The sequence below is a fragment of the Aulonocara sp. 'chitande type north' Nkhata Bay genome, linkage group LG11 (genome assembly GCF_057382095.1).
Source record: "Aulonocara sp. 'chitande type north' Nkhata Bay isolate Kocher_YH1m ecotype deep benthic linkage group LG11, A_spYH_male_GT1.1, whole genome shotgun sequence".
Taxonomy (NCBI): Eukaryota; Metazoa; Chordata; class Actinopteri; order Cichliformes; family Cichlidae; genus Aulonocara; species Aulonocara sp. 'chitande type north' Nkhata Bay.
In genome coordinates this window covers 11,316,114-11,603,369 of record NC_141354.1, presented here as the reverse complement: position 1 = coordinate 11,603,369, position 287,256 = coordinate 11,316,114, and the positions used below count along the sequence as shown (strand labels likewise).

General features: G+C 40.5%; 8 protein-coding genes across 17 annotated transcripts; 3 read left to right on the top strand and 5 right to left on the bottom strand.

The window, feature by feature from the left end:
* Positions 1-66,578: 66,578 nt before the first annotated feature.
* tent5aa (terminal nucleotidyltransferase 5Aa) lies at positions 66,579-71,469 on the bottom strand. Its single transcript, XM_086310573.1, has 2 exons — positions 70,263-71,469; positions 66,579-69,807 (listed from the first exon to the last, which is right to left on the bottom strand). The coding sequence occupies exons 1-2, from the start codon at positions 70,686-70,688 to the stop codon at positions 69,028-69,030; spliced, it is 1,206 nt and encodes a 401-aa protein (XP_086166699.1). The 5' UTR covers positions 70,689-71,469; the 3' UTR covers positions 66,579-69,027.
* An 11,149-nt stretch (positions 71,470-82,618) lies between these two features.
* On the bottom strand, positions 82,619-106,086 carry ibtk (inhibitor of Bruton agammaglobulinemia tyrosine kinase). The gene is made up of 30 exons (XM_086310572.1): positions 105,906-106,086; positions 105,214-105,316; positions 104,461-104,839; positions 104,223-104,319; positions 102,887-103,011; positions 101,354-101,464; positions 99,856-100,026; positions 99,571-99,688; positions 99,018-99,198; positions 97,806-97,929; positions 97,306-97,483; positions 96,948-97,101; positions 94,751-95,135; positions 94,301-94,557; positions 94,128-94,214; positions 93,941-94,023; positions 93,014-93,051; positions 92,789-92,885; positions 92,546-92,647; positions 91,054-91,171; positions 90,823-90,883; positions 90,095-90,222; positions 89,808-89,920; positions 89,573-89,718; positions 89,291-89,409; positions 88,942-89,040; positions 88,577-88,732; positions 87,489-87,689; positions 84,207-84,339; positions 82,619-83,763 (listed from the first exon to the last, which is right to left on the bottom strand). The coding sequence occupies exons 3-30, from the start codon at positions 104,782-104,784 to the stop codon at positions 83,638-83,640; spliced, it is 4,032 nt and encodes a 1,343-aa protein (XP_086166698.1). The 5' UTR covers positions 104,785-104,839; positions 105,214-105,316; positions 105,906-106,086; the 3' UTR covers positions 82,619-83,637.
* Positions 106,087-108,411: 2,325 nt separating this feature from the next.
* On the top strand, positions 108,412-110,680 carry tpbg (trophoblast glycoprotein). The gene has a single exon (XM_086310571.1). The coding sequence runs from the start codon at positions 108,940-108,942 to the stop codon at positions 110,071-110,073; it is 1,134 nt and encodes a 377-aa protein (XP_086166697.1). The 5' UTR covers positions 108,412-108,939; the 3' UTR covers positions 110,074-110,680.
* Positions 110,681-147,686: 37,006 nt separating this feature from the next.
* Positions 147,687-173,152, bottom strand: ube3d (ubiquitin protein ligase E3D). Of its 2 annotated transcripts, XM_086310569.1 has the most exons (12): positions 173,000-173,152; positions 172,477-172,680; positions 171,241-171,397; positions 168,390-168,601; positions 167,787-167,877; positions 164,721-164,943; positions 164,263-164,335; positions 164,099-164,177; positions 159,282-159,390; positions 158,032-158,198; positions 154,634-154,772; positions 147,687-148,122 (listed from the first exon to the last, which is right to left on the bottom strand). In XM_086310569.1, exons 3-12 carry the CDS (start codon positions 171,327-171,329, stop codon positions 148,102-148,104), a joined length of 1,203 nt encoding a protein of 400 aa, XP_086166695.1. In that variant the 5' UTR covers positions 171,330-171,397; positions 172,477-172,680; positions 173,000-173,152; the 3' UTR covers positions 147,687-148,101. The 2 variants fall into 2 exon arrangements, with proteins under 2 accessions (XP_086166695.1, XP_086166696.1); XM_086310570.1 differs by lacking the exon at positions 173,000-173,152 and having other exon boundaries at positions 172,477-172,683.
* Positions 172,522-206,567, top strand: dop1a (DOP1 leucine zipper like protein A). Of its 4 annotated transcripts, none has more exons than XM_086310566.1 (38): positions 172,522-172,924; positions 174,530-174,727; positions 174,901-175,082; positions 175,172-175,342; positions 181,134-181,323; positions 181,479-181,577; positions 181,985-182,084; positions 182,976-183,058; positions 183,842-183,956; positions 184,078-184,198; positions 184,665-184,784; positions 185,554-185,671; positions 186,898-186,927; positions 189,829-190,095; positions 191,725-192,247; positions 192,388-192,671; positions 192,756-192,908; positions 192,983-193,083; positions 193,215-193,480; positions 193,575-195,696; positions 195,926-196,037; positions 196,285-196,467; positions 197,557-197,682; positions 197,942-198,076; positions 198,375-198,430; positions 198,576-198,680; positions 199,048-199,114; positions 199,253-199,397; positions 199,820-199,899; positions 201,096-201,205; positions 201,384-201,533; positions 201,788-201,849; positions 202,046-202,198; positions 202,307-202,443; positions 202,537-202,592; positions 202,708-202,872; positions 205,662-205,791; positions 205,960-206,567. In XM_086310566.1, the coding sequence occupies exons 2-38, from the start codon at positions 174,590-174,592 to the stop codon at positions 206,266-206,268; spliced, it is 7,464 nt and encodes a 2,487-aa protein (XP_086166692.1). In that variant the 5' UTR covers positions 172,522-172,924; positions 174,530-174,589; the 3' UTR covers positions 206,269-206,567. The 4 variants fall into 4 exon arrangements, with proteins under 4 accessions (XP_086166692.1, XP_086166690.1, XP_086166694.1 ...); XM_086310564.1 differs by having other exon boundaries at positions 182,949-183,058; XM_086310565.1 differs by lacking the exon at positions 172,522-172,924 and adding an exon at positions 173,705-173,723 and having other exon boundaries at positions 182,949-183,058.
* A 1,491-nt stretch (positions 206,568-208,058) lies between these two features.
* snap91a (synaptosome associated protein 91a) lies at positions 208,059-267,016 on the top strand. 6 transcript variants are annotated; one of them, XM_086310560.1, is made up of 28 exons: positions 208,059-208,991; positions 232,547-232,689; positions 235,097-235,172; positions 237,313-237,415; positions 237,974-238,067; positions 238,482-238,593; positions 238,823-238,929; positions 239,023-239,064; positions 246,276-246,337; positions 247,057-247,069; positions 247,310-247,476; positions 247,591-247,685; positions 249,998-250,006; positions 250,231-250,443; positions 251,775-251,831; positions 253,692-253,946; positions 256,653-256,736; positions 257,038-257,106; positions 257,427-257,543; positions 258,229-258,300; positions 259,666-259,890; positions 262,427-262,624; positions 262,713-262,731; positions 262,880-262,970; positions 263,214-263,309; positions 263,542-263,661; positions 264,303-264,391; positions 264,995-267,016. In XM_086310560.1, exons 1-27 carry the CDS (start codon positions 208,862-208,864, stop codon positions 264,381-264,383), a joined length of 2,850 nt encoding a protein of 949 aa, XP_086166686.1. In that variant the 5' UTR covers positions 208,059-208,861; the 3' UTR covers positions 264,384-264,391; positions 264,995-267,016. The 6 variants fall into 6 exon arrangements, with proteins under 6 accessions (XP_086166686.1, XP_086166685.1, XP_086166684.1 ...); XM_086310559.1 differs by having other exon boundaries at positions 251,754-251,831; positions 262,442-262,624; XM_086310558.1 differs by having other exon boundaries at positions 251,754-251,831.
* On the bottom strand, positions 229,701-232,526 carry LOC147318556 (uncharacterized). The gene is made up of 2 exons (XM_086310118.1): positions 232,515-232,526; positions 229,701-230,297 (listed from the first exon to the last, which is right to left on the bottom strand). Exons 1-2 carry the CDS (start codon positions 232,524-232,526, stop codon positions 229,701-229,703), a joined length of 609 nt encoding a protein of 202 aa, XP_086166244.1.
* A 1,447-nt stretch (positions 267,017-268,463) lies between the features above and the next one.
* On the bottom strand, positions 268,464-275,980 carry prss35 (serine protease 35). Its single transcript, XM_086310556.1, has 2 exons — positions 275,641-275,980; positions 268,464-270,734 (listed from the first exon to the last, which is right to left on the bottom strand). The coding sequence occupies exon 2, from the start codon at positions 270,713-270,715 to the stop codon at positions 269,462-269,464; it is 1,254 nt and encodes a 417-aa protein (XP_086166682.1). The 5' UTR covers positions 270,716-270,734; positions 275,641-275,980; the 3' UTR covers positions 268,464-269,461.
* Between the last annotated feature and the right edge of the window lie 11,276 nt (positions 275,981-287,256).

Genomic DNA, 287,256 nt, shown 5'->3' with positions numbered 1-287,256 from the left:
GGATGAGCGGTTAAGAGAATGGATGGATGAATTTCAGCGTTGTTTTGTTTTTTTAATACTGCCTCTGAACTCATCCAGAGGGGGATTTCTTTCCAAATTCTCCGAATGGTGGCTTTAAATCTAGAAACTGTCACAAGAGTTTTTACTTTTCCATTGTGCTGGCGACATCCTCAGTTTTTCATGGCTACATAACTGCGCCAGACTATAAAGTGCAGACGTTCATTGCATTTCAGTTCTAAGCGATTGATGAGCTAAACTGCTAGAGAAGCGATATCTCCACATTATAGCCGATTATTGTTAAATTTTGGGTTTGTGGCATCTGAGGTAAATGTTGCCTGTTTTTAAGTATGCTATCTCACATTCTGTGAATATGCTTACATCCAGTATCCTTTCAGCTGTAGGTGGTCAGATAGGGTCTGCTCAGCAGCTGGTCAGCAGGAATGTTAAAAATAGGTAAAAATGTCTGGGCACGCTTCATCAACAGCATCTGCCATGCAGCATTTCTGTCCAACACTTTGATGTCCCTCTGTACTTAAGCTCCCATTGAGAAGAACGAGTGTAAACCACTTGTATTGCTTATCACAAAATTATCTATTGATATCAGCTGCTTGTCCAAGAGTTGTATAAAGGCTGCATCTTCCTGCATTCCATGAGATAAATAGCTTCCTCTGGGATGTTTATAAGTATGCAGTTAATCAGCTCATACGATATCTACAAATGGGAAAGGCACCAAAGAAAAGTCCAGTTAACATTCGCATCAAGCCATTTGTGTTATCTTACACTGTCTCATATATATTGTGTGTACAGTTGTACAGTTTCAGACAGCAGTGGTCTGGAAATTGAGCTTTTCCTCCATGAAGAGTTTTTATGAGAGAATTTATTACAGTAACAGTTTGCTATGATATTAGCCAGTCAGTAGCTAGAAACTGCAGCTTTACCAAACCATTAGCACAGCATGATATCGGCACGACTCTCCGTCGGTCTTTGCATCAAGACCATCTGCTAGACACATATTTCCACAGTTTGAACATGCCAGCCTTCGTGCAGAGCTCGAAAATACACTATCGTGCCTTAAAATGTAATGTTTTCACAGACTGAACATACCAGTCAGGGCTTGTGGCATGACTTCTATTGTTCCACTCTTTAAGGAACTCGCACTTTTCAGAGAAACAGAGCGCTTCACTCCTCTCTCGGTTCCCAGCTGTGTCAGATGTGCCATTGAGCAGCGGTGCTGAAGGATCTCAAGGAACAGTTATTTTGCAGGGAGGGAGAAGAGGAGTCATTTGAGGTCAGCAAAAGGGAAATGTGCGAGCAGTAAAACATTTCACCTTCCTGGAAGCTGAGTCAGAGCACATCTATCTGAGCTGGGAGTGAGTCAGGGGTGGGGGGGTTGGGGTGAGGGTTGGGGGGGCAGTGATGAGAACTGACTGACCTGCGACCCCCCTGAGACTGGAAAAGAGGGATAAATGTGATTATTACCGTTCCTATTACTCAAAGCAAAAGTAATCTGAACAAGATTTTGGTGAAGAAAAACACTACAGGCTATCTGAGCGTCTGGACTCTCACACAATTTCACTGACTCCAATTATTACTGGTCTACCTCACACATCTTTTATGTATATTTATGCATGTATGTACATGTATGTACTTAAATATTTTTAAACAGATATTTTTAAACACCTCATTGCTATTCGGGTAAAAAGACAAATATTTGCAGGGATATTGTAGAGGTTTGAAGCACAGCCAGAACTTTGCGTTTCTACATAATATGCTCAGACTTTGGTATGCTCCTGCTAAGAATGTCTTTATCAGGCAGCGCCAACTTTCCTCAGATGGATGTCATATGAACTTGAACCTAGAGCTGGTTTGCAAGGATACATCCAATATGAGGGAATTTAACAAAATAAACAACAGTTACAGAACCTCCTAAAGTTGATTCTGTTCATCTGGACGTAGCGTTTTCAGTGGAAGAAACGTTTCGTTCCTCAATCTTATAAACAGAACATTTGGATAATGACTGAAACCAGCCCACTGAAGGAACAATAGGCTGGGAGGTCAGTTCCTTCATCATGGCCATTGATCAACAACCACTGTGAGAACACAACAGTGACAGAAATGTGAGAAAATGATAAGTTTACCTACTACAATCTTTAATAGTTTAAACTGGCACAAATTTTTATGCGTAATGTGAACAACACCCAACACTCCCTACACCTGGTTCTTCAAGCATTTTCTTCCTGTTAAAACAGAGTTTTTCATTCCCACTGTCACCAAGTGCTTGCTCGAAGGGGCGCGTTTGATTGTTGGGGTTTTCTCTGTATTACTGAATTGAGCTGAAGTATGGAAACAATAAGAGTGTACTTAGTTTTTCACACAGTCCTGTAAAAGCTTTCTTTTTCACATGACTGAATACTCGTCAAATTACATAAAAATAAAACTAGATAACTGTTTGCTGTTTTTTTTCATTGTAGCAAACGTGGCTACAACGTTTTTAAAGTTGCCCAAAGAATCTAAAGATAATCACCATTATGTATATGATAATATCTGATATTTTTTCCTGCTAAAGTCACACTTTATTACACTAGTGGAATCACAGAACACTTTTTGCAGCAGCTCATCTAAATTGAACCACTTTAAAATAGAAGGAAGAACATTTTCTGTCTGAAATTTCTGCAAACTGCCTCAGTGACACTGTGACCCTTCCTGCCTTTTTAAAATCTCTCAGAGCTCCTGCTTCATAGTCACAGTCTCAAAACTTGTGACCAAACCACAGACTTCTGTCGCTGCTGCACTTCTCCTTCAGTTAAGCAAATACACACTTATATTTTTCAATTTTGACCTTGATTTTTCTGTCTAAATGTTTATAATTTTCCATTTGGAAGCTTTGTTTTTGTTTTGGTATATTTAGCCATCCCTCATCCTGGGCTCAGTGCCCGCTTGACAGACAGTCTCTAATTAGCACAGCAGAAATACATATTTAGAGCGGTGTGGCTTTGGAGACTCTCTTTATTTAAGTCGCTACGGAGAACAATGGAGGAAACAATAGCTGCCTGCTGCATGCAAGGTCTTCAGAGCACTGACTCGGAGTAGATCTTTTCAGTATGAAGGTTCTGCTCAAATTTGAATGCTGTCATACCCACTCACTGCAGAAGCTGAAAGCTAGTTTATTTTCTGCAGTGACATGGAGTTGATTGTTGTGTAGCATGTTTTTACACACAGTGTGAATAGCTGCGGTACCATGTCTGGTAAAGATTTAGTTGCAAATGTTTTTGGCTGATTTTTTTTTTTCATGAATAATAATGAATCATCGCTTAAAAGATGGATATTGTGGCTGCTTGTAATTAAGACAAGTGTTTGTTCGCCCTATTCATGGGTGACATGGGTGATTTAAGACATAATAGACATTTTGGAAACAAACTGTGTAAATCTCCCTGTGGCAGAGCTGATAAGAGGAAGCTGTGTCTTAATACTGATAGCTGTTTTGGGTTTTTGTCCTCTATGGAGGCAGGCTTTGAACAGGAAGTGTGGGTGAGGCAGGAAGACATTTCCCTCGACTCCCCTGCTGAGACTCTTTTAAAAGTGAAACGTGAATCAGAGTCTCTCGCTTGTCTGCGGTTCACAAATGAGTAAGCAGCTAGGGATTGCTCTTCTAGTGTGCTATAATTTTGGAAATTATTTCACATTAATTTTAATTTTCTTGAAAGCTGTAAGGCAGCCGCACAGTAAATGATACCCTCGGAGGGAGCTTAGATTTCACTGTGAAATAGAAGGGTGTCAAAATAATGGTTCAGTGTGTAGGTAGCAAAACCATTCTTCATTGAGACCATCAGTTTCTGCCAACGTTGGCTTCAGATACAAAAGACGTCTCACCATATATCACTGCTCTTTTTAGTTTTTCTCCTGGAGTTTGATGAAAATGGACTTGACTGCCAAGCTGTATTAATTCTCTCTATAGAGAGTGTCTAGTTTTAGTTAGTAGTTAGTCTCTTTTGGCTGGCATAATGTTTGCCTTTTTTAGAGTTCTGGACAACAATGCTAAGAAAAGACTAAATCTGGAAAGGACTTAGGTCAATCAAGATATTTTCATAACACAAGCTGTGGCATTTCCTTGTTGAATTCAATAACAGTACTCCCCCCCAGCCAACTGTTTAGTTTTCTCAGTTTCTTTTAGTCACTCAGCAGATTCTGCCATGGCTTACATGTCTAGGTGAAAACATGTTAGTAATTAGACAAAAACTTGCTCTGATCCCCTTTCAAAGGCACCGACTGGCTCGAGGCACACCCTCCCTCCTCTCTTCATGGGTCTCCCAACTCCCAGCCACTGACCAGTCCTACACCAAAGGCAAATATTTGGCTAAATGGCATGCACGTAGCACGCGCGCACACACACACACACACACACACACACACACACACACACACACACACACACACACACACACACACACACACACACACATTTGTATAACTACAGTTTAGTTTGTGTGTGTGTTTAGTAGGTGTGACTAAATGGTTGCAAAGAGAGACTGAAGGGGTGTAGGCGCCCAGAAGGGAGAATAGCAGATATACAAGATGTACCTGGGTATCCCACAGGCCATCATGAAGATGCATGAAGGTCAGCCAGGGCCAAATACTGCCAGAAGGTAAAACAGGTGCTGACAAGCCAACTCAGTGGTAGAATGAGATCTAAGCCATCAATACATGCTCCCCTACTGGCCATCAGATACCCAGCTAGAATAATAAGTTGCAATAAGTTGGCCATAGGAGGAAATAGATGACACTAATGTTAATACACAAAAACTTCTTGCTCGAAGTCTAGTACACTAAGGCTCTATGAACAAGCGAAAGAGAGAAGGCAAAGATTACTGAGTGTGAACCCCAGAATCCGGTATGAAAAATGGAGCATCTGCAAATGTATTAGGAAGATGGCATCCCAAGATGAGCTGCTCCAAGAATGCTGCAGGCACCTGAAGACTGTGATGAGGATGGAGATCTACGATGGAAAACCAGGCCCCTCATGTGATATACCATCAACAGATGGAAGAAGTGGCTGACATCAAGAAATCCTACCAGTGGATGGAAAAAAATGGCTTAAAGGACTGCACAGAGGCTCTGATCATGGGAGCTCAAGAACAAGCCCAAAGTACCAGCTGGCAGAGCCCAATTTGCAGCCTGTGCCCCAGAGACTATTCAACATATAGTAATAGGGTGTAGGAAGCAAGTTGGGACAGAATAAACTTAAAGGCACAACCAAGTGGCTGTGATCGTGTACAAGAACATCTGTGCTGCATATGGATTAGAAGTCCCCAAGTCCTCAACCACAAAAGGTGGTTGAGAACAACAGGAGTAAGGTCCTTTGGGACTTCCACTTCCAGACAGACAAACAGCTGCTGGCCAACCAACCAGACATAATGTAGTGGTTGTTGACAAGGAACAGAAGACCACAGTTGTGATAGATGTGGCAATCCTAGCGGACAGCAACATCGGGAAGAAGGAGCTCAAGAAAATGTAGAAGAACCAGGTGCTGAACAAACATCTGGAGCAGATATGAAAGGTAAAGTCCAAAGTAGTCCTAGTGGTAATAGAAGCATTAGGAGCTGGACCCCAAAACTGGAAAATTAGCTTGAGCAGATTTGAGGCACAACATTAAAGGTCTCTGTTTTTTTAATTAATATTTTGCATTATCTCTCTGTGACTGAGAATAGCAAATATACTAGCCCAACACTTAGCCAAGTGTGGACAGAGGTAGAGCAACTCATACTGCACATTCAAGCATCTTCCTGTGACCATCTCCTAACCATGAGAAATATTCATGGATTTCAGATATGCCTCGGGGCATTTTCCATAACTAGCATGCCATAGACGTCTACAGTCAACTGTCTGGACTGATGAACTTAAAACAACTTGTTTGGAAGATGAAGAATTGGCTCTGTCAGAAAAACTGGAATTTGCCTGTTCAAATCCTCAGCTGCTGAAGGATTGAGAGAAGGAGCAGAGAATCTCTTCATGCGAGCTCATGAACCTAATCCAGGATAGGGCTCTGAAAGTTTCCTGGCCCCTATTTATTTATTTATAACATTAACAAAGTGGTTATAATGGGCTTATAGTAACTTAAAAAGCCTTCTAAGTCCTGCTGGCACCGGTTCCCCCAGAGCAACAAAGCCAACCCTCATCATTAGGTTATCAATTGAGCAATAATCTGGCATGGACATACACATTTGTAATCATAAAATTTCAAACATGTAGCAGTTATTTTTATTGACAGTGACAGCCCAGATTTGAAGTTCTCAGGTTTCCTGCATTTGGACAGTGACAGCTTTGACAAATATTGGCTGGATGGAATAAGATGATTTGAATTGCATTACATTAATTCTATCGAGGGGACATTCATCTTGGACTCCTCGCACATGTGATGGGTGATATTTTTATGCAAACAAAAATCTTTTATTTTTCTGTTGCCTGATAAAAGATCCTGACAAAGATCCTTAAATTTTAAAGTCAGTATACACATAAGTAGTTGGAAAATAGGTAATAAAAACGTTTAATTTATGGTGAACAGTTTTTAAAAGATGTTTTGAAATTTAACGCACATTTTTTGGTTATTTCATGCATGTCACACTGTAGAGATTACACAAATGCACAATCTAAATCTAAAAACATGGTTTTTTTTAGAACTGTTATTAAGCAGATGCTTATCACTCCAGTATATCTACAGTTTCCCTTCAGCCTTTCATTTATGATACCTGCTTGAAAAAGAAGGTAGAAAAAATATTGTCAATGTAACAAATTACCAGTGTGATTCAGCATGAATTTACAGTGCTTCTGGAAACTATTCATGGTGCTTCACTTGTTCCACATTTATCATGTTACGGGATTACTCAAAAACAAATTACATTTATTTTCACCACCAAATAGCTGCATAGAATACCTCAGGTGAAAAAAATGTTTGCTTGAACTTTATTAAACATCAAAAACAAAAATACAACATGTATTCACGGCCTTTGCAGTGACACTCTACTTGTGTTTCTACAACTTGACAGGAGTCCACTTGTTGTAAACTCACTTGAATGGAAAGGCACACATCTACCAACAGGACAACAACCCTAAGGACACAGACAAGATAACAAAATGGAACAAGTGAAGTGGTGTGAATACTTTCTGCATGCACTGTACTATACTAGACTAGGAGACATGTGATCCATATTCTGTCCAAATGCCTGGAAGTGGCCAGAGCTTCAGTTCAGTGACTTTCATATGTATCTTGTAGAGAATCGCTCACCTTACACTGCTGCCAGGATGAAAGATTTCAAATGCAGCTGATTCATCCAGAGGGATTTTTGAGATTGATGAAAACGTCCGGGTTTTTCTATAGGCCTACAGGGGACCCATATGCATGACGTCATCCCAAGCTGCTGCTTCGTGAGTGGTTGTTCTGCGCTCACAGACGGGACAGAGCGCACTGCAGTGTGCCTGATGATGTTTAAAAGATGCCAAACCTTGTACTGTCCCGGTACGGGTAATTTTTTTATATATATACAGATGAGGCCTTATTTCTGTACCATTATTTAATTCCAGAGGTTTTTAAGTTATTTTTTTGCCCTTGTTGACTTGTAAAAGCCTGTATGACATTTTTTATTTCACCATTCATTAACCGCACAGAGAAGGCATGATTTAAATATGTTAAAATTTTCTTTAAGCAAACAGTATCATTAAAGTTCTTCATGACTGGGCCAAGTGTCCTCCTTTTTGGAAATCAAAATATGGTCACCCGTTTTGTTGACTTGTATTTTTACAATGTAGGACCAGAAAAGTTCAGGTAGCATTAATTTGTCAATAAACAATAAGTACTCTACACTCTTTTGGCAGCTGTAAATGAACAGACTGATTAATGGATCCGATAGCACAGCAACTATCAGGCATTTTGGCTAAATTCGAGTTAAATAGATCATCAAAGGATGGCTGGAGGGCAAAGCACTGCTTTTGCTCACCAGATAGGCATGTCCCCGTAGCTCTGACATCACATGAAAACTGGATAGGTCCACACAAAATAAAGGCAATGTTTAGCTGTTTAGAACATTTTAAATGAGAACAATACCAGCTTAATTGATTTTCTTTAATCTTCTTAGATGCTGAAACATCAACAACCCACATGAAAGAAAGTTGAAGACATACATCTGCTCTCTGCAACATTAAAAACACCTGCTTAATACTTTATATGAACTTCTTGTTCTGCCAAAGCAAGACTTAGCCTTCAAGGCATACATTCAGCAATACCTCTGAAGGTGTTCCTTGTATCAGCCATCAAGACATAAACAGCATATCTCCCAAGCCCTCCAAGCTGCAAGGTGGTGCCTCAGTGGCTCAGACTTTCACATCCTAGACATGCTTGTTTGGATTGAGTGAATTTGGAGCTTAAGTAAATATCTTGAACATTTTTTTCATGTTCCTTGAATTATTCCCAAATCATTTCTGCAGTGCAACAGGGTGCATTAATCTGTCAGAAGGCATCTCTGCGATCGGGGAATACTTTTGCCATGAAGTGATGTATGTGATCTGCAAAAATGTTTTGATAGGTGGTACATGTCATTGTAACATAACATAAAGCTTTTTCAGCAGAAAATCTTTCCCCTAGCCCCATACTGCCTCAGGCAGCTTGTCTTCTTCCCATAAATAACCCTGCTGCCATCGCTTCACCAGGTAGCAGGCATGCATCTGTCTTTGATGTGAAAGAAAACATCACAGCTGAGGATTTCTAACTGCAGAATGACACTGGTCAGCGATGTGGACCAAATAAAACTTTCTCTCATGTGTACACACACCTGTGTCATGATGGCACTGCTTGGTCAGAAGTCAGCCATATCATTTGATCAACATCCCAGGTGTAATATATGTAATATATATACGAAGTATAGAAATAAATATATTATTCCTTTTTTGCCCCTTCCCATTCTCCTCGTACCCAACTGATTAAGGCAGATGGCTGCAATTCCCAAGCCTGGTTCTGCTGGAGGTTTTTTCTCTCTCACACTGAAGCATTTTTATCCTACAATATTGCAGTGATTTGGTGTTATATGAAGAAAGCGGAATTGAATTAAAAGTTAATTAAACATTGAATTATTTTCAATTATTTTCAGTTGTTTGTTTTAAGCTTAATGTTTATTTTAGGCTAGAATGGTCAACTGGCTGAAATCCTAAAAACTCTAAATGGTTAAAATGACAGATCATTTTAGACATGTTCAAATGTCTTGTGTCTGGCTCAAAACCTAGACTTGCTTTGTTGTCATGTGTGGCAATGAAAAGTATCACATACTGTGTTGTAGGGATAATTATACTAAAATAAATCGATTTTATACTATTATGTGCATTTATTGTTTCTTTATAAAATAAAAAAGCAAAGAAAAAAGGAAAAACAAAACGAAAATATTTTCTCGTTTTATTTTTATTTTTAATTACTGTAGGTCTTAAAAAGCGTTGTTTCTGATTTTTAAAGTGGTGCCGAAACCCTGTATGTAAAAATTTACAGAGGAAATGCAAACCATCTGTAGGGGGCACAGGGTGAAAAAAACTCAGTGCCCCTCTTAAACACTTTATGGAAAACATCAGTTTGCCTAGAAGAGTTTAGGAGGAAAAAAAAAATCCTAGTACTATCAGTGAGGTTGGATCACTGAATGACTTTATACATTAATATAATTTGCATAGTATTTGTGAGTATGTGGGTTATGTTGCTTTTGTAGTGTAGTCTCCAGTTACAGGATTTGCAAGCTGGCTAGCTCTGTTCATCACTTCCTTTGTGTGTCAGTCAATAAAGTTCCCCTTTGCTTGATGGTTTCTAATAGTTTCTGAAGTGATTTTGTAATGTTTACTTGTTGTAATTAACAGCCCTTCAAACACAGTACTTTCAATGTACCCCTCTATTATTCTGTGTAAAATTTGTCTTCATATTCACGTGTTTACCCTGCCTCTCATCAGAGTTACACCAATGGCTGCTTCTCATCTCTACACACATCCTGTTTGACACATTGTTAAATACAGCTGCATTTTTAACACTGTTCTCCTATCAGACCTCATTTGCTTACTTTAGAACTTCCTCTAAGGGTGTATTTGATCCTACAGGACTGACATGATCAAAGGGAGATCGGATTAAAGGAAATTGAAATTTTTAACATTTTCATTTCAGATTGTTGTGTGTGACACACTGTACATACTGTGCTGTATAGTCTGAAACCTCATATACAAATATGAGGTTTCAAAGGCACTTTGCATGACCTCATATCCCAAAACACTTCATTCTTTAACACAGATAAAGAAAAATAAAGCTCATATATTCTCATAATGTCTTTTGCACTGAGGGGATAATGTGAAAATGTGTTTTAAGATACTGTATGATTTAGTTTTATAGCCTATTCCCATTTGAAGTCCCCATATATATGAGTGTGTGTATCTCCTTTGCTGAAACCTCTCCAAGTGTCACTTAATTGATTCTCGCTACGATTCAGTGAACTGCAGGCGACCTGATTAAAACGGGTAGAAGCCAGGAAATAATCCATCACTGCAGGTGCTGAGATTTGGCCCAGGATACTGATTCTTCCAGCTGGAGCTGCAGCCGAGCATGTCACCTCAAGAAAACGTCACCTATAACATAGTTTAACTTAAAATCTTGGCAAGACGATCGAGCTGCAAAGTCGTAAATTACAAACAGAGGTAAATGAAAGGGGAAGGAAAATGTTACACTGCAGGTGCTAATTTACTGATTTATGTATTGTCTCTCATTGGCATGTTTGTTTTCGAACTATCAAAGCTGCTTTCATAGATTGGTAGCAACTTGTATTTGATTTCTCTCGTCTGCAGTATTTTATGAAAGTGGAAGCATTTTTATGACCCCGATCAATTGGTTTTTTTGGAATTAGCACAACATAAAAAGAAGTGAACACAACAGCATCTAACCGATGCTTCTGATGCTCTGCCATTTCAGTTGGCCTGTGACGCAGGGTATCACTTTCTACTTTCCCACAGGAGCTTACTTTTTGCCCCGAGATCATTTGAAGGAAGATATGAAAACGGTATTTTATGTTTCTCTGATTTTACTGAATGCTGCGCTGTAGCTCATGGTTGTTAATTCACAGATGTTGGGAGATGAATAGCAGTCATTATCTCCCCATTGTTTTTCCTGTGGGCTCTGTCAATTGATAAATTGTGTTTTTCTGTTAGAAAGCTCTCAATAGTTGTGCACCATACTGTTCTTTTATGACTTCAGCTTTACCTGACCACGGCACTAGTGTAATTATACATCTTTCATCATTAATTCCCATTTTTACCATATAAAATATTTACTCAGGTCAGTCATAATCACAGCGTCGCTTGATGTGGACACTCGCGCACACACATCTTATCACACCCACAAACTCTTGTGTAATGTATTTACCACATTGAAGAGCAAAGCTACACAGAAGTATTCACTCGTCTGTCTTCACACGCATATGAACTTGAGTGACAACCTATTCTTAATCCATGGGGAAAGGATAATATGATGTCAGCCCAGCCTTTGGCATTACATTGGCCTCCAGTAACACTGTGAGGAATGTTAGAGTCATTTCTCACCAGTATATATTCAGTGCACATATTAAACAAATATGTTGTGCAATATCTCTAAAATTAGAAACACCCTGTCTCAGAGTAAGACTGAAAAACTAGTTCATGCATTTATTACATCTATGCTGCACTACTGTAATTCATCATTATCAGGATGTCTTAAAAACTCCCTGAAAAGCTTCAGTTGCTCCAAAATGCTGCAGCAAGAGTACTGACAGGGGCTAGAAAGAGAGAACATATTTCTCCTTTTCTTCACTGCTTCCTATTCAATATAGACTCAAATTTAAAATCCTGATCCTCACATACAAGGTCTTGAATATTCAGGCACCATCTTATCTTAAAGACCTCATGGTACCATATCACCCCATTAGAGTACTTCTCTCTCAGACCGCAGGCTTACTTGTTGTTCCTACAGTATTTAAAAGTAGAATGGAGGGAGAGCCTTCAGCTTTCTGTGGAATCGGCTCCCAGGTTGAATTCAGGAGACAGACACCCTCTCTGCTTTTAAGATTAGGCTTAAAACTTTCCTTTTTGATAAAGCATATAGTTAGGGCTGGATCAGATGACCCCGAATCCTCACTTAGTTATGCTGCAATGGACTTAGACTGCTGGGGGCTTCCCATGATGCTCTGAGTGTTTCTCCTTCTCTCATCCCTTTTCACTCACTTTGTCTTTATACAACACTTTGCATTTAATTATGAGATATTGTTCATCTCTGGCTCTGTTCGACAGCATCTATTGTCCTGTCTCCCTCCCCTCTCCCCCAAATGGTTGTGGCACATGGCTGTCTCTCCTTGAGCCTGGTTCTGCCGGCGGTTTCGTCCTAGCTGAGTTTTTCTTTCCCACTGTCACCAAAGTGCTTGCTCATAGGGTTTTGTCTGATTGCTGAGGTTCTCTATATTATGATAGGGTCTTTACCTTACAATATTAAGTGCATTAAGGGAATAAAACTGAATTTAATAACAACTTCAGCTCTTCTAGGAAGGCTTTTAACAAGGTTTAGGAGTGTGTTTAAGTGACCATTCGTGAGATCAGTCTCTGATGTTCGACGGGAAGGCCTGGCTCACAGTCTCCACTCTAATTCATCCCAAAGGTGTTCTTTAAAGTTGAAATCAGGACTCTGTGTAGGCCAGTCAAGTTCTTCCACACCAAACTCACTCATCCATGTCTTTATGCACCTTGCTTTGTGCACTGGTGTGCAGTCATATTGGAACAGGAAGGGGCCATCACCTTACTTGCTGATTATATACACATGTGAGCATGAAAGTGATTGGGACACCTGTATTCAATAATTTGGATGGGGATACTTTTGACAATATGATGTACAATGAAGTGTTGCATTTGGCTCACCGCTTTAAGATAGTTGGTTGAAGCATACTCGGTAGCAAAGTGCACCCTGTCATTTAACCCCATTCCAAAGATCCCAAAGATTATATCATGTGAATCCCTATATAGCTTTCTTTCCTGTTTTGCATTTTACTATATGTAACAACTACATGCTGCATCCTTTGTATATTATGCTTGTGCTATGAAGCATGTAGGACTCAGAAAGTGTAAAGCCCCTGTTTGAGATAATAACCTGTCCTGAACTGACATCAACACGGCCTTCAGCTCCACACATGGTTCAAGGTGGACCTCAAACTGCCGGCCCTTGGCATTGGTCAGCACTCCGGGATCACGCTATAGCAAAACCTCATGTGCCGTTACCATCCTGTGTGTTCCTTTCTCTACCCATGTCATTCCAACTAACCGAGACTGACAGCTGTTCTCTTACTTTCTCTGTAATTTCAACCTCAGAATTTGACCATAAATTGGGCTTCCATGTGAGCAGGAAAAAATATCTCCCCTGTGCTGAAGTAAACCCTAATTACAATTGATGTTTTTCCATGGACACTGACCAAAAAGCTGCCTTCAGACTGTATGGATGGACAGCGTGTGGAAGGTTGTGTCAATTTCATCACCATAAAAGTAAATTAATCTTCTGATGGTATTTTCACCCTAAATGCAGTGCATGGTTGGTTATAATTTGTGTCATGTTCTGTTTAAATTTTCATTTTTCATTTTTAGCACGTGTCCTCGGTGCATTCGTTTTATTTGATTTTGTTTTCCTCGGCTTTTACCTTATATTCATAGTTTAAGTATTTCTATATAATTTGGAAACACGTCACTTATCAAAAGTGTATGTACACTATGTATCAAACAGCTACAACGTGAAGGATAAAAGCTGTCACTCATTGGCTGACTATGTCATTACTGTCAGATCTACATGGTTTTAATATGTTTTGGCTCTTATCAACTTAAGTTTCCTGTCACAGCTGTTTTATTTAAAAAAAGTGGGTAACATAAAGCTGCTTAATGCTCATCAACAAATGACAAAGGATGTAAGCAGGTGAACAAATTCATGCATTTAGCAGCCAAAGAGAGAGAGAGACAAATGGAGATGAACAGGAGAACTGATATGGGATTCACATTCACTGAAAGATACGTATACATGTTTGTGTTAGGTATTTTTAAGGCACACATTTTTTTTTTTTTTAATCATTTCTTATCCATCCATCCATCCTCTTCCGCTTATCCTTTTCAGGGTCGCGGGGGGCGCTGGAGCCTATCCCAGCTGTCATAGGGCGAGAGGCGGGGTGCACCCTGGACAGGTCGCCAGTCTGTCGCAGGGCTAACACACAGGGACAGACAACCATTCACACTCACTTGCACATTCGCACCTAGTGGTAATTTGGATTATCCAATTAACCTATCCCCACAAGCTGCATGTCTTTGGACGGTGGGAGGAAGCCAGAGTACCCGGAGAGAACCCACGCAAACACGGGGAGAACATACAAACTCCACACAGAAAGACCCCGGCCTGATGGTGGAATTGAACTCAGGACCTTCTTGCTGTGAGGCAACAGTGCTAACCACCGTGCTGCCCTTTCATTTCTTATCTTATCTGCAAAATTGTCCATATCGCTCCCTCCATATGATGCCATAAATCAAATGTAAATAAATTGAAAATTGAAACTATAATGGTCTTTTTGACTTTACACTGCCTCAGAGACTGAACTTCATCTTCATCCAGCACTGCTCTTCCCCTGATTTTACCAAATTTCTTTATTCTAACCAATTACCCAATAACTGGCAGCCTTTACAGCACACTGGAGCAAAACTAGACCCTTTAATATATCTTTTGCCTCAAATACTCTCTTCGAATTTCTGGCACTGCAGCTTCATAATCTTGTAAGCTTTGGCTCTCCCAGGCTCCCAGGTATGACTGATCTGTTCTCTGAATGTTCCCAGAAATAGGGAGGAATCTCAGAGTCTTCAGCAGGTACAGTTTTGAGCATGATATGCCACTGCATGATGATTCATGCTCATAAACAGACGTCATAAGTGGAGATCTTTAGCTGATAGTGATGACCCATGTTACGTTTGTCTCTGCTACCAGCTTGCACTAATTAATTCCTGTCCCTTGACCTTTGACTCCCCAAGCGGCAGGTTGTGTCTCCGGGTGTGCCCGGGTGTTGACTCATGTCATCAGTGAGTCACAGGCACGGGGACATTTAGCCACTTGTGATGTGCAGTGACAAGCACTCTGGATTCATATGGAACCAGATGCTGCTTTTTGCTTAAAGGCAAAAACGGAGGGATGATTCATGATTCAAATAATGATTAAGGTTAAATTGTTTTGTTGTTAAAGCTATGCCTAAAAATATCTTTCTTTGTTAATTTGTGTTAGTCAGGCCTTATCTTTAGCCTTTCCTTTTAGTTCTCTTATTATTAGACACTAAATGTAAAAGTGTGATTTTGAGGTTATCCTCTCATTAAAGAAAAATACATTAGCACAAACTTTCCACTGCATTGCACCTTCACATGGTCTTGGTTTTGCCCACATGGATCTCATACTCCAGACTAAATGAAACAATCCCGCGATCCTTACGTCCCTCTGTTGTTGTAACCACTTCACCGTGCTTCACAGCAGAAAATGTTCCTCTGATGCAAACCAATGTGCAGCCCTTATGCCTTCAAGGTTACGCCACTTTTTTATTCTTGTCTGCGCTTTGATGCTTTATTATGATTAGTTAAGTGAATAAGAAAGCTCCCACAGAGCACAGATATTAAATTCTGTTTGCTCAGAACTGCTTCTCAAATCAGTTTAGCACATGTTTCACGTATTCTAGATAAGACTTAACTATCACACTTTGATTCACAGGCATGTAGCTGTAAAAATCACTGATTGCAGTGACTGCATAAAAGTGACTGTAGTATTTTATTATTCATACACCTAATAACCCTCTTTGTGTGACGGGTGCACTTCATTACTACTAACAAACTTGCTTTCTGCAAGGGAAAAATAAAAGTAGCTACAGCAGAGATTTGACATCCAGCCAGAGAGTGTGACACACATGTGACAGGGCTACCATCCAAACAAAATAATGATGTGCTGGCCTGGGCAGAGGCGATGGAAAACAGCTTGTTCTGGTTAGATGCTGACCGCTATGTGTCCCCCATTGACAGCAGTCACACCGCTCACGGTAGAACAAAAAAACTGCCTGTCTATCACTCCCAAAGTTCCAGTCAAGTTTAGGCGTGCAGCAACAGCTGGAGGGTTTACAGTAGAGCATGTGGATACAGTGCAGAATGCCAGCAACAACCGTTTGACCCAATGAGCCCAATGTTGGTACTGGTCAGTGACAGCAGATCGGTAACAGCAACCTGAGGATATGACAGATGCTTCGGTGTGCACTTTGAATGTTTCACACACGATTTAAGTATAAAGCAGAACAGACTTTCCACCACATGGACCACATACTGGTTGACTCCAGACATAAAACCGCAATCAAATGCTCTTTTGATCCGAGAGGCTTATCTGTATTCTCGACCAACCACCAGTGCACTTTTTGACAATGGATTCAAGACACAGAGCATGTCAAAAGCCATATTTCCCTAAACATGCAAAATTAATTTTGTCTTTCCACATACTACACATTAAATGTTTTTAAATACAATGTCCTAAACTAGATCCAGATTCCAGAGTGTGACATTAGACAGACCCTTTAAATCCTGTTATATAAAATGCAAGACTGAACTTAAATGATCCTAAGATTTCATTAAAGGCAGAGGCTGATGTCAGATCAAAAGTCCTGAAGGTGCTGTGTAAGAATTTATGTCACATATCATCAACATTATTATCATCCTGTAGTTATTTTAGCGCATGTTGTGTGCACATCTGTTCTAAGTTGGTTGTAGATCAGTTGAGAGGAGTCCACTTCAGGGCTGTCTTTAATTGTATCATCTAAAGACAACACAACAGCGAAACAGATGACAAGATGGGGTTAAATGGCAGCTGGAATGTAGCAATGGGTGAGAGGAAAAACCAAAAAGAAGTTTCTTCGTAAGGTTTTGCTTTGCTGCGCGTCTTCTTTGCAAGGAATTTAGAAGTAGCTGAAACCAAAGCAGCACAAGAATGACTGTTTTCATCATTGATTTCTGTGCTTTTCCTGTGGTGATACATACAATGTGAAAGCTCGAGAACAGGTCTGTGGCCAGTATTCTTTATACAGATGTTGCTTCATCTGAAAGAAAGGAGAAGACAAGATATCTCACTTGAAAAAGTGCATTACCTGCTTTATTTATTGATTACTTGATTTACTTATTTGATCACTGAATTATTTGTATTGCAAATCGCATCTTGCCTCAAAACATCTCAGTTTAGCTCAGTTGTGATATAGCACTTACGTCACTTTCATACTCTTTCAACGTCTGAATTTTTCATGCTTTTCCATTTATCTATTCAGACATTGCCTCTCAGTAGTTTCACAGGGGACAAAACACAGGGCAGAAGGCCATAGCTTCCGGATCTCTGTCCGTCATTTAAGCCTTACATCCTACCCCCCTTATCCAAGTTTAATATATCCTTAGCCTAACTGCAGTGTTGTGCAGATGTGGCTGTCTGTAAGAAAAATCACCATGGGAGTAGAATTCAGCATGCCTACCCGGTGGAGTAATTGGACAATAAAATTGTTCACCTCCTCCTCATGTTCCCTCCAGGCGATGTGGTGTAGTTCTAGTAGTGTGGTCTAATGAACTGTGGATGCACAACAAGCCCCGCGAAACAAACATTCAGACTTTTGGTTAGCGTGGGCCACAACCTTTTATATGTCATTTCACCTGAAGTCCACTGCGGGGAGAGGAGGAAAGAGGGAGGGGGAGCGCGAGGGAGACGGGCTTCGTTCTGGCAGATCAAATGCCATATCAATCATACATACTTTAACGGCCCAGAGCAAATAAATCTCCTTCTATGTTGGCTCCCGTTCTCTTGGTTAAAGTATCTACCAGAAATTAATCTGCTTTAATGATCTTGAATGCTTAATAGCTTCCTGAATGGCAAGCCGCAATATGGAAGACAACTGTGGACTTCTAGGCTGTAAAATATCCCCCTAGGCATGTTAGTTGCACAGTTATGTGCTTTTTAGAGTAAATCAGCTTCTTCTTCTTTTGCTATCATATTTTAGTAGAGTGTAGTTGAGAACCATCAAGTGTAATGTCCCGCTCCGTGTGTTTAAGTAACACTTAACCTCAAATAAAAGTAGACCAGGAAAACACCTTTAATATATTAAAGTTCTTCAAAAGCTACAGTAATGTAAAAAAAAAAGACAGTTTTACAGGACTCTGTACAGTCCTCTGAAAAACGAAGTACATCGCATGAGTCAATAACTTCAGCAGCAAGAACTTGCTGTATGATATCATTAGCGTCTCACATTGCTGTGACAGTTCATTGGGGATTGTGGCCATTTGTTGTTGACCAGCTCTCTTAATGCGCCACCAAAGCATTTCAGTCAGGTCAAGGTCTGGACTTTGACTAGGCCATTGCAACACCTTGATTCTTTCTCACTTCATCTGTTGTAGATTTGTTGCTGTGCTTGGAATCATTGTTCTGTTGCATGACCCAATTTCAGCCAAGCTTTAGCTGGCAGACAGATGTCCTCATATTTGACTCCTAACCTTAGCATGCTGTTCTTTTAAGAGCCTCCTGGCAAACTTTCCAAATAAACCATATTTATTCGGGGGGGGGGTTGTTTCTTTTTCAAACTGTACTGTAATGAACTTCACAGTTTACATAGAAAGTGAGGCCTGTAGATTCTGAGCTGTAGCTCTTGGGTTGTTTTTTGGGTTTTCTTTTATATTCTGAGTTGAGGGAAATGTGGCATTGTATTAACACAAACCTGAATGCTCCAGACCAGCAAACTGCCAAAACGTCCAATTTTATGGAGGTGATCATACTTACTGATGATCATTTATTCAAGTGCATTTGATCGATCACGTGCTGTTACTTAGTCTCTTTATTCCTCTGGATCCAGTAAGAGTGAACTTGTGTTCTTTTTCACATGTCAGCATATCCACTCAAATGTTTATTAATATGTTCATATTTAGCCTGAGACGAGCAACTAAAAATAATGTTCATGTATATAGACACCAGTGAAAACAAAACTTTTACATTTTCACTCTCTCATTTCCTTTCTCGATGGGCAATTTGGGAATAATTCAAAGTAGTTCTGTTGACTGCTTTGATCATTTTCAGACAACATTAGCTAACACTTCTGACAATGGCACGAAGCCTCCTACTGAAGAAAGGATCATTCTAAGAAGTCTATAAATTAACAAATCAGGAGCTTATTAGAGTACATGGAAATAATGACACTATCTCTAGAAAATAGTTATTAGTCTAATTTTTATTCTTTTGCACTATCTCTGTATTTGATAACCCGTGTTTTTTTCCCCTCAAAGCATATTTACTTACATAACCCAGTTAGGACTGTCTGAGATGACTTCCTGAGGCCAGCAGCCATTTTGACTCGGGATAGGATAAGGACAGGTGTTAGTTATAAACATTAATGATGGCGCTGTTCTGTGGAGCCATCATTCTATCTGTTCCATCTGTTCTTTGGCTCTGCTCAGTGAGCCAGCATTCACAAGACCAGGAACCTGAAACCAAAGCAGCAGATGAATGACAGCTTTTATCATTGAGTCCACGCAGTAACTGTTAATGAGGTTCAGTAGAACTTATTAGTGGAAATAATTTTTAGTATCATTCAATTCAGGAGGATAATAGCCTCTAAAATTAACTCAAAGATAACTTGATACCTCTGAAAAGTTTTCAGTGATATATTGCTGCAAGGCTGTTGTATTACACAATGATAGTTTTATCCATGTATAAATGCCCTAAACTAATTACAAACATAAAGCTCTTTTTCTTATGTTGCATTTGCATTCTCTTGAATTTTAATATGGATGAAAAAAGTGTTAAAATATATACACCCTCTAGCAAGTAATTGGATTTTTTTATTCTATTTCTGTGAGTCAAAACATTTTTCGCCAGTTGCTACTGAAGGTTGCTTATATATTAAAAACCATTATTAGCTGCAAGCTTCTTTTAGGATGTGTGTGCACGTGACAGAGCGAGAGAGTGAGAGAGAGAAAATATGAAATCATATCTGTGAAAATCACGTGTATCTTTTTAGTTTTTTGTTTGCATCTCCATTAGATCTGTTTCATAGTGGCCATAGAGCTGTCACTGCAGGTGTAATACAGGTGTAATTGATTACATTAATTTTGGCCCTGTCGTATTTATATGGGCCCTGGTGTTGTGCATGCTGACTCACTGGCATGTCTGTTACATAATGAGACTGTAATTAATTTTATCAATCACACCAGTATATGCTACTATGACAAGTTAAAATGGCCTGTTGAAGCGACTGGCCCGTTGGCCTGTTGTTCCACCTTATTAAAAAGCTTTTTCTGCTGCCAACTATCTGTGATAATATAACAAAATAGTTCAATTATACACAAAACTATACTAGCTGCTGTTGCAAAGATTACTGCTACGGCTCAGTGGAGCATCAAACAAATGCCAGTAGCTTGAGTGGGGGTTGATTTTCCACAGCATTTCATGAGCAATTAAATTCTGACTCATCTCAATCAATTAGTAAAAAGTGTCGCCCTCCCATCAACGTTAGGCACAGCACTGCAGTGCCATCATGAAACTGTTTGTCTAAGATTGTTTAAACTTAAACTATATATTCCAGACCTTTATTGTTTAATGCACATTTCCTGCTTCTTTGTGCGTCTGCAAATTTAGTTTGACAGAGTTTAGGATAGTCAAGTTATGAAGTTATTGAATGTTTTAGCACCTCTGACATTATGGTATCTGGCCAGGAGCACTATATAAAGTAGAAGATTGCCGTTACCATCTGCAGTAATTTGTATTTGTTGCTATGGCTCTTTTCTAGGACCTATACTGTGGGAAAAGAAACAGTAAGACCTTGTACAGAACAGCACAAGCATCAATGACACCTAAAGATTAATCCAGATTAAGGCAGATCTCACATGAAAAGAAGAAGCTAGGGAAGACGTGGGTTGCAAAGTGGCTTGGAACAACTGTAGACAACCTAATGCAGCTTGAAACATGCACTCATAAGTTTTGTCAGCAGAATTCAAAGAGGAGTAATAAGTTGATATTTTCATGACCTGCCTGGATCAGTGCTGTAGTTGATTTGTTTTCATAGATCATCATATTAAGCAAAGCTTACTCTAGCATCTAACCTCATTACCAGTTAAATAGCTCAGCTCTCAAACCAAAAGATATACATAAGACCAATAAAATCATTCATTGGACATATGAGGTCTCTTTGATGGTGTATTATAGAGTAAAAGCAAAGAGCTCTAGAACTGACAGGACTTTTTGTATGCACTGATATGAGGAAAAGATGCAGTAAACAAACAAACAAACAAACAAACAAACAAACAAACAAACAAACAAACAAACAAACAAACAAACAAACAAACAAACAAACAAACAAACAAACAAACAGTAAAGTAGTTCTTAAAGACAAGAAATTTATAACCACCAGTAATCTTCCTAGATCTGACCATTAACACTAAGTGACTGAAAAGAATCTGAAATGAACTACAAAAGCACAGCTTTTGTTATCCTGAGCCAGCAGAACCCTACAAAAGTACAAGCTCTGCTCTAGCACTAATCGAGCCTTTATGATAGAGAGACCATAAAGAATTCCTGAGCCATATGCTCACTAAACTGCATAAATTTAGCCAGAAGGCATCCAAGTAACTGTCAGTCCATGAAAACAAAAAAAAGTCCTCTGGTCTGAATTATTTGGCCACAATTCCAGAAGGAAACCCTAAGCATTACCTCAGCCGAACACAGTGGTGGTAGCATCAAATGCTGGGATGTGATTCTGTAACAGGGACCGAGAGATGAATGAACAACAATCTAGAGCATGCTGAGTAAAATACATGAATTAAGCACTAAGTGAATATTTGAACTCATTTACCCAAGTATCCACTTTTTAAAATTTTTAATATATTAACAAAAGACTTTTGACAAAAGACAAAAACATTTTTTTGTGCTTTTTGTCCTTTCAACGGGGATTACTGTGTGTAGCCTAGTAAGAAAAAAAAACTGATTTCATTTTAGCATCAGTGATACATTAGAAATTGTGGAAACTAAGGGGTCTAAAGACTTACAGATTGCACATGACATGTTTACACACTGTGTGCTGCAGCCTGTGCCAAGGTTTGGCTCACAATGCTGCGGTTGAGGAGAAGCTGATGCTGTTTCCCATATTTTTACAGGTCATGAAACCCAATCAAGACCATAGCAGCAGCGCCTTAAACCGCCAATTTCTTAAACATCACAACAGTGCAGAGACAATTTCACCAACAGGAAATGCTTAGTGATTTGCCACCCAGTTTGGCACTGGATGATGGAATATTTGCAGCTGAGCAGTGAGCCATCAAAACACTGCTAAGTCTGATGTTCTCTGCTTCACAGAGCATATTGTGTCACGTGAAAGGAAATGAACTCAAACACACTGGATAGAAATGTGCATATGTCTATATGTTCCGTGTGATGAATGAATATCCCCATTTCACCTTTACAATATTTCCAAATTCCATCAGTTTCTCTGCAATCTTAGCAGCTTCACCCAACATATATTTCATAAAATGTCACCTCTAGGCATAAAATAATGGAATTCCTCTCAAGCTCACAGAGAAAATGTCCTGCACTTACATGTAGGGAGTACCTCTTAACATTGGCTTGCTAAGCTAATCTAACTTGGCTATGCAAAGCAGTGTAGACAGGCCAGAGATCACATCACTGACCCTAGAATTAGTGGGTAGCCTTCTTTACCACCTGAGAAACAGCACCCAGTGTGGCTGTGTGGCATGTAGCCCCAGCAACAGCACCAGTATTGGTGTGTAGTGAGCTCAGTTCTACACTGTTTTTTTGTTTTAACAACTGAAAACTTAAGCCTAAGTTATAGAACTTGGCATAACTGTGATTTCCATTAATAAAAAAAAGGAAAAACATTCCTGTAGAAGAAGAAAAGCATCATGGGAAGTTACCAGTAGCCTGGGGCTATTTCAACGTAACAAAGGGAGGATTCATGGTTACCTGATTCAGCCCTAGCTAGAGGGGCCTGGTTATTCAAGACTTCAGGTGTGATTATAAATAACATTCTGTAATTAACAATAATAATATCTACCATGTTAATCATGATAGTTTAGCATACTTTTATTTGCTAACAAGTGCTAAAACAAAGAGCAGAGTTTTTGTTGAATGCATTTGACTAATTAAAACAAAAAATGTTATCAAAAATGCTCAAAATTCATATTGATTGATCAATATTGATGTTGATTCATATTCTAAATATGAATATCTGTAGCAAGTTTCAAAGTAGTCCCTCTAATGGTTATTTAAATATCGTGGCCTTGTCACTGCTAGTGTGACACAAATGTAGGTTAAAATAAACTGAAGTTATATCAATGTACATGTTTAAAAAGAAAAAAACAAGAAAAGTTCATTATTGAATCATGATTAACATGACGTTCACAATGACACACTTTTTCCTCCTGAAGTCCAAATGTTTTTTGGCACATTTGAGCAACTATATCTAACTGCAAAACCAAAGGAGCAAATAAGCCAAGGAGAAAAATTTTAGAAAGATGTGTGTACTGTTACAACAAAGTCAATCAGCTCATCAATCATCCACCACGATTGCCATTCTGTATTACCAAATATTATCTGCTTGCTTCCCAAAATACTTCACTGAAACTCACAAACTCAGATCATAACTCAACTACTTCCCATTTTTGGCAGTCTAGTTTCCAGTCTTCACACTGACCCGCCAGTCCTCATCTCATAGGGAACCCCTCCTTTATCTTTGATGGACTGTGCAATATTGTTAAGGTGATTCACTCTGTTTCACAGAATGCTTCACAGAATGCCTTTAGCACATAGCAAAAGAACATACATGTCCCATAGCAATTACTTACTCCAATAAACCACTGTGTAAAACTGCCTGTCTAACACTGTATAGCTACCTTTGCTGCAAAAACAATAGCATATGGGGAGCATTAATACCCACATGATCCAAGATGTTCCAGCAGAGCTTGGCATTGTGACAAGATTATGATGTTATCTAATTTACACACACACACACACACACACACACACACACACACACACACACACACACACACACACACACACACACACACACACACACACACACACACACACAAGTTGATGGTTAACCTCAGACTTGAGTCAGCCCTGCTAAACCCGTATTCCTGTCATCCGCTCTACTGCTAAAAGACTAGGGAAAACACTGTTCAACGGAGCATTCCCCCACATTCTGCCTTTATGGAAATGTTTGGTGAATTGGTCACGGGGATCAGTCAGTTAACCTAACACCTAAACACAGTGATCTAACTGTTCATGCGTTTAAGATTTGTGTATGAGACTACACACATCTGCTCTTCTGTATGAATGTTCATACTAGGGGAAAAAATGCACATGCCTATGAAAAAGGACAATTTATGAATGCAACACATTAAAGGCAAACATAATGTGAACCCTGGCTAGCTCTGCAGAGTAAATGCAGAGCCCTATGATGGAACTTCCTAAACGCATTACACCCCTCCTTCCTCAGTCTATAAAAAACTTGGTGCACAACTGTGCCTTAAAGGATGACAAGCTGTGCTGGGTAAAACCAAAGTAAAACATGCTTTAGGAAATGCCATATTTCGCAATTACTGTAACTCTATTAACCCATTCGAAACTCTGTAGGAAAACATTGTCCTTGGTGCAGTAAGTTACAGTATAAAGTATAGGCAGTTAGAACACTAACACTGAAAGGTTCCTTCTAATGTAACTCCACTGTTTTGGTTGGATCAAAGAAGTGCTACTAATTGCCTACTTTAAACTAGAAGTGTAATTGGAGCGCTCCACCAAAGCCATTGTAATGTCTTGCAGTATCTTGGAACAATGTCAGAGTTAGAAAACATTACTTTGCCTTGTCTCCTGCAATGTAATGAAACTACAGTTACTGATATTTAAATCCTATTCACAACTATAACTTGTAAATGCAGTATGATGCACAGTAACGTTAACAAACTCTGAGGTTGCATAAATGAGTAAAGCAGTCAATTATGGAATATGGAACATGAGGCAAAAACAGAATTTGTAGAGTTCTAACAAGCTTGAAATTTGATATTGCCACTTTCATCACAACCTGAACTCTCAGTTTTCTTATAATGTCTGTAAGTAGACTTCAATAATTGTCCTCCAGGCTTCTTGAAGGGCTGGCTGCCTTTTGTTCTGTTCTCTGTCAAGATGATCCCACACTGCTTCAGTAATGTTGAGATTAAGGCTCTGGGGAGGACACTCAATGCTTGGTAATGTTTCACTGTGTGTTTTTCCTTCCAGGTATGCTTTTATTGTATTGGCAGTGTGCTTTGAATCATTGTCATGCTGAAAAATGCCAATCAGATATTTTTTTCCATAATTTCATCAATTTTGATAACATCTTCAACACCCCTGGCTAAAATACAGCCACCAAACCATGACATCTCCACGGTGTTTTACAGATGGCTAAAATCACTATTGTGTCTCTCTACTGACCCCCTCCCTCCTTACTGATGACAATTTGTACCGTTTCAAATTTGGATTCACCATTCATCAGACCTGTTGCCACTGATTTTCAGTTCATTTCTTGTGTAATTTGTCATAGCTCAGCCTTTTCTCCTTGTTTCCCTTCCTTAAGCATGGCTTCTTGACAGCCACCCTTCCACTGAGACCATTTCTAGTGGCATTTCAGTGAACAGTTAATGGATCAAATGAAGGGCCAAATGCATCTCTCAGACTTCCAGACACCGTTCTTCTGCAGGATATAGTTTTTTAGGCTTGACACTTCCCACCAGTTTCCTAAAGATTTTTGAGGACACAGTGCACACCACACTGAGATATGCCAACTTTTCAAAATTTGGGAATTCATTGCTGGTGCAAAAAACCATTTTAGGCCTCCTCAGATTGAGGGTGAGCAAAAGCCCAGTAAATAAGATTATGTTAAATTCTGAATCATGCAGACCTGCTACAGATAAATGGAGTTGAAAATGAACACAACAGATCCCTTTTAATCAAAAGCAAACATTTGGAATCAAAGTCCTATGACCACAGTTTCAGATGGAAAATTTACATGGTTGCTTTAATTTTCTTCAGCCATATGGCACTGTTAGAACATAACGTGATGGTCAGATGATCATAGCTGATAAAAGCTCTCGACAACAACATCTGACTCTCTCCCCTTGGTGCTTATGGGACTCTGCATTGTGTTGTTTTGTGTTCTTTGGCAGGCCTAACAGTCAAAGCGGCTTTCAGCAGCTGTCCACAGATCCCTCCATGCCTAAGTATTAATTTGTCTCACAGGATTTGGTTTCTTCCTGCACAACCAGCAACACAGCAGCAAGAGGCCATTATACAGCAAAACCCTGCAAGACCAAGTTGAGCGTCAGCAAATGTCTGTGAGAGAATGACACCCTGAACATTCCCTACCTACAAACGGTGCTACGTAACGTCACGTCATCTTATTTTCTCCACCTGAGAAAAATCACACCCTTTTTACTTGCAGGGAATGGACTCGGGGCTCTGGCTAGGTTCACAGATGCTGAGATTTAGAAAAAGCAAAATAACATTTTCTCTGCTACTGTCTTTGTTTACAGCCTTGAAAAAAATCAAAGCAGGCTGCAAAATAATACATGGTTTATTGCCTTCAAAATATATTCGCACACAAATATTGGAATATGAAAAAGGGTGCACATGGAAATGATTTGTCACGGCTAGGTCATTTAGCATGTGTTAGGGCAACATTCTGGATGACTGCACATTACTTACAGCAACCGAGTCCAACAGATGCCATGATAAGCATGTAATTATCTTGTCTCGTTTATGAGACATTTAAAACAGAGGCCATCGAGGATTACGTACAGGTTTTCTTAATGCTTGTCCTCTGTAGTGTAGCAGAGCAGCAGAGTCATCCCATTCCAGCCAGTCTCTTACACTTCAAGACACACATCTGGGAAGTGTTTCCGCAGCCTCAGAATCTTGTTTTGCTTTTGGATGAGGGAATGGTAGAGAGGCTGGGGTCTTGTTTATAACAGTTTTATTTCATATAAGCCAGTGAAAGAAATGTTTGTGCCTTTGTGGACTGGATGCTGCCAGAGCTCATCAATACTCTCAGCAGGGACATAAAAGTAACACCAGTGAGCCATGGGGATCACAATCTCGCTCAGCAAAGGCTTGGCATTGAATGCATGTGGTGGATTGCAAGAGCAAAAAAAAGCGGACTGATTAGGAGACACGATACAGTAAGAAAGGTAAATCCCAACTGAAAGAAATGCTTGAGTATCTTGACAACACCAGTGGCATGATTTACTGCCTGAACGTGTGCCTTTGAAAACAGAGCCGGGGTGAATCAGTGGACATGGATGCCACACAGATGAATTCTGGGATTACATGGCAGCAGCGCAGCCTCTCATCATCTGGTTCCCATGTCTCTTGGAGAGTCAGCAAAGAAACAAGGGAAAGTTTGTCAGCACAATGACTTTGAACTGTTTCCACCAAATACTGCTCTGGACTTGTAATATGTAGCCACTACAAATACTATTTTTGCATATTTTTACCACTTTGCATTTTTTCCACTCCATACCAGCCAAACAGCAAAACCAACAAACAACAGGCTTCAGGAAGAGGCAATCGCCCACTATGGCAGAGAAAACACTTAATGGTATGATTACTTACATAACATCTGGCAAAGTCTGACAGTGATTACGATGCTAAGTGAGTCTGCAGTGTTAATTTACACATTATATATCTCTTAGTTGTTTGTTGTCATTTCGAGAGTCCTACAAAAAACAAGTACCGGTAAATACAAACATCCATACATTATGAGAGATAGAGTGTGTATCTGTTATCCAACCTGGTGAGCAGATTATATATTATGACTGTTCCTGTCATTTTAATGTATTGTTCTCTTTGACTGGATATGATGTGTTTGTACTCACTGAACAGTTTCTTTTAAGAGCTTTGCTTCATAATGGTGGTGTATGAAATGGTATCTCATGTATAAATCAATATATATATACTGTACACAAATCTGTAAATAAAAGGATTTGTATGGAGTCAGTTTGGTGCAAAAAAACATATTTTAATGACCAGAGTGACAAAATTCACATTTTTACAATTTAAAAAAGTGAACGTGTCTTATCTTGAGGAACTCTATTCATTAATACAGGTGAGCGTGTGTTTTTTCCAGTTTTCACTGTGTCAATACGAAGATGTGCTGAGACACATATTGTTGCAAAGAAGGATATAAAATTTAAAATGGTTTGTAGAGCCAAAGCCAGATCTGTGCAGTCAAGCTCGTTCAGCTTGTTAGGTTTGGATCTAAGTCATGAACATATACATATATATGGCTTTTGTCGCATGGTTTTTGAGTTCCTCTGAGTTTTGTGTCCGTGTTTATTATTTGTTACAACTTAACATGTTGTTTCTCAACAGCAGACTACTTTGATTTGCATTCATTTTCATGGGAAGCATAACTCAAGCTTCAAAATGCTTAATGCTTGCTGAGCACTGCTGGTTCTGCAGGCTGTACAGAGCTATCTTGTAAATCGCACCACACACTGAACTAGTTGAGTTAGCATTAGGATTGTTTTGGGGGGTTTTTTAAACAGCCATTTGCAAACAGTGTTTACCTCTTGAAAACATTAAGATGTTTTTTTTTTAAATTTGCAGTTCATAGCTCACTTTGAAGACACTTCCTTTAATTACTCTGCTATTTTGTGATTAAAAACAATTTGGCATTCATACTTGCATTAATATTTTAGAGGTAGGAAACTACAAACTCTATTTGTAATGTCGCGAGCATGACATTTTCCATTTGTGCTCTATTCTTTCTCTCTCTAATTATTGCCTTTATGGAATTTTTTTTAAACTGCTGATCTTATTTTTTTTTAATATAGAAGAATGGTCAACAAACATTACTGTAATTTGTGATAAGTGCTCTATCCTCTCATGGAGTTTATATCTATGTTCAACCCCCTCACTGTGCAGTCTCTCCATCATTTCTGTAATAAATCTTAAACTAATGTATGGCATTCCCCTAATACTGATCACTTCATTTCCACGCAAAAAGCCATTTCCTGTGACTGGACTCATTTCCCTCTAAATAGCTGGGGTTTCACAGTAAGTCACTGTCACTCTGGTTTAATCTATGAAACTTCTCCACTTATTTCTATGGCAACCGCTTGCTCACATCAGCCATGTACAATGGCATCCAACCTATGAATAAAGGACAGCAAATAGTGTGTTTATGCGAGAGATAAGACGTAAAGGTGACTGGAGAGCATCTTTACAGCATGGAGTGTGTATACATGTACAAGTTTAAGAGTGATTTCCATGCATAAAATGTGTGTGTGCGCGCATTCGCATAAGTGTGTTCATGCGTTTGTGTTTCCAAGCAGCAGAGAAGTGAAGCGGAGGCTGACGTCAAGTAGCTGACCTTGGGTCTTGATGTGTTTACTGCTATGTGAAGTGTCTGCTCCGTTCTGGCCAGTCGTGATGCAGCCCATGAGTCTGGCAATCCCTGCTCCATGTGTGACATACCAAGTGAGTTAAACACACATCACCACCAGTCTTTACAATGTGTTGCAGTGACACCTAAATACAAGGCGATAAAACAGAAACACTCACACACACTTTTAAAACTTCCCACTGCCACCACAGTTTTGTTTATGTGTTGATTATTAGGATAGAGAATGTTTACTTTCTGCTGTGTTACATGATTTTTTTATTTCATTTAGGATTGTGGAACTTTCCCACACTCAGAAAAATTATGGTTCTTAAATGGTTCTTCAGATGTCTTCATGGTTCTTTAAAGAACCATCATACGTCAAAGAACCTTTTTATTTTGTGGATGGTTCTTCAGCTATTACAAATGGTTCTTTAAAGAACAAAAGGTTCTTTATCAAATCTAAGTTTGATGGTGTAAATGGCATAAATATTTATTCACTATAATGAGGCTGTGAATTATACTGTGTGTTTTCTTTGTGTGCATGTGTGTGCGAAGGGGAAGGGCGGGATACCTGGCAATTACCCTTTAAGAGAAGATGGTAGGAAACTGAATATTCAAATAAAAGTTAGAAATAATTGCAAACAATAGACACAATACACACATTCAAATACTGTACTTTAGTTTTAAATTTTAATAAAGCATTACTATTTTCTACTCCAAGGCATTACTTTTGAGATTATTATATATTTTTGAAAATATAGCATAATGATAATAATAAACTTTACAAACCACCCAGCAGTATGTAAAGTCAAATTATAAAATACAAGTAAATAACAACTGCAGAACAGAATGTCAGTGTAATGGACACACACTTCGTTTTGACAAAGCACACTGCTTAGGTAAATGATCTGAGTAGTTGTTCATCACTGATCAATTTGTTAATATGTGTTTCGAGCCAAATAAATGACAGGGAGAGAGAGAGAGCCATGTCTCTGAGTATTGCACACCTTGTGCTTTTGGGCACTCCAGTGATGTTGCAGCTCTGAAATATGGCCAAACTGATGGCAAGTGGCATCTTGGCAGCTGCACGCTTGACTTTTCTCAGTTCATGGGCAGTTATTTTGCGCCTTGGTTTTTCCACACGCTTCTTGCGACCCTGTTGACTATTTTGAATGAAACGCTTGATTGTTCGATGATCACGCTTCAGAAGCTTTGCAATTTTGAGACTGCTGCATCCCTCTGCAAGATATCTCACTATTTTTGACTTTTCTGAGCCTGTCAAGTCCTTCTTTTGACCCATTTTGCCAAAGGAAAGGACGTTGCCTAATAATTATGCACACCTGATATAGGGTGTTGATGTCATTAGACCACACCCCTTCTCATTACAGAGATGCACATCACCTAATATGCTTAATTGGTAGTAGGCTTTCGAGCCTATACAGCTTGGAGTAAGACAACATGCATGAAGAGGATGATGTGGACAAAATACTCATTTGCCTAATAATTCTGCACTCCCTGTATTTGATATGAAACATACGTCAGAGACATTATCCTAAACTGGACTAACAAAGGACCATGAGTACAACATGAAACGTACATTACATAGCGTAATGCTAAAGTTCATTGATCATTTTAATCATAAACTTGTTGTTGAAATATTTTTACTGAACATGCAAACATCTGCTGATGAAAATGTGTTGATTTATTGGTCTGTTATGAAGCTATTGCTATTTCTAATGTGTTTTATCACTTTCTGATGTTTTATTAATTAAACAATAAATGTATTGTTGTGTTATCTGTAGCTATAGTATTTATATATATTTATTTATAGTATAGCAAATATATTTAATTATTACTGTTTAAAACACTAATATGTGACATGTATTAGTAGTGATGTTGTGCTGAGGGTTAAAATGCCTTTTTGTCTTTTGGTAACTACAAAATGACAATAAACCATTAATATATGTCTATGCTGTGCTCGTATTTATTTTACCCTACTCAAATTCAATTTATGATGCATTTTATTTTGAAAGATTTAAAATGGTTCTTTAAAGAACCACTCAAAAAAGGTTCTTTAAAATGGTTCTTTTAAAGAACCATTTGAAGGACCTTTTTAAAAATGGTTCTTTAAAGAACCATTTTTAAAAAGGTTCTTTGAAAAACCATTAAAGGTGCCCCAAAGAACCATTTCTTGATGGTTCTGTGGGGCACCTTTAAAGGTTCTTCAATGAACCACTGAAAGAAATGGTTCTTCAAAGAACCATTGTTTGAAAGGTTCTTTGTGGCACCAAAAAAGGTTCTTCTATGGCATCAGTCTAAAGAACCACTTTTGGTTCCAGTTGGCACCTTTATTTTTCTGAGTGCAGATGCTAATCCAGCTCATCTGCATAGCAATGAAAATGTATGTTATGCCTTCGAATGAACCTTAAAACTAATTAACCTTAGTTTTAGTTAAGGTTAATTAAAGTTAGTTTTAAGTGAAAACTGGAATGCTTTAAAAGTTCATCATACCAACAGTCAAACATAGTGGTGGTAGTGTGATTATCTTGGATTGCTTTGGTGCTTTAGGACCAAGCTTGCCATAAATGATGGATCCATGAATTTTTTTTGGTTTTGGAGTGGCCTAGTCAAAGTCTGGATTTAAATTTGATTGACATTCTTTGGCATGACCATAAATAAGCCATTCCTGCTCAAAAACCCTCCAATGTGACTGAATTAAAACAATTCTGCAAAGAAGAGTGGGCCAAAAATTGCTCCACTGCAATATGAAAGGCTGCAATTGATTGAAGTTCTTGCTGCCAAGGTTATTAGGTTTATGGGACAGTCACTTTTTCACACAGGGCCAATTTCATTTCATTTCATTTATTTATTCATTTTCAGGCACAACAAATACCTATATTGAACATAAAATACACAAAACAAAAAACAAAAATTGCCTGAAAAAGGAGTGGGACGAAGAAAACTTATTAAATCCCACCCCTATACTCACTCATCAACAAAAAAAACAATAAACTTCCCGCAGCTACGCCCATCATTGCATACAGACCCATCAACAGCTCCGGGCACATACAAGCATCTAAGCGGCAGCTCGCAACCAACAATTAGAGCCTTCATAACTGAATACAGAATATATAAATTGCATTACCACAGGTAACAGGCAGTAATAACTACAAGTAACAAACACACATACATATACATACATATATATCTACACACACAAGTACATATATGTACATACATACGCACACTTTATTTTTTATTTTTTTATTTTGGAATCCATACCAGCAATGGTAAGAGGACAGACATTACAGAGCACACTAAAACCCATCATTGAGTATACTGTGACCAGACCAACTGTTTGTAGAGAAATTTAAATCTATGAATATTTTTGCATTGTTTCAATTGTAAACTCAGACTGTTCCAGATTTTCACACCACATACAGACACACAAAAGCCTTTACGGGTTGTTCGAGTTCTGGGTAATTTGAATTCTCCAAAGCCTCTCACATTATAAACCTTTTCTCGAATTTCAAATCTAGTTTGTAAATTTGCCGGTAAAAGTTTAGTAAAAGCTTTATAAAAAATTATGGATGTATTGTAATTAACCAGATCCTGGAATTTAAGTAACTTTGCCTGAAGAAAGAATTTGTGAGTATGATCTAGATAACCAGCCTTGTGAATAATACGCAGTGCTCGTTTCTGTACTGTGACTAATGGATTAGTTGTATTTTTATATGTGTTTCCCCACACTTCCACACAATATGTAAGATATGGAAGAACCAGGGTACAGTACAGAGTACGAAGTGCATCTTTATCAAGGAATTGTTTCACTTTGTTCAAAACTGCGAGGCTTCTGGAAATTTTGGTTTTTATGTGTCTGACGTGGGGTTTCCATGAAATTTTGTTATCAATTATAACTCCCAAAAATTTGTTTTCACTCACATTATCAATTGGTACACCGTCAATGATAATTGGTAATTCTATATTATATTTTAAATTACCAAAAAACATTGCTTTAGTTTTATTTATATTTAATGATAATTTATTTATGTCCATCCATTTTTTTATTAATTTTAGCTCCCTGTTTACGGTCATTACAAGATCAGTATAATCATCGCTACTGAAAAATATGTTGGTGTCATCTGCGAACAGTATGAGTTTAAGTACTTGAGAAACATCAAAAATATCATTTATGTATACATTGAAAAGTTTTGGTCCCAACACTGACCCTTGGGGAACACCACATGTAATACCAAGTTTCTCTGAATGGTAATGCCCTATGCTAACATATTGTTCCCGACCCGTTAGGTAACTTTTTAACCAGTTACCAGCTTTCCCTCGAATACCATATCTTTCCAATTTATCCAGTAAAATTGAGTGATTGATTGTGTCGAAGGCCTTTTTGAGATCAACAAAAATACCAACTGCATATTTATTTTTATCCAGTGTATCAGTAATTTCTTCTACTGCCTCAATTATCGCCATTGAAGTGGTTCTTTGCGTTCTGAAACCATACTGACCAACATTTATTATTTGATGTTTTTCAAGGAATTTTTCTAATCTTGAATTAAAAAGTTTTTCTAGAACTTTTGAGAATTGAGGCAGTAGAGAAATAGGCCTATAATTGGTAAAACTGTGTTTGTCATTACTTTTATATAGTGGTATTACTTTCGCAATTTTCATTTTTTTTGGAAAACAACCGGACTGAAATGATAAATTACAGATATATGTTAAGGGACTAGCAATATTCAGAATAACCTGTTTAACTACAGACATATTTATGTCATGATAATCCATTGAAGACTTACTTTTACATTTTAATGTGATATTTATTACTTCTTGCTCATTTGTAGCTGAGAGGAACAGTGAAAAGGGATTTGATTTTATATAACTGATATTTTCATTTTTATGACACGGGATGTCCGCTGCTAGTTCTGGGCCAACATTTATGAAGAATTTATTGAACCCATCGACAATATTACTCATGTTGTGATTTTCACCATTTGCATCAGTAAAATATTCAGGATATGATGTTCCAGAAGATCCTTGTTTAATTAAGTTGTTTAACACATCCCAAGTTCCTTTTATATTGTTTTTATTTTCATATAATCTTCTTCTATAATAAAGTTGTTTGCTCGTTCTTATAATATCAGTCAATTTATTTCTATATGCTTTATATCTTTGTTCCACTTCTTTTGTTTTTACTTTGATAAACTGTTTATACAGATTGTTTTTCTTTTTGCAAGCACTAATAATTCCTTTTGTGAGCCAAGGACTTTTTATCTTTTTTTTCTTTGTCATGTGTTCGTTTACAGGACAATGTTTATTGTACCACATAGTAAAAATATCTAGAAAATTATCATAAGCCTTGTCCACATCTGACTCTTCATACACCGAACTCCAATCTTGTTGTGCTAAATCGAAATTGAAGGCATGAATTGCTTCTTCATTTAAAACTATATTTTTTATTTACTTACATCTACTTATATCTTTGTCTAATAATAGATTTTATTTGATCATCTTCAATGCATAAATGTGAAAAATATGCACACAAAACAATCAGGAAGGAAAAAAAATTCCTCTGAAAAGTAAACGCTAGAAGCATACTTTAAGATCATCTTTCAGGCACGTCCAGGGCTGCTGGTTTTAGATTTTGCCCTTTGAAGTCTGGCTCTGACAAGCAGTAATAGAAACTGCTAATGGTAAACTATACAAGTGCTACACCTGATACCTCCAAAATGTCATCTTCAGCATCATCTCTTTTAATTTTCAGTCTGCTGAATCATTAAAAACATTGAAAGTTTTCCTTACCAATATAAATGTTTTAAAGACCTGAGCTGTTTTGAAGGACGTTTGGGGTTTATTGTGGTCGTTTCTGGTCTTATGAAATCCATACAGAGAAATTCTGTGGATTCTGCACTCTGTGAACTTTCTAAGTTTATACGTTTTTCTGCTGACATGAAAAGAATGCACTGGCAAAAGCGTCGCCACGTGAGAAACACTGTAATTCATATACTGATCTGGCTTTCTGTCATACTACAGGCTTTTTTATGGTTGCAGTTTTGGGAGTCTACAAGCCCTAACAATGTAAGAATTTTGAAGGAAAATTACTCTGCATTCCTCATACCCAGATCCCGGTAGTTTTCTTTTAGATAGTTGTGTGCTTCCACCCACCTTCCTCAATATGTCCAGGGTGGGGGGGTATCTTTTGGTCCTTAACATCAATCATAATTAGCAACTAAGTTTAATTTGCTACTTCTTTCTCCTCGGGGACTGCTGACTCACACCCTTGAAGTGGATAAATTGTTTCCAATCATACGTAGGCAACTAAACTTTACCAGTGAGTCGTGATTCACATTTTGCTCCTTAAACGTGATCCAGACTAAACATTTGCACGCACAGTTTGGAGAGTGTGAGGAATCCTGGGAAACTCTCTCATCTTATTGATTGGCACTCCGGCCAGAGGGGTTTCCATGTTTATGTGATGGTTGAAGAGCAGCTCCGTGTGTAGCCTCATATGGGGACAGCATGGTCCACACCTGGACATTTGTGCACTGTATAATATAAAATACCTATATCCAATTAAGTGTAAAGTCTAGCTCATGCTCCAGGAGCAAGCTCATCCAGAGCTAATGTATTTTGAATCCTGCTGTTTTTACGGGCAGTAAAAAAAAATTGGATGTTTCATATCTTCGTGTGAAATGCCACCCCTCTGATCCTGAAGTCTGAGCTCCTGTTTTTGTGATTGTTTTAATTTGTTAGTATTTAATATGCTATTTCAAAGAGGGTTTTTTTAATCATTACTACGCCTCCTATGAGACCATGCAAAGCAAACTCAAATAAATCAACCAAATGTTATGCATCATTGAGCCAAAGATTTCTGGATTCATGCTTTAAACTAAAGCAGACACTGGAAGAAATTAGTTTTTTCTTTATTCACATCTACTGGTTTTAAATTGTCAAGGTTTATCCACCATGGTGTATGACTCCCAGGTTTGTTGCTAAGGATTTAGCAACACATTTTAAACTTTGGCCTTACAACAGCACAGTGGAGGCAGATTTGTCTGTCAGGTGTAGTCCACAGCTGGACTCTTAATGCTGGGTCCTCAGAGCCCAGGGAGCCACTCTGCTGAGCCGCTAATGCGCTCTAAGCATCACCTCATCAGTGAGCTTCTGGGAAAGCATGGTTTAAAAGAATAGTGAAGTCCCTACCAAGATTTTACCCTCCACCTTAACAATAATAGACATTGTGACGCACATTCTGTTGCTGACGATGACTGCTTCTCTGGTGTACAGCATGTTACAGCAGTATGACCACCTTTTTCTTCAACACAGCCTGAGCTCTTTGTATGTTGGCTCTTTTTTGATGCCTTCTCTGTCAAGATGGTACCACACTGCTTCAATAATATTTATTTGGGGAGGCCAATCCACGACTCTGTTCCATTATGAGTTTTTCCATCCAGGTATCCATTCACTGCACTGACACTATGTTTGGGATTACTGTCATGGTGAAACATGAAGCTGTTGCCAATCAGAGACTTTCCAGATTGTAATACATGGTGGATCAAAATGTGATGGTACTTTGCTGTGTTCATACATCCATCAAATTTGACGAGCTCTTCAACAACATTGGCTGAAATGCTGCCCTAATTTACTTATGTTTGACTTATCTCCTGATCTCCTTATATGTTGATAATGTTCAGTTTTGGGAAAGTTACTTTTAAAATGTATTCCACTACAGATTAGAGAATACATGCCCCAAAATATATTCAGTTAAGGTACTCAATAAGAGTAACGTATTCTGAATACTTTGAATTACTTAATATATTGTCATACTTTTTACAACTACATGAATGTACTATTGCTGTGTGATTTATTACTATTACTGAAGGCTACTCGCCACTGAGCTTAGATTGTTAGCAGGTGTTAGCTGAGGTTAGTTCATAGACTGCTTTCAGAACTGCACATGATTATTTCCAGCTAGCAGGTTGTTAATGCTATCCATCAAGTCTCACAGTCTGCAGTCTATGATAGGGTGACCAACCCTAAAGTGGAAATGTCTTTTCCCCGGACAGGTCCACTTTTCACGTTCTGCCCAGGGGGATTTTCGAGATTGATGAAAATGTCCGGGTTTCCTATAGTCGCACAGAGGACCCATGTGTTTGAAGTCATCCCGAAATGCTGCTTAGTGAGCGCTTCTTGCTCACAGACGGGGCAGACGGCACGCAGCAATGCGCCTAATGATGTTTAAAAGATCCCAAAGCGCAAGTGCATCATTTCAGATGAACTGCAAAAGAAATTTCCCTCTTACCGGCCCAGTACTGGTAATTTTTCTTACGCAGATGAGGCATTATTTCTGTACCATTATTTCATTCCAGAGGCTTTTAAGTTTGTTTGTTTTTTTGCGCTCGTTGACTTGTAAAAGCCTATATGACATTTTTCGTCCACATGTAAACAGCGTTTCAAATCACCGAAAACTGAGATTTTTTTAAAACTCCTGCCAGGTTGGAGATTTTCGAAAACTCAGTTTTTGCGTTTACGTGTGGATGAGGAATACGGAGTTCGTCACGCAGCGTCAAAGGTATGTGCCTTTTTTCACGCTGTGCGCCATGTTATTGTTTACATTAGATGAATTTCTACAATGGAGGATAGAGACAAAATACTGTTACGTTAATCTGACTATCTTCAGGTTTTACACGCTTACACACACACACACACACACACACACACACACAGTCCCTCCACTTAGAAAGGCAGAGGCGTCATGGTGTAATTATTTTATGTGTAGTTGTTTTTTTCCTGTGTAATAATATTCAAGATTGCTATCAAAAAGCCTCTCTGTGCAAAATGGGTTTAAAAACATAAATAACTTTGTGATACTGTTTGTCCGTGATTTGGACAGAGGCAACCAATCATGGCAGGATCAGCCTGATGATATTTGTATCACACTGTAACTTTACTGTATAAAGAGCTAACATCTCCAAAATCTTAGGAGTAGTTAGTCATTACAACAAGTGTTTGTGAACTAAAAATCAAGAATGTGGGATACTGTTTGGCCGTGATTTGGACAGGCTAGCGCTTGCTCCCGATGCAGGGGAAAGTAATTCTGTCGGGGAGACCTACCTTGGCAGTTGTGCAGGTGAAGCCAAAGGCAAGATATGCTTCATCATATTTTCTAGTATTTAGCGATGCTTCATCCTCTGATTTGCATTTGTGTGGGAGCCCTGTCGAAAACCTGTCCGTTATGCTAGCAATGTCCAAGCATTCTTTTTGTATTATTGTATTATTAAAGCTCTTCATGACTGAGCCAAATGTCCTCTTTTTTGAAAAACAATATATGGTCAACCTAGTCTATGAACTAACCTCAGCTGACGCCAGCTAACATTGTTGGCTCAGTGGTGAGTAGCCTTCATTAATAGTAATAAATCACACAGCAATAGTACATCAAAGATACTGAAGTGGCACATAACCCAGGTAGCTACCACAACTAAAACAAGGTAGTTGCAGTAAGCTAACGTTAGTTTATTTATTTATTTATTTTTTGGGCATTTAAGTTTTTTATTGATTTTGCAACATATACTTAAACCTGTATAAGAGGGAGAAAACCCCCCCAAAACAAACAAACAAACAAACAAAAAAAGAAACGCCCACAAGAAAAAAAACTGCTGGTGTGCACCCCTGCCCTTACAAGTCTAAAAGAAAGAAAAGAGTAAGTAACAATGGGTTCCAACAGAAGAAACGCAGAAATAGGCAAATAAAATTGACGGTTAAGTAACATTTGGACCGATGGTCACAGTTAATAGTCCTTCAAATTACGATAATATGGTCATGATTTCCTGTTTGCTTCAAATAGCTCCAAAAGTAGTCCCAATGTTCATCTTTGACTTCTGTATCATTTTTAAGTTTATTCAGCATGGACTCATAGGAAGCAGTCTCTGCCATTGCTCTGATCCAGTCTTTCAGTTCAGGACGTACTGCAGTCTTCCAGTGCCTAAGGATAATCCTCGATGCAGTTACCAGTCCAACCATAACAACCGTAAAAATATTATTATGAATTCTTGGAATATGAGAACGGTCTCCTAACAAGCACAATTCAGGAATTAAGGGCACTTCTAATCCTGACCAACCTTTTAAGAGTGTGACGACTTCCTTCCGAAAACGAGCCATAAGGGAACATTCCCAAAAACAATGTAGGAAAGTCCCTGCCTCAATTTTACATTTCCAACAGAGATAATCAGGCATAAGCATCATACGATGTAATCTTGTTGGAGTATGATAATATCTATACAGAATTTTATATTCTGCATTTGCTCCTCGCCTCCTTAACATAAATCCCATTTTTCGCCAAATAAGTCTTTAAATAAGTCGCTAATAACATTTATGCCATGAGACTGCCACAGTTTCCAAAACACAATTTTTTCCCCTATACGAATAGCTGGATTGTTCCAAAGAGATGAGTAAAACTGCACATGAGGTGATATTTTAAGAATTCTATGTATACTGAGCCAAACCTGGCTAGAATGAAACAAAATTGGGTTTGTTGAAGTGCAGCTTTGAGACAACATACCTTTGGATCAAAAGGAGTATAAATTTCAGACTCTATATTTAGCCATTCCTGTCCGGCTTGAATTTTTCCCCAGTAATTAACCAATTTTGCCATCTCGAATGAGACTGAATATAATCTTGGATCGGGTAAACTTAAACCACCCTTCTCTCTAGGAGCATATAATTTACTTAGCTTGATTCTTGCCATTTTCCCATCCCACAGAAACTGCTCAATTAAGTCTTCATACTGTTTAAAGAAACCGGGCGGTATCGCAATTGGTAACATCATTACTACATAATTAAATTGGGGAGCTATGATCATTTTGCAATATTTACTTTGCCCCACAATGAGATTTTTAATTTGCCCCATTTTTCTATATTTGTTTGTATTTTTAGAAGGACTGGGTCAAAATTAAGTTGGGGTAGGTCCTCCATATCTTGGCTTAGCCTAATCCCAAGATACTTCATCCCTCTAGGTACCCATTTAAAATTGAATTTTTCTACTGTGTATGGATAACATAGTGGTGATAGTGGCATTACTTCAGACTTTCCCCAGTTAATAGTGTAACCTGACACCTCGGAGAACGCATTTATGGTGTCCATTAAATGCGGCACTGATAAAAGTGGGTCTGTTATAATGGCAAGAATATCATCAGCATAGAGGAGGAGTTTGTGTTCCTGCTGCCCACCGATGACGCCTCTAATCTCCTTGTTTGATCTAATACTCACTGCCAATGTTTCTATAAAAATTAGGAACAAAGGGGGGCTTAAAGAACAACCCTGATGAGCTCCACGTAACAAACTAAAAAAAGGTGAAACCATACCATTTGATATCACCGCAACCTTTGGTTCTTTGTATAGCACTTTAACCCAGTTTAAAAAGTGTGGACCAAACCCGAACCGCAACAAGGTTGAAAAAAGAAAGCTCCATTCAACTTTGTCAAAAGCCTTCTCCGCATCTAAGGAGAAAGCTGCTATTGGAGTATCTTTAGACTGGCTCAGCCACATCAAATGGAGTAGCTTTCGAATGTAATCTGAGGAAGAGCGTGTTTTCATAAATCCAGTCTGATTTGGATGTATGATAACACCCAAAACCTGCTGTAACCTTAAGGCTAGAACCTTTGTAAGTATCTTGCAGTTCAAATTCAATAGGCTTATTGGTCTGTAATTTGATGGATCTGTATTATCTTTATCTTTTTTTGGTATTAGTGATATCAGTGCCTCATTAAATGTAGCTGGGATCTGCCCATTTTCGAAAGCTTCTTTATACACTTTTTGTAGGACCGGAGCAAGAATGTCAATAAATGTTTTATAATACTCAGCTGGTAGGCCGTCGTTACCCGGTGATTTCCCCGTTTTCATCAAAGTTATTGCCTTTCTGATTTCTACCTCAGTAATGGGACCCTCAAGCCATTCCATTTGATCCTGTTGCAGTTTGGGCAGGTCCAGGCTACGTCCACACGCACACGGGTATTTTTGAAAACGGAGATTTTCCGTTTTCGTTTTAAAAAATAATCCCGTCCACACGTAAAGGCAGAAATGAAGGAAAACGCTGCTAGGAACATGCCAAAGCAGCAGGTGGCGCTATATTCCTAACCGTGTAGAAATGTTGGCCAATCAGAAGTCTAGAAGCCTCGGTGGGAAAAAGTAAACAAAGCTGGGGCATAGAAGCAGAACCGAGTCTTATGTGTGGAGGGACAGTAACTGTGTGTGTATATGTAAGCATTTAAACACTGCAGAGAGTACAACTAACAGTAACAGTGTTGTAGAAATTCATTTCACCGAAACAATAACGTGGCGCACAGTGTGACATCAAAAAAGGCGCACATCTTTGACGCTGCGTTTTCTCCGTTTTTCTCGTCCACACCTAAATGCAAAAACGGAGTTTTAGAAAATATCCATTCTGGCCGGAGTTTTTAAAAATCTCCGTTTTCAGTGACCAAAAACGCCGTTTACGTGTGGACGAAAGGTGCAAACGCATAGAAAAATCTGCGTTTTCAAAAATACCCGGGTACGTGTGGACATAGCCCCAGTTTAGACAGAAAAAGGTCTTCACCTGTTTGATTTCCTGAAACAGTAGATGTATATAAACTTTTGTAGTAATTCATGAATATCCTATTTATTTCTCTAATTGATATGACCAAATTATTTTCATGTTTAATAGCTGGAATGAAGTTTGAGAAATACTGTTTTTTAACCTGTCTTGCTAATACTTTACCTGTCTTTTCACCACCTTCATAAAATGTACTATTCAGGCGAAGCATAGAATATGCAACTTTTTTGTTGTATATCTCATTCAATTGAAATTTTAATCCACATATATCCCTATATAGTTGCTCTGTGTAAACCCCTGAAAGCAGGTTTTCTTTATATTTGATTTCTTTTTCCAATATTTGGATTTTATTTAAACTTTCTTTCTTCTTTTTAGAAGCATATGCTATTAGCTTCCCCTGAATGTATGCCTTAGAAGCTTCCCACACTGTTCCTATGTGTTTGGTGCTTCCAATATTAATTTGGAAGAAATATTTGAGGTCTTCCTCAAGTAAGGTCTGAAAGGACTTATCCAATAAAAGGGAGACATTCATTCTCCATCTAGATCCTACTCTGTTCTCTGTACCTAATTTAATACACAATTCCACTGCTGCATGATCAGTTAACCCAATCGCGCAGCGGTGGAATTAACTAACGCTAGTTTTTAAAAACAACTTACTTCCAGATGTTTCTTTAGGTTGGAGGTGGAGTCTTTTGATGCTGAGAGCAGCTTAGTTGCTGGCAAACAGAGTTTGCATTGAACGGTCAGATTTCGCCCATCCCTTTCTTCTTTTAATGTGATTTCCAAGTTTTCCAAGTAAGAAATGCATTCCTGCCCATGCACTGCTGGCTCTGTTGTCCTGGCTTCGGGTCCATTATGTAACTGATGCCACCAACATTAACAGGACGCTTACATTAGAGCCTCTTATTTTGGGTTTTGTTTGGGTTTTCAGCAATGTCGTAAATTACCAATATTAGAAGCCTAACATAATAATGTAATCCATTTATTTCAACAAAGTAACTGTATTCTGATTATCACCTTTTTAAATAACTAACAGAATACAGTTACTCAGCTATGCTATGCTGTGACAGATAAAAAGTCAGGTGGTCACCACATCAGTAGTCGTTTTTTACGATAATACATTAAAATAATCTTTTAACAGACTGTTGATATTTTCTTGGACTAAAAAAAGTATCACTAGTGCAAAAATTTAAAGCAATCTCACCAGGTCATCTGCAAAAACTAATGAAACCAATAAATGAAGCTAGAATAACTGCAAACACACGTCCACGTGTCATTATGCTTCATACACATTTGGTTTTCTTAGACTTGGTAATGCAGAAATCTTCCTGTACTTTCCATGTGGTACCTATATGTAACATATAAACATACTTGTCTTAAAAGTTTATATTAAATATGATAAAGTTATTTTGATATCGTTTTACTATTTTATGCTGACTTATTTCAGCTGTCCTTTAAGAGGCATTGTTGTGTGGAAGGACTGCTCAGGCTGCCATCTATGAATGATTTTCCAGGATAAATGTTTCTCCACTGTGACAGGTATTGCTCAGCAGGTCTGCTCTTTTTCACTGCTGTATGCCAGCTATTGTCTAATAGCAAATAATTTCTCTTCTTGTGAAAAGCTTAAATAGGGCTTTCTGCAAATTGCTCAAAAAGGGAACATAACGCTAACCCTGACCCTTTTTTTGCAGTTTGGAATGCATTATATTCACTCAGCAGACAAGTGCAAGTATCTTAATAGCGACATCTGAAATCTGCCCAGGTTTTCGTTTTTGGCAAGCATGCCATTGTGTCGTGCTTTATTAAATGAGAAATGAAACAGCACTAGACTTGTATAATTCAATTTAAAAAATAAATAAATAAATAATCAAACAATGTTACTCTGGTTTGAATTTGTTATTGTGAGCAGGGAAATTTAAGGCGGGAACTGTTATGTAACACCATGTGACAGTAAACGCAGTGACCTTTTCTGGCGACAATGCAAATGGCACACACAGGACAGGTGGCTATGAAAGCACAAAGAAACCATCAGGGAAAAGAAAATGAGAGTCAAAAGAGAGACAAAGTGACCTCTGCATGATCGGCCTGGCTTTTCATTTCAATAATTAGTTCTTTTCTTCTCATGTGGTATTAACTCTCTGCTTTGTCTCTTTGTGATGGAAAGGAGCCTCTTTCACATCTATTTCTACCTGCTCTCTTTCTCTTAACTTTGAGAATGACAGCTGCGCTTCAGCCTTCACTCTGAGCCCAAGTGTAAAAACTGCCTTTTTTTAAACTCTCCAACTGTGCCCTTTCTTTAACAACTTATACCTCTATCATTATCCTCTTCAGGACAGTTACAACCTTTGGAAGAGTCTGTTCCCTGAACTTGAAAACATCTTTAAATTACATTTTCAGGAACTTCCAAAGCAGACCACTGCAAGCTGCAGCTGACTCATTCTTAAACATCAATTATATTTTCCACGTCTACAAGTCAGCTAGGGTCTGCTCGGGTTTTAGCGACATAAATTCGTCATCAGATGGTGAGCACGAGGGTCTGTACTTAAGTCCGCGTGCCCGCCTGGTTTTTGTGACCTCGTGAACTCGTCTGTGGACAATTTACATTACAGTGCACCAACTGCGCATGCACCCCGGGTGGGGGATTTCAAGCAGATCTTCAAAGTAATATAACAGGAATGACTTCTCAACTGTCAGGTCTCCAGCTGTTCATGTCTGTGTCCGCAACGGAGTATAATGGAGGCATTACTCAAACAAAATCTGCTTTCAGAGAGATTCATGTTTTATGCTCTGGAGAAAAAATCTGAAGGGACGTTTCAGAAGACCCAGTGTTCCATAATACATTAAAATAATGCGTATTAAAGCTTTTCCTACCGATTTCTTCTAAAGTTGGGTTAGTTAAGCACCACTGGCTTGAACAACCGTCCTCATATGACTTGCTTTCTGGCAGCAGTCACTTGGAAATGTGCTTCTCCCAGCAGATCTCTGAACTCAGTAAGTTAGCATTCATATTGCTGTGTTTTTCTGGTGTCTACATGCAGCTCGATTGATGTGTGCAAAGGTTCTTCCTCCCTCACCCAATCCGTCATCTCAGCAAAGCAGCACGAAGGTTAATTTTGATTACGCTATGGAAGAACTGAGATTACTCATCCCGGAGAATGTGTTTCGTTTAGACATAGCTACTGAGAGATGTCACGAAGAAATAGCCTTCCCACATGGCATGTTGGAAAACTGCAGCCACCACACGCGCACATTTTTTGCATGGTCCCCATCCAAAGAAAGAGCTGGTATTCTCTGTTCCCCAATATGTAAATAATGTAACATGAGGAATAATATGTGAAAGCTGTGATGGCAGGCAGCTCAACCATCAAAACTTTACTTTTTCACGTGCCCGTACATGTTCATGCTGTATTTGCAGCTCTGAAAGATTTTCACTTGACATGTATAAATGTGACAGAAAAGATGCTAAGTGTGATAAATGTTTTACATGAGTCTGTACTGCTAAATAAGTGGGTCTAAAAAGATTGATGCATACATGTTTGCGCTAGATAAATCCTAAAACATTCATTCAGGTATCATATGCATGTCCAGACGTGCCACCAAAGCGATTCATGAGCAGGCCTGACACAGAGGCACGTTTAACATTCTTCAACTCCCACAGATCCCATGATCCCAGTCCAACCAAAGGGCAGCTGCATTAATGGTTATCATTTATTCAAACAATATGCTGTGTATTGTTTATGAACTATTCATGGGAGCCATTAGCACTTCTATAATCCATTTGCTAAAGATTTGCTATGCAGATGTCATAAATAATAAACTGATATCCCCACGGCTTTTTATTATAACTTACCCTTACCAACATTTGCAAATGCATTTTCACCAGACACAACACTCTACTGATACTAGTGCCTTATTTTCTACCTTACTGCTCACTGTTTCGGGCCTTTGCCAAACGGATGTAATGTAACCTCGTGTAATTTGAAGCTACTATGAATAATGGGGGAGTGCTGTTTCATCATTTTCTATAACCAAAAGACAATAAATGTCATGGTCCCCGTGCCTGCTCGGCTGGCCCTGTGTGGCTACATGTTATGTTTTGTCTTTTCTCTCTCTCCTCTCTCTCTGCTCGCTGCCTGGGCGGAGCTCATTGTGAGCTCCCGGCCTCCACCACCTGTAGGCAATCACCTGTGGCTCCTCACCTTGTTTGCTCCCGCTACTTAAGGCAGTGACTGAGAGCACCTCGCCGCTGGACTATTGAATAACGCTCGTCAGTGCTACTTTAGCCTCAGCCAGTTTTGAGCTCTGTCCGTGAAAGTTCCGTGCTAACCCTTGTTCTCTGTATGCAGATTTCTCGTGTTTGGTTTGGAGACTCTGGACGCTTTTCCCGACCCCGCTCTGCACCCTGGGAACCCTGGCCCCCTTCTCCTTCACCTGTATATAGTGCACCTGGAGTGTGTAAATAAACCTGTTTTTCTGAGATTTCAGTCTGCGCCGAGTCCTCCCTGCTCCTCCGTGACAATAAATATAAATCCTATATAGACATGCTACAACCAACAGGTGCATTTCACTCCAGGACCTTCTTACTGTGAGGTTTAATCACTACTCACTGCACCACCGTGCTGCATTTTAGATTAGGTGATATTTTGACTTCCACAATTGCCATCCATATTCTAGAGAATTATGGATATTTCCAAGCTAGCCAGCCATGGTTAGCATTAGCTAAAATTTTGCAATTGTTACTTCTTTGTCCAAGTGATTTTTGGGGTTTTTGGAGGTTTTTTGCTTTTTTGTAAAACAGTTTTATTGAAAGTGAATAATTTAATGACCAAAATGTCAAACCCAACATTTCTGTATATTAGTTCACATAAAAATGGTCACAGTTGCTGCTTACACACATATAGCTGACACAAAGCAAAACTGGCACTAATTCTCAAATGCATTACTGAATGTGTAAGTTTTTTGTTACTTTGTTCTTTTATCATCATTAAACTAAGGCAACACAGTTTCTAAAGAGGCCCCTTTGAACCACCTTAATACAAGAAGGAGGAGCAGAAACATAACTTGACAACTGACAGTTGCCTCAGCGGCCTGTAACACAACACGCTTAGACAGCATTTAGAATAAATGCTCACAGATGAAAAGGTACCACTTCTCTGGAGAATGTTCTGGGAAGCATAACTGACTGAATACTTGATGTAAGTTGAGACAGATGTAGACACAACAACAACATAAAAAAAGAAAAAAGCAGCTACTAATCAGAAAGTGAGGCCTGTGAAACAAAGTCTATAAATTATATAATGAACTCTAAATTTCTCTGTCACTCTACGGAGGATATAGTGACTGCTTTCCCATGAATCCCAAATTCCCTGCAGTGCTGGAGCACTCTGATGAATAAAGTTATATTTCAAAGCATTTATTTTTTGGTGACAGGATTTGCATTAAGGACTCAAACAGCCCCTGAAAGTGAACAGAACAAGTGAGCTGTCCAGATCAGCTCATACAGCGATGTTATTCCTCGGTTTCAAGGCGTCCTGTTGGCTGTCAGATCTATCTGGGGTAAACAGTGTTGCAAACCAAGACAAAATTTGTGTTTTACATTTCGTCTCCACGGGCCGATTTGTGAATTTGCTTCCATGTTTAACAAAATTCGATCCCTTAGCCTGAGGATCTGTGATTGGAGCCAGACACTGTGTATTGGTTGGCTAATTGTAGGTGACGGTGTTTCCTGTTGTCGGAAAGGACACGCTGGCTCAATCGCAGCGTGGGGTCATTGCGGTCATGCCTAATAAGAAGCAGAATTAGATTCCTCACGTGTCAGGAAACTGAGCACACAAAGAAGTCACACAACGGAGAGGGGAGGAGGAGGATGCTGGGAAGGTTAAAATAAAACAGGTCAGTACAAATACTGGCATGAAGAGAAGAAGAAAAGCAAGGCATCGATCCCTTTATTGTTTCAGCTGAGGAACGTCTGCAGCCAGGAAGCTTCAGACAAAAGCTCTGTGGTGGGGCTATCTGCAATTATGGCACTATATCATAGGCGGTGAAGTGTATGTGTGGTTACTCATGTTAGGGAAGATGAATACAGTGTAGCAACCCATCCTGTGTCAGGTTTATGTCGCTTTGGTCACTGCGGGTCTCATCACTGCACTTGCAGGCAGTCAGTTGACGCCTGTTCTCACTCCATTGCGGTTAGAGATGTACCGGTGTCCAGCGGAGTCGTTTCAAAATATATATGAGGAGAGCTGCTGAACTTTAGGCACGGTTCAGCCAAAATTACAAAAGGCAGTTCCAAAGAAAAGGTACAGTATTATGCCTCACAAGGCCAAATATTATCTTTTGCCATCACCCTTTTTTTTGTTCAGCTAGGTTCAGCACAATCTGCTTCTTTTGGAAGTCAAATGCTGTTAGCATTTGAGAGCACTCTACAGTCATTTTCAGAGTTACGGTTCTTGTTCCACATCAGCTTGAATTAGCCAGCAGATGCCCGTCCACTGCAACCCTCTTCATACGCATAATAATGCACTGATTTATGAAGCAGCAACTCATAACATCAGAATAAATGTGAACCCCAGAAACTGATATATAACGCTTGTTTAGCACTTGGCATGTCCAGCCTGAAAAGGACAAGATTTTGGCTGTGTCGAAGCTCTTTTTTTTCTCTTCATGTTGTGTCATCTATAATCTTTCTCTCTCTCTCTCGCACTCCCCCCACCCCCCCTTTTTTCTTTCCTCTCCAGATTTTTCTCTGGAGTTGTCAACATTTGACAGCATTTCTCGGACCAGCACGGCTGGATCCCAGAACAACAGGCAACAGTCACATGAGGGCCTCAGCGTGAACAGCACCGGCCCATGACCCGGACCGAGACTGTAACTCAGATACAATGACCTCATGAAGCACTGGGGAGAAGGCCTGTTCTTTGTCTAAACAACCCACTTAAAGCACCGAGTGAAAAATGAAATAAAACATACTCTGAACATAGTTTTTAATACATTTAAACTGAAAAAATAAGACGGAATTTAAATAATGTTCAAAATGTGTGCAAATTTATATAATTACAGATCCACTCAAAGGCCTGTCATCCTGTTTATGGGAATTAAAGAAATAGATAGGAAATATATTCAAGTAAGATGCAAAAACTCCCCTCAAAAGTTCTCAAATTTATCTGCCAAGTATGGAGTTGTAGTCAGGAGGCAGTTAGTAGATCGGGATATAGACTGGAGGTGGGGGGAAATAACAAGTCTGGCTCTGTCAAAAAGTTAAAAAATGTATCCAAAGATAAGATAAGATAAGATAAGATAACTCTTTATTGTCATTGCACAGTCATACATAGTACAGTAGTACAATGAAATTGGAAAAACTGTCCTACGTCGGCACTACATATAACACAACACGACACGATATGACACATCACAACGTAACAAACAACACAACACAGTATATTAACTTAGTATAAAAAAGAAGAATAAGTGTATGTGTATTGCACACTGTTATTATTGCACATTAATTATTATTGCACCTTGTTATAAATATAAATATTATTGTTATCGTTTTAAACATTGTTACCTCCCCCTAAAAAGTCCAGGGAGGTATCCAGTCAGGTCAGCTATTTGCATTGATCAGGGCTATTGCCCTGTTGTAAAAGCTGTCCTTGAGTCTATTTGTTCGGGACCTCAGCAGCCTGAACCTCCTGCCAGACGGCAGCAGCTTAAACACCCGGTGTCCTGGGTGTGTGCAGTCCCGTAGGATGCTGCGTGCCCTCTTGAGACAGCGAGTGCTGTACAGGTCCTTCAGGGAGGGAAGAGGATGTCCAATGATTTTTTGGGCCATGTTGATGACCCTCTGGAGTGCCTTTCTGTGTGCTGTGGTGCAGCTGGAGAACCACACACCGATGCAATATGTCAGCACACTTTCAATGGAGCAGCGGTAGAAGACGGTCAGCAGCTCCTTCTTCAGGTCCATTTTTCTGAGGATTCTCAGAAAGTGGAGACGCTGTTGGGCCAAAAGCTCCTGTAGAGAGATAAAGTAGAACCATAAAACTGAAGAAGTTCAACATGGAGTGAAGGTTGTAGAAGGTCTACAGGAGAGATGGTTTTGATTTACACAGCTCCTTTTATCCAAAGGAGATACACACACACAAATACGTATTACTGGCCACAATAGCGGGGAAAACTTGGGATTTAGTGTATCTTTAGCAAACTGGTCTATGACCTGAGTTGTGTTATTAATTCTTCATTGGCTAGTGCCAGTTTATCACAGAACAGAGACAGTAAACCCCACACTTCATTTATTCAAAACGACTGAACACGTTTCTGCAAAAAGTAATTTGCGGAGGCTGTGCTGGTGGAGGATAGCCCACATATAGCATGCCAAGTCTACATCCAAAAATTCAAGATCTTAGATGTGTCCTTCCCCTTTCACCCCTAGCAGATATCTGTTAACACCACTTGTCTCAGAGCCATTCACTCATCTCCTGTGAGCGTCACTGTTCATTCACTGAGGCTGTGTACACTTAAAGTGTAATCTAGTTTCCTGGAAGTTGTCCAAGTGGTCCTACCCTGTGGTCAGCTATTTCCACACTCATTCATGATCTGGAAGCATCTGTCATTTAAGTTGAATACTTGGGGGCTATACTTACCTGTGCTGGGGCTGGTGTGTACAGTGCAGTAAGGATTGTGCTGGTACAGGTATGACGATGGGAAACCTGATAATTACTGTAATCTTCAGGTAAGTATAGCTGTGGCTCAGCGGTTTTGGATCTGAGTGTTGCTCCATCGCTGTTGCACAGAGGCTTGTCCAGAGTAACAGGGGCTGCTTTGACGAGCTGCACTTTCACCGACAAGCTGCTGCGATACAGCGGTTATAAGCCGTTAACTGGTGTAATTTTAGCTTTAATGAGGGCTTGAGGAGAGAGGTATGTTGAAAATTGGTACTGTGTGCCAATAAAACATTAAAACCAAGCCCCTGGAAGCCCTTATCTTTCAAAGTTTTCGTCATTGCTCCACTTGTAAGCGTTTCAGTTGTAATTCCTTGACTTTGCATATGCACAGAGGGAAGCAGTCCTTGCAGTTGAAAGTTTACACCTACAAACATGCCTGTCATTAGGATACAAGACGCATAACATTAAAATTACGAGTATGTTGGTAAAATCACACAAAGACAGATGGAAGCAAAGCAAATGGCCAGCAGCAAGATCTAATATTGACAAAGCAGAGAGTGTTGTTGTCTACAACGTGAACTGACAAATTGGATTTAAAGAGAGGGGAGGACCCTTGTTAACAGATCTGCAAGATTAAGAAGTTATCAGGTCAGAGACACTGAAGCCATCTACTTAAGCCCTTGTTTGACATAGTATGACTTTTCCAGACGCTGAGATAAACATGCGTTTTTAATGTTTTTTTGCCATCCCAGTAGATCAGATCAGTGTTTCATGAGGCTGAGAGGCCAAAAGTTTGTTCGACCCACAGAGGATCATGTAATCCTTCAGCTGCAGAAATGAAAAAAAGGAGAACCGTGAAAACTCTGTTTTATTAGGTTTTTTATACAAAGTTGGTGATAAATATCATGCTGTAGTGGTGAGTAGCTTTCACCACCTTCAACAAAGAGGCGAAAACACTTATGTTGCAGCATCAGAGGAAAATCACCCTAGGGTTCCCCTCCGATGACCCCTCCAAGCGGCCTGGTTAAACATCCTGTCTACAAATTAACGCAAGAGATGGTGTCCAAACCTAGCTGGGGATATGTTACAAGCTACCCTCCAGAGAGGTTTGGGTCATCCAGACAGGAAATGAAAGGGAAAATGGTTGTAAAATGGCTTCTGCTCATGACTCATCGAGAGACCTGGCACTCAGATCGCAGCAGGCTGGAGCTCATCCCTTAGCCTGTTCTGACCTGGACTGCTTCATTGTGCCATCGCTTTCATCCAGTCATAAGCTATCAGATGTTCATGTGTGAAATGAAAATGCTCTGTGTTTAATAAAGTTCAAATTGCAAGCTGGGTTTGTTTGTGTGACAACACGATAAGAACATATGGATGTTACATTTATAACAGTAATAATACTGTCAAACTGTGTTATTAATGCACAGCGTTTGACAGTCTTATTGCATTAAACTGTGTAAGGCTAGATATGATTCTCTGAAGATACCAGTAAATGTCATTGCAATTCTGCTCGGAGTGTTACAACTAATCAGATATTACAGAGATCCCAAGCTCGCCTCCTTAATCACAGAACATTGTGTCAGTAACTAACAGAAGCAGGAGAGAAATCCAAAATATCAGCAGCCAACAGCATGAACTTTGGAAACTAGGGAGACTTTGAAACAGCACAGCAACCTGAAAAAGACAGAAGGAACAGAGACATGAAAGAGGAACTAATAAATTCAATCAGATAAGAGGGTAGGGAAAAGAACAAAGGAAGGAAGTCAAAATACTGAAAGGCACATACCTTCAAAATAAAACAAGAAGTAGATTGAAAGAGGGAGAAAGAATAAACTGTTCAATTCAATTCTGTTTAATCTATAGCACCAAATCACAATAACAGTCACCTCAAGACGCTTTATATAATAAGGTATAGACCCTACAATAATTTAAAAGAAAACCCCAACAATCAAACAACCTCCACGAAGAAGGGAGAGAAAAACTCTCTTTTAACAGGAAGAAACTTCCGGCAGAACCCAGCTAAGTAAGGGGAAGCCATCTGCCGAGACCTGCTGGGACTGAGGGCAGGGAGCAGGACAAAAGACACACACAAAAGACAAAATGAGACCAAATAACTTGTTATAACTGCACCAAGGCCCAGTAAAATAAATGAGGAATATTTTGAACACGGTGAATAATGCAAATCTATGAAAGGGGACTCCAAGAATTTAAATGTAGCACTGGTACATCCATTTCTTCATTTTCCAGTTTTTGGTGATTCCCAGACTTTTTTAATAGGATTAAAAGTCTAATATTTTTGCATTTATTTAATTTAGTACATTCATACAGTTTTTGTGTTAATAATTACTAAAAGTTATCAAATATGCCAAACTAAGGCCCTATTTAAAATTGCATTTTAATGCTTACATTGGTTGTTGTATACAGGATACTGTACGGAGCTTGAACTGAAAGATGAAACAGGTGTTCATGAAGATGTCCAAGAAAATCCACTCACACATAATTGAATTAAAAGTCAAATTCAATTATGATTCCATTGGAGTTTGGTTTTATGTGTTTTGGACATGAAATAGGTGAATAAATCAAACTGTAGGAGACTGAGTCTGTTAATTTCTGGACCAGTGATGCTGTTTTGGTGCTTTTTGCTGGCAAATCTGTCAGCTCAGGGCTCAGTCGGCATTTTCTTTTTCTTTTTTTTTCAGGAAAATCTCCAGCTGGCCCTGTGTGTGGAATTACACCCAAGGATCCAAGCAAGGCAGGCTCACAGAAAAGAAAACAGCTGTCAGACAATGAATTACTGTACTTTCCTGGGGAATGGATGAGGAAGCTAGACTGTGTCAAAAACACACATACGCTCCTGCTTGTCATACAGTTTGCATATCTTACTTGTACTTGTTTATACCCAGAAAGTCATGAAAACATGGCAAAGGCGATACTGCTTTTACTATCTGAACTCAACATGTATTTAGTATCTCATGCTACCTTTCATTCTAATTTAAACACAAGCTTAATAGATCGCCACACTTTCATGCAAACATGTTGACTGAAAGAGTAAGGTTGGGGGGGAGGAATCTCAGATTTCCAAATATGCAGTTCTTTTTCTGGTGATGGCTCTAAAGCACTAACTTTGGCAGCAGGGTGACTTTGCAGTGCAAACAGAGCACATCCGCACACTGACCCTTGTGAACCAAGCAGGCAGCTCCGCAGAGCGAGCCGACAGCCTGCGGGCCTCAATGCTGCCTCAGTCTCACACACGACCGTGAGTGACCCAGACTCAAGGGAGAAAACAGTCTTTTTCTGCGCTTGTGCATGTCAAGGGTATTTAAACTAAACTACATATAAACTTATGCAAGTGTACCAAAGGTAATATTGTTGGTATTCGTTTATCCCATCTTTAGTAGGATGCTGTCAAATTTCCAAAGCTTTGTTTTTAGCATTAAGGAAATAAAATATGTTAATCCTCTCCATTTTAATACACACGCATGATGCACTTCGTCTGAGGCAAGTCAGTAATAGTAAGAATGACTCTGATCCAGTAAAGCCATGATAGTGAGCTAACATATACTAACATTAGAACACCAAGAATTATAGCCAACATTTATTTATGCCTCTAATTTTTTCCAGACATCACAACAGATCAAAATATCTGCTATGAAAAACCTGCGTTTCAGGTCTGTTCATTAGGTTTCTTTGTGTTTTGGAGCCAGATGTGATGAGTGAGCATTGGCTCCTATGATGGATATGCTCGACCAATGGCTAGTTGTAGGCAAATGAGCGTTCTCTGGGTACCAAAAAATAACCAAACTGTACAACATGGATTAAAAGTTTTACACAGTATGACCTGAAATGAGGGACTGAGCCCATATACTCATGAGCAAAGTGTTTTTTGAGGTCAGGTCCAAGGGTGGCAAGGTGGTTCAGTGATTAGCAAAAATATAGCTTCTCCAGCTTCCTCCCAGAGATCACCAATCTTAACAGACTGGTGACCTGGCTAGATTTTACTGAGCTGTCACACCTGGTGTGGGCCCCAGCCTCTAGCTTAGCGCAAACCAAGGTAAACATCTTGATCTTCTTTTTTCAGCTGGTTTCCAAGGAGCTTATCTGCCTCCATCTATCCTTGAAAGCAATGAAAAACATCTAGCATGGATACATTTCAAGTGAAACTTTTACCCACCAACAATCTAAATCTGGGAGATAAACACAATATGTTACTTTTCACGTCCTAAAACTGTAAAAGCAAGGAAACAAATAAACACATTTTGTTTAATGCGTTGTAAAATTTTTAGATGGTACAACAGCAGAGAACCGTGACAGCACACATGTTCTTAATGTCAAAGTGAGGTTGCAAGTGTGTACCAAGTTTAAAGGTGAAGTCTCTGATTGTAGACACGTGTACTTTGACACCGAGAGCTGCTGGCTCTATACCTGCAGATCCTGTGATGATGTTATGGAGTTCTCGGAGAGTTTTTTTCCACATAAAACACTCTGTCTAGTGACAGTTTAGCTGGGATGGCCAGTTCTGGACAAACTGTCAATTGTTTGAAGTCAGTGCCACTTGCAGAAAATTTGCCTCATAGTGCAATTATTTATTTTTATTTAATTAGGGATCTTGTTAAATCCTTTGCCACACTCACTGCAAACTTTTATCAGAAGCCTTGAGCTTTTAGGATCCTGGCATGAAGACAATACACACTTAAACAGCAAAGAAAAAAGCAGACAATGAAGAAGTTTAAATAGCACAGGGTCCACCTGTGTTGAACTAAGAAGGTTCTAATTATTGGAACCTTATCTGGAACTTCTGATTCTGATTCAAGAAATGGAAATGCCTTTAAAATGTCAGTTTTATGTGTTTTCTCTTTGAGTATGCCGCCTTTGCAAAGTTTCCTAGATCAGTCGTTAATTGTCCAAATATTCTGAAAACATCAGTGACCATGGGTTTGACTAATTTTTTTAACTGCAGTATTTCATAAGGAATCAGGAGAAATGTCTTCCTCGTCTGCTTACACAAACCTCCACGTAGTCTGTAATGTTTCTAAGTGTTTGTCTGAGCCTGTGTGTGACAATTGCATTCAGCGGTAATAATCAGATCAGTCAACCTCATCTTGTCGCACTGTGCAGCTTTCAAAAGAAAATCAACAGTCTCTTTCTTGCCAAGGAGTTCTCAGCATTTCCCCTTCCCCCACAAGACTCTCTCCCACCAATTGGATTAAATTGGAAAGTAATGAAATTTCTTTTTAAGGAAATGATAGATGTTTACAAGAATGATCTCGCTGGGGAGAAACACGGATGCCGTATCTCGGTTTGGTTTTACGCAAAGGTGGAGAGTCTGCACTGTTTCAAACGAGACGCATCAAGTCCTTTCACAGTGCTGTTGTATGAAATTACCTGGCTTTTATATCAGCTCTACCATCTGGGTCCTGTTACCTCAGCAACTGATGAGCCAGCCTAAAATGGTTTCATTTGTCTCTGAGAGAAGAATATTGTGGTTTACCCAGGAAAGGTTATGTTTGTAATATGTTGTGGGCTTAAATGCTCTCCAAATTGCCCGGACCCCATTCAGTGGTATTTTTTTCTCCTGTCGTAAATATAAAGCTATTTTGAGACCTACAGAAATGATGATAACATTTTTTTATTCCAGACAGGAAACTAACTGGTGGTACTGGTGAAAAACCCTGCAATATTTTTTCAAATTATTCAAAGAACATCATATATTATATTTGGGAATTTCCAGCCAAGTATATAAATATACACTTTTTAAGCTGCTATTAGCGGTCTTAAGAATGCAATTTCATATGAAGCAGCTGGTAAACTCAAAGCAGTGGGTGGGCTGCATCAGAGCCAAAAATTTGATCTGTTTCGAGCGAAAGACGGTTACAAAGGAGGGTCAAAGAGCCACACAGCAACGTGCAATATGGTACACGACAGCTAAGTGTCCACAGGAACCATGAAAGAAGGATGCCAGAAAAATGGAAAAAAAAAAATGTCTTAAAATAATTACTGAAAATCATGACTTTGCTATCTCATGCCAGAGCATGACAGCAAAAAGCCACTTCAGTTCAAGCAGCAGGCTTTGAATCCAGGTTTAAGCCACGCCTCCTTCCTGGCTCTGTGGATGCGAGTGCTTTGGTGAAATTGAGACGTCAGCGAGAGCTTGATGGATTGCCACAATGCTTTGTAGCCACACTTACTTCTCCACCTGCACCATCATAAGTGCTGAAATATCTTGGCAATAGTTGGAAGACAGATTGAAAGGTCCTTGGTGACCCAGTCACCTCTTGACTCTTCACCCAGTTTGGTTGGCTTATGAGCAAATCAGTTAATTCTTACAGGAAGTTGTTACCGTGCTAACAGACAGAGCATGACCAATACATAGCCTTTTTCCATGACCATGTTAGACCCCTTGAGCCTTTTGTTGACCTTGGACACGATTTGAGACTGCTTTCATGTAATGAAAAACATCCACAGCTCTCATTTTCTGTAAAAAGCAAAAGTCATTTGCAGGCATCTTCTTAAACTGCAATCACAATGTGATGTGAGATCTCTGTATGGGGTTCTATCTGTTATCAAACTGGCATGTGAGACTGAAAATATGATAATCTTATGAGGTTTCGCACTCTTTATCGCACTTAGATCTGATAAAGCTACCCGTTTGTGTTCAAAAATGCACACCAATGCACACCAGTCCATGCATAAACATTTTACATTGTGCTAATATGGGTTGTGTGTCTTTTTCTGCTCACAGGTCAACAGTGCATAACACAGGTCTCCCACACACCAAGGCATCATATGAACTATGGCCATAGTTGCAACCATTGCTGTCAGCAACCACAACACACTAAACATAGTGATGACAGGAGCTCTGACTCACACATTCAACAAATGAATTATCACAAGCAGCTGAATCTCAGCAAAATCTAAATTATTCATATAGTGTGATGATTTCTGCTTCTGTTTGAGCAAACACTGAGTATAACTATTGGAATGAACTGAACTGAAACAGGAAATTACTAATCAAAAGTACAAGTTCAAGTCTTAAGTCACCGACATTTCTTTATATTATTCTTCCAAGGAGTCAGACTTTCTGGTAATAATCGTTTAAAGTTGATGAACAGTTCTCCATTGGCGCCAGTCCAGTCCATCCATCCGTCCAGTCTTTGTATTTGATCATTTTGAGAAGAAAGTTGTTGTTTTTTCTTCTTTTCTTTTTTCACTAAACACTGAGATATGGATCATTCAAGTAAAAAGAACTAACTAAAAAAAACTATCTACGGCAGATAAATGGTATCAAAAAGTCTTATGCTTAAGAAATAGGAAAGAATCCAAGGAAGACTTAAGCATCTGGCCCTTTAGTTGATCCATCTCCAGTTTGGCAAAAGAATACATGAATAGAAAAACTCATACTGGAGCACTATCAGTCATGGATTGGCCTCCCAGAGCCCGGACTTCAACATTACTGAAGTAGTGTCTTGATCATCCTGACAGAGAATGGAACCAAAGGCAGCCAATAACCAAAGAAGAGTCTGGAGAACTAGTCCCGAAGACTCCTGCACAGTAAAGGTGGTCAGACCGAAATATTCACATTCTTTTTTTTTTTTTAAACTGTGTTTTTGCCTTATATTTGCCATGCATGTTTGTACATACCAATACATAGCTGCACCTATTTCCCATTTTTCTTGCAAAAATATGTAGGAAAGAAGGATGGCTTGAGACTTGAGCACAGTGCTGTGCAGATTAATGTCATATTAGCTTAAATTGTGTTGTTATCACCTTATCAAATAAAACTTTATATTATTTACCATCACACTTTCTTTCAGAAAATGCTTAAAATATTGATTGCAAGTTCAGTAAAATGATTTAATCTCATTACCTGTTTAGGTGTGTTGGTATGAAACACTTGCTGCTTTTGAAACATGCACAAAATTATATTTACCCAGCACAGTTTAGTAAGATAGGCAAACTATTCTCTCTCTCCGTCTTTGTGCGTAAGAAGGCTTGTCTGTCCTGAGACTTATGTAAGACCTCAGTGACCCTAATCTCTGAGACGAGAGGATCACCTTCCTACTCTGCGCTAGCTCACCTTCACTCTCTCTACACACACACACACAGTTCTCCATTATGAGCCACTTCTCTTTGCATCTCTCCCACCCCTAACCTTTTTCCTTTTTACAGCATATTCTTACTCTGTCACCCTTATCCTGACCTATAACCTCACCTCAGCGCAATTTAGTAGTTTAAGCTTCGTAATTCCTGCCCCGCTGATGCTTTCAGCTGAGGTGTACGTTTACAGAAGTTTTCAAATATCAGCTTGAAAAGCTATCATCTCTTCATTGCACTGACTGACAGCTGCTGTTGACCTCTTTGCCTGCAGATCTGTTTCTGTTCTGGTTTCTTTTGTGTTTCCCTTAAGTGTTTGCTCAAAAGTCCTTTGTAACACTGCAGCGGAGTTGCCCTGCAGTAACTCTTGTCTGACACACATCTTGGTGCAAAACTACTAATATGCGATATCTCTTTCTTCCTTTCTAGGCCATTATTGCTAATACCTTAGCCGACCTTCCAGTCTGTGTACGACACCATCTAATGTGCTTAGAGCAGGGAAAACGAGGCAATGCCATTTCAGTTCCCAGGAATTTTGAGCTTCATCTTGTTACTGCTCACGGAAAATCACATCGAAACAATAAACAGAGACAGGGCAAATCAATTGATTGAGTTATGCATTGTATGATAAATCTTAATTAACTTTAGCTGTGTAGTCTCTAAAAACATACTCTCTGTTATAAAAGGGGACTACACAGCCTTACTGTTTTACCTAGAATACAATGTTAATTAAATTCTAATTAAAAAATTCCAGTGAAATAAATGATAATAAAAAAAAGCCTCAATGAATGGAGACATAAATTTGTCAGTAATCTATGTGCTGTCGAAAGAAATGGATCTGGGTAGGCATACACTTAGTAAGGTAAGGTCATTGTTAATAACAAGCAAATCATTTAAAATGGATACAGAAGTGTGACAAAATTATAATTGATGGCAATAAAGCAGACATGTCAGCATCATTGGGTTTGAGGCAAGAATGCAGCTCAGAAATAATTCATTTAATTGATGTGAGATTAAATGTCAAATTTCCCTCCAGCTGACCTCAAATTGTATCTCCAATCTTTATTGATCTATTAATGTGGCTTTTTTCACTTCATTTCCAACTTAATTTATTTTGCTGGGACATTGATTTGTATTCATCTGTATTACATGCATTCATATTGTTTCATTATCAACACACAAGTCAGTGATAAGTTCCTCTCTCTATCATTGCTCTCTACTTGCCAGTGGACTCAATGATAAAAGGCTTATGGGTCAAATGGAAGAAGTGTTTCATAGTTTAAATAATCATCTTTTAACGTAGAGTCTAAATTCACGGTTGCAGATAGGATCTCCCAGGGCTACACACAGAGAGACACACGATGACAGTTTGCACTCACATTCACACTCATGGGCAATTTAGAATCACCAATTAACCAAACCCCACTAATTTTATGTCTTTAGACTGTGGGAGAAAGCTGGCATACCTGGAAGAACCCACACAGACACCGAGATAACATGGAAAACCAACATAAAAAAGAACTAGCTGGATGATGGATTCAATCCAAGGATCTTCTTGCTGTGGGGCAGCAGTGCTAACCACCTTTTCAACCTTTAAACCTAACTTCTTTGAGTGTCACAGAGTTGATTCAGTTCATCTGGATGTTGTGTTTTCAGTGGGAGAAACATTTCATCACTCATCTAATTCAGCGGTCCCCAATCCCCGGGCCTCGGACCGGTACCGGTCCGTGAGTCATTTGGTACCGGGCCGTGAGAGTTGAGGCTCAGGTGTGAAATGTATGGTTTTCAGGGTTTTTATCGGTTTTCAGCGTTATTTTGTTATCGTTTTTATCGTTAACTCGGTTTTCCTGGGTCTTTTCACGTGTGTTATGAATAAATCTACTTTTTTTCGGTACCGGTATTAGTTTTATTTTGTTGTATTTATTTTTGACACCTTAAAGGCCGGTCCATGAAAATATTGTCGGGCATAAACTGGTCCGTGGTGCAAAAAAGGTTGGGGACCGCTGATCTAATTGACTTCTTCACTCTCAGCTGACTGCAGGTTTCCCCAATCTTAGAAACGATACATTTGACCAGAACTACTGACTAAAAGTGGGCTGTGAGGTCAGGTTCACGGTCATTCATATGCACAGAGAGTTGGGGAAAGCATTTAAACATTCTTGCGACCACATATTACAATATATTTACTCAACACCTTTTAATTAGTAATGAACAATACATTGCAGGCCATGAGAGAGAAAGAGAGAGATCTTAATATCACTAAACTATCTTAAAAACTGTAGGCTCAACAAAGACTTATTAACAGGTTAAGAAATCCTTGCTATTGTATCTGTGTTTGCAGCCATCTAGTAAACTCGACCAACTCATTAGGAAAATGTCGCTAAACTAATAGCTTAACTTCGCCGACTAGCTAGGTTAATGCTAAGTCTTTGCGTCTGATGCTGGAAAGACTGCACAGAGTGGATTTCAAATCAGAATATGTGAGGTCGATACTACAAATGCACATTCTTGTGTAAAATAGTCATTTAACCTTTTGCTGATGAAAACCCATTAATGAGTGCATGTTTAAATATAACCTTTTTCCTATTATGTTTTGCACATTCCACAGAGTGACAGAAATTTGCCACAGGGTGAAGCAGGAGACAGATATGCATCGCTTAAAGCATGAAACAAGGCCCAAATTAAGATAATGATAGCCAGTAATTTAGTTTGACATGATTATTATAAGGGTGACTTGGGAAAGTTTCCTACAGTGATGGGGAAAGTGATGTGTAAAGCAGTTCTTTTCAGTGTCCTGAATATCTTGACTCTTTATATTGGTCACTGAATCTTTCAGAGCTCTGACTGTACTGTCCCAGTCACTGAACTCAATCATGGGTGAATGGTGTATTTTACTCATGATACCTTTGATCACTTTGACTAACATTTCAAACCTTATAAATCTTTATTTTTTCAAAGTCTCTTGATTGAGTAAAGGAAATCGTGGAGGGTTTTTTCCAGCCCATTTTAAACTGGATGAGGTTGTATATCATGAAGGGCTACGGAAACGGGGTCACGTCACGAGACAGTCTGGTATGATGGCCGAAACCTTGCTGTAAATACAAATTCTACACAGCACAGCCTGAGCACACTGAGTGGGACATGCTGATGTAAAGCATTGCCAAAGGCAAGTCGTCCTGCAGCTGACCTTCACTCTTATCTCACTTATGGCTGCTAGCATGCCTGATGGATGTTTCCTTATTGTTTGTACAGACTGACCCGTGTGGAATCTGTTTACAAGATTTGTGTGTATGTGTGTGTGTATGTTAGGGGGGGTCTGGGCTTTTATGCTGTCTGCTCAGTAGTATCCCACACTACTGAAAAAGAAAAACACACACACAATACTGAAATGTTCCTATAACTGGGATTTTAGAGAAATTGAAACAGCATATTAGTCTGGCCACAGTTGTAGCTCCTCACCAGTGGACTGGAGTCGGGACCAAACTAGGTTTGGTAATGCTGTGGTCCAAACAGTTCCCACTTATTCCATAAAAACCTTCATCTGGAAAAAATTCTTCACAGCAACAGGGAAGGAAAAAAGGAGCAAAATCACATGAAGCCAGCCACTCTCCAATCTTTGCGGTGGAAAAGCCATTAAAGAACAGATGAGTACAGACTACCAGAAGGGACGAAGAACTACAGGATGAATGACAAGTGTCTTAGACGTTATTTAAAGGTAAACAGATAATTATAACGACACTGGATCCACTGTGTGGATTCCCTCTGTTTCATCTATCTCCCTCTGCCAGCTACCTACTGTGGTAGGAGTCTTTCAGAACTCTCTCTTTAAACTCTAAATCAAAGCTTCCCTTAAATTAAGAGGGCTACTTCACTTCATGCTGCATCTCAAATTAGGGACCTGAGATTTAGGTCCTTTGGCGCCATTACATCAATCTGACTTCTTTATAGAGCCAACCACAAATGAGATGGGTTCTTAAGAGAGGATTAAGTAGAGTGATGCTTGAAATTAAGACTTAGACTAACAGCACCAGAAGGCAGGCGTTGACAATAAGCAAATAAATATTCCTGCTGGTTGACGGTTGAAGGACAACATGATAAAGGTGATGTTACACAACTTTGACATTTGATACTTTAAGTTATTTTAGGCTCTATATGAATGATACTGGGCCTCTGGTGATATGATTTGCACACTCCTTGTCTTTTATATGCCCCAACAAATGCCAAGGAGTAGCCTTGATGAGTACTGCATTAGATACTGTATCAAAGATGTGTGGTGCACACTGGCCCCTAAATCAATAAAGGCACAAATATCAGTAAACAAAACACTGCCAACCAGCCAAAAATGTTAAAAACGTAACTCAAGTAGCCATCACTTATAGAATAGAGAAACATTAAACTGCATCTAGGCTTGTGTTTCTAGCAATCTGATTATGACATCTCTCCTTTTAGTTTTTTTTGGGGGGGTTTCCACTAAATTCTGAGAGATAAGAGGAAACTGTGCCAAAAAAAAGGGAAATTCCTTGAATGGCCACTTCTACTCTCCAGAAACAAGTCGATCTCCATGGATCCCATCCCTAAACACTGAAGTGTCATAATAAAACTAGTTTAGGGCTCTTGGACCTCTGAACTGCGCTATAGCTGTTATCTGACAAATAATATGGTTTGCCATGCAGTTAATTGACACTATTAGCTTGTACAAAAACTATGTATGTATATCTATGTCACACACCTTTATCGTAGCTATACGGTCTATGGGTGTACCTTGCTAAGAATGTTTGCTAACACCGATAAATGACCAGTCTGCCATCTTGTTTAAATATGTTCTGGCTGCAAAACAAAAACAACAAAAGGCTAAAAGGCAAAATGCTTGAGGTTTCAAAATGCTAATTCACATGTAGAGAGGTTGATGGTTGCTATATGCAGTTTATTTTTAACCTGTAGTTGCTAAATGGCATATTCTCTTTTGCTAAACGGAACTTTTAGCCTTTGATTCTAAGCAGAGGCGCACAAAGTGTGCTGGTTAAAGGAAATTAAAAAGTTCTGTTAGACGAGCAGGAATAAAGCAAAGTAAAGTAGAAGTTACTTCTTTAAAATCCCCCAAAATGGGCTGAAAGATAGATGGTGAAAACATGGAATAACACTTTGTGTAATTATGATTATAAGTGACACCAGCATAGATATTTAATCCTCTGTTCATTTTATTTATATAAAATTTGTATATAAATCCCAACAGTTACCTCAAGGTACATTTATTGTAAGGTAAAGACCCTACAATAAAGACATTTATACACCACGTGTGTAATGTTCATGCAATACATGCAAATATTTTGTGTATTAAAAATATTTCTCAGCCTCACCTACTCCTAATACAGCCTTTCATACCGACCACTTTATTTCATAGGACGATTTTGCAGCATTTATTTTTTAGGATCATTCTCAACTTTTTTGGGATCCAAATGAACAGATCTGACTAATCAGATCGCTGCATTTAGCGACAAGTGCACGTGCACTTCAAAATATGCACTAGTACTGAATTTACAATGATATAAAAATGGTCAAATAATAATATTTTACCTCAGACACACAGTTAGATGCTGCTCTGGGTCAATCTGCTCTCTGAAATGGTTTCTCTGCCTCCTTAGATGTGGTCCCAACTCTGCCTGTAAGAGTTCAAACTGCCCCTCTGACATCCTGAAATATGTTGTACAAAAGCGTTCATGATACAGCTTCAACTCCTGGATGAAACCACGAAACTCTCCCTGCTGCTGCCTTCTCATGAAAACTGGATGAACCCAAAACCTCAGTTTCTTCCTTTCCTTATGTAGAACCTCAGGACCAGCTCATCATCGCTTGATGTTGACTTCATTTTTTTCACACTGTGTCTTCTAGGGATGAATATTTCTCAAAATCACAACATATTTGGAGTGTGTATACATTACACAACAACTATGCATTCAAAAAATTCAGAATTTTGTGTTGTTTTTTCCACACATTCTCTGCATTAAGGCCTTAATACAGCAAAACCCCAACAATTAGACAGTGGGAATGAAAAACTCCCCTTTAACAGGAAGAAACCTTCAGGGGAACCAAAAGTATTGACTAGCACTGCTTTACTAGAGGTAACCCTTCTGTTTTCTAAACTCAGCAATTTCTGTCAAATTTCCAGAACAAAATGACTGGGTGTGCATCAGTTAGTGAGCGTAATCTCTGCCTATACGGCATACAAGGGCTACCCTAATGGTCGTCAAACCACATATTCACTGACATACACACTTGGTGTCAAAACTCATCATTAAAGGTAATGGAGAGGTCATTCGATGTCATCTTTCTGGAGGAAAGCGTTAAAGAAGGACATATGCAGCATTGTGCTTGGTCCTGTTAATAATGGAAGGAATCTATATTGCAGTGGTATTGCCTATTATGTGTGTCATCATGACAAAACGTGGTCCTGGAGATGCTAACTGTAGCGAGAACTGCCACAAAAGTATTTTTGAGTACTTTGGCTGGTGTGAAGTTAAGATTAGAATGAATTCTTAGCCTTAACTACCACAGGGGTATTTTTTGATTAGGGATTCATATGTTGGTGTGATCACATCTTAAAACTGCCTCTTAGTTAAAGGAATGTTCACTTTCTTTTCAGGTCAATATTTGTAAAGTAAACTGGTCAATACTGGACATAAAGAGGCGTTTTCCTCAAGCAGTTCCTTTGTAGGTCAATGGAACTTCCTACAATGCAGTTTTAGGAAGTTAAAAGCCTGCAGAACTTGTTTTGTGCAAAAAAAAGAGCCCTCAACTTTTCACCTGAATATAGAGATAGTAAAAAAATTCCTTTTCTTCAGTGTGTAGGAATGCTAGCACTGTTTACAGTACTAGCATATGAACCTATCCTGTAGTTTGTAGGAGTGGAAGGTCCAGTAGAACGCATAGGCATACACAGCAAATATTTCTCTTGTCTGTAGGTGCTCTACTGTTTAGCCCGGCCCTGTCAATCATTCCTCTATTGCTCAGATTTAATCAGCTGCAAATGCGCTTAAGTTCAAGCTATAATGTCCTTATCTTATCGACTATATATAGGACCATGTGGTACAGTGAATCTCTTACTCATTATGTGTTTACATCTCTATATCCTTCTGTATCTAGGACAGTCTGTCATGTGACCTGTGTGACAATCAGCTCTGCTGTGGCAAGTTTTCTTTCAGCCTGACAGCCATGAAACATTTGGACTCTGGTCACAGTGGGCCTCAGCGCTGATCGTCACTGCATTTCTGTCGGCATATGGAGGGGCTGGAGGGGTGGGGGGGTTTTGTTAACAGAGAGAATTCGATGAGCAGGCAAAGATATTCATTCTGCAAAAGCGCTAAAGTCTGTTTTTATTGGGTGGACGCAAATCCCTTCACATTCAACAGCTCTTTCTGGCAGCAACGAGCCAGTTCTGGATGGGTTTCTGGCTGGGCCTGTTGGGCCCAGCAGGCCGTGACAGGGATTTGACTTTCCCAGCAAGTAAGCGGGGAGCCTATGTGAAAACCACTGAATGGCTCACGACAGTTAAGAAAGAAAGAAGAAAAAAAGAGAGATTACGACTCTAAAAAAAGAAATCTGAGGTTAATCGATAAATGAGTAATTTCTTGCATTTGGCAGGAAGTTTGTTTCTGGAGCAAACCAGTGCAGTAAACTTGATTTACAGTCAAACAGATGCATAACAGAAGACATAACAAATCTGGTTTTCAGATATTTTATTGAGGAAAACATCTTTAACCTTTTGACCCATTGGACAAATAACATAATATAGCAAAAAAAAAAGAAACCAAAAAAAAAGCTACTGAGAACATTTCCTCTGAAGCTCGATCACAGATTGAAAATCACTGCAACACCTGCAGTGTCTGATACATTTATAAAAATAACAATCATAAAAAATATACATACATGACAAAGATTTTTTTCTTTTCTTTTGCGATTTGTAAAAGACTGCATGAAACTGAGCTTTGGACAACACATACAAGACGCTGCAGCAACCCACAATCTCTAACTGATAGGCACGATCACTAGCTGACAAGCAGACTGGAGCCACTAGCTAGTCCACTGTTAGGACTTCACTGAGTATAAAATTACAATACATTGCCTGCACAATCCAAAGGATACCATCAGCATGGACAGCTATTTAGAAGAAACAACTGAGCAAAGAAGTTATGGGTCACCAGACTAGGGGATGAGAGCGAAATGCTTTTCCATCGAGAGAATTTCTTTTTTTGTTGCAGTACTGACACGATGCTAGTCGCGGATGTTTTCAGATTTTTTTGTCTTAATGCAGCTGGGGGAGAAAAAAGCTACAGTATAGTTAGCAAGCATGTAATCATATATTTATACACAATTCTTCAAAACAGGTGAGGAATGAAGCCTTAAAAAATCAAAAAAGAAAAACATTAATAACCATCAACCCTCACAACGGAAACATAAGGTGCAACTTAGTCGTCTGATGCTGAGGTGGACGCATGCATGCGGGATTCTTCGCTTTCCATTCTTTGTTTCAATGAGCAGATAATTAAAGCAGGCGCTGATAACAGGATGGTTTGGTTTCAAGCTCTCCGACAAGTTGTAGCTGTAATCTGACCTTAACAAAGACAGTTTGTACAGTAAAACACAGTAGCCCCAGATAGATAAACCCCATCACCAGCTGCACCCATCTCTCCAGATCATCAGTTGGGTTTTTTCCCTACTAGCGTCTCACTCTCTTCTGCCTCTCTTTCTCTATCAGCATCTGCTTCAAACAATGGCCTCATTAAACTTTAGGGCTATCAACAAAGGGGCAGGAGGGAGGAGACGCCTAAGTGTTTGGCACTACATTTCCTGAACAGAGTATCTGCATTCCCAGCTAAGTTCAAGCTCTTCAGCAGCAGCTGCGGAATTCCCTGCCAGGGTGCTACAGCAAACAGTTTCTCATCATCTGAGGTGTCTCTGCAAGCCTCCTCCAAAACTGAGGAACACAGTCTACGATCGAGCTCTCCCTGCATCGATCATCTACTTATTGTCACTCCCACCCCTCCTTGTTTTTGTTTTTCTTCTCAGATGAGAAAAAGTGAAGCACCACTACACAAAATATACAGGAAACATTGTTTGTGACTCCATAAGTCGCTGATATTTAATCGGGCTCTGTCATGACATGCTGGTAATCTGGGACGTTTACTGAATATACACAAGAGGAAACGTGAACCTTGCAGGAACTTTTCGTTCGTACGTTTGGCTGCTACTTTACTGCAAAATCCACACAAACAGTGCTCCTTTTTCACCCGAACACACGCGTGTACACAAACACTGACTGTGCAGGATTTCACATATACATTCACAAGCCTCTGGGGGTGCTACTGTCTATAAACAGCGTAGGGGGTCATGTGGCCTGCTCGTTCTTTTCTCTGCCTGCTGTGAGGCAATAGGCACTTTATAAACACATAAATGTTCACATATACAAACAGACATTACAATAGCTTCATATTTTGTTTCTATTTCTCCCTTAAAAGTGGGTGGGGTATTCGAGTTAGAAAAAAAAAATCTTTGGTCTGTAAACAACAAGAATTATATCCAAATGTGAGGTGATGTTTGTTGTCCACTCTAGTTTAATAGGATCTCACCTCGGTTCAGATGATGTAAAGCACGGCGCGCTTTGGAGCACTGTGCACCTCTGATTTCACCTCAAAGTGCATGTGAGTGTCTCGCTTAAAGACTCTGATGCAGCTGATTGGGCTGCTGCTGCTGCTGCTGCTGCTGCTGCAACATGCTGGCTAATGAGTTTCAATTAAAGATTGAATCAGTCTTCTGCACAGTGTCAATGATACGTCTGCAGCTGGCATTCAAGGCCTTAAAACTCAGATATTGCTTCCAAGCTATCCAAATGAGTCTTTTCCGAACCTGGTTGGCCTGGGCAGGATCAGGAGACTGTCGGTGTTTCGGTAAATGTGAGATAATCACATCTGAATTTTGCCAACTGTTCTGGATTTACCATTCATACTCAAAGTATGAACAAAAGCAGAAGCTTTGATGCAAAACACAGAACAAAAGGATGCCTTTTTTTCAGTCAGCTGTCAAGCACTGTGCAGGGTTAAGGGTACGACTGTGCCACTCGCTCCTGTTTAAAGACATCAGGATCCCTCCTTCCTCTCTCATTTAGGGATACTCAGTTACACGGCAGCCAGGTGGAGTAGGCAGGCTGCTGGCAAGCAAACACTGGCTGCACCTGCGCTATGTAGTAGTTACTGAAGTTGCCATCTGCCACATAAGGAGCAGGTTGGTAGTAACATGTAACATTAGCCACATTGGGGATGACATTCTGCTCAGCCAGGACACGTACAGCCAGCATGGCTATGAGCCCTAAGGTCTGCCGTCTCTCGTGTCCCATCAGACACACGGTGCTCTCGTTGACCACTCCGTGGAGGGTCATCAGGTAGTCGTACTTGCGGTCCTCCAGGCCCACAAAGTGGTTTTGAAGGTAGGACTCCAGCTTGCGCTGCTGCTCGCCAATATCAGGGAAGTCAATGAAGAAGCGCGAGCACATGTAGCGCTGCAGGGACTTCATCTCTGACTCTGACGCAGCCCGGAACCCCCTCACCAGCAGGTGACAGTACTTCAGGAGACCCCCTCCACGGATCTCCTCCGGGTTCCGCGTGCAGATTATCTTGTGACGTAGGTGGTCCAGAGCCTCACTGAAGTCACCATACACGCTCTCGCCCATGATGGTGGGGTGGAAGGTCTCAGCCATGGGGTTCTCTGAGCAATCATAGAACAGCAGCAGAGAGTCAAGCTTGATCTGAAATGAGTCCACGCTGAACTCAAACTGCCGCCGGAGAGAGTCCACAAACTTCAGCTCCACATTCTTCCCCCGGTTATTGGAGAGGGAGATGAGACTCCAGCGGTCTGAGTCATTGCACACCTTCACCATCTTTTGCACATAGGCTTCCTAAATGAGTGAGTGTGCAGAGGGTGAAAGAGAGTGAGAGAAAAAGAAGCACAAACAAAGTGAATAGAACTGAAGCTGCAATTACTAATTCAGTAGAATTCTGCCTAACTTTGCATTGTACAGTAAGGATTTGAATTTAATTGCCTATATTTATACAAGTAATTACTGTATGTTGTTGAGCTATTAATGCTACTGACCTCAATATTAAAGGCTATGGAATGTACTTATATGGCTGAGCTCAGGATCCCTTCCAAATTGGTTTAACTCGATCCTCTTAACTACAGCAAACAAATTTTTTAACTATCACTAAAGTGATATCTAATTGCACATTAAGCTGTGCGTAATGGTCGCTAATCCCTGTTGGCACAAATACAATTCAATATTATCACATATATAAAACTAATCTAACAAATCTGAAGCAGAAATAAAAATCTGCCAGGGCGTGTGTAGCCTACCTTTAACGTTAAAGGGGTTATTTTCTCCTTATTCACACAGTCGGGTAAAAAATCCAGGAGACAGTCCAAAACTATGTCCTTCACAGTCTGAAAATCACTCTCTCCTTTCATATTTGCGCAAAATATGAGGTCAAGGTCTTTATAGCCCAGTCCGCTGTCCTCGTGCAGAATGTGGCTGGCCGCAGAGCCGTTTAATCGAACGTCCCGGACATGGATCTGTTTTTCCTCCATCCGACTGCGCACCACTTTAACTATCTGCCGCGGCTGCATCTCCAGAGTGGGGAAGTTTCCCCGGCCGTGTATCGGGATGGTCTCCGTCAGGATGGCATCCAGTCGCTGCACTTGCTCCCAGCTGAGGACGCTGACGTTGCTGCTGTCTGTGTCGGACACACAGCTGGTAGTGGAGCTGCTATCGTCCTCTGACATGGTGTTGAAGTCCTCCGGAATTTCAATAAAACAAAATTCAATCGTTTTCTCAAAACAGTAGGGTCTTCCGCATGAGGAGTGCCAGTATTTGAAATAGTCCAAAGTGACTGTAAACAGAAATAATAATAATAATAATAATAAAAATATATATATATATATATTAAAGAGCAGCGGGGCTGGTGGCTGTGCGTTACAGTTTGCGCACTCTGGTTGGAGATCCAAGCGGAGAAGTGGCGCAGCAGTCGAGCTGGTGGCTGAGCTAAGGGAGAATCTGAGCCCGCTAACAAAAGCGTGCGGAAGAGCGAGCCCTAACTTTCTCTTCTGTCTCTTTTACGCCTTTAAAACATTTGCCTCGGTGCTGCTGTCAATGCGTCCGAGCGCTGCGCATCACAGTCTTTGAAGGTCGCTGATGATCCAGGAGGGTGTTTGCTTTTCCGACTGTGACTCCATCGCCCAAAAGGCACGCCTATGACTTTATGAATTTGCATGAATAAGCTGCTGCTCAAGTCGCGCTTTTGGCACAGTCCTCCCACTGACGTTCAACCCCCTTGGAGGAATCTTGTGGATTTTTACGCACGGCTCCTACATATTTTTTAATATCTCCTCCTGCTGCCAAATAGTAATCCCGTTAATGCAGCTGTGTGCGCTCAGGAAATCCAGCTTCCTCTCCTCGAGTCTCTTTAGATCAACATATTCCCCCCCGTGCTTTTTTTCTATAAGTTAACCGATACTTGCCCACTTGACACGCAGCATCCTTCTGCAAGACTCTGGTCTGTAGTCTGAAGTTGTCAAGCTGCACTTCACCCCGCCCCCCATCTGCTTCTCGCTGCTAACGCTGGTCAGTTTGACAATACTATAAGGCTCTGCTTTATCAAGCTGCTCCATAGTCTTATAGTAAAATTTTAAAATGAATTTTAATGAGAAGATATATATTAAATTTCATATCACTTCATGAGATAACTGAGGCTCCGAACCACACTGAATACGGGAACAATCATTCAGTTACTCATGAGATCATTCCCGTGGTCATGATCCCTCTTTTGTCAAATAAAATTACAAATTAAAAAAAAAGAGGAAAAAAAAATAGAATTAAATTGTTAAAAAAAAATAAGCAAATAAATAAATATAAAAGTATTCTAATCTGTTTAGACTGAGCTGATCCGCAACTCGCTACACGTCGTCATGTCGCCATCTATGGGATGGCTGGTTTAGGCCTTTAAGTAAATCAGCTGAGCTACACTGAGTCTAAGGCTACCTTTACAGTGTCACTATCTACAGTCATTGTTAAAAGTCATCAAAGAAATGCGACTTTTAATTTTAAAAGAAAAAAAAAGTGGGTAAACATTTTGCCTGTGACATTAAAAACATGTTACCTCTGACCTCACATACACCTTCAGCTGCTGATATGCTCAGTGACCAATCAGGATACTCTCTAAAACACACTTTAGCACAGGGGTGGGCAATTCCAGGCCCCGAGGGCCGGTGTCCTACAGGTTTTAGATCTCACCTTGGGTCAACACACCTGAATCACATGATTAGTTTGTTACCAGACCTCTGGAGAACTTCAGGACATGTTGAGGAGCTAATTTAGCCATTTAAATCAGCTGTGTTGGTCCAAGGACACATCTAAAACCTGCAGGTACACCGGCCGTCGAGGCCTGCAGTTGCCCACCCCTGCTTTAACATGTCCATCATGTCATTGGTTGCAATTAAGGGTTTGCATTGTGGCATTTCATCTCTTTGATTAATGTCATTATATTTCTGTATGGCTTCTTATGAACCTCTCAGACTCTATTAAATCAGCATGTGAGAAGGTCAGGGGTTGCATGAGCCCGAAGGGATCAGTGATGCCCAGGGAATGCCATGTGGAGGCAAAGGAGGCTGTCGTCACGGACACTCTATTAGGCACGGGTAAAGCCCTGCGTCACTGGAGCCACCCAGATCTGTAAACCCTGATTATCCCATATACTCTACTGCACTGTCTTAACTCAGAGTCCCACACAGGAGCTGTGCGTAACTCCCTCATCATGACAGGATGCAGACACACGCAGTCAGCTATAATGGCGCTTACAGTTAACTTGCACCCCTGTAAAATCAGCCTTAATTAAAGAACGATTTTCAAATTTGGAAGAAAAATATTATTTTTAGAGTGTTTTAAAAAGCTTGACCTTCACTTCATCTGTTGCCTGTAATTGTGTGTTTTGTTTTCTCTTTACTTTGTTTTGGCATGTTGAACTGCAGACAGGTTGAACTGAAACTGAATCCCACATCTGGAAATATACATGGAACCGTTAGTCAGTTACAATGGACTGAAAGCAGCTCTGCCAATGCGTTTCCCAGGTGTGGAGACACGGTTTGCAAAGCATTGGACTGGGCCCCGTGGCCATGCATGGTGCTGCTGCTCCCCTCTGCAAAGCTAAATCAAAGCCAGCAGCAGGTATACACATCCATTACAACACCAAGGACTGCAAATGAAATGTTTTGTATAAACACAACCTGGCACCTCATTACTCATTGCGAAATGGATGATTTATTCTTTTGAGCGTATTGAAAGACAGGAATGAGATTATGTTGTCAGAAATTCAAATGGAGGCGCAAATTCAAAAATAATACATACCCTTTCCTACTGGTGATGTTAATGCCTTTTCCTGTCAGATGACTTGGTGGTTATTTAGATTTAAAAATCATTTCCAAAACAGAGCCTTGTTTTCCTGCTCTGCAGGATCTAATGTATGTGGATGAGACGGCTTCAATGCCTCATAAAGCAATCTTTTACAATCACACAAAGTTTTCCTCTGGGGTCTATGAAAACATTTCTGGACAGTTCAGCCCAATAAAGAAAAAAAAAGAAAAGAAAGAAAAGAAAAGACAGGGAGGGAGTCATTTTGTTTTCCAGTATCATTTATCAGACTGCATGAGCTGGTTTTATCTACCATGAAGTGAAATGTCGCTGCTCCCTTTGAGCTTTTCCCTTCAGATCAGGACTGTGTGGCGGATGGACCTTTAAACGTACTTTTTACTTTTCCTTCTAGTGACAAAGCCTTTGAAAAATATTTATAGACATACATAACAGATACAGACAAACTAGTCATCATTGCAGGTTCTTCACTTGAAAGGACAAGTCATTATCAGACACTGGATTACAGACAAATGCCATTAATAATGGATTGGATTTATATAGCGCTTTTCAAGCCACCCAAAGCGCTTTACAATGCCACTATTCATTCACTCTCGCATTCACGCATTCTTTCATTCTTTTTATTTTAAGTGCAGTTTCAAAATGAATTGGACTTATTATCTGCATAGATAAAAGTAAAACATCAGTGCTTTTTGACAATACAGCATCGCACTGTGGCTGCAGTTTTCAGCTGCACATCCAAGATAAGAATCTCCTCTTCTACCCCATCTTAACTGTGCTCTGCTGAATTGAGATCTAGTGACTGAGGAGCAGATCTGAGTACAGTCAACCCATTGTCATGTTCAAAAAACCAAATGAGATTATTTGAGTTTTGTAATATGGAGTGTGGGTATTTACCCCACTGGAAGCGCAAGATGAGTACATTGTGGTCCTAAATTGATGAGCAACAATGCTCAAGTAGGCTGGAGTTTTTAAATGATGCTTAGGTGGTACTAAGGGGCCCAAAATAAACCAAGAAAATATCCCCCACACCATTACAACACAGCCAGCAGCCTGAATTATTAATACAGGGTAGGATGGAGCCATGCTTTCATATTGTTTACATCAAACTCTGACACTACCATCCAAATGTCACAGAAGAAATAAAGACTCATCATATTATTAGTATTATAATCATACTAGGCAACATCATTCCAGTCTTCTATTGTCGAACTTCTGGTGAAACTCTGAAAACTTTAGACTCAATTTCCTGTTCTCAGCTGACAGAAGTGGCACAAAGTGTGGTTTTCTGCTACTGTAGCCCACCTTTCTCAAGGATCAAAGACGCTCTTCTACATACCTTGGTTGCATTCCCATCACCTCAAAGCAGTCTGGCCATTCTCCGCTGATCTCTGGCATCGCGATCGATCGATCGATCGATAGATCGATAGATAGATAGATAGATAGATTGATTGATTGATTGATTGATTGATTGATTTGTAACCACCTTGTTGGCTTTGCTTACTGTTAGCTGAAGCCAAAACCTCTCCTACCTCTCGTTTTATTGTTGTTTCTTATCATAAGTCTAAACATTCTATAAGTTAGCATTAGCTAGGTTTGTATTCAAAATAAAGGCTGAGCTACTGTTACTAAATGGCTAATTTAGGGTTAGCATTTTTAAAGACATTCTTTTTTTTTAAATCAAGAACAAAGTCAAATGACAAATTTACATCACAATAGATGGAGACACAAAAGATTTCCACACCATGTGTTTTTATTTGTCAAGCTGAAACTCTAGGTAACACTATATAGTAACACTTCAGCTATTGTGCTAATGTCACTAGCAGTGCATAGTTTCGCTATAGTGTTTTAGCTAACCTTGTTGCATGTTTTACTTTTAGAAATTTAGTAATACACCCAACCTTTATAGTTACGAAAAACAATTATTATGCTATTATTCTTATATACTGCAAACAACCACGTTAGCATTTTTTGTTTGTTTGTTTTTATTTTTCCAGTTTGGGCCAGTGGCAATTTTCCTATGTTTGTCATTATGATTGTCGTGTTTCCTCTGTTCAAAGTCTTGATGACATTGTGAGGTTTTGAGATGAATGTATCACATCTGACATCCTGACGTAGACCCTTTGCATTCAAAGAAGGTGGAATTGACTCCAGAGTAGATGGTGGAGATGCAGCTCATTAAGAGCACAGACTGAACATTGACTGTAGGATGTAGCCAATATGACATCACCCACTGCTTTGGGAAGTCTCATTTAGACTCTTCAAAGTCAGCATTTTGGGTGCCGTCAAGTTGGCCTCTCACCACCATGCTGGTTTTCTGGACCAGGCAGTGACCATTTCTGGACAAGTGGATGGAGCTCTATAGTATCAACTAACGCTAGCCTAGCAAGTTTAAATAGAAACCCCTTTATTAAAAAGTCATTCTAAATCCCTGCTGTGGCGGAAAGTTAATTTTAAATGTAAATGTTATGTTTTGTTGAGGAAGGATGCTGAGTAGCGAGGTGTAATGACATATAATGGTTGTGCACTACATTAGCTTAAGCACTTATGTAACATTAGCCACTGCAAACATTTTACCAATGGAACAGTTGATTTTACAACATCAGTCTGTGTACATGGCTCTACCAATAGGACCATCTTGTGCGTGCATTATTTTTGGTGCTTTTGCTGGTAAACTGTTTCAGCCAGGAGAGATGGTGACTGAAACAGTTCCTCTAAGATAAATATGTCTTTCTCATTGCCAGCAAAGAAACCAGAAGCAAAGGATTTACAGTACAAGCACTGTCACATAAAAGACAATTCCTTTTTAAGTTGTTTTGGGGGGGGTGGGGTTCCTGCTGCCGCTGTAACTTAGAGAAGAAAAGAAGATGGAATAATTGGATGTCAGATTCGATCAGAAACACTTGCCCTGAGAAGCTCTGCAGCATGACTAAGATCTCACGTATGGGTGACCAGTTTCTAAGGCAATGTTGCCTAAGAAAATACATGCATAACTAGGAAACAAAGATCTACTCATGCTTCTCAGCTCTCTGTCTCCCCTATCATCCTTTACCCTCGTCCTCTCTTTTCAGAGATAACTGGATTTCCAGGAGGGTCGCATTAGTTTGTCCCAGCTGTCGGAGAGATATTCCCACTGCTGACAGCAGAGTTAGTTTTGGTTTTGGATCAGAGGCGCAGAGAGAGAAATGGGATTTCCAGCCACCTTCAGTCGAGCTGCTTCTGACCCCCAGTGGCAAAAAGCTGGAGAATCGCTCTGCCTTCAAGGAAAAGCAGTGCGGAGTTATGTGGGTTCTGTGGAGTGGGAAGGAACAGTCACCTTTGCACAGAGGATCCCATTATTTCAGCTTCTTTTGATCCAAAAGAGACACAAACTGTGGTGTGCTTGGCTTCAGATTACTCAAGGTCGATTACGGCTAAAAGTTACAAAACAGGTCTTATTTCATTGGGAGATAAGTGAGGCCCATCTCATCTAATCTTCCCCATTACAGGGTCTTTGTGCAAGACCAGGAACAGCAAAGGATCTGAATGCTGCTCCTAAATTAATTCACCACCTAATAGATGCTACAGATATGCTGTTTTTTAGTACTGTATGTGCTTGTGTCTGGCATACTTGCATTCACTTGACCAACGCTAATGGTATGACAGCACTCCCCTGCACCTGGAAGCTCAAACTATGCTGGAAAGCATCCACATCAAACAGCCACACCTTAAAGTTGAAGGCTTTTAAATGTGGTTTTCTAATCTGTGGCTATGTGACTTCACACATAATTGTACCCTGCATCCTTTACGGGTGTGCCCATTTATACTAACAACACGTCTCAGCTGTCATTTGAATCTAAAGGTAGAACGCAAACCCAGCTAACTCTACGAGGCCTTATACTGTCTATTTTTTATCCACTGACATCATCAATTTTGGGCAAAATGTTTATTTCTTTTTTTTTGCTGAGACTGACAGAAAGGTGGAGTCTTGGGGCTATACAGTAAATATAAAGAAATAGCAATGAGTGCTAGAAGCCAGACCTCAAGCCAGCTAGTCAGGATATGCTGTCAATGATTTCAAAGAGGAAATCCAAAGTTGTCAGGTCATAGGACAAATTTTCACTTTCTGTCTCTTATATAATCATGGGCCAGAAAACATAGTGGCATTTTTGATTCCTGTCTCTATATTTTCTTCATTTTCTTGGTGTCTTGCATTTCTAAATCTCGTTTCACTAAAGAAGTGTTCCTGAACCCAAAACAGAAACTTCCATCAGAGAATCACATAATAGTTTTTTATATTTATGTATTCTCTGACAAAGCCAATAGACAGTGTATTCTTAAAGATCCCTTTTTGCCACACAGTCATTCATATAGTAGTAAAACCTTCTTGATCTTTATTTAACAGAGCCAGGATGCCTAACATATTTTAAAAGATCTATTAAGAAAGGCCATAATTAATGCATCACGTTTCTTGGAAAACAACGTGAAGCTGAGAGGGCACCTCCTGAATGAGATCCAAGACGGCAGGTAGGGTGCCACGTTTCAGCCACACTCTGGGAGTAAAACACTTGCAGAGGCTCTAATGGTCTTTGTAAAGCTGCCAGCTCTATGACGGCCGTGGTTAGGTCAGGTAATCCTGAGCTAACTGGCTTCTTGTCTGGCAAATAGGATTGAAGAAGCTTGTTGAACTTTTATTCCTGACAGAGGCTCTGAAAAGAAACCAAGCAGCGGGCAGACTTGTGAACAAATTAGTCAATTCTGCTGAAAAATATTTAATCAAGACATCCCACTGTGTTTCTATATAACGCTTCACTGGATGACGTGGACACGTTGCAGGCGTAATTTGTATTTTTGTCTCACTTCCGATCCATAAAATGTTTATTTAATGTAACACTTGACGTTACAATGGGCAAAGATAGCAAAGGTAGATGAGTTTAAATACCTGGGGTCAACTATCCAAAGTGACAGACAGTGCACAAGAAAAATGAAGAAGAGAGAGACCAGCTGTGTTTAATGGTTTAGAGACAGTGGCCGTGACACAAAGACAAAAGGTGGTGCCAGAGGGGGCAGAGCAGAAAATGCTATTATTTTTCATTTCATTGTGTTACCAGAATGGAGAGATCAGAGTGCATGAGGATGGCTCAGGCTGAAGGGTTTGGAGACAAAGTTAGTGTGACATAGCTGAGATGGTCTGGACATCTGCAGAGGAGGCATAGTGGATAAGCTGGAGATAGGAGGTTGGACGTAGATGTAGTGAAGGAACTCGCAGAGGATGAAGAGGAAGCTCGGAATAGGGTGTGATGGAGGCAGACGATAAAGTGAAACTGAAACAAGAAGAAGAAGAACTTGAATATGTATTAAACGCTTGTTGGACTGGAAAAAAAAATAACAACCTTTAGTTAAAGTGCTTATTTGTGTGTTGTTAACCTTAAATTTATAGTGTGAGTTATATTGGAGAAACGTTCCTACTAACCTTTTGCATTAACTTCAGCACATCATATAAATTTTTACCTTCATACTGTGAAAACTGTCCAAGTTACAATTATCATTTTAATATCACTTTTTCCCATCATTTTTGAGCCCTTTGATAGTCTGCTTGCCTTTTGATCCCACTTATTTCAGTTCATGTGACAGAGGAGAAAAATAGTACAGTCTACAGCGTGGATGTGGACATTACTTTTATTTTTATTGTGCAAAGGATGAGAGCGTGATGGTAAAGTGCAAACTGCATCCAGGGCAAAAACAACTGCATTATACTGCTATCACAACTCCGGCTCTTTGCAAGCACCTGCACTGACTGCATGTTAACGTTAAGCTAGCCAGGAACCCAGAGTGATGTTACAGCTGAGTGACTGTTGACCCCAAACCAGCAGCCAGACCCTGAACTTCAACAGGTAACTAACCAATGAGCAGTCAGCGGCAGTGTGTGGGACATTAGCCTATAGGTTCATGCTGTTAAACGATCATTTTATGAAGAAACACGAAAGTAATGTAATGAATGAATTTCTCCTGGGAGTAATTAAGTAACGCACTGCAGTGCACGTTTCTCTCAATGACCCCAACACTGATCGCATCAAGAGCTAGTCAGATGAGGACAGTGTCAGGACTGAGTCAGGACCTGGATGAATGAGAACCTACACAGACAGTGATGCATGTAAGTTCTGTTAAAAACGCACCTTGTAATAGTTCTACATGTTGAGATTGAATATATCCATTGAGAACATCCAGGCACAATCATTTTCCTGGTGCTGTAGAAAAGAAAAGCACTAGATCCTGAGACAGCAGGTCATTATTTTTCACATTTTGATAACAGAAGTGCCAACTTTCACACCAACAACACTATCCAGCCAGGTATCAAAGAGTAGGTATAAAAGAAGACCTATCAGATACTATAACTTGATTTGACTGGTCGCTTATGCCCCTGGAAAGTGTACCGGCCACTAAAAATGCTACATCACATCACACACGGTTTTGTTATTCTTAGTGAAAGACACTATTATACTCCCATTATACTGGTGCTCAAATCTGGTTATAGGAGAAACAAAAAAACTATTTCTTCAAATAGCTTCAGATTGTGACACTTGGACTGAGTTTAAAAATAATCTGACTGCAGTTTTTAAATATAACAAATATTTTTTTCAGCCCTGAAAACTTCACGTATGTATCTCCTGTACTTAATAAGTTCGGAGGCATTTAAAATACTGAAAAAATAAGGATATCTGGAAAATGCCAAATTTGCCAAATTTCTGTCTGTTATGTACTTTGATGGACTTCATTAAATTTACTGAAGGAAAAAAAGAAGAAGAAGAAAATCAATAATTCTGTGGGGGTGAGGTGAATTTTCACTGAATGACCCAGATAGTAAACAATTCACCTCAGGATTAAAGAAATGAAAACAAATTACTATTCTGGTATTTCCTGGCATACTGTATACGCAGTATTTAAAAAGAAAAAAGAAGAAGTCGGAGCGCTGCTAAAGCATCATAATTATAACCATGACCATGAAGAGCAACTCGATGAGTGATTAAATCTGGCTGGATGAATGGGGTTTGACCTTGATTTTGCTTTAACCTGGAACTCTCCAGGCAAAGCAGTTGGGAATGTAGGATGTGTTCCATGAGACGTCAAGCATGTCACTTTTTCTCCATAAACAAATTAATCCTGAAGTGATCTTCACCATCCTGAGGACAGCCCTATGATTTTCCCATCTGCCCGGCTGGAAGGCCAGGAGTGAGCACCACTTGAGAGGATGAGCGCTCCTTCCTCGAACATGCCGAACAGCTCGGTCACACTTCTCCTTGCCAAATACTACAGCACTGATTCCTAACCAGGGTAAATATAGCCCAGGAGGTACTAATGCAGCTGTCAGAGGGAATGTAAACATTACTTAATTTAAAAAAATATAATCTACATTGTCAGTCACTGAAACTGAGTGAAAAGCATCAACATAGCTAAATGGATATAGACGAAGTAAAAGGCTATAATGACATGTAATGATAAAATTGTTAAGCTTAAAGGTTGCTAATGGCTATTTATCTAAAAGTAAAGGTTAAGCAGTTAACAAAGAGTAGCTAATGGCTAAAACAATCCTCCCATAGATTTCATTGTCTCGTTTCTCTCCTATAACGTTTCTGGTAAAGGCTGCGTGGCTTGCTAATCTAAATGGTAAGAGCCAAAAGTATTGCTTAAATGGCTGCATTTGCACTGAAGTGTTGATGGTGGCATCAGCCCCAAGGTTCTGAGGACCTGCGCTAGCCAGCTGTCTGAGATCCTGGGTGAGATAGCAGAAGATACCAGCTGTCGAAAACATAATTGAATGATCCCTATTTTTCCTGCTGTTGTGTAGTGAAAATCTTTTTTTATTTGTTGAACTTTTTGCCACACAGCTATTCACCTCTCCTTCTGAACAACTCTAAGATGTTCCTTTTTTTTTTTTAAACACAACTCTTCTACTCATTAACCTAATTAGCAGTGAGATGTTTGACCAGTTTGAATGATTTTTGGTAATACGTTTCTTCTGTTAAACTTACGCAGCATCCCAACTGAAGAAAAACATAATGGTGAGACTTTAACAGAGCCAGGCTTCCTGTTTCCAACACTTCTAGTCTGTGTGACCCTCTGCTGTTTGTGTACAAAGAATGAATCTAATCATCCACATGCTGCAGAGAGCCTGCTCCCATTTGGGTGGTAGCAGCTGCACAGTGAAGATCACCTCCTTTAACATGATTCAGCTGCTGAAAAAGAAGCTATAGGAAATCTCAGTAAACATGTTGACCAGCTCATACATCAATGACCACCTGACAGACAGGGTGCAGTATATAAGACTGTTGCTCTGTCTGCATTCCTGTTCACAGTGTACAGCTCAGATTTACAGTACTACTACGGGGTCGTGCCACCTACCTACAGTACTGACAGTTCTGCAGTGGTTGGTTGAATGTGTTAGTGGGGTGGAGGCACTAGTGGATGAGTTTGTGAAGTGGTTTGGAAAGAATCAGAGACAATCCATGTCTACCCCGGGGCAGGATCTTGATGTAATGGAGGAACGCAAGTGCGTCCACATCAACAACAGGCTGAAGGGGATAAGTGGTCTCTATTTCCTAAGAAAACCGAGATCCTTCAGAAGCCAACCCACACAACCCACAAGATCTGCTTCCTGTCCTGTATCCATGCCCTGAGGGGGCTCTACATATTATTAGGTTTTAAAGTTATAGCTTATTGGTTAATACTCCTTAATACTTTATCTGAGCTTGTGTTCTACAGTCATATTTAGGAGACGTCGTGTGGCACTACACTACACGCTAAACCACTTAATTTTTATTCAGCACACAAATGCACAGCATGAGCAGTCCTTTTGAAAAGAAAAAAAAAAATCTCTCATTAGTTTCCAGGCTACGTTGGTGTGATGTCAAAAAGGAAGTTTTCTCCCTCCGAGGCATTGATTCATGTGTCATCTCTGCACCAGCTAATAGATCTTAATCTGTAATTAACATTTTCCCCGTGAGCTGTCTCTTCCTGACTTCCAATGTGATGCTCTACCTGTAATTACAGCCAATAAAATCCCTCAATCACCGTGCTCTCTGCTCAGATCGGGGTCATCACAGTTAATCACAGGTTGAGACTTAATAATGGTCATTTGCTCATGCAGGGCAGATGACGTGCAGAGAGATGGAGAGCTTAAATGTTATTTTTTATTAGATACTTTGAGATCCACATTATCCAGCGAATGACTGAGTCTCTCTGATAAGACTTTATTTAGAAATTCTAAAATTCTATTCTGTCCACTCAAATCTATGAAACACAGAGAGGAGCCAGGTTCATTGCACAGGTGAGATGTTTTATTATTGCATGCCATTTTCCCATCACATCTTTAGGCCTCAAACATACAAACGCACTGGCAAAAATGGCATCTGAAAATGAGAACATTACCTACCAAGCTTACACTGGCTCCAGGAAAAGAGCTGGAGAGTAAAACCATAAGGAGAAAAAAAATTATTTTTAGCTGCTTTACTTTGTTTATCATGTAATAGAAAGGCACAGGAGCATTTCTAGAACACATTACTGAGCAGTTAAACACAATCAACCCTACTGAGTATAGTCTGGCTTAAGCATTCGCTGTAACTGCATCAAATAACGCTTTTTATTCTATGACAAATGTGAGCGTGTTTGAATTTAAAGTAAAGGTTACTGTTTACTGCAAAATTACCATGTCACTGCAGATCAACTGAAGCACACAATGTTGATATAAAGCAGGGGGGTCCATAAAAGAAAAAAAATATGTACTGCCTTGCTAAACAGCTCACATACGACTTGCTCCTGATGCTCTACCACAGATGATGTTTGGCACTCTTTAACTTCTCTTAAGCTCCAGAGAGCCCCTGTGATGTAGCCTGGACACATTCTGTGTGGCCTGGAACGTCTCACATTTTCACTTCTTTGACAACTTCAACTTCACATCACTAATAATATTCATTTGTAAGAGTTGTTTAGTTTTTATGCCATTGTTTTTGCTGAGTAAAGAGTACATCAAAAGAAAAAAAAACATGCACAACTCATCCCAGTCCCAGTACTGTATTCAATTGTGGGAAAAACACTCATTCTTTCACACACAAACAAAATGCTGAGCAGCAATAAAACAAATTAAACCTAAAACTGCAGAGAGAAGCGAGCTTCGCATCACACTCCTCTTAAACTAGGATGATGAGTCCCAAGTACGTCTTAGTATGGACTGATGGATCTTGAGGAAACTGCCTGAAGTATAGAGTGACTATGGGATGAGATGTTCTCACATTGATGGTATGTAGCGGTTGTGGTGAACGTCACTGGCGTTAAACATCAGTGTTTGTTCCAGGTCGGGACTGCTATGGGACCTCTGGAAGACCTCTCCACCACTATCAGCTCATCTGGGTTGTCATGGGCTTTATAGTGGAACAGAAGATCCTGGATGGCCCGCTCTTCAATCTATAAAGACAGAAAATAACAAGGAAAAAACTGAAAAAAAACAACAACAAAAAACAAACTTCAATTGAGAGGGAAAAGAACAAAATGCTGACGCTGAAAGCTTAATGGTAATAAGTGTTTTACTTAATAGCAACCAGAAAACCTCACAGGGAAAAAGTGTTTTTGTGAAGGCTCTGACAGAAGTCTGGCAACCAGCTGGAGAGGAGAAGAGTGTGCTGTCAAAGAGACAAACCTGGAGACACCTCATTTCTAACCAGCACTGTACAGAGTGCAATGCTGATTAGGTAAAAGTCAGTCAGATAAGGCAAGACAGGAGACACAAGAAGCATCTTCTGATGGACCACTGCCATGTTTTCCATACCGACGCTGTGCACAGAAGCTATCCAATCAGTGATGCCAAGGGTGTGTGTGCGTGCTTGTGACACACAGACACAATGTGTTACCTGGATGAGCGCCAGCGGCTTCTCTCGGCTGCGGATCAGCGCGGCTTCCTGCTGCTTCTCTTCCTCCACGATGGAAGCAAAGGTCACCAGGGAGGAGAGGGGAGGGCTGCCCACTGCACCCAGCACCCACGGCCTGAGGGGATAGATGGTTCACACACACACGCACACACGCACACACACACGTTGGTATCCAGTGCTGCAACAAGAGTCTGAGTCAGTGGACAAAGGTTGAGTCAACCACTACTGACAAGCTCCGGTGTGTGAATGGCCACCTGTCCACCCGGCTTTAACAAGCCTCTGCCGCTACTGCACAACAGTACTGAAGTTAAAATGCTTTGCTGAAGACTTTAACATGATTGCTGCACATGCTACAATAAAAAGTCAAGCTACAACCCTTTCTGATCTCTGCTGCATTTGACACAGCACTCTTCCTAGGTGTGCTGTGTCAAATATCATGGTATTTATTTGGGTCTGGGTCAGGGACACAGGGATGGATGGGAAGAGACAGAGGACATAGCGACATTCCCAAGCCAGCCAGACAATAGACATAATCTCTCTGGGGTTTCCTGGGTCTGCCCCAGAGTCCTCTCTAAGTAGGATGTGCCTGAAACACCTGATCTAAAAGGGATTCAGGAGTTATATCCCTCAACCACCTCAGCTGGTTCATTTTAATGTAGAGGAGTGTCTGCTCTACTCTGAGCCACACCAAAATGACTGAGCTCCTCATCTCTGAGGGACAGCCTAGAAACCACTCGGAGGAACTTGTTTGTTCCTTCACTTGTATCTGCAATCCAGTTCTATCACTACCCACACCTCGAGGCCATAGGTGAGGGTAAGAATGTAGACTCACCAGTGAGATGATAACTTGGCTCTGATGTTTGGCCCTCACTTTACCAAAACAGACTTGGTAAAGCGTCTTCATTACTGCAGACCACATCATCCGCAAAAAACTTTTTGCAAATTCAATTTCAAATTTCTAGTTTCACCTCTTGGCTGAAACTAGAAATTCTGTTCATAAAGATATGAGCAGAACTGATGACGAGGGGCACAAACCACTGGAGTCTGACTTACTGCTGAAGTTTAAAAATACCAGCATATTCTAATGCTGCCTTGTGTAATGCATTTATAGAGTAAAGCTGTGTCAGAGTTTGCAGTTCTCACTGCACTCTCCCACTCATTCAGTCCCCCCCAAAGCTATTCTGATAGACCAAGTTAATAGCTACATGTTTCATTACATTCAGCAGCTCAGTGGGGTTTCTGATAGCATGCAGCACACTGTTCAGTCTGTTAATCTTCCCTTGTCAGAGGAATGAAGGTAAGAACAGTCACAAGCTATATCCATTTACACACCGAGGACATACACAGCAACATTTTTTGGGATTTGCGTTCGCAAACACATTGTTTAGACTTTTATATTCAGCATCCTTGTTGACTCTAAAAATTGTAGAAAAACAGACTCCAAAACGTGACGGCTCACACATCAGTGTCCAAATGGATTAGCCTAAAAATAAAATGCAGACCTTGCTCCAACAGTATAAGAAAAGTCACATCTGTTATCATTTGTAAACATGAGGCGAGTTACTGCAACAGCAGGAAAAAAAAAAGCTGTCAGAGGATTCAAAGTGTGCACAAAGGTTGACTGAAAGCCGACTTAAACCCCTTTCCTGCTGCTTATAGATGGTGTTTTTCCCTTGAAACACCATGTATATATATATTCACATTTCTAAATCCTCCTAAAATACTTGTACAACAACTTAGAGAAGAGGGTATAAATATATAATGTTTGTTAAAGAATACATCTATTCAACACAGTGGGTAAAATATGACCTGACTCATACAAATGAGCTACCTTTAGACTGATTTGTGTGTGCTTTAAGTGATTTTTTTTAGTTTGTAGGTCGTTTATATAGCGGGTTGTTACAAATCCTGCCAAAAACACTCCATTATGGCGCACGCTAATGTCGTATGGAAAGAGGGGCCTCCGTTTGTCTGATCGTTCATCTGGACGAGAGACAACGCTGGAAATATTTCCACAAGACATAAGCAGAGGAAAAAATGTCTGACATTCAATCACAGCGCAGATTATAAAGGCATCTCTATTAAATCTGATTTGGGATGTGGAAACTGTGTCCCAGAAGGCAGACACAAGAGCGTGCACGGCTGCTTCCTGAGCCTTGAACTCGTCCGTGTCTGCTCATCCAAATACCCGGGCGAACCTGAAACCTGCTCCCGTTTCTGTGTGATCTGCTGTGACACAAGGGCTGCCCTTATCAATTCTGATTAACATCACTGATTTCACTTGACTTACTTTCACAGCTGTTTAATATCTAGCAGTCTGCTCTTAACAGCATGAAGCATGGCCAAACATACAGCAGAGGAGGATGAAATCAGATAAGAGATGTGCTTACATACAGATAGACAAGATTAACTTGACTTTGCGGACCTGAAAGGAATTAAAAGCTGCAAAGGTGGCCAAACATAGAGGATTTCATTGCTTCCGAGCTACCCAACGTCAGAAAGAAGAGCACGCCACTTACTACAGCTAGGAATATCTTCTGTGCATGCTGTGTTTATCCAGCTGTTGAGGAACATTGTAAAGGTCAGGGTGACTCAGTCAAGGGCAGGTCAACCCAGCAGCACTGGGTCATTCAGAGCCGTTCACCTCACACAACAAAGAGCTTAATGCGTTTCTCAGGCTGTCAGCCTATCCAACTACAGCACATCTTATCAGTGCCCTGGCACTAGTTAGCGTTATGGTTAGTTACAATCACAGCTTTTATTTTTGCGTTTCCTGAACAATAAGTCTAAACAATCACTATCACTTCCTCTTTTATATGTCTTAGCTGCGAAACAGTGCCTGCTTGTGTTACGTATATACTGTCTTCCTGTTTTGGGGGCCAAGTTTGATGTTCAGGCTGCAGAAATTAGAAGTAAAAATAATGGGAGATTACTGCTAAGACAATTGGTTATCTACAGGGCTGCAGACTGCTGGAAAAAAAAAAAAACACAACAGCTGATACATGATGAAACCTCAATAGTGCCTCCAAGTGGAAATCAGCAGCACAAGTCAGAAACACTCAATCTTACTGCAGCAGCAACCTATAATATGTTTTATGTAACAGATGAGGTACTCTTTGGCCATCTCAAAATATTTGGCACAGATTCGAGTCTCAATTCAGGACTATTTCTATCTCCTTAAAAAGAGAGGCTATTTTGGCTCTACCTCCAGTGTGTAAGGAAGAAACCCTTACTCCTGTACGCTACACTTTGACTTCTGCTTACCCCGCGGGTCTCTCTGACTCGCTGCCTTCAGCACACTTGAATGTGACCCTTCTGGCAGCAGGTGCAGCAACGATGGGGGATCCCAGGGTGCTCTGGCCCCTTTGCGTTCCGGTTTGCCCTGCTCGGATCAAATGGTTCTCTTCCTCCTCCAGCAGAGCCCGAAATGAACACGAGGAGGGTGGGGACTGGACAGCAGTTACCCTGCAGGTGGAAAGAAATCATAGAAGGGAAGAAGAAGTTCACAATTAAAAGCAAAAGGTGGCTACCCTTTCTGTAGCTGCTGGTGCGTTTAAGACATTACATAGTGGCTCACAACTTTCTTCATCTTGTCCCTTTTTGAGTAATTTAACCACAGATTCAGGTTTCAAATGCCCAAGCTCAAAGGGGACCTATACTGTAAGCATGCCCAACTTTGAGGGTAAAAACAAATAAATAAATACTAAAATCATAGTGTAGGGTAGATCACAAGGCAGATGACTGTGGCACATCTTATAACCTGTTTCAGAAACAGAATGCAAATTGATCATATTGCTAGTATAGTTAGTGTTACCTAATCCAAGCACAGCAACAAATATCCACCACAAGTATTCTCCAAGCCTTTTAACTAAACACTGGATGCAACATAAGCCTTCTGCTGTCAAACCATCAACAAGCAGGCAAACAATCACAATGATGCATTTTCACTAAGCCAACTTTTATCTGTTGTACAATGTAAACAAATATTTTTCTTAATAAAGCAGATCTACTTTACAAATAGGAAATATAAAGCTTTTGTAGCTGTTTGTACTTGTATTAGCTGTAAACCTGCTTTGACACACACACACACACACACACACACACACACACACACACACACTTTCTGTGGAAGGGATTAACAGTAGCATTTTAGCTAAGAGGAGAAGGGAGATTTCCACTCTTGATATTTTCTACATGCTACACAATTTCACAAATACTTGTCCCATCCAGAGTAGGAATGTGTGGGCTCACTGCACAAAATGCATTTTGTCTCTTTTGAGATTTCCTGAAATATATCAGGAACACAAAGGTATTCCATGACAGTAGCGGTATTCGTATTTGGGCTCACTCACCAGGCCTTTCCACTGCTTTTGGATGGAGTGGCTGTGGGGGTTGGTTTGGATGCTGTGGACTCCGCACTGGCCTCCTTGTTAGCCATGGCCAGCATCTTCCTCTGTTTCTGGGACAGTTTAGTGGAAAGAGGGGAGTGCTTAATGCTGGTGCTGACACTGTGGACAGGTGGGAAAATAAGCAGAGCTCAAGTAAGCAACAGTTCTCATTTCCAGACAGTGGATTAAGAACTGAAAGATACATGTGTAATGTACAGATATTAGTCATTAATTAAACCCATCACTCCCTTCTATTGACTGGAATAAGTGGTATAAATCATTTTTTCATTGAAGATTTCTCAGTTAAACACTGTAGACCACCCGCCCACCTTCCAGGGCTTTTAGGAGTTGCTCCAAGAGTCTGCAGAGAGTTGGCTTCCATGTCCATGATGGTTCTCAGATCCAAGACTGGAGGTGCACGAGCAGGACTGCAAATTGAAAAAACAGAGTCAAACTAAGATTTCAGTGGTTATTCATTTATCAGGGCTGAAAATGCTTCCTTTCTGTTAACCACCCCCTCAACATAAAGTGGGTGGATATAAGGATAAAATGACATCCTCTCAAGATAGCCTTTGTTCAATCTTAAACCTGCATTTCTCAGCCGAGGAGATGTGGGAAAAACAAATTAATAAGACAACAAAAATGTTGATAAATTTCAGACCATCAAAGTTACCCTACCAGGGAAGGACCTTTGGGATGGTTTGCGGAGCAGAGTTGGGGGGAGTTGGGAGGCAGTTCTTAATAGATGTTGGGGTGCTGGGTGGGGTCTTCAGCCTCTGGCTAAAGGTTTTCTCATCCTGCAGATAAAAAAAAAAATAAAACTCACAAACACTTCAACTCTAACTTAACAGTGTTAACTCGACCATCTTTGCAGTCTTGATTTTAATCTAGCAATTCATCTAATTATTTCACACTTCTAACTACACGCAATGTGCAACATATTAAAGATGTAAAATTAACCTCAGCTCTCTCATGGAAAACAGGTGACTGCATGTCTCTGGGACTGCCGACCCCCATGTAGCTGCCTTCAGAGTCTGATGTGAGGAGCTCCTGCAGAGACTCAGTCGAGTTCACCTTACCTGACTTCACCAGGCATGGGGAGACCACTGAGCAAAAAAAGAAGCATGTGTTAGGTAACGTCATAAATTCAATAACAACAAGATCCAACTTCACAAAGAAGCTGACAGCCACATACCAGCAGCAGGAGGGCTTTGGATGATATCAGAGAGAGTATAGCCCCCTGAGCTATCAGAGCGCCTCCTTGGTTTCTTCTTAGCCTTCATTTTAGCTTTTTTTAACAGGATTTCCCTGAAAAAGACAATGTGTGAAATTATTAGCAGATTATTGTTAGGCTGACACACTGAAGACATTTAATAGACGTCTTTAAAGGTATCACAGATAATTCCCTGCCTTTTAGCTATAAACCGTTAGAAATTAACATAGTGATACTGTGTACCAAGTTAATACCATATTTGACTGTACCTGCAAGAGTGATCCAAATCTGCTTCTGGTTTAGGGCTGAATGTGGAGTCCAAATCCTCATCCTCATACATACTGAGGTCTGGTGCACCAGGATATGGTGTGATAACACGCTTCTGCATTGCTGGGATCTGAAATCAAATGGAGAAAAAGAAAGAAAAACTTATGAAAAACTCTATGCAATAGACAAATAAATCTAAGTATGGCTGTCTTAGAAAACATTACATCACCTACAGTTAATCAATGAATCAATCGACAAACATGTTTTCAGTCTGCAGAGGCAGGAGAAACTCTCTACAGCTCAATCTCTACATTGTGTAGATAATTTTAAGATTTATCAGTGAAAGTCAGAACAACAGGATGATTTCTGTGACAAAAGACTGGAAGTAAAAGGCAGATGTAGCGACATCACTTCAGACTAGGTGAAGCCCCACCTGTTGATAATAATGTACAAAGTGAACTTTATGTTGTGTTCAGTGTAACTTTAACCTAGCAACTGAGCCCATAAAGTCATCAGGAAACTGAAGCCAAGGGTTGCTCCCCTATAGGCTTTTATACAACTGCATGTCTTTCTACAACTACAAGAGCTGCCCCCTGCTGTTCACTTTAAAGAATTATTTTATTTCACTGGGGGGGAAAAGAAAAAAAAGAAATCAAGTTAAACAATGAGCATCTTTAAAAAGAAATTCTGACACAGACTGGGGTGTTTTTAAGGGTGGAAGGGGACTCACCATCTTCCTGTAGGCTGCAGAAAGCTCCACCAGCACTTCATCACTGAGAATATCCAGAGCTCTGAGGACACCAAAGTAACACAAAACAAAAACATATTGATTAGAAAACACTTCTCCTGTTTGCTCTGCTCTATGGATCCATATTTACATGCACACGTTCTACTAAACATATTCATGATCTTGAACACACCACTTTGAATCCAAAATGCTACACTGGCTTTAAGTTCTCACTTTGATTCCAGCAGAGCGGCCATGTTGAGCACAATGAACTGGAGGCAGGACAGTTTTAACTGTTCTGCATTGTACATGATGGCAAACTCCAGGAGCTCTGCAGCGTTCTTCAGAGTCACTGAGGGCAGAAAAGCAGCGGTTTGAAACGATGCAGCTGTGTGTGCTTATTGTTTTCATGAGTTCTATGTATAAAATTATTCAGAATCAAGATGACACGAGGACAATGTGAACTTAACTTTAAACAGATGCCCCAAGGCTAATGCTGAGAATTAGATACTCTAGATTAGATTTCAGTCCTGGATAGAGAGTGGACTAACAACATTCCATTCCTTCACACATAAAGGGACACTACAGAGTTTCCAGTCTTTACAAATAAGAAATGGCTTAAGACAAGTAGATTTCTTCAGGTTTCTTCAAATGAGGGATTACTTTAATAAACACTGCAATATCCCAAACCCAAATATGGTTGAGTCAGAAATTTTTAAGATAGTTAAATTAGCATATGATAGTTCTCTGAGAAAGGCAATCTCCAAACTATATGATGTGCTCCTTCAAGCAAGGAAGGATACTACTCAAAATGTTAAGATTAAATGGGAATTGGAATCGGGGATGGGTATAACAAACGAGAACTGGGAGAGGATTTGTAATTTTCATTGGTACTCAACAAGTTCTTTATCTTGGAGAGACCACTGTTGGAAGAACATTATTAGATTTTTCAAAACCCCTCATCAAACTAAATATAAAAATGGGACAGCAGAATGCTGGAGAAGATGTGGATCAGAAGAGGCACATCATTATCATATCTTTTGGGACTGCCCTAACTTAAAAAATTACTGGCTGGGAATCCATAAAACTTTGTGTGAGGTTTTTAAGATAAAATTTGACATCAATTTTGTAAATTTGTACTTGGGCTTGGTTGTTGACTCGGTCCGGGGAGGGGACACAAAACTCTTACAAGCGCTATTAGCGGCCAGCAAAAAAAAAAAAAAAAAATCACTAACCAGAAAGTGGTTAAATCCAACTCCGCCAACACTTGAGGACTGGTTTAATGTGGTTTTCGAAATATTTAAAATGGAAAAACTGACATTCTTTTTAAAAATTCGGAAAGACAAATTCTACAAAATATGGAATAAATGGTAGGTTGACCCTCAACTTCATAATATGTACCTAATGTAGTTTTTGTAAATAAGTTAAACATGCTGCATTATGTAACACATTGTCAAGCCAATGAGTTAATTTTATTTTTTTGCTATCAGAATGTAAAACAAAAGGACTAAGAAAAAGGTTTTTTTTTTTTCCTTTTCTCTTTTTTTTGACTAAATAATGTCAATGCACTTTATTGTAACAAGTCCTTTTTTTTTTTCTTCAATAAAAATATAATAAAAAAAAAAGAAGAGAGAATTAGATACTCTCAAATGAAGGGGGCTACTAAAAGAAAAAGAAAAGTGCAAGTGCAAGAAGTTATGTCACAAACTGGAGTAAGAGAACGTACGGTTCTCCGTGATGACGACCTCGCACATCTCCTTTAGCCGTGTGATGAGGAGCTGGTCAGCGACAACCAACACGTTGCAGACAAACTCTACATTCAGAGACTCTGGCAGGGAAAAGTGAGAGAACAGTATGATCAGTGTGGGGTTTTCCCCCACAGTCATCTAAATTTGGAGAGCACATGACCATAAAAAACAATTCAAAATGTGTTTTCATTAGGAAAAAAACCCCAAACTTGTTAGGTTACCTTTAATCGTGGGTGACTCATCTGTGTAAATGTACTCAAGAATGACCTGCAGGATCTCTGAGCTAGTGGGCATCTCGAGTGCAGAACAAGACGTGGCCTGAAGGGTTGCAAGACAATATTATCAGAGTACCAGTACGAAACTGTATGACTTTAGAGCTGTGACTGGTTTAAAAAAATAATAATAATTATATATATCACAACAGAAGGATGGGGGACTTGGCATACCTCAATCCAGGGGTTACCGAGCATACTGTTGAAGTACTCTGCAGAAGGACAGAAACAAGAGAACAATTGAAGTACATTTTTCCAAAAAAAAAGAAAGAAAAAAAAAAGTGTTTCTAATCAACACTAAAATTTGGCTACTCACGTGAAGCGAACATTTACATAAAATACAGGTTTCAATTTTGGTCAAACTGGATGACTATCGAAAACATGTTACTAGGTTTTCTCACGTGTACTTCTGGAGAATATTGTCTCCAAAAAGGCCTACAATAATTAAGGAAGAACTGGATGTGGAACTGCCTCGATTGCATTTGCAGAATTTTGGGTTGGGGGATTTATTTATATAGACAGCTGGTGTTGGGACAGAACATGGACCAATATTAAGTACCCTAGGAATGTCAGAACGGTTGGCTGCAAAACTGCAGCCAACCCCACAGTCTTCTAAGAAATACTGTTAATTACAATCCTACTGCTTGAACAGAAACTCTGCATTTACATTCAACTGGGTTTTTATCTTAAAAACAAACCCATTTTAAAACATCTGGTTCACTTTACAGGTATTGTATTTTGTGAGGTTCATTTTTTACACGTCTCTTTGTTACCTCAGCTAAGGAGAATATGGTGTACGGGATTACTGAAAAAGTCATTCTGGATCCAGGAGGGGGTAGCATGTGTATCTAGATGACATGCATGATAAAAACTCATCTTTTCAGTAACAGTATTTGAACCTACAGACTACCTTTGCATGCTCTCTTACAGGCAAAAGGAAGGAAAACCAGTTGTGCTACAAAAGGTAATGAGTTGCTTTCTTAAGCGGTTAGCCCTTTTAGAATTAAATGGTGCAAATGATATATTATGCCATACACAGCTGTGCAAAACAAACTGAAGTTACAGTTTTTATTGATTTGAATGCTACCTGATTCATCTTACCTAGTCTGGCACAGAGGACACTTTTATGACAAGAAAACTCTTTCCCATCTTCAGATTTCAGAGTGACATCACAAAGATAAGAGCTGCACAGACATAGAAAGAACAAAATATACAAACAGTTAAGTTGTGTCTGACAAGTTTGCAGTTTATTCAGTAACTAAAGCTGATTATAGACACACATACGTACCATTTCTTCTGGTAGAATTTTGGTTTGTTGCCTGTTTTCTTGTTTGTAACATTAATTTTTCCATTTTCGTATTTGACACCATCCAGTCTGTGCAGAAATAAAAAAAAATGGATGAAAACAAAGGACACGAAATCTGTATTGCCCTTGAGCTTAAAGTGCGCTCGGCTTCTCACCGTGCCGACAGGCTGCCCAGGCCGAGTTTTTTTGCAACACCCTGTAAGGTTTTCACTGGGTTGGCACCTCCCTCGTTGGCTCCGGCCTTGTCACCTTTGCTTCCTTTCCCCTTTTTGCCAGGCTTGGAGCCTTTGCCCTTGGCCTTGTCACTGTTGCCTTTGGCTGCAGGTGGAAGGGAACGGTACACCTCGAGGGCTGAACGACCACTCAGACCCAAGTCCTGCAGGCTACTGATAAGCCTGCCCTCCTCTGAATCCTGGCCAAGGCAATGGATACAGCAGAAGACAGTCTTCATGAATCAACACAGCCGAGTCAGAGCTAACAGACCTCCCAGGTCAATGAAAATGAAATTATTGTGGAGTTAAAAATCAATGTAGCATAAAGAAAAAGCTACATTACAGTACAGCATAATCAAGCACATATGATTTTCCTTTTTTTTTCCCCCTCACCTGGTTTGGGACTGTAATGACCCCCGACACTCTCGGCCTCGCCCCGTGTACCAGCAGCTCACAAGAGTCTGTGTAGATGAAGTGAAGAGCGTATTCCATCATGTCCGGTGGGATTTTTTCCAGAATGAGCAAATCGCACCCCACGGCATCTTCGCTCTTCCTCACTTCCTTATCGAGCTCCTCATCGACCCCACAGTGCTCAGACATGAACTGCTTCCGGAAGAACTCGGACCTCATGGACAGAATGTACTTGTGAGCCGGAAAAGTGCGATCACCAGCCTGAAGCGTCACATCGTGGATGCTGTCCATTTCGTCCGCCTCATCCAGAAGGCTCCCGAAGTGCTGGGAGAAGGATGACGGAGAAATGCTGGGAACCTCGTACAGGCTGGAGTACATATACACAGGGAACATGATTGAGGTTTAAATGATAAAAACTCATTCATTACAAACACACACACACAAAAACCCAACTGGATTTAATCTTTCAAATCCAGTTTAATCAGAAATGATATAACATAGCTTTTGAATAACAAGAGAAGAATGATAGCAAGTAGCTTAGCCCTTAAAGAGACAAGAATCTTCTCAGCTGACTCCTAATAAAGCAATGAATGTAATGAGCAGAGAGGAGATCTAAAAATAAAAAATAAGGCACGAGCTGCTCAGAGAAACAGTCCACTCTCCTGATTCATGCCTAAGCAGCTGCAGTGTGAATCCAAAACACATCATTTAGTGACCTTTTTAAGTATGAAGGGGGGGGGGGGGGGACTTTAAAGTACCTCTTTTTAAGTATTTAACATTTAAGATTTTACCGAAGTGTGGATAGTAGGGCTGGGTATCGTCACTCATTTCTAGAATCGATTCGCTTCTGATTCACTAGGTCCCGAATCGATTTGATCCACGATTCGATTTAATTCGATTAGATTCAATTCAATTTGAATCTGGGAAATTTTGACAGTCAGAAATATTATAATTCAGATCAGTAGATTTACATATTTTTGTATCTATAAAAAGGAAGCTGACACTCGCAAGACTTTATCAAAGGTGTGAGCATCACAGCAGATGCCTTTGTGTCAAAGTAGCTGAAGATAAAACACAGAAAAACATGAAGGTGATTTTCCTGGCCTGGATTTTATAAAAATATTCTGCAGTACATCAAAAACAAAAGAAAATCATTAATCAACATATGAACATTACCTCTGACGTTACAGCGGTTTTATTAGAGACACGGCTAAGCGTTTTGCATTTTGCATAATTTTAAAAAGTTTAAATTTGTTCAGTATTGAACAGCAGAAATGAGGGTGGTTGTTGAAATTTTGTGAGGTTTAACCTGAGATTCTGGCATTTCGGGCAAAATAAATTTATATTTATATAAATTTATATTAAAGAAATCGATTCAGGATTTTAATGAATCGATTTCACGTTATCCAAGCCAGAATCGATTTTAATCGATAAATCGATTATAAAAACACACCCCTAGTGGATAGTTATAACCATGTTTTTATTGCGGATGGAAGAACTTATTACACTAGTGATTATTATTAGTAAAGATCAGAATATTAAACCTCTTCTTTTTACTTAAGTTTAGATATCATACTTCATAGACATAAAGAACTAAGATTTTAAGACTTTACTTCTTCATGTCAGTTGTTCCTTAGGTGTTAGTCATTTCATTATCTACGCCTTGTTCGCAGAGGCTGTGTTTAAGCTGCTTTCTTTCTCAAGCTTTAAGTGGATAACCGATCCAAAAGTGGCTCTCTAGGCAATAATAATTGAATTTTATCCAAAATGTTTAAGATAAAACTACCTTACAATCATTCTGGACAGTGTACCTTCTGGTGCTGCATTGTTGCCTTCATACTGGGAAGTAGTCTGTGCTCACTGGCACACACAAAAAACTTTTTCATGGCCATTTCACCTACAGTGGGTTACCTAACAGAGATGTATAAACTATTGCATGTGTGGGCTGCTGGATTAGGCAATTTTTTAGGTTTGTGTACCTTTATATAATATTTTGGTTTTTTTGTACACGACATTTATTTTTTCTAATCCATCTCTAATTCACTTTTTCTTCCTGACCTTGTACTCCTGTAACAACTGTATTTTCCCAGCGTGGGATGAGCAAAGTCTCTATCTACAGCTCTACTAAAGTGTCCGTCCCTTATTGTAGTGCCTTTTCTTCACTTGAGGGTATGTGTACCTGGTTTTTGGGTCAGCCTGGAGAACTCCAAAATTCCGGCCCTTTGAGTCCATGGTAATGCTGACAGCTCTGTGGACATAGGGGAGTTTCTCCAGGCGGATTCGTTCATACAGTGTCCCAACATCCGAGTGGCCACACACCTCCACACTGCCCTCTGTAACACAGAAGGAAAACATTTACCACATACTGTAATAATCCATTTCAAGGCACTCCTCTTAACTTTCATTGAAATGTATTTTATAGATAGGCCACAATATAACAAAGTCTAATCCCAGCACGGATAAAAAAAAAGTGTGGAGGAAAAATAAATAAATCAATTGCCAACTTAACACACCTTTCTCCCCCCTAAATTCCTCACCTTTCTTTTCCCCGTACTTCTTATATTCTCCAGCCCACACACCACTGAAGCCCTCTCCATCCTGAGTCACAAACATCATGCTGTTCTTGCTGAGAGCGATGTCCGCCATGAAGACCTGACGCGCGTACGCCCACCGGCACTGTCTCACCGAGCTGCCAGTGGAACGCCAGCAAAACACCTGACAGAGACAAGAGAAAAACTAGTCTTACTCACCATTTTTATCTATAGGCTGTCACACAGGTAAGGCAGATTTTGGATTGTGTAACCGTGTAGCATAGGTTAGATAAGAATAGGAAAAGTAAAGTGATGATAAAAATAACAGGATGTATTTCTTTCCATGTACCAGAATTTAATAAGTGAAGCACAAGTGAACTACAGCTTTACTGTTGTACATCCCTCTTCTGTTGAAGATACAGGAACTAAATGGTGCTTGTCTTGTGGTTTTTAAAGCACCTCTAAAGTAGAACAAAAAGCACAGCGCTGCATAACAGTGCACTTACCCTCCCAGCTGTATCCAACGCCAGAATGACCACCTTTTCCGCTCCTCCCTCGTTCAAGATCTGTGGAGCTACTCGATGGTCCAGACTCCCCCCACTGACCAGGACCTTCCTGATGTTGAGCTGCCTGTAAGAGACCCATCAAAATCAATAATCGGAAAAGAAAGAAGAGCAGGAATGTATTTACAAATACATACATTTGTATGTACGACACTAAACTACAGAACTCACAGAATAGACAACTATTTCCAATCTAGGGGATGATATTTAATACAATAAAATCAAACTTCTAATAAAGCTGTTCTCAAATATTTTTTGTCAGACACAGAGCAGTGCCTGAAATGCAGTTCATTAAGACTACACGTTAAACAAGCAGCAACTTCTGAGCTGCAGTGAAAGAGACTTATATTTATAGATAAAACAATCGCTCGAAAACAAAATAAATGAGAAAATTGCTGTGCTTGTAAAAAAAATCTTCACATCTGGCTCTAACATAATGACAGATAAAAGCGCTGCGTTTTTTGCCAGAGTATGAGCAATTTTCAGTAGAAAAATATGAGAAGGTTGGAGCAAAGTGAAGACTGTCCATTAGTTATTTGATTCCAGATGGTATTGTTCTATCAAATTAGAAGATGGGCCATTTAACATAGCTTAATCTAAAAGCTATTTATTGATTCGGGTATAGGATTATGGTCTAGTCTAACACAATAATAATATGGCAATGTGAAACCTTTGAGTCTCTCATAGTGATGAACCGACAGAAAATTATCAGCCGATTCTGCAGCTACGCTTGGCTTTGCTACGAAGATCAATTTAACCCTTTAGCCAGCCAATTTTAACCCTTTTTTTTTTTCAACTTTTGTTTAGCAGTGAGTATAAGCACAGAAACACAGTTAGCAAACCACTGCCAAACTGAGTATATCATCTAGCAATCAGGAGTCAGTGGAAACAACAGCGGCGAACAAAACCAAAGCTAAAGGAGACTGAATACTAGATGCAAGCTTGCCAAATAGCCAGACAGATGACTCAGAATAAGTTACTGCTCAATGTGTAAATGATTAATTATTTGATCACAACACCAATCTAAATGGGGATCATGATAATGTTGAGCTCATACTTTGTTTCTGCTGCCCCCACATGGCCCAAATATACATTTTTGCAGGTTTAAGAGCGCTAAACTTTAAGGTTGGCACGATATCCTACTGATTTATTCACCTTGAAGCCATCTTCTTGCATTGGTAGTCAGCTAAGAGGTACACATCCCCCTTCTCGGTCACAACTACCGTTGCACCATCACTAGCTGCTGCCATAGATATGGCTACATCCTTGTGGTACAGAGCTGACACCTGCCGGGGGGCTGTTACGCACTTTTCTCCATTTGGATCCAGCAAGTAACCTGGAAAAGAGGACAAAACATACCAGAAAGGAAGTGATTATTAAAGAGTTTTTTCAAAACATGGAATGATTTTATTTTATTTTTTAAATCTCCTTATTATCTTATTAATGGCATTTTACAAAAATAAAACGTCTCTCCTACAATAAGTAAACTGGAAATTGTGCAAAGCTACTTTTGCAATACAATCATTATTCATGAATTTGTGCTAAATATACTGGCTCTGTTCTCTGGCATGGTCACACATGACCCCTTGCTGTGTGTTTCATCTTAAACTGACTGATCTAAACTGTTAAATCATATCATGTATCTGAAAAGTGTTTATTTTTTTATTTTGTGGTAATATTTTGGCTGACTTTAAGGATGAGGACTTACCCAGTTGGCCTCCATTGAGTCCCATTGTATAGACAGCCTCCCTGGTCCACAGCACTGTGTGGAACCTTCCTGCTGCAACTCCAATCACAGTCCTACCTTTGAGCATCTTGGAGAAAACCTTTATGAAAAGCAAATATTACATCATAAAAAAAACAAAAAACAAAACAGATAACATCAATTCATAAGGTCCTTTTATATACTAATAATGACCAAATTAATTAAAGGTAAGCCAAAGCTTGATTGATTCACTGCAAAACATCAGCAGCTCCCACTGCTACCTCCTACCTGTTTAGGTACAAATGCAGAGGCGGGAGGAGGAACTAGGCCCAGCTGGTGGAATGTGTTGAGACCAAACGTATAAACATAGCCTTCCTCTGTCAGGACCACTGTGTGGTCTTTAGCTGCTGCCACCTGGGAGCAGTGATGGGACATCAGGCCTTCTACCATTCCAGGAACCTGGAAAAAAGCAAAAAAAGGAATGAGACAAAAGAAATATAGTCAAAAATATAAAACAAGATAAAGAGAGAGAAGCAGAGGGTTTAACAACTGTTTCCAAGCCCATCTGAAGTACACGAAAGAAGTGTTAAATTCGTATCAGCAGAAGGCTGATACCACAGCTCTACATTTCATTGGTTAAACCATTAAAAGCTCAGAAAGCAAATGAGACTGTGCATTTAGCGTAACAGACTTAAAGACATTTCTGTACCGTATATCTGTGTAGTTGGGATCTTAAGTTACAGATGCGATACAAGCACCTCTCTCACTTACCATCCCCGTCTCCAAGTCCCACAGACAACCATAATCCTCTAGTGAACACAATTATTGTACTTCCTGTGGCTTTATTGAACACAAATTTTTCAGCATGTACTGAAAAGTGTCAACTGAACAAAGTAAGTGAACCTTTGTGCTGACAGCTTTTAAAAATCTCCTTAAAATATGTGTTTTGAGTCAAGGAGATATTGAGCGCCCCTCCAGTTTGGCAACTGACAAAATCTGCTTTTCTACAGAAAAGAAAGGAAAAAAACGTTGGTGGGAATAATCACGTCACTAGAGTGATGTGGACACCCAAGATTGTGAACTCGAGGACGAAGTGGAGTGACAAAAATAACCCATCAGCCTTTTACGGCTGAAGAGTAAAAATAGAGGATTTTCAAGACTGTAGATGCTCACAAGATCAAACAACAATGTGATGTATGAAGTTAAGTTTTGTTAAGCTTTGTGCATTAAATCTCATGACTAATATTTAATTCTGCAGGATTAATCTAATTTTATTTTTAAAAATGCTACATTTTACTGACATTTTTGTATTATTTATATATTTTTTAATCACTATTTTATAATCATCATCATCATCTAAAAACATTTCTGACTGGAGGAGGCACTCATAGGGATCATTTTGTATGTGAGCACACATGGAGACCAAAGCAGAAAGCTTGGCTTACCAGAGAAAGCTGATAACCACCGTTATGATACCCGTTATCTACAACTGAGGTTTAAGGTTTTCCCAAGCCAGCAAGCACAAAGAAAACCTGGCTGTTTTGAACTTCATTTATAATAGATTAAAATAGATTGTGTTTGTCTAGAATTATGATTTAAATGAATATCAAATCCAGATCAAGTTTCAAAACCACTTTTTTTTTTAACCTAAATTTTCTGTAACTGAAGCAATAAAATGCACAAGCACATGATTATGATGATAATGCATTGATATATTTGTTCATTAAAGAGGAAGGAATTCTTCATTTCGTTTTAAATATATTTTGACATGATGACCAGATCTCACCAGATAAGTCTGTTCATCTCCATGGCCAAGTCTGCCTCCCTGTCCATGCCCGCAGGTGAACACCTGGCCTTTCTGAGACAAGAACACAGAGTGGAACTTGCACAGCACCACCTGCAAAAAGAAGAAACAAACGTAATTGTGGTATCCCCTTGTTGCTTTCAGTTTTAATAGCCTGCATATCCCACTACAGGAAAATTACAAGGTGCTTGGTTGTGCTGATTAATGCTCTTGTCATTATAATTTTGACCTCACGTACGAGGCTGCAATGCATCTCTTTCCATGTCCCTGGGCCAACCCTTCTTGTAGCGATAGTAAAACACTACGGCAATAAAAGGCCAGGGCACAGGTGGAAAAGCAAACATCATTACTAATACATCGCTCCCCTCAAGCCTTCAATAGAGCACAGGGATGTCTCCTGAAGTATCGCATTGATGTGGACATCCACACACATGCGTACACATGAGTATAGCTCATTTAATTAAAAACATGTCATTGTGGAATTAATATTTAACCTCTGGCACCTGCTGGATTGGACTAGGTAGACAAAGACTACACTGAGTCTCACAGGGTCATGAAATGGTCATGAAATCAGATCCACCTGTCCTCGACTAGCTTTATGAAATGACTCCTGCAGGTTAGAGGAAAAAAAAGAAAAAGAACAACCCTCACACTTTCAGCTGTAAACAGCAATTACACAACATTGGGCACAGATAAATTATTAGTCAACAGATAAACAGAAAGTGAAAATATAGCAAACGCAGTCTTATCTTATTCCGACACCCATTGGGTACACAGACCACTGGGGGTAATTGAACTGGTTCCAGGAGCTATATTAATCACACTAAGAGCCTAGACATGACAAACGCATGAAATTGTAGCCTGGCTTGGCACAGTTTAGCTAGCAGGGGTTAACAATGTACAGACCAGCTCCACTAAGTCACAAATGAAGGTTGTACAAGAGATGGTAGACCACGCCTGATGATACAGAAACAATGCTGTATTAGACTCAAATAACATTACTGATCCAGCCACCTCCTAGATGAACCGGGAAATGAGGCCATGACTCACTACAATATGCCCCATTATAGTATGTAATATGCTTTAATGTATAACTTAATACATTTATCGCAGGTACAGTTTGAAGCTCTCCAGCATAAGCATTATTTCAGCTGCTGTGGACTAAACAGTACTGGACAGCTGAAAGGGGGAGGAAAAAAAAAAAAAAAAACATTGCAAATTTTCATGTGCCCTGAGGAGAAGGTGGTGTAATACAGGGCTCTGGGGATAGGAGTGTTTTACTGGTTTTACCCAAGTGATGTGGCTTATCTGAAACACCCATGTGCACTGGCTTTTTTCTTTTTTTTTTTTTTTTAATTTAATGTAATATCTTGGTACTCAGTCAAAACACGGAGCTATTACAGCATTCCTGGTGCTACAGGGATACACATGAGTTGGGTTTTGAGGGTGTGAGGTAGAAAAACACTTTCCCACTCCCTTGAGAAATGTTAAGACAGCAATGCGTTGTTAGCCTACCTGCTTGATGTAAACTCCAGTCCTGGCAAAGACATCGACAAGCTCAGGGTGCTGTCGGCTCTCCTGATTGCCATGACCGAGGCTGAAATTTGTATTGTTTCCCCACGTGTAAACTTCAGTTGGGTCTAAGGTGAAGAAAGAAACACTATTTCAAAAAAGAAAAAAAAAAAAAAAGCCAAAACACTGTCTCCACCTAATGTTCGATTTAACTACAGAGGCCTGTAGTGCAAAACTGGATTTGGGGTTCAGTGAGACAGCACATATGCTGCAAACCTAGCCTGCTCTTGACAGACGGCCTAGGTTTGCAGCCTGCCAGTCCGACTGTTCTGTTCCACAAAGGAGATCAACGCATACCAAACAATTCCCTGGAAAATAACATAACTATTCCTAGAAAAGCCTGGAAACCTACTACATACACAATGAGGTCCACAATGCGCAGGTAGGAACTTTTGCAGACTTTTGAAGCCTCAATATAGCAATATGAAACTAAAGTGGAGAATTTTAGCTCTTGACTTGGTGATTTTGAATCAAATCGAGCACACTAAACATGGTTACTGGTTTAAATTCTGTTTTTGTAGTTTGCCATCACCAGTGTGTGAATGTGTGGATGACTGAATGTGTAAAGCGCTTTGGGGTCCTTAGGGACTAGTAAAGCGCTATATAAATACAGCCCATTTACCATTTTTATATTTATTCTTTGTTTTCAGACCTTTTAAACACCGCAGGGGCTTCAGCTGCAAGAATAACACAAACACGTCACACAACACAGACTGTTTAACAGAAAACGCAATTGTAATTATATGTCTGAATCGCCTGTGTTCCAGTGATACAGCTATGATAATGATAAGTCTGTTACCTGACACAGTGAGCTTTTCTGGTCTCACTGAGCAAAGCTCAGAGTGCACTTAAACACATTTACACAGAGCTTTTCAACACTGAACTACTCTGCAGCACTTTGCCTATCACACACACTTGCATTTTGCTTATTTGACTGCAGCAGCCGTGTTGCTTTCAGCAGGTGGTTGTATTTTTGTACTATTACAATCTGATCATCATAAAATAGACTGCTCGGTTGCCATCGGACCTGTCCCTATTTGTGGTTAGTCATATGCTGCCAACACAGCCTCTTCAATGTGGGCTACATTTGACTGATCCAGCCGATAACCACTTACCTATTACCAGTGATATGATAAGGGAAGGCAGAAAAGACAAAGATATCACATATATATTGAATCGTAGTATATGCCCAAGCTTTGTTCTTTTTTGAACAAGCGAAGTGACATATCTCCAAACCAAAGCATTAAAAGCAGCGTCTGAGGGGGTCGGCTTTTCTTACCAGTGTTTCTAAACAAGACATGTGATGGGCGGTCCTTCATGGTCAAGTCCAGGACTGAAAGACCCTCCTTGTCTTGGGTGGAGAGAAGTCCCCCATGCTGCAATTCAAAATTCAAATGTAGGTCAAAGTTTGAGTCTCTTCAGAATAAGGTTTGTCATTTTACAGTACTAAAAGCTTTGATTGGACTGTTTCTTCTTGGTAATAATTTGAATTTTGATGGCACTCCATCAACACACACCTTGACCAGTGATATGAGACAGTGGATCTGTCCATAGAAGGCGCTGCGGTGCAGAGCGGTCCAGCCGGACTCCTTATCTTTAAGCATCAGGTCAGCACTTTTGATTTCCAGCAGCCACTCCAGCAGGGCCTTCTTACCCAGTGAGGCTGCCAGGTGCAGGGCTGTACGACCGAGGGCATCCCGCAAAGTGGCTGCATTGTGGCAGTGTGAAGTCAGGAAAGCCCGGAGCTGCCCCTCAGAGCCGCTTGTTAGTGCAGCAACCACCTGGTCTGCATGCTGCTGTGAGCGGCATTTGGGGGTGCAGTCCAGCGGTGCCTGATTCATCCTGACCTCTGACAAATCTTCACAGTGAAGCCCTTGTCCTCTTGGCAAAGACCTTCTGCCAGCCCACCACCAATAATGGCAAACACACTCAAAAACAATGTAATGTGTGGCAACAAACAACAGAAACAATCGGGAAAAAAATAGGACAAAAATAAAACAGCCGAGGTAGATTGGAGTGCTAGAATTGTGCTTGTGTTGAGGTTCCACCGCACCCTAGCGACTCCAGAGCTCTGCGTGACTCGTTTCAGTCCACCATTTCGACCAAGGACCGCACACAAGGCTGGGTGCTCGCAGTGTACAATGGCATCAGGACTTTAATAAATACAAAACTTCTTTATGAATTTATACAAAAGAAATTGTACAACATCTGCAAAAATAGTCTTCCCTCTAATTATGTACAAAAGGCAACAACTTCACCAGCCCTCTGACCTTCTCCTCCTGCAGTCCCAACCATCAAACCTGAGGGGAAAGGCCACCTTCCCCCCCAAATTTTGACACCTCTTTTTCACAACTCCATAATTGTAGAGTGTACCTAAAGGAGAAAGTTGAAGCACACATTAGTGACAAAACAGCGTCCTCATTTTGATTACATGTAATCACGTGTGCAATAGTCAAATACAAAAGTGTAAACTTCAGAACAAGTCTGCCCTAAAATCAGTCTGAAGTAGCTCGAGTCAGCTGAGTTTACAAGGTTTAATGTTGACTAATCACCACGATTATGTAACAGGCTAACTTAGCTTAGCTTAATGTTAACTGCTGTTATTGTCCACTCACCATTTGGTCTCGCTAATGGTCAGCTAAAACACCCTTGATGTTAAGGCCTAGTGGCCCCATTTCTTTAATAGAAACAGTCGTATCTCCTTTATTGCTTATCTAACTTGCTGCAGAAGCAGGCTGTGCACAGCAGCTACTTCACCCAGTAATATTAGCTCATCCTGCCTAACAGGGTACTGCAACATAGATAATTTCAAAGCGGGATAAACGCACGGATTTGGACAAGTTTGAAAATCAGCCCAGTATAGTTAATTAAAGACAGTTACCTAATACTACTTTGATAGCTCGCTTAGCTGACACATCATCGCAAGCTAACGTTAGCAAGCTAACGTCGGGGTATTGCTTACCTTCCGCTAGTGAAAGAAAAAAGAGGACATGGAGAAAGTAGCATCAACGACGTAAATCCACTTTGTCATTACTACAAATGGAAAACGCAATGTATTTTTTCGCCGGTACGAATTTTGGACAGGTATGAGCCCCTGCAGGTTAGGTAAGAGAGCTTGCATCAATGTCAAGACTTCTGATTGGCCACGGCTCCTGCATCCTGATGTCCTATTGGCGGATTTTTGGGGCGGTCAGTCGCTCTGTGGGTGATGTCATAGGATGCGATTTTGACATTTAGTTTCCTATACCAAGATTATTCTGGTTAACTAACACAAAATGAAAAACTAAAACTGCATAAAAAATTTTTTTTAGGTAGCTACAATAAAAATAAAATATTCTGGGGAAAAAATAAAGCTAACTGAAACGATTTTGTGACCTCAAAATTAACTAAAATATAATAAAAAAAATATAGAGGAAAACCTTAGTTTTAGTATTTCTTAGTTTGATGAAAATAAAATAAATAATAATAACTATTATTATTATTATTATTATTATTATTATTATTATTATCATAGTTACAGTTTGGCTGATGACTCTGTGTGTCTACAAGACTGTTAAAAAATTTTAAAAGTTCAAAAAGTAAACTGAAACAAGAAAACCCAGTATGGAACCAAACTAAAACTAAACTGAATTAAAAACAAAAAGTCAAAAAGAAATAAAAACAAAAAATGATCAGAAAATACAAAACTCAAATAACTGTACCTTGTACATATGTTAATGAATAATAACATAATAAAAACAAAAAATGAAAACATAAATACCATAAATATTACATCTTAACAAGCTTGCAGATTAATCAAGAGAAAAGACAATAATAAGCGTTCCATAGAAGCAAGAATTCATTATTGAATATTTTTTAAATGACTAATGCTATTCACACTTAAATATAAACTTTGAGGATAAACTAATAGGATAGAAAAGGTTTTAAAAACCATCTCTGATCATTGTTTTGTTTCTTCAACGGTGAATAAAACTTATGTGATGATCAACATTTTGAGTTTACCACATTTAGCGTTAATATAACAAGAAGATGTAAAGTTTCTAGGTTCTCCAGAAAAGCATCATGTAGTTAGATATTCAGAATCCAGGTTTCATGGAATTACACAGATGACTGGCATATTTGCCAGGACTATAGCAGAGGATCAAAGGAGGGTAAAGCTAAGATTACGCTCAGATACACACTAGGGGCTGCTCCCAAATATGCCATATTAATGAGCACTCCCTCCCTCACCGTTCAATCTTATGACTCTTGTTCAATTGCCCAGACGATGCTTCTACAAGGCCGCAGTCAGGTACAATTACAGCCAAACAGTTTTGCCATAATTAATGGGGATCAAAACCATGTTTAGAAATTACACATGTAGTACTATATTAATACACAATATCCAGGCACTTTTTGTGTTTTCTTTACTGTTATTTAATTTAGTATTTCGCTGACATGTAATAAATCTTCACGGTGTTCCTCGTTTATCTTCATAGATTCATCATGTAAGCAAACTGTCCCCAGTTTGAGACCAGGAGGAGACACACGAACCCAGACTCAGGAGGACACAAGCTGGTGTATTCCCAGTGCTGGTCCCAAGTCTGAGAAATTCGGATGAGTGGGTAAGCAAGGGCATCTGGTGACCCTTTGACATAAGAGACCACATGAAAGCGCCCTTTTCCTTTTAACTAAACAGTGCAAAATACTGATTTATGGTCTGTTGCTTAGTAAAAACTACAATTCATAAAAATGCAATAAGGACTGATAATCCTTTACCTTCCCTCCCTTTCCTCATGCAGGGTCACCTCCTCTTTTTGTAGAATATCAAGTACCGCTTCCGTTTTATTCATGAGTTATTAGAGCTTCATTACATTTATTTTTAACTTATGTTTGACAAGTCATTCAATCCAAACGCTACAGTTATTTATAAAAGGAAATCTAGACTCCTGTAGGGTAGAACAGTGACATATTAAAATTTAAAATATAAGAAAACAACTGAAGTGTGCATGAGCACAAAACCCTTCCATCTCTCTTCATAATGTCTTCACATCATAATACTAATAATGACAGTGCTGTGTCTCGTTCTTTCTAATATATAACACTTAATCCAACAGCCAGACTGGCTTGCTTCTTTAAATCTGTTCTTGATTTCTTTGAGACTATATAGAACATTTTATTATTTAATACAGAAAGTAACTGCGATTTTCAGGAATAAAATGAATGTTAACACTTCCACACTAAACTATCCATAAGCCCATGTCCCATTTAAGATGAACTATTCAGCCCTCTTCATACATACTGCGAGCCAATTTATGAATACTGCAAGAGTTTCAGGTTAGGTTTATAAAAAAAATAAACCACTTATAAGCATAAGCATAAGAAATAAAACTGAAGGCCGAAGAAAACTTGTGGGAGTTTTCTGTTCACCCCCTCTTTTCTTGAATAATGGTACGCTCCCTCCTTGCAATGGTCTGCACTGTGTTGCTGCGGTTGGTCTTTCCCTCTTGACGCGCAACGATTAGGAGGAGCGGAATGCTGGAAATACGTTTGTAATATATGGCACCTCTGGGAGAACGAGAGTTTTGTCTGTTTGGAAACCGGCAGCCGGAATAAGTAACTGGATGTAAAAAAAAAAAACGAAGAAGAAGAAAAAGAAGAAATAAATATTCTGGATTTGCTTGTTTTGCTAAGGAAAGGGGGGGAAATATCGTGTACCTCTAATGTTCCGAAAAGCCTGAGACTGGGAAGACAAAGAAACAGGATCGGAGAAGTTTGCCTGCTTCACTGAAATGTAGACTCATCCTAAACAAGGATGGTGTGGCGGTAGTTGTATGGAGTTGGAACTGGGGGCATTTTTCGAAAGGATAAACGTGGGAAACGGTGTTAGAAAAACTTTCCTTTGTTCCCCACACCGCGGACGAATAACGAAGCAGGGGTCGCACGCTTGGATTGTTTTAAAAACGATTTCCTTACGCACGCTCTGCGCACACTGATTTCCAAACTCCAAGAGGCGCATGTCAAGCACGTTGTGCGATAGTGACTGCGGAGGCACGCGAGGGAGACTCCGAAAGTCCGGCGTGATGTTTTTACTTTTCCTCCTCGCGATCGTGCCGTCCGGTCACGGGTGCCCGGAGGAATGCTTGTGCTCCTCACAAACTGTGAAATGCCAAAACAAGGACTTGGACAGGATCCCGCATTTCATACCAAACAACACCAAAATTCTATTTGTGTCAGGAAACAGCATTTCCCGTATTAGTGGGAACTCCTTCCCAACCCGCCTGGAGCTATTAACAGAGCTCCATCTCAGTGGGAATGAGCTGGAGTATGTGGATACAATGGCATTTAACAACTTGCCAAACCTTGTGTGGCTGGACTTGAGCAACAACACACTCCAGCATTTCAGTGAAAGCGCTTTCCCCAGTGACAATAAACTGCAACACTTGAACCTCAGTAGGTCTTTGCACAATCACTCCACCACAGATGAGCTTCTAAATTTCCTGCACAGCAGGAACCTCGTCCAGCTGACAGTCTTGGATCTGTCCAACAATGACCTTGTGATTCTTCCCAGTGATATATTCACTGGTCTTTCCAGCCTGGTCAGCCTCAGCCTGCAGAACAGCTCCATCATCAACATCCACAACGGGACTCTCAGAGTGCCCCCATTGCGTGACCTTGACCTGAGGAACAACAGCCTGAAAGATCTGTCCAGCATCATGATGGCAGAGTTCAGCCTTAAGCCCGACCTCCGCATCCAGCTGGCAGGGAACCCCTGGCATTGCAACTGCTTTATCGAGGACACGCTGATGTGGCTGAAGAACTCCACTCAGGTCGTCGACGTCCAGAACCTGACCTGCACGAACCCCAAGGACCTGAGACGCCAGCCACTTCTGCAGTTGGAGAAGTACGAGCTGAAGTGCTCGATGGAGATGAAGGGCGTGCTGGGGACTTCTTACGTGTTCCTGGGACTGGTGCTGGCCCTGATCGGTGTCATATTCCTGCTGGTGCTCTACCTGAACAGAAAGGGCATCAAACGGTGGATGTACAACATCCGGGATGCTTGTAGGGACCACATGGAGGGGTATCATTACAGGTATGAGATAAACTCTGACCCACGTTTGGCCAACCTGAGCATCAATTCAGATGTGTGAAGAGGGGGCGTACAGCGTGGCACCAGCCTGGGACCGTGTAGTGAGATAATAAATGACTTTATACTATTAAGATTTGCATGAAAGTCTTCCTCCCCCACACCCCATGATGATACTCAGACTTCGCACCTGTCGCCGCTCCTTTTTACCCACCCCTTAGTGACTTCCCCATCAGCCACTGCCGCATGTCCCGTACCAGTCACCTGGCAGCTGCAATGTCAGCAGCATTGTCTCTGTGTAACAGTGCATGGACAATGAGTCATGGGAAAGGGGTTTTCTGGACAGTTGCAAAGAGTGATATGTTCTATTTTTACTTTCCCCTAAAGGATAAACGAATGAAGGGAACTGACTTGTAACTAAAAGAATAGTTGGTGAAAACACACTGCCAGTCGTTGCATCCTTCTCGTAAAGCCTCAGCTGCAGACAAATGTTACACTGCTTGAGTTTGTTTTTTAAACGTGAACATGTGTAATACAGTATGCCTTCTTTTGAATGATTATAGTGCACACTGCATTAGCTCTTCGGATTTATTAGGTGGATGTGATTGCTCTTTTTTTTTTCTCCTGTGATGATATTGAGCTGAATAAAATGCCTCTGGATTGCTGGTATCTGTCTCGACTGAGGGCTTTTTAATTGTAAGACTGAGGAATGTGATCCCAAAGCTGTGATGAAGGAGTTCACGGGCACACACACACACTTACATTCCTGAGGCAGGGCCACAACTCGGCTAAAAACCACATGACAAACACTAAATCTCACTCCAGCTGTCAGCGAGCTCAGCAATGTGTGAAACGTTTGCACTTTTGCCACTTATAGTATCTCCAGGGTAACAGTGTACGGCTGTGTTCTCATTAACAAGCAACTTTCTGTGGAAAGAAGTCAAATTCTGATGTTGAATAGAGGACACGTCCTGAATTCAAATGAGCTTCTGTCTGCGGGTTTAAAGGTGATGAGAGTAGCCCAACTGTTATCTCCGGTCCAATTTACTTCACGCTGTGTGTCTGATAAAGAACCACTGGCTCTGCTGTGACCCCGTCCCCTCCCAGAATAATGTCTGTGAGCCTGCACTGCAGCCAGAAGACTAATCTCACTACTAACAGCTCCTACCAGCGTTTACTGTAAGCATTTCAATATGCTCCAGCTGCAAAAACCCGGGAAAAAAATCAGTATTCGTGTCGCTCCATGGCACATGCAAATGAAGAAAAACCAAACCAGAGATGCTGGCGCTCATGGGGGCACACGGAGGTATTATGGAAATGAGCCCAAGCAGCTTTTCTTTTCATGTAACCCTTCTTTAGGTGAACTTGCATCCCTGGAAGTAAGTCATTAGTGTTTTTACTCATCTGTCAGTTGCTGTTGTATTGGGGGGAGGGTTATTTCTTTTTTTTCATGTTGTCCACTATAGTATGGATTAATAATTTAATAATGCGTGGTATTCCTTTGAAGGGATGCCATGCGTGTTGCCATCTAGCAGTACAAAATAATGATGTTTGTTGTGTCTGCATGCAGGAACAACTGTGAACTTCCTTGGCCTTTAAAAAAAGAAGAGATTACAGATAATCATCTCCCTATTCCTCAGTTTCTTTAATGAAGGGGCTCACGTTGCCCGCAGCATGCTATTTCCAGTGCACGCAGCGTGCCTCTTGCACAGATTTCCTTCACAGTTTTGCCAGGCCTGCGTGTTTCTGCACATCTGTGTGTTTCAGGGTAGGGGGGAAAAATAAGAGCTTTTGTCATCAGCTGCGGCTGCTGTAGTTGGGACTGTCTCTGGATGTGTCTGATTAGACTTGTTGGATATCAGAAAGGGAAGTCATGTGGAACGCTGTCTGTGTTATCTGGTGCTCCAGTTAGTGTTGATGCTTTGTGTGTCTCCTGCAGGTGCAGCAGGTAGTGCTGTGTGATACTGCAAATTTTGCTATCAATGTGATACCAAGTAAATACGGGGCCAGCGCTGATGATATCCATACCAATGCTTTTGACTTATTAAGGCTGCTTATGGAGGGGAGAGCAGTGTGTCATGATTTCTGAAATGAATCGTTATCAGTTTGCAAATTCTGAACACATTTCAGTGATCACTGAATCATTGCGATTTTTACTTTTCACAATAATAACACAACAAAACACACCTTTCAGCTTTGCAGAAAAAATAATGAATTTCATAGAATTCATAGAATAGGTTACATATTGAACTTGGTAGATAGAAACAAAGTGTCAATCCAGTCATGCTATTATCAATCTGATACCAATATCAGTGGTGTTATCTATACTATCGGTATCTTTAGCTTTGTGCGTACCACGTGGAACTCTTGCATCTCTCAAGACATTGGTTCAAACAACAGCTTTGCCAGTTTTAGAGATGGGGAGGGTACTTTTGTGTGTAATGTGTGTGTCCTCTAATTCAACAATGTCACCTTTGATTTATACCTTCCTCATGCACGCTTTAGCACTGAAGTTTTAGCCCATTAAACAAGCCCTTACCCAACTGTGCATTCGAAATTGTTGCCGGCTGATTTTTGAAAGCAGATGGTCTCATTCTACACGCACACTTTATTCCCCAAAGTGAGGCTTCTCACTTGGCCTTCCCAGGAGGGGCGTACAGGTGCAGGCTGCTTACAGCCTAATGTTTCCACAGAGACCATCAGTAAGTAGCTCTCCTCCTCGCACACTATCTGCAGATTCATATTAACAAGTGATTTTTGCCCAGCCACGCCTCAAGCTACGCTTGGCAGAGCAGGTGTAATTACAGTGAGAGAGAAAAGGGAGAGAATGAATGGCTGAAGGGGAAGCAGAATAAAATAGATGAGTGAGGGGAGGGCTTTCTTTTCTTTAAGCATGACGACACCGTCTCTGAACCCTTTGTGATCGTTAACTCTAGTCTCCAAGCAGCCTGGATGTCTAAATAGCTGGCCGCTGACTTGTGGTGTCAAGTGAGGTCCAGTGAGGAGGTGGTGTCTCGGGCAGCTCTCTGGACTCCCTCAGCAGTCTGTTAGGGCCGTCGGCTAAAGCTCATTTCCAGACAGGGGCAGGACTGATGGTTGTACTTGTTAGTAAGCAGATACTGTTACAGATATTGGCACCAGAGGCTCAACTGGTACATATATTACCTACTTGTTGCCTCTTGTATGAATACTTACCAACAAAGGTTTCTACTCAAACCTCTGTACGTGCTTGAGAGGTCATTTTTTAAATTAATATTAATTCTTTGTTATAAATGAGTGCTTTTCATGTTTAAGAACACATATATAAGAAACTATGTCTTTTTATACTTTGGTACTGTACAGATTGTATTTATGGTAATATGTTTAATTATGTTCAGTATGCTTAATTACTATGACCCACCCTTTAAAATGTGGTTTTCTTTTAGTTCCTTTCTACACAAGTGCCCATATTTATGTTATGTTACACAAATTTTGGTAGACAAATCAGGTAAACTTCTTCCCTAGAGACACATGTTCTAGGCCCAGGTCATATTTATTATAAAAACCATGGAGTATGTTTTATTTCTTTTTTTAAAATCTCCCTAGAATGGCACATGACCCAAAAATAATAGAGAAAAAAAAAACAAAAATCAGACAACCCCCTATGAGCAAGCACTTGGCAATAGTGGGAAGGAAAAACTCCCCTATAACAGCAAGAAATCTCCAGCAGAATCAGGGTGAGGAGAGAAAGACAGGACAAAAACAATGTGGAAGAGAGGCAGAGAATCATAACTAATTGTTAAATGCAGAGTGGTGTATAAACACACAGAAAGTGAAACGAGGTGAGTGAAGAACAAGTGCATCATGGGAAGCCCCCAGCAGCCTAGGCCTGCCAATGTGATTAAGGGATGGTTTGAGTTCACCAAGAGTGTTAACTTGCAATTTCCTAAATGTTAGTAAGTTGGGGATTGTTACTAGCAATTAGAAAACTGAATGGTAACACTCACCTACCTCCTAAGTTATGACCTCATAACCTATAAAAAATGTCCTTTAATGTAAATAAGTTTCATCTGAGAACATTTAATAAACCATAAATTTACAAACCTAATAACAAACAGCCTGAGATGTTTTTTAAGTGTCTTCCTGTGAGCAGGAAGTGGAAGTTTAAGTGGGATTAAACAAATGTGCAAAAGTAGAGACTTTGTCCCATAATTAAACATGCAGAAATTATCTGTATGTAATTTCTCTGATAGCTCCAATTGCTTAGCAAGCCTTTTAAAGCATTAAAAGGGAATGTTGGTACCCTGCTCTCGAAGACCCCCACTTTATTCACCCAACACGCAGCTGAAGCCACATCTTAGCATTCAGCAAGACACAGAGCCACTATCACAGCTGATAATGGAGATCAAGGCTGCAGCTGATTATGTAACAGTCATCTTACCTGTCCTTTAGTGCTCACAGGAGACTTTTGTTCCCTGACTTTTGCTGTTAAGGTAGTGCATCCTTCTAGACAACAGACATAACTCCCAGGGGGCAAACCCAGCCTTGTGCATAAACCCGAGGAAGAAAAGTGCCTCCCTTGTTACTGTCAGCCATTCCCATAACCTGGGTGTACACAGTATAGCCTCCTAGCAAAGAGAAACTGAAGTTGCAATGCATTAGTTTTTATATATCAGAAGGTCTGAAATTTGTCAGTGTTTTGAGAACTGAATAATAAAACACCTACAGATGAAAACTCCTGAAAATCCGACAGAACACTTACCCCATTATACTGCCCACACACACACACACACACACACACACACACACACACACACACACACACACACACACACACACACACACACTGTTCCCTGTTTGTTAAGCCACATTTAATATGCCAGTGCACTTTCCTACTGTTGAGAGACAGGCTGGCAGGTTATCAGATTGCCAGAGTGCCGTAATTACATTCACCACACTGCACTGGTCTGCTGCTCCGCAAACACCTGGCATGTTGCCCCAGCTGCTGACCTTTCCCTTAGTAAAAAACAGAAAAAATCAGACTATGTAAATGGCGGTTGTGAGTGTGGGGGCATGCTTTGTAGATATTTTAAACAAAGCAACACGAGGTACAGAAATCACCAACATCCTCATCCTTAAAGGTTGTGTAGCAGTTTTTATGAGGTCTTTACGCGTACGTTGGGGCATTGCTGGTCCTGGAGTATTTGTTATCGGCCCAGCCTCTTTCCTTCCCCCTTACGATGTCTTGTCCTTCTCTAATGTGGATTTATGATGCCACGCTTGAGCCTCCCGCTGAGCCACACCAGGGCTTGACAACCACAAGCCTCCGTAAACGAAGACGGATCTGAGCTGGCAGTGCCGCGGCCTTTTCCAGCAACCGGAAGCATCTGCCACATCTGCTTGAGGGACACAAATGCAGGGATGAGTGAGAAAAGGACACAAATGCTGTGAAGCTATCCGGCGGCTCCAAGAAAAATAAATATAAAAGGTGGAACTCAGTAGGATGCCTGTAAGATGCTAAAATGCATATTTGCAGTGACCTTTATGTGTAGATTAGCTGGGGTTATGTCATATGTCACTGAGTTTTTGGGTTTGTTTTTTTTATAGAAGCTTGGGTAACAGCATGATGGTTGCAAAATGTTAATAATAGTCTAGCCTTTCCTGTGACCTTTGTCTGTTTGGATGATGGATTTGATCTTCAATAGGTTTTTCATAGAACATCAAAAATTCACTCTTAAACACATCAGAAAGCTCTTGATATTCAACAAACGGGGCCAAGAACATTTGATTCTTATTGCACCCTGGTAGATCATATGCTCCTGTGTTTTTTCAAGTGATTTTTTTGTAGAAATTCTGCAGATAAACATGGTTTAGATGCCCCATAAGTAACCCTGGTTGCCTGGCTGTATTATTTCACATTTCAGTTTGATGAAGCTCACACCTCTGATGAGTCTACTGCAGGAATATCTTGACGTAAAAGTACTTCAGTGTCACCACCGCGGCTACGAAAACAGACTGATCCACGCACCGAACGCCTCCCGTGTAAAGATTTATTTAGCTGTGCAACTCTTTCTCACTCCGCTGAAAATTACCTGTGCGCCTAACAATCTATCAGGCGCACGTGGCTGATTCTCGTGTTGATTTCTCAGCGCTCAATAACATGGCTGATCAATGGGCCGGTCTCAAAAGGAGCCCCGTGTTTTTCCATCGATATGTTTTCTGTGAACTTGGACTTGAAAGCTGCCCGATTCTAGCAATGTCAGTAACTCAAAGGCAGCCTTTCCAACACTTAAAAAAACCCACCAGAAGCTGATTAATGTATGGCCTCAACCAAGTGCTTGAAAGTGACATGTTGGAGTGTTTTCACACTCATTTGTTTCTTGAATGAAGTGGTAGCAGGCAGACGTGTTTAAAAGGTGACAGGGGGTTTCTAAGAATCACCCCGCAGTTCTTCAGCTTGAGACACCTGAGTTAGAAAACACAAACACTGCAGCTGTCTTTCACTAGCGAGGGCAGTCATGGAACGCAAGACCTGCGTCTCATCACTGTCTGCGTGCTTTATTTATACTTTTCTGTGTGCTCCTCTCCCTTCAAACTGACTGTCTTCTGATTTCCTGCCCCTCTCAAACAAAAGGTTTCAGCAGAATGTGGGCGCATCGTGACCATCTATTATCACAGTTTCCCTGTTATTAAAAAGAGAAGTAAGAGTTCTCAAAAAAATCACAAACCTTTCAGATCAGGTGTCAGAATGGTGTCTAGGAAGAGTTATTAATGATCAAGAGACAATAGGACAACATATTGAGACATGTTGATGTTTTTATTTAAAACAAAATGAAGGGATTGTAAAATGAGTCTCATGATGACTTCACAGAGGGTCTGCCCTCAGGTGGTGCCACAATACTGAAGTTTAATGATAATCCAATTCTACATAGAGTAATACTGACGATTCTTTCTTATTTAGCTGCCATGAATTACTCTTTGATTCTCACCAACAGTGACAACGAGGTAGAAATAAAGGGATTTAAATTACCGCAGGAAGTGTTACCACCTGATTGGTAGTCTGGAAACCTGATCTGGACTAGGTAACACCCTTACACCTTTAGCCCTGAGCTCATGGAAACATGTTGCTCTACAGTCCACTTATACAAACAACATGTTTACACTGACTCGCAATCAGGACCTCACAGCTCCGAGTTGCTGTTGAAAGCATTAGGTGAAGCTGTATGAGCACAGTCTTGGCAAATAATGTGTGTTTTATAAATGTATTATAGAGATTTACAGAAATGCATGCCAGCTTTTTTTTTGTACTGTGATGTTTGAGATATTGTGTTCATAGATGGAATTAAAATGACGAATGTAAAATGTAGTTTGAGTTTGAAGTGAAATTTTGTGATTATAAAAATTAAAATCAGATTTTGACATCAGAGCTTTGGTTCAGTGTGGGATTATTTACCTTTTCTGCCATCTGGTGACTCACTCCTGTGGAGAATTTCAAGTGCATTCCTGTTCCTGACGATGAGACTAAAATCTCATTACAGAGAAAGCAGTCTGGAACTTTAGATCTTATCATGTAATCTGAACACAACTGTAAAAGTTCATGCTTTTTTTTCTCAGATTACAATCAGATTTCCTGGCAGAGACTGAAAGGAGGTCAAAAGTCCAATATTACCTTTTTAGGCAGCAGTTGGAAACAATAATCTCTACAAGCTCCATTATAGTGGTTTCAGTCACAGCATGCTATCAGCTTTTAAGCCGGGACTTCTCATTTCCACATGGACAAACTCCAACCACGTACACAAACGCAGTTAGGCAGAAAAATAAAGATTAAAACGAAACACATTCACAATCTAATCTAAAGCAATATTTCCCTAATGTGCAAATACAGCACAACCTTTCTGAGGCACATTTGTGCTGTATGGTAAAGTAGTTCTTATGAAATCTTAGCTACAGTATGTACCATCTCAGAGCAAGAAATGAATCAAATTTAGAGAAGAGCAGGAAAAATAGGGGATTGTTAGATGGAAAGTCATCTTTTTTCTTCTTGTCTTTGTGCAGTTTCCAGTTTTGCAGTGGGGGGTGGAACTGAAGACAACAGGGCCCTGTTTCAGGAAGCCGGTTTAGAAAACTCAGAGTGAAAAACGATACGCAGGGTTGAGTAATCCCGAACTGTCCAACTCGGAATATTCCGTTTCAGAAAGGCTGATAACAATTAGTTCAATCAACGCGGAGTTGCTTTAACCCCAAGTGAAGCGCGCGGACGAGGATACATAAAGCCCTGATAAGCGGAGCACAGATTAAGCGAGTCACCATGGAGACGGAGGGAAAGAAGGCGTGATCAATGTATTTTACAGCGCTTGAGGCCGAAATTCTGATGGCAGCATATGCCGATAACACGCAAATTCCGCGGAAAAAAGTAACACAGCCACAGCTGCGAAAGACAGGGAGCATGCATGGCAAAACATAGCCGACAGAGTCAATGCGTGAGTGTTAATTTAAACATTGATCTAGGGATTTCCACCCATTTAACACGTTATTTTATCATATGTTATTTTATTTGTTATTTTATACATTTTATTTTGTGATGTGATGTGAGCGCAGGTGCAACCCAACAGGCCCCAAACGTTCCTGGCAGCAAGTAAAAATGAAATATAAAAATATAGTCCAAACAGGTAAGGTGTAATTGTATTATGAGCCATAGTGCTCGGTCTGTTTGTCCGATGTAAATCAATTGCAGTTAGAGGCTACATTAATTTTCTTTCTGTAAGCACTTATTGAAATTATCTGAGCACATTACAAGTACATATTTGCTTACTCTGTATGCTCAAATGTGGCCCGTTATAGCCAACAGAAAAAAAGCGGAGGCCCGAAAAACAGGTGGGGGTCCTCCACCACCACCACTCACAGAGGCTGAGCAGTTGGCCCTCAGCCAAAACAGTGGGCGCCCTGTGGCTGAAGGCATCTCTGCGGGGACATCCTCTGAGTCAATAACCCCGCAAGACACAAGTGCCTACATAAGGGGTAAATTCAAAATAATACATGATGTGCATACATCCTTTCTTCACAGTCACCTTTGCAGTGCTACTCATTCATTTGATAAACTCTTTACCATAATGAATTATTTTGTAGTGAAGTTATTTTCCTACTGATTTTGCCTTCCCTCAGTCTTGGTTGTCTTTGAGAGCATAATGACAATGAAGTGTAAGGTGATTGGTATGTTTGTTAATTGCCATTTGGTCCCTTGTAAGTTATAAGTGACCTGTATAAACCTCATATTCTATCAGTTGATGGTGGTGGTGTACTGCATCTGGTGCAGCCTCCTGTTGAGCCAGACCAACATGCAGTTGTGAGTAATACTCCACAGATTATATGAGTTTACAGTAGAACAGCAATGTTGTTTATTTCTTTACTACAGGAAAATAATGAAGAAACATTGACAGCTGTTACAGAGGAGGAAGCAACAGAGACACTCTATGAGGTGTACATCTTTTAATACTTTGTGTACAGGAAACACAGGCGACCAATAAAGCCAGTTGAACAAAAATCTGTTTATTCTTCTTTCAACATGTTGAGGTGATGGGTCAAAAGAAATGATTGTGACATATGGTGTCTCTGACTGCTCTTCCATCTTGTATGTCCGTGGGAGGGTCAGGATGTTCATGGTTTGGATCACTGCTGATGTTTGGTTCAGAAGGACAGTGTTCTCCTCTAATTGTGGCAATGTTGTGAAGAATCACACATGCCACAATAATGTCACATGCCCTTTCTGGGGTGACCCTGAGTCTTTGCAGGCACTGGAACCGGGCCTTAAGCATTCCGATAGTCATTTCAATTCTGGCTCTTGTCCTGCAATTAGCCAGATTATATCGCTGCTGTGGGCCCGGTTCAGGGTCAGGGTAAGGGGTAAGCAAATAGGGTAAACATGGATACCCCCTATCACCAAGCAAGTAGCCAGTGAACTCTCCTAAGACAGAAGGATACACTTCAGTTCAAATGTCCCTGAAGCAATTGGTCTTTATATATTTTAAAGTATTCTCAACTCACCATGTCCAAATTTTGTGCTCAGTGTACATTCACGGAATATTTGTGAGTCATGGACAGAGCCTGGCCACTTGGCTTCCACATTTGTGATAATGTTGGCAGCATCACATATGATCTTCACAGTGCAGAGAACACAAATTAGCATCCATTACTATAATGAAATAATTTGTTAGTTTGAAATGCTACAGGGAACTATGTACCTGTACATTAATGCTGTGGAAAGACTTCCTGTTCACATAGTCTCCTTCATTTACTGAAGGAGCAATGACTGGAATGTGAGTGCCATCTATACAGCCAATCACGCCTGGGAACCCTGAAAATAAATGTAAAATTTAAGTAGTAGTCCAAGTATCACCACACCATAAATTAAGTTTTGGTCATCCTGATACCTGCAATTTTGTGGAATCCCTCTTTGATGAATCTTGTGGGTCTATGACCGGGGAACACCACAAACGAGTACAGGAGACGTTTCAGTGCAACTGTAACATTCCTGACTGCCCGACAGACGGTAGCCTTGGAAACGTGCTCAGCGTCACCAATATTATACAGAAAGCTCCCGTTTGCAAAAAAACGAAGTGCAATACAAATAATATGTACAGAACTGAGAGCATGTCCGCGATGTGTCACATGCGTAATATATGGCCTGAGGATGTTATCCAAATAACTTATAGATTGTGCTGAGAAACGGTAACGTTCGCACAGGAAATCATCAGGTAATGATAAGATGTCCAGACGCGCTCGAATCACTCTCTCCCGGCGGAGAGCTCTGCGGAGAATTTGGGCTTCGATATCTACCGGCTCTTCAAGGAAGGGACACGCCATGTCTGAGACTTCCTACTGTCAGGTTTCCGACAAAGGGGCGGAGACAGTCAGGGTTAGTTGTAGTAAACCTGCTAGGGGGCAGGTTAGCTTCACGGCGTGTGTCGTCATAGTGACTCACTCAGGCTGCAGCTGAACTCGCTTTGTGAAACCGAAAACCCAGAGTTTTCGTTAACTCAGGGTATACTTACTCAGTTTTTCCACTAAACCGGCTTCCTGAAACAGGGCCCAGGAGTGGAAAACAAATGCAAGCTCAGAATTGTTTGTTATGCTGGGCTGAACACATAACACCTCAGGAGGTAAAATGTGAAAAGGTTTTGATTGCATAGTGTGTGCATTTTCTCACATAAGGCGATCAATTGCTAATCAACCAGAATGTCAAACCAAAGTTGCGAAGCAAAACTTAAAAAAGTTTTGCAAGACACGAGAAGGATTTGCTGAGGAAAGAAGTACTGAAACTATCGTGATGATGTATTTAATTTGGCTTTTTGGTGCTTGTTTTGCGAGGCCACGCGTTCAACACGGAACAATATTAAACGCTTTGTAATATGATGTAGACCAGCAGAGGGTGTCACAATGAGTAATGACCTCAGCGGAACAGTAGCAAGCAACGGGAGCAGAGACAGCCAGAAGGAGCTTGATGGCGCCATCCAGTACTGCTTTTACAAGGTCATGTGGTGCAAAACCCATTTAAAAACATGTACGTTTCTTTCCGTATCCAAATTAGAGTGCTCAGCAGGCCTTGAAGAATCAGTATAACAAGGTCCGCACAGAATATGAAAACTGTGTTCCTGCCATTAATCTGCTGGTACAAGAGGTGCTAAAGTGGATGCTGTGTCAACTCCTCCAGCTACAGCACTTAGAGAAGAAACAAGAATTTATGCTGCCTAAAATTATCTTCTTTTTCATGGCTCTTTACACATGGCAGCCACATCGGATTAACTTGCACTTCTTTGCTCGTTTTATGCTTGGTTTAAAAACACATGCTCTTCCTGTTTACGATAATGTAAAAGTTGATCTTACACGATATTTCTGGCCGCCACAGGCGACTATTACACAGAATCAATTGCAAAACATCACAAAAACATCACAGAGGAGAACCGGTGCAGTATGGCTGCTGGATTATCACCTGGATTAAACTGTGTGCAGTGTGTAATACGGTTTTAGTATTTAGTAAGTTTAAAATTGATTGTGTCTTTGGAGTTAAATTTGTTCAAACTAGCTGCTGATCATTGTTACCATCTAAAATCACTGCTGCAAATATTGTATATGCTACTGCTGCTGCTACTTTTTAACTGCAGCAAATACAGGGGAATGGCTATATTAAAGATATAACATGTATAAAAGGGATAAAGATGCATTAAAATGAATAGATTTGTGTTTTCGATAATTTGGTGACTTTTGTACTTACATTATACTGCATATCTGCAAGAATTCCTAAACTTGATATGTTAAGTTGGACTGTTTTGAACACAGTGATAATTGGATTTCAACCAAGTTACGTTAAAAGTTATTATTTTATTTCCTAATGTAGAGGAAATAAGTGCCAGTCTTGTTGCTTATGGCCACACATAAACAAAGCACGGGACCGTAATAGTTAAATTACATAATAATGCATATCCACAACAAATATATTTTATTTTTGTGACGCAATTGATAAAGTTCTGTAAGGTTATTTTTACCTAATTCAAAAGTTATTGTATAATTTTGTGTCTGAACATGAAACTGAACATTTTTTTATCTAATGTGATGCATTTTTACAAAGAAAAAATTAACCTTGTCCAACAAAAGTAATGTTTGGACATCCAATAATTTCCCAAGTGTATTCAGGAATATTTTACCCCCATACACATCACTCTGAGTGCTGCATGAGTACTATCATGTAGAATGATGCTGATATTAAAATAAAGGTGCTTCCAAGGAACTGTCCATGAAAAAAAACATACATTCCATGTTACTTTTAGACACCATTTTGAAAATTACAGTTTTTATAGCAGCATTCAGCTATAACTTGGACTTTTTCCTGCACTTTGTCAGTTTTAGTGCCCCACACCTTGTTAAAATTTCATACATGTGCATATTCAAGACATCAAGTGAAGCCTTTTCTCTCAGCAGCTTCAGTGCACGTGGAAATACTTACATTCACATTTCTCCTGTTACAATCTCTGCCCCCAGTTGTCAAGTGTGCCGTTCCGCCCCTTTGCACACCATCTTGTCATTTTCTATTCTCTGTATGAAATGAGACGAGTCTCCACGCCAGAAAGGTCTGACAGCAGCGCTTGAGAATAATGAAACCGGCTTCAGATAGAGCCACAGACAGCCCCCACCCCGCCCGACAGATGACATGCAGCATTCTTAAAGTGCTGTGTAACATGAGCTTCATATGTAGACATCAGATAGTACTTGACGATGCCTCCATTACCATTCACAAGCCAACGCTTTGGGCAAGCTAGATTTCTCCGGTTACCCTTCTGTACACAAGCCAATCTGAGATGAGAAGGATAGAAACTCAATTAGCTTTTGTAAAGTGCTGATCGCTCACATACCTGCTGACATATTCCATACTATACTTGCTAAGCTACGACCTTTCTTATTTCCTTCTTGTCACTACTTTGCATTTTGAGATGAATTTCCAGGCCCCCCTCATAGCAGCAAAATTTCTAAATTCACTGGAGTTTACAAAAAGCACAGCTCAAGGAGGATTAATCCATCACACTCCCTCACAAATCCCTTTAACAATGTGAGGATAAACATGAACAGAATATTTGATCTGACAACTGGTCCTCCGGTTTATACGTCATTGAGTGGGCAGTCTAAAGAGGCGTCGGTTCAGTAACTATAAAGGTATGCGGCGAAGTCACGGCCTTCTTAGTCGTCAGAATGAAGGAGCTCAGACAAAAAGTAACGTTTCTCCTCATACTGTCTCCCTCCCCCTTATCTTTCCCTCAACTTCTATTTTCTCCTCGCCCCGCAGAGACACACTTTGTCAAAGATTCATTTATTTGAGATGAATCGTTGTAAATCAGAAATATGGGGATTGCAGCCAAAAAAGCAGACAAAGTTCTGAAATGATGTCTGTGGGGCATTGTAACTCCACAAATATCTCTTTGATTTGATGGAGAATATGTAAATTAATGAAATGAGGCGAGCTTCGTGTTAATGGTAAAAAAAAATAAAAATTCCTCTGCTCCAATCCAGCCAGGTCACATTGAGTTTAAAATGTGACTCACAATCATCTGATAAAGATCTCCTGGCTTCCTAAAAACTCGTTTTCTCCCTTAAATCTTTTATATCTGCAAGTAATGAAGCTGCAACAGAAGCACGCTCGTTTACTGAAGTGCAGTAACACAATAATGTCACTTTATTCTTTTTCTAACAGAAATGTCCCTACTGAACTTTCAATTAAAACAAGGTCATAAAAAGAGCTGAGCGTTTATAGTTGGGCATTTATTTAACAAGGACAGTATGAACATTTATCACATCACACTTTGCATAAAAACACAATCAGTCAATACCATAGCTGAATGTATAAAATACATTATATGTACATGCATACAGGCCAAATCTTTTATATCTACTATAGATTTAATATAGACCTTTATCACTATGATGGTATATTAGGAGAGATAAGTATGATATGCATATAGCAAAAATCAGGTGAGGGAATAACTAAATCACTTTACCTTTAATGGATTTTATTTTATTTTGCTGGCTTTTGATTAGTTCTTTTACGGTTATTATCAGTTCAATGTTTTACTAAGAAATGCATTGTCCATTAATTTACTGTCGTAAACCATGATTGTGATCATTCAGATCATAATCAAAACAGGTTTGGTTTCCAAACAAAAAGTTCTACCAGCTCGTGTACACTATTGGTTCTCGACTGTAAATTAAAGCACAATTAAAATAGTTCTAACATGTTTTTTCCAAATATGATGTAGCATTTTTGCATGTCATTTTCTACAAGATTTACAACAATATTTACATTTTTAAATGTAAATCTAAATCGTAAATTAAATCTAAAATTATCAAAATTAAATCTAAAATTAATCATGTATTTTAAATATAAATGCTAAATATTAAAAATAAAATAGGACGTAAATGTGACAGGTAATTAGTAAATATGTATATTTACAGAGTTCAGTCAGCAGCATTATGATCTTGTTAGATCATAATGCTGATCAAAGCCCATAGAGTGCTTTGAGTACTCCAAGAAAGTAGAAAAGCACTTTTGTTTGGCAACAAAGTTTTCATAAAGCTTTCTTTTGATGCTTCTCTGATCAGCAGTTTAAATTTGTATAACAGATAATTATTTACTTTTAACCATGACATTTAGGTGTACTATTTAAATGTAACATTTAAAAAAAATTAGATTTGATATTTGTATTTAAAATTTAGATTTAAATTTTATATTTAAATATTAGTAGTGAGGTTCTGGATTTGAATTCACCGGCGCTGGTTTTGCGTGTTCTCTCCGTGGCTCCGTACGTTCTCTCCATGTCCTCTGACTTGTTAGGCTGAATGGTGAATGTAAAGTTGCTATAGGTGTGACTGTGAGTTTTGATTGATTTTCTGTCTCTCTGTATTAGATTTTTCATAGACTGGTGCTGGGACCTGTCCGGGGCCTTGCCTCTTGTTTCATGACAGGTTGGATATGCCCCAGGCCCCCCTGCCACCCTGAATCGGATAAGCAGAAGGGAATGTATGGATGGAGGATGAAAGCATTGTATAATATATATTATTTTATTTTAAATTATAAACCTAAACTTAACTTTTTCCCTTTTTTCTAAATTTTGGAGCTAAATGTAGTAACATGTTGCAATTAATTTGGAGCTTTGATTTACAATCTATGTCCTAAGTTAACCTATTTCCCAAAGTGTAACTGGTGAATGTAACATTTATCAGATAATCATAATACATGATGCGACACGTCTTGCTCCTTCATGAAACTCCAAAAATCTGTTTAATGAAATACATTTGAAGCTACAAATCATATTTGTAATTGTAAAGTAAGGTGCTATAAATTTAGAGTAGGATCTGAATCTCTCTCAACATAACCATTTATCATTTCCTTAACAGGAAGAAGACGGCCTTTAGAGCTGGCAATAGGGAGGAGGTGAGAACAGTTCAAAGTGAACTGAATACATCAATCAAGGAGGCTAAGGGCAATTACAGGAGGAAGCCGGAATACAAACTACGGTGGAACAATGCAAGGGAGGGCTGGAGGGGCATGAAGACCATCACTAGTTTCAGGACAACCAGCAGCAGTGGAGGTGAAGCCTGCGATCACCAACTACCTTCTGTTCCTTCTCTCCTCTTCACAGTCCTTGTGTCTGGAACTCAGGAGTGATGTCACTCCCAGGTTAGTGCATTCGGGGGGGAAAGTGAGGAGCTAGGTACAGCCATTCATGTCACTTACAAAGCCAAGAAAATATTGATTTTTGTGCTTAGAAATAGCACTGTAGAGCATTCATGGATAGAGCCTGGTCAGTAGTCTGTGTATGGTTTATTCAGTTAGTCACAAATACACAAAAAAATTCCCACAGCGAACTGAGAATTTCAGATTTAAGCCTACTGTTTCAAGCCTATTTCACACCTGCTCCCCAGGTTCCCAGATACATCGCACTCTCGACACTCTAGATCAGGACACCACCACTCTCTCCGCTCCAGCCACCTTCACTGTTGACTAAATTAGGAGACAGCTGTTAAGAAATCACTCAGGCAAGTCTGCGGGGCGTGACAACATGAGCCTTGGAGTTCTGGTTCTGTGCCCAACAACTTTGAGAACCAGGCAGATGAAAAAGCCTGAATATGCAAAAGAATCCCCATGATATCATATCCCAGTGGCCCTAAGGAATACAGAGCTGTGGCACTCACATCACGCATCACGGTGTGGAGAGACTCAACCTCTTTCTTATGGTTAGCCCACCGATAGATTCCACCCAGTTCAGGTTCAGACCTGTGGGCGTGTCTACACCCAACTGGATAAGCCAGTGTGCGCTGTGAGAGTCGTGTTTTTTGACTTCTTCAACACCATCAGAGTGTCTCTAGTAGGTGAACAACTCACAGTGATGCAGGTGGCTGCCTCTCTAGTGTGCACCTACAGCAACGTGTTTCAAACAGTGTGGTCAAAAACACAGGAGCCCTGCAGGAGATCATCATCTCTCCCTATCTCTTCACACCACGCAATTCAGCTACTGCAGAAAGACCTGCCACCTTCAGACGTTTTCTGATGACTCTGCAGTAGTGGGAGGAAGAGTACAGGGCTGTGGTGGACAACTTTGCTGTGTGGTGCGAGCAGAACCATCTGCAGTTTAACGTGGCAAAGACTAAGGAACTGCTTATAGACATGAGAGCAACCCGAACACCAGTGGCCAAGTGAGAACAGCCCATGATCATGATGTTTCATGAGTTAGTTACTATTGCTGTTGTTACATGTTACTGTCAGTATTGGACAGCTTCTATAGCTAATGCTGAATAGCCACAGAAGCACATTCAGCAAAAGACTAATTCCAACATGATGCACCACAGAACGCCATCAAACTGTCCAACTCTTCCTTATGACTTATGAAATATATTGTTTATACAGTACATCTTATTTTTTAACTTTTTATTAAAAATAAATTAATATTATTATGCAATAATATTAAAGTATTCTTATTCAGATAACCAGTTCATTTTGGCATTGGTCTCTGCAAGAGTGCAAGAGTATCTCATTAAACCTTAAAATGTACATATAGCATATATAGCATTTTACAAGTGCTATGTATATATGTAATTATATAATGATGGTGTTTTAATAAGCAACTTGAAAGGGAAGAACTGCAGACTGTGAGCTCATTTACCTTCACAGACTCAGGTAAACTCCATCTTTAATTAGTGAGAGAGAGAGAGACCAGATAGGTGTGGCTGTGTTTGCGTTTGTGTGTGTGTGTGCGAGCGCGTGCATGAGGGGTACAAAGTCAAACAGACAGCTGTTGAGGAAAAATGAAACGCTTCTTCCTTGTTGTTCCCATTAAGGGAGTTTTCAAACAGTTTCCTTTTATCAGCAGTGATCCTGAACAAGGCTGGCAGGGTTACGGCGAGGCCAAGGCTGCAGGCAATAATGCTGTGCTACACTGACGTTACAAAGAGGAGCGTAAAATGTTAATGACAACAGATCGACTGGGCATGCACACACTCTGTAATCACATCATCCTCCCTATTGGCCAGTTAGTCAGCATCCTTAAGTAGGAGCTGCGCTTTCACCATGAACGCTGGTGAAGATGTACACGCAGCGCCCTATAAGCTCCACAACCGTGTGACATAAGCCCAGTCCTCGAGGCCTGCCGCTCTCCTCCGCAGCGACTCTGAACTATGATGATGGGGCTGTTCGAGTGATAAAGGAGCTATTGGATAACAAGCACAGACGGGAAGATCAGAGGAAAAGGGCTGCTGTAATAACATCCCCTGCTTGAGACGCTGACATCCCTGAGAGGCATCATTTAGTGGTGTGAAAACAACAGAGATGCATGGCTCACAGACAAACGCTGCACATTAAGCTTAAGTTCAAACTGCTCTTTTGAAATGTTCCCAGGAATTAAAGTCCAGAAGAGCTGATTTTGGGTCAACTTACTTTCCTCTACCAGAACAACATTAATGCTAATTATACAGACGGGCAGAGGAAACTAAGGGGTGATTGTTACCTTTAAAATATACCATAAAGCATAAGAACAGAATAAGAAAAGTATCATTAATTTAAAAAAACTGTAGGGTGCTTTATTGTGTTTAAACTTTTCCTTTTCTTTTTCAGGTGGAATATATTCCAGGGCCTCTCGAAAGTTGTATAGAAACTCTTTAACAGTGTAATATAAACGAAAGTAAAGCATTTTTTCTTGTTGTTATGGCGGGCTGAGGGTAGAACATACAGGGCAGGCATCAAGCCTACATTGTTCTTTGTATTCCCTTGTGCTGCAGCCAAACTTCCACCCAGAAGCAGCGCAGATAGGTCACAGTGCAGATCGCCCATCATAGATGTGGCATCATGTTCCTCACTCTTCTCATGCTAAGAACCGATGGCTCAAATCACCTTATGTGATGAATTAAATAAACAACCAGAATAATATAATATGATCCCAGCAACTAAAGAAACTATGGGCTATATGTATATTATGGCGTACGTTACAGCACAGGGTTTCAACATCAAAATGGGCTACAGGGCCAGACCTTTGCCACATCTGGGTCAGTCTGACCACTTGTCACTGTTTCTAATCCCTGCATATGCCCCCCTCAAGAAAACTGCTCTTACCATCACAAAGAATATTACCATATGGCCAGAGGGTGCCTCTCAGCAGCTGCAGGACTGTTTTGACAGGACTAACTGGGATATCTTTGAACATCAGGACTTGGAAATGTTCACAGACGGTGTCCTCTGCTATATAAAACACTGCATAGACACTGTTACAGCAGTCAAACGGATCCGGGCTTATCCCAACCAAAAGCCCTGGATGACCCGGGAGGTCAGGCAGCTGCTGAAGGAGAGGAACATTGCGTTCAGGTCTGGCAACAGGGATTACTACACCACAGCCCGATCCAACCTGAAGAGAGGCATCAGAGAGGCAAAGGGGGACTATAGGAGGAGGATCGAGGACCATTTGAAGAGTAATACCAGCCGGCAGGTGTGGCAAGGCATCCAGCACCTAACCAACTATAAGATCAATCTCGGAGCTGCGGACGGTGACCTGGAGCTGGCAGAGGAGCTGAATATCTTCTTTGCCCGCTTTGAGACCAGGGTACCGGAGGTATTGGAGCCACAGCAGCAACACGCCACCCATAGCAGCACCACCCTCACCCTGGAAGAGCACGAGGTGAGGCGCATGCTGCAGGCTGTTAACCCGAGGAAGGCGGCGGGTCCTGATGGTGTGCCAGGTCGAATATTGAGGGATTGTGCAGGACAGCTGGCTGGGATCTTCACCAGGATTTTCAACAAATCCCTCGCACAGGCGACTGTCCCACTCTGCCTGAAGTCCTCCACCATAGTCCCCTTGCCTAAGAAGCCCCACATCACCGGCCTGAATGACTACAGACCGGTGGCACTCACCCCAGTGGTAATGAAATGCTTTGAGAAGCTGGTCCGCAGACACATCACAGCAGCCCTGCCCCGCAGCCTGGATCCACACCAGTTTGCCTACAGAGCAAACCGGTCCACGGAAGACGCTGTAGCCACAGCACTCCATGCTGCATTAACTCACCTGGAAGAGCATGGTAGCTATGTGCGGATGCTCTTCGTGGATTACTGCTCAGCTTTTAACACCATCCTTCCACACAAACTGGTGGCCAAGCTACAAGACCTGGGGCTTCCATACAGCACCTGCATGTGGATCAATAGCTTCCTCTCGGGCCGTAGACAGAGAGTCAGAGTTGGCCATCACACATCCTCAGCCCTGAGTCTCAGCACTGGCTCACCCCAGGGCTGTGTGCTCAGTCCACTGCTCTACTCTCTCTACACACACGACTGCACTCCTCGCCACCACAGCAACATCTTTGTGAAATTTGCAGATGACACCACAGTGGTGGGGCTCATTTCCAAGGGAGACGAGTCTACGTACAGAGACGAGGTGGAGCAGCTGACGTCATGGTGTAAGGCCAATAACCTCCTCCTCAACACTTCAAAAACCAAAGAACTCATAATAGACTTCAGAAGGAAAAAGGCAGAGATCCAACCACTATTCATAAATGGGGACTGTGTAGAAAGGGTGGCAAGCTTCCGCTTCCTGGGAGTCAATATAGAGGAGAACCTTTCCTGGAGTGTGAACACCTCCGAGCTGCTGAAAAAGGCCCAACAGAGACTGTACTTCCTGAGAATTCTCAGGAGGAATAACATCACACAGAGACTGCTGGTGTCCTTCTACAGAGCCACCATTGAGAGTGTTCTAACTTACTGCATATGCATCTGGTACACTAGCTGCACAGGGGCTCAGAGGAAAGCACTCCAAGGGATCATTAACACCGCCCAAAAGATCACTGGCTGCCCTCTCCCCACACTGGAAGTTCTACACAACGCCCACTGTTTTAAAAAGGCCCAAAACATCATAAAAGACACCTCACATCCTGGCCACTCCCTGTTCGAACTGTTGCCCTCAGGCAGACGGTACAGGGCAATCAGAGCAAGGACTAATAGACTCAAACACAGCTGTTATCCAACTGCAATAACACATCTGAATACTACAAAAAAATGTCCATCACGCCACTCTTGTGTTAATCTATGCACGGTCTGAAGCATGTGTGTGGGAATGTATGTGAATGTTTTACTGTTATATCTTATTAGTATTTTAAGTATTCTATCTATTTTATTTATTGAATTTTATTGTTTTATTTATATTTTGATATTGCTAGGGATGATGCAATGATCGGGGACCATTCTTAATTTCGTTGTTCTCATGACAATGACAATAAAGTTTCTGATTCTGATTCTGATTTATGTGATATTGTTTCAATTGTGCTACATGTGAGAGGCAAACTGTCTCATTTTCTTCTGTTTTCCCAACATAACCACGCTGAATATGCACTTGTTCTCTGACTGCTGCCAAAACACTGCTCATTCTGTTTCTGACTACTCCCTGAACAGATGCTGGAGCTGTTGCTTCTGCTTTCTTACAGCGTTTTTTTACACTAAGTCTCCTTTATACACACAGTATAAAGGGCAGCTCCTTATAGTTAATTTAAAGGTTGTTAAATCTATGTCGAGTCTATGACATAACATACTCAAGTACGTCCTTGAAAGATTGGAAGTGTGGAGTTTGGTATTATTATTGCCTAAAGTTTATGTTGAAAACCTGTAAGAATCAAAATCAGACATTTGGTGCTAGGTTTGACTCATTTCTTGTTGCTAATTGCAGTAAAATCATTCCCAGCATTTATACTTGTGCGTTATGTGCCTGTGTTGTTCTGCAGTTTCACCATCAACATCAAAGCTAGCAGCAGGCTTTCTCTGTTCAGCTTCATCCATTCTCTCCAGTCAATTTAGTAAAAAGTAATGACAGAAGAAGAAGCAGCAGGCAATAGGTAGGGGAAAAAATGATGCTACTGAACTGGAGCTGGCACTGATGCCACATGTAGTTGTATTTCTAGAGACATACGCGTACGTATATTATGGCGTACGTTACAGCACAGGGTTTCAGAAAGGTTGGAACAGCTTGAAGACTGAATGGGCAAGTGCCGTAGGTATTTCTCTCATATTTCAGGTTGGCTTTTTGTATTGTTTGGTTGGCCACAATGGATTTTGAGTTAGATGAGTTTGCCAGAAATCCTACATTACAGCAGCTAAATAAGTGTAGAAAAGTAGATTTGATGCTAATTGCAAATTCTGAAGCTTAGATTATGATGTGGCTAAGGCTACAGTGTTGGATGGTTATGAGTTGGTGCCTGAAGCATATGGACAGAAATTCCAAAATTGTGAAAAAAAAAAAGATCAACCTGGGTTGCTTTTTCATAAATGTTGTCAAGCTAGCAAAGTCAAGGATTTTGCAAAGCTGAAAGAACTAGTGCTTTTCGAAGCTTTTAAGAAATGCATGTGGTAGTCTATTTAAATGAACAAAAAGTTGAGTGTTTTGCAAACACTGATGTCCTAGCTGATGAGTTTGCCCTGACTCACAAGGGTGCTTTTTCATCTCCGACGTGGCATGACACTATGGTTTCACCTGGTGTGGATATAGCACGATCACCTCAGGTTTCCCAGTGGAACCTCATAGTGGCTGGAGGTGTTTCTATTGTCAGGAACTTGGTAATTTCTTTGCTTTTTGCCTGGTGCTAAGAAAGAAAGAAATGTTGAAGGATAAAACTTCTGCTGTAGGGTCAATCTACTGTTGATTAACATAAACCAGTGTCTGCCAGAGTGCCAGCAGTAGAGATAGATAAGGTGTTCAAGCCTTTTATGTCTAAAGGCTTTCTTTCACTGACTGGGAGTGAGGGGGACCAAGTTCCAGTCACAATTTTAAGGGATCCCAGTGCAAAGCATTCTGTGGCGCGATGTGGTGTAGTGCCTTTTTCTGACCAGTCATACTGTGGCTCAGATTTGTTGGTGTGGGGAGTAAGAATGAATATGTTTGGCATGCCGCTTCATTCATTTACCCTATTTCCCCCCTTTCGGATGCGAGTGGGGGTGCAAGATCAGCTGCCAGTTGCTGGTATTGATCTTATTCTTGGAAATGATTTGCCTCGGGGAAAGGTGTTTCCTGCCACACCCAAAGTCACTGAAAATCCTGCTGCAGATGTTTTCGTTCATACCCCCTCTGGGCTCAGTGTCTCTTCAGTTTTACCGGCATGCGTGGTTACTCGTGCCCAGGCCGTCACCTTGGTGATGTGGTGGACATTTCCAATAGGTTCTTGAAGTTTAAAACTGCTGTTAAGCTTTCTCCTGGGATAAAAAAAAATAAATCTAGATCATTTAATGTGCTATCAAATGACTTGTGTTTAGCAACAGACAGAGAGCAGTTCATTAAAACTCAGCAGTCTGATGCTACTTTGTCTGGGTCCCTGTCTGCTGCCAGGCAACAAGCGCATGTAACCCAACCTGTGTTGTACTATTTGACCACAGTGTATTGCTACGTAAGTGGTGGTCTCCGGTGTCTGGAAGAGGTGTGATGTGGTCACTAAGGCTGCGATGCCAAAAGATTACCAACTACAAGTTTTAGGCCTTGCCCATGATGATCCTCTATCTGGCTAGTTAGGAAATAAGGAAACTTATGACAGAGTTTGTCGCCTGCTTCCAAACAAGCTGTGCATTTAGCCCTGTACTTTGTGTTTAGCTGTGTGTTACTGAGTGTGATTATGGCTAGAACTAGATGGTTGTTTTTGTATATATTGTAAATAGTGTAACTAGACCGTTGTTGATTGATCTGGTAGCTGTAGGGGTGGGAAGCCTTTTTCTTTCAAAACTTTGTTTCTCCTGTTTAGGTTAGGGACACAGGTAAGAGGCCTGTGTTTCATTTCTAGAGCGTTTTATTGGTTGTTTTGTTCATGCCTACTGCTATAACCTCACGATAAAAATGCTTGGAAACTCAGGTGCCACTTTTAGGACGTTTACTGACCACTTTTAGAAACAACCACAGCTAGTCGCAACACATACAGGAATGTTTTTCACATAACATTCCAACAGGGAAAACCCTGAAAAACCTCTGAAGGTTCCGGGGTGCAACGCCCCCAAACATACATTAACAACAACACGGTCTACAACACCCACCCTGACATTTCCTACCTTCAAAGAAAAATAAAATATTCGGTTGTAAAACTGCAAACTTTGTGGCATCATTGGTCCTTCCTTGGGAGCAAGGAGCAGGGGAGTTAGCTTTTTGTGTTCTTGGACTGTTTGTACGACACTATAGGCCATATCATTAAATGAATAATTAATTTTAAATGCTCCAAAAGGCACAAAGAGCACAAACAGAAATCCGGTTCAAGTGGCTGTTTGAGGAGCTACAGCTTTTGGTCCCTTTCACATTGGCTTACTTTTTCATCCTGAGGTATTACAGCTTGGTTCATTATGCTTGAAATTAAATACCAGTTCTTTTTGGATGATATCAGCGGTACTGCAAAAAAGCTGATAAAATCATCTGGGTTATTTCTTTACAAAGGTCAGTTAGAGTTGCATAGGACTGTTTCCACTGGCAGAACAGCATATCTTATAACTACAGGTCCTTTAAGACATACACTCTTCTCCATTAATCATAGAGCACCGTGGTTACTTTTCAATATTGCAAAATCTCATCCCTTTTAAAACTGAGCTAGGCATGTGTTTGTCAAGATTAGGTAAAAACATATTGCTTGTTTGTGACCTAATGCTGGAAAGAGGAAAACTTTAACAACTAGCTGATTATGAATTTAATTGGCCTTTTCTACTCAGTGTGGGTGACAAATGACATTCCTCCTACTTTCTTACAATGGTTCGATTTGTCAGTGTGCTAAAATGATCATTTTATAAAAATGTGCAGAGGCCACTGTATGGTACTGCCAAGGGTGACAGTCAAACCTGCTGTATAGTAATTATAAAGCCATCACTGTTGAAAAAGTCCCTGCTAACTGCTCTTGATAATAACGTGCACTGCAATTAAAGTAGATATAAAAACCTCTCCCTCGCCCTCTTTCCTCCACAAAAATTACATTAAATGCTGCATGTCGTGGCCGTGATTCATTCACCGCATACAGCACAGTACAACGCATGTAGCCTTCAGCAAATTGAAGTGAATCATTTCTTACTTTGTTACAGGAGCTATTACAGTCGACACAATGCATTGCAAGATCCCCAGCCAGAGGCACAGCACGGACAGGCTCTCTTATAGATGAGAAGCAGTGGAGACAAGCAGGTCCAACATTCAAATGTGCTTTTTTTTCTTTGAGAGAACAATGCAAAGATATGCTCTGTGTCCAAAATGTAACAGGAATTGTTTTTCTCATGATTGTGGAATTACGAGGTTTTCTTTCGAGTGAAGCAACCTGCATTTTAACCATTACTAAAAACTTTAGAAGGGGCTAGTTAAGTCAAATCCCACATATCCTCTATGATTTCAAGGTCTTTCGCTTGAACTTCTGTCACCCTCCATTGCTGAAAATAGACAAAGAAAGGTAAGCACACTTAAAGAAATATTATACTCACGTTTTCTCTCTGGAAGGTATGAAAGTGTTGCAAAAGAAAAGGAAAGCGGCACTTTGACAGAGAGGAAATGAAATGACTTTCTCAACTTGTCAAACTGTCCTCCCCTCCAACTCAGTGGATACGAGGGTCGTTGTTCAGTCTCAGCGATAACCCCCCCCCCAACTGAATAAAGGCTTCTGTCTGATGTAGCAGGCCGCCTAGGGACACCTGCATGTGGAAGGTAGTATAATTTGGGAGAGGTACCAGGAAATGGGAATCTTGAACCTCAAAACATCAATGCCTCAAGAGGCTCATAATGTGCACAATCCTGGAACCATTCAGAAAACCGGACTCATCAAACTGAATGCCATCTAAAGATAGATTGTCGGAAATATATTGGAACAGACAAAAAGCCTCGCTTTGGCAAGAAGCAATGGGTAACACACAAACTGGCATGAAGGCACACACAGAAACCGTGGAGACCATCCTGGTTGGCCAGTGGGAATGTGTCTCTGCCTATTATTTGCTTTGGTTCCAGGTTTCCACTTTTCTTGGGTTCATCATGTGAAGGATGTGTTGCTGCAGGGTTTCAGAGGTCAGGTCTGCTACACAAACAGAAGGCCTCTTTATCCTGAGGCTAGAATCAGCTAAAACTCCTGGAGAAAAAGAGGGGGAGGACAGCAGAGAAATGTGCTGAGCAATATTGCAATTTCGTATGTGCCCTATTCTTTTCTTCTCTCCTTGGCTACAGATTTTCTGGTGTCCTAGAACTGCTGAAAAGATGAATGCTTCAATTTTGTCTACAGTTTTGTTTTGTTTGTTTTTAAAAAAAATATGTTTTAGTCAAGACTGAAATATCGAGGCTTATGGTTTTGGTTTTCATTGAAACATCTCCAGAACTATTGGGTGGAATTCCAATGAATTAAGTCGTTTCCCTGAGGCTTAATTATAATATCATTGATGTTCCTGACTTTTCAGCTAGAAGAGTCAAAGTACATGTAAATTTTTTTGTTTTGTTTTTGGAGTGAGGTCTGGGTTTAGATGAATTTGAAGGTTTTACATACCATAGGTTAATAATTTATTTTGGAAATTGCATTTTTGTTTATAAAAGTTGCATTAATTGTGGAGACTATCTGGCAAAATAGAACTACAAGGGTAATAAACATTTGTTTGCCAGGACTTATTTTCTGCAGTAATAAGGTATTAGCAATGCTAACTTTCAGATTGGCCCACAAAAAAGAGCCATTGCTGCAGCAGTGTATTTGTGTTTCTTGCCAAATGTTAGCAGGTTAGCATTAACCAATACCATAATCAATGTGGAGTGTGAGTAGCATTCATCTCAAGGAAGCAGACTTGCCTATTTGGTCAAAATATGGTCATTTTTTCCTCGCTTATGGACAAGGAAAAAGTTGAGATAGTTGGTAGCTTACTATAAGGACAGTTCACTTGAACACAGTTATGTGAGGCAAACCTTTGCAAAGCTTTCTGTTTTGATCCCAACATCCCAGAAAAATTCCCTACTTATTTGTTGTCTATCATGAATAAAAAGACAAGATCAAATTTGTGGGCAGATTGGAACGTTTTAAGTCTGACAGATTGTTCTGTCATTATTGTCCCTCCCTCTGTTTCTTTCTGTTCTGCACCTCCTTCGTTCAGGTCCTCCCACCAGTTCACGTAGCTATCATTCTCATGCTCATCTTTACTAAATACAAGAATGAGTTCATTTAAGACCAGAAGTCTATTATCAGCCAAATGTGGTCTGGAACTAAACTCCATCGACATCCAGGAGCAACCTCTAAAAATAGTCATGTTTCGTTTTCATTTGTGTGAACCCTTGATTTTATGCCCTGTTTCTACCTGGTAAACAAACTCGTTCCTTTTGAATTGGGATTTTAGAGCACACTGTGCATCTACCCCTGGAGTGCAGATTAGCAGCAACAGGAAACTTAACTGCTTATTTTACCATAATACATCTGAACATAACCACTGATAAGCATTTTGCCCCCGACAGTGAGGCAAAAGCTCCTCTGTCTCCAAACTGAGAAGCAACAGACGATTTATCTTCCCTCGGGCTGGAGGAGATATCAAGCTGCAGCGGCAGCAGAAGCAGCATCCTAACACCCCACTTCCAGCAGGGCTTCCATCTCCTCTGCCAGCTGTCAGCTCAAAATGTCTTCTGCCTGTCACACCACAGCTTTCAGCTCAATCTGTATCTGTCTGCCCACCTACCACCTCACTTTCTTTCCAAAGTTAGAAATGAGGTTTTGCATTATGGCTGAATATCAATGTGTATCCTGGAACCCCAACAACTGAAATATTGCTGATGCATTTGACAAGCGTCATTCTCACCACTGTATTCTCACTCTGGACCCACTGCTCATGACAGTAAGCACTTTTCCGTTTGTCATTGCGCTGTCACAAGCATTATAACTTCTAAAAGTGCTTTCTGTTTGTCTGTTTTGAGATGGGGTTTTTTTTATGCTTGCTGAAGCAGCTGCATCCTTCTTCCCCGGGAGCATGTTGACTTTGTGGCCTTAGCCTGCTTTAAGGCTTGGTGTAGGCTTGCTCCAAGGTTAGCACTGAAGCTTGTTGAGACCGATGGACAAACTAATGAGCCCCTGAAGAGTCATGGATATGACCCAAGGTTTGATTAGATCACAGAGATGGGGAAGTTGCAGAGGGAGATGTATGGATGCAAAGGTTGGGTGGTTTATATGTATGGGGTCAGGAAAGCCAGAGGGAAAGACAGTTTGACTTTGAAATTAGGATCACAGAAACGACTAAGAAACGACAGTTATGCCAGTGGCTCTTTGTGGTCATTACTTAAGTGCAGCAGTGTTTGGAACACTAACATAAGATTACTGACATGCTCACAGTGACGGTAATTTTTTTGAGAACTATGAATTAGCATGCTAAGATACTAACACAAATGTATGAGCTAAGACTTAAAGTCTTGCAGGTATTTAGTTAGAAACCAAAAATACTGGAAAAATGTCACAGAAGTTAAACAGCTATAGCTGTCGAGACATTTTACTCAAATAAGTAAATTCAGCCTCATTGTAGCATATGAGGAAGATTAAACACCACACTAACATGTGCTATGGCATTCAGAAGTACTAATCCTGAAGACTACTTATATAAGAAAGCTACCTAACACAGTTCAGGCTGTGTTGAAGAAAATAAAGATAGTCATAATGTATACTGTATATCCATGTGTGTTTGTGCATGTTTCGATAAACTGCTGCACATATTTCCCATTTTCCTAGTACATTATAAAGAAATAAAGTGTTGTTATTGTGGTCGTCAAACACATTATCCTGCTAAAAGAGGCCACGGCCACCAGAGAATATCGTTTCTATGTAAGGGTCTAAACTAACATCCACATGGTTGGGAGAATTCAAGGTTTTCCAGCAGAACATTGCCAAAATATCACACTGCCTCAGCCAGCTTGCCTTCTTCCAATAATGCATTCTGATGCTGGGTGTTCCCCAGGTAAGCAACACATGCACCCAGCCATCCATGTAAGAAAATGTGATTCATTAGAGCAGGACACCTTCTTCCATTGGTCCTCCGTTCAGTTCCGATGTTCACTAGCTCACCGTTGGTGCTTTCAGCGGTAAACAGGGGTCACCATATTCACCCTGACTGCTCTGCAGCTATGCAGAGAAAAGCACTGTATATTCTGTTCTGTCAAAACCAGGATTAACTTTTTCTTTTCGGCATTTTGAACTGCAGTCGGCTGTCTGTTAAATGAGACCACATGGGCCTTTGGGACCACATGCATCAATGAGCCTTGGCCAGCCATGACCATGTTATTGTTGTTACTGTTCCTTCCTTGGACCGCTTTTGGTAGATTTTGACCACTGCAGACTGGGAACACCCCACAAGAGCTGCAGTTCTGAACTCCTCACACTTGCCCATTTTTTCTGTTTCTAATTCTTTAGCTTTAAGGACTAAATATTCACTTGCTCCATAACATAGCCCACCTTCTTAAAGGTGCCACGATGAAGAGATAGTCAGTGTTATTCACCTCGAGTGTCCATGGTCATAATTTTATGCTTGATCGGTGGATATGAGTCTAAGTTCGCAGTTAAATGGTACTGCCTTCTGCAGTAGAGGATGAATGATCCAGTGGGTGATGTAGGGTCAAATTCTGTATTAGTGCAATATTTTCAAATCCAATAACAATCTGTCACCATCCCATTGGAATCCTATGAAAACTACAGATGGACATCACTTGACTGTTTCAAGATGTTTTTCTCTTTACTTGGTCACCTTCACAGTGACTCAGACAAAAAAGAGAGAGAGAGGAGAAGCAAAGCTTGTGTGATTCCTCTTTGGCAGAACAACTCCAAGATTCTCAGGATAGATGACCCATTAGGACTGGGTGACTAAAACGGGAACTCAATCTAATGCCTCATTGCCCCTCAGAGATGAGACAAGCTTTATGGCTTGAACTCTCCCAAAGGGATCTCTTTCTTTTTACACTGGTCATACTCTAATCTCACACATCGCTGTCTCGCTTAATCCGAAAATAATATCAACACCCATTAGCAGAGGCACAGACCTGGAAAATCCAATTTGAAATTCATACTGTGGTGTTTGCAGACCTGATGATTCCACACGTGTGATGTCACGTGTCAATTTACTGGACATTTATTCCGGACGGGTGAAGCAGTTCTGGACGAAGAAATGTATTAATTTCTACTTCTCAGTCCCAGTCTAAGAACATCAATGACTTTGATGAGCCTCTAACTTTTATTTAGTCCCACTGTCAGGTCAACATTTTCACTTATCTAGTAACAGGTCAATATCCAGATAGATTACCTCAAAACGGAAGACAAACACATAATTCTGAGACTGTGAATCCATCCATCCATCCTCATCCGCTTTGTCCGGGGCCGGGTCGCGGGGGCAGCAGCCTAAGCAAAGAGGCCCAGACCTCCCTCTCCCCAGCCACCTCCTCCAGCTTATCCGGGGGAATACCAAGGCGTTCCCAGGCCAGCCGAGAGATATAATCTCTCCAGCGTGTCCTGGGTCTGCCCCGGGGCCTCCGGTGACCGAAAGAACGAGATCGCGGATACAAGCGGCAGAAATGAGCTTCCTCCGAAGGGTGGCTGGCCTCTCCCTTAGAGATAGGGTGAGAAGTTCGGCCATCCGGGAGGGGCTCAGAGTAGAGCAGCTGCTGCTGCACATCGAAAGGAGCCAGCTGAGGTGGTTCGGGCATCTGACAAGGATGCCCCCTGGGCGCCTCCTGGGTGAGGTGTTCCAGGCATGTCCCACCGGGAGGAGGCCCCGGGGCAGACCCAGGAGACTGTGAATCTTCATCTTAATTGGTGATCCCAGACTTCTTCTCTAGCACCAGCCTGAGGTTGATATTTTTTATTTTCAGTGAAGTGTCTGGACAGCTATAGCCAATGAGCCCTTCTAGATAAATTCAGCACTACATTTTTATATATCGTAATCATCAGGCTAATTTGTTTTCTTGCTCACTACTGATGAATATTTGCAAAACTAATTCTATTTCTAATTAGCAAATATGTGTCATGGTCCGGGTGTGTGCCAGTGTGTCTCCCTCCGAGCCGGCATCTCCACCCCTGGGAGGGGCCTCAGTGTTCTGCTGATTGCTCACACCTGTGGGTAATTTAGCCGGGGACTCATAAGGCCAGCGCACTTAACCTCTCTTCGCCAGATTCTCAGCTAACTCTAGTTAGTGCAGGCCACCACTGTGATTTCGCACTTGCTTTGTGAATTACCTTGTCTCATTGTGTGTTTCTCTCATAGCCACACCAAGCTGCCAAACACTAATCTCTGCCGAAGAGCTCCAACCCGGACACTGGACCACCTGACAGTCCCACAGGCTGTTCACCCGAACCACCTCCCTGCCTCCACGCCAGGAATTTCGGACCACACACCCGGACCACTCACCCCTCCACGTCACCACCGGCCACCCGCGTGACTCTGACCCTTTCCCTGGACCTAGTCTCACTCTCCCTCCAGCCCAATCCCCGGAACTGCTGTTTCCACTGACCAAGACCAGATTGCTTACTTAGCCCAGGCTGCTTAAGACCCCTTTGATTCAGTTGTGGCACTTTGCACTTGTTAACCTCACTTTCCAGTTTATGAACACTTACTGAGTAAATAAACATCGTCTCTAAAACTACTTACATGCTGTTCGGCGTCCTGCATTTGAGTCCTTTCACCTTTGAGGCAGCCTCGGCCGTGACAATACGAGCATTTCCAGTGGTTGAAAAAAGACTTTGCTAGGATGATTGTTTTTGATTCCCCGCTGTGCAAAACACAGCCTAACCAAACCACTAGAACGCCTGAAGATGTTTATGAAGCATTTTACTATGATTTTATTTTATTTATTTTGGTCACATCGTTTCTCGGTGAGTCTGGCGCCCTTGAAATAATCAAAGCATCAGAGTGTGGACATATTGAGAGAAGTTCATAAATGTATTATAAAAGATTTGCACATAAAAACATCATGTGCTTATGCTATGCACCATCACTCACAAGGCACACTACCACAGCTAGCTCCCTGTTGCTAACTTTACTAACTCAATTACCACAGAGTGATTACTTACTGAAATAATCAGGTTTAGTTTTATGGACAGGACACATAAGCAGCTACTTTGCTTTCTCTGGACATTTTTGTAAGGTGATTAGTTTGGCCAGGAGCACCAATGGAGCATTTTAATAAACCAAATTTGATTGGTTGGCACTTGAAAAGTTCATTTTTACACCCCACAATACGATATTAACTTATCAAAATACTACATGATTGCGACTTTTAACATTATGTGAGTACTGCAATGAAATATTCCAATTTATCACAGTTTTTAAACTGCAATTTAAGTCCTCAAATGTTACATTTTGAGGACATAAATTGGGACGAATGATGTATCAGAATAATACAAAGTGACCGGTGTCAGTCAGTAACCTTCCTGTTCTGTATGAATATAACCAAAATACAGTCAGCTGGCAGCTAATTGACTTGAGCCCCTGGGAGATGTCCTTACTGATAAAGACTCATTTAGACTGATGGCAACATATTGGCAATCTGTCTGCAAAGCAATTATTTGTAAACTGATTGCAGTCGGTCCAAGTCAGACTGTGACTGTTTGCAGGACAGTTCCTATCACGCGATCTCTGTGTTGCCTTAATATCAAAAGTACAGCTTGAGGTGCAACAACCTCAAGCTCTGGGCAACCATTTAGTTACTCATGTGACTGAGCTGTTAGCTTGCTCTGATTTAAGAGTTTGCTTTGTCAAGCTAAGCATGTCCAGTGTTGGCTAACGTTATCTCAGGATAGTGGCACATGAGGTGAGCCCTCTTGTTCATAGTATTCCCAGAGTTTTCAGTTTATTTCATAAAATACTGATATTTGGTGTCCCTGCACCCATACAATACTGCTACGCAAAATATTTAGATACACTGCTGTATCATTACCCCCCACCCCTAATGCTGATTTTGATATTGTTTATATTAAAACCTGGTGACAGGTGGTTATAGTGCAATGTTCTGCTGGGGAATGGTGGGAATCAAGTGGATCTTACTCACAGAAACACTCGTACAGAGCAAGGCTGATCTCTGAAAATGTTTTAGTAACGTTCCAGTAAAACTGGTCAGTAAATTATCCTAAGATGCCACATGACTCCAACCCATCCAAGAAAACAAAAAGCGGTGGGGTCATGTGGGCTGCCCCGGGCTCTGTGGGGCTTGGCGATGCTGCTATCGGCCCCAGTCCGGATGGGCCTGGGCCCCCTGCTCTTGGTGGATTCCAGGAAATGGGGGTGCTCACGGAAGGGGTGCTTATCCACATGGGAAAATAAATCTGTTGGGCATTTTCTTGGCCTTCAATAATAACAATAATTCTGATTATACTGTGCCCAATGGGACAGGCAAAAAAAAGAAGAAGAATATTATGGGCATGGTAATATCAGTTGGGCTGTAATAATGACAGTGATATCTCTGCAAAGAGCCAGAACTATCCCACAGGAAAATTTTGCACCTGGAACAATGCACAACAATGTCAGTTTATTACAATCCTTGCCAGCTGCAGCTGAGTCTCGTCTTCTTTTCTTCCTTAAATCTACTGCACACGTAAAAGAAGAGCAACCATTAAAAAAAAAAAAGCCCTCCAACATGGACATGTAATTAATTAGTCAGAATATGTAGTAGACCTTTGTTCAGGCTGATATTATTCATGGGATAACTGCCTGAAAAGGCTAATGAGCCACACAGTGTCAACAGACGGTGGTGTACTGGCCAAAAAAAACTTTTAATTTGACAGTTCTATTGTCTATCATCAAGAGGGGGGAAGACGGAGAATTCCTCAAGGCTTCTGGGTGACTGTGTCTGTTGGCATGTTCAAAACAGCGGCAGTAGCCAGTAATGTGGAGTAGCTCCGTCTGCTCAGCGGGCTTGAAACAAATGGGTTATTTAGAGCCTACTTCATTTGCACTTGTGGAGAAAGGGCAGAAAGGAAATGAGAACCCCTTGACGGTTCAGTGTTGGATGTATTTAATTAGCCAATTCACTCTCTGCTTTGCTGCCTCGGTGGGCACAATGCTTCTTTGTATTATAAAAAGTAATTGTCACTTGCCGCATCAGCATTAAGCAGATCCAGGCATGCAGTGAGGAGAAGGAAGGAGAAAAAGTCCCCTTGTCCTCACTAGGAGCCTGTAAAAATAGACGTGCAGGCAGATATTATGCTGCACTGTTGGTCGGAGATAACCTATGCACACTGGGTGCCGTGTTCATGAGCCGTGAAGTAGAGGTGTGTGCATCACATGCTTCAGTGGTAATCTGTAATAGATCATTTTGCTTTACTCATCTGGCTGGCCTCTGGAGGCAGTTTTGCTCATAAGCAGGAAGGAAAAGTATTTCTCTCCTGATTTATGGGGCAAGTTCAAGCATTCAAATGCGACACTGATGACATGCTCTCCATACAACATTTGAAAATATGAATTAAATGTGTCAAATTAATAAATCACCTTTTTTTTCACAGGCAAAAAAAAAAAGGAGTCGAGGGATGAACAGTGACTGGTAGTGATGACAGGTAGAATAACTGTTGGTGACACAGAGTGGGTACATGAGTTAAACTAGCGTCAACTTTGAGGTGAGCAGTTGAAGTGACAGCTAAGTGAAAGATATGGCTTTCTGACATTACATAAGGGAGAATATACAGCTAGGTCTATATGTTTTTGGACAAGGACAGTTTTTCTAGGTTTCTTATTCACAACACCACAGTGAATTTTAAATCAAGACAATCAAGACTTGGTTGGAGTGCAGTGTTTCAGTTTTAATTCATGGGGTCTAACAAAAGTTTTGCATTAAATGTTCAGGAGTTATAGATATATTTTATTTACAGTTAACCATTTTTAGAAGCTCAAATTTAATTGGACAGTTAACTGCTAAACAGTTTCATGGACAGGTGAGGCAGGTTCCCTTGTTATTCAGTAACAAATTAAGCAGACAAAAGAGCTTAAGTCGATTGCACATGTTGGACTTGTATTTCGTAGCTGTTCATTGGAGGTATCAAGAGGAGGCCCAACCTGACGTTGATGTAAATGACGGAGGACATCAAAACAAAACAAAACATAAAATCTAAATAAAAAAAGTAAGATGAAAGTGCCAAAAACTGCAGTTCCTTCACTGGCCACTTGACGCTGCATCAAAAAGAGAGTAAGTCCCCATAGACTGCCATGTTAAAATTCTGAACTTTACAGGATTAATAAACATGTTTTACAACCTAATAACAAATATGGTTCCAGCGTCTATGGACAGTTTTCCCTTTCAAAACAACTGTATACAACTGTATAGCTAGTTGCCAGTCGCAGGAACCCAAAACATGGTAGGTGTGTTTTATCATGATTCATATAATACTGATGACGGATTTTTAGGCTAATAGTTAGACTAACACACTTACCTCTCATCTTTTCTTTCCTCACAAAACCAATCGATCCTCCACTTCTTTAAAGTGTCTCCCAGCGCAATTCTTAGTATATTTTGGTTCCTGCAACTGGTCCGTCGGGTTATTGTCTCCCCAGAAACACTTCCGTTGTGCTTTTGGAAATCTGTTTTTTCCTATTTCCGTTGTCATTTTTCCTATTTCCGTTGTGTTTTGTGTGCTTTTGCAGTGTTTTTCTTATTGCTGGTGTTTTCTTAAGTTGCAGTCCGTTTGGCCTCTCAGGGCCACCATACTTTGCCCTTGTCTCTCCTCATTTCTTGCAAGCTTGTGTCTTTGCTAAATAAAAATGAATGCAGCCAGTGAGGACTCCTTCTCACTGTCAGACCCTTCTATACTGTTTGCCTTCAGCGTGTAAAAGCTGGGCTATGGGAACTACTCCTCGCTTTGGCAAGTGAAGTGAATAACACTGATTATCTCTTCATCATCATGGCACCTGTTAGTCAGTGAGATATTTTAGGGCGCAAGTGAATATAAAAAAAATGGGCAAGTTTGACAAGGGCCAGATTGTGATGGCTAGACGACTGGGCCAGAGTGTCTGTTTCTGGTCTGCAGTGGTCAGTATCTATCAAAAGTGGTTAAAAGAAGGAACAGTGGTGAACCAGCAACAGGCTCATCCAACAGCCAAGTTGATACACACATAGAGAGAAGGCTAGCCTTTGTAGTCTCATCCAACAGACAAGCTACTGTAGCTCAGATTTCAGAAAAAGTTCATCCTGGCTCTGATAGAAAAGTGTCAGAATACACAGTGCATCACAGTTTTTTGTCTATGGGGGGCTTCATAGCTGCAGACCAGTCATGGTGTCCATGTTCACTCCTGTACACCTCCAAGAGCACCAACAATGAGCATGTGAGCATCAGAACTGGACAACAGAGAAATCACATTTTATGTACATCACATAGATGGCCTGGTGCATGGGCTCCACCATACCCAGGGAACATGTGACACCAGGATGCACTGTGGGAAGAAAGCAAGTTGGTGCAGGCAGTGTGTGTGAACCTTTAGGGGTTTAGTTGAGTCCATGCCTCAGTGGGTCAGGGCTGGGCAACAAAAGGGTGACCAACAGTGTTGGTCAAATTACTTGAAAAAAGTAATCAGTAACTAATTACAAACAAAATGTAATCAAATGGAAAAAATCTTTTTTTAACTTGTTTTATCAGTTTTAATCTTTTAACTTTATGCATCAAGCAAAAATTTAATTATATCCAACATTCTCTGAGTTGAATAAATTAGTTTAACATTTAAACCTATTTTCTGCACATTCCAGCACATAAAATTAAATTTTTTTTGTGTTTACACTCAGTCTTTCAAATAGATGCAAGTAAAACACAGCAGAACATAAATAAAGTCAAAGACTCAGCGGTCCTGTTGCTCTATTTTCACCTATTAAGCAGCACTGCGGTAGGCGGAGGTTTACCCTGGTGCAGGTGTGCCGCGGTCAGTTGAAGAATCCGCGACTTTCTCTGTGAGTTTCCCATCATGTCATAGCGCACTGGGTACTTGCTTGGAAGTTTAGGGTTTTTTTTCACTGTAAAAAGAAGTTTTCTTCCCACGCACAACGGACACTAATGTAACGCGTTACTGCCCATCTCTGGTGACCAATACAATATTAGGCAGGTGTTAGTAAATCCCAAGTTAAATGTCATTCATGGAATCCCTGATTGTTACTTATCCTTACTTGACACGCCGACAACCTTTTAATTATGTTCAGCATCTTAATTTTAAAATGCTAGCATGTTAAGAGGAATGAGGTTTATGGGAGTGTTATTAGTTTTGAAGGCGTTTGATCATAAACCAAAATGATGGACATAACTAACACATGTCTAGGCTACATGGTAATCCTTGTGATAGTAAAACATTTTTTGTCAAAGCTATAAACATCACACCATCTGTGGGACCACCAAAGATTTCTCTGGAAGTAGAGCAATTATTTAAAACGAAAAGGACCACTTTCAAAGTATAAACATCCTTTTTGACAATAATTCCTCATATCACGCACATTATATAAATACTATCAATAACTGGTACACACTCCCAAACAAACCCACAACAAGACAAAAAAAAAAAAAAAAAAAAAAAAATCACCTAGCTCCATGAGCTGTAATTACTCTCAAGTGGAAGATGTGCTGCTGTGCCCTGGGGCTGAAGTGTTCCCATAATAAGCCTTCATCAAGAGCCAACTGAAGAACAATGTCCCACATATCAACCAGCAGTCATCTCAGGGAGGTAAGACAAAAAAAGAGAGGTGATTCTTTTAGGCAAATGTTTATTCAGGTTCTTTGCTAAGAATTGTCAAAAAAAACAAACAAACCCAACACATATACACAGGCTTTTGTACCATTGTGATACATTTCAAGATCATTGGAACTACAAATGTAGTGTGCCATCATCCTGTTTCAACATGAATCTAAGTGCAGGTGATGACACACTAAAATATTCTGACAGAAGCAACCGCAATCCACAACTTGACGTGCTTAACAAGCTACAGCCTGCTTGGTGCACTTCTCCCCCTCCTGCAGTAAATTCCATTCCCATTCTCTCAGTGCACTGGGGGGATGTTAACTTAAAGAAACGGCACATGTAATCCTGGCTGTTCCCAGTAGTTCTTGAAATATGTAACCAAGAGTGATGAGTGGGAGTCCTGACCACCTAGCCTTCTGACCTGCGATCTCACAGCCTTAAGTACGCCACCTAGAAATGACAAGCACAAGTTTAGTAAAGAGTGAAAATCTATGCAGAAACTCACAACATGGAAAAATAAATGGAACTTCAGCATTTGGTCAAATTCCAGTTTGCAATGGGCAAGTGTACAGTTTTCTTTTTCTGTTGTTGGCCAAACCACAGATGTACTCAATCTCTACAGTCCACTGATCAGCTCAGGAGCACATTATCTGCAATTACTGTCTTCAAACAGCAAAAAAAACAAAAAACACAGGTGGTAGAGATTTAATCAACTTCAAAAACACACATTCAGATAAACAAAGCCCAGAAAACAAATCAGCTCGCCCCATCCTCCCTCCATCTGCTATTCCTGGGTGTGTGCCTGCTGCAGACAATGGTTGTGCTCCACTGAGGGCTCTATATTGGGATGATAGATGAGGGCATTTGCCTCACTCAAGGCCCTGTCTTCTCCGTCCCTGTGCCAATGTCTGCTCACTGCTCAAGCGCATCAGTGGTAATTCATACAAATGATAAGAAATGGCAACGAGAGGTGAGCTGCTGCTGCTAAGTCCAAGAAAAAGGAGACGAAGCAGAGACAGACTTGTGATTGGAAGGGCGCCATCCCTCAGTGTGAGAAGCTGATTAAAACCACTGGTTTTCAGAACGTTTAAAGAAAAAGCTGCAGGTTTCTTCCCTTCTGCAACATTAAATTAAATGCTTAAATGTTTCCCCTGCTTGGACAAAACACGTACATTAACTTTTATTAATCTGTGAGATTCCTCATTTACTATTTGAGAAAATAACACATCTTTCAGAAAGACTCCACACATAATAGGAACCCTGAAATATGCAACCCACATGAAGAAAACAAACCTACCACATGCGTCAAATTCAGTCTGAGGGACTCAATGATTGCTCACATATAGATAACAAAGGTAAGCTGCCAGCATTACCAGTTTTCTGGCCCACAGCTTGTTGTTATTCATCTTTGGCATCAACTATGAAGTGGGTTGAAAACCTGGTAACCAAGTCGAGGTAAATAGATTTGACTTTTTCTTCCCCCTTTTAAAGTCACTTGTCTATATTGTTAGAATTTAAATTTTTATTATTAGAATTATTGGAATTTGAAAAACAAAAAGCTTCTCCAAAGTCTTTTGGGATGCTGACAGCAGATCTGCCTCATTAATATACTTAAGGGTGTTTTTGATCTATCAGAATTCAGATTTTATACATCATCGCACAGCAAATCCTTCAGAGTAATACACCTAGCTGTGGTGAGAGACCACCTTTTCTAGTTTTAGTTTTCATCTCTACACGACAGCTCTTTAGTTCAGCGGCTTTTACAGTTAAAGTGTGGGTATTAAAGGTAGTGAGACAATGACAGGAGCCTGGTTTAAGGAAGTCACTCGAGTAAACACGCTCTTTGATTCTTGGTGCCAGAGCTCTACTATCATAAACACTCCAAACTTGGCCAGCAGCACTGAGGACATGTCTTTGCCTGTGAAGAACTGAAAGAGGTCTGGAAGAGTAGAAGGTGATGAAAGAAACACAGCGAGTTCCCAGCAGTTAAAACTGATAAATAAATAATAATGATGTGTTTTTCTTTATCGCTTCAGATTATAGCTGCTATCAAGTTATTACTAGCCCGAATACAGGATACTCTTAACCTGTCATAGAAAATGCCATTCATGAGTTACTAGAGAACTAAGGGATTTCATTAAAAAAAAGAAAAAGAAAAACTGGGGGGGGGGGGGGGGGGGGGGGGCATGTGAGGAAGTATAAGACAAAGCACTTCTTTAGAGTCTCATCTATTAGGTCTCCAATAAAGTTTGGAGGTAACCAACATATAATCAACTTTATTCATATCTTCATGTTTAGAACAGAGTCCAGTGATGTAAACATTTAACTGAGAACAGGGTCACACCCCCCGTGTGTTAATTAATTCCCTGTTCAATGAATCACTACGCGTGCAACTCGGATGAAGTCATTTCTTTCAAAGTGTGCAGCTGTGTTCCTGATGTGATGGCATGTGGACTGCAGAAACACTGCACGATCGATGGATCTTCCCGCTTCTCCATTGTTCAACACTGGATCACTTTTCTGTCTGAGCTACATGCCATCTCAGTGTGTGTGAGAGGGAGATTAATGAAGCAGAGGGGGAGGAGGGAGGCGTTGTCTGTTTGCAGGCTCAAGAGTGACACTCCGAGCTCGATCTACTTTACACCCCATTACGCTGGCAGGCCCAGGGACGCAAGGCGGGGAACCCAGCAGTCCACACATTCCACATGTAGCATAATAATGGGCACAGCTACGGTGCAGACTTTGATCTGGTCACACTGACTGAAACTAAACAAAGAAACTCAGATCTAGAAACACAACTGATTCAACACAGTTAGCTGCAAACAATGCCGAAGTGCTGTGGTAGTGATAAGAGGCTGTTGTGGTTGCTACTCAAAAGGTGTAATTAATGACAATGGCAGCTCATTCCATTTGGTGAGCCGTTCCCGGGCCCTGTAAAAAGCTTTTTCACAGCGAACATTTTCACTTGTCATATCACAAGAAGTGCTGTCACTAATCACATTAACAATGGCTCAGTTCTATTCAAGTGTCCCAGTCAGCCTTGACAGGGTGACAGTGAGCCAACATGCACAATATCAGAACTTTGAAAGTGAGCTCAGTAAATGGAAGCCAGTGTAGGTAAAAGTTAGTAATCTGCTGAGAAGTTAAATGTAGGCACGACACATGAAAGAATGACTACTAACTTTAATGAAGTTTCAATTAAGCGTCGTGATAAGTCATTCCAAAGATCCAGCATGTGTACTCCCACAGTATATTCAGTAGTTACCTGTACTTGTACAACTATGACTTGCTGAAAAGGTCTTTTATTAGCTCCTAAGCTCAGCATGAGTGAATACATTGAGTTTTAAGAGCCATTATTATTTCCTATAGTCACACAAATATAAGTACATGCTATGAGTCAGTAACTTGTAAAACCAACATTTAGCACTATTAACTTGCAGTGATGGTTTTCTGTATGACTTTATCAGTCTTGATTTTATCAATCATTGGGGAGTAATTTTGGTCCATTCTTCTTTACAACATTACTTTAGTCCATCACAGCATTTCAGTCAGGTTAAGGTCTGGACTTTGACTTGGTGACTGCGACCCCTTCATTCTTTTCTTTTTCAGAGGTTCTGTTGTAGATTTGCTGCTGCATGACCTAATTACAGCCAAGCTTTAGCTGTCAGGACAGACGACCTAACGTGGAATACTTTGGTATAGAGTTCATGGTTAACTAAGTGAGTGCTTCACTGAGTGCAGATCACGTGGCTGCACAACAAGCTCAAAAGACATCACCACTCCACCACTGTGCTTAACAGCTTAACAGGAGGTTCTTGTGCTGCTATGCTGGTGTTCAGTTTAAGGTAATTATACTCCATGTCATCTGTCCATTAGACACTGTTCCAGAAGTCTTGCAACTTTCTAAATCCAACCCATGCTACCATATTCTTTTTATAGACAAGGGACTTACTCCTTGAAACTCTTGCAAACATGCCGTACTTGTTCAGTCGTTTTCTAATTGTTCTGTCATGAACTTTAATATTTAACATGCTCACTGTGGCCTGTAGAGTCTGAGATGTAAATCTTTGGGTTTGTTGCAATTTCTCTGAGTATTGTACAACTTGGGGGTGAATTTGCTGGGAAGTCTACTCCTTTGGAAATACTGGCATTCTGTTAACACACTTAACACAATGCACCCATCTTCGTAGGACATGCATGCTTCAGACCAGTAAACTGCCAAAACTTCTGCCTTTATAGGCTTGCTTATCCTCTTACTTTCTATATAAAGAGTAGACGGAGCAAAAGTAGACTTAGTTTTTCTCAGAGCTACCTAAAGGCTTGTGAAATATCCATTTTTCAAATGACTACAGACTTTCATTTACATAAGTAACAGCAGGAAGTCAGACACAGGGACGGGACAAGAGAGAATCTGGTCAATTTTCAAAATAAAAGACCCAGTACAAACTACATCTCTGCTTCAAGATGTTGCTGTTACGATTAAAGCCATGCCATGAACGGAACACAGCTGCACTGGAAACAACATTACAGACACTACATATTATATGGTTTTGTAATATATTACCTGAAAAGTAGCCATTACATATACTGACCAAGATCATGAACACAACACAAAATTCACTTTATTTAATTTACTTTAAATATAGTCAAAATCTACTTTTGTCTGTCATAGCAGGTAGGTCCACATATGCAATACCATATCTGGCTGGAATTGAACCAGTGACCCTCCATTTGCCAAGTGTATGTTACTATAACTATAACAGTAAGCCTTTTACTCACTCAACAGTCTAAGCAGCAGAAATAATTCTTCAGATCATTGGTGGATGCCACACTACATGCTTTGATACTCTGTTGTGTTTTCAAACAGTGAGTCTCACATACTCTTCTCAGACAGTCTCCGGTAATTCTAGATAACCCTATGATCACATTACCTTCCCGTACTCTGCCGCCTGCAGCACAAGAGGCTCCTACTATCAGGAAGTGTTTGAGTGTGTCAATTTATCACACTCTCTTTACTGTTACAACCGCTTCCACCACCAGACAGATACTGTGTCTCTTGTCTGGGTCGCTCTCTCTGCAACCTTCTCCATTTCAACAGGGCCCAATTTCCCTCCGCTCCACCCGCCGCTGTCATGTTGTTACCAGAGAAAGCAAAAATACTGCTCATTATTGTACCACAATATGTGTGTGTGTGTGTGTGTGCGCGCGCGCACCCGGGGGGGTGAGAGACAGAGCTGACCTTTTATTAGTGTCTCACCCTTAAGGATTGTGGCGAGACGGCAATTCCATAGTGAGGAATGTTTAAGCTTTAAAGACCACTACCCTCATAAGAAGGAAGAAGGAAAAGAGGCTTCATCTAAGTTTAACATTATGTTAGTGTTGATGTAAACTGGTGGACTTCAGTTTTTATGCGTGAGGAATGAAAGCAGACGAGTCAAATTCAGATCTTAGTCAAAATAATATAGCAGAGTCTTAAGATTTCCCTCCCAGCGCATTTCATTAGGGAGCCTGGGACAAACAGCAGCCATCAAAGAGAACAAAAGAGTGGGCTTCCTTATGCCTTAAGGGGATATCCTTATTATGGCATATGCCATAAGAGACTAGCACAAAATTGAAGAGCAGAGCTTGTGGAATCACTATAAAGTTTGGTAGCTAGTGAGGAGAAGTGGACAGGTAGCAGTTTAAACTAATCTTCATTTGAGGAAAGCAACTAGAGAACATATTAGTAGTAGCAAAGGAGGCTGGTAACTGACATAACAGAGTGTGGGGTACCTACAAACCCAGCGTCTGGGTTCCAGTAGTGCCCATGTATCAGCCACAAAGGGATAAGTGCTGAGCGGATTGTTTTATATGTGGATGATGGGAATTTAATGTGGTTTACATGGACAGGGCCAGAGAGCGATCTGGTCCTTTGCCATGGCATTTCCATTTCCTGAGCTAGGGGAAGAAAAAAAAAGTGTAAACATCCACTTGTAAATTCCCAAGTCTATTAGCTTATCTTAAAGTAGCGCTGAAATACCACAACCTATCACGTAGGCAATAAGCAGAGATTTGAGTGTGTGAAATTACAAGTTCCTAATTATATCTTCATCAGTGCTTATACTCAGTTCTTCAGTTCTCCACTGGTTCTCCAAGTCACAAATCAGTTGGTCATTGATGATTATTTCTTTAAACCTTACCTTATCTGGGTCTCATCTTAATTATCAGGCTGTGTTAGAAATAAATGGAATATAAAGACGTTCACTTTCTTAGGTACACCTGTTCAACTGCTAATGAAAATATTTATTCAGCCAATCAAAGCATTCTGGCATTGAGGCATATATGCTTATAGTCACAGTAATCTGCTCAAGCTCAAACCAAGCATCAGAATGAGATTTAGAATGTGGATTTTGAGGCTCAAATCTAGCCTTTGTAATTTTTAGCAGACTTGTTTAAGAGGTAGGAGTCCCAAACTTTCTGAGAAGTAAGTGGAGGATAATGGCACTAATTACCCCATCACTGTTTAAAGCCTCAGAGAGAATAGACTTGTCAGCAAAGTTAACGCCTCCCGTTTTCTAGTCGCATGGCTTTCCTTGGCAACTCGGGCTAAATATACACATTTTGCACAATTACAGGTGTATAGGAGCTGAAATAAGGCTGACAAAAGAAAAGTCTTACATTTGACCCACATAATCCCTAAAGCGAGGCTGTTAACTGAAAGCTCTGAATCATGAAATTAATTAAGGCGGGATAAAAACACTGTCAAGCACTACTGAATAATGGAGAAACAAGGCGCTGTATGGAAAAAGGGGGAGCAGTAAGCAAGCGCTGTCAACTAAAACAAAGCCTGTGGTGCTGCTAATACAGCTTTTTACAAAAGGTAGAAAGCTAAAAGGTACATGAAGTTCCCTCTCTCTTTGCTTATGTAATAAAGATAAGCAACCAATGAATATGGCTTTACAATACATGGTAAACGTCTCACCTCATAGGACCTCATGCAACGCATCGACGCGGGAAGTGTTGAGTTGCTGTCATCCATCACGTGCAGCAGCTCCTCACACACCTTTAGTGGCAGCACCACAGGATGTCCTATGACACTGACCTCCCAACTAGTTACAGTGCTGAAAACACAGAGAGAAGCAATGATTTATTGTGACTGCCTTAGCATTTTACGACCAAAATGAAGTCCAGAAAAGCTACCGTAAATCTCAAGTTGAAGTGGTCGTCCTGCCATTTTAATTGACTAGTTTTAAACTGTAAACTGATAACCACATATCCAAACACATGGATTTATAACCTGTGTGAGCACGTGTCGCTATACGTGTCTGTGAGGCTGATGAAGTGTGTGTTCAAGACAAGGACAAAAAGAAAGGGGAAGGGCTGAAGAGAGAAGAGGAAGAGTGATTGAGAGAACAAAGATTGATGGTCTGTCAGCGTGAGGTGCTGATCCAGTTTGTTTGGGTGACATTTAGCCGTCTGTGCAGTTTCTGAAAGGGTAAAGTCTCCTCAAAGTTTTGGCAGTTGTACTTAAGATGAAAGACAGTCAAAAAAAAAAAAAAAAGGCAACTGTGGCTGTACTGAACCCCAACCAGCCAACATCATAACGCTTTGTAGGAGTTGATTAGACATTATGAACAAGTTGTGCATGTGTGTTTTTCATTAGACTCACTTTCCACATCTATTAGACCTCCTGTTTCTCTATTGTACCGGGACAGTGATGGTGCCTGCGACTTTCACTCAATTTATAATCAAATAACTGCCATTAGTGACAAGCCTAATCCACTTAGGCACTGGCTCACTGATTCTCTAGCCAATTATTGGCAGTTTTAACAACGCGTACTGCAACCACTGGCTGCACTCAACTGTAACCAGCTGTATCCTGAATAAGAGGGCCGTCATCCCGGGACTTCAGCTCCCTAGGCATAACATTTAATTTAAAAATGTCAGAGATGAGTGATGAAGGGTGAATGGTAAATTATGTGGGGGGGATGGAAGTGTGAGTCACACCGGCATTTAGCTTCGCTAAACTTCAAAAATTCAAATTGCAGAAATGGGTAAAATTCTAAAAAGCAGCCCACCAACGTGAAGCTTATTCTCTAAGAAGACGTGGAGTTCACGGCAGGATTAAACACAGAACAATTGAAAAGGGAAAAAAGAAAAATAAAGACAGACCCAAACTGGCTGGGCTGATGTTGCCCAATAGGTGACTGCAGTCAAAAATAAAGCATGTTTAAAACTGTTCAGATACAGTTTCACTATGATAAATAGTAGTTTCACAACCAGAGGGTTGTGACATGTTTACTTTAAGAACAAAATATCTTGTTTAGCCTATTTCTTGGCAAGTTTGCCACAACAAAAAAGATCCTTTTTAAAATAATCTTTATTTGTGATGGGTTCCTGTAATATCTGGTATCTGCTGAAGCCATGTTACATAAACAACATGTCAATAAAAAAGGAGTACGTGTGTGACACAATGAAACGCCTTGTCACTTTTGTTACCTTATTTTTTGTAATTAATATGGTGCACAAGCCACTTAATAAGCATAAAAATGAGAAACTGATGGATCAGCAGTAAGTATCGAGGTTTCTTTGGCGCTATATAAATAAAACTGAATTGAATTGAAAATCGCCATGTCCTCAAATGGCCACTTGAGGCATCTGCCAAAAGTGAGTAAAAACTGTGAGTAATAACTATTTCCCCATCTGTAACAACTCTAAGCGAGGTAAACTGTCGTATTAATTACCAGTTTCACTTGTGTCATATCCTAAATGTACAGAGTTTAGTGACATTAAGTGAAAAATGGCGGCAAATTTGCCGTGCTCACCACGCTAACATAGCTAAGCAGTATGATGGTCCCTGCCTGAATCTGTAAAAGCATACGTGACTTGCAACTCCACATTTTTGGGTGTCTCAGAATGTAGGAATTCAACTCTTAGCTGATGTACCTACTGGTCTAGGATGAAGCCTCTCTAGCTCACAACTCTTTCTCTCGGATATGGACTTCCTGTCGGCATGTGTATGCTTACTGATATCACTGAAGAAACTTGCTTTCTTGTTTACTCCCCTCTTCTACCCTTTTCTCAGGATATGGTTAAGTTTTGCTTCAAAGAAACAAAGACAGCAGCAGTCAAAATGGAGGCTTCAAAATGGAAGTCTATAAACCACTGAGTGATGTCACAGTGGCAGTGTTGATCTTTTATTTACAGTCTATGATTGCTACCTATAATTAGGTCTTAAAGTTAAGCGCCATTTTAAGACTGTGAGTGAGTAAATATAAATTTTGCTGACAAAGCGTGAGCTCTCCAACATGACTGCAATGTTATGAAAGGGTGTATTTTTAACTGAAACCGTGATCTTTTCCTAAAACAAAACAATCAGGACGTTGTCTAGACTTAACCACACCACTCTTCTTGTGAAAGGTTAGCTGTGTTTGTGCCTCAGCCTCCAACACTTGCTTTGTTTTTCTTTTGTTTTTTTAAATAAAGTGAATCACTAATATTTCTATTGAGGAGTGCTTACATGGGCTGTTTGAGAGAGTGTTATTTATTTGTAGGAGTTATTGGGTAAACTCGAGGTGGACAAAGTACAGCACAATAAAGAAAGGAGCAGATTGTTTTGAAAGTATGTCCTAGTCTCTCACTTCCCCTGAAGATGCATTCATAGCTTGTGTAAGAGGAATCAACTCTCTGTACCCATGCATCACTCAGCTTAACAGTACATTACAGTATTCCTCTTAACTCTTACTACTATGGCTGAGAAGACCAGCCTTATTTCTCCTTTGGGTTAGTGTTGTCTCTAATTATCGTTTCTCCATCATAACTTGTCAAAACGGATGAAACAACAAAACCTGTTCTGTTCTGCTTTCACTCTTCCCCGGCAGCGGGAATGAAAAAGGGAAGAAAGAGGAGGGTGGGGGGGGGAAAAAACTGCTGAGCTCTGATTCTGTTGAAAATAATGAGGGTGGAAGGCTCTTCCAGTGGGGTGCTGCTGTACTGAGCATGGAGAACCACATGCAGCACATCCACCTACACTTCTCTAATGCATCACAGCAAGGCACACAGAGCCTCAATACAGTCAAAACAACATAACAACCCCTTATGCGTGCAACAAACATGCTGCTGACAACTTTGAGGCAGCTTTGATGGGAAGCTCATTCGCAGGATAACAGACAATTATATCCGAGCAGGGACCCTTAGAGCAACGTGTTCTATTAACACCTAGAGTCTGTTCACCAACAAAGTAGGCTTTCATCCCTCACAGTGAGCCAAGAGAGATGGTGATTGAGAAGGTGCGCAAGAGAGATGAAAGGATAAGATTAGGAGGAGGAAAACAAAGATTGAAGGGGAAGGGGGGGGGATATGTTAAGTGTCCTCTCTTACTCTCTCTGCTGGATGCCCGTGTCAGAGCAGGCTATGTAGAGGAGTTTCAGGGCTCTCGTAGCTCTGGGTGATGGACTGTGAAGAGCAGGGGAGCCATTGGACCTCTCAGTCCCGACACGTGTCTCCGGGACTGATGCTATGATGGAGTCGCTGTTCAAGAGCCAGAGCTGCAGGAGGAGCAGACAGGTCACTTAACACTTGAGACATATGGGTATATGTGATATGTGGGTGAGGAGTCACACATCACAAAGCAGAGAGATGATATACATTCATTAGTTTGATTTTCAGAAATAAAATGGTCTATTCTGGTACAGCTGATTCAACATGAAAGATGAAAATATTTCTTTATTCTGTAGGATAACACAGGTTTAAGTTCTATTCTCTAAGTTCAGTGTAAATCAAGGGTTACTACTGCAATATGATTCCTCATACTGATGTGTAATAATGGGAGAACAGAGGTGGAAACGTTGATTTTTCCAATCATTTTTTTCTCATTTGGAATATGCTCCTTTTCAGCCCAGTTTCACACAAGATTAATTATACTGTTACTGCCATCCTGAGTTTTACTGATGAGTTTTAATGTGCTGCTGTTTAATATCTGCCAAGAACACAACCAGAACACTGGAATAGTTTTTGGACATTTTTACTGTGAAAATGTTTCAACTCCAACATCAGGTAAAACTGAGAAAACAAAAACACAATTTTATGAATAAACCTGTTCACATGTCAGATACACATTTTCCACTGACATGATGCCTGATCTGGAACCAGCTGCACTCATTTCCACCAAACAAGACTATTAGAAGCTATGACAAGAAATTTACTAGCATAAGGAGTCTGTCCGCTACGATTTTCTTACAATGGATTAGGAACAAAATGATAGCACAACAGATATTATTCCAAAAACTAGAAGAATATTACAAAGACAGAACAGTGCATTGTTGGAGAAGAGCAAAATGCATCCTTGGGCAAGACAATAAACTGATTATAGCACCTTACTACTCAACTTGAGTATTCTGTGTTTTCTACTATAATCCTCATTCACAAAAATAAATAAATAAATAACCCCAAAAACCTTATATAACCAAGCATTTTTATCTAAAATTTACTCACTCACTCTGTTGGACGCACCGGGGGAATGCTACACACGACACAATCACAGTCAATCTTTTTCCGTTTCTTAAATAATAGAGTACTTGATTTGTATTTAGAAGTCATTTATTTTTCTGATTATGCTGGGTGGTTCTTACCAACAGGAAGGCTTTTCCATCGGGAGTCTGGACAGAGAAGTGGTAGGTGCTCAATGAGTTTGACAGCTCCAGCAACCTAACAGCTACCGTCCTCTCCACAAACAGAGATCTGTCCAAGAGAGACACGATGTTCATTCACTTTACATATTCTGTCCTGAAAAGTATGGAACGCCAGGACTGCCATAATGAATTAATTAAATACACCATTAAATAATTAATTAAATGTGTCAATAATTAATTAAAATTGGAATTAATTAATTAAATAAATAGTTATGACACATGTAATTAATTAATTATTGACACATTTAATTAATTATTTATGTATTTCACATTTTAATTAATTATTGACACATTTAATTAATTAATTATTGACACATTTAATTAATTAATTATTGACACATTTAATTAATTATTTATGTATTTCACATTTTAATTAATTATTGACACATTTAATTAATTAATTATTGACACATTTAATTAATTATTTATGTATTTCACATTTTAATTAATTATTGACACATTTAATTAATTAATTATTGACACATTTAATTAATTATTTATGTATTTCACATTTTAATTAATTATTGACACATTTAATTAATTATTGACACATTTAATTAATTATTTATGTATTTCACATTTTAATTAATTATTGACACATTTAATTAATTAATTATTGACACATTTAATTAATTATTTATGTATTTCACATTTTAATTAATTATTGACACATTTAATTAATTATTGACACATTTAATTAATTATTTAATGATATATTTATTTATTTCATTTTGGCAGTCCTGACGCCTGGCTCTCGTCATGAAATAATTTTATCTGTCAGCCTCACCCATCAAACTCAGGGGGCGGGGTTAACGCTGCCCATGCAGCTTCTCTAACATTTGATTGGTTGCCGTGCAAAGTAAGTCAAAACAGGTCGATCCTAGATAATCGATTGCTTGTGTAGACTTGGGGCAGCCAGTTATCCCAGAATGCAGATCAAATCACAGGCAGCAATGGTGGTGGTGTAGTTTTAAAATACCCCGTTTTTCTGTCACCAGCTACACTTTTAACAGTGTTTTAGCCGCGAATGTCGCGCCGTATGTCTGGTCAGGTTGTCAACATAGAACATGTTTGCAAAAGTGCTCAGATGTTTTCAGAGATTTCACTAGCTCTGCTAACAGTTAGCATGCAGAGCGCACCGAGGGGGTACATTAACCGGTTTGTTTACATATTCCACTCTCCGTGTTCCACATGTTGCATTCGCAGATTCTCATTTTCACCGAACGATCGTCTCTTTCCGCCTGGTCTTGTGTCTCTGTGCTTCTGTAACATAAAGAACGAGCTGACATTTTTCTCACGAAACCAGCGATCAGCTCAGCAGACCCTCAGTTTACCTGCATGCATCCTCCTCCTCATCTGTCAGCTGTTTAACACCTGCTGCTAATTCAAGAAACACGCCTAGTTACCTGGTGATAGTCACAGTTTAACTGCACAAGATAAGTAAATATAGTATTTTCCCCGAGCGCAGAGCTGCTGGAGCTCGTTTCCTTACAGAGCACTTTATAGGCGAGCCAGCTTTATCAGCGGCTGATGTCCAATCACCAGCACACAGCTTTCAAACCTCAGCTGAGTTTTAGCTCTCAGTGGTTAAACGCTGGACTTCATTCACTCAGGTTCTGTCTGTCGGGTCACGTTTACTTCGCTGTTTTATTTACAACTGAGCAAATCGGTTTGGCTGAGGTTAAAGTTACGTTTCATAACTGCATAGTTTCACAGACGTTTAATGGTTCACTGGCACATGTGTTAGACTGAACTATCATCTAAATATCATCTGTTTTTTAATAGTTATTCAACTGTATTCTAAGCACCAGCTGTCTGTTAGAATGTGATTTTTTTTTCTCTCTCTGTTGGCAGAGGTATAAAAATGCGCAGGAAAATCTGACATGCATGGCAAACTTCACCGACGATATTTAGGGAGGAATAAACACACATCAAACATAAATGAACCATTTGTCTGTCTCCATAATTGAGAGCATTTTCTCTTCTTATGTCAACACTCTCTCTCTCTCTTTTTTTTTTTTTCGGTCATGTTATGTTTACCTGTCAAAGGCTTGTTACAAACTATGAAACACATTGTGCAGACTTCTGGATGTTAGAAGAAAACTAATACTGCTCATGAATGAGACTAAAGGCAGGAAGGTGTCCTTTAAAACTAAACATGTTAATAGGACCTCCCTGTTTATATCATAGTTTATGATATAGCACGTGTATTTCAGTAATAGCTGAGGCCACTATACGTGCTGGCCTCATATCAAATGTGAAGGCAGACTGAGTCTATGTTTGACGTTTTTTATATCTAATCTTCCTTTTCAAACATTTAAACAGCAGCGAGTCTGCAGCTGAGGGAATACAAATTCAAATTGTCGGAACAGGTTTGCTCGTTTCTTGGATTCATTTGGTGATTTATTAAATGTATAACTGTTATTCTAATCTGCTGCTGAGTCTCTTACACTTTTCTTTATGCTGTATATTTTCACGTCTCTGGAATAGTTGGCAGTTAGATAGTCAGCTGGGAAACTTTGTGTTAACTCATGGAGCTGAGGATATCGTGGATATGCTGACCTCGCTGCGTGGTGTACAGAGCGAGGTCAGCATGATTAATATTCACAATAAAAATATTAGCCGAACATCATGAAGTCTGTATGTGTTTCATAGTGTCGAACAACCTTTGTACAGTTAAAGCCAGCAGTTACTACATGACGGAAACACCAACGTTATCTCTTTTATGTGTTTATACACAGGTCACGCTGATTACTGAACAAAAACCCAAAGATCAGATGTTAAATAGATTTATTTGCTCTCTCTCCTCCTTAAACATGTTTTTAATGTTAGTTATAATTCAGAATTGGCGACTGAAACACGTAGGACACATAAGAACATCAGGAAATAAAACACCGATAAATATAACCTCAGTAAAAGAAGTCAGCGGGGGTTACTACAGCTGTGTACCGGGGCCTGCGCTTTGTCGGTGGGATTGCTTGCGAGGCGAGCGGGTCTATCCCACGCTTTGCCGTGAGACTGGGACGACATCTCCGAAATCATCGAAACACTTTTGCAAAGAGGCTGTATCTTGACAAACCGACCAGACACATGAAGATTAAACCACTACATTCTCGGCTAAAAAAATATTAAAACGGTATTTGGTAACACACAAACAGGGTTTTTCAAAGCTCAGTTCTGTTAGCTTCCACATGCCGGTTGTTGTGTGCTAGAAACAATGGCCACCAGGCCAAAGCAATGGTTTTGACTCGATCAGCGTTAACCCCGCCCCCTGAGTTTGATGGGTGAGGCTGACAGATAAAATTATTTCATGATGAGAGCCAGGCGTCAGGACTGCCAAAATGAAATAAATAAATATATCATTAAATAATTAATTAAATGTGTCAATAATTAATTAAATGTGTCAATAATTAATTAAAATGTGAAATACATAAATAATTAATTAAATATGTCAATAATTAATTAATTAAATGTGTCAATAATTAATTAAAACGTGAAATACATAAATAATTAATTAAATGTGTCAATAATTAATTAAATGTGTCAATAATTAATTAAATGTGTCAATAATTAATTAAAATGTGAAATACATAAATAATTAATTAAATATGTCAATAATTAATTAATTAAATGTGTCAATAATTAATTAAAACGTGAAATACATAAATAATTAATTAAATGTGTCAATAATTAATTAATTACATATATCATAACTATTTATTTAATTAATTAATTCCAATTTTAATTAATTATTGCCACATTTAATTAATTATTTAATGGTGTATTTAATTAATTCATTATGGCAGTCCTGGCGTTCCATAGAAAGGCAACAGATTGGAGCAAACACTATCTTAGGAGATGATTCTGCCTGATCAAAGTTTACAAAAACAAACAAAAAAACAAAAATAAAATATGTCTGGTAAAAGTTGGTTTTTATGAGCCGGTTAATCAAATGATGAGGCCGTAGACGAGAAACGCTTATGTGCAGATTTTTGAATTATTCAGACTGGTGCAGTGGGAGATGTGGTTATTAAAGTGTTTAATTCAGACCTAGACTGACCTAGACAATAATTAATTCAGACTCATTTTTGAAGAAGCCTGAACACAGTGCTGATATGCCTCATTCACCCCCAAGATCCAGTAAAATCCAATCAGCGGTGTGTCAGATACTTGAGAAAAACATACAAATGGACCTGAACTGATTTATAGTCATCGTACTGATTTTATTGTGAAGGGCTAAAAATATCCAACAGCAGTCATAATGATGAAACTATAGAGAAAGTAAAGCCTGACTAGAGCTTGTGTGACTCGACCCCCCCCCCAACCAAATAACCTGAAATGAAAAGAAAAAAAAAAAAAAGGGATTATTTTCTATAAAATAGTGTAATTTAAAAGCAACAGATGCCTTCTTGTCATCTGTGGAAAATGAGGTTCCATTTGTGCCAAGAATTCACATCCACACTGCACTGCAAACATTTTTCATGCTTTAAACACTAGTTCAGTTTTATACAGCATGGGACAATAACAAAGACAGTGCCGTCAGGGTGGCAATTGCAATAACGTAGCCAAACAACGCACCGACACAAGATTCACAACAACGTGGATAAAATGAAAGGAAGCTCAGAAGTAAAGTTGCACTGGCATCAACAAATGTTCTGTCACGTGTTCAGTCGACATGTGCATGCGAACAGAATCTTTGGCACCGACAGTCCCTCGTATGGATTTGAAAGGATAAAAAAAACAAAACAAAAACCTGCCTGTTCAGTGAAGCTTCTGGCTTTCTGTCTCCCACAGCAGGCTCCACCACCACCTGTGTGACGTACAGCTTCAGCGTTTCTGGAAGACACCACACGGGAGAGGGCTCGCACATGCTTGTTGAAATGCTGTTTATTTATAAAAACTTGCAACAATCATCCCCTACCTGGTGCGACGGCCTCTCCGAGCACTGACGAACAGCTCGCACAGGAGATGAGGGCCAGTCTGCGGCAAGGTTTCTGTGCACACCATAGATAGAGACATCCAGAAACGGATCATCACAAAGCAGCCACCTATAACTCAGCAGTTTTAAAATTTAGTAGCTGCTATAGCTAGGTTGGAAGACAGAAAAGGATGTGACACAGAGAGAGAATTACAGCAGCCCGATTGTTTTTCCTGCACTTTGTCTCTCAGCTTTAGTCATGCAGTTGTGCCTGTGTTGAGCGGGTTGTGTGGAGAATGACTAATGGACGAAGAGGGGGATCAATCTTCATCTGCACAGTCTGATTTTGCTTGGTCTAAGAAGAGAGTGTCTGGATGGATAGATGAATGGATGGAAAATCTACTGAAATCTTTTTGTACTAATTGCATAAACAGGAGCCATTTCTGTTGCACGTCCCTCACCTTTGGATCTTGGCTGTCCTGTGTGCCAACAGGACTCACTTCCTCAGTCAGAGTCTGCTCACAGCTGCCATCACGGGCTAACAGCACAAAGGAATCGCCCATTAAACAATCTTCTGCTCGGGGTAACAGTTTCTTGTTAGCAAACGGGTCTGGGTGACAACACCAGTCATCCACGATGGCGTTCCAGTTACCATTAGGGAGAGGAAGAACTCGCTTAAACACTCTGAAAAAGAGGAAAAATAATAAGAAAAAAAAGCAATTACAGTGTTTATTGTTCAGCAATATTTAAACACGGTGCTAATTGGTTCTTGTCTTAGTGAGAGGCGTTATCTCTCAATAAGCACAGAGATCCCAGAGAGCTGGCGAAAAATCAAAATACAGAAGAGTATAATTAGCTAAAAAAAAAAAAAATGATGATGATAGGTCATCCAACTACATTTTTTTTTCCCAGGAGTTTCTTAAATGTAGTCAATATCCTTCCTCAGAGCACAGGCACTTCCTGGTTGTAGCAGCATCTTCCAGTGGCAGCTCAAGGAATATGACAAAGACCCGAAAGAGCTGACCCAGGTTCCAAAGTCTCCAGATCCCACAGGGTGGCAAGAGGACAAGCTTGAGCCATGGAAATGGCTCAAAAGGAGGAAATATTTGGCCTTTAGTTGTAAAAAACTGGAACTACACCAGTTACTAACAATCAAACACTGGCTTTGGACTCTGCATATTATAATATTAATGTTGGTTTGGCCATATTTGGAAAGGGTGGCATGCCAAGTTAGCAGCTAAAGCATGGTAAACTGTAGGGGTTTAATGCACAAATAAATAACGGCTAATTAATAACAGACAAAAAAACAACAACATAAAAACACAATTTCACAAACCAAATTTAAGCCCAAACTTCTTGGGACAGCAAGTCATAATATTAGTCACATAATTCCAGCACAATAATCCAAAAGGCACAAACATCACAATCACAGCAGAAAGATGCAGTTGAGTGACTTGAATTAAGTGATGTGTAGCCTCGCGGAGAGCAATGTGCTCCACCTGTCACACGCCCCCTGACTCCAGTAACCAGATGGCTTCATTTTGTAACTACAGAGTTTTCCAACTGGGGTAAATAAATGACAATGATTGTAAGCAACATTTACAGTAAATTGAGCACACATTACAGCTCATTGGATGAGTGGTGTTTACCTCGCCCTTTTCCTTTTTCCACTGTCCACTAACTTGTAAATTGCTGTTGGGTGCTGGAGTGGCAGGACCCAGAACTTTTGTTTTTCTGTTTGTTTGTTTTTTTTTTAATAAATAAAAACACCTGGCAACTGCAACTGGAAAAAGACTGAAGCCAGCAGAGACGCTATGCACCCTAAACACCTAAAGCTACAAGATACTACTCTTTATTTTATTCCAGCCCAGTTTTATTACACAGAAGTCTTTTATGTGGCAAGTCCAGCCATTAATACCTGAGAGCAGACATATAAAATAGAACATTTTGTTACAAAGCACAATGAGCCATAATGCTGTGGAAATTATAACTTTTCATTTTGCACTGAGTTCTTCCCCTGATGTTTCAACCTTTGCTGACATCTTGTTGCAAAAAAAGAGAAAAAAAGTATATATATGTTTTTGCCAACTTTTAGTGAGTTACAGCTGAGAAACATAGCCTGAGGGCAAGGGTCTCCATAATGCAGCTATTGCAATTTTCAGCATGTCACATTGCTGACCAGAGAAAGCTACAAGGCAATAAGAACAATACCGCTGTCCAGTCGAACCACCTCAAGGTAAGAAACACAATTGTGTTTTTAATGGCTAGCACAGACCTTTACATCACACAGACTCTATAACTCTAACCCAGTCAAGCTGTCAGCTGTGCTCTCCGCAGAGGCTCCCATCTAGGGCTGCCACGATTTGTCAACTAGTCACGATTACGTCGACTATCAAAATCGTCGACGACTGATTTAATAGTCGACGCGTCGTTTGAAACTTTGTACGATCACAAAAGACGCAGGAATAAGTGGCAGGATTTAAGAGTGTAATAACGGACTGAAACAGAAGATGGCAGCATTGCATGTACAAGGATGTCAGCTACCGTTAAACCCCGAAGAAGAAGAAGAAGAAGAAGAAGCAGCTGTGTCCCAGAATTCATAGCGCGGCCCAGCGCAGTTTCCAACAATGGCGGCAGCTAGTTAGTTTTAATGTTACTCTTATTATTCTTTCTGGGTCACAAAATAAACGTTTAACATATTTTCAGGCGAGAATGTAGCTGTGTAAACCTCAAATATCTGCTCAGTTTATCAGGACACCACATATTTTCAAAAGCGCTCCGACGTTTTCGGAGACATCTGTTACCCACTAGCTCGTTAGCGAGCCGGGGGCTAGGCTCACTAGCGCCGTGAGAACACCGGACTCCCCGCAAATCGTTTTCAAACCCACCGCCGTCTTTCGCTACTCAGGTTAAATATATATGAGTCACTTAGATAACTTAAAATGTTATTGTTTGGCTTTTTTTTAGTGTTTTATTTGTTCCTGAGTAAATCAGTTTGTCTGAGATTAAAGTTATAGTTTTTACACAGCTGAATAAACGTCAAGCAGACAGCTGATTATCAGAAGTGTGAGATGCTCCAGAATATACTCCAGTGTCCTGTTATATTTTAGATAGCAAGGAGTTTATTAAACTTCACCGAAACAATCTGCAAATTTCATTAAAATTTAATAAACTATCATCTTGTCTTTATTTTTAGTTAGCACAGACCTTAAACACTTAAAGCTGTAAGCTAATGATAGTTATATAAGAGCAGATGCTGCTGGTGCAATAAGCTGTAGTTTTACGTCTAATGGATGATGATCTGATTAGTCGACTAATCGCAAAAATAATCGGTGACTAGTCGACTATCAAAATAATCGTTTGTGGCAGCCCTACTCCCATCCATCAATTTTTCCCCTCTCTCTCCGACTATCACTCCTACAGCTGGGTCACGCCATCAATAAAGAATCACTCCTCTTCCTACACAGGAGGGAGTAAATAAAAACCCATTTCCACCAGTGCCCTTCCTCGTCCCGTCTTCTCCTCACCTGTCCTCGAGCAGCCTTGTCATGCAGCCTTGGCAGTAGAAACAATAAGCCTTTTTTGCCCGGAGCATCTTCATCATGCTGACAGAAGAATCTGTGGGAAGTGGGTGGGGAACGAAAGGCAAAAAACAAACAAACAAATGAGGCAGATTTGGTGAGAGGGTGGTAACCTTCTACGACTTGGCACAAAAATCGATGAAACACTGGGTGGTGAAGGTGGCTGGATAGAGAGCGGGTGATCAATCCGAGTTTGATTGGACTGTCACTGATGGGGCTTGGCTGTAAATTTCTGTTACAATGGCAAAAACAAACAGAACGCCAAAAGATGGGAGTTTGGGGATATTATGAAACGGCTTTGGGGTTTGCTTTAGATGAGTCCGTTCAAACCACTTAAAGGGAGCTTTCCTGGGCTGATGATTAGCTGCCTGTGTGCTGCTAAGGATCCTGAGAGGAAAATTTACACCTTCACTCTCTCAGATGACCAAGTGACTCAGCCCAATTAAATCAGAATAGACAGCAAGGCTCTAAATAGCTACCAAAAGACTTTGTTCTTGTCTTGGCACGTAGGAGCGCAGCTACTCAGAGGGAGGTCTCCCTGGGCATTACCTTCATCCATGCTTCGTTCCACGCTGATGCGCAGTCTGAAATGAAGCTCTTCTCCACACGATTCTCCCGCAGGTGTCGGAATGCAGGATCCCTGCTCGAAGGTGACTCCTGCTGGCAGAGTCAGGTACAGCACCCCTCTGGGAGTGCGGATGTGGAGGGATGAATCTCCACTTGTTATGGCCACATCTGCAGGCGTCTGGGCCACATCTTTCCTGAAGAGCAGATGGTTTGTAAGTGTAAATAAACACAAACTGTTTGGACTCCTGTAGAGGTTTTAAGGTAAAGACCCTACAATAACAGACAGACAACACAATCAAACAACCTCCTTTGAGAAAGCATGTGGTGACAGTGGGAAGGAAAAACTCCTTTTTACCAAGAAACCTCTGAGAGAACCGGACTCAGGGAAAGGCGGCCATCTGCTGTGACCAATCACATCTATAGCCCATATTACCATAATTAGTTAGCAACTTTGAAAAATTCATTTTCCAAGTAAAAATGATAAATATTTGGGATTTGGGGCTGTTGATAATATAACAGGCTTTCTTCACTTATTCTGACATTTTTAAAAGTCAAAGTAATCAAAACAATACTTTCATTAAGTCATGTACTATAATACATTTTCCTTGTATTTATGGTCACCGCATACCGCAACAAAAAGAAAAAAAAATAATTCTGGTGATCTTTCTTCAGGAGGGAGGCCAAATCATCTTTTGGAGCACCATTTGTCTTTTTTTTTTGAATGAAAGAAAAACTCCAAAGGCTGACTCCTTTTGTACTTTCTGTTCTTGTCACATAATGTGTACATAAAACAACCCATAAACTTCACACAATCCAGCATAAATTAATCTTTTTCCCTTGTTCAAAACATATAGACTCAGAATTAGCCTCACTCAGTGAGAAATGAGCGAGCCTTTGTTGCACAACAGAAATCAGGTACGTTAAATGATGAGAACTATATATGAAGTGGCACAGTTAGGAGCTATTACTATGAACACTACTGCAGTAATAAACACCAATAAAAACAGTTCAAAGTCAAAAGCCTGAGCATTTCCTGAGTCACATGGATATACAACCATTTTATGGACTTTTTTTCTTTAGAGGCAAACACTGGAGAGAGGGTAGCTCTGCTGTTACTGATCACAGGTCTGTACAGTGCTACATAATGTAGTTATATGTAAAACCACACAATTGAACAGCCTGTCAACCATTATTTGAATACTATGAAAGACAGCAAAGGACTAGGGCTCTTGTTGCTGAATTTCAAATCTCATTAGCCCCATCTAGTGGCTTTTGTAGTATATACTCAGGTGTATACCACCTCAAGGTAAGAAACACCACTTCTTAATACTCACCTCTTTTCACTGGCCATAGTATGACAGTTGGTTTTAATTTTTAATTATTTTATTGTAATTTTTTTATTTGCTTTTTCTGTGTTTTAAGCAGCATATAATTTTATTGTTTGATTTATGAATAATAATAATAATAATAATAATAATAATAATAATAATAATATTATTCATTTATTTTAAAAAAAAATTCTATTCTGTGTGTATAACACCAGTGGTGGAATTTGACGCTATCACTCATTAAATATAATATATTAAAACTTCAGTGTATTTGTGCTTTAAGTATTTCTATATTACACTGTCATCTATTTGTACTCCACAGTAACTTTAAATGTTATACTTGTTACCCTGAATCGCTAATCTGAAAGCTTTAGTATATACATATGGCAGCACAGTGGTACACTGTTGCCTCACAGGATCGAACCTCCTGGTTGGCTGGGGCATCTGTGTACAGGTTGCATGTTATCTCACTCCCTATGTTGGCTCTATCAAGGCACTCTGGCTTTTTCCATTAGTCCAAAAACATGCTACTTAGGTTAACTGTCTGCTACACCCTGGACACTCCTGTCCAGGTGTACCCTGCCTCTCGTGCTAGGACTGCTCAGACGGACTCCAGTGTCTGTACAACTCTAGGCCAGACAAACAGCTAAGAGAATGGAAGAAATGATAATGGATTATTCTAGATAACACTACCCAACATTATATAGGCAATTAAACTCATTCAGCCCATCTAACTAAAACATTAATGGATGGATGGATTATGATTCAATAATACATAAAACTTAAAAAAAAAAAGGCTATTATCCATTGTGAATGCTTCCACTTTAGTAATTTAACTATATTTTGATACTAAAATGTTTGCAGTTTTACTTAAATAAGATTATGAATTAGAGAACTATAGAAAACTGCAATAGAGTACCTTCTATAGAAGGTATAATAGAGTACCTTCTATAGAATAGAGTACCTTCTATAGAATAGAGTACCTTCTATAGAATAGAGTACCTTCTATAGAATAGAGTACCTTCTATAGAAGGTACTCTATTGCAATGTAACTGTAATGTAACACACGGATTTGTTACAGCACTTTTTCAGTTTCACTGGTTATTCAAAGTGTTAGACTTCAAGCCACATTTCTAACCACGCATTCATAGGGTTTTAGTCCAGACAACAACAATAAAGTTAATTCATTTTCAAAACACTATCTTACACGGGTGAGTTACTTTAAGCACTTACTTTAAAACGGCGTTTCACAGTACAATTTGCTACTTTCTACGATCATTTCTTTTAAAGTTCTTGTTCTTTGTATTAATTTCAAATTCAAACATTAGTAAACGTTAGCGTATCTCGCTGAAACACTGAATTGCATTTAGCCTGCCTGCTCTCGGTGCTATGGTGAAGCTGTAGCATCACCTAAGTTAGCTAATGTTAGCTAGGCTTGCTTGTACTTGCCAAAGAAACATGCATTTCTGACTACTTGGTACTTACGATATCTGCTACATACTTACCCCACAATAAGCAGTCCACTCTGAAGCCTTCTCCTCAGCTCCAAGAAGACTCCAACTCCATGTGTCTTGGCTGGCACCTCGTTTGCCATTCGCTTTGTTTAGGAGGAATCCAGAAGAGATGACACGCTTATCGAAACACGAGCGTGGCTGGGTGACGCTAATCAGAAACACAGAATCCAAAGCAGAGTAAACACAAAACCCTATCTGCCTGATTTACCAAACTGAATGTACAGGGTTTTATGTTTATCCGCGGCGTGACGGCACCACGAGTACGTAAAACCAAGAGCAATAGAGTGACAAGGCAGGAACAACATCCTGTAAAGATTTCAAAATAAAGGTTAAGCGTTTTTAAAACACCACGCCCATAATGAACACCTTTTTTCGTGTAGTCTTTGGGTTTTAGGGTAAATTATCAGCTGTATGATTAGGAGATGATGTTTAAAGATTCTGTCTAATTCTTTTTATTTTTCGGCAGCCACAGTAGATCATCTGCCTCCCTCTCACCCTAGTCCTCTCACTACATTCATGAACCTCCTCTGAGGTCTTCCCCCTTTCTTCCTGCCTAGACGTTCCATCTTCAGCAGCCTTTGTGCAGTATACTTACTATGTATGTTTCTGTTCTGCGTCCTGTTCTGTTTGTATATATGCTTTTATTCTGCTGCTGTTACAACCAAATTTCCCCTTGTGGGACAATTAAAGGATTATTCTATTCTATTCTATTACCCCAAACTGTACTCATTTCTAATCTTGTCCATCCTGGTCACTCTCCCAAGGAAAATCCTAGTATTTTCAGCTTTAGTGCCTCCAGCTCTGTCACAAATCACCTCTGACACTCACCTGAACCCACTCTACCCTGCCTGTACTCTTCTTCACCAAACTTTGTATTTCATTTAATTGAAATGAAACTTTTATTATTTCTATTTTTATTTATTTTACATTTCTTATCTTTCTATTCACGCAACACTGCCACCGCCCAATTCATTGTATCAATATGAATTAATGAGCAAAATCTAAATTTGGAGACGTGGTATAGTGTGAATTATAAATATTTTCCCTCCATTTTTAAACTTGCACTAGTGGAAATGTTTGTGTACAGTTATTAGAGGGAGAAAATGTGCTCTAAGGAGCTGTTTGGAAGTCAACGTAAATTGTGTGTACTCTACATGCACAAATGCCATATACTTTGTTCAAATGATACAATACTACGCTTTTAATTTGAAAACAAAGCTTGCATACTTCCTGGATTTTTCGTCGTGACGGCTGGTGACTCCACAGAGCCGAGAGGCGGAAGATGTCCATGCGGAAGAGCAGTTGGACGCCCTGGGTTGGACGTACAGCTAATCTGCAGTGCAGTCTGGGAACTGTCAGTCGTTTAGCTTTGTATCTGTGGCTCTGGGAGCTCACCGATGCGCTCGCCGCTGTTATATTCACACAGCAACCCTAAGAGAAAAAAAAAGAATATGTAGAATATAATTACCTATTGTCTGCTTCCAAAGCCATCTTGTCAACGGGTCTGATTTGTTGTTCGCATGAACGGCTGATACAGTAGCCGGGCCCATCATTTAAAACAACCTGCTACCAACATTAGCTAGCTTTCGACTCATTATTGATGCTGTCAGCTGGGTTTTCCTCGTTTAACGGGATACACGAATGAATGACAGTCGTTTGTCAGTGCCCTACAAAGGTAAGCTTCTTATGTGTTCTTCAATTTCAACGTTATAAAGTGTCACACGACCTGCGCTGGCTGAAATAACCTCACCTGGCTAATGACGTTGTGGCTGCAAGCAGGAATGTTACTGTAACAGGCAGTAACGGTACTGGGGTTAGTTATAATGTTTCGGGAATATTCCGTGTGTAAAAGGGTAGTTATTCAGGTAGCATTACGTTGTCATACTTTGGTAGCAGCAACCATCGCACAGGAGAGAGGTACTGCTCCACTGTGGGGGTGTTGTTGTTGTTTTCATTGCTGAAAGCTGTACTGAAGTCTGAGAGCACAGCTGCCAGGTTTCAGAGCTAGCTCCTTATCGTAACTTTACATTTCCCTGAAATTTAAACTACACAGCCACCTCAGCCCAAGTGAAAGTTTGCTTCTCCTAGGTGGAGAAAAACGGCTATACTTGGTTCGGTTTTTTACGGAGGGCATTTTGACGTGACGTCAGAAGAAACACAGGTGTGATTAATAACATTAATTAGTAATGACCGCATTGTGGAGGAAGGCTCACCGATACGCCTATATTGCTACTTGTGTCACGATCCCTCCTCTAACAAGACAAGAGGGCCTGGTCTAGAAAAAGTCTGTGGCTTTAAACCCACTATAGATGTAAATAAACAAGTGCAGATAGCCATATAGTACACATGTAATATGTGACTTGTCTAACATCAGTTTCTCCCACTGATTCCACTTGTCACTTTTAGCTGCTACACTACAAATTTCAGAGGAAAAAACACAGGATGTCACTCAGAAGATGAGTATTATTGCGCAGGTATTGGCATATTGCAGTGTTATTAGTGTATACAGCTTTGTCAGCATATGTATAAATGTGTATACTGACGACATTGTTGTTTTACATTTTTTCCAAACTATTCAGATTAGTTATATGATGAATGTGTGCGTCAGATGCATTCATATCCAAATTTAAGTAGAGTGTGATCAGCAGCTTTGGTGTATTCTAAGAAAGAGGGGATGCGCTTATTAATGTTGCGATGCATTTTGAATGTTATTAGGGTTTTTAGGAATTTTTATGTATAAAATGCCATATAAAGAGAAGGGAATTTTCCCCAGTCTAACAGTATTTATGGATTTAATGGTGGTTTGTCAGCCTGTATAGTGCTTTGTAACACAGGGAGCAGACCTGACAGCTGCTTGTGTGTAAACAAAAGGCCATTTCACGGTTAGGCCGTTACTCATAAATTTCTAGTCAGACTCATCCCTCTCCTGTTAACCAGCCTCAGGAATCTGCTTATTGGAACCCCATTCCTTTTAGACAGTAGGATTTCTTGAACTATTGCCTTGTAGGACTCACAGCAGCAGCGTCATCTCCTTCTCTAAACTCTGCAGATGTTTGTGGGAAGGTCACCGTGTCTGCTGCCGTGTTTCATTCCTAAGAGTAAATACGATAATGGCTACTCATGTCAGACTGATTCGATAAAATGGCTCCAGCTCCACTCTGGAGCTATCTGAACATTTAATTGATACTGCAGGCTCAGGCTTCTTGTTTCATGATAAGGCACGCAGAGGATAACACTTTGGCTTAATATCACCATTCGTGTTGTCTTTCTTTTATTGCAGGTGTGATGTACATATGTGTGGCTGGTGTTTTACATTAGCATAACATTACCATCCAGGAGAATGAATGCAGAGGAACTGGAGCTGCTCGGTGACTCCAAGTACAGGAATTATGGCGCAGCAGTGGACAAGGCCCTCAAGAACTTTGAGTACTCCAGTGAGTGGGCAGACCTCATCTCTGCACTGGGCAAACTCAATAAGGTAAGAGTTCTATAGGCTCAGCTTCTTCTAAAGATTGCTTTGTTGCCTAACTGCATCTGTATAAGTAACAGTAATGCAGACAGGTCTGTACAATGGCCTTAGTTTCACTTGTTTTGGTTCTATGATTTGTACGGAAAAGCCTTCCAGCTGTCAGTTTTCAAATCCTGTCTCAGGTTCTGCAGAATAATGCAAAATACCAAGTGGTTCCTAAGAAGCTGACAATAGGCAAACGGTTGGCCCAATGCCTCCACCCTGCCCTACCTAGCGGGGTCCACCGCAAGGCCTTGGAGACCTATGAAGTCATCTTCAAGATCATAGGACCTAAGAGGCTGGCCAAAGACCTTTTTCTTTATAGGTAATACTGCACTGTCAGATCTCAAAAAGCAAGATAGTCACAAGGTTTTTAGGTGGGTAGCAATAAACATCTGCCGTTTCCCTCCACAGTGCTGGGCTTTTCCCTTTACTTTCCAATGCTGCTATGTCAGTGAAGCCTGTTCTACTGGGGCTGTATGAGACCTACTACCTGCCCCTGGGAAAGACCCTGAAGCCAGGCCTGCAGGGACTATTGACTGGGGTCCTACCTGGTCTGGAGGAGGGCTCTGAGTACTATGACAGGTGAGAATAGGAACACAAAAAGTAACACTTGGAATGATGGTGACGTGCACAGTAGCCCTTAACTAAACCATGAAATAACTGCCAGAAATCTTAAATTTTTTGATAATGGAGTGTTTGTTGAACCTTTTAGACAAACTATATGAAAATATGTTAAATTTCAATCTGCATATACAGTGGGGCAAAAAAGTATTTAGTCAGCCACCGATTGTGCAAGTTCCCCCACTTAAAATGATGACAGAGGTCAGTAATTTGCACCAGAGGTACACTTCAACTGTGAGAGACAGAATGTGAAAAAAAAATCCATGAATCCACATGATAGGATTTGTAAAGAATTTATTCGTAAATTAGGGTGGAAAATAAGTATTTGGTCACCTCAAACAAGGAAAATCTCTGGCTCTCACAGACCTGTAACGTCTTCTGTAAGAAGCTTTTCTGTCCCCCACTTGTTACCTGTATGAATGGCACCTGTTTGAACTCATCATCTGTATAAAAGACACCTGTCCACAGCCTCAAACAGTCAGACTCCAAACTCCGCCATGGCCAAGACCAAAGAGCTTTCGAAGGACACCAGGAAAAGTATTGTAGACCTGCACCAGACTGGGAAGAGTGAATCTACAATAGGCAAGCAGCTTGGTGTGAAAAAATCAACTGTGGGAGCAATCATCAGAAAATGGAAGACATACAAGACCACTGATAATCCCCCACGATCTGGGGCTCCACGCAAGATCTCATCCCGTGGGGTCAAAATGATCATGAGAACGGTAAGCAAAGATCCCAGAACCACACGGGGGGACCTGGTGAATGACCTGCAGAGAGCTGGGACCAAAGTAACAAAGGTCACCATCAGTAACACACTACAACGGCAGGGAATCAAATCCCGCAGTGCCAGACGTGTTCCGCTGCTGAAGCCAGTGCATGTCCAGGCCAGAGGAGGAGCCAGACATTTGAAACACCCGGGGCTTAGCCCTAAAGGGTAGTATGCATGTGGGATTTTTTTTTTTTTTTTGAGGGGGGGGGTGTAGAAATGACTGAAAGATTAATAGGCTCTGTTTTGAGTTTTGTTCAAAAAAGAATGACTTCATATAGGGAAATATATATATCACACATGCAGGACACCTTAAACTAGTTTTTTAATTGAGCAGCAAGACAGAACGAAGTCGGGGCTGTATCAAGACACAGGGACTAAACCCCAATTCAACCAGACCCAGAACTGATCCAGAATTAAAACAGGACTACAACAGTTCAAAAGCAGGATTACTGAGGACTTAACCAAGACATAACCACAATCAGAACTAGATGATAGTAGCACTAAAAATCATCATAGACCTGCACTACACTTATTTATTTAATTCTACCAAAGTACAATATTTAGATTGAGAAAAGTTTATATAATTATTTAGCCTTGTTGTGCAAACAAGCCTGCAGAACTTAATAAATATAGAATTTGAAAAATAGCAAACCTAAAAAGAAACACTAGGTACGAGATACATGAGTACCTATGATACAGTGATACTTTTAGTAAGCAACCATTTGACTAACATGTGTGTCTCACCTGCTCTTGTTCATCTCTGTTCTGTCCTCATTCTCCATCCCTCTCTGCTCCTCTCTCTCCCTCTTTGTGCTGACAATCATCAAATAGACAGTTGAAACCAGATATTTACAAACTCTTCAGATCAAAACACAAACACTTTTTTAATTGTAACATCAAATCAGACTAAATGTTTATTTTTTTAGATTGATAAATATAAAAACATATTTGTTAACTTTAAGAGTAAAGAGAGAAACTGTCTGTGTTTCTTAATTGTAAATGGCACCAAATTGTATTCAAACTGAGCCACACTTATGGAGCTCCACAGTTCTGTTCCTGGTGTTTTGTTGACATCTCTTGATGTTCCCATGTCACAGAAACAGGCTCTGTGTTTTGCCTTATATGCATCCACAGCTGTGCCACCAATTTACTCACATGGACTCTACTAACCTATCAGAAGCTTCTTCAGCTCAGAATGGAATCGTCTGGAGTTTTCTTATTAATTAACAATAAACTTAGTGTACATGTACTCCTAAATTTAATGAAAGTGATAAAAAATAGACAGCTCTGTCTCTCTTTATTCTGACATTTAACTAATTCAAAATATATTTCAATATTTATCTAAAACAAAAGTTTACTCTAAATTGATGTTGTACAGTAAAAATGTTTTGTTTTCTCCCTAAAGTGTATGTAAATATCTGGTTACAAATGTGAATATCCTGCTGTGTACTGAAATCCCTCTTGTTTTGCATAGAAATATACTGAACAACATACAAAGCATAAGATATAAAATAACATTTACCTGAGTTTTTTCTTTGAAAGAACCCTCTAATGTCCATTCTTATATTTCAGTACATAACTGAAACCGAATTAGTCGGGGAGGGTAAGAACTGAAAATATGAAATAAACACACGTAAGCTAAGACTCTCTAAAAAATAGCATTTGTTCGGCTTTTCATTTCGCCATTTGTTGATTCACTTGAAGAGCAAGTAAAATAATATTGGTCAAGTGATCAGTTTCATATCAATCTTTCGTGATGCACCGTCATATTTACATTATTTGTACGGTACGAATGATTTGCTTTGGTACCTGGTCAAACTTAAGCTCTCCTTAGTATGGCTGGCTCCGTCTCTCCAACAGTGCACTCACGGGCAGCAGCTCCCCCCGCCCCCTCGCTTAGTGCCTGAGCTTGGATCATACCAATATCAGGGGGGGATTCACGCACAGTCGTAAATTCCCACAGTGTGCACTATGTGCTTCGAATATTGTGTGTACTTTTTGTTTTATACAGTTGTCAGCCAGGCATCTAACTATGAAAAAATTACACTCCAAAATACCCCGGGCTTCTGACAAAACAACCCGGGCTTAAGCCCCGTAAGCCACCCCCACGCTCCGCCCCTGGTCCAGGCCCGTCTGAAGTTTGCCAGAGAGCACATGGATGATACAGCAGAGGATTGGGAGAATGTCATGTGGTCAGATGAAACCAAAGTAGAACTTTTTGGTATAAACTCAACTCGTCGTGTTTGGAGGACGAAGAATACTGAGTTGCATCCCAAGAACACCATACCTACTGTGAAGCATGGGGGTGGAAACATCATGCTATGGGGCTGTTTTTCTGCCAAGGGGACAGGACGACTGATCCGTGTTAAGGACAGAATGAATGGGGCCATGTATCGTGAGATTTTGAGCCAAAACCTCCTTCCATCAGTGAGAACTTTGAAGATGAAACGAGGCTGGGTCTTCCAACATGACAATGATCCAAAACACACCGCCCGGGCAACAAAGGAGTGGCTCCGTAAGAAGCATTTGAAAGTCCTGGAGTGGCCTAGCCAGTCTCCAGACCTCAACCCCATAGAAAATCTGTGGCGGGAGTTGAAAGTCCGTGTTGCTCGGCGACAGCCCCAAAACATCACTGCTCTCGAGAAGATCTGCATGGAGGAATGGGCCAAAATACCAGCTACTGTGTGTGCAAACCTGGTAAAGACCTATAGTAAACGTTTGACCTCTGTTATTGCCAACAAAGGTTATGTTAGAAAGTATTGAGTTGTATTTTTGTTATTGACCAAATACTTATTTTCCACCCTGATTTACGAATAAATTCTTTACAAATCCTACCATGTGGATTCATGGATTTTTTTTTTCACATTCTGTCTCTCACAGTTGAAGTGTACCTCTGGTGCAAATTACTGACCTCTGTCATCATTTTAAGTGGGGGAACTTGCACAATCGGTGGCTGACTAAATACTTTTTTGCCCCACTGTATATGAGTTTTAATTTGTGTAACATTTGCTACACAAGGCATATTTTTGCAATTTAGTCATTAAAATGTGTCATGCAAATTATGTCATTTTTTTAGGGTACAAAAAAGTCACGCTGATGCTATAGAAGTCTCAAAAACTCTCAAAGACACACATATCAAATACGATACAGTGGGCTTTAAAGAGTTAAATTGCTGTGATAGCCCATTACAAGAATGCATTTTATTGCCTAATGTGGAAAGGAAGTGATAATAGATCATATGAATGATAAATGAGGTATGTGAGTCATTGCAACATCACTATTACTAACAGAGGATAGCCTGAGACTTGGTGTGGACTTTAGACCGATGTATTTTCATGTCTCATAATGATCACTGAAACAGTCTAAGATTGTCCTGAAAACTGAAAGTAGGCATCTATTCTTTTCATTTGTTCAATCAAATCAAAAGACTATCTTAGCATTTATTGGCAAATGATAGGCCAGGTAGTCAGAAATGTATTCATCCTGTGCAAAGTAAACCCTAGGGGGCGCTCCAGTTCCAGTTAAACTATGATGGTACTACTGGCCTACAGTATATATAGTAGACTTTCAGCATGCTCTAGTAGGAAACGCATAGGTGTTTCTAATGCAAACGGTGGTGCCATTTTGTTACAGTGTCTCAGTTAGTAATACCGTATGGAATTAATATTTGTGAATATAAATGTGCCTATTTATGGCATATCTGAATGTTGGCTGTCTTTTCAGCCTGTAATTGTATAGTAATTGTATATACATTATCATTGTGATTCCTTTCTGAACAGATTTTGCTTCTGTCAAATTACTTTTAAAAGGAGGTTGTTTTATGTGTTTATTTTTGTTGTTGTTTCAGTATTTTCTTTCTCATTCAAAGGACTTTCATGTTGCATTATAACCTAAGAACTAACTTATGTCTTATAAACCTTGTGTGCAAGGTTATTATAGTTAAATTATATTTTACCTAAAATTAAACAAAAAAATAATTTTTTTAAATGTTTTGGTTACCTGAAATAAAATAAAAAAAGCTTTCAAAATAAACAAAATTTACTGTAGTCATAACTTTAACATATCTTCATTCTTTGTTATTATGGTTAAATCTGTGAAAACAGATTTCACAGATTTATCAGTAGGCTATGGTGGATATATTTATGCATATAGTTTAAAAAAAAAGTTTTGTAAAGCAAAAAATAAGATATGCATCTTAATGTGGCTCTTACAATTCATATTTGTCTACATGATTATAAATTATTTCCACAGTGTTGTGTTGGCACTTTAATATTTATTCAGAACTTCATGTATCTTGCCCCTGATACATACCAGCTATTTTAGAATAATTAAAAAGACTAAAATCTAACAATGAGGCTGTTTTCAGCTACTCTAAAGAAATATTTTTTTCAGAGTACTTAACAATGTAATAACAATGAAAGCTAAACTGAACGATGCAAGCCGTAACATTTGAAACTAACTGAAACAAAACTGAAGTGAAACACAAACATACTGCCTTCTTGTTAGTTCAGTAGACGTTACACCACTATTGGGCCGTGTTATCTGCTGTGTCTCAGTGAATGCTCTCTTCAGAGAAGACTCGGTAATGACTAATAAATTATGATGGTTTGTTATTTAACTTGGATTGTTTCTCAGTTAAATCTTGTTGGAAAAATAGCAATAACATTATCAATACTACTATGTATATAGTTGCATTAGTAATACATATATCTTATTTCTTGATTGGCAATATGATAATTAAGGTGTAGTGTGAGAATGTGAACACTTGCTTTCTGGAGTTCTCAGATTCCTGGTTGTGGTGGATCTCATATAAACCCCCTTTACTTTGGGATTTTTAGATGCTCATGTAGACAAAGACTTTTACTTCTTAGTACCAGCTGTGCATTGTGGACTGTATCATTTCTAGCGCCAGGCCAGTTAGAGGTAAAGGTTGGTATGTGCTTACTAAGGCTGGTCCCTGTGACCCATCTGTGCTTCCTGTAGAACCAACACCCTGTTGGAAAAGGTGGCTGCAGCCGTGGAACAGTCGGCTTTCTACAGTGCCTTGTGGGGCAGCATCCTGACCAGCCCCTCTGTGCGTCTCCCCGGGGTATCCTTTGTACTTCTGCACCTCAACCGTAAGCTCTCCATGGAGGACCAGCTTTATGTCATGGGTAGTGACATCGAGCTCATGGTACGTGGCAGATAATTCCTCATGACAGCATTGCATGTCCTTCAATTAAAAATATAGGTCTTGACCCTTTCAGTGAGAGCACTAGTTAAAAAAATGCACTACAGCTTAGAGTGGATTGGGCTGGCTGGATAATATTCTGTTTCTGTTCTTGCCAGGTGGAAGCAGTCAGTACGTCAGTCCAGGACTCCAGTGTTTTAGTACAGAGGAGCACTCTGGACCTGATCCTCTTCTGCTTCCCCTTTCATATGAGCCAGGTAGGGGGAAGTAGCGTGGTCTGTGCAGTATGATAACAGTGTTTCCCTGAGTCTGCTTTAGACTGAAGTATCTATGGACTTCTCATAATAAGATATCCGTTGTAACATTAGTATTATTGTTCTTGTTTTTTGTTGTTTCAAATCTAAAGGTGTTTCTTTGGGTCTTTCTGTGCATCTGCACATGCATGCGTGTGTGTGTATCTGATCACAAGGAGGCTGTTTAGGCAGCTAGCTTGGTGACTGTTGCTGGCTGCTTGTTAAATTCTTCACCTCAAAAACATTTCTGGATCTGGCAGGGCTAGGATGGCCTTGATTGTCTTTGTGTTTGTGTGTAAAACCATATAATCTGTGCAAAAAGGACAAATACACAATGACAAATATTGTGGTCTGTTGTGTGTTGTGTTCAGGCAACTCGCCCTGACATGATCCGGATCCTGTCAGCAGCTTTGCATGTGGTTTTGAGAAGAGACATGTCCCTCAACCGCAGACTCTACGCCTGGCTCCTGGGTGCGAAATCCATGCTCAGACACAGTACTGACACTCGGATGCATCACTGTTTGTACTCATCATGTCAGTTGTGGAATATTGTAGAAATAAGGGGATATTTTCCAGATTTTCCTGTATTTGTCAAAGTGCGTGGTTCTTAAGAATTGGTTACTTTTACTATTTACTCTTAGCCTTAAATCCACTTTCATGTAAATACAAGAGGACTAACAGACAAGTTTCACAGACCGTGGCAGGAATCCTGAGACACAAAGCTTTAAACACACTCTCCTTCTGTGTGCACACTATGTTTCTGCTGTTTTTAACAAAATACATTAAGCTTGTATCTGCTTTGGCTGTTGTCTTACTTTATTTTTTCTTGTTTGCAACTTACTGTGGGCAAACACACTGGTAAGTATCAGCATGATTAAAAGGCGACACTAAGTGAATCTGCCCACTCTTTTTAAGTAAAGCAGCTTACAATGTTAAATGCATTAAATACAAACATTTCTGAATGACAGAAATGATGAAGGAACAAATCAGGCTGAGTCTTATGTTGAGGTAAACAGGAGAGTGTGATTAGTATTCAGTCAGCAGCACCTATGTTGTTTTGGTTTTATTATTCAGTCATTTTGGAGATTGACCCAGTCTAATCTAGTCACACTTAGTAAATCTTGATCTGCATTTGAGGCTGAAATATTACTAATGCTTGAGCAGCCACTAACTGTAAAAGAAGCTATAAAACACACAGGTTTATCTCAGCGAGAGACTCAACCTCTATTTGTTCCTCTTTTAACAAAGGGTTTACACCTTTTCCTGTGCTTGAGTGTTATAGAATTTTTTCTGAATGTTAATGTGAATCTAAGTATACGACTTTTTTCTTTAAAGGCTTTGACAACAATGGGGTGATAATAGGCCCCCGTAGCACTCGACAGAGCAACCCGGAGGAGCACGCTAGCCACTACTTCAACACCTTCTCTAAGGACATGCTGGTCCAGGTGAGCTTTCAGGCTGACTGCATAATCAGGTCACCAATGGAAAAAAATTTTTTTGTGTAAAACTGATTTTCGAAATATTCCCCAAACAATGTCTCTTGAGACTAGACATGTCTGCAGTATGGTGGGGGGGAAAATCTTTTGTTGTTGTTTTTTGTGTGCTACACAGTTTTTTCAACCCCCTTTATCCTTATCCCACACCTCTCCCTAGCTGTGCAGATACTGTATGTCCTGCTACTATTCCCAGCAGCCAGCACTTTGAAGACAGCTCAGTTCTTGTGTAATCTGCCCTGCCATGCTAAAAACAACTCAGTGATGTGCTCACAGTGGGCACAGAGAGCAGCCAGCAGCAGTTTTATTTTTACATTTTATTTTATTTTTTTTAATTTATTTTTTTGTCTCTTTTATATATATATATATATATATATATATATATATATATATATATATATATATATATATATATATATATATATATATATATTTCCTCCTTCGCCATCTGCTCAGATAGTTAATCAGAGCTCCCTCCGTAGGGATACGGTCAGTACTACAGGGACCGTCTGTTCCACGGCTTTGCCAGTGATGTGGCAGACGAAGCGTGAAACACACACGTCACATACAGAAAGAGAAAAAAATGAGAGGGCGACACTGTGAAGACAAAATTGGTTCTGACAAACATAATGGAAAAAAAACAAATATGAAAATCAAATGAATATAAATTATATTTTATGATTCTTGCAGTAATAAAGTGTGTGTGTGTGTGGATGCGTGGGGTTATTTTTTCAGGCAATGGTGGGGATTTTGCAGGGTAAGGCTCGAGGCGGAGAGGAGGAGAGCATCCTCATGCATGACCTCAAGCCATTTCGCATCCTGATCAGTCTACTGGACAAACCAGAGCTTGGTAACCAGTTTATTAGTGTTGAGATAATAGAAGTCTAATTAGTGTCCTATATGCACTATGTGTTATATAAATAGTCTGATTTTTGAATGTGTCCACACACTCTGCTTGTGTGTCATCCAAGGGCCTGCTATCCTGGAAGACGTTCTGATCGAGGTGTTTCGAACTTTGCACACACAGTGCAGAACAGAGCTGGACCTCCAAAACCAGAGTCCCTTCAGCAAAGATCACACACACCTCAGCAGGTCTGTCTGATCCACTACTCGACCTTCTTTACTGTTGAGACATGAGGGATGATAAATAAAGCCTCATTTATTTGTCAGCTCATTTAACAGTGACGGTGGACTCTGGTATAGTGAAATATGGACTTACAATATAAAGCTTACGCAGCAAAAGTAGTACATTAAATACATAAATCACTTTAAACCATCCAGTCAGATACATTAGGTCAGACTGTTAATGGCAAGACAGTGACAGGAGCACATTAGTTAACTTTGGCTGAAAGGACTTTTGTCAGTGAGATCCCCTCTGTGAGTATACGTTTTTTTTTTTTTTTCCAAGCTGGACAATGAATGACAAATAGAATTTACTACAGAGCGTACTGGACCTTTTATTGAATATTCTTATTTGCGGAGTTAATACATTTACTCTAACACTGGCATGCTGTATTGTGCTGGAGCTGCATGATGATAATTTTGACTTCTTTCTCAGTAAACTGCGGGAGAACAAGAAGACGGCAGAACTGATTAAAACAGCCAATTTGCTGTTTAATTCGTTTGAGCCGTACTACATGTGGGACTACATTGCTCACTGGTTTGAGGAGTGCTGCAGGTTTGTATATTAAGATAAATGTTGACATACAAAATACAATTAAGGCAATTGAGGCACATCTTGCTGATATCAAAAAGTGTAAATCTGTTAAAAACTAAATTTGCTCTCTTGCTTTTGATGCTTCATTCTTGTTTGGTTTTCATTGTGGTGGTAAAGCTCTCTTCAGCCAGTAGTGGGAGCTAATTCAGTTCATAACAGCTGTTGTTTCAAGGTGCTTAATACTGGAGGATGTGCAATATTAGATTTAAAAAAACATTTATTTTTTTGGGGGGGGGGGGGGAGTAAGCGCCCATAGCAGCATAACTAAGAGACGGTTCAGGGTCACCTACTCTCCAGTCCTAACTATATGCTTTATCAAAAAGCATTATCTTTAAATTAGAGAGGGTTTCTGTCTCCTAAATTCAAACTACAAGCTGGTTCAAAAGGAGAAAAGCCTAAAAAGAGCTCTTTAAGATACGATGAGATAAATCTGGTCATTCAGGACCAGTTAGGAAGTTCAATTTAAATTCAATTCTGGATTTCACAGGGAGCCAACAAAAAAAAGACTCTATCTCTCTTTCTCGTCCTCAATAGTACTCTCACTGTGACATTTTGGATCAGCACGAGTCTTTTTCAGGGTGTTTTATTAACTGAAACTAAAGGAACTACAGTCCAGTCTAAAAGTGACAAATGCTTTCTTAGTTTTTCAGCTTCACTCAGAGACAGGATGTTTCTCATTTTAGCAAAAAAATGTTCCTAACATTTAAGTAGATATGTTTCCCTGTTGCAGGCGGACAGTGAACAGCAGTGCAACTGCAACACGGCATGTTGCGAGTGCAGATCCTCCTGAGCTCTTATTGGTTGAGTTCTGTCAGCTGGTAGATTTTCTGCTGGATATTGTTTCCCTGGTGAGTCTTTCTTTCTTTCTTTCTTTCTTTCTTTCTTTCTTTCTTTCTTTCTTTCTTTCTTTCTTTCTTTCTTTCTTTCTTTCTTCACTCATTTCTAAGCATTTTCATGCTTTCTTATCAATTGTATTATTTTCTGTGTGCTACTTTGTCATTTACAGATTTATTTATTTAACACTACAAAACTTCAGTGATCTGAGGTTTTGTAGTCCGTACCAATATCATTGAAATTAAATGAGTGTTGACACCACATACAATTTCAAGGTTTTAATTTAAACAAATTTGTTAGTGACTTTGCTCTCTTAACGTTAGGAGCAGCACCCAGCTCATATTTGGAGCCGACTCTGATAGATGGCAGAAACATTGCAGTTTGAAGTGTGTCTTCCTTTTGTATAGAGTGTGTTCCTATTATTGCAGGTAGCAGCAGACCTGTAGCTGTACATGCATTTCTACATGTTATTTTCATTGTCCAGTATCTCCATTGTCTGCTTCATACTACAGCAGTGTTAGGTTCCTTTGACGCCCTGTGCTCTTTCTTTTATTACCGTACCTTCATGTTTTAGTTTCTGTCTTTAATAGGTTTTTTCTTTGGTGTTGCATCTCTAGCACAACCTGTCGTCTCTCTCCTACAGTACTTTGTCACCCTGCTGGGCTTTGAGTCTCAGTCTCTCTCTCTTGGCTCACATACTTTCTTTTTATCCAGTATGTCCCCTACAAGTACTTTCGCCATTAACAATTCTGCACTCATGTTGTCAGATTTGTCCTTCAGATCTGTTTCTGTAACATCCAGTCTGTGGGATGTTACGGCCACCACTCGGGTGTGTGCCTTCCTCCTGTCTGTTCTGTGTGTTTGTGTGCCATCACTGCACAGGTTCAAAAAGCCTGTGTGTTTCATTTTCCTGCCAAAACTATTGTTTGCATCTTTGTAAAATTATGCTTGTCTAGACTGAATTTCCAATCTGAATGGTTTGGAAATCCCACACTCTTTTATTACCCTGTTTAAAAGCTTGTGCGTGTGTGTGTGTGCGTGTGTGTACGCACGTGTGTGTGTGTGTGTGTGTGTGTGTGTGTGTGTGTGTGTGTGTGTGTGTGTGTGTGTGTGTGTGTGTGTGTGTGTGTGCGCGCGTGCGTACAGGTGTATTTGTATAAAGAGAGAATGTGAGAGTGCTGTGTTGCCCGTTCTCTGCTCGCTCCTGTCTGTTCAAACTATCTGCTCTTTCTCCTTGAAGCCTACTAGAAGCATGAGGGTAATCTGCCAGGTAAAGTACTGCTCTTTCCTGCTTTTTCACCTCACCCTGCTTCACTGAGGCTACGATAACATTTCTGCAACGTCCTGCCAACATCCCTCAGGCCGTCTTTGTTGCCTCCCTGCTTTGACTGATCATTTCAAATTGACTGACTTGTTGTCACTTAGTGTCATTTTAATCCCAAATGAAATAAACATGATCCCAATGGATTATGACATACCATCACATGTGTTGCAAGCTTAACATGGCTGTTTGGTGTGGATCTTGTGAAAATGAAATCACTGCCCAGTGTGTATGTGCTTTTCTTTTTTTTCTTAAGCATGCAAGCAGTTATATGCTACTGCAGTGCTGACATATTTATTAAGAAATATGACCCTTTTATTTTACTCTTTGAGTTAATGCTTGTGCTATAATATGTTTTGTTAGCCTTTTTTGTTTTATAAAATCTCTGTGTTGCATAGATTTAATACATTTAATGACAAAACTACAATTTTCTTCCATTTGAACTATTGAACTAAAGGTAAAGAAAAGAAAGTTAATAATAAGCAGCTCTTAAAACTGGGTAAATGTAATCTTAGATGAGTAAAATCTAACCCAAAATGCAGAAGCAAACAAAGTACCCATTTACTGTTTTTGCCATCAAAAGAACTATGACGGCGAAAACAGGGGTCTAGGGCTGGATGTCCCAGAAAATTGACAACAATGTCAGACCGTGCAGTGCTCAGAGAAACTGCAAAAAATTGCAAAAAACCCCCAAAACCACGCAGCACATATAATAAAAAACAAATACAGTGGTCCCTCACTATAACACGGTTCACCTTTAAAATAAAAAATAAAGTTGGCTGATTTGCGGATTTCACCTATCGCGGGTCATTTTTAGAACGTAACTCCCGCGATAAACGAGGGACCACTGTACAGCAAATCAGCAAAAACACCTCAAACCAACTTTCAACCACGATGGTGGAGGGGTGATGATTTGATTTTGCAGCTACAGGACCTGGACACCTTACAGTCATTGAGTCCACCATGAATTCCTCTGTATAACAAAGTATTCTTGAGTCAAACGTGAGTAACCAGCAATTTTTTCTGGCACAACTGCACCTACTTCCAAGGTGCATGGAGAATACAAATATCTGATGACGTGAAGACTCCAACGAAACTTAAATTATTAGTGAACAACTTTATTGGTTGACAAATGTGTTTCTGCTTTCGACCTTCATCAGGGTCATTACAAAATATCAAACAATTTGTGTTTAAATAAAAAAACAGGAAACAGAAGAAATCCAAGTGGACCAATCACACATTCACAAATAAACAAGCTGACCAATTAGCATTTAACAGGTTAAGCCAAGGCCAAACAGGCTCTGGACTAAACCACTACAGATTAAAAAAGGGGGTGGGGGGGATTTACCACGTCCTAAAGTAGTTCATATTCCAAATTACACAGAAAAATGCAAACGAGTTAAAATAAAAATAAAGTACACTCTGGAAAGTCAAATGTGAGGCCATCTGTCCGACAGCTAAAGCCTGACTGAAACTGGGGCATGTAATAGAATAATGATCCCCCCCCAAAATACAACAGACTGGCTGAAAAAGAAAAGAATCAAGGTGTTGCAATGGCCCGATCACAGTCTGATCTCAACCTGATTGAAATGCTTTTGCGTGACTTTAAGAGAGCTGTACATAAATAGATGCCTCCAAACCTTAACAACCTAGGGCAACATTATGAATAAGAGTGGGCCAAATTCCTCCACATTTTGATAGACAGATGAGACAAAAAAATATTTCTTCATGTTTTTTCTTCTAAAGGGGACTAGCTTACAAGCTGTTAAAAATTAGAATATACTTTGGCTTTCACACTGCTTCTGTATTTTGGCTTATTTGCTTGTAAAATAAATAAATGACATCATGTGTTGTTCATATCCGGTTGTGTTTACCCAATTCTGTCCTGTTCTGATGTGTAAAAATTTTTTAGAATTGATAGTTTTATTTTCTTATTTAGACTTTATATAAGATGCACACACATAAACAGATAAACAGTATCAAATAGCATTTTCCACTTCTTTCTTCTTTAGAATTAGCACATGGTCATTCACTGAAACGATACAACACTAAATTTATTGATTCAAGGTGTGATCATAAACAAATAGGAACATTCAAATTTTCTGGTCTAAAATGTTTTTTTTCCCTGCTCTTCCAGACTGTTTTTAGTGCTGCTGCTATTTTTAGGTCCCTCAGAGGAAGACCTGTTCTCTCCCTTTGCACTTGTGCCTCTGTGATGTACTGGATCTCCTCCAGTGTGTCAAAACAGTGATTTCTTGCCATAATGTGGCATGTAGTGCCAGTTGTGAGCGAAGATTGTGTTGCAGTGGTAAACAAACATTACGATGTGGTGGGTGGTTCCCCTGAATGTCCCTTTTCAGATGTCTCAGGTCGGTAGTCAAACTCTAAATTAACAACAATCATAACAATCCTGCTCCTGGTTCCTGAATACTGCTCAGCTTAGCTCGATGTTTGACGTACACGGTCGTCATTATGGGATTTCCATACAGCCAATAAAAATAGCAGCAGCAGTGGAAGTGGTGCACAAGAAGATGAACGAGCTCAGACAAATTAAATCGGGTACTTTTTTTGATATTTGTGGGCCTGTAACTTTTTTTGGTCACACCTCATGTAAGTTAAAAAGAAAGCACACAAAAATTCCACTGACTTGCCCTTTGATACTCAGTCGTATATATGAATTTGTATTTAACAATATTTAATCAAGCAAACTGTCTGAGTTAAAGCCCAGCATCAGCATAGCTAACAGGCGTAATAACTTCATATCATGTTCCCCTCTAAGCCCTTCAAATGCACAGTAATTATATTCAGTTCCACAACTCAGTTCTGTTTTGGTCCCTTGCACCTTTTTAGGAGACATACATAGAAATCCAGACAGAGCATCTCCCTCAACTGCTGTTGCGGATGGTAGCAGCCCTGACCTGTCACCTGCAGGCCCTGGGCCTCGGCGAGCTCACCCACTGCCTCCGTCTGTGCTCCAAGATTCTCAGCAAGGTGCAACCTCCACTGGTCTCCCCTCTGGCCCTGCCATCTGGCCCTCAAGCTCAGGGCCTCTCCAGCTCTATCGGCAAGCCATCAAACTCAGCAAGGGACAAAAACAGAGACACGGAGGACAAACAGGTGATTACAATGTCTCAAAATGTTTCAGGGGTGTAAAAGGGAGTTGGAGTTCCTGATAAAGGGAAAAAGATAATAATTGGAAAGTGTCGGGGTTAATGACAGTAAAGAGATTGAAAGTTAAAAATAAAGTACTAAAAGAGAAGTCAGTGTTCTGCCAAGCTCTGTTGATCATTTAGTTTAGTCTCTGATCCTTTAAAAAAAACAGACCCTGTTGCTGCCAAACACAAGGATCAAACCTTAATTTGACTGGCTTTCCCTACAAGTTATTGGCCAAAAACTCATCAGCTTAGGCTCTGATGGTGTGTCCTGGTCCATGAACAGGGCCTCTTGGTGCCTCCTGCCAGCCCTCTGGCCTGTGCTGTCTTTGGCTGGGTGGCCCTGCCATTCCACGCTCCCTCGACACAAGTCATTTGAAGATTATTCAGAACAAATGCTGCTTTCGGCTGTTGAGGTCCTTCTGGTCCCTGTCCAACAACCTGGTTGTTTTAAGTGTTTGTAAGCCTAGTGAGCCATGATTTAAAGTTCAGTCAGTCCAGTGCTCAGAGCTGGAGAGGGCCATGACTGTTGAGAGAGCGAGAGAGAAAGAGAGAGAGAGAGACCCATGAGGGGCTTGAAAGAGGACAAGTAGAAAGGCAGAAGATGGTTCCCCAACAGCTGAGCCCAGCTCGCTTTTTCCTCTGAGGAAGTAGAGGAATAAACTAGCTCGCGATGCCTCTGGGGTTTGCCATATCCATCAGAGTGGAAACATTCTGCATACATCCATTGAATACTGTTAACACCCCACCCCTACACCCACTCTGAGGGGCATATAGAGAACGTTCTAGCAAACATGCCATCTGAGTCCAAGCTCCATAATGTACACGCTACCTCACTCAAAATATATCCCAGGAAGCCTCGAGGCCCCCAAAGGTTGGCCGGAATAAAGAAATGTAAGAACTTCAGTCTGTCAGTCTCGCTGCAGCAGGATGCTCCCTCAGATCAGGCCCAGCAGCCTTACTATATAAAGACCAGTGTAGTCATAAACTTTATGTGTCTGCTGCAAGGCTAACACTATTTTAACTAATAGCTAAGCACATAGTGATTATTTACTGAACAGAGTGCATATTTCTTATGGACAAAGGCTGTAAATTTCTGCTCAAGTCACTATATGAACGATACACTGCACTTCCTGGAAGTGTCTTCAGATTATATTATAGGTGGAGATTGAGTTACTTGAGCAGTGTTATATCAGTAATAAACCAAGTTATATCAGTAAGTTGCAAATGAGAAACAAATTCTGTAACTTGCAGCAAAAACTGCAACTTCAACAAATTTTGCCATATGGTGTCTTACCATTTCCTGCAATGCCTTATGGAGTAAAAAATGCTATTAGATAAATTTGTGATGTCCTATTTTAGATGTAATTTCTAATTATACTTCAAAGGGTCTGCTGTGACAGTGTCCATGATGATGCTTCAAAACATCTCTACACCCTTCATTCAGCTTAATACCTTTGTTTTGGTTTTGTATAGAAAAAAAAATCATTAATAAGAAATCTGAGAGTTTTTCAGAAAATAATTCACTTACAGATGGATAATGCCTGCATTTTTGCCGATCTTTCTTCCTTTGTCTTTTTTTTTTTTTTGATAGACTCTCCCTTCCACTCTGGAGGGCCCTGGCACTGAGGATGTCTTCGAGGATGTGGAAAACACTCCCAGCTGTCGCTCTGAGAGTGGCTTCACAGAGTTTGTCCAATACCAAGGAGACGTTCCTGAAGAGGCAGAGCACACCCCTCATCCGCACTCCACAGTCAGAACAGGCCGTCGCTCCTCAGGCCCGTGTCATTCTAAACCTCTGGACAAACCAGTCATGCAATGCTGTCTGGAGCACTTCCAGCAGTTTCTCTCCCGCCTCATTACCTTATACATTATCCCAGGGCAGGTGAACAAAGTCGAGGGTCACAGAGGCGAAGTGACACAATCAGGGCTCCTGGTTTCAGAGAGCTCCCAGAATGGTGATCATGCAGAGGTTTGCTCGGGCTCTGGGAGGGTCCAGAAAGAGTGCATTGCTGCCTTCACGGCTGCCTGCCAACTCTTCCTTGAATGCTCCAGTTTCCCCGTCTACATCGCAGAGGGGAATCTCAAGTCTTCACCCAGACAGGAAGAACTGCTTGGTAGGTGCAGTCTATGTTAATAAATGCACGAATGGGTGCATACAGTTGTACATCATTGTAAATAAGAACAAGGAAAGTTTGTTGACACGAATTCATGTTAAGTCTTTAACATGTTTTCTGTCCCTCCTGCATCCATCCAGAGAGTGAGCAGGTCCGGCTCCCGCTGTGGCTCCAGACGCTGATGGATGCCTGTTGCCTGGCCAGTGACTTCAGCCTGCAATGTGTAGCCATATCCCTCCTCATGGACCTAGTTGGGCTTACCCAGTCTGTTGCCATGGTTACTGCTGAAAGTGTGGCATCTGGCGCCAGCTCCGAGTCCACCCAGCCCATGAGTCCAAGCCAGGGTCGAGTGGCTGTAGTCATCAGGCCGCCGCTCACTCAGGGAATCCTAAAGCACATTGCTGACAAGACAGACTTCTTCAAGGTAGAGATCTGGTTCCAGATTGCAGTGGAACTATTTGGCTTTTTTTTCTTTATTTTTTTTAACCCCATTTAATGTTTTGCTCAGTCGGTGGCTCTGATTTTGTGGGACCAGCTGAATGAGGGAACCCCTCAGCACCATCAGCGCAGTGTGGAACTTTTCTACCAGCTTCACAACCTCGTTCCTTCCTCCAGCATCTGCGAGGATGTCATCAGCCAGCAACTCATGCACAGGGACAAGGTCAGCATAGTGCTCACATTACCAGGCAAAAATCAGATAAAAGAAATCCATGCTGAAGCATGTTTCTGTTTCAGCAAATTCATCTGGAGGCCCACGTTAAATTCTCTGTGCTGTGGCATTTAACGCGAGATTTGAACATCACCAAGTCTTCTCCGTTTAGTCGCACATTTGACAGGTACATGTGAAACTGCTGATCATATGGAAATTGTGCTGATGAAAGTATCCACCATTAGTAGATTTGATGACCCCTTTTTCTTAAATTCCTTTTCTTACCTTTTTTGTCTTACTGTTGTCTTTATCCCTCAGATCTCTCTTCATAATGCTGGACTGCCTGAGCTACTGGGATCCATGTACCAGTGCAGTTGGTCGGGCTTGGCTGAATCAGGTCCTTCAAAGACATGACATTGCCCGGGTCCTCGAACCACTCCTCCTCCTCTTGCTCCATCCCAAGACCCACCGAGTCTCCATTCAGAGGGTGCAGGCGCAGCGCCACTTAGCCCAAGTATTCCCTGAACCGCCTGAACGGGAGCCATCAGAACCCATTTACAACAGAGACTCTGGCTTCTCAGACAGTGAGCACTAACCTTTAACTGTCTTTTTGAACTTTGGCTTCACTTTGGTTCTTTATGTAAATATTCCTTTTATCTCCTCCTTACTTTTCCTTAGACTTCAGTCAGATCCAGAGTGAGAGGGTTGGACAAGAGGATCTCCGAGGTTTGACAGTGGGTGACATGGAGCCATTCTGCCTGACTGTAAACCCATTGAGTGACAGCCTGTCCATAATGAGTCTGAGCAGTGAGAACTTGCATCTAGCTGGTGAATATCAGCCTGCTCACCAACAGGGGGAGCCTCAGAGTTCAGACTCCACTGGTTCTCATTCTTCTACAGTGGAAAATGGCAGCTTTGAGGAACCAGAGGGAGTCAAATGCATGATAAATGGCTCAGACCCACAACCTGGATCCTCAGATGACCCCTCTGAGGATTCTATAGAGGAAGTTGTGTCTTGTGTTTTAGGTGAACTCATCGACAGAGTTCTACAGCTAGTTGATGACGGCTCTCTTGAAGTATCATATCCACCTGAAAACTGGCCCCAAACTGACACTGACAGCACCTCCTCGGATATATCCATTGGTACCCGCCTGGACTCTGGGCTTCCTCATTGTTCCAACCACCAGACTGTGCCGGAAATGTTGGCTGAAGGCACACTGGAATTTCTCACCATCACACCAGCTGTTGCGTCAGTAGACGGACAGCACAAAGAGGGCATTACCCGCCATAGTTCCTCTCCTTCCATTGTCACTTTGCCAGACAGCTCTAACCCGGCCACCCCAGACCACACCCTTCAGGTGGATGACTCTCAGGCCCGCAAACGTAGCCATAGCAGCATCCAGCTTAGCCTTAAAGGGAAAATTATGGAGAAGCTGGCAGACAAGTCTCCAGGGGCAAAGCCAAAGATCAAGAAGATTAAGAGGAAGGAAGAGGAGAGACAGAGGAAGGCAAATCAAGCAGACAAACTGCGCCCACCCAGTATTTTCTTTGGTGATAGTTTAGATCTAGAAAACTGGTACAGCTGCGGGGAAGGTGAGGTGTCAGAGATAGAGAGCGACACAGGCTCTCCCAGCGGGGGCTCTGGGATGACTGTTGGGGGTGTCAGCGTTACAGGACGCAGATCATCCTCTGCCCCACCTCGTTTTAACATCCACCCCCTCTACCAGCACGTCCTCCTCTACCTCCAGCTTTATGACTCTTCCCGGGCACTCCACGCCCTGTCAGCCATTGCAGCCATGCTTAGAGCTGCTCCCTCCGGGTTTGTGAGCGCCATCTCCACCACCAGCATCAACAACACCTACACCCCACAGCTGTCTTTGCTTCAAAACCTCCTAGCCCGTCACCGTGTTTCTGTCATGGGCAAAGACTTTTACTGCCCCATTTCCCAGGACTCCCACTCCCATTCATTCCGCAGTGCCATGTACCTGGAGATCATCATCTCACTCTGTCTCTACTTCCTAAGAAGTTATTACTCTGCTCATGTGCCTGCAGGCCCTCAGGACTTGGCAGGGAACCGGGCCATGCAGTTAACCAGTGTGGAGGTTTTAACTCTCCTTTTCAGCGAGCTAGCCAAAGTCACAGGTGGCTCAGCGAAGGGCTTTGCTAGTTTTATAAGCGATGTCCTCTCTAAGTGCAAAGTTCAGAAGGTGGTTCTACACTGCCTTCTCTCTTCCATATTCAGTGCTCAGAAATGGCACGAACAGAGGGTGGCAGGGGTCAACATGGCCACAGTGGAAGAAGGTCTATCTGAGGACAGCGTTATCAACCTGTCAGAAGACCAGATAGACAGCTGTAGTGCAGTCCAGGCCCAGCTGCTCAGACTGCTGCAGAGTCTTGTTGTGCTTGAGCACAGGGTCCTTCTGCCAGCTGATGAAGGAGCAGAACCTGTAGTAGGAGGGGTAGGAGGTGGAGGGACTGGAGGCAGTGTTGGAGCAGGGTTTGAGATATTGGGTGGGGAAGTGGAGCATGTCAACCCTCAGCAGCCAATGACATCACTGCAGTACCTCCATGGACAGCCTATCACAGCACAGGGTATGTTCCTTTGTTCGGTCATCAGGGCCTTGCATCAGCACCACGCGTGCAAGATGCACCCACAGTGGATCGGACTCATCACAGCCACACTACCCTACATGGGGAGAGTCCTAAGGAGGGTTGTGGCCTCGGTCACTCTGCAGCTGTGCAGGAACCTGGATAATCTTCTCCAGCAGTACCGCTATGAGACCGGGATCACTGACACCAGGTATTAATGTCTAGATGGATCTTGTTAACTATGTAACAGATCAGCAGTACAGTGCATTAAAATGCCATGGCATGGCTTGGTCACCAGAGGGCAGCCTTGACCATCTTATGTAGTGATTCACTTGCAAGTAATTTTCTCTAAAATGCCTCTATAATTGTGTAAAATGTTGTGCTTTTTTGTTCATTTGAAATATTTCATGTTTAAACTGCTTATTCTCTGTGCTTTTTAGACCACAGTGGATGGCTCTCTGCATTCCTCCTGACCTGATTCTGACTTTGCTAGAGGGCGTGACAGCCATCATCCATTACTGCCTACTGGATCCCACCTCCCAGTACCACCAGGTGAGGGCATCATGCACCACATGATTGCAGCAGACTGCATTCTGATACCTCAGTGAACATTTACACAGACTTTACATAGACTCATTTACACAAAGCAATGCCTCCCCTATATTTTAGAATAGTGGTTTCCTTATTTGATACATTAGTGAGGATAATCATAATGAGGTTTTACACATTTTTTGTTTCATTGTCTAAAGCTTTGCAGTATACCAGCATTCAGTGTCTTGCTGTATGTTCTGCTGTTTAGTTACAAGTGAGTGTTGATCAGAAGCACCTGGCTGAGGCTCGATCAGGCATTTTGTCCATCCTCCACACCATCATGTCTTCTGTCACCCTCCTTTGGAGTGTCCTCCACCAGGCTGATAACTCTGACAAGCCAGCTGCTGCCTCTGCTGCTTCCACATCTAACATCAACCTTGGCTCCACTAAGGTATATAAGTTGAAATGTATTCATGGTTGTCTAGTCAGTCTGGTCTCATAGTTAGACTGCTCAAATTGACTGAATTGGGTGAAAGGAGCCTCTAATATTAAGACTTTTAGAAGATTTCCATTAATAGATTTTATTTCAGATAACTTACCTTCAGAAGTGTTTTTTCTTTCACAGATGATCTGAAATGCCTTTGGCATCAGCACAGACACAGAGACCAAGTATCGACCAGAAACTTGAATAATGGAGTTTTATCTTGGTCTTGTTCTCCTTAGTTATCTGACTACTCAAGAGCTGGCTCTATTGATTCTTGGTTTACCCGTTCAACTCATGTGGGAAAGAAGTAGAGCTGTTACAGTGATCTGATTATTTAGTATCTGGTCTGTCGACAGGTCTGGAGCAAGCACTGTAAGTTAATGTGGTGATCTATCCCAGTGAAGTGATGCTGCTCTTAATAGTTGGTTTAAATCGAAACAATGATTTGTAGGCATGAGCAAAGACGCAGTAAATTCTGCAAGTTGGGCCCAGATAAAGCCAGATAGCCTGTTAACCTTGTGTTGTTACCTAACCTGAAGAGTTGCTGCTTGGCTCTATAACTCATAAAGCAATACTAAAACAGAATCTCATTATTGGTGCTTAAGGATTTTCTTTCTGCAGTTATAGATAATTATTTGCCCCTTGCAGATAACATTTCATGTTTTACTGAGGTGGGATGGAAAATGTAATTTCGCAGAGATATCGTGGTGAATCGTATCCTGCAATTGAAATAACTTGTAACTATTACAGGCCCCGAGTCCCTGATGGAGGAATAATTAGGACTAAATAACTTGGTTACTTTTGTAACCGACTTTACATATCTGAAGTGCAAGGCCCAGTTTAAATGTTCTTTAACAGTTTATTGTGTCACTTATATGCTCACTGTGGAAAGTTGCGTGTTATACATATTTGAATATGACATGTGAGCCAAGAACTTTTAGGGAAGTAAACTGTTTGCAGCTGTATCATGGAGAAATCAGAGCTCTGCAAGATAGACTGAAATTATAGGATGTTGATGGTAGAAGTATGGTTAATGTTTGTGCATTGTTCCTGCAGAACCTCCGTCAGCAGATCCTAGAGCTGCTGGGTCCAATCTCCATGAATCATGGCGCTCATTTCATGGCAGCTATAGCCTACGTTTGGAATGAGAGGAAACAGGTCAAGACTCCAGTCAGAAATAAGGTATACACAATTAAAATGTGGACGATTGTCTCAATGCCCCCATTTGAAGCTATTTAAATAACACAAAATATTTTTCCTATTTGCTGTAGTAAATGGAAAAAGTGTGGTTATTTCTAAAAGCATGCTGAAGTTATATATTTTCACATTTGTTCTCTTTCTCTTAATAGGAGTGTTTAACCAGGGTCCAGTATGCCTCAATTTGATTACACTCTTGAAATCATTGTATTTCTTCCATTGAGTCTGAATGACTTTCTTTCAGGTGATTCCTGTAGCCAGTGAAGAGCAGCTGCTGCTAGTTGAACTGGTTCGCTCTGTCAGCGCCATGCGCACTGAGACTGTTATGCAAACAGTCAAAGAGGTCCTGAAACAGCCGCCTGCTATCGCCAAGGACAAGGTTGGTGTTTTGGTGTTTGTTGCTCAAGCCAGTCTTTATCTGTTTTTGTCTCACTTCTAAATTTTGCATAACAATGCTAGGACAGGAATGTACTCGTGTGAATATCAAGAGACTATTATGATTTATGTCAGTAAAAATGAAGAACTGTGGTAATTGTTGCCATGATTTTCTGCTTCAGAGGCTTTACAGTTTGTTTTAGAGGGGCGCTTTTTAATTTTGATACCTTTTCTCATAGGATAACTTGAAGTCTTTCAGTTAGAGTTCAGTCATTACAATAACTGTTTTTTCTGCTTTCCAGAAGCACCTCTCTCTAGAGGTCTGCATGCTGCAGTTCTTCTATTCTTATGTCCAGAGGTGAGTACACAGCTTCTCACATAATTCTATAATTAGACACCATATCTGTTGAATTCCGATATACATAGAATACACTCTTTCCTTGTGTGTATAATTACAACAACTAACCACTCTGAATTTATGATGTTGCCTCTTTCTGTGTTAGGATTCCTGTTTCCAGTTTGGTTGATAGCTGGCCATCTCTGTTGGCACTGCTGAAGGACTCTATACAGCTGGGCCTGCCCGCTCCAGGACAGTTTCTCATATTGGGGTACGTTTCTCTCCTGGGTGTTACAGTAGTCCAGTAAACATAAACTGAGTAAACAGTGGTATGATTCACTTTGCTTTGTCATTCTTTGTATAAAGCTGTTTTCTGTGTTTCTGTCCAGTTTAGCTCTAGAAGGCTTTTATTTTGAAATAGTTAAAGAAAGTCTTAATGCTATAAATTTAACAGGGCAAGTAGAACCAGTTATACTAAGCAAACAAGATACAGCTTACTCTGATAGAGTCCTGCTTCAACAAAATGTCTCTTTTATTTTGTAACTGGGGTAAATAAAGGTCTCTGTCAGGATTTTCCAAAATACAGTTTTTAATTTTAACTTATTTAATACCTTTGCTCCTTTGTTTTTCTTCTCCAGAGTTCTAAACGAGTTCATTTTGAAGAACCCTAATCTGGAGAGCAAGAAGGACCAGAGAGAGCTGCAGGTAGGTACTGCAGCCAGATTGTAGATAATAATGTGACAAGTCCATGCTCTACAGACATGCCGGATTATAACGTGCTGGATACAATCAAATTAAGCACAACAAGAACACTGAGGGAATCAAAATCATTTGTATGTTCAGGACGTGACCCATAAAGTGGTGGAGGCTATTGGGACGATTGCAGGCTCCTCGTTGGAGCAAACCACGTGGCTGAGGAGGAACCTGGAGGTGAAACCTTCTCCTCAGATCGTTGTGGATGGAACCAACCTGGAAGCTGATGTAGAAGGTGCGCTGCCTGAACTTTACGATCATACATGAAAAGGCTGTTAGCTATGTTGCTTGATAGTCACACTAAACATGTCTGGCCTTGACACCAACTACATTCTCTGCTTCTGCCATGGATGGTTTAATGTGTTTCTTGGTTTTCCTTTTCACGTCTTGATTTTTTTTTTTAAAGATGATTTCGGTAATTCTGTGAATTCAGATAGCAGAGTCATAAATGTAGCTAACATTTTCGGGTTTAATCTGAATGCCAGACAATAATTCTTAACGTAACTCAGCTCAAGCAAAGCACGTATAAACTTGTGTTCACAGGAGCTAACATGTCTGAAAACATGTGAAATGTGAATAGTTTTGGGGTGCTTCAGCGTGGATGTGTTATTATCTGTTGTGTAGCTGCTGCTAATGTTTGGTATGTGTGTTTTGTAGATTTAATGCTCACAGTGATGGAGGCCTCCAGCTTCACTCCATCAGTGTACAGTGTGCACGCCCTCACGCTATTGGCCGAGGTAAAACACCTGAGTGTCTGTGACTCAGTTCAACCCTGTCTTTGTTTCTCAAGCCATCAGTCAGTGCCATCAGTCATTCCACTGTTCGTCTTGATTATGCTTCAAACTGCTCTCGCTCATATTTACCAGCAATGTTTAGGCCTGTCGTTATCAAGCACACCCCCACGGTCCATCTGAACTTCTTAGAGCTGATTTATAACCACCTCTCAAACTCTTAAACCATTATTAATGAACCAATAAATTCATGTGCTGAGTTAAGTGTTATGCTTTGGAGGAGGTGGATAATTGAAATCGGTGGCCACCTCCAATGTTTTGGCTGTTTTAGCTCAGAGTGGAGCTCATTACGCAGATATTGCCCATGCTTCATGGATGCAGTTTATAGATGGATGGATGCATATAAGGCAGTTCATCAAATATGTCCTGCACTGCAGTCTATGCATCTGGTAGCTGGTGAGTAGTGTGATGGTCATTTCTTATTTTTCACTCTTTGGATTAAAGTACCTAATGGCAGAAAGAATGTGACAAAATGTGGAGTGTACATGACTTTTGTGAAAAACACATTTATTTAAGCAAAAAGAAAGTTAGTATGCAGTCAAATATGTATCATATCAGTAACATGTTTGATGTGTGATGTGGTTTGTAAATAAAGAGCCAAAGAGCGGGAAACTGTGCGAGAAAAGAGCGCTGTTTAGCATGCTACTATGTCCAAAACCTTAATATGCACAAATGAATGAGAAACTTACTGTTTCAAGAAGAATATTAAGGTGTGCAAGCACTGGAAACTATGACAGCATAAAAAACGCACAATGCAGTGGTTGGATGGTGTTCAAGGATGCTTCAGTTTAAGTCTCTTTGGTGTGATGTGGTTTTTACAACTTCTTTTGGAAGCATCACTCAGCAGTTAATTGAGCAGTCATTTTAAAGCATTATCATAATCAACTTTAGCTTCTGTACTCATCAGAACATGCATGTTATTTAAAAATGTTTGCTCACCTGGGTGGATATCCCCCCCCCCCCCCCCCGTCTCTGTCTTATGGCTTTTTTTTTTCCTACAACCAAACAACACAGGAAGCAGGTGTTGAGGCTCAGTGGCCGCAACTATCTGCTCTCTACTTTTGAAAAATGTTGCTTGGTTTTGTCCCATTTACTAAGATTTTGATGTAAACAACACAATGAATGTTGGCTGTATCCGCCAGGTGCTGGCTCATCTGTTGGACATGGTGTTCTACAGTGATGAGAAGGAGAAGGTGATTCCGCTGCTGGTTAATATCATGCACTACGTAGTTCCCTACCTCCGCAACCACAGGTGTGGATGAGCTTCTTTGTATTGTGTGCTGCTTTTGTCCTCATTGAGAAATAACACTATGTAAATTCTTCTTTTAAAAAAAAAAAAAAAAATTTAGTAATGATAATCAATAATAAAACGCATTGAATGTCTGCATGGATGCTTCACATCCTGGTCATTCCTAATTTTTCTCTGACAGCGCTCACAACGCCCCCAGCTACCGGGCTTGTATCCAACTGTTGAGCAGTCTAAGTGGGTATCAGTACACCCGGCGTGCCTGGAAGAAGGAGGCCTTCGACCTCTTCATGGACCACACCTTCTTCCAGATGGACTCCTCCTGCGTCAGCCAGTGAGTAGGAAGGAGAGGAAACTAACTGTGTGTGGGTGAAGACTTGTACAGCTGTAATGCAAGTTATTACAAGAGAGAAATGCACTTAAGAGATCACAATTGAAGGGGGATAGAATTATAAACAAAGACACTTCATCTACATAAGAGAGAGATTTTAAAGTAAAAGCTTCACTATGTTTAGTTTTGCATCTGTTGCCAAATATAACAAAGCTGTGCTTGTAGAAATTATTCCATAATTTTCCTCATTTTTGCAGCTGGAGAGCGATCATTGACCACTTGATGACTCATGACAAGACCACATTCAGAGACCTCATGAGTAAGCTAGTTTCCCTATTAGAATTTGGAGATGTATCACTGGGTGCAGTCACAGATCATTTATCAGACCACTCCCCCCTCCCTCCACTTACTGACGGCTCAAAACATTCTAATATGTTACAGATATTAAAAGCTAAAAGACTGTGGCAGGTGAAGTAATAACACGTCACATTTGTGTGTGTGTGTGTTCCTGTTAGCTCGGGTGGCTGTAGCCCAGAGCAGTTCCCTGAGTCTGTTCACCAACAGAGATGCTGAGCTGGAGCAGAGGGCCATGCTGCTTAAACGTCTGGCCTTCACCATCTACAGCAGCGAAGTGGACCAGTATCAGAAATATCTGCCTGACATACAAGGTAACCTCACACAGAAAACACCACTCTGAAGTTCCTTAATATTATCTGTCGCCTGAAAGCCCAGCTGAAGTTATTAGGTATTTTTTCTTCTAACGTGTGTGTCCACAGAGCGTCTCGTGGAGAGCTTGCGTCTGCCTCAGGTGCCCATCCTTCATGCTCAGGTGTTCCTGTTCTTCAGAGTGCTGCTGCTGCGCATGTCACCTCAGCACCTCACCTCTCTGTGGCCCACCATGATCACTGAGCTGGTTAGCAATACAGGCTACATAAAATCTGACCCCTGCTGCAGCTGTGCCTGTGTTTTACCCAAACTGATGCACTCACACATTTGTATGTTGCAGGTTCAGGTGTTTCTACTGATGGAGCAGGAGCTGACAGCAGATGAGGACATATCAAGGTATACAATGTCTTGTTATAACAAACTGGTCTGTGATGGTAAATGTACATCACAGACAACTCACTCCTGTCTTCCTGTTTTTTTGTTTTTTAAACAAAACCCTGTTCACCTGTAGGACATCCGGGCCATCTGTGGCTGGGCTAGAGACCACCTATTCTGGAGGGAACGGCTTCTCCACCTCCTACAACAGTCAACGCTGGCTCAACCTCTATCTCTCTGCCTGCAAGCTTCTGGATCTGGCCTTGGCGCTGCCTCCCGAGAGCCTGCCTCAGTTTCAGATGTCAGTACAGACACTAGCTTGCATGTCATCATCAGGGACTCAATAACAGACATACAGTGGGGCAAAAAAGTATTTAGTCAGCCACCGATTGTGCAAGTTCCCCCACCTAAAATGATGACAGAGGTCAGTAATTTGCACCAGAGGTACACTTCAACTGTGAGAGACAGAATATGAAAAAAAAATCCATGAATTCACATGGTAGGATTTGTAAAGAATTTATTCGTAAATTAGGGTGGAAAATAAGTACCGTATTTCCCGGACTACAAAGCGCACCTGAATATTAGCCGCACAAGCTAAAATCAGGGGAAAATCCTGTTTTGTACATACATTAGCCGCACCTGACCAAAAGCCGCAGGTGTTTCAATGTTGACTCATCATATGTAAGAGAATATGCACAAAGGGAATTGTCAGGAAAGAGATGGCTGTTTGGAGACACACCCCTTTTATTAATATTTTGAAAAACAAGTTATGGGTACATATTTGCACATGTGCTGTGCTTCATAAATGAGTAACAAATGTATTACATAACAATAACCTACAGCACACCAGAAAAATAGATTCGGACTACCTTTTAGGCTCAGGTGCAGTGACACGGCTTTAACAAGAAGAAAAGTCAGTCATTCACCACCATCTTCCTGCGCTCTAAAACCACCAAAGTCCTCTTCTCCAGTGTCGGATACGAACAGGATCAGGATGGCTTCGTCATCCACTCTCAGCTTCTTTCCTTCGTTGTCACTTTCAAAACCAAAGAAATCCTCATTGTCATTGTCAGTGTCGGAGTCGAACACCCTCAGAAGGGCCGTGGCGGTGTCCTCCTCTTCATCATGCAGCAGTCCAGCCCTTCGAAATCCGTTGGTGATCGTGGATGTTTTCACACTTTTCCACGCTGTCAGAATCCACCGGTGGAGTTGAGCACAACTTGCTTTTCGCAAGTTTATCGCCGCTCGTCATCCACGACTCCCGCTGAACGCGTAGCGCTACTTTGAAGTTTGTTTTTCGCGCTACTTGTACGGCACTATGTTGCCTGGCGGATGGACATGTGACCAACATACCACTCTTGAACCCCGATCCTTCCGCCAGGCAACGTAGTGCCGTACAACAGCGGAACACACAAAACAAATCGTCTTACGATATCACAAAAATCATGGACAATCTATAGAAAAGCCGCACCTGACTAAAAGCCGCAGGGTTCAAAGCTTGTGCAAAAAGTAGCGGCTTATAGCCCGACAATTACGGTATTTGGTCACCTCAAACAAAGAAAATCTCTGGCTCTCACAGACCTGTAACGTCTTCTGTAAGAAGCTTTTCTGTCCCCCACTTGTTACCTGTATGAATGGCACCTGTTTGAACTCATCATCTGTATAAAAGACACCTGTCCACAGCCTCAAACAGTCAGACTCCAAACTCCGCCATGGCCAAGACCAAAGAGCTTTCGAAGGACACCAGGAAAAGTATTGTAGACCTGCACCAGACTGGGAAGAGTGAATCTACAATAGGCAAGCAGCTTGGTGTGAAAAAATCAACTGTGGGAGCAATCATCAGAAAATGGAAGACATACAAGACCACTGATAATCTCCCTCGATCTGGGGCTCCACGCAAGATCTCATCCCGTGGGGTCAAAATGATCATGAGAACGGTGAGCAAAGATCCCAGAACCACACGGGGGGACCTGGTGAATGACCTGCAGAGAGCTGGGACCAAAGTAACAAAGGTCACCATCAGTAACACACTACAACGGCAGGGAATCAAATCCCGCAGTGCCAGACGTGTTCCGCTGCTGAAGCCAGTGCATGTCCAGGCCCGTCTGAAGTTTGCCAGAGAGCACATGGATGATACAGCAGAGGATTGGGAGAATGTCATGTGGTCAGATGAAACCAAAGTAGAACTTTTTGGTATAAACTCAACTCGTCGTGTTTGGAGGAAGAAGAATACTGAGTTGCATCCCAAGAACACCATACCTACTGTGAAGCATGGGGGTGGAAACATCATGCTATGGGGCTGTTTTTCTGCCAAGGGGACAGGACGACTGATCCGTGTTAAGGACAGAATGAATGGGGCCATGTATCGTGAGATTTTGAGCCAAAACCTCCTTCCATCAGTGAGAACTTTGAAGATGAAACGAGGCTGGGTCTTCCAACATGACAATGATCCAAAACACACCGCCCGGGCAACAAAGGAGTGGCTCCGTAAGAAGCATTTGAAAGTCCTGGAGTGGCCTAGCCAGTCTCCAGACCTCAACCTCATAGAAAATCTGTGGCGGGAGTTGAAAGTCCGCGTTGCTCGGCGACAGCCCCAAAACATCACTGCTCTCGAGAAGATCTGCATGGAGGAATGGGCCAAAATACCAGCTACTGTGTGTGCAAACCTGGTAAAGACCTATAGTAAACGTTTGACCTCTGTTATTGCCAACAAAGGTTATGTTACAAAGTATTGAGTTGTATTTTTGTTATTGACCAAATACTTATTTTCCACCCTGATTTACGAATAAATTCTTTACAAATCTTACCATGTGGATTCATGGATTTTTTTTTTCACATTCTGTCTCTCACAGTTGAAGTGTACCTCTGGTGCAAATTACTGACCTCTGTCATCATTTTAAGTGGGGGAACTTGCACAATCGGTGGCTGACTAAATACTTTTTTGCCCCACTGTAATTTGTTTAGGTAGAAGTGTGTGCCTGTGTGTCAGTATTTGAGATGTGGAAGGGTACATTGTGATAATTGATTATGTGAATTTCACTCCTTTAAAGCTGTTCTGAGTCAATCTGAGTATGTCACGCCTCATTACAGGTATCGCTGGGCCTTCATCCCAGAGGCGTCAGACGATTCGGGGTTGGAAGTGAGACGTCAGGGGATTCACCAGAGAGAGTTTAAGCCCTACATTGTCCGACTAGTGAAGCTGCTGAGGAAACGAGCCAAGGTATCTCATCTTCTCTTGTCTGCACAGGTTATTAAATAATGAAGATAAATGAGTGCCTTTTACAAAGAGGAAAGTGCTTGTTAAAAGAGGCTGTTTTGCAAATTGTAGTTTTTGCGGGTTGGCAGGTGAATATTCAGCTTCAGTAAATTATTTGCCTCCTCCTCATAGAAAAACCCAGAAGAGGACTGCTCCACCCAAACCCTGTCCTGGGAGCCAGGTCACCTAATGCTGACCCTCTACGTGATCCGCAGTATGGAGCAGCTGCTGCCCTTCTTCAACTTGCTCAGCCAGGTGTTCAGCAGCAAGGCCAGCAGCCGCTCAGGCCCCGCCTACGCTCACAACCGCACAGATGCCTCTTTCCCCAGCCACAAGGAGGGCCACAAACTGGAGAGCCAGAAAGTGTTCTGGAGTCGAGCTCGACAAAACATTGAGGAGATGGTTGAAAAAGACTTTCTAGAGGGGCTCATCAAGACGTGAGGTCAAAACAAGCGGAGGGAGAGGGAACTAACACACAACTGATCAACACTAGTGAACCTCAACCTGTACATTAAAAAAACTATATGGGACTATAAACTTGGGGAGGAGTTTGTACATTCTTTTTTTTTTTTTTATAATGATTTTTCTTTTAAAAGCTACTTTATTGATTTTAATTATTTGTATATATGGAGCAGCTTTGATGACTTTCAACATTTTATGTGAGTCCTTTAGGATAAAGTGAAAATGCTGTGCCATTCCATATCGATGTGACTTAATAAAGATTTCTAATGAGAAGTTTACATCAGCTATGTTGTTCTCTTTCTAAATATTAAGAAAGAACTTACACTACGCCCCTGCCATTCAGTCTAAGTCTCTTCAGTCTCTTCTCCATTCTCATCTGAGCAGGTGTAGACTGTGTATAAAAGATAGACAGCCACTACCGCATTGCCCGTTGGTTTCCACATTAGCTTTGTCGTCATCGGAATCTTGTTTTTCTGGAGCCAGCCATGACTACAGTTACTCAAAAAGGGTCGAGTCCTAAGTTATCAGCTGATGCTAGAGAACATAGAAAAATGTGTGAGCGCAATACACAGACACACCTACCTGCTGTTTAGTGCAGTAACGGGGTAATAAAATACTAGAAAATGCCTAAAACCAAAACTGAAGCAAAGACTTCTCTACTGCACAGAAAGCCATTCTTGTCAGATAATTCCATTTAAGATGCAAAGCAGCGACACCACAAAGGCAGTCAAGAGGTCAGTTTGTCTCTGAGATGACCATATCAGTATGGACTTTAGATGGTACCCTTTTAAGTTCCTGTTGGTCAACTCCACCTACATTGAGTAGACACTCAGCAGGAGAGGAGCAAAACAAACATTGTCTGCAAGGGAGTCCTAACAACAGTAGCCTGAGCAGCTACGTACAGTGGCTTGCAAAAGTATTCGGCCCCCTTGAACTTTTCCACATTTTGTCACATTACAGCCACAAACATGAATCAATTTTATTGGAATTCCACGTGAAAGACCAATACAAAGTGGTGTACACGTGAGAAGTGGAACGAAAATCATACATGATTCCAAACATTTTTTACAAATAAATAACTGAAAAGTGGGGTGTGGGTAATTATTCAGCCCCCTGAGTCAATACTTTGTAGAACCACCAATTACAGCTGCCAGTCTTTTAGGGTATGTCTCTACCAGCTTTGCACATCTACAGACTGAAATCCTTGCCCATTTTTTCTCCAGAGTAGTCTGATTTGATAACTGAGAGATGAGCGCTGTCAGATGGGAGAGAGGTCACAGCTGTTATTATACCCTATTAAAAATAAATATATTTAAAATACATTTCTAAGTGCCATGAACAAGTATTGTATTTTATATGTAGGTCTTTCCAATGTACATTAACACATTTTAATGTACATTTTTATGAAAAACGACTGATAGAACTGCATAATGCTGATCAGAAAATGTGATTGAGAGCACGACGCCAGAAGACTTCAGCACCACGGACAGGGCCGAATCCGCTGATTGGCTGCGCGTGGTTATATAAAATCGTGCTCCCTGAAGCTGCACGCTTCTTATGACCTTCGTAGTACGGAAGCAGCATGACAGGCACCAAAACCCTGTAGAGTAGCTGTATTAACCCTTCACATCCTCACGCAGCAACCCCATTCGCCCACCTCCCCACCTCGCTCGCTTCTCCCTTGAGCTCTCGCGATAAAAGAGGCTGCAGTGGGGTTGGTAACACTGCGTCACCTGACTCAAAGGAGGGGGCAGGGCGTGTTGAGAAATATAAATAAAATAATAATTAAATAAACGGAAGGATGTAAGTCCACCGAAAGCACCGCCATCCAACGACCCGGTTTGAAGCGCGCATCCCCGGAGCTGACGGTGAGGAAGGCGCAGAGGAAGCGTAGGGCTGCAGAAGGAGAAGGAGAGAGTGAGAAAAACAAACAAACAGAGAAAAAAAACGCTGCACTGGATGGTGTGGGATGAAGATGATGATGTTCCCCTGCACGCCCCGCTGATACTCAGGGACTGTCAGACTGGTGGTGGTGGTAAGGATTATCCAGGAGACAAGCGGAAGGAAGACAGGGAGGAGGGGAGGCAAGAGAGAAGCATCATCCAGGGAGGACGGCATTGTGAGGGAGGCTGTCCGACCATAACGCGGAACAGTAAGAAATTCATTAAAAAACGGAGGGGAAAACACTGAATTAAAACCTGGATTAGCGTTTTACTTTTTTGCCCTCTCCTTTTTTCCCCTTCCCCCCTTTTTTTGCATATAGACTGTAGTTATCACCGGATACTGGAATTCAGGGAAGAAAGTCAGTTCATGATTGTTCCAGAAACGCATGCAGATCCAGCAGATCTGAGTGGGAATACCAGCTCTCCGCTTGTTATGCAACTCAAATCAATTGCGGCTCTTTAGAAAGTGCCCTAATATTTCTTTTCCTGGAGCCTGTGTCTGTGTGGTGTTCTCGAGGGCGGCTGGGATTACTGAGGCTGCTCGCTCATTCCGGCGTGCGTGTGTGTGTGTGAGTAGGGGGGGGTAGGACCATATTGGAGGCTTGCTGGTTGTACTCCGCGGAGAGAAGATGTCGGGGCAGACGCTGACGGACCGCATCGCCGCGGCTCAGTACAGCCTGACGGGATCCGAGGTGTGCCGAGCGGTGTGCAAAGCCACCACGCACGAACAGACAGCCCCGAAGAAGAAACACTTGGAGTGTGAGTACATCTACGTCTAAGTAACCCCTCCATCTATCCTTGTCATGCACAACTAGGCCTTGCACCAAAGCCATGATGGTTGCCCCCCACCCCCACATCCGTTACTCCAGCGTGTCTTAATATGCTTGGATGGGTTTCAAGTCATAGTATATACTCACGTGTATGAACACACACACACACATACACACACGTACTACCGAAAGACCACCAACAGGAACTGCTTTCAGTCTTAACTGACCAAGCCAAAGTTAATATATAATTACATGGCCTCTCACCCGCTGACTGTGCATTAGTGTAGAGCCAGAATAGGGAAACCACAAAGTCTCCAACCAGATACTTACAGATAAAAGTCCCTCTGATTGCATGCTATCTCTCCCTCCAATGCTGCTCTTATGCTAGTTACTGCATAATTAAAAGGCTAAAAGTAGTTTCAGTACTACTAAGCACACAGGTGGGGTTGTTGCCTGAGACCTTGTCCTCTATGGTAGCACTGAAAAAACTGCCAACATATTTATCACAGATTTCTTTTTTCGTTTCTTGGTGCAGTTTCTAGATGTCTTTCATTGCACGAACAGGGTTGTCAAATGAAGGAGCAGGCGGTGCCAATTCAATAAAAAAAAAAAAGGCTATTAGCTTTTTGGAAAGGATGGAATGGGGCTGTATTTACTGATAACACACAATTTCAGGGACAGTCAATATCCCCAGTGGTCATCCATACATAAAGTAGATTGAACTCTCCAATGACTCATGTGCAGAATAGATAATAGTGAACACAGCAAAGGTGGAGGTTTCAGTTAGAGTGGGTTTTTTTCAGGATGCAAATGAATGACACAAGGCCTTTAAGTATTTTTGCCAATAAATATGCAAAAAACAGACCAAGCTTGTGCATTTGATCTGAACACATACATGTGAATAACACAGCCTTTTGCTTTTTCTGCACAATGATATAATACAGCTTGTATTAAGATATTCAACACACAAAATCAATTTGTCTATAATATAAACACCATCCATGCATCACATCTGGGAAACATAAAGACTTGGCATAAATAGAAATACATGGAATGTCCTCAGTCCTCTTCCTACACCAATGAAATCCGTGATCCCTGACTGGATTTTTATCCAAGGAACCTTTTGCCCCCAAAATGAACGATTTAGTGCATTTATTTGGTTTTGGAATAATTGGAAACATTAGGAAGTTATTGAAACAAGCTGGTGAGAGGTCAGTGAGTGCAAGTCACTGAATTGTTGAGGTTATAGGCATCTATATAGACAGAAACTAATGGAGGAAGAGTTACGGCCGGGATGGCCGATGTGTTTGAGGTGTGGACCCAAAAACAGACATGTGAGAGAAAAACGAAGTATAACAAAAAGCAAGCCGTTTATTAAGGGTGATATCAAACCGAAAACAAGGCAAGGTGAGCTGGGGAAAAACTAAACTAAAACCTAAACTGGGATGAACTAAAACTAACATGAAAACTATGCCATGGTACCTGAACATGAATCAGAACAGGTACATCTGAAAACTGTGACAAGAAACATGAACCTGAACCGAAGCATGAAAATAATCCTGAGACCGGAAGTACATGACGCGAGACAAAGAGACGACCCAACAGAGGGGGAACAGAGGGAGATAGAGGACACAGAAGGGTAATGAGGGAAGTGGAAACACCTGGGGAAACACAGCTGACACAATGAACCTGACGCCACAGGGGAAGCAAAACTAAACACACTGAACATGGAAACACAGACTTTCAAAGTAAAACAGGAAACATGGAGAGATGTGAACTGGGACACACTGATACAAGAGACAGAGAGTCGGAGTGAGAGAGGGACAAAGAGGAGAGAGACGCAAGGGGAACCTACCTAGACAAGGAGATAACATACGACAAACAGAAAAAGACTCATAAATAAGGAGACATGGACGATAACATAAACTACACTAAACTTCAACTACGATGAACTAATACAAAATAACCCAAAATACTCTGTCACAGACCCCGCCCCCTGACAGGGAAATTATTGTTTGTGTAATTTTAAACAGGCAGAATCACCAGGGTTGGAAATATAACGGTGAAATCATTGTCTATCAGTGTCCAGGCATACATGCCCATGCCATGATGCTTCCTCCGCCGTGTTTGACAGATAGTGTTGCTTTGGATCATGAGGTGTTTCTCTCTTTCGCAATACTTCTCCCATCATTCAGCTGCAAGTTCATCTTGGTTTCACCATCCACTTTTTTTGTCTTCTTCTTCTTCTTCATTTTTTTTTGTTGCAGATTTTCCTTTAGATGTTTTCTGGCAAAGTCTAATCTGCTCTTCCTGTTCTTGAGTGTAACCAGAGGTTTGCACCTTGTTGTAATCTCTGCATATATCTGTTTATGAAGGTGTCTCTTTATTATAGACTATGTGACAGTGATACCTCTTCCTGTGTGAGGATGTTCTTGACTGGGTTAGATGTTGTGAAAATGTTTTTTTTTTTAATAATGGAAATAATTTGCCACTTCAGTTGTCTTCTGTGGTCTTTCAGGTCTTTTGGTGTTGCTGAGCTGCCAGGTCCTTGTTTTTAAGAATAATTCAGATTGTTGATTCGGCTGCGTCCATAAAGTTTTCCCTAGTTTCTCTTTCTAATAGGTTTATTTTGATTTTTCAGCCTTATTATGTCTTGTGCTTTTGGCATCATATTGAAATACAGTGATAAGCTATCAAATACAAATTCAACACTTTAAACCAACTTCAGACGTCTGCTTCACTGGGAACAGGCCTCACCTCAACTAATCGTCACTCAATTGTCCAATTAATTTTCAGTCTTTATTAAAAGTCTGCAAAGCCTACACTTCAGTCACATATTGATTGTTTGAATCTACCATGTTGGTGTATAGGCAAAAAAAAATACAAAAATGTGTCTTTTTCCAACAGCTTGTGGACCTAACTGCACACATAAAAACCTGTCTGTAGCCATTCACAGAAGTAAAACACCTAGCTTGCTCCTACACTAAGCTAACAGCCTTGTTAGGTTATTTTATCTTATGTTAAAGTTAAACATTTCATTTTAAACATGCTTCCCCCACGATATTAAAAATAAATAAAAACTATATATTAAAAGGAATTTGGCAGTGACAGGCAGAACATGCATGGAGGTAAAACTCCTTGTTTCAACTCTTACAAATAAGTTGCATTAGCATAGCTTACTGTAACTTTAAGCTAGTACCATTTAGCTTTTAAAATCTCTGCTACAAGTGCCAACATGCTAAAGAAAAAAAAAAAAAAAGAAGACCTGAAAATCTTTTAGCTGAACTTATTTTAATTTAACATTTTAAATTCATGGAGCTCTTGAGTTCATACTGTTTTTTTCAATCAAACTGCTTCATTGTATGTGACAAAGGTAATTTGTTCTGCAGGAGAAGCAGCCTTAGGTTAAATTGTTTGACATTACATCCTGTTTTACCCATAGCTGACATTTACCCAGTGTGCTGCTTGGAGAAAAAATGTCTACTTTTACCGCTAGCAGAAAGATGCATCATAATCATCAGTGAAACTTGTTGCCAAGATCCTCCAACACCGCTGTAGTCCTGTTTTATATCGACATGCTTGGCATCCATTAATACCCCTGGAAATACACTCTGTCATCCACACAATCACATGGATTTATGTATGTGTATTTGGCTCTAGGATACTCTATTACTGAAGCAATTTACATATTTTAATAACATAAAGATGCTGCAATGATATAACTGATTGCCTTCTTGCATATCAAATCCTTGTTGTATTTCATTTTGGGAGCTTTTTGGCTTGTAATGTGACGCGCTGCTTCTCACTCTGCCTGAAACCTGACAGCAGCACATTTTTTGTCCCTCTCCAAGTGAATAGATAATGTTTGTAGTTGGTCAGTCTGTTGTCAGTGCAAAATGATACACTAAACATGTACTAACTTCACTCTGCAAGTCATTTAAAAAGGGAGGGGAGAAAACATGCTGAATTGTAAAAGGGCACTTTGTGTTAGGAGCTGTGTGCTCAAGGTCTAAAAATATCTCTCATGGATTGTTCCACTGACAGCCAAATGTGTGTTCGTTTGGTTCAAGTGACATCCAGGGGAGTAAGCTCCACAAGCTGTGATCCCCAAACCGTGCAGTGAGATAGAGAGACAGGAGAAAATTAGAAGTTACTGTATTCAGACTGAATCAGGTGCTGTAGTGTTTCTGAGGATGAAAAGCACAATAAATAGATGGTATTAGAAAAGAGTGGGATGAGAATATAAGCAGACATGTCTCCAGGTTCATGCCTCTTTACCTTGGGTTTTTAAAAGGCTGGAGAAAACAAAACACAATGATGAATAGTTCAGTAAAGTGTGTCTGTGGAGGCTTAGCAACTATTTGATATCACTTTAAAAAAAAAAAAAATTTTTAAGAGCCTGACAGATGACTGAGATGCAGATCGGAAGTCTTTTAAACTCTTAAAAGATTAGTGCTCAGGCAGCAGCACAGATTGCCCGACACCCCACATGCTATGAGTGTGTCTTACAGATGGATCTTGATATCCTCCACACAAACACACAAGCACGTGTCTGCATGTGTGCATTCACAAACCTTTGGCAGCATCCCAGCATGAATAGACTTGCATGTGGATCCAAGTGAGGAGGTGCAGCTGGGAGTCAAGTGCTTTAATGGGCCAAAGTTTTAAAGGGGATGAGGATTATAGCAGTGTACAAAGATCTCTTCTAAAAAGTCTGGTAGTTTGTGTCAGTCGCACAAAATCTTAAATATGCACTGAACGTGTGCCATAAACAAAGAGTCACTGCAAACACGCTTAAGAGATTTCAAGCTAATTTAAAATCCAGCTTTTATGAGGAAGGAAATATGCTCACCAGAATTTCTGGCATTTTTTTATAAACAGCAGAAAAGTCAAGCAGGCACATTTAATGTTCCCCTCACCCCCAACCAGTCATGGCAGATGGCTGCCCCTCCCTGAGCTTGGTTCTCTTGGAAGTTTCTTCCTGTTAAGTGGGAGTTTTTCCTTCCCACCATCGACATGTGCTTGCTCATAGGGGGTTGTCTGACTGTTGGGGTTTTCTCTGTATTATCGTAGAGTCTGTTCCTTACAGTATAAAGCACCTTGAGACGACGGTTGTTGTGATTCGGTGCTATATAAATAAACTTAATAAAAATGAATTAATATCAGGTGTTCTCATTGTTTTGGTGTGAAGATGAGGACATCTGTGTGAAAGCACAATTCCTGAACTATATGTGCACAATTAGGGGTTAAATGTATTTTTTTTTTACAAATGTGTTAATGTTTCAGTAAATTACATAGGCTAACTTTAAGTTTAAATGAATCAGTAGAAATGTTATTAGTGTGGCCATCTGCCATGCTGGCACGCACGTACGCTCAGAGGTTCACAGTGGAGTGAGAAATGACACAAGCAAGCCATGTTCACCACACTTATCAATGTATGAAACAGAGATGTGTGGGATGACGGTGAGATGCTGCTGTTTTGAAATATTAGAATTTTAAAGAGGCGGCGGCTGAGTAGAGAAATGCCACCGCATCTGATGCTGCTCCTCCATTGTGGGCGTGTTCGAGATGCCGCTTTGGTTCTTTCTGCCTAGATTGATTGGAGTCGGTGGATTACTCAACATCTGCCACCGTAGCACATTGAAACAGCAACTGCGACAAAACTACTTCAACCATCAGGTCCGTTTTGTTATTACCTGCAAAGACAGTTTTCTTTTTCACTGCCTTAGAAATTAGGAGTTTATGAGCAGTGCTTCAATGCATCTCTTTGCGCAGTTGGTCAACAATTTCAACTAGATACAGGCCTAGCGTGTGGATCAGAGGACACACAGGGTTTCTGCAGCCTGAAGGGAAGCAACTAGATAACTAGTGTAACAGGATTTTAACATCTGCTAAATGAAGATTTCTTTGTTTTCAGGGACGGGCACCACAACTCCTGCTGCTGTTCCTAATAGCCTCCATCTCTAGCTGCCACTGCTTATGTTGCCCCTTACCTCTTAATCCTCATGCTGTTTAGGGAGCTATAACAGGTTTACAGTTTGAAGGTTATATTTTCAGAAATGTATGGCATCATGTTCCACCTGCTCTTCTCTTTGCTTCTCTATATCTACACAATATTTAAACCTTTGCAATGTTGATTATAATGACCTGATTAAGCGTCACAGCTGACATTCTGTCCATTTTTTTCTGCAATCATTATCACCAGCTCTCCCACCGCTCTAAATCCAGTCACTCTGATGAACAGGGGGTTTTTCATTTTTTTACCCAGAGACACGATTATACTCTGCTTAGAGCAAACACAGGATACAATACCTTCTGTGTGTGTGTGTTGGAGGCGGGGAGAAACGTAAACAGCGTGCTGAGTCCCCTTTGGCTGCTATGGTGCTGTTACCACAACATGAGTCACCATCAATGTGTTACCATGTTTGAGAGGCCTCCTGCCTCCTCATAGGATGGAGGATGGGGGAAGGGGCTTGAAGCGTGTCTGTATTCGTTTACATGGTCAATGTTCAACTTTATTTGCCCTAAATAAAGGCGGTCTAGTGCAGACAATATCTCTGTAAAATATCCATCTTATGGATATTTGTTTTTATGATTTTCCATGTGCAAATGTGATAGAATGGCAACCCTGAACAAGTCACTAGCCTTTCACAGGGCAAACATGGAGAGACAGGCGATCCTTCACACCTACAATTTAGATTCATGTCTCTGCACTGAGGGATTAATCCAGAGTGAGCATTCTGGGAAGCACACTTTCCCGCATAGCATTAGATGCAAAGAGTGATATTACTTCTGTATCTGTAGCAAATATGAAGCCACAGGCAGGTTAGCATGGCTTAGCTTATCTTCAGTGGGATTCAGAGACTTGGCCTTCATTCCAAGCATGGTGGAAATGCTGAAGACATGCCCAGTTTTCTCTGTAACAGCAGAGGCTTGGCATGCCTGAAATATGTCAGTAAAGCTGACACAAAGTGACATCTTTTTAAGCACCTCCACTTGTTGACCCTGTGCTGTCAGTGTGGATATCGTCACAGAAAGTGCTGGCTGCTTCTGCAGTGTACATTTTCATGCTGCTTCGGTTAGATCCTGTGAGCTACGAGTACAATCTAGTGCTGTAATCTTACTGTTTTTGACACCTGCGACAGCTTGCTGTTGTCACAGTGTGTGAGTGTGTGTGTGCACGTTTGTTGAAAAAACTTTGTGGTGACCAAAAATTGGCATGCCACTATACCTGTTGGGACGAACCGTCACCAATTTGGGGACAAAATGCCGGTCCTGAAAAATTTGAAGGCATTTTTGAGACTCAAAATGTGGTTTTAGGGTTCTGGTTATTACCAGGTATTACTGCCTAATGGAAAACCCCAAATACGTTTCAAGCTGTGCAGAACCAACCGGAGTACAAACTAATGTAAAAGGGCTAAAAGTTGCCTGTTTAGCAATTTAGAATTTTTTAATTATGAAATTTTGTCCAAAGCATTTGCCACATTTGGCTGAACACAGCATGTCAGCATGTTCCCGTATACCTCTACATCCGTCCCGTGGCTTTCGTCCGCAGTGCAATCACCCAAAAGTGCCAACATGCTGGCAGTTCCATTGGCAGCCAGACGTACCCAAGCCTTGAGCCTGCTTCATCTCAAGAATTGTTCCTTCTTTTTAACCACACTTTCTTCTTTCTATCAAGTTTAACAGTGTTTACATTTTGTTTACCTGCTTCGTTTTTGCTTTTTTACTCAGCAATACTCATTCTCCATGGTTTCATTATCAACTTCACTCCTAATTTCACTGTATTTCAAAGCTAAAAAACAACAAAAGCTTTCTGATTTCTACCTGCAAGCTTGCCATTCTGTATTCTTGTGCTTGGAAATTGTGATGGACCAGTTCCCTTTATAACTCTTAAAGATTTTTGCTTAAAATGGTGCAGCTGGGGAAGAATTCTTCCTTTTCTTATACTGACGCAATGTCCAAATAGTTATGGACTGTGATATTCATTTTATTTATTCAGACTCTCCTGCATCATCTCTACTCCCACTCGTTCTTCTTCTCTTCTGTATACTGTTCGAGTGCAGTGTTTGCCTAATGATGAGCTTCAGAGAACAAGTGCAAGAGTAAAAGGAGGTTGTTGAGAAGGCTGGCCATGTACTGCTGCGCTGATCGCACAGCGGGGCTCTGCAAAAGCCTCCGAAAGTCTTTCTAATGTCAAGCAATGTGTGGGAGGTGCACTCTTCTACCAACAGTGTGTGTCCAGATTAATGAGCCGGGTTATGGATCCCCCATGCCGCTGTTATCCGACCATCTACTCTAAATGTGAGCACCAGATTGAAAGTATTTGCTCCTTTTCTCTTAATTCCTCCCACCTCTTACCCTCCCTCTCAGGCCTATTACTCATATTCTTTAGAGGTCGCAGTGCCCTTGAGTTTGCTAGCCTGAGAATGAAAACATGCCGATTACAGTGAAGATGAATCTTTTGGGGCAGAGGGGGTTATTGTGCTTAAATGGGCAGGACTGGATGCAAGCGTACACTCCTTTGTTCTGGTATGCAGGTAAACAACAGCAGAATCTCCCACAGTAAAGGGGCATGTCTGTACCCAGGGCTGCATATCAATAATGCAGGGAGGCTAGGGTTTCCTGCTGTTTTATTAGGCTGCTCCTTCTATCTGCTTCAGGATCTGACATTTGCAATAAAAAGCAAAGTGTCACAAGAAAATGTGACTCTACTTCAAAACTACTTCAAGGCTAGATTGTTTTCAGTAGTTTGTTACTGCTTCTGTTGATTCTTAAGAGTTTAGTTGAACCCACTAAGTTCAATGTTATCATTGATAATGGCCCTAACCCTGACCAAAACTCTAACCTTTGGTAATCATGTTAGTTATTATTAAACTGTTCTCCTAAATCTTGACAATGAAGTTGCATAATAATAATAATGATAATAATAATCTTACTATAATTATCATATGTACGTATGTAGTCCGTTCCTTAAGTCCTTGTTAGTGAATCTTGATTAAACTTAATATATGAATTGCTTAGGGTATCAGTATCTATATAGCTTTTGGGAATTATTTTATTAACATTCAAATCCTTACAAATATTGTATACTACAAGCACTACTAGCTGATCTCCGCTAACAACCTGTCACCTTACGTGTACGTTACATCACATGTATATTATGTGTACATTGTGGTTTATAACTAAATGTTCCTAAACAAATTGTAGCACAGATGCAGTTTGAGGTCACTGAAATGTTTTGCCTTGCAAGTCTGTAAATAAGTGTTTATCAGACAGTGATGCTAATAGTAACTGATTACTTTGTTCTGCAGAAGGAATATCTAGCTTGCAAAGAAAAAGAAGAAAAAACACATATAGTGATATAATGAGGATAAAAAGAATAACATGATTAGTTAACATACATGTCTGCCTTAATACCTTAATGAAGCGCCACAGACTTAGGCGTAGGCGAAGAAAGATGCCCAACGGATTTACTTTACCAAATGGACCATCCCAGCCTTGCCGTAATGGTCTATTTGATTCACCTTTTATTGTTTATTTTATTTTATTTTCACTTGCTAAATACGGGACAGACTTGACTGGGGAGAAAGAAAGAGGGAAAGAAAAACAGCGGAGAAGAGGGCAAAAAACAAAAACCAACAAAATAAGCAGACAAAAAATACATGTATCAATCACCTGGATCACCTGTTGAGAACGAAAAAAAAATGGAAAACAAGCAGAAGAAAACGAGAGCAATAGAATAAACAACATCACGATGATCTATGGGAATATAACAGTAAATACTAAATATTAAACATTATTGTGCAGCACGTAAGATCGACAGCGCACAGTGTGCTTTGAGGTAGGAGCCAAAAAGGGTGTAGTTTGTGTGTGTGTGAGCACCCGTGTGCACACCTGTGAGCATGAACGCGCTTGTATTTAAAAGTATGTAGTAGTTCATGTTAGGGCTGGGCCATATTATACCGTTCACGGTAATACCGGTATAATGTTAAGCAACGATAGGAAAATGAAATATCGCGATAGAATGGGAGTAAAACGCGCATGCGCAGTGCCTTTGTTTTCATGCGCACATGGCCGATTGTTGAGTGAAACAGATGAACCAGAATTGGTTTGTAAAAATGGAGCAACTTCAGTGATGCGGAACTGGTTTGGTGTTTGTCCGTCAGATACACAACAAAGCACATTTCTTTGCAGAACATGCAAGCGGGCGTTGTTATTGTCGTATTTGTCGGACTAAGATGCTCTTAAATCTGGGAGTAATCTGGGTCCTAAACTCCGTATGCTTCAGGTCAAACAACACTGCAGCATCACTGAGAGTTAAAAACTGTCTAAATTCTTTCATCTTTAATAAAACGATCAGCGTTGCTGCTTTACCAGGTGTAACTATAAAGTTTAACTTCCAGGCATCCATGAAAACAAAAGTTATTACATTTAAGAAGTTAGCAGGAAGCTAGCGGAAGTTAGCTCGCTAGTTTCGCTAGTTACCTAAGCATGATATAGCATGTTCTGACTGAGAGATTTCTGAAAAAAATCAAACGTACAGCTCTGCTATCACTTCCAACATCAATGAAGACAGGAAACTAAACAGCAGTGACGTTTGTAGGGTTACTGAAGTTGGGCTAGCTGGTATGTAATTATGTGCTACGTGATCGCTAGCGACACAGCTATGTTAGCATAACATAAACAGTGAAGCTGGGGGACGAACACTAACACTTTTCCACTTATAAAAGTTAACGTGAAGGTTCCTGATGGTTAGAGACAAATGCAATCGCATGGCAGGATGCTGTAAACGGACCAAACTTCAGTCAGGAGAACAACTGAGATAATCCATCCACAATACGAGGTTAGTCATTAATATACTGCAACAACATGGGAATAGAGCAGCTGTGATAGAATACAGCATTAATGAATCAATGGTACAGAAGTGGAGGAAGCAAGAAGAATGAGTTTAATAAAGTTTGATTTATCTGACTGCTTTGTTTCGCTTAATGTGCCTTATAATCCCGTGCACCTTATGTGGTCTGAAAAATACGTACTGCACACTGCAGTTTAATGTTGCAAAGCACCTCTTTTTAACGTCAGTGGATATTATACATGGTTATGCTCAGGATATGTCAGCCCATTTCTACTGGAAATGCCTTTTGGTTAAACTTTCAGCAAGGAATTTGCATTTGCACTGTTACATTTTTATAAAGCTTTAATGTACATAAAAACCAGCTTCTTGTTTAAGTGAAAATAAATGGAAGGTTGTCTTTTTGCGCTAGTAATGTTGTGGAGTTGTATTTTGTCTCGCATCAATTATATCGTCGGTTATATCGTTATCGCAAATTTTCAAATATATATCGTGATAAATATTTTTGGCCATATCGCCCTGCTCTAGTTCATGTAATGATCTGCTAAAGGGTGCCATCTATGTTGAATTAGACCTCAGAGAGTAAATAACATCACCAGGTGCTATGTGCACACTTATGTGTGGTGTACCATGTTTCTTCTGTGCTTCCTCACCTCTGGGCACACGTTCTGTAACAAACACACAGATAAATGTTTCTTTGTCAGAAAAACAAGTGCAACAACCCCCTAAAAAAGTCAACAACAAAAAATGTCTTGGCTGCAGCACATGGTTCAGCACACAGATGTTTGTCTTTGTCTGCTGAACCTTCCTCAGAGCACAACTTGCTGCACCCAAGAGAAATCCACAAGCTAGACAATTTTCTGTTTACACAGGGAAGACCCTCATACTTAGGGGAAATAAACAGCTAATACACTGACTAGTGTAGCAAAGGCCCACAGCAAGACAGAAGGCAGAACTGATTTAATATAAGTAAGTTTTTCTTTTGTTGTTTAATTTAAATCTCAGATAGCAACAGCAGTTTTCAGATACAGGGGATGTGGGCAAGAGGAAGGACAATTAGAGTAATTAGAGGAAGACTAATCAGTAAATATAGCTGGCAAAAACAGATCTGTTCACCGACAGAAAAGATTAGTCATATGATGAGCGATGAACCAGTCCAGTGAACAGTGAAGGTTCATTTCAAACTATATTATCATCACAGTAAATCAGGCTGTTCAAGGTCTATGGGCACATTTATATTGTACTGTGTAAACATGTATCTGGTACGGCTTTTCTGGGGCAAAATAATAGGTGTGACCCCCAGTGTTGGTCAAGTTACTTGAAAAAAGTAATCAGTAACTAATTACTGATTACTCCCCCCAAAAAGTAATCCCGTTACTTTACTGATTACTTATTTTCAAAAGTAATTAATTACTTAGTTACTTAGTTACTTTTTAAAAACACGATTTACAACCTGAAGAGGTGATAAAGTGATAGATCTTTCAGCCCAATTCTACTTTTTCTACATAATCCATCATACAAAATGTAATCAAATGGAAAAGTCTCTTTTTTTAACTTGTTTTATCAGTTTTAATCTTTTAACTTTATGCATCAAGCAAAACATTTAATTATATGCAACATTCTCTGACTTGAATAAATTAGTTTAACATTTAAACCTATTTTCTACACATTCCAGCACATAAAATAAAATATTTTTTGTGTTTTCACTCACTCTTTCAAACAGATGCAAGTAAAACACAGCAGAAAATAAATAAAGTCAAAGACTCAGCGGTCCTTTTGCTCTATTTTCACCTGTAAAGCAGGAGCAGGGTAGGCGGAGGGTTACCCTGGTGTAGGTGTGCTGCGGTCAGTTGAAGAATCCGCGCGAGTGTCTCTGTGAGTTTCCCATCACGTCGCAGCTACTCGGTGCTTGCTCGGAAGTTTAGGGGTTTTTTTCGCTGTAAAAAGAAGTTTTCTTCCCACGCACGATGGACGCTAATGTTTTTGTCACTTTTTATGGAATCAAACTCAAAGTAAGGTCAGTACTTCCACACTTTAAACGCTGCACGCTCATACTCTCTCCCGCACTCGATATATTATCCATTGTTGATCTGCACACAGCTGCTGTCACCAACGTCGCACTTGCTTACGTCACTGTCATGAGACATTCTCGCAAAAAAAATCACGGTTTTAGTAACGCAGTAACGCAGCGTTCCTACGGGAAAGTAACGGTAATCTAATTACCGATTTTGCAATAGTAATCCCTTACTTTACTCGTTACTTGAAAAAAGTAATCAGATTACAGTAACGCGTTACAAGTAACGCGTTACTGCCCATCTCTGGTGACCCCCCCCCAAAAAAATCCTTGGTATGGATGCTATCGATATTTAAATTGATCCGCCACCTTTACTGAGCGCACACCTTTAATGAGTGCCAGTCAGACTAAAAAAGGTAATATCACTAACTAATACACCATGTTAGTTAACCATGCTAATACCTACTAATCGCCACCAAGCCAAGTGCCTGTCTCCCACTCTAACTGTGCTTGATCACATTTTCTTAAACTTCTTCTCTTTTATTCCAAATCGTATCATAACATAAGAATATAGCAGGACTTTTTTGCCTTTTTTTTTTGTAAGTGTCAGCACAAATGTAGATATTTCTACACAAGCTAAGTGCGACAAGCCACTATACAGGATATAGCAGATAAGATCAGGACATTAATGCCAGATCAAAATAAGTTTTTCCAATTATTAAAAAACACTAATATACAGAAACAAATGAATGTGGGATCCTGAAAAAACAAATCTACAAACTCCACCAGCAGCGGGGTGAAGTGTCACCAAAAGCCAAAGCGTCCATACGGCGCTGCTATCTGTGTCCACCAGCAGTAACTGCAACATTATATGGGATGCCTGCTTGTTCCTCAGATGTCATTTCCAGCCTCCACAGCGTCTGAATCCCAATGGCTTCCTCTTTGTTTGGCTGCCACACCACATTGGTGCCATGCTACTATGGAGCGCAGTGCATTGTGGGTACAACCCTCCCCCCTCCCCTTACATGTTGCTGAAGGGTGAAAGGAGCTATAAATAACCACTGCGCTCTCGTGGTCCATTCATGTGTAAACTCATGCAGCATGGCTTGTATCACGCTCTGCACACTCAAACACGCGTACACACACACATACATGCACACACTCACACTGCTTACTGAATAAACCAATATTCATGTTTATGTATCATCTGTTCAAATGTGGAGCTACTGTATATGGATATGACAAGATAAAATAACCACTGGTTATATGAAGGGTAAAGCTGAGTATTTATGTGGATTCAGAGCCGCTTCTGCTCTCAGCCATGTTCAGGCTGGTATGACTCACATGCATCTGGCTTTGGCTAGATAACCCCTATCATTTTGCTACTGTGAAGATGATTTCAAAGAAATTTCACCGCATCCTCGATGTCACTGCAAACACCAGAGCCTGTTGCCTAGGAAACCACCTTGGCATGTCCCAAGTGTCTCTCGACACATTGGTAAAAAATAATCTATGAAAAAGAACAGAAAAATGTCGAGGGTGTTGTTGGTGCAGGAGGCCTCGCTATGGCACATATATGTGTGCATCTTGTGGTGCACTCATGCTTGGTGGTGTGCCTTCAGTTGCACTCACATGCAGTGGTTTTGATATCGCTTACAGTTATTGATGCGTTAAAGGAAGAGCTAGTTGAAATCCGAGTCCTGCCACTTGAGAGTTATTGGGTGTGGCAGATGCTGCGAACATCCTGATAAAGCATTCTGTGACAGTTATCTGAACATTTAGGTCAACAGAGCACATGTTAAGTTCCAAGTGTGAGAAGATCGAGCCCAGTCAATATAATCCAGCAGCACCACCTGCTCAGGGAACACCTTTGCAACAGAAGTCTGCTATCATTTTTGCTGCATGTATACGCGCGTCATTTAGAGCTCCTGTTTGAATGAGCTCCTCTTATTCAAACAGGTGCGGATCTCTTGTTTTCTCTCCTCCTGTTTTGGAACAACATGATCATGCATCTCCCGTCTTTGTTCGGTACATTGCACAAAGGCGGCTCAGGTGCTGTGGTTGTAAAATAGAGCAGGAAAAATCTGTGTTTGTGTGCGCATGCACATTTGCGAACAAAATAAAATAATAAATGTGCGGAATAGTGTAGAGGCTATTATAATCTTCATGTCACAAATAACCTTGTGTAACGGCTAAACTGTTCCCTAGGCTTTAAATGAAGGACACAAGCTGTATGCTGATAAGGTATACTGTGGCCACAGTACAAGACTGACCCTCCTGTTTTTAAGCTATAATGGATGTTTTACATTTATTTTTCAGGAACAATCAATAAAACCAAAATTGGGGTTGTAATTCGCAAAATACCACAGAATGAAGCCTCCCAACTGTACTTTAAGCATTTCAGGTGCCTGAGTGTGTCCATGCTACTGCAGGCCATCACACGAGAATCCTCCACACAAATATGTGTGTTTGCTACACTATATTGCCAAATGTATTCACTCGGCCACCATAATCATTGAATTCAAGTGTTTCACTTCCATGGCCACAGGTGTATATCAAGCACCTAGGCATGCAGACTGCTTGCTCAAACATTTTCAAAAGAATGGGTCGCTCTCAGGAGCTCACAGTGAATATTGTGATAGGATTTGCACTGTGATAGTGCAACAAGTCCAGTGGTTAAATTGCCTCACTACTAAATATTTCACGGTCAGCTGTTAGTAGTATTATAACAAACTGGAATGGAATAGGAGAGACAGTAGCTCAGCCACGAAGTTGTAGGGCACATGAAATCACAGACCAGGGTCAATGGATGCTGAAGGTCACCAACTTTCACCAGAGTCAATCGCTTCAGACCTCTAAACTTCATGTGGTCTTCAGATTAGCTCAACAACAGCACATAGAAAACTTCATGGAATGATTTTCCATGGCTGAGCAGCTGCATCCAAGCCTTACATCACCAAGCACAATGGAAAGCATCGGATGCAGTGGTGTATAGCACGCTGCCGAGCTCAATCAACGGAGTCGTGAGCCTAACTGATTTTAACATAACCTGGATTATGTGGAGAGTTTTGGAATTTGGTGGACCTGACTACTAATAATTAACAGCAAACCTGGGAATTCATTTTTACACATAAAAGTAAAATTTCACTGTTGCAACAGGTGAACTATGACAAAAGATTTGAACCAGAATCTGGACTAGAAGCTAGGACTGTGCTGGTGTTTCCCATGCAGAGAGGGTGCAGACAGGCAGCCATGCCATAAAAATATTTATGATTCCATCTGCTGCATATTTCTGCACACAGTACACGGAACGTGGATCGAAACATGCAAATAGTTGTTAGTCAGGGTGATTATATCTGTGCGTGCTAGCACTCAGCTACGCTGGGTCCCCAGTGTCACTCGTTCCTACTCATACTCGCACGTATAAATAATTAAAAGGGAAGAGGAGGGGAGACAATGAGTCAGGAGTTCCTGCTGAATTGCTGCTAAGAATCTTAATCTGAACTGAGACTCTACCCACGTTCCTATCCTGCAGTACGATTGGGATTCGCTTCTCATGCCTTTTTGAAATATTTCCTTCGACTTTATCCTGCACAGTTTCACACAAGCAGATCTGACCAGATTCTTTATTTAATGTTCACAACCTGCAGCTAGAATCTAACATGCTGATTAGGGTAGATTTAAGCAAAATCTTTATGGAGATAGTAGATGTAGTAGCTTTGTATTTTGCATCACTGTCTTACAGCAGCACTGACCCTCACAGGAGGAAATACAGAGAGAGAGAGACTGACAGACAGAGATGAAAAGCGTAGGATGACGCAGGCTGCTGACTCATCAGCCCTGTAGGGATTATCCTTCACACACTTTACATGTTTGTGTGTTCGTGCGTGTGCTGTGGGCATGTGCAACGCCTTACTATTTGAGAGGACGTGCGCAGTCATCATTGCTGCATGATGAAAGCATGACAGAGGAAGCAAAAAAGCCAGCGGACTTGTAACACGACTGTCAAAGACAAAACGCCCTTGAACGCAATTTTTACATCATTATTCATTCATTTTCTCTCCCACCTACTCATACCGATGAATACAGGTTTTGATTTATTCATGGGATGAGGAAAAATTAACAGCAGTCCATAAATAAATAATTTTATCGAGAGAAGGTGCAGAGATACGTTTGTCTACACCGCTTGTGGTTCTCGCTGGAATGTCAATGAAAATTTTACTTTTGCTCAAAGCAGACTTACACGATGTCTCCAAACATCATGTCAAGGATGCTGAGTAAAGCCAGAGTCTCCATGAACAAAGACAAAGTCTAAATCCAGAAGATTCTTGTCTATACCAAAAAACCTCTACAGTTTGGAACTATTTAATGTCGCTAAATTGTTTTTTGTTGTTGTTGGCATTTGCCTTACCATTTTTTCTTTCTAACCTGTCAGTGGCACATTCCTTAAAAAATGAAATCCCTCAAACACCATGAGTATGCTAGTATCAAGCTGGACCTCGTACTGTCTTCCAAAATGCCATAAGGCTTTCTGACAAACATTCAGCAAGGTGCAGGAAACATTCCTTTGAGATTTTGGTCCACAACCTGAAAGCATGACATAGTTGCTGCAGATCTGTTGGCAGCTCATCTATGATGCTAATCTGTGTACCGTCACGTCCACATCACTGATTTCAAATGATGCTCAGGTGGTATTAGGGGGCTTAAAGTGTGCCAAAACAATGTCCCCCACATTATTATACCACCACTAGGAGTCTAAACCCTTGATACAAGCTGGATTGATCCATGCTTTCATGTTCTTTATGCCTAACTCTGACCCTACCATTCAAATGCCACAGCAGAAATTGAGACTCATCATACCAGGCAACATTTTTCAGTCTTCCATTGTCCATTTGTGAAAACTGCAGCCTCAGTTTCATGCTCTTAGCTGACAGGTGTGGCACTCAGTTTGGTCTTCTGCTGCTGCGGCTCATCTGCTTCAAGGCACAACATTGTGTCCATTCAGAGATGCTCTTCTGCATACCTTGGTATTGACGAGGGATTAGTCGAGTTACTGTTGTCTTCCTTTCATCTTGAAGAAGTCTGATCATTCTGCTGTGACCTCTAGCAGCATTAAGACTTTTTCTCCCAGAGAACTGCTGTTCTTTGGATATTTTCTCTTTTTCAGACTATTCTCTATAAATCAACCATGTGACCATTCAAGGAAAGGCAGTTTGGGCACTCCATTGAGCATTTACATGACTCTAGATGTTGGTGTCCACTTCAGTTTTCTGTTGATTAAAAAAAATAATAGATATGGAAACAAAAACATTTTATACTATTATACTAGCAATACAAAAGTTAACAAAACAATCTTCTATATAACTTTTTGAAACATTCAGTCTTATTTTTAAAGTAAAACTTACAAGTTCCCAATACTGGTTGCAGATTGTTCCTACTGTACGATGTACCAGGTGCAGATGCAGTGGCATTTAGTCAATAATAAGCCAAAGAGGAAAATTGAATGGACACCTCTCAGCTTTCCCCCCAGTGTGCTGCCATTAAGTGTGCAGACATAGATATGACACTGTTAATGAATCGACAAGACTCAACGGAAATATTTGGTGTCTGGCTTGCTCTGCTGTATCAAGGCTATTAAAATGACAGCGGTCATCTTTTCTCTGCCTTTCTGTCCATCACTTTGAGCACACATCTAGTTATCTCGTTCCTCACGCTTTCGCTGAAGGTATGCCTCTCCTGTCTGCCAGTGAATAGATTTCCTGCACAGAGGCTTTTCCGTTATCTCTAAAATGCTGATAAACAGGAGGGAGGAAACACAGCTAAACACTGGTCTTATTTTTGGGTGGATATTCGAAGCTTTTCGTGCTTTGTCCTCTTTATCAGCTTTATTTTTGAGCAACAAACATTTAATATTCAAGTGGAAAATGTAGGAGTTAGCTAACGTTATTTGATTGAAAATGTGTTTAAGAAATTAAAATGACCTTTAAAGTTGCTTTAATTAATTAAAATATAAGAGTTTTGTTAAGAAGAATGTCTCATGACAGTGACGTAAGCGAGTGCGACGTTCGTGACAACAGCTGTGTGCAGATCAACAATGGATAATATATTGAGTACGGGAGAGAGTATGAGCGTGCAGCGTTTAAAGCGTGGAAGTACTGACCTTACTTTGAGTTTGATTCCATAAAAAGTGACAAAAACATTAGTGTCCATTATGCGTGGGAAGAAAACTTCTTTTTACAGCGAAAAAACCCCCTAAACTTCCAAGCAAGCACCGAGTGCACAACGACGTAATGGGAAACTCACAGAGAAACTCGCGGATTCTTCCACTGACCGCGCGGCACACCTGCACCAGGGTAAACCTCCGCCTACCGCACTCCTGCTTTACAGGTGAAAATAGAGCAACAGGACCGCTGAGTCTTTGACTTTATTTGTTTTCTGCTGTGTTTTACTTGCATCTATTTGAAAGACTGAGTGTAAACACAAAAAATATTTTATTTTATGTGCTGGAATGTGCAGAAAATAGGTTTAAATGTTAAACTAATTTCTTCCAGTCAGAGAATGTTGGATATAATTAAATTTTTGCTTGATGCATAAAGTTAAAAGATTAAAACTGATAAAACAAGTTTAAAAAAAAGAGACTTTTCCATTTGATTACATTTTATATGATGGATTATGCAGAAAAAGTAGAATTGGGCTGAAAGATCTATCGCTTTATCACCTATTCAGGTTGTAAATCGTGTTTTTAAAAAAGTAACTAAGTAATTAATTACTTTTGAAAATAAGTAATCAGTAAAGTAACTTTTTGGGGGAAGTAATCAGTAATTAGTTACTGATTACTTTTTTCAAGTAACTTGACCAACACTGGGCCAGAGGCTAGTAGATAGGTGGAATCTGTTAAATGACTCAAGAACATCAGCAGCTTAAAGTCAAATAGATACTACAGTCTTTCTAGAAGCAGGACCTGTTATTCAGGAGCCATATTGGAAGCACTTATTGGGAAGCTTTTTGAAAGATTCTTTCAATTAATTTTCTATTAAGTAGACATAAAGACTGCATTTATGGAGAGTCTGATAAAGAGAAAACATGTAAAGGTTTGCAGACTTTGTCCAAAAATAAAGTTGTACAGGGAAGAGTATCTCTCTTATAATGTCTACTGCTACGCAGGTCCTCACCTAGCTGAGACCAAGGATACCACACATTTTATTTAAGTTGAACCCAAATGTGTTCTGTCTTTAAAGAAAGTATCATCTACTCAATCATAGAATGATTACAATATTGAAAAAAACAAATGCCTGAATCCTAAATTGTGGATATCCTATTGTTGTGATCTAAAATGTAACACTAAATGCGATTAAAACACTAAAAATCTGGACTCCTGGGCTCAACGACTGCAAGGATCACCAGCCCGAGGAAAACACAAAATACACATGACCCCGTGACAAAGACAATTCATTCTTGAATGAAGACATTGATCTGACTTTTTAAAATTTTGCCAATTGTGTTTATTATTAATTTGGGAAATAGAAAGGGGGGGGGGGGGGGGGGGTTTGTAAAGAAGAAGGTAAGGTAAAGGTAGAGGAGAGAAAACCCCAACAATCCCCTCTGAGCAAGCACTAGGTGTGACAGTGGATAGGAAAAACTCCCTATAAAGGAAGAAACCTATGACAGAACCAGGCTCTAGAGGGGGCAGTCAACTGTCGGGACTGGTTGGGGGGTGAGGGTGAAAAGAGAGAGGGGGGAGATGGGACAGGTGTTAGGAGTTAAAGGGAGACAGGGGAGGGAGAGGTGTCAGGAGAGAAAGGGAGAGAAAGGGAGAGGAGAGGTGAAAATTAAGATGGAACAGAGGTGGAGGAAGACGAGGTGACATCAGCAGTAGAAAAAGTAGAAAAAGAAGAAAAAGCAGGAGTGTTCTTCCTCCAGAAGAAGCGGAAGCGTTTTTTCTTCTTTTCCATGAGCTTTTGCACGAGCACTTTTTTGTCTAGGATGAGGGTTCGCAGCTGATCGATTGTTTCTGCATTCTCCTGCTCAAGTCTCTTGCATGTTTTCTCCACTTCTTCTAATTTGGCTTGTTTGTCTTCAAGCCTTTCTTTCATTTCTCTAGATGTTGCCTCCTGCGTTAGCTTTCCCTTGTGCAGCTCTGTATAACTCTGTTGTAATTTCTTGTGCGTGTCTTCCAACTGCTGACTGCTCCTCTCGATTTCTTGAAGTGTACACTGCAGGTCTTTGTTTGTTTTCTCTAGTTGTTGCTTTAGCACCTGCATCTCAGTGTTTTTGCACTTCAAGTTGTCTGAAAGTTCCTCGAGTTCTGTGTTTTTTCTCAGCATGTCATTGAGCTTACTCTGCATCTCTGAGCATTGGTTTTGCAGTTTTTCCTTTTCCCCTTCCAGTTCAGTTGTTTTGTAGTTCAGTTTGTTATAAAGTTCTTCCTAACTGGCAGACCACAGGCAGTAAGGATGGGCGGACATGTCTCAGCCTCCACCACTCTCAGCACTGGAGCCCCCCAGGGGTGTGTTCTGAGCCCCCTGCTGTACTCTTTGTACACATATGACTGTGTGGCCACTACCAGCTCCACCACCATCATCAAGTTTGCTGACGACACCGTCGTGGTGGGCCTGATCTCTGATAACAACGAGACGGCCTACCTGAAGGAGATTAGGAATCTGGAGAACTGGTGCCAGAGGAACAACCTCCTTCTAAACGTCAGTAAGACAAAGGAGCTGATAGTGGACTTCAGCACTAAGCAGGAGAGGAACTACCAGACCCCCGTCATCAACGGGTGCCCAGTGGAGAGAGTGGACAGCTTCAAATACCTCGGAGTTCACATCACGCAGGACCTGTCATGGTCCTGTCACATCAACACCGTGGTGAAAAAGGCCCGACAGCATCTCTACCACCTCAGACGCTTGAGAGACTTCCAACTGCCCTCCAAGGTGCTCAGGAACTTTTACTCGTGCACCATAGAGAGCATCCTGGCGGGAAACATCTTAACCTGGTTCGGGAACAGCACCATGCAGGACAGACGAGCTCTACAGAGGGTTGTGCGGTCAGCTGAGCGCACCATCCGCTCCGAGCTCCCTGACCTGCACTCAATCTACAGCAGGCGGTGCTGGACCAAGGCCAGGAAGCTCGTGAAGGACCTCAGCCATCCCAACAACAGACTGTTCTCTCTGTTGAGGTCAAGAAAGCGATTCCGCTCCCTGAAGACCAACACAGAGAGACTGAGGAGGAGCTTCTTCCCGCAGGCGATACGGTCTCTCAATCACACCACCACACAGTACTGACCCACACATACAGTTCTTACACACACACTGGACTTTCTGGACTTTGTTTTTGCACAACACTGGTCACTATATTCTTCATTTCCGGTTAATACTTGTACAGCTGCTGTTATTGTGTATATATTTATTTATATTTAGATTTCTTCATACATTCTTATATAGTTCTATATTGTGTATTGTGTATTTTGTTGTACAGTTATTTTATTTTCAACTTTAATTTATATATTTTATCTTATTCTTCCCAGTTAAATTTACCCTTCATTCTAATTTGTGTTGTACAGTTATTTCATTTTTAACCTTAATTTATATTTTATTCCTTCCTAGTTAAATTTACCCTTTTTAATTTTTCATATTTATTTCCTATCTTATTCATAGCCTTTCCTTTTTTGTTTTCTTTAGGTCACGAGCAGTTGTCCAAGCATTTCACTACATATCGTACTGTGTATGACTGTGTACGTGACAAATAAAATTTGAATTTGAATTTGAAATGTATTTAATTATTAACATGGATTATTGATATCGGTAATTTATGATTTAATATCGCTCAGCTACTTAACAACTCTAAAAACTTTTTTTCCTTCCTGGTGGTGCACTGACTGCCCTCCATAGGTCCACACGTCTGATTGAAAGTGCAGTTCTTGCTTCATTTTCTTCTCTGTGTCTTTCTGCTGTGGAATATTCCACTGCCTTCCTCTCCACGCTCTGCCTGCTGGTGTTAATGACTGGTTGCAGAAACGAAACAAAGCAGCAGCCAGTGTGACTCACACCATGCTCTAGTGGCATAATGTGAAGAGCTCATCTAAGTACATTTCAATATGATGGAAATCAGCAGCTTCCCAACGCAGCTCTGCTCACACAGATAAGCTCTTCTTGCTTGCACAGATGAGCCTGCTGCAGACTAAAAATGGACACTCGATTGGCAAAATAAGAGTTCACAGAGATCAATATCTAATTATAGCCCTAAAAGATGGTATTCAATGATGACAATGTGTTGTGTGGCCAAGGCAGTTTAGTTTATAAAAGTGGCAGCTCCTTAATATGATTCTGAGAACAAGACCATTTGAAAAAAGGTTGTATAAAATCTCTTTCCATTTGAAGGTGTTTTTAAATTTGAGGGAGTGCTTTGCATGCGAAACTGTTCAGTCAGTTTAAGTGACAACTGTGAGAGTGTGACTGTGAAATGTAGCAGCAGCCAGATGCAGTGTCATTGTATTTATTCAAGTGCACTCTTATTCGTCACTTCTCGCCCATCTCCCTTCTTTCAGTGTAGCAGTTTGAGTTGCCATTACCTCCTAAAATGAAAAGGCTTTCAGCACAGTCTGTACCTGTGCTGCTTTTGTCCCTTGCTAGTATCCATGAACTGACCTCTTGTTCCATCTTTCCCTTGTGCTTCTCAGACCTGATCCAGGCCACCCAAGAAACCAACGTGAACGTCCCCCAGATGGCCGACACGCTGATAGAGAGGGCTGGCAATGCCAGCTGGGTGGTGGTTTTCAAAGCCCTGATCACCACACACCACCTTATGGTGCATGGCAATGAGGTGAGATCACAATACACGCAAACGTAGTTTCCACTTTGAGTCTTTTTGTGGCCATTAATGTGGGTTTAGCCCCCCCGCAGACACAACAGAGGCCTGTAGTTGTTCAGGAATAGCCTTGTTTATGTAGGTTTGGTTTTGATCTCAGTTCATCCAGCAATATAAAGACATAACAACAGGTAAAATCTGCAGCAGTTATGTTTTTCCCTGTGAAAATGTAACCAGAAAAGATGAATCAGTAGTTTTCTTAGTTCTGCCAGCCTAGTGAACTGATATTTTCATTTTTTGTGTGTGTGAATAGTTTTAAACTTTAGGTGTGAATCTAAATATTGATCCACTCCAGAGAAAAAGATGCACAGTGCATGCAGTACTTTCTGTCAGCTCTATAAGGTGTCTATAGGCCTCAAGTGGCCAAAATAAATGGAAGTTCAAATCTCTTTAAGGGGAACTGAAAGAAAAAATGGGATTTTACAGGTTTAACACAGATGAAAGTTACAGTCAAGGGAGTAACATTGTGAAAAAAAACTGCACAGAGGCAATGAAAATCTGTTTGGCACCGTATATGTTCAGACAGACGAAAAGCTCTGTGAATATGAGGATGAATTGGCTCGGTAAATATAGTGTTTGGCTTTTTTGTGCTGTCGAGTCATCCAGATACCACTATTGTCCATTATTATTGTCATGTGTACATATCTCTGTCAATATCGACAGCCTGCATAAAGTTTAGTTTGTGCTTTTCTTCGTATTTATATGAGGCGGTAGAGCTTGATAGGTGTTAGACTTCTACCTGCTCTTTGGACTTAATACATTTATTTACACCACCATGAGTTTGTGTATGTCTGACGCCAAAAATCATTGCTGTATTTTGTTTTGTGCTTAATTTTTATTTGTTTGTTGGAAATGTAACTATCAGTGAGAGCACCAGCATTTCTTCACCTATGGCCGTGGATGTCCCCACTCCCACCCATAAAGAAAGAGAAACAGCAAAACCCATTCATAATCCCATTCATTCAATGGCAGTTTTGCTTTAGCCGAGGGACTGGCCTGGCCCTGACCCCCTGACCCAAATGTTGTCCTGATACATGAAGAAAGCCGAAGGCTCTGATGGGGAACTCGTAGAAATAAACAGCAGATGACACAAAGCAGAGAGAGAAATACTGATACACAAATATTCTTCAGAAAAGCAAACACACTGTGGCTAATTGGGGAATAAGCCATTACTTTCTCTGCCCTAACGTTTCCTATTTATTATTATGAGGTAGGGGATTGCATTTCCCGGCATGAGCTGACAGGAAGCAGATGAGATTTAGCAACTGGAAGATAACAGCATTGACCCTTGCAGTCCCCGCAGCAGATGTCAGAGGAAAGGACAAGTGTAATTGCTTTATCATGGGCCACAATGGGATGCTGTGGCACTGCACATGCATCTTTTAATAATGGATCTCAGTGTGTACATAATGTCACGAGGGGAATTTTTCCCCATGTTTTTACTCTAATCTGCCGGATGTGGATGTGAATGTGGGCACAAGACTTCTGTATGATTTAATCGTAAAGTTTGCCTTATGGAAACTAGTTGTTCTGAATAACCAGGTTAAAAAAACAAAAACATAAAATAAGAAATAAATAAATCTAAATATCTTTTTTTTCTAGACTTGGTTAACTTCACATTTTCAGTTATTTTCATTTTGTTTGAGCTTTAACAGATATACAGTAATAAGCTCTTTCAGGCCACAATTGCTGGCCATCTGCAAGCTGCTTTACAACCCACTTCAACCCAGCTTCTCCTTTCATGGTTTCTTTGATTTGATTGATGCCTTATCTGCAGTCATTGATGCCTCCTTTGACTTTCCATGGAAGCACATAAAAAAGAGGGAGATCCAAGAGCAGATACAGCTTACTTTGTTATTTTCATCCAAAGGATTCAAACTTCTTTAAATTATTGTTTCAGGCACGGAAAAGCCCCCCAAAAACCCCAAAACCCAAACCAAACCAAAAATCTTTGTTTACTTGAGGACTAGATTATTTGTTGGGTAAAATATTGCTTTTTTTGCACATTTACAGCATTTTAGAAAGCCTTAGAAAGCCTTTCTGAGCAGATTTCTCTTTATTACATGAAACTTTATTTCCCAGCCCTCTCCTTGATATTCACACCCTCCCACTCATAAAGCTGCAGCACTGCTCCTTCAATGCTGATTTTCTGTTCAAGAAAATCAAAAAAGTATAGAGTCACACCTTTTATGTCTATTCTCAGAGGGCCTTACTGCATCTGTACCGAACAGCTCCTTAGAGATTCAACCATCTGTTTAAAAATGATAATCAGCTATAGAATTAACAGTGAATATGCCATGTGTTCATTACTGAAGTCTCTTAGGATGATTCGCTAACCTTGTGTGTGCATATTTTCCTGCAGAGATTCCTCCAGTTCCTGGCATCTAGAAACACCTTGTTCAACCTCAGCAACTTCCTGGACAGAACTGGCTCCCATGGTGCGTGGCGTTCCCTTCCCTCTGTCCAGTTTCTGACACACCTGCCCATGTTCCCTAACTTTAAGTAATCCTGGATCCCACCACTAATTGATTCAGCCCATTTCTGCATCTCTATTAGCTCAGTTTAGGATGTTTGAAGATACAAAAGCAGAACAAACTTGAATTTTAAAAGCAAGCAGCAGCAACACTTCCAGTAACCCCCGTTCCTTTCAGTCAATTTTGTTCCAGTCACGTTATTTCTGTCTTTTTGTGATGAATTGTAGGTCCAAAAGCTGTTCTTATGAGCATTTTGCCTGCTAGTTGAACTACATAATGTGGAAAGCCATTTTTAAGACTATTTAAAATCTAAATTAGTTTAACAGGAGGATTATGTAATCTGGGTTTACTGAGGTAAGCACTGTTATGGTGATTCTACACTGACAAAATCCCCATTAAATTTATTCCTTTAAAAGTGGTTTAGGAAGGTTAAGTCAGAAGCTCTGTACTACTCTTTTGGTTGGCTGTCTTTACTTCAAAGTCAAAGTCAAAGTCAACTTTATTGTCAATTCTGCCACATGTACAGGACATACAGAGAATAGAAACTACGTTACCCTCAATCCCTAGATAAAATAGCAAATGAACATTTAAATATAAGAGTGATTAAAAAATGCAGGTAAAATAATTAAAAAGTAAAAATTTAAATAAATACAATACAATTTTACATATAACAAGAAAGCTATACAATATACAATATAATGGGTAAATGACATTGGGTGTAAACCAGGCAGAGTAGTGCAAATAGGCAAATAGTGCAAATGGAGATCTAGTAATATACGGTTAGAGATAGTATAACAACAAAGTCTTATGAGGTAATGGCAGTCCAATGCTCCACAAAATGACTGGTAACTGGTGCAGGCCAGTGAGTGAGTCAGAGTGTGTGTGTGTGTGTGTGTGACAGAGTTCAGTGAGACCGTGGAGGAGAGAGGGGAGAGGGGGCAGAATCGGGAGGGAGTTACTTGTAATCAAAATGAGACTAGCTTTCATACTTTTAGTCCTTAACAGAGTACAGCTCATCAGCTGCTGACACTAGCTCATATTCTTTGTAGTACAAATACAAAGTTTAGCTTTAGATTGCGATAACTCTATATAAAGCTAAAGCTAAGTGCTAAGTTTAGCGTAGCATAACTAACGGCACAAGCTTTGTAAAACTAAAACTGGTCATTTGTACACATTTTGTATCATTTTGTTTGTTATTAGAGACGAAATATAATTACATAAGAGATAAAAACTTACATGCATCCAATTTCTATAAAACCATAAAAAAATACAAATATTCAACTTAATTCACATTAAGAGGAAATGGAAAAGTAAATGAACTGATTAAAAAAAAACGCAAAGTGAAACAAAACAGAACAATTTCAAACCAAAAAGTTTTTCCATGTCATGATTTACACAATATAGGCCCACAGCTTCTCCAGCACACACCCTGCTCCTTGAAATATTTAAGTGCTGGGGTTATGGAGCTAGGTATGCCCCACTTAGATCTTAAATGCCCTTTTAATGTTAGAGCTAATTTTAAGACTTGTTTAACTCTGTATATTGAAATAAGCATTATTTATAGGCCAAGGGCAGACTTAACTTTCCCTGGATCATCTTTATTAAACATTAAATCTGTGACTTGGCTAACCAGGCCACAGTCAGAAGCTTTTATTTAAGTATTTTCCATAGAAGCCTATGTGAGGCCTACCACCTGTCATTAGTTTTAACAAGATACCTCCGCCCTATTATGAGTAGATTTGGAATCATAAGCCCCTTAAGAGATCAGTTGTCCTTCTTTTTGAAACACATATAACACATATATATGTGTTTGAAACACATATATATGTTAAATAATGTTGTAATTGCTCAATTTTACAGTCATGCTAACTTTCCCTCGCTGTTTACAGCCATTATGCTAGCCTAAGCTAAAATCTCTTAGCTTCACTTTTATAATTTGCATACAGACATGTAGGTTGAATGAAGATTGAAGCGACAGGCATTTGGAAAAAGCTAGTCTGACTTTGGTGTCATTTTTGATATATACAACCTTTCAACACTTTGCTAATGTCTTTCTTGCACTGGGAGCTGTGCATGTGGATGCTTATGCGTATTTTGTCCTCAGGCCTCGACATGTCCACATTTATCAGACGCTACAGCCGCTATCTCAACGAGAAGGCCTTCTCCTACAGACAGATGTCTTTTGACTTTGGCCGTGTCAAGAAAGGGTGCAGTATCTATTTCTCAAATGGCCTTGCTGCATGATTAATTCAGCTCTGTTATTGATTTTTCATCTTTTAACATGCTTTTCCTACCCAAGATCAGAAATATACACTTTATGCAAGTCGGTGTCCATATCAGTCAGAATAGCACATATCCCAAAGCCACAAAGGTCATGTTTATGAGTAGGATTGGCTCCATCACCTCCAGCCTGGCACTGAACCACGTGCATTGCTTTACTGGCATGTAGAGATGAATACAGAGAGGGGTAACACTCATGCTTATGGATGGGACTGCTCTATTTAGCTGGCAGTCACAAGGTCCCTCTAGCTAGATAAACTGGCACTGAGAAATAGACTTCAGAATAAAGACAAAATACAGATGAGACACAGTGGCGGATACTTGTGTGTGACAGGTTCAGAGGCTGGATTCATTTCAGTGGTTAGTAGACCATGTCTTCCCCAATAATCAAGGGAGTGGGGTTTGTTCATAGTAGCTTTCTCCCCAGGCTCTGTTTTACAGAGCTGCTGCTTAAACCTCACAATTTCCATTTCTTTCTGTCTCAGAGCTGAGGGTGTGATGAGGACCATGTCAGTAGAGAAGCTGCTGAAAGGAATGCCTACTCTGCAGAGCCAGATCGACGCACTGCTGGAATTTGATGTGAGTGACACTCGCTAATAGGCGACAATGTCACACTGCAAGGCATCCTGACATTGCCCTAGAGATACTGAACAGCTGTAACAAAACTGTGTACTGTAGCAGCATCTATGAAGAAGTGATACATGATATCAGGCCACATTGTTTGGAGTCATAGTTTAGCTTTACGTCTAACATTAGAAGGGTAAAGACCTACAAGATGACAACATGACCGCTACAAAACTGAACGTGGAGGTACATCCACTCGTACGGAACGAGTAAACCTGACTGTGTGCTGGGTAACTTGCCAGACCATTTTGAAGAAGGATATTAAACTTTTCTCAAGTATACATACTAATTTGACTATGTTAAATGAAGACGCTGATCATAGGAAACATTTTACGAAGATTTTGACTTCAGCTATATTTGTCCCCTCAGGTGCATCCAAAGGATCTCAACAATGGAGTGATAAATGCCTGCTTTCTCCTGCTCTTCAAAGATCTGATCAAGTTATATGCCTGCTATAATGACGGCATCATCAACCTGTTAGGTAAAGAGTCACCCCTGAACTTTACCTTTATGAGTCGGTATTTACACCACTGTCTTGATGGGTGAGCAGATGGATTTCATTTCTAACACTACTCCTGAAAGAAAAAACGGGTGGCAAATACTTTTTGTCTGTGGAAACGGTTGGATATGTATACCGCAGAGTAATAGGAAAAGCTTTGGGTGAAATTCAGGGGGATAGGGTGTCACATTTCAACCTCTTTTCTTTCTAGAAAAATTTTTTCAAATGAAGAGAAGCCAGTGTAAAGATGGGCTTGAGATCTACAAGCGGTTCCTGACAAGAATGACTCGAGTTTCCGAATTCTTCAAAATTGCTGAGGTAACCTTCTGAGCAGCAGGTGTCACTGATTGGCTGGGAGCTGAAGTACATTCTGGCAGTTGTTGTCTTACCTCTTGTTGTTTTCTTTTAAAGGAAGTGGGAATAGACAAAAATGACATACCTGAGCTTACTAAGGTAAGACTGTCAAATTTGGGTTTTGGGCCATTTTGGGAGATATAATATTCTTTTAGACTACAAGCTAACAGACTAACTAACAGTGGTGTGGTCTTTCTAACCATATTGCATGTAATATGAATGTCTAAAGCTACTATTTGTTTTTTCTGCTGTGTCCACCACAACTGCTCCCACTTGACAATGATCAGAAATTCACAAACAGGAACCACACAACCGCCACACAACCAATAAGCTGTGTTCATTTGTTGATTGACGGTCCCCGTGGCTCCCCTTCTCTTTTTACTTTCAGAGATGCAGATCGATCATTCAGGCTGAGAGTGTGAGTAGTTAGCAGTGCACAGAGCTAGCTTTGGGAGCAAGCAGGTTAGGGAAAGTAGTCATTTAAACTCTCGTTGAGTGCACTGAATTGAAGCACACTGCACAGTGAGTGCAGACCCAGCAGACATACACCAGGCGCTCTGACAAAGTGGGATGATGTGACTAGCCAGCTGGATGAAACCTAGGACATGCTGAGCAATGCTGCTGATCAGGTGGCTGATTTTAGCATAGCTAGCTTTCGTTCAACAACTGTATAAAACAGCAGATTGTTATCCTCAGAATGTGCTGCAGTTTCCATGACAGCTATAGGGTCACATGATTAATTTTTCCTAATCTGATTCCTGATTTATTTATAATAAGCAATCCCCAGGATGAGAAACCTAATTTTCCAGCTGTTTCCTGAATCAGTTGCAGTTATTAAAGCTCTGTTCTGCTGTGGAAACTCTGTGGCTAAGGTTGTTCCTTTCAGACATGGCAGCCTTGCATGAAAAGTGTGCTGTAGTGCTGTCTGAAGCTTGTTAGGTCATTGCTGAGCAAGTTGCAAAAAAACATTTGAACTGAAACAGAACACCTTTTTCTGGAGATACAGGTTGGATGGCTGTGAAATATATCAGCTCACATAAGAGTTAAAAGAAGTTAGCTGTGTTAGCTTTAACCTTCTGTTTCTGCATTTCAGGTACTGTCTGTTTACATAAAGTTAGCTGAGAATTTCAAAACCAGTGTCATGTCTGTGTGCTAAAAATGAGGCGTTTCTTATGTGCGTCTTCTCATTCCTAGAAACATGGAATTAAATTAGTTTTACTATTTTTAATAAAGACAAAAAAGAGCAGGTTATGTTTTTTCTGGTGAAATATTTAATGGATAGACCAGTATTTAGTCTAAGCTAAATAAGAACTTCCTAGCACTAGCTTCATATTTATCTAAACCTGAAACATCTTACACATGTCAATCATCAAAAAAAAAACTTCTTCATTAAATGTTTGGATGTTGTATTTTCCTCAGGTTTTTCCCTATTAATCTGTACACTATGTTACATTCTTCTATTGTCCCTCAATTAAAATATAGTCAGTTATTTCTTTTATTTTATTTAATAGAAAAAAAGTGTTATTGTACTCATAAATATACATCGATTTGTGTGTAATTAGTAGAGCTGGGCGATATGAGATTTTTTCATATCACGATATGTTTTTTTCATTTCAGGCGATAACGATATCTATCACGATATCAGCCAAATAACTATATTTGTACGATTTAAATGTGCCGTTGCTCACAAGTGAAATGTGAAATAATCAGCAGCTTGTTTTTATTTAAATATTTATTTCCCATAATAGGTTCAACAGGGTAGATGTGCTTAAGGAACATGAGACTTTTTCAGATAAAGGCAAATATTGCAAACTACACAAAAGGCAGCCGCTAAAGCGTTTAAGTTTCAAAATAGAACAAACGAAACAGACTAAATTGTCAATTCCACTTAGAAACAAAATATTAATTCTAAAAATAAATCTTAGTTTGTTTTACAGAAGAACAGACAAAACTGACTAACTTTTGTCAATATCAAATAAACTGAGAACTAAAAGGAAATTCTCAATCTCTCCTTGTTGTATAGCTTAGCTTTTCAAACAGTTTTAACAGTTACTTTAGTCTGACAAAAGCCGAATGACGAATTAGCGCTTCCAGTCAGAGACTGAGGCTACGTCCACACGTACACGGGTATTTTTGAAAACGGAGATTTTCCCTTTTCGTTTTAAAAAATAATCCCGTCCACACATAAAGGCAGAAATGAAGGAAAACGCTGCTATGAACATGCCAAAGCAGCAGGTGGCGCTAGATTCCTAACCGTGCAGAAATGTTGGCCAATCAGAAGTCTAGAAGCCTCGGTGGGAAAAAGTAAACAAAGCTGCGGCATAGAAGCAGAACCGAGTCGTATGTGTGGACGGACAGTAACTGTGTGTATATGTAAGCATTTAAACACTGCAGAGAGTAGAATTAACAGTATTGTAGAAATTCATTTCACCGAAACAATAACGTGGCGCACAGTGTGACGCATGCACCAGTTTATTGTATTTCCAGACTTGCTTTCGGCACAATTTACAGTGCACGCTACTCTGTTTTTTGTCAGACTTGAAATAGCCGAAATACCTTCACACTACGGAACTTCTATGGCTCTTCCGTTCGACAATCTCTCCGGCACTGGAACCATCATCTGTTTTCTCTTCGGTCACGCTCGGTTGATTTTTCTAGTCGGCACACTCATTTCCTCCATTACCCGCTGGCTCCATTACCCGCTGGCTGCTTCCCAAACAAACACACGTGCGGCTTGGCACTTGTGCTGTACGTAACAAGTCACGCGACGTGACGCTGCGGCTGTGATTGGTTCGGCTCTGCGCTACTTAATTTGGATTGGCTGACCTTTTTTTTTTATTTAAGAGGACAAGAGCGGCGAGGTCTATCGCGATAGTTTAATTTCTCTATCGAGTAAAAGTTATATCGCGATACATATCGTTATCGTTCTATCGCCCAGCTCTAGTAATTAGGTCACAAACTTATAATTAACTCAGGTAAAATACAAAGGAGTGTGTGTCAGTCTGTGCGAGCTGCCATGGTGTCCAGCCATATTAAAAATACAGTGGCCGAGATGGACATCGTTGTTCCGCCAAGTCATGTTTTATTTATTTGGCCACATATATTGTACAGCAGAGGTGTAGAATAAGAGAACTCGTAGGTGTTCATTTAAAGGAAAGAGATGACATGACCGGCATCTGGATAAAATGTGATTCTCTTCAACCTTCAAACCTTGGAACACATGGAAATGTGCATAAACATATTTTTTTCCCTGATATTGTTGCAAGTACTGATTGTCGGCAGATTAGAGTTTTAACCCTCCTGTCTCTGGACAGCTGACAAGAGCTGGCTAAAAAACAACAACAGTTGGTTATAATTTAACATTGTGCCAACTAATGTTAGGCTTGAGTGTCTTAAAAATCACACTTTCCCTCTAATAAACAGTTTGATTGCATTTGCACATCATATGAGATTTTTTTTTTTTTTTTTTTGCTAAGTGTCCAAGTCCAACAATATTAGATCCACTCGAAATAAAATTTTACTAATGTCGGCTAACAGCAGCTGGCAGCAGCTGAGAGAAACTAACACCATCTTACTGACTCATCGACTCCTATCACTAACATGGCAGCTAACAGCAGCTAACAGTGGCTAACAGCAGTGTTCACCAACAGAAAAGTTCAAGATATCCTCAACAACTCACCCCAGTATTGCTGCCATCAGTCAGAATTGAGCTTCTCTGTCTCATCGACTCACATCAGACCCCTTTCACAAAGTTTTATGGCTTCCTCCAGAGCAAATAAATGTAGAGACGTAGACGCATTTTGCCAGCTGAGGTAAACAGCCGAGTGACAGCATACACTTGCTACAGATGATTGACGGCTAGAGTTGTTTTACCTATAGCGGCCACAGTAGGAAGTTTTAGGAACTTAAATTGGGAGGGGTAAGAAAACAGAATTCAGTTGACTGCAATCTGCAATCTACTGGCCTCTAGTGGTAAATTTTACACAATAACTTATGAAGGAAGTTTGGGAAGCATATAAACATGGCGTTCTAGCAACATCTGGCCCCAACATGGCATGCTGATGTTCTGCTTATAGAGAAATTCTTTATTCTTTGCTTCCTTTGGGTTGGATTTCTTGACTTTTCTGACAATGCCATTCAGATGGTGGCCATATTGTAATATGAGGAAAATTTGATACAGAGTTAAGAGTCCAGACACTGACTGTTTATGACTGTTTCTGAGCAGGAGAAAAGAAAACTAAACAAATCTCTTTCTGTTATTTTGATAAAACAAGCTATAAATATTAAATGGTACTAGATCAGCTATCCAAACTGCCACAGTTTCCTTTACCAGCTACTGTTAAAAACTATCAGCAATAAATTGTCATAACAGCATCACTGATCATTACAGACTAACCTACAGACAGTAAATTCTCTCAGAATATTGTGATAAAATGCAGTTGATGAGTGCAGGAGAAAAAACTATCAGTCTTACAGAGCCTTGAAACCTTTATTTCAGTATCTAATACAGATTTCTATTCTCATCCCTTCTAGGAGGATTTACATCAGCACAAACAAGACAGAATAATTTTAGCATTGACTAACTTGCTGTGTTGTTATGTCATCACTCATGCACACTTTGTGTTGTTTTGTTGTTGTTGTTTTTGTTAGAGCAACAAGTAGATGTAGAAATTATCCTTCCAGTGATGGCAGTGTCAGCCATACGTTCATACGTTATCCTGGAAGCTTTTTGCTATCACAGAGATTTGGGTCAGAAGCTTTTCGTATTGGCTTCCTAAAACGAGAGCCATTATTGCATTTGTCTAAGCTTTGCAATAATGGAGTTAAACAGTTAAAACGTCCTCTGTACAGAGAACAGTTTGTACTGAGTAGTGAGGACAGACACTTTAAAGTCCCAGGGTGATAATGATCTATCTATTCCTCTCAGTGTCAAGACAAAATGATCTGCCTTGTAAGTCTTCAGTTTTAAAAGGGAGCTATAAATAAACAGACCCAGAAAACTGTGCAGAGAATTAAATAAAGTGTTATAGGAAGAACAAAAACCTTTTCTGAGATTCTTAAGAATTTTTCTAAATATCATACTATCCTTTTTACTGCACATCATTAGGTGATCATGTTGAGTTTAGCTTGATTGAGCATGCAGCTCCGCATCGTGGCTGTTATTAGCATGAAGATGCTTCTGTATCTGCTCTATTCTGAATGTGGTGTCCCGGTGCTTGTGTAACAGTTATTGTTTATTGTCCATTTTAGTATGTATAATGCTATGAAAGCCTCCCCTTATTTCTTTATCATTTACTTCCAAGAACCCAGTGATTTTTCTTTAGACATTGGCTGCTTTTTTTACTCATTTTCAGTTCAGTCTTTGTACAGGATTTTTTTTTTGTTTTAGTTATGTTTTGTTTTTTGTTTAGGCACTTAATACTGCTCCTTGAATCATTCAAGTATATAAAAAAAACCAACTTAAGGCATTGAATAGTGATGTGTCCTCAGAAAGAAACAGTTTTCCATGATATATTTAGGCATTTTGTTACTAGCAGCTTTTACTAAAACAAAGTTTGTTCTTTAGTTGTATGAAAGCAACATAGTTTGACCAGCATAAGCATTCCTATTTTTACACCAACAAGCTGATTCCCAAAGAGCTATTAGCCAAGAACTTTATATATTATGATATTTTGATACCCTCAGACTTTAATTCACTATGTAATAGCAATGGGAAAGCATCTGATTGTCAACAGCTTCACTTTTCAGTGTGACAGTGATCCCAAACCCACACTGCCAATGCAGTAAAACCATACCTGAAAAACAAATAATAAAACACTATCAATCATGGATTGGTCTCCTCAGATTTAGGACCTCAGCATTACTGAAGCAGCGTCAGATCATCTTGAAAGAGAACAGAACAATGAATGAGTGCTTAGATTCCATTAAAGTTGAGAACTTCCTCCAACTCCCAGCTCCCCATTGAATTCAGAGTCCACTTCAAGATTCTGGTACTGACTTATAGAGCTCCTCATGGACAAGCTCCTGCCTACATCATTGAACTTCTACAGCCCTATGTCCCTAGCAGGTCTCGTAGGTCAAGTAATCAGGGTCTACTTGTCATTCATCATACAAGCCTGAGAACTAAGGGAGACAGAGCTTTTGCCACTTTTGCTCCCAGACTGTGGAACTCTCTCCCACTGAGCTTAAGATCTCTGGACTCAGTAGCTTCTTGAAAAAAACCCAACTAAAACACATTGTTTTAAAATTGCATTTTGTTAACTGTTGTCTGTTTTGTTTTATACTTTGTTATTCTTGTGTGAAGCACTTTGTGATCTTTTATCTAGAAAGGTGCTATATAAATGAAGTTTTAATAAAGTTTACTTACTTACAAAAGGCAGCCAACATCCAAAGAACAGCTTTGAATACGCTTCAAGAAACCTGGAGAACGATTGTGGAAGAAGGCATGCCTAAATCTGTGTCCACTGTGTGACAGAAGGTCAATTAAAATACTGTATATCAAAAACCAAAGATCAATTTACAATATTGTGAGGGTTAAAAAAGAAAAGAAAATGGATGTAAAGACCCAACAGACAACCAGCACAGAGCAGAGCTGTCTATTTGTGCCTGAATATATTTTATACATTATAAAAAATATATTTTGGATAGCAGCAGTTTCACATTTGTTATTTTTCCTGGTTTGCATGTTTTTATCGTAAGAAATTTCCATTTCTAAAAAAGCAAACAAAAGACAAAACAAAAAGGAGAAGAAGCTAGTACTCCAAAAGAGCATGTTTCTTTTATGGATTTAATTAAGTGCTGGACGAAGGAGCCAGTCAGGATATTTTGCAGCCCTAATGTGTTAAAACTCAAGTCACAGTTAAGGCAATGTGCCAGCCTAAGGTTCACTTTGGAGCGGTGCATTCAGAGATGTAGTAAAATGAAAATAGAGTGAGGTGTTCCAAGAGTCAGTGCTGCTGAGTCAATGTTGATTAGATTAGACAGAGAAAATAAAACTGAGCAGGGAGGACAATTATCAGAGCATCATGCAGGAATACGAGAAGGCAGAACAGCCATCAGGATATTAGCCAGTCTGCAGCCTATCAGCGTATTAGAAAAAAGGCACTTAAGTAATCTCCTCAGCTGCTGTCCTTCTATTTCATAGCCACCACGAAGAAGCCCTTGTTAAAGAGGCATTCGCACAATCCAAATGTGATCTATAAATTACCCTGTGCACCCTGGTCTGCTCTTATGCCTTTCTGTCTAACTGTACTCAACATGCTGTCTGTGTTTGAGTAATTAGCAGCCCCTCTCTGTGTATTTGTCTGCAGGCCCCCGAAAGCCTTCTGGCGTCTCTGGAGACCCACCTCAACACTTTGGAGGGGAAGAAACCGTAAGTAGATCGAACAAAACACCAATTTAGTGGGTTTTTTAACGCTTAACATCAACGTTTTTGCAGGGGTTTTGCTCATCTGTAGTAAAACTCACTAATACTTCTCCAACTTGTCATTTCTTCTTATCTTTACACAATTCAGAGAGGATAAGTAAGTAATCTCTGTCCATAAGAGTAGGACTTGTAAATGTTATTTCACCACCACCATTGTTTCCCCTTATTCATCAGTGTTTTGCCTTATTCAGGTTATACATTATTTTTATATTATTACTCAGTGATTGAATAGACACAGCGTCTGAATATCCTGCATCTTTCAGAATCATCATTTCATCATCAAATCATTTGGAGTGATGACAGGCCTTGCCTTTTCGCACATGTCATCACTAACCTAACACCTTTGTATCATCCTACTGTAGAGTCAGCCCCAACTTTTACAAAGCTTCAGTCACATGTCAGTCATTACTTTCTATGTGTAATGTCAAAATAAAAAAGCTTTGTTCAAGTGGCGCTGGGGCCAAGAAGTTGTAACTCATCAATGCAGCATATATCCATTAATTGAAGATGCTTGCTTAATGGATTTGCTTTGAAATGCTTCCTGCCTGAAAACGACAAAGGGATATTTAAGCCGTCACTTTGCCTCCTGTCTCAGTAGCAGCCATTAGCTTCCATTGTGTACAGCGTTAAACTCGTTAACTCATGTGCTGTTGTTGTTCTTGCAGGTCGCCCACAAAGGTAAGCTATGCTTCATGATAATCACAATGTAGCTATGATAACAGGACTCTGTATTTATGTGTGACAACTTTCAGAGTCAAAATACAGTTGAGAACTTGAATCAAGGGCTTCACCCTTACTAGTTTTTACTTTAGATGGGTAGTGATTTATTGTTATTCATCTGTTTAGAAAGCTCGTGAATCACATTAGCTTACATGAATATATTGGTCATCATCTAACGGGGGTTGTCCTCTGCTGCAGGATGCTACCGCTAACAATAGCATGCCGGCAGCAGCAGCACCTGCTGCGCCAGCCAAGCCCGCGCCTCCCGCTGCTCCCGGTGGGCCTCCAGCCCGCCCCGTGCCGCCTGCCAAGCCCCCTCCACCCTCTGTCACTCCCACTGCACCAGTCCCCACCACTGCCAGCAAGTAAGAATTACTCATCAATATAACAGATTGTTGTAACTTATCTGCATCGATACCACATTTTAAATGGATTCCTCTGTCAACACACCCTTACTGTCTTTTTTCCCCTGTGTTCAGTGCACTTGATGATGGGTTCCTCTTGGATCTAGATCCCATGTCCTCCTCATCAGCAGGGGGCACTGCAGCGGCTTCCTCCACAACTGGATGGGGAGGTAAGGTCATTTTGATATACCAAATGAAATGTTTGAAACTCCCGTCATTTTCTGATTTGAGTACAAGCTGATATTCCCACATTTTTAGGCACTAATTGTTTATTTAGCAGCTTTGATTGACTAACATTAGCTAAAATGTTAAAAAAAAAAGGGGCTTTATAAATGAATGCCTACAAAGATATCATGCTAAATGCTGTTAGAGACAGGTCTGACCCCAGAGTAGTCCCACAACCCATTCAATCATGCTGCATTTCATTTACCTCGGAAGTTGGATGTCAGAGCCGGGACTGATGTCACTCCCAAGTTGGGTTCATTCAAGTAATAAAAGCAAAGAAAAGTAGGATTTGTTTTGCTTCTTCGGAGGTGGAGGCAGCCATACATAATTAGAAAGCAGCACAATAATAGTTTTTTTCTTGCACTTTAAATTAACGGTGCATCAAGTTCATAGATAGAGCTGGGTCAGTGCACTGTATATGGCTTATTTAACCAGTCACAAAGACACAGCAGTGGCGGCACAGATTAGAAGTTTTATTATCGTTTACATGCACTGGGGCCATTTTGGATTATGAAGTCGGGGTTGGCGGGGCTGCCCTAACTCTCTGAGTTGTAAGTAAGGGGATGTTTCAGTTAAAAATGACTGACTGGGAATTTTGGAACTTCTGACTTCTGATTTTAAATGTAATACAACATTAGTCCCAAAGATCAAGTGTTTTAGGGAAATTATGTTCGTCATATCAGATTGCTTGTCCAATACAGAACAATACAGACTCACATGACACTGTTTCAAGGCTGTATTTTGAATTCTTAGAATAGTCAGTGTAGCTCCTGATACAATGTTCAAATCAACTGGATTCATAATTTTCAGGCAAAAAGTCAGCATCCCTATAAGCTAATGATCCATGTAGGTAAACAATCAGATCCCTGGTATTATAGAGTGTTATGAATTAAACTGTGAGATCAGCTTTTTGTTTCTAACACACTCAGCTTATTTGCTTATATATCAGACAGATCAACATCAATCTTTTTCAATGTGAGAAAAACACAGAGGAAAGAAAATTTAGATCAGATCTTCTAGTTATGAATATAGATTTTTTTTTATAGAATTTTGGAAAGCTAACAAGATAATATATATTAATTAGTATTTTACTCTTTTAAAGACAAAGATAGAATTTATTAAAAATGTGAAATGGACAGAAGGGAAGATTCAATTAAACTGGAATCTAAACATTACAAAATAAGGAGATCGGAGACATTAACGAAACATAAAAAGCAGTAAATTTATTTTAGCATCAAACACAATTAGTTAGGAAAATCAAGTTTATTGGGTGTTATTGTCATGGAAACGGTTGTAACCGCCACTTTGCCCAGCACGTCTTGGCTTCAGATATAACCCTTTGCTACTGCTGTGAGAAGTTTCTGCTAAAAGTTGTAGCTTATGTTAAACCAGACCTCCTGAAGTGTAAAGGACTGTGTATCTCTTGTCCTACAGCCTTATGCCCAGCTCTTTAACATGCTGTTATGTTTAGTTTAACAGACTCACACTGTCACATTATGGTCGCTCAGCTGTGACAGGGGAGAGTTTTAGTGATATTTAATGACCTTAACTTAATGTACTTCAGTGAAAGAGCACATTTTACACACTTACATCAACTTTTTCAATAAATCTGTTGTTTTTTAATGATTCAGTTACTAAACTACTCGCCGCCAGCTTTACTTTAAATTATTTGCAACCTTTTTTCAAAGCACACAGTGTGGTGAGGTGACTGCTGAGTGATTTTTCTTGCCAAAATAGAATGAATGAAAACCAAGAAGGAGAAAGAAGAAACTAAACGGAAAAACCTGCCTGTATGCTTCGGCTGGCAGCAGCATCAGTTATTTATAGTTTGTAATAAATGTGCAGAAACAAACAAACTCTTTTATTCTTCTTAAACTTTTACTGAAAATCATCGGCTTTAACAGAAAGAGAAATGGGACTCTCCTCTTTAACATTGTGAAACTTCTTGTGGTTTTAATCGCAATTTTAACGATTTTTTTCCTACATGTCCTCTGATACCTTAACCATGGCTGTGGTCCAGCCTTAGCCTTTTTAAAGCCTCAGTTATATTAATGACCCTTTCACTCAATTGGATTTGCTTTTGTCCCATCTCTGCTTTTCTGGCTTTTCCTGTAAAAGGTTGGAAGCTCTCAAATTAACCAAAAAAAATCATTACTTGGAGCATCTGCATAATTTCAAAGTATATCTCTTTCTTAACTCAGTCATTCACTGTCTCTGACCTCTCTCTCTCTTTGTTTTGGTTTGTGCTGTCTTGAAGATCTCTTGGGTAAGTATTCTGTTGACAGCGTCGCCTGCAGTCGCCTGTTCAACTTGTCTCTCAACCTGCAGTTCTGAATTTTCTTTTTTCTTTTTGAACTTTTCACTCACTTTGACGTCTTTGACTCTGCCGTCTTGCTCTTTCTTCTCTATTTTCTCTCCTGCTGTTTCTTCCTCTCTTTTGGGGGTTGTGACTGGGTCGTGGCGTTTGGATTGCGGGGTTTATCTGCGTAGCGACTCCGGCCGCTACCGACGGAGCCTCTGAATCTCTCCTGGCAAAGAAAGAGTCTGCTGATGCCAATGATGCGGCTGCTTCTGCCCCCGTGGCTGCCCCGCCCATAGCCCCTGCTCGTTCCACCACTGCTGCAGCTGCGCAGGCGCCCACCTCGCTGCCCATCTCTGCTCCTGCCTCCACCACCTCAGCCACAGACATCGACCTTTTCGGAGGTCAGTGTAGGTGGAGGGTAGGATGCAGACACGGCCTGCCTGTTTTTCTGCAACAAGCCCATTCATTGTTTAGTTACATAATGATAGATTTCCTTTGTTATGAAGCTTGGATTTACTTTTGGAAACACAGGAGTGCAATATCATAACCTGACAAAAAGCATACAGGCTTTTGTCTCATCAGGTTAACCACTGAGCTTAAATGTTCTACATACTCTTTTTGATGCGAAAAACAACATCAAATGCATATTCTAACAGTAGGCAGATGAGAAATGCATTACCAAAGCTTTTCGAGGATAGAAATGTTGTTTAGCAGCACTCACAGCTCTTTTTGAAGAATGTTTCCTTAATCTGAATTAAGAATCTTTTTAACATATTTTTTTGATCTTTTCTCAAGTTGCAGCTTTATTTCCAAGCCTTATTTTATCTAATATAAAATACCAAAATTAAACGGATATTTCTTCATTCTATAGCTAGAAATGTTTGAGAGTTTTGGGGGGGGGGGGCGCTGTTGATGTACAGATGTACTTCATTTTTGGAAAAAAAATAATGCTTAGTGATGTGACTAAACATGTTTTTACGTCCTGCTTTGTGACTGCCATGCACGTACTGTTGTGCTGGCTTTGTGTCCAGCTATCACGCATCATGTTTTTCACTCGGCAGGGGAAAAACCTTTACCATTTCAAATCCGCCCCCCAAAAATTAACCAGTACCGTACAGCATTATTTCATTCCCCTGCAATGTGCAAAATCATGATGCATATATTTGAGATTTGTCAATTTGTGCTTTTTGTTATCGCCCTGAATTATTTTCTTCCTATGAGTTACTAACAGTTTCTTAAATATGCCAAGACGAAAACTGGCTGAGTGCTATTTAATGATAATTTGGCATATTAGTTAATACTAACAAACATTCAGAGTACTACTAAAACACCAAAGAGAAACGACCTTTGTCCATCCCTGACCTTGACATTTCCCCTCTTGTCACAGAGTGCAAGTAACTTGTGACAACATGCCTCATTTCACGAGCCTGCACTGGTGGTGCACTCACTGAATGCAGCATTATGCAGCCCCATCAAAACAAAACTCATCATGTGACTGATGATACAATGAGATCAATCATTGCAGTTACTGGGCTGCATATTTCTTGTATTCTCTGCTTTTTCCTGATGCTGACCTCTCATTTTTCTTCCCTGTCCATTTCATCTGTTTATTCATCTTCTGTTCTATACATCCATGTGTGTGTTGGTGTGTTGGTCCGGGTGTTACGTTTTGTGTTCGCGTTCCGGCTGTTTTTCGTCTGCAATACCCTAGATGCGTTTGCACCTTCCCCAGGAGATGGTCCTGCTGCCGTGGCCGCGGGCCCTGCTGCTGATGCATTTGGTGGATCTGGTGGGTGACAAAACAGCTTTCTGTGCAAACGTGTGTGCATGGAGGTACGAGTGCGTGTGCGAATGTGAAGGCTGTTGCTTTTATTATATTAATAAAGCTGCTTCTGCTTTCATAGAAGACAGTAGAACAAACCTGCCCTCAGGTCCCACTGTCTCACCCCAAATCCTACTCCAATGCCCAAGTCATGGACCCTCTCCTCCTAATATTCATCCAGTGAATACTGCAGTAAAAAGCACAGCACAGCTATTATCTTCTCAGTATTCCAGAAATAAATGTCTTTTTTAACACCACTAACCATGACACAACTGGATTATGATGGTTATACTAATCATATTTTATTTTGGTTTTTAATAACTTGCATTCAGCTGTTCTCTTTGGCCTGCAGCAGCTTACATAGCAGAGAAACTGAAGCAACCTACATAATGTCCATTCAATAAGCAAAAATGTTACTTTACATTATAATTACCCCTACTGTAATCACAGAGTATTTAATATTTATGTGTGATTAACCTTAAAAATAACTTTATCCTGCATCCACACTTTATCTTCTGTGTAAAAGGGAAGCACCAGCTTTTGACAACTTTGTGCATTGGTTAGCTTAGTTTTTCAACAATGAGAAGACTGGAGTGATTCCATGACTTTTTTCCAATTTTGCCACAACGTACCCCAGTACTGCTCAAAATACATTAATCGCCAAGCTTAGGTTCTAATAACTTTGTAAAATACTTAAATAAAACAAATAATTTTGTTCCTTACTTTGTCAATTGTGTTATGAACCTTGATGTTCACTATAACACCATTGCTAGGCCAAAATACATCTGTGCTTTGTTAGCTTTTCTAAGCTTCAGTTGTTGTTTTAAGTTCATGATTAGCATGTTGCCTTGCTAACTTTAAATCATTACTTGCCAAACATTAGCAAGTCACTAGTGTCAGTGTGAGCATGTTAGCATTTAGCTTATTTACAAGTGCACTGCCAAAGTTATTTACTTCAAGAATGAAGATCAAGGCCATTTACGTAGATTGATTAAGAAGTACTATATATAGTTAACTATTTTGATAAAGAAGAAGAAAACTTAATACTTAATACTTTTACTAACTTGTATACTTGACTAGACCCAGAATTACTTAATGCTAACTAGGAACCCACCCGACGGATTAATAAAGTTTTATCTTATCTTATCTCTAATTTTCTAGGTTCTTTGCTCCATGTATTGATAGGTGTCCTGCTCTTATTGATAAACCAGAAAAAAACAAAAACAACCAACAAACAAAAACTAATGCTAACTAGCAAATGGTTGACTGTGTAGTAGTTCTTTTGTAATAAGTAATATTTAATCCCCCCCCCCCCTTTTTTTTTGTCAACCCAAGTTAGAAAGACTTGTCACTCTAGGACAGAAAAAACAGTTTAAATTGATTTTTAATAGATACAAGGTATTTATAGCATGTCCTTTCATTCTTATATACTGCTAGCAGTGTTCACAGAGCCGGCTGTTTCCTGGACACATGGATGGTTTGGATTAGGCTTGCATGTTTGAGACAAATTGGGCATCATGGAATTATTCCACTACTAACTATAGTCCATAATTACTGTTTTTTCTTTCTATTGTATTTTCTGCTGAAGTTTGTGGATGGAGCACTGAAGTTAAAGAGTTACCATGTATTGTTTTACTTTCTTTGACCCTAACTTGACACTTCTGAGGTATTTAGCCTCACAAAAATGCTTTTTGCAGTTTTTGTCACTTTAACAAATCCTTAATCCCTCCCTTCCTCATCCCCTCTCCACTGACCCATTCCCTTCTTTTCTAATCATTACCCCCTCCCTAACTCCTGAACGCCACCAACCTGCTGCTCTTTGCGAAGACCCCTTCGCTACGACGGAGGGCAGTGCGGACATTGCTCCAGAACTGGACCTGTTTGCTATGAAGCCCACCGACACGGGGGCGGATGCTGCTGCCATTACTCCTCCCACCTCTAGTGATGCGCCGACTATCATCGCTCCCATTGCTGCCCCCACCCCTTCTTCCACTAATACCACCACCACAACTACTACTGCCACAACCTCCACCGACACCACCACAGAGTCTGCAGCTGCCCCGACTCTAGATCTCTTTGGTGGTAAAGTCTTCTCGCTCTCATTATGCCTCTCACTGTATTGCCCTGCATTATGACAATGGTGATGATGATGGTATTAATAATTATGATGATTGTGTTGCTCTTGGTATTGATGATGATGATGGTGAAAATTACAATAACTTGCCCAGTCCCTACATTCTGATTTGTTTTTATATTTTTCCATGATACCTTTCCTTTAGATTGTTTATAATCAATCAAGCATTTTGACCTCTTCTGTTAAAAAAACCCCAAAAAACATGAATATAGCGAATTAGAAAAAATCTCCAAAGCCAGTTTTAAAATTGAATATTATTTACCGACCGGGGACCAAAACTTGTACTTATTTGATCTCTGTGGATAAAAGAAAATTTTGTTTTGTGTTTATTAACAGAGGTGGCTCAAATTGTGTTGATTTTTTAATATTACTAACAGTCTCCCAAACTTGGAGGGAAGAAAAGTGTTTTCTTCTCCTGCTTGTGGCCAGAGTTTTTAGATACTGGTGGATGGGAATGCTGTATTGTAGCTTATGCATCTGAGTTAAAAGGGAATATCGCTAAATGTCAGAATTAAAGAACAGAATTTGTCTATGTTTGTTTTTCAGTGTGTGGAAAGGTCTAATAACCCAAAGGCCTTAAGAAGCCCAAATAAGAATTGTTTTTGCTGTATATCTTTGCCAAGCTAGCGATAGTACACTGATTCTGATATTCATGATAAGTATACTTTGGTCATCTGCTGAGCTTTCTCAAACTCAGCAGAGCTGAGCCATTGATTTCTAAGTTTTGTTGAACCTTTAGGTTTTTTAAAATTACCAGTGGATTGCTTGTTATGAATTTTAGTGCACTCGTTTTTAAATTAATTATAATAACTCATCTAGTCTCAGCATGAAGGTTAAGTAATTTTAGTTAATCTATGACAACTTAGACCTGCCAGGGCACAAGGGACATGGGCCCACCCTCCTGTCAGCCCGCCACCTGCAGGAGATGCCGTAGGGGTCGGTTGCAGTGTGCACTGAGTGGCGACCCAGGGCAGAGACCCTGGCAGACTGATCCCCATCTACCAAGACTAACAACTGGGACATTTAATGTCGTCTCTCTGGTGGTGAAGAAGCCTGAGCTAGTGTGAAAGGTTGAGAGGTACCAACTAGATATATTCAGGCTCACCTCAATGCATGGCTTGGGCTCCAGAACCAGTCTCTTGGAAAACGGCTGGACTGTCTAACTCTGGAGTTGCCCTTGGTGAGAGACGGCAGGCTGGGTGGGTATCTTAATATCCCATCTGGTTGCTGCCTGTACATTGGAGTTTTTGAATGAGAGGGTTTGTTCCCTGTGCCTTCGGGTCGGGGAACGGGTCCTGACTGTTGTTTGTGCCTACGCACTGAACGACAGCTCAGAGTACCCGACATTCCTGTAGGAGCTTGATTTGGAGGAACGGCCTGCCAGATCTGAACCCAACCAGTGTTCTCTTACTGGACTTATGTATAAACCACAGTCTGTCCATAGCAAAAACCATGTTCGAACATAAGGGTGTCTACAAGTGCATGTGGCACCAGCAGGTCGATGATCAATTATTTAATCGTATCTTCAGATCTGCAGCCATATGTTCTGGATACCTGGGTGAAGAGAGGCACTGAGCTGTCAACTGATTACCACCTGGCGGGGAGTTGGATCAGGTATTGGGGGAGGATGCTGGACAGACGTGGGGTGCCTAAACATATAGTGAGATCTTCAACTCCCTTGACAGCATAGCTTAGACAGCATTTCGAGGTAGACTGGGGACATTGAGTCAGAATGAACCATTTTCAACGCCTCCATTGCTGAAGCAGCTGCACCGATGCGGGCGCAAGGTGGTTGGTGCCTGTCATGGTGGTAACCCCCTAACTAGATGGTTGACACTGGAGGTGAAGGGAACCGTCAGGCTGAAGAAGGAGTCCTATTGTGCTTGGTTAGCCTGTGGGACTTCTGAGGCAGTCGATAGGTACTGACAGGCCAAGCGGAACGTGGCTAAAGCAAAAACTTGGGTGTGTGTAAAGAAGCCATTGAAAAAGAATTTTGAACTAATCATACTCCCTCCAAAATCAACTTGGTAGTTTGATACTAATATATATATATATATATATATATATATATATATATATTTTTGTTTAGCATCAGAAGGGATCAAACACATTTTGTTTTATCCAACAAATGTAGAAAATGTACAAAGGTAAATGACAGTCCTCTTCGGAGTTTTTGTTTGTTGCTAATTATTAGCATACTAACATGCTAACATGAAATTAACTGAAGAAGCCAGATATCAGAATATTGTCATGCCAACATTACTGTTTAGCTCAGAATGCCACACAGCTACAAACAGGATTTTCTAAATGAAAGTATGTTTATATATGTTTTATTGGAGGGCAAAGGAAATGCCAGGTGTTGAAAACCTCTCCCGTTAGTCTTCTTATCTCTTAGCTCTTGAATTTTGAACATGGCAGATTGTAGTGATTATTATATAGAAAATATGTAAGTTTGTCTTCATGCTTAACTTTGGCAATATTTCCCTTTTAACTCTCATTCTGCATTGCACTGGATAGATACACAGCAACTTATCCATTTAATAATCAAAATATCTGCTCTCTCTGCTTTCCCCTCATCTCTCTTCTGAATCCATTTTGTATGCACTGGACTTTGGACTCTGAATGTACATATGATTGTGTGTCCTTGTTCGTAGATATGTTTGATTCTATGCCTGAGCAAAGCCCTACCACTGAATCCAAAGCTGCTACCACTCCTAGCGTAGACCTTTTTGGTGCAGGTACAGGAGTTGATATCCATTTCTCTGTCTATGGAACCTCTTCATCTCCTCTGGTTTCTATATGTCCACTCCTCTGTCAGCTGTTCTTTTTCCTCACCTCTTGGTTTGTCCCCCCATAGTGGTATGTGACAACTGTGCATGCATCCCACTCGTCAATTACCGGATAATCGTTGTGGCTGCTTTCTTTCTATGCTTTATCTTTCTACCTGCCACGCTAATGCTTTTTTTTTTTTTTTTTTGCCCAACCTCCATGGTTTTCTTCTTTCTCGTATTCTGCCTCTTGCTTGCGTTGGTAAATTAGACCTTCCTGCTGTTTCACGCGGGCCCTCTCCTTTGCCCGAGCCGGCTCCGGCTGGAGACATTGTGACGGGTGAGTCAAGCTGCTTTACCTTTACTGCATCACTGTTTTCCTTCCTTTTTTATGAGGGGTGCAGCCAGACAAGTTTTTGCATGGTACTGGGAGACCTCTACTTCCAAAGGATGCACGCTTCAAGGATGTGGATACACAGTTAAGATGCAGGGATGCTTGCTTCCTCCTTCTGCTTCTTCTTCTCTGCATGTCTGCTTTAGTCTTTTTAGAACAGGCAGGAAAAAAACCCCTACATGAGCAGAGGAGTCTGTCACTGGAACTGAAGCAGTGATTAATAAAACTGATTTAATTAAATCTCTTTTTCTATCTCTTCTGTCCAGATTCGTTTTCATCTCCTGCTCCTACCCCTGCCGCTGCCCCGGCTCCTGCTTCTGTTCCTGCGGCAGGGACCTCATCTCCACCTAAAGCAGAGCCAGAGCCTGTCATTGACCTGTTGGGTACTGTACATACAACACCAACTGACAGATATATACGATTTGCGAGGGATTTGTTAAGAGTTGTAGAGTTTGTTAGAGTTAATAAAGTGTAAACCCACTTTATTAATGTCTCAAATACACTCACATTCGGTAAGCATCAGTGTCCTGATACCATAAAGCATATGTACGCTCACTCAATAGATGTTATTTAAGTACTGACTTGACATCCCACACTGGTATATCACTTCTACAATAAAATGTGACATATAATTGATGTTGATGTACTTTGTGCCTCATATTATTTGACTCTTCCGTATCTTTCTTTTGTTTGTTTGTTTTTTGTGGGTTTGTTTTGTTTTGGGTTTTTTAATTGGGGAGGGGGGGGTGTATCCTAGAGCAATTATTTCTCTATGTCAGGGGTGGGGAACTCCAGGCCTCAAGTGCCGGTGTCCTGGAGGTTTTAGATGTGTCCTTGAACCAACACAGATGTTTTCCTTGTATTTTCTGTTAAAACAATTCTTGGATGGATTGCCTTAAAATCTGATTTAATTTAACCTTTTTTGTTCACACTTTTTCTTTTTCTTTTATAAAGATAATTTTGTGTCCTACCCACCCCTTCATTGTGTCTCATTTTGTGTACCAGGGCTGACCTCTCACCCTTTTCTGCCCTCCATGCTGCCTTGTGGATAACTGGATGCTCCCGTAGACTCTTTCGGGGGCCCTGTGGAGGAAACGCAGAGTTCTGCTCCTGTAGGACTTGAAGACGACCTGCTGGGAGGTGAGTCTCTTCTAGTTGTCACTCTTTGGAGTTCCATCACAGTGTTTCATGCGAATCAAAAGACTGAATGGACAGAAAACTTTAAGTAAGTTGTGCTGAAAAGTCTTTTAAAAACTTTTCATTTTGGCAAATGGTTGATTGGAGAGTCTTACGCTGATTAAGATGTCGTCAATAAAGTAATGACTTGGCAGCTCTAGTTGAATTAATTGCACAGCTGTTCCAGAGTGACTTAGGACTCATTTGGAATATGTCTTTCCTCCACGACCTCCCAATGACATCATGGCTATGTCTTGCCCATCTCATTTAGATCTTTATTGAATAGTTGATGAACCTACTGGGAGGTGCAGTTGTGCATTAGCTACATTGAAACTACAAAACCTTTAGAAGTAGATGATGATACCCAGACACTTGGCAAGCATTTATTTGGCTCTGTGTATGTCACTGTAAAAAGAAAACTGTGCAGATCTGGCCCAGTAAATGTTTCAGTGCATTACAGAAATAGTCAATTTAAGTGAAAGTCTTGCTTTCAGAACTGTCATAATAAGACTAATGCAGAGTGTATTGGCAGCATACACTGTTATAACTCATCAACCCCAACGCTTCAACATTACACAGTTTTTTCTCTTCTTTCAGCTGTTAAATACTGCTGAATGCCTTTATAACTGAAACATCTAGAAATAAATTTTGTCAGGTAACTGTGGAAGAAAAAAGGTATTTATTTAAATCATTATCAGCATCAGTTCAATCTTCTCAAGACACTTTACATCAGAAGGTAAAGATCTACCATAATAGTGAGAGATCTATCCCTATGACCAAGCACTTGGCTATAGCAGGGAGGAAAGCTTCCTTTTTTAACAGGAAGAGCCCTCCACCAGAACCAGGCTCAGGGAGGGGAAATCATCTCCTGCAACCAGATGTTGGGATTAGTGTAAACAGGAGACCGTTCATGGAAAGCCCACTAGCAGCCTGAGGCCAGCAGCAAAACTAAGGGATGGTTCAGGGTTTCCTGATTCAGCGTCAACTCCAAGTTTTATGAAACAGGGAAGTTGGAAGTCTGATCTTTAAAGTAGATTGGTATCTGCCTTCTGAACCATAAACTAATAGCTTGTTCCACAGGAGAGGAATCTGATAGTTGAAGGCTTCGTCTCTCATTATACATTTGGAGACTGTGAATGACAAGTCAGCCTTCAGTCTGACAGCAAAGTGCTCTGTTGGGACATTATGATACTATGAATTCTAAAGATATGTTGGAACATGAATATTTTATCTGTTTTCCTTTCGGAGGGATGATCTGTTCCTGTTTATTTCACTGTGCTGATGCAGTACTCGGTATGATTCTACAGTCCTGTTGTTTATATCCTTCAGGATTAATGTCCCCCACCCTCACCCCTGCTGCCGCTCCAGCCCTGGCTCCAGCTCTGGTGCAGAATGACCTCCTAGAGACGGGTTTTGATGCCTTGGGCGCGCTTCCTTCGCCAGCTCCACCAGTACCTGCTGTAGTGGCAGTAGTACCAATAGTTCCAGCTCCAGCAGCAGCAGTAGAACCTCCATCCACTACATCAGCACCCTCTGGTGGCTTTGATGCTTCAAGTAAGTGGTTGTTATGTTGCTTCATTTTAGTGATTGATGTCATTGTCTTGTGAGTTAAGAGAATTTTATGAAATATTTTGTTGATATTTGCACAGGTCTTGCTTGATGTGCATTAATCTCGGTTTGCTTTATTAAAGCCGAGCGCTCTTAACAGCTGACCTAGTTATTGTTACCTGCTGACAGCTTGATTTCTGCATGAATGAGACGCTGACGTGCTGGGGTCACAGTCTGACGTAAAACTCTTGTTCCTGCTGACTGCTTTATTCCTCAACACCGCTGCTTCTTTTGCACTGGTCTTTCTCTCTTAGTCTCCTCTATTTTACTTCTTTAACTTTCACAAATGCTGTGCTTTCTTCACCTCCCCACTCACCCCTCCACTCTCCCTTCTTTCTATTTTCTTGCTTTCTTTCTGTGTTTCTCCTCTGCTTTACACATCTTGTTCCCTCATCACCCTCCTTCCACTCTGCTGGGTCATTGCTTGCTTCTTCTAATCTGTAACTGGTGAGTTAAACCCTGCGGTGGATAACAGCATGCCCTTTGGACAACTCTCCCTTACTGTTTTCTTTACCAAAGCTGTTCCCAAGTTGCATGTTGTCTCCTGCATGAGACACGATTGGTGCTTACCCTTAATGCATCTACGTTTCCCTTCAGTCTTTTGGATTTTAGCCTCTTGGAGTAACCACATGCCATCAAGGCTTCAGCGACATCTTTCAAACCTTCCTTTTTTTTAAAGCATTACTCTGATGAAACCTAATAGATTGGCATCGTATGATTAAACCTACTGCAAGCATTAGTCAAAGACTAAAGGTTATGGTCTACTTCCTGCAGTTACAGTTCATTCAGATCCACTACAGACTAAAGAAGATTAATGGTTCCACCTGTAAGATTTTTATATTTTGCTGTATGGCTCTGTTTTAGGACTTCCCCACCCTTTCACACACATACAGGGAAAGCTAGAGGCAGGGAGATCAGTAGAAAGTGGAAAAGAGGAGCTAGGTGGAGGCAGATTGCAAAGTGACTTGCAGATGGGCAGCTTCTTTGGGTAGGATATACCAGCTTAAAGGTACAGTCCGTCATTTTTTTTATTTTATTTAATTTAAAAAATGTACTCATAAATATATATTGATTTGTTTGCAACTACATTTTCCAACAACTTGATGCATTCTCATAAACTTAGAATTAATACATTAAAAATACACTGCAGCAGATGGTGGTTTGTCGAAGGATGTTATGTATGTGGCAAGACTGGCCATAGAGATGAGAACTCATAGGTGTTCGTGTGTTACAGAGGCAAATTTTCTGAACCTTCACACTTGAGATATGAAGGATAGTACACATGGGGGGGGTTTTTCATCAGAGAAGGGGTCTCCTGGGGGACTTCCGGTAATGGCGTTTACTGAGTAGATGTGTTTTTGGTCCACTCTGCTACACGGTTCAGTATTTACCTTGCTAACCTACCTCTATGAGATTTTGAATCCCAGTTTTGGATGTCTCTTGCCGTTGTCGACTACCCATGATCCAAAGAATGTCAAAGGGTAAACAAGAGAAGGGGTCTCCTTTACCAAAGAAGTGAAAACTCAAGAGACAAGCCTCTAAAACATGCAAAAACAGCAGATTAGGAATGTGGCTTTCCCGTCTCTGGACAGCTGAGAACAAGCCAGCTAAACAGCAACTGCAGATGGTTAAGCTAACATTGTACCAGCTAATGTTAGGTCAAAGTATCAACTGTTTCTCTCTCTGATAAACAGATGGATGACCCTGTCACATTGCATGAGAGTTTATTTACTAAATGTCTGAGTCCAGCAATGTTAGATACACTTCAAAGAAAGTTTCACTAACACTGGCTAATAGCAGCTAACAGCTGCTAACACTGGCTAACAGCAGATAACAAAGGCTAACACCAGTGCTTAAAAACAGGAAAGTTCAGGATATCCTCAGCAACTCACCTCAGACAGAAGTGAACTTCTCTGTCTCATCGACTTGTACTTTCACAAAATTTCAGAGCATGGTCTATATGAGATATTACAAAGAATTTGTAGCCGAACAATCAGCTGAAGAGGACTGGCATTTCTGGAGCAAATGTTATATCCAATTTTTGCCAAAGCTGTTACTTCTGCTTGCCTGCTTATACACTGTGAAGCTGTTAATAAAATTAAAATTGATCGTTTGTACATGCATATATACCACAACAAACAGCCAACTTGTAACAATACAGTACTTCTGTAATTGTTAGTTGGAATTAAACCAGCTGGCCTTGATGACACCTGGTTTAGAACATGTCCTCCAGATGTTGCTGGTTTTTAAGTTCTGAGATGTGACAATCTTAACTGGTTGAGCAGCTGACCAAGTGAGTTCAATTGGTGCAGTTTTGCCCTCAAATGTATTACCAGACATTGTGCATGTGATACACAACTGAATACTTATGCTGTCACAGCCAGATTGTCCCACTCATCATACTGTCTGCTCTGTGTTCGTTAACGTAGGGATTGACAGGTTTGTAATCTATGTTGTTTTATCCCACCTTCCCACCATCAAGTGTTTGATGGATTAGGTGACTTGCTGATGCCTAGTGTAACGCCCCAGAGCACTGGGGGCAGCACTACTGGAAGCACTGCAGGAAGCATGGGAACTCCTGTTGCAATGGGGGGTATTGCAGCCGCTCCATCCGCCACCCCTCCTGCTACCAAAACCATTGTAGGAGATCTGGACACATCGCTGGCCAACCTGGTTGGAGGTAAACTGTAGCTTTCCCTGTATGGAGTTCTATTATTTGTCTTCTTACATAGAAAGGTAACTCATTCTTCCTTCTTTTTCCTGTTCAGACCTTGGAGTAAAGAAAAAGTAAGTGTGTGAATTCTATAAAAATTAGTTAATCATTAGATTTGCAAACCCTTTCTTTCTTTTTGCTCATTTGGCCCAAAAAGACAGAGATTGAAGTGACATTAATTGCATATATCTTGACTTGTATCCTACATTTAAACTCCTTTAGGGACTCACAGAGTGAGAAGAAGCTAACAGGAGGCGCAAACTGGATGCCACAGGTAGCCCCCACAAGCTGGGCTACACCGGGAGCCCCCATGGTAAGAACAGTATTCATTCCATCAGGATCAGAATACGCTTTATATGAAAAGCAGCCTTTTTGAAAACTAAGTTTAGAAGTGTGCGTTTGTACTGCCACGGGTTTATCAGTAACTACATTTCTTTTAATCTGTACTTTCATTTAATCTGGACAGTAAAATCAGGTCACTTAGGCAGCCACTGTGCAGACACTTCCTGAACCAAGATGTGTTATTGTGACCTGTTCACCTGTTTGTTCTCTTTAGACCGGTGCCACCCCTGGAGCTCCTGGGGTGCCAGGAGCAGCTCCCCCTGGTGCAGCCATGGTGCCACCAATGAGTGCACAACCTGGCTTTGGCATGGTAAGCTTAATTTAATTTATAATTAATCTTTTCTGAGGATTGTAGAGAGCTTCTAAACTAAGAAATGTTTTTTTCCTTATGCTTAACTTTGTTTAACTGACTGAATGCATATTTTTGAAAACAGACATCCAAAAACTACACCCCTTTGACCTGCTTTTCTATCTTATTGCATTTTTTGGGAATTGGGGAATTGTATCGCTCCAAGACTGATGTCCTTCCCTTGTCTTACCAGCCTCCTGCAGCAGGGCCTGGAGCTCCTGTGATGCAGCCCATGATGGGACAGTCCATGATGAGACCTCCCTTCACTGGGGTGGCCGGAGTTGCACCTGGAGCCGCTGCACCAGGAGCACCGGTAACACATCACAGTCTTTCCCTCAAAATTAGGCTGTATTTTCGCATGCTTGTTTAAGTGGGAAACTCAGGATAGCTAAATGAAATAAAGAGCTGCTATAACAGCAACTTGACCAGTCTGCTAATATGGAAACATTAGGTGAGAAGGGCTAAAGGTAGCTGGTTAGCAGGGGCTAAACTTTTAAAAACACATCGATTGGGTTGTCTGACAGTAAATTAATTGTGCCGTGATCTGTGCATATATATGTATATTTATACTGGCTTTTATGTATCAATTTAATAGTTCTGGTTTTCATATAGATCTATAGAGATATTCCTTACAAGCATTGCTTATATTATTAAGAATCATAATAAGAAAACAATTTTTTGTCCATTACAAAGCTGTGGGACTTCGTCCTAGCAAACAGCAAAACTACAACATAAAGTACAGTATATAAGCTCCAGTAAACTTCTCTGTGAATGTGCTACAAAAACGCATTAAAAAGCACATAAAAACAATGTAAAACAACATAAATGAGCTACAGTACATGTTGGGAGTCAATCTAAAAAAATGTTACTTAATTTTGAATTTAATTAGTTATATCTTCTTATCTAAAATATTTGTGGTCAATTTAAGAAGATCTGTGTGTCCTGTTTCTCCAGCTTTCTCCAGGACCTGCGAGCCAGAGCCCCAAGAAGCCCAAGGACCCATTGGCAGAACTTGACCTCAAGGACTTCTTATAACGCTCCAGGTGGGAGCTCATGAAAGAATTCTTGTTGTACGTTTGTTGGAATCATGTGACTTGGCAGTGCCACTGCAAATCTGAGTTCAGAGCTTAAAAAAGTCATCAACAAACAATAAAGCCATATACAGCATCTTCAGGTTTTTTTCTGCTTTTAGCTGAAGTTAAATAAATATTTTATTTCTGTGCTTTTATGTCCACAAAAATAAAATGACTAAGAATGAGCTTTGGATTAAATAAAACCCAGGTGGAATTGAGCGTCTTCAGCTAGGATTAATACTAGTGTGATTAAGGTTGTAATCCTGTTGGTTTAGATATTTTATAGATTGCTGTGGTTGAATGTACGTAATTGAAAACACACATATACACACAGGTAGTAAACTTGATTTTAATGTTTGGTAGTTTTCAATCTGCATCTTTAATGTCAGGTATTTGGTCTTCAAAAGGATACTCATGAACTTCTTGAATATAAGAAACATGAAAATCAGCTGGTTTCAGATCATCGCTTTGCAAAACAAAAATCACAGTCAGCTTCCAGTACAGACCTTTTCATTTGCCTCCAGAACAAAATGACTTTTATATTAAAAATGCTCTCTATTTCCTGTCTTCCAGCTGCTTCCCTCTTTGGATGAGAGCCCCCTCACCTTTTTACCTGGTGTCTGTCAACATCTCAGAACACCAGCGATGTTCAGCTATTCAACCTTATTAAGAGCCTCTTTTCTCCACCCTACTCCAGCCCAGCCCTTCTCCTGTGTGATGTTGTAGCACAAACTGTGAAAGTGAACCATAGCGGATTACATATAAATATACGAGAAAAAAATAAAAGCGTGTGCTTATGTCGATGTACCAAACTTTTGTCTAAACAAAATCACTAAAAAAAGAAAATTAAGCGTGAGAAAGCGAAGGCGTACGTGTTCGGATTCATTTCTAGTACTAAGTCGAATGATGGATGTGCTTTGGTGTCCTGAGCTCCTCCCCTTATTTGTCTCCACCCCTTTCTTTGTCTGTACCTCCTTGTAAAGGGGGAGGGGCTCTCCTTTTGTCCCACTCTGATTGGATGAGAGTGGGAAAAACAAACAAAGCCCCGGGAGATTTTTCTGAGAAACATGCTGTGTGTTGTTTACAGAAAGGTCCTCTTTGATGTACATAGATTTCTCCGGGCGAGGATTTCGTCTCTATTCTGTACGTGTGTTGAAGAGAAATATAAATGTGAGTCAGACATGAAGTTGTAAGAAGTGGTGTGAGTATCCTTCTATTTACCATCATCTTTCAACACTATTTGGAAGCAAATATGACTACCGCTACATGATTAATATACTGTGTATTTAGAAACCTCTTCTATGGGCTTCTGAGTCATACAAGACCAGCAAGTGATCCTTTTGTTTGTTTCTCTTGTTTTTCTTGTTTTTAACTGGTGGCTTATTTTTCTACATTTCTTCTTTTGTGTTTTTGTTTTATGTTATTCATTTGTATATGTTCTCTTTGTTTTAGAATAATCCTCCATACTGCTACTGATATTTGCTGGTATTGCTATTACAGGACATATCTTAAAATGTACTTCTTCAGCACGGAGGTAAATTCAGACTATTCCTGTCTAACTGTCTACGTAAGTCTGCTTTTGACACTTCTCACACGGGGAATGTCTGGTGCCTGTTCTTTCTTTCAGACTTTCTCAATAGCAATGCCATACCAAACCCTGTGTTCAGCCAGCCCAAATTAATCAATCTGACATCCAGTTGATTTAAGGATTGAAATTTATATTGAGTCATTTCTAAGAACAGCGGTTAATCAACATGGTAACCTAGCAACAACTAGAAAATCCCATCACTGACTTGGGTGCGGATTAAAGGTACGTTATGGAGTTTGCATACGATATTCTGCTTGCATTCAATATTTCACACCAAAGAAAGCTGTTTAAGTATCCCCGATCCGTTGATTATGGTTATGAATACGAAGCATTTACTTCATGTAAAGAAAAACCTTTGAAATGTACAGTGTTTACACCTCCTCATCAAAACCTTACTCCTGTTAGCAGTGGAAAACTCCACATGGTACCTTTAACTTCAGTGTTATCTAGCAGTATGCACCCACTGAGCAAACGTGGCCAAGTTATAATGTGAAGAAAAAAAATCCGATCCTGCTGCTGTCTGAACACTGCGTTTGAGTTCTTCATATGATCAGTACTGACGATCGGCCAATTTTTAGTGGAACTGTATGTAATTCTGTATGTGGCCACATGAGGAACAGTGTGTAGAGAAACCCACAGGAGGTCACTGTCGAACCTTCTGAACGTGTTACCCAAAGCACTTCTGTTCCTGCTTACTTACATTGAAATGTGTATGTTTTCAGTGTTGACATATGCATATGTTTGGACATTGTTTAACACCGGTCCCCCTCTCCTGTGCTGTAAACTACAGACAGTTATCAAGCTTACTCTGTGTGTTGTCCTCTTAGTGGATTGGTTGTGTGAATCAGATGTGATTCAGAGAAAATAATGGGAGATTATTAACATTTTTCATGACTAAATTATGAAAATTGTATTTTTGTTTAGTTGTAAATTTATTTTATTTACAATGGCCCTCCCCATGTGCATGTAAGCCCTTTGAGATGCAATAAATTCAATGATGGATTGAACTGTCTGGCTCCAAAATGACTGCTTTTATTTCAGTTTCACCACATGAAAACGCTACATTATAGGTTTTTTTCTTATAACTGTCTTTTGCTGTGGCTCTGTCCTCCAAAAGAGGTCTAAAAGAGTAGAGTTGAAAAACATGTGTATGTCAAAATTTGAAATGATCACAAAATAATCAAGAAACACACATCCTAGGCCGGTGTCTCTTCCCAGTTATTCCAATCTAGATGTGGGGTTGTACAGTCTGGGTGTAGAACGAAGCATGTGTAGTCTGTACTGACTATTATGATTTCATTCTGAGCATGAATGCTTCAGTGTTAGTATTTTGTTTGCTGGCATTTTTGTCTTATGTCTTAGCCAGAAGTGACCATATTTGAATGAAATGGAGTGATATCAGCAAGTCATTTTTTGTGCTGTTTTTTGTTTTTGTTTTTTGCTCAATTGTTTTGTCTTTTTTTAATTTAACTTTATTTCTCTAAGCCATATGTTGATAAAAAAATTTTTTTTTCCTTTACTCATTCAGAACCTAAACTCCACAGTGTCCAAATTTAATTGAATACTTTTCTGCAAGTTTTTTAAACAAGAAAACAGATCCAATGTGAAATGTGTCATTTTCAGTTTAAAAAATTTCAGCTTTTTCAATCATTTACGCAATAAAAACCTATTAATCTGTAAGGTTCTCCACATTAGTCTGTGGATAAACTAAGTTTACCTTTGACTGGAGAAGCCAGTGCAACCCCATACATCTGAGAGAATTTTCTTCATCCCTGTTCTTCCATGAAAAAAATAACTTTTTTGCATGTGCTGCCAGTTTTTAAATCTCACTAGAGTGATTCACATCTGGGCTTATAATCTTGATCCAATAACACTCTGTTTCTTCTTTTTTATTGTCTCAGTAGATTTGCTAAAGTGCTTAAGGTTGTAATCCTGTTTAAAGGTTCATATGAAGCAGAATTCAGAGCTTAATCAATGATATCAAGCTGCACGGTCGCATCAAACTATCACATTTCCAAAGCTATACTTCACAGTTGATATGAAGCTACTCTGGAGAAGTTTTTCGTAATTTAATTTAAATTTTATGGATTAAACATCCAATAAACTGTGTGCAACTGATCGGTTTTCTTAATTTAAAAGATGAAAGCACTTTTAAAGTTTGATTTTACATTATACTTGGTTAAATATGTCATCACTAGCTGCGGGTTTCAAAGCCGGCGGTGTTGTTTAATGGTTTAGATATTTTATAGATCGCTGTGGTTGAATGTACGTAATTGAAAACACACATATACACACAGGTAGTAAACTTGATTTAATGTTTGGTAGTTTTCAATCTGCATCTTTAATGTCAGGTATTTGGTCTTCAAAAGGATACTCATGAACTTTTTGAATATAAGCAACATGAAAATCTAAAAAAAGAAAATCTCCCCCCCCCCCCCCCCCCCCCCCCCCCCCAAGAAATCCACATTTAAAACCTTCCATTACACAACAATATTATAGCATTATAGCAAATCCAATATCCTTTAGATTTGGAAAAATATATGCAGCTCAAGTAAATTGTTGGATTGTTCGGATCCATCTTAATGCAACCCAAATCTGTAGCCTCACATTAAATATATAGTTACAGTATGTGGCTAACAAAACATCTTTTAAAAGCCTTCTACTTTTTCATAAATTAGCACCACATCTTCTGGATAAGCAACAACACAGTTATGTTCACAATAATGAAACCACATTTCACTGTGTTGCAAGAACAGAGAAAAAGATTGCAAGACTCACAGAGAAAAAAAAACTATTTTCTATAAGGACCCTTTCTCTATTTAGACAGACGATTTGTCTTCAAAAGGTAGTTTGAAAAAACAAAACAAAAAAACAAGATAGATACACACAGTGGAACATGTTCAATTAAAAATGTTTATAAAAAAGTTATTTCCATATCTCCATATAGTTCAATTGCGAAACAAGAGTTACAATAATTTTTCCTGGGTCTTTTGTCAAACTTGATGCGCACTAGAGGAGAAGACTTGTTGTGCAGTCTTTTCATACAGGGAATAAATGTACCAGGGATAATATAATATACACACTTTTCAACCTTCCAAAGAGGTCATATCTTTAAAAAAAAAAGGTCAAATTAGAAACAGCAGATCAGAATGATCTGAAAAATACATATAATATATATGATTTTTCTCAGTTGTTTTTTTTTCTTTTTAGCAAATAAATTAGAAAAGCTGAAGAGCCACAGTTCTGGTGCGCTGACGAGTTTCTCTTGTCAACACAGAGTCTGTGTGTGTGTGTGTGTGTGTGTGTGTGTGTGTGTGTGTGTGTGTGTGTGTGTGGACCAGTGTAGCAGGAGCCACTGGGAGGCACAGGAGGTCACAGGAAGGCAGTTGTTGGGCCCCTGATTGATGATTAAAAACGAGGAGTGTGTAGAGGTTGGGGGGATCGTGTGTTTTTTAGGCTACCTGGCACGCGCTTGAGTCCCCATGGACCCAGTTGCAGATCTGAGCATATTTCAGGGGTGTTATCCTCACTGCCACGTTGTAATCCTGCTGCGTCCCGTCCCCATTAACATCCACCCACTGGTGACCGGAGAAGACTCCAATGATCTTTCTCTTCCACTTCTTCTTGCCTGGTTCTTTGAGGCGGATGTAGACCCCAGAGCCACTGGAGCCAGGTTTGGCATCGCAGTATTGGTACAACAAATCACTGGATTCCTCAGACACGGAGCAGAACCGGTACACCAAGTTACCAGGTCGGTCATCATCGAAGCCGGAGAAGTGGATCCTCCCAGCAGGAAGCTTCTTGACTGAGGAGATCACACCCAGATCCATGTGCTTGACTTTTGAGGATTTCTTCAGCTCCAGAACAGCATAGTCGTAATCCGCAGCCAGTCCACCCGACACGCCTTTGAACCAACCCTTAGGAACCTGGGTCTTTTTGACTGTTGTCCACCTAAATGATGGTTTCTCAGATTCCACGCTTCGCCTATTCCGGTTCTTCCTACTTTTCCCTTTTCCCCTCCCTTTACCGCCATTCTCATCCTTTTCCTGTCCGTCTTCTTGAGCTGTGTCTCCCTTTCTTCTTCTACCTTTTCGTCGTCCTCCTCTCTCTCTGCCTCCTTTCCCTCGCCTGGATTTCTCCTTCAGAATCCCGACACGTAGTTTCTGCGCTCCATCTAGATAATCCTTTCCATCATGGATGCAGTGGGCAGCAGTCAGCACATGTTTAGGGGATACCAGAACCCCAGAACAGCCTGTGGACACCTTCACAGAGCTGGAAAACGGATATTTGGTAGAGAACTGCTTATCAGCGATGGTGAAGCGGGTATCTGTGCCATACACCTCTCGTTTGTGGCGAGAGCTAGATGAGGCATTTCTGGACCATGCAGTCATCTCGTTGAGACCCTGCACAGAAATGGAAGTAAACGTGCGTGTGCCATTTTCGTAGACTGTCTCGTAAGACAAGAACTGCTCCAAGTCTTCCAGGGAAGGTGAAGGAAGGCGACGCTGGCACTCGATCCCACAAGTCCCACTTAGCTCTGGCTGTGGATGAGCTGAGAAGCTTGGGCTGCTGAGAGGCACAGTACGTCTTTTCCTCACCAGAGGAACTTTCCACTGCGGCCAGGTGTACTCATCATCTACAGCAGCTACAGCCACCACAGCCAGCACTGTCACTGGGACCAGGACACAGAAGGGTATGTGGCCCATTGTTAAGTTGGGCCTGGCTCTGAAAAATAAGAACATATGAGGGAATTATTATTATTATTATTATTATTATTATTATTATACTTTCTTTAGCCACACATGATACTAATTGTAGCATTGATGGTTGCTCACTCCACTCTTAAAACTCTATGCTAAAATAGCTCAACATCAGTACATCATTTGCCATATATTTATGGCATAAATATATTTATGGCATAGAGGATATATCCTACTGACTTTGATGACATCCTGCCTTTTCCTTTGTCACCTGCTAGCATTACCACAAGCGTGAACTGTTGGATGGATTCCCATAAATCTTGCCCATTTAATCCTTTGCTAACATCAAAACACCAAAAGAACAATTGCCATAAAACTCTCTGCACATATTCGTGGTCCCAACAGGATGTACACTGCTGACTATGGTGACTCTCTTAGTTTTTCTCTAGCAGACACTCACACCATCGTGAGGGTGACACTTAGCCTCCTAGGACCTGGCGTCCACATATGTGGACATTACATTTTGGGTCATTTAGACCAAAATACTAAATCTTGCTCAACAAGGGCCTGATATCCACTTACGAGGACATTATATTGCAACTGTTCTATCGAAATTTCAAATGAATATCCTCATATGTGGCTCTCATTTTTCTCAGAAACAAAAATTAGACCAAAAAAAATCTGGTAATTCTTTGTTTTTATATTCATCAGGTCCCAATCAGCCCAAATATCAAAGGGAAATTAAAAAATGCATGCCATGTAAGAGTTCGGGTCTTAGGAGGTTAAGGTTGGTGTAATCTTTAGTCATCTGTGTTCCCCAGAGGGTGAACCATAAAGATTCTTGCAATGACAAGCTTTTCATGTGGGACCACAAATTTGTCAACATTTCCCCCTTTTCCTGAAATACACTCAACAAAAATATAAACGCAACACCTTTGTTACTGCTCCCATTCCCCATGGGATGGACGTAGAGACCTAAAATTCATTCCAGATACACAATATAACCATCCCTCCCGAACAGTGGTCACAAATCAGTCCAAATGTGTGGTAGTGGGCACATCTGCCATATTGAGATAATCCATCCCACCTCACAGGTGTGCCACATCAGGATGCTGATCTGACATCATGAGTAGTGCACAGGTGTACCTCAGACTGCCCACAACAAAAGGCCACCCTGGAATGTGCAGTTTTTTGCGCTATTGGGGGTCTGGGGACCCAGAACCGGTCAGTATCTGGTGTGACCACCATTTGCCTCATGCAGTGCAACACATCGTCGCATGGAGTCTATCAGATTGTCAATTGTGGCCTGTGGAATGTTGGTCCACTCCACTTCAATGGCTGTGCGAGGTTGTTGGATATTCGTGGGAACTGGTACACGCTGTCGTATACGCCGGTCAAGCACATCCCGAACATGCTCAATGGGTGACATGTCCGGTGAGTATGCTGGCCATGCAAGAACTGGGACATTCTCAGCTGCCATCTGCTCTGAACAATGTGAACCATGATTCATCCGTGAAGCGCACACCTCTCCAACGTGCCAGACGCCATCGAATGTGAGCATTTGCCCACACAAGTCTGTTACGGCGACGAGCTGGAGTCAGGTCAAGACCCCGATGAGGACGACGGGCATGCAGTTGAGCGTCCCTGAGACGGTTTCTGACAGTTTGTGCAGAAATTGTTTGGTTGTGCAAACCAATTGTTCCAGCAGCTGTCTGGGTGGCTGGTCTCAGACGATCTTGGAGGTGAACCTGCTGGATGTGGAGGTCCTGGGCTGGTGTGGTTACACGAGGTCTGCGGTTGTGAGGCCGGTTGGATGTGCTGCCATATTCTCTGAAACGCCTGTGGAGACGGCTTATGGTTGAGAAATGAACATTCAATGCACGGGCGACAGATCTGGTTGACATTCCTGCTGTCAGCATGCCAATTGCACGCTCCCTCATTGCTTGTGGCATCTGTGGCATTTTGCTGTGAGACAAAACTGCACATTCCAGGGTGGCCTTTTGTTGTGGGCAGTCTGAGGTACACCTGTGCACTACTCATGATGTCAGATCAGCATCCTGATGTGGCACACCTGTGAGGTGGGATGGATTATCTCAATATAGCAGATGTGCCCACTACCACACATTTGGACTGATTTGTGACCACTGTTTGGGAGGGATGGTTATATTGTGTATCTGGAATGAATTTTAGGTCTCTACGTCCATCCCATGGGGAATGGGAGCAGTAACAAAGGTGTTGCGTTTATATTTTTGTTCAGTGTATATAAACATTCACGACATGGACACGCTAAAAAAAAAAAAAAAAGAGACCATTAGTCATCCTGATATGACAAATCATAATAATCCTCTAGCTGTAGCCAACAGGTTGTTCCTCTGAGAACTATTGGACAGAATGAATTTTGGTTGGTTCAGACTAAAACACCTCAATATCACGAGATCATTTGCCATGCAATTTTTTTACATGCCATTGTAGTGCATGGAGGACATATTCCACTGACTAGCGATTCCCTGCTAGTCGTCCTGAGCTTCAACTTAAGAAGGCTGAAACCTATTGGATGGTTTCCCATAAATATTAGTGCAGAGATCCATGGTTCCCAGATGCTTAACCATAATGACACTGGCAATGCCTTGGCTTTTCATGTAGGACTACAAACTGTCAAAATTTCCCATTTATTAATTGTAATATCTAAACATCCACAACATGAATTAGCATAACAATTTAAAGTTGGTGGTTCCCCAAATTATGAACCACAATAACTTTGGTCACCCCAAGGTTCATGTTTGTGGTTTTGAAGTGAAATGTCTCAACACTTTTTGTACTGTTTGCCAGGGATTTTTTTCCCCAGACACTAATAATTAAGTATGTTCAGAATATAGGAACACTGATTTCCCTGGAATGAAAAGGTCCAATGTTAAGACCCCTGGATCACAATATGCACAGTCCCAATACAGCCACAGGGAGGCAATATAGCCCAAAACATTAGAGATGTCCAACAGACTTGCAGTTCTGCAGCACTACAGTTGGCTGTACAGCAGTGTGACAGCACATCACACTTATGTATTTAAATGCTTGCCAAAAATGGTTGCAAATTGGTGCAGTTTTATTTTTATTAGAAGCAATGGCACTCAGTTTAAAGTAGTCTTGTGCTCCTCAGACATGTCTCTGGAGCTGTTACATTAGCTGTGTGGTTGAAAGATTTATATCCTCTGAATCTTGCTGGAGGCTGCGGGGAGAGAAAAGGATAAGATGAACCCTGATCCTCCGAATGGGCTGAGACATTGGCTTGGAGGTTCGCCACAATGGTTAACCTTCTCTTTCTGTAATGACAGTATCTGGTTTCCTTAGCTGCACTCGACTCTTTGCATGCACACGAATGACATCAAACACTGAGACTGTGCAGTCTGCACACAGCCTGCTGGCTCGTGCTTCTACTGTACGACTGTGACGTTGCCAACAGCCCTGATAAACCTAAAAAGAAAATTACAATTTGTGTGCGTTTTAATAGATTCAGCAGACCGTCACTTCACTGCAGAGCAGTTTCGTCAGCGTGGCTGTGGCGATGAAGTCACACGTATGCAAGGAGAGAGAATGATTTGGCACAAAAGTGCAAATCCAAAAGTTAATTTTAAACAGAAGTCAGGGGTGAAAATATATAGGGTTGAAACTGAGTATGACAGACCAGCTGGAACACAAACCTTTAAGATGGGGCAAGGGAGGTGGGGGGTTCCAAAGACACACTGCCTTTCAATTAGATGCTGATGTGTTGTGAAAAAGGCATGCTGCCTGGTTTGGTACAGTTCCCAGGAGACTCAGCTGAGACAGAGAACCTCACTGGTCAAGGAGTCAACCCTCCAGCTGATAAACTTGTCATTAAGCACACTGTCCTTCAAGTAAGTATAACTGTAGTTGGGACTTTTTGGCTTCAGCTTACCATAAATCTTCTAATAAAACTTACCCATTGGCCATCATTTAGCCACCCTACAACAGACAGCAATAAACTACAAGCCCACGAGAGCTGTGAAACTCTCTCAATAAATGAGAAGACAAAAATGACGTTTAGTTTTGTGTTTAACTTCACACTCTTGCTGCCAGACTCAGACACAAACACACAATCTAGGAGAAAGCCTGCAATTATTCGACAGAGAGTGGAAACTGATATGCTGCCATGGTGGCTCTCGGTCTTAGCAGAAGGCCCTCATTTCAGGCTGTGCCCTCTTCCTCCCTCCATGGAAGAAGTCACAGGAAAGTATCGGGGGCGCCCGGGAGATAAACGTCACCAAGGGGTGGCGCTGTGGCACAATGGTGTATAATGAAATCAGTAAGCGTTAGCATTCACTGAAGCCTTTTTTCTTAATATTAGATCCACTTCTGTCAGTCAGGTGGTAAAGAGATAAAAGATTCAGAAATCTGACAAAAATCTGACATTTTTACTTTGATTAAAAAAATCAAAGTAAAAATGTGAGGCGTGTGTTTTCATTGGCAACACTAAAATGTAAATAAATCTACAATTAAATCCCATATTTAGCACATATTCAGTAATTCCACATCTGCATCACCTGTACGTGGAGAGTAAATTGACAACGTGTCTATTTAAGAATGCACTGAAAGTATTTCAGTGTGCCCTAAGGGAATAACATCGCACAACAATAGTAATTATACTCAAAATTACTGAAGCCCGTGTGTGTGTTTGTGTTTGCACTCTAATCCAATTAAATCAACTTTTAAAACATCAACAGGTCGGAGTAAAACGAAAAGAAAATCTATTAAAAATGTAAATAAGTTTTAAAGAAAGAAAGAAAGAAAGAAAGAAAGAAAGAAAGAAAGAAAGAAAGAAAGAAAGAAAGAAAGAGACTGAATAAAGTCAGTCATTCCCCGCGTTCCCCATCGGGACACAATAATAATGGGTAAGTGTGCACAATAGCGCTTCCTACCTGCTCGCATTCGATTGATGGATCTGCCAAATCCGCAACGTTATTGTTTGTTTTCCCAGGACCTACACAAATGAACTGGAAAACAAACGGGACTTCACTGCATCCCAGACCTTCTGCTATCAGCAGGGCGATGGCTGCCTTCTCCTCATTGCTCCTTCAAAGAGGCTGAGAGACAAGTCGCTCCGCTCACACTGCACTTGATGCTGAGGAGGGAGGGAGGGAAGGAGGTAGGAAGGGAGGACTGAGGAGGGAGGAAGGGAGGCAAGGGGGGAAAATGTGAAAGGGACTTCTTTTTTTTTCACTTGTGACAAAAGCTGTTCACATATGGGTGGGACCAGACCTTGCGATCTAACTAAAAGGCTGAATCGGGAGTGTCAGTGGTCTATTCACCAGCAAACCCGGTCTGCGTGGAGGAGGTGGAGGAGGGGAAAAATAAAAATGAAACGCACCTCAGTCTGTAGAACTGTGGAGGAATTAATTCAAGCGGTCGCTACAGAGTGTGGGGCGTTTCTGTTGTGGTGCGTGTGAGTCTCCACATCTGCAGCGCTCTTATTCTACAGCGTGAGGTGTAAACGCCACAAAAATATCATAAGCAGCTGCTATTAACATGTTTTTTTCCTTCTTCACCTTAATATATCAAACATATTCACCGATTACCGATATAGTTTTATACTTTTTGACCCTTCAAATCGAATTCCACACCTTTTGATTTAGTGAGGCCACTGTTGTTGTGACTTAGCGCTATATAAATTAAACTGAACAGAGCTGGATAGATTTGTTACCCCTTAAAAGATCCATCTGTTACTTATATTTAAGTTAATTCTGTCCTCTAAGCATCTAATCTTTGAGATTTGAGGTTCCAACTCAGGTATGGGACTCTTATTATCTATCAGTGACTCCATTTATTTACGTTTAAGTACACAAAAAGATACACATATGTGTGCAGGAAGCCATAAAGCTTGACACTTTACTTATATATTTCGTCCATGCTTTTTTGTCATGGTCCTGGGCCATGTTGGCCCAGTGTTCTTAGTTTTCTTGTATGTTTGTATTTTGTTCCTTGCTTAGGCCATGTTTTCTGAGTTGCCCTGTTGTGTTGTTCCCTAAGTGTTTTCCCTTCATGGCTTTTACCCCCTGTGTGCCCCTCTGTGTATCTGTGAGCCCTCATCTCTCCTTATGTTTTATTCCATGTTTCCCCTGCCCATTATGTCTAAGTTCTCCCCGTGCTCTCTCTTCCCCCTGTGTGCCCTCTATGTATTTATGAGCCCTCGTCTCCCTTTGTGGTTGTTTCATGTTTCCCCAGCCCGTTATGTCTGTGTTTTCCCCGTGCTCTCTCTCCTCCTGTCTGAACCTCTGTGCACTTCCTGTCTACTTTGTGACTCTCACGCCCGTACATGTCATGTTCAGTTCACCCCGCCCTGTCTCGTTATGATTATCAGTGTCACCTGTGTTCCCCGTGTGTTCCCACTTTCCTCGTTAACCCTCTGTGTATTTCTGTCTGCGTCTCCCTCTGTTCAGCGTGACGTCGTCCCTCATGTTGTGTGGATCTTCCTGTGCCTTCCTGCGAATGTTAGTTTACTTTTTCCCAGTTAGTTCTGTATTTCCTGTATTCTGCCGTGCCAGCATTAAAGCTGTGTTCTTTAAGTTTATCCCCGTGTCTGTGAGTCTGCATCCTGGGTCCTTCTCCTGCCTGCCGCACAGCGATTCATGACATTTTTCTTCCATGTAATTCATGAGGTACTTTGGTAAATATGGATGCTGACGACCTCGCTCTGCTGGTTGACTTGGCAGGCTCGTCTGCTGCCTTCATTATGCAGCAACCCACTCAAATAACTCTGCTTGTTTAGTCTTTGCATTATACAATCTGGAAACCAAACGGGACAAAATGAGAGGAGGTCTCAACGCCACTGTGACTATATGGTTGAAGTCTCAATGAGCCAAGAAAAATATGTGTGTAATGAGAGGGAGAGAGAGAAAGAGGACGGATTGGAGGGGAGAGTGATGATACGCATGTGGCTCAGGAGGGAGTGCAGGGAGTGCAGCATGCCATTAGGGACAGAGAGTGATCTTTGAGTAAGCTCCGCTGTCACTCACTCTGATGTACAGCAGGAGCTTTCAGTCTTCTTCTACTGGTTATAGAATTACACCTGCTCCTGAAACTGGAAGCAGAGGAGACTTGGGTGGCCCACAACACCTGACAATGTTAATGATCATGATGGGTGTTTGTCTCTGGTGGTGGTGATCACACACGCGTGTACAACTACAAAGCCTGATGTTTTCCAAGCAGGATGCACAGCAATAGTTGTATTAACCATGCCCGTGGTATCTGGGTGTGGTCCTCACTTCTCTTTCAGACTCCGTAGCTACATTTTGAGAGAAGTCAAGTCAAGTCAAGTCAAGTTTATTTATAAAGCACATTTAAAAGCAACCGAGGCTGACCAAAGTGCTGTACAATAAAATACAAATATAAAAATACAATAAAACACAAGTACATAAAACACCTCACTGATAAAACAATAAATTAAAACAATAAGTTAAACCTTGCTAAAAGCCAATGAGAAGAGGTGAGTTTTAAGAGCAGTTTTAAAAGTTCCAAGGCTTGTGGAGAATCTGATGTGAGGAGGTAAACTGTTCCACAGTCTGGGTGCAGCCACAGCAAAAGCCCTCTCTCCCCTAGTCTTTAGTCTGTACCTGGGAACATCTAAAAGCATCAGGTCTGCTGACCTCAAAGATCTCCTGGGGCAGTAAATGCTAAGAAGCTCTGCCAGGTAAGGAGGTGCAGTACCGTTAAGAACCTTAAAAACCAGCAGTAAAATTTTAAAATCAATCCTAAAAGCAACTGGGAGCCAGTGGAGAGAGCAGAGGACCGGAGTGATGTGGTCTCTCTTTTTGGAACCGAGAAGAGATTGATCCACTGGCCAGTGACTCCTACAGTTCCACAATGATTTTGCATAGTCATGCTCACGCCCAGCATATTAAGTTAAGCAGAAGGCTGCACAGACAGTGGAAAAACATAGTGCATGTGACATCACTCAAGAGGAACTTTTTTTTTAACGGTTAAGTTGGGTTACCGCTCATCATCTCTCTCAGATCACTGAAGCCACAGTATGTAAATCATTTTGGTAATTAGCTGGGAGGAGCAGTAAAATGAGACATGAAAAAAGGAAGAATTTGGATTTTGAGAAAAAAAATAGTACAAAAAAAAATGAATCAGAGAATTCTTGTGCTCATGAAGGATACTGTCAGTTTCTATAAATCTTGTATGTTGATGGTTATTCTGTGTCTCTCTCTATTTTAACCTTATCAAGGGTGTTCCCGGTGACCCTGGTTTGGCAAGTGGTGGATGAATGAATGGATGGAAAATTTTATTTGTTCACATTTGCATCCTTTAATCTGCTTTAATCAGCCTACAAATTGAAAATTTGTATTATAAAAAGAGAGTAAGACCGATGCAATGGGACTGCATGGCTGTGCAGCCGATGCCTCTGAGTGTCAGTTTTCTCAGCATCGTCTCACATACCAAAGACGTGCACGTTAAGTGATTCTAAATGGGTTTAGAGTTTGATCATGGTCTGATTTCTGGCCGGGCACCCTGCTCAGGATTTTATCCATTGTCAGCTTGGATAGTCTCCAGCCCCTCACTACCCTGTCCAGGATAAGACAAGGTATAGTTAATAAATGTGAAATACATGAAACACAGGAATTTTGAACCCCAAACTGATCATCTGCAACACAGCATACACTTAAAACGTGACAGGCTGTCAGAAGGCTCAAAGGTTGAATGGTCAGAAAAGTGACTTTGCACTCTCACCCACCGACCTGCCCCAAAGTGCATCTCAACACAAACTGTTTCTAAAATTAGTCACAGGCAAATATTTATGTGTCAGTCCACACAGAGTCTGGTTGAATGGTCAAGGTGAAATGTGGTTGACTCTTTAGTAACTAAAAGTGGCTGGCAGCAGTTTCCACTGGGTGTTGTGGAAGTAACGTTCAGCTATGGCAAAATGCTTTTCGGTATCAGATGTGATGTAAATGTGGGCTTACAATAGCAAAGTGTGCACACTGCACAAATATTTGCTCAACTCATATTTCAAACAACCATCCTTGCTTGCATGAGGCAGATGTTAGTACAGGTGCAAATGTTAAACTATAATGCTTCTTTTTTTTTCCTTATGAGGCTTGTTCATGTAAGTGGCCCCACTTCGTCAAACTGGACAAACTTGTAATGAACTGCTTCTCTCAGACTGATGATTCAATTCAGGTTTATTTATATAGCTGCAAATTAGAAAAACAGTCACCTCAGGGTGCTTTATATTGTGAGGTAAACACCCTACTGTATTCTGGAGAAAAATCCCAAGAATCAAACAACCCCCTATAAGCAAGCGCTTTGTGATGGTGGGAAGGCAAAACTCCCTTTTAGCAGGAAGAACGAGGCTCGTCTGCTCAGGCTGGTTGGGGGTTGAGGGGAAAGACAAGAAGAGAAAAGAAAAGGAAAAAAATGAAGAGGGAGAAAGGTCAAAACACAGACTAAAGGAGAGAAAGGACAAATATAATGACATGCTGCAATGGTGTATAAACATGTGGGAGTGAAAAGAGGTGAGTGGAGACTAAGTGCTCAGTGCCTGACAGTGCATCCACGTGAAGTCACGCAGCAGTCTGAGCCAATAGCAGTGTAACTAAGGGATGGTTTGAGGTCACCTGATCCAGCTCTAACTATAAGCTTTATCAAAAAAGAAAGTTTTAAGCCTAATCTTAAAAGTAAAGAGGCTTTCTCTCTGTAGAATCCAAACTGGGAGCTGGTTCCACAGTAGAGACGTTTGATAACAGAAGACTCTGCTACTTTTAAATACCCTAGGAGCCACAAGTAAGCCTGCAGACTGAGAGTGATGTGCTCTATTGGGCTCACACAGTACTATAAGGTCTTTAAGATAAGATGGAGCCTCATTATTTATGTAGTTTTTTCTTTTGAGATTGCCTAAGGAAAGCATATATTAAGTAAAAAGTGCTTGACCTAGCACAGAGCCCTGTGGTACTCTCTGACCAACTTTCATGTGTGAAGAAGACGCATCATTTACATGAACAAACTGGAGTCTATCAGATAGGTATGATTCAAAGAATTGCACTGCATTTCCTTTGATAGTAACAGTGTGTTCTGCTCTCTGCAGTAATATGATCGGCAGCACTGAATACTGCAATGAGATTCAACAGGACAAGCACACAGATGAGTCTACCATCAGAGGCCATAGGAAGGTTATTCCTAAGCTTTACCAATGCTGTTTCTGTGCTATGATGAAACCGTATTGAAACACATCAAGTAGGCAATTCATCTACACATGATCATTCAGCTGTTTTAAAACAGCTCTTTCAAGAGTTTTTGAAATAAGTGGAAGGTTGGAAATTGGCCTATAATTAGCTAAGACAGCCGGACCAGGTTTTCATATCTGACTACAGAATATTAGAGTTTACAGCAAATTAGAGCGCTGTGCCCTTTGCACCACAAAATGAAACCTATCTGTTCATGAATTTGCTTGTGGATTATGTTAGCAGCAGAAAAGCTAGTGAAAGCCACGGTTTCTAAAGAACTCCTCCTAGGTGCCACTTAAGAACAAATCTGTTTGTAGAACTGCATCTTGCATAATTATAATTGTGTATTTGGGAGGCCGCTCAACACCATAACAAACTGGGACCGCTGTTATTGTAATCTGAACACAGGAAGACAAAGACACACAGAAAATGTTCCTGTTTTCAGTAAAAGTCAAGGTCAAAGGTCAAAGAAGATCAAGGAAAAACACTCACACACACAGAGAGAGAGTTAGAGCTTTATGTACCCTGTTCTGTATCTTCCAAACAGAAAAGCAGGGAGTGATATTCCTGGTCAGGGCTGCACTGTGGGGACAGAGGTTCTTTTGTGTTGTGTGTCACACCCTGACAGGAAGTACTCTCTTTGCACTTGGACTACTAGATGGGTTCTTAGTGGTGTGCCTGAGCGCTCAGGATCAGACATTACAAACCTCTGCAGCAGTAAACCAGTATATGGGTGCGGTTCTTAAAGTTGTACACAAAGTTTTGTGGAGACATTCCTTCTTATTGACTTTGATCCCTGAGCAAATATTTACCTTTATTCATACACAGTAATTTAAGAGACTGCCAGTGATTTCCTGCTCTTAGTGACTTATTGTCTTGAAGAGATAAAACAAAAGCAGCACAAAGATTTGTTTCCTGTCCAAACAAAGCAGTCTGAAAGCTTGAAATGCTGGAAACTGCAGTTCCTCCAGTGGCCACTTGAGGCTGGATCCAAAATTGGGTAAATCCTCATAGACTCCCATGTTAACATACCAAGCTTCAGTGTTGAAATGAAAACATTAGCAGTCTGATGTATAAAACTATTTTTGCCCTTCATAAAAATCTGCAGGATGACCTATCACCTGTTTGCATTGTCTTAAAGCTTAAGGTTTGGCTGTCTTGATTGACAGGTTAATGCAAGTTAGATAACCCTGTCTGGCCTCCAGTTTTTTTCATTGAATAATAATTTTTGCCATAGTTTTAACCAACAGCAAGATAATGGTAACTAAAAAGTATGATGAGAGACGCTTTTGTCAGTGAATAAAAACGAGATAAAAAATATTCTGAAGAGACGAGAGCCAATCAGAACAAATTAAGTTGTGTAGAAAGGCGGGACGAGTTTGGAAGCGTTCCAGTCAAAAGTAATTTCTTGTCAGTAAGGAGAGACACGCACATTTGATCATTTATTTATTGAATAATTTGGGAAACAGTACAAGTAGTTCCCTGTTTCTCAAGAAAATGCAACAAAATATCAAGGCTCGGGAGGAAGACAAGAGTAGACATATTTTGCATGGATGCCAATGAAAATAAGACTTTGTAAACCGCGTGGAGCAACTCTCACCTGTAACAACACAACTAACTTTCATACTTTGTATGAGTGCATCAATTTTAGATTTTAACCTTATAATGATTAGCTGACTAAAACTAGACTAAAATTAAAAGAATTTTGATGACTAAATTTTGACTAAAACTAAATGACTGAATCAAAATTTGATGTCAATATTTACACTGCTGCCCCGAACTGAACCCAATTTGTATTGACAACTTTTGCAGCATTTACTCAGAGTTTATAGATACAGTTTGCTAACCAAGCTTGCTAGCATTAGCCGACAAATCCTCACCTCACCCTTTCATCTAAATATGTATCTTCTGGTTCCGGAAAAGACAGCGGATGTGGCCAAAATGCCAACACTGAAGATTCAAAATGTGGACTCCAGAAACCAGTGAGCAGAGATGAGAAGTAATGAAATACTAATACTTTGTTACTATACTTAAGTAGAATTTTCAGGTATCTGTACTTTTTTCTGACAACTTTTTACTTTTACTTCTTACATTTTCACACATTTTTAAAACAGGCGTGTTACTTTAGATTTGACAGTATCATTTATAGCGTTTATACCACGGGTTTAAAATTGGGGCCGATTGTAGGAGCCAGTGCAGGTGTCCGTAAGTTGCGGCTGCGGTACTTTAGAATCTAGCCAGTGCTACCCAAGATGAGGAAGCATAAAGGGAGTGACGTTCTTTTAAGTGTCATGTTTTTTCAAATGCGGCTTTCCATCAGCTCAGCAAACATCAGCAAACACGGAAAATGTTCGTGTTTGCTGATGTTTGCTAGCTTAAAATTCATTTTGAGGGAGATGGAGAAAGATAAGAAAGACCAGAGAGGAAGAAGAGAGGTTAGATTTAAAGGTAAGGACTGCGCAGTGACACTTGATAAAGTTTACATGTGATGTCATCATTTTAATTACATATTGGATTTGAATATGATGTGTTTTGATAAATTAGATATTTTCATATTGTGAAACTTCCTGCAAAACAAACTAAGCTAACCTAATTTTGTGTTATTCAAATGTTTAATGAAAATATCGCTTTGTCCAGGATAGACACAGTTTGCAGTACTGTGGTGGATTTGCAGTAAAGCACTGTGTTGCACAGTGGCTGTGGTACTCATGGTCAGAGTTAGGTTACATCAGGTGTAGAAGCAATGAATCTGCATTTCAGCTTGATGCTAAGATTCAGTCCCTTAATTCCAATTGATATCAAGTCCATACTGCTGAGTACAAAGATAGTATAAACAGTATAGTGCCAGTGTAGGAGATAGAAAAAAAAAGCCAAGATAGCTTGTGAAGCATTTGATAACATCTTGTTGAATTCAGTTGTGTAAATCCACAAAGAGCAACAGGTCACCATTAGAAATTATTGTTACTGAATTGTGATTCTTTTCCCTAAGCTGAGCCACTATGACAGATCTTTAGGTTCCCCCACCTTCTAAATCCCACTGACTCATGTACTAATATTGCTTTATTATTATATTAATCCAGCCTGTACTTTTTCACTTTTACTTAAGTAAAGAAAGTCTGTACTTCTGCCAGTGAGTGATGCACATTGGCTTCCTCCATATTTCACAGAGAACTTTGTTGCCCTTTTTGCTGTATATAGCGGCACACATTAAAGGTGCCCTACTCCTCCACGTAAACCACACTAATAAACAAACTCACTGACCCACAGTTCACTTCCACAGCTTTTATTTTGACAACTGAACGCCCTTTTAGCACTGCAGCAGAGTAAACAGACCACCATTGATCTGATAGGGTTCGCTGCCTGACTGACTGCCTCTCTCTCTCTTTCACACACACATGAAAACGCTAATACTGTATACATGTATAGTAACAGGTCAGTTAGTCAAAGGTCTCTCTTAGATCTCCATTCAGTTTATAACCTTTTTAATAGTAAATATTTGGATAAATGGTCAGCCCGCTTTCAGAGTCCAGACTGTACACGTTGAAAGGCTCAGTGCAGTCGCACGTGCTCCTTTAAATATCGTGCAAATGAACAGGCAGCTGCAGTTTTACTGCAAACTTGTGAAGGCAGGTCACATACTATACAGCTCACTCTTTCATATTGTTGTCACAAAAGAATTTGTAATGCTATTTTTCAGCGAGTCTGGAAGTCTTTGCTCATTTTATTGTTTTCACAAATATCATCGATTCTTTTACTCTTGGTCTAATGCCAGGGTACTGATTTTGTGAGCTGTAATGGATGCTGTAAAGAAGAAGAAGAAGACAAATCACAAAGAACATGAATGTTTGCACCAGACTGTGTGACAAACTGTGTTTTGTTTGCACCAAGAACCACAACCTGTCAACCTGACGATGGCATGAGAGGAAGTCAGGGCAAAACAAGAACCGCTGCCAATGATCTTTGTATTGCATTTCTTTTTGGTTCGTCCGGTTTGCGTTGAGTGATTTTTCAGAATGACAGATTGGTTTTGCCTCTGTTAGTCTGCCCAGTTCCCAGATTGACAACAAAACAGCACTAATTTTTTTCTCAAAGACATTAAGGACATTTAGATCTGCAGTCTTGTTATTAGCATCTGTGCCAGGAGTGTTGCTGTGTGTGGCCTCACATTTGTACTGACTGCTCATAATCTGTTCCTGCAGAAAGAAAAAAAGAAGAAGAAAAAAGTCCATGGCATGCCTGAAACATCCAATTTGAATGTCCTTAATCCCCTCTCCACTGAAAAAAAATCAAATGTGCCCTGAGGGTAGGAAACAGAGCTCCTTTTGCTTTTTGCATAGTATTTGGACACTTGCTGTGACTGATGATCTTGTAATTTGTGCTCCTGTGCAGTCATGGTTAGTTCGTCAGCCCCAAAGAGCATGAACAGAATCGCATTTAAGGTTCCAAGTCTCCTTTGAAAAGGGCAACCAAAAATAGGGCGGTGCTTTTACTGACCTCTCTTGCACGGTTACCTCACAGAGATGATGGACTTTCAGCCCCTTCAGACAGGCAAGTTTAAGAAAACTTCTTTAGAAATGACTTCAGTCCTTATCCACAGTGTCAATACACAGAGTACAGCTGAGAAATCTGAACTCACAAAGAGGAAGTAAAACAAATACAAACAGAAACCTTATCTCCTATTGTTATAGCGTGTATGAAAAACGTGGAGTAGGCTTTATAGTTTTCACAAAATGTTGGCTTGAAATCACTCACCTACACTGTGCAATAACCTTGACAGCAAACATATATTTTGCAGATTATAGTGCATCACCAGTGAAGATTATTTGGCAGCACGGGGGAAAATGGAACCAACAATTCATGCTTGTTGTTGAGCTGAGGGTAACAGATCTGTGACGCGTCCCGCTCGGATGAAGCTGTTTAGACATGCAGAGACAAACAAGGCGAGATGTGAAGTTTATCTCTGACAGACCTCTTGTTAAGAGAAGAGATTTGGACTGAGGAGGTGTTTTCATTTCCCAACACACTGCCAGAGATTGAGACATTTGAGAGGCAGGAGAAAACAGGCAGAAAAAGGTATTTGTGTTGCAGATTGGGGCTATTATTATTCAGAAGGACCGATCTGATCAAAGAAGGACCCATTCATAGCTTCGGATGTGAAAGTGTGCTGGTAAAGTCTACCTAACAACTAAAATAAACTGGAGTGTTTTTTGTCATTGAATACATTGCTGTGGCATGCAATGTTTAAAGAAGACAGACTCTCACAAAGGGAAGGTTTAGAGTGTTAACACTGTCATTTTTCAAAATTTTAAAAGCCATTGTTATTCCTCTGAGTAGTTGCTTAGCACAAATGAAGACAATCAGTCTTTGCCACCAGTGCAGGACAAGGCTATGAGAAGATAGGAAAGCAATTTTAGTCGAAATAACTGTTACCAGGGAAAGATGAAGGAACATCTGGAAGTCCAAGGAAATTTTTCCTGACAACAGCTTGGTAGATTTTCTAGAAAGGGGAATCAAACCCCTTTTTGATTGCAAAGCACCTTCTGGACAATTTAGTAGCCCTTTAAATGATGGTGCATTAATCTGCTGTGCAGCCACACCTGCACAAATATGATGCTCATGGAAGAGTGACCAGTACACAGCTTTTCCTGTATCCTTAGACATTTGCATCTTAAAGAGACAGTTGTATATTGAAAAGTTCTTTTCATTGTTGAAGTTAGAATAGGACATTTTTAGTTACGGTGAGCAAAGGTATGAAAACTTCTATGGAACACTTCTAACTGTATCAATATCATGTAATAAAAAAAAAAAAAGAGGGTTAAAAATGAAAAGAGGTTTTACAGCAACATAATGATCCTAAAACAACTCAAAAGCCTACATCGCATGATCCCAGAAGGCACAGTCTGGCTTTACACGGTCAAGTAAAATATGCATGTTTATATTTATCCCTCTTTAAAATTTACTCAACCAATGATGCCCAGAATTTCCATGTCACTGTATATGCACTTTTTAAAACACTTTATAAAAAGTGCAAACGGGATCTTGTTTCCATCCAAGGAGTCAGACTTTCTTGTAATCTTTTGAAGTTGAGAAATGTTTCTGAGGACTACTTAAAGAAATTAAAAGAAAGCTTGCCTAAGACAGTTCAATATGTGTTGAAGAATAAAGCTGATGTTACAAAATATTGACTTTCAAGCTTGTTAGAATTCTACAAACTCAAAGGAAGGGGTTGTTGAAGTCTTTTGCACATTACTGTAAATATGCAATGATATGCAAATACCTTCAGAGTAAGAAAGAAAATAGGGGAATTAGAAA

Bases quoted from the DNA above. Each gene is read 5' to 3' on its own strand.
- tent5aa (XM_086310573.1), bottom strand. From the start codon at position 70,688: ATGTCAGAGGACGATAGCAGCTCCACTACCAGCTGTGTGTCCGACACA. The intron at 69,808-70,262 runs GTAGGCTACACA...TCACTCATTTAG, and splicing joins TAACCCCTTTAACGTTAAAG to GAAGCCTATGTGCAAAAGAT.
- ibtk (XM_086310572.1), bottom strand. From the start codon at position 104,784: ATGAATCAGGCACCGCTGGACTGCACCCCCAAATGCCGCTCACAGCAG. The intron at 97,930-99,017 runs GTGAATAAATCA...GGTCTCTTACAG, and splicing joins TGCAAGAAGATGGCTTCAAG to GCAGCTCAACATCAGGAAGG. The intron at 89,041-89,290 runs GTAGGGTAACTT...TTCAATTTGCAG, and splicing joins ATCCCAAAGGTCCTTCCCTG to TCCTGCTCGTGCACCTCCAG.
- tpbg (XM_086310571.1), top strand. From the start codon at position 108,940: ATGTCAAGCACGTTGTGCGATAGTGACTGCGGAGGCACGCGAGGGAGA.
- ube3d (XM_086310569.1), bottom strand. From the start codon at position 171,329: ATGGCAAACGAGGTGCCAGCCAAGACACATGGAGTTGGAGTCTTCTTG. The intron at 164,178-164,262 runs GTAGGGGATGAT...GGTGTCTTCCAG, and splicing joins CGGAGAGGCCGTCGCACCAG to AAACGCTGAAGCTGTACGTC. The intron at 154,773-158,031 runs GTAAGAGAGGAC...CTGTGTTTTCAG, and splicing joins ACGGGCATCCAGCAGAGAGA to CACTGTAACTAGTTGGGAGG.
- dop1a (XM_086310564.1), top strand. From the start codon at position 174,590: ATGAATGCAGAGGAACTGGAGCTGCTCGGTGACTCCAAGTACAGGAAT. The intron at 197,683-197,941 runs GTATACACAATT...ACTTTCTTTCAG, and splicing joins AGACTCCAGTCAGAAATAAG to GTGATTCCTGTAGCCAGTGA. The intron at 202,873-205,661 runs GTCAGTACAGAC...GCCTCATTACAG, and splicing joins AGCCTGCCTCAGTTTCAGAT to GTATCGCTGGGCCTTCATCC.
- snap91a (XM_086310558.1), top strand. From the start codon at position 208,862: ATGTCGGGGCAGACGCTGACGGACCGCATCGCCGCGGCTCAGTACAGC. The intron at 239,065-246,275 runs GTAAGACTGTCA...ATTTGTCTGCAG, and splicing joins ACATACCTGAGCTTACTAAG to GCCCCCGAAAGCCTTCTGGC. The intron at 256,737-257,037 runs GTACAGGAGTTG...TTGGTAAATTAG, and splicing joins CGTAGACCTTTTTGGTGCAG to ACCTTCCTGCTGTTTCACGC.
- prss35 (XM_086310556.1), bottom strand. From the start codon at position 270,715: ATGGGCCACATACCCTTCTGTGTCCTGGTCCCAGTGACAGTGCTGGCT.